This window comes from Anomaloglossus baeobatrachus, chromosome 3 (assembly GCF_048569485.1).
Source record: "Anomaloglossus baeobatrachus isolate aAnoBae1 chromosome 3, aAnoBae1.hap1, whole genome shotgun sequence".
In the NCBI taxonomy this organism is placed as follows: Eukaryota; Metazoa; Chordata; class Amphibia; order Anura; family Aromobatidae; genus Anomaloglossus; species Anomaloglossus baeobatrachus.
In genome coordinates, this window is record NC_134355.1 from 291,844,963 (window position 1) to 292,133,320 (window position 288,358).

Here is a 288,358-nt window from a genome sequence, read left to right on the forward strand (position 1 = left end):
GTTGGTATGTTGACCTTGCCCTCCTCCACCAGCAACAACGGCTCCAGTGGCCCTCTATTCAAATGTAGAAAGGGTCACTGGCTGTCCTCAAATCTCAGACTTCTTAGGGCTCTCAGGTGGGCCCTATAACATACATTGGGGAGGGATGGCAGTCATTTGTAGTTTTCTGCGTCCCCTATGTCATTAGTGTGAAAGTTGGAATACCTACTCCATAACACTTTACAGTACTATTGCCAATGTTGCCATTTGGATGTCGGCCTTGCCCTCCTCCTCCTCCAACACCAACACCACCAGCTCCAGTGGTCCTCTATTCAAATTATATTCAAATGATTCAGAAATGTATGTTTTATGGACAAACGAACGCCACGCTGGGACATCGAAGCTGATGTCATTGATGATGATTGCATCTGACCAAAAGCAGGTTGGGAGCAGGAGGCATCATTGCCTGCTTCCTAGACCGCAGTTTGTGAAGCATGCAGCACCATGGAAGTGGCAGTTGTCTCACTCTGAAACTCAGGCTTTATTCCACTAGATAACACCAAGGATTTAAAAAAATTCTGTTTCCCCAGAGGGGAATGGTTCAAAGACCATGTAGTACAGCATCAGAAGTTACTCCCAACAGCTCCCAACAGCTTATTTTAAAAAAAATGGTAGCATAAGCAACAGGGCATAACATGCCAAGGAGTTTAATACATTCAGTTTCCCCAGAGGATAATGGTTCTGACACTATGGAGCACTGCATCAGTAGGTATTTCCAATAGTTTTTTATTAAAAAATGGTAGCATAAGCAACAGGGCACAACATGCCAAGGAGTTTAATACATTTAGTTCCCCTAGGGTGTAGTGGTTCAGACACCATGTAGCTAAGCATCACAAGGTACTCCCAACAGCTCCCAACAGCTTATTTTAAAAAAATTGGTAGCATAATCAACAGGGCATAACATGCCAAGGAGTTTAATGCATTCAGTTTCCCAAAAGGATAATGGTTCAGACACTATGGAGCACTGCATCAGTAGGTACTCCCAACAGCTTTTTTATTAAAAAATGGTAGCATAAGCAACAGGGCATAACATGCCAAGGAGTTTAATACATTCAGTTCCCCTAGAGTGTAGTTGTTCATACATCATGTTGCTAAGCATCACAAGGTACTCCCAAGAGCTCCCAACAGCTTATTTTTAAAAAATTGGTAGCATAAGCAACAGGGCATAACATACCAAGGAGTTTAATACATTCATTTTCTCACACCGCCAAAAGGTCGCAGAAAGCCTCTGTTCCCACAAGCCAATATGGCAAAATCTCAAGGGCTATCAATCGTGCAATGTGTGCAGTTATGGTTTCTGCCCTTGGGTGCGTAATAGGGTATTTTCACTTCTTTTTGAAGGTCTGTGGTATGGACAACTAAATGGAATGCTGGGACACCGAAGTGGATGTGATCGTTGATGATTGAGTTTGGCCAACATCAGGTTGGGAGAAGGAGGCATCAGCTCCACCTTCTTGCACACCAGTTTGGGAAGCAGGCAGCCCAGGGGAAGTGGCAGAGTTTTGAGTCTGGAACTCAGGCTTTATTCCACTAGCTAACACCGAGGATTTAAAAAAATTCTGTTTCCCCAGGGGATAATGGTTCAGACACTATGGAGCACTGCATCAGTAGGTACTCCCAACAGCTTTTTTTTTTTTTTTAAAAATGGTAGCATAAGCAACAGGGCATAACATGGGAAGGAGCTGAAAAAAATTCTGATTTGGCAGGGGGCCATGTGTAACACACCATGGAGCACAGCATCAATAAAGAACACAAATAGAGACTGCCTTACCAATTGTTCTAGACAGTGTAGCCTCGACAGTGCTTGTGCCAATGCATAATGTACAAAGGCTTGATTGAGGCTGGGTGATTGAGCCAAACAATTACGTGGCAGCAGCAAAACAAGTTATATTAGTCATGCGGTGATGGAAGACAAAATAGTCTTGAATGAAAAACAATGGAACTTATTTGAACTTAAGAAATCCAAATTTTGGGGCTACACTTATTATTGGGTCTTGTTAACAGGCGGCCTGAGATACTGTGGAGCAATCCATCTATGGTTCATTTTGATCATGGTCAAACTGTCTGCACTTTCCGTGGATAGTCGTGTGCAACTATCTGTTATTATTGACCCCGTTGAACAGAAAACACGCTCAGACAACACACTCGCAGCAGGCAAGCTAGCACTTCTAAAGCGTATAACGTGAGGTCTGGTCAAGTGTTGAGCTTGGAAACCCAATAGTTAAAGGGAACAGTAGACTCGGAAAGCATGCTGATACGGTCACCTACATAGTCCCTCACCATCTTTCTTAACTGTTCCCTCCTTGTCATCGTTCCCCCAACCGGTATCTGATTCGCAGTTGACGGTTTGTGGAAAATGGACCAGTTTTGGCACATTAGTCCTCCGCCTGTGTTGCTCCTACTATGCGTAGCCCTCTCTTGTAATCCTGTTGCGTGAAATGACACACTACCTCTGAGGCCAGCATGATCTGAGGTTAATCGTTTCATCAACTGCTCCACTACAGCCCTCTTGAATGTTTCCATAGTACAATCCTTATTTGCCTCCACAAGTAGCGAAGCAAATTTATCTTTGTAGCGTGGGTCAAGGAAGGTACATAACCAGTATTTGTCTGCCAAAATGTGGACTAGCCGACAGTCATGAGAAAAGCAGCGTGACATGAATTGTGCCATGTGTCCCAGACTCCGAACTGGAAACCTTTGTGTGTCACTGCTAAGAATACATTCTGTCTCCCTAAACCTCCTCTCCTCCTCAGTCTCTCTCTCTCCTCCTCCTGCTGGACAGCCCTGAAGCTTGGGTTGTCAATCCCTTGGTTACAAACTTCAAAGCATTCCTGTTCTTCATCCTTCTCCTCATCTTCATGATGCTGAGCAAAAGGTGGCCTGAGCTTGTTGGCCGATGTTGTGTTGATTACTAGCAACCATTGTGAAGTCTGGATCCACAGACAACTTGGGTGCATGAACACTATGGTCAGTCAGACCATCCAGAGAGCGTTTCAATAAACAAATCAGTGGAATGGTAATACTGATAACAGCCTCCTCACTGCTCACAATGTTGGTACAGTAATCAAAATTCTCCAAGACCTGACAAATGTCTGCAATCCACACTCACTCGGCAGTACTTATGTCTGGCAGCTGTTTCTGACGGGCATGTTCCAGCTGGAATTGGGATATTGCCCTCTGCTGCTCATGGATACTAGCCAACATATGATAGGTTGAATTCCATCTCGTAGAGAGGTCACATATTAGTCTGTGACAAGGCAAGTGTAAGCGGTGCTGCAGCACTGCCAGGCCAGCAAAAGAGGGAGATGACATGCGGAAATGTGCGCTAATACGTCGTACCTTCGTAAGTAGGTCTGGTATCCCAGGGTATTTCTTCAGAAAGTGCTGAACTACTAAATTTACAACATGGGCCATACAAGGAACGTGTACAAGCTTTCCAAGCTTTAAAGCCGCCACCAGATTACGACCATTATCGCACACTACCTTCCCTGGATGGAGATCCAAAGGCTCAAGCCATTCATCTGTCTGCTCAGTTATTGCTTTTAAAAGCTCAGGTGCCATGTGAGATTTGTCACCAATACAGATGAGCTTCAGTAGAGCGTGTTGAAGCTTAGCCGAGGCAGTGCTGCAGAGATCCCAGCTGGGGAATGATGTCGACAATTGGACACCGGCGGATGTTGAGGAGGATGCACAGGAGCCAGATGAAGAGTAGGAGGAGGAGGGAGTTGTTGCTGTGTAGGAGGCTACTGAAACTGTTCTTGATGTGGCTCCGCTATTCTGGGTGTGGAAATTATATGAGATGTTGCCAGCTCAGACTCTGTACCAGCCGCTACCAGATTCACCCAGTGTGCTGTCAGTGAGATGTAGCGTTCCTGTCCACTTCCGCTCATCCACCTGTCTGTGGTTAAGTGGACCTTCCCTGTTATCGTGTTGGTGAGAGCCCGTTTGATGTTTACAGTCATGTGATTGTGGAGCGCAGGGATGGCACAATGAAAAAAATTGTGGCGGCAAGGCACAGAGTACCAATGTTCTAACTCCCCCAAAAGGTTGTGGAAAGCCTCTGTTCCCACATGCCGATACGGCAACATCTCAAGGGCTATCAATCGTGCAATGTGTGCAGTTATGGTTTCTGCCCTTGGGTACGTAACGGGGTATTTTTGCTTTTTTTCAAAGGTCTGTGATATGGACAACTGAACGGAATGCTGGGACACCAAAGCTGATGTCGTTGATGATTGAGTTTGGCCAACATCAGGTTAGGAGAAGGAGGCATCAGTGCCACCTTCTTGCACAACAGTTTGGGAAGCAGGCAGCCCAGGGGAAGTGGCAGAGTTTTGAGTGTGGAAATCGTGTTTTTCACCTAGAGCTGTCAACCACCTAGTGGTGTGCTTGGCTAACATATGGTTTCTCATGTTGGAGGTGCCCAAGCTGGAAGTATTTTTGCCTCTTTTTAAGCTTGGTCTGACATATTTGACAAATGGCAACCGTTTGGTCCGAAGGACTCTTGGAAAAAACTCCCACACAATCGCACCATGGACCCTTGGACTCTGAGATGGCTGATGTGGTGCACGGACCCTTGGACTCTGAGATGGCACAAGTGGTGCACGGACCCTTGGACTCTGAGATGCCACAGGTGGTGGTGTTATGTGCACAGTTGATTGACTTCTGGCAGTGGTCGAAACCCTAGGTATTACAGCCTTATTGCGGACTATGGGCACATGCTCCTCTGCATTGCTGCTCTCGCAATCCATGCCACCCGTCCATGTTGGATCAGTCACCTCATCATCGACCGTGTCGTCTTCAAATTTCTGAAGGTCAATATATTCGGGAATGGAGGTTTCAGGCTGACCTGAGGGCAACTGTGTCTCATCATCCTCCAACACTTCCACCTGATTGCCCAGCATGTCACGGCCAACAACATTGCTTTCTTCTAGCCTTGGGTGCTCAAACATCTGTGCATCACTGCACACCACGGCCTCACCTGCGTTGGTGGTGTTACGCGGTGAGAGGCAAGGTCAAAGGGTTCCGTAAACCGTTCCTCAGAGTAACCTGCTTTGGTGTCATATGTTTCCTTAGAATACTGATGTTGTGAGGAAGGATGACCAGGTATTTGCTACTCGACAAGTACCTGGAGGCATTTTCTGCTAGCCAACTCGTTACCTGTTTGCACTGTTCAGGGCGCAAGAGTGCTTTCCGACGTAGAGAAGAAAATTGGTATAGGAAGGCAGAGGTAGATAAAGCAGGAACCTTTTTCTTTGGCTCGATCACACTGCTTGGGTGACCACCACTGTCACTACCACCTCGTACTCGGCCATTACCCCCTCTTTTTCCCATTTTTATGGTTTGATTATTCAAGGTGAATACTGTAACGTAACCTTTTCTACAGGTAGTGGAACAACAATTATGCCGGGTTGTTAAACTTGCGTTAATAGTTTCTCACGATAGCTGTTTCTGTAAGTCTAAACACCAAAAGGTACCTTTATTGGACAAACTACCACTTGGAGGAGTCAACAAAGGTGTTGTGAATGTCTTTCAGCCCCAAAAGAAAACAGGGTTTGACAACACTTTTCTTTTAGTATTGGTTTTTGGCACTCAGACTGTGTTTTAGTAAAAGCAAACCACTATGTAGGTGCTGTAAGATATGCCTTGAGGCACAATTACTGACCCTGACACCATGTATTAATAAAAACTGGCGAACAATGAGACTGTGTGTTAGTTGCAGAAAGCAACTTTGTAGGTGCTTTAAGATATGAAGCCCCCCAAAATATGCTAGGTGGCTGGTAGGAAGGTACTGGTCTTGAGGCACAATTACTGACCCTGACACCAAGTATTAATACAAATTGGGTAACACTTAGGCGGGCTTTGCACGTTGCGACATCGCAAGCCGATGCTGCGATGTCGCACGCGATAGTCTCCGCCCCCGTCGCAGGTACGATATCGTGTGATAGCTGGCGTAGCGAACATTATCGCTACGCCAGCTTTACACGCACTCACCTGTCCTGCGACCGTCGCTCTGGCCGGCGACCCGCATCCTTCCTAAGGGGGCGGGTCATGCGGCGTCATAGCGACGTCACACGGCAGCCGGCCAATAGCGGCGGAGGGGCGGAGATGAGCAGGATGTAAACATCCTGCCCAGCTCCTTCCTTCCGCATATCCTACGGAAGCCGCGGTGACGCCGGTAGATGTTCCTCGCTCATGCGGCTTCACACACAGCGATGTATGCTGCCGCAGGAACGAGAAACAACATCGGACCGTTGCGTCAGCGTAATTATGGATTACACCGACGCTGCACCGATGATACTATTACGACGATTTTGCGCTCGTAATCGTATCATCTAGACTTTACACACTACGATGTCGCATGCAATGCCGGATGTGCGTCACTTTCAATTTGACCCCACAGACATCGCACCTGCGATGTCGTAGTGTGCAAAGCCGCCCTAAGGCGGGCTTTGCACACTACGACATCGCAGGTGCGATGTCGGTGGGGTCAAATCGAAAGTGACGCACATCCGGCGTCACTTGCGATGTCGTAGTGTGTAAATCCTAGATGATACGATGAACGAGCGCAAAAGCGTCGTTATCGTATCATCGCTGCAGCCTCCGACATTTCCATAATGCCGGTGCAGCGACAGGTGCGATGTTGTTCCTCGCTCCTGCGGCAGCACACATCGCTGTGTATGAAGCCGCAGGAGCGAGGAACTCCAACTTACCTGCCGCCGGCTGCAATGAGAAGGACGGAGGTGGGCGGGATGTTTACATCCTGCTCATCTCCGCCCCTCCGCTTCAATTGGCCGCCTGCCGTGTGACGTCACTGTGACGCCGCACGACCCGCCCCCTAAGGAAGGAGGTGGGTCGCCGGCCAGAGGGACGTCGCACGGCAGGTATGTGCATGTGAAACTGCCGTAGCGATAATAATCGCTACGGCAGCTTTCACTATATATCGAACGTGCGACGGGGGCGGGACTATCGCTGCAGCATCGGTAACACATTGTTACCGATGTCGCAGCGTGCAAAGCCCGCCTAAGACTGTGTGTTAGTTGCAGCAAGCCACTATCTAGGTTCTGTAAGATATGAAGCCCCCAAAATATGCTAGCTTGTTGCTTGAAAGGTACTGGCCTTGAGATACAATTACTGACCCTGACACCAAGTATTAATAAAAATTGGGTAACATTGAGACTGTGTGTTAGATGCAGCAAGCCACTATCTAGGTTCTGTAAGATATGAAGCCCCCAAAACTATACAAGGTTTTTGCTAGGAAGGAACTGGCCTTGAGGCACAATAACTGACCCTGGCACCAAGTATTAATAAAAATTGGCTAACACTGAGACTGTGTGTTAGTTGCAGAAAGCCACTATGTAGGTGCTGTAAGATATGAAGCACCCCAAAATATGCTAGCTTGTTGCTAGAAAGGGACTTGAGGCAAGTATTAATAAAAAATGTCTAACAGACTGTGAATTGAGATGGTGGCTGACAGGCACTACACTACACCTGAATCCTTGTTTTTACAGTTTTGGGACCTTTTTTTTGCAAGTTGTAATACCTATTGCTACTATAACAGACACAAGGGATGTAGCAGTGCTGAGATTGCTGTCCCTATACCACACACTGCAGTAACAGACCGTATGCAGCACTAATAAGAGGATTTGTTTTTTGCAGCAGCAGTTCTATGATGTACACAGCAGCTAGCACACAGTGGACACTGTCTTCATCCCTTAAAAGGACTATTTTGGATTCTGCAGCAGGAACACTATCTCATAGAACAAACTGCACTGTCCCTATACCTGTTTCTATGATTTGATTTACACAGTCCCTAACAGCTAATGCTAAATATCTTCAGCCCTTATAAGGATTTTTTTTGATTCTGCAGCAGGAACACTATCTCATAGAACGAACTGCACTGCCCCTATACGTGTTTCTATGATTTACACAGTCGCTAACAGGTAATGCTAAGTAGCTTCAGCCCTTCGAAGGACTAGTATTAGTTGGCTGGAAAAACGCTGTACCGCAGGCCTGTATCCTTGCAGGCCACCCAAAAACTTTTGGGTTTGTAAATGATTCCCTGACCACCCTTCAGATCCCACAGCCTCCGGAGAGGCAGACTGGAGGAAGGACCTGCGGCAGAGGAGGCCGAGGTCCCGTCGCCAATGCAACCGGTGACAACCATCCGGGTCAGGGGTCCCCTGGATGTGGGGCCTCTGAGAGACTGCCAGGTAAGGATATTTTTACCCGGCCTGTAAGGGCAATACCCGGGCCTTGACCCGTTCCTGGACTGGGGAAAAGGGGGACTGCCTTTTTCCTAGAGGCAGCATCAAGGCTAGGTTTGTTTGGGTGGGTGTTGTGAATGTTAGTTATGTTTTGGCTGCTGGGAGGCTCCCTCTGGTGGCCAGGAATGGTTTGGACTTGGACCAGGTGTGTTGTGCAGTGGGTGTTTCCTTTGCTAACTCTCTGCCTATTTAAGTCCTGGTCTGATTGCAGGCTGTTGCCGGATGTCAGTTGTTCTTTGTATCTCCAGCCTGCTTAATCCTGCTTTACACCACATCTACTCCAGATAAGTGCTTGCTCTTTATTTATTGTCTGGTTCTTTTGCTTATCTGGGTTTGTCATTTGTTGTGGTTGGTTTCAGTTTATTTCCTTCCAGAGATTTTCACCCTCAGTGGATTGTTGAGGAACTCCCTGCAGTTCTGTGTGGAGTATAGCTCCTTTGGGTCCATGTGTTTGTGGCTTGTTGAATTTGTTATAATTCTTGTTTTCTTTTCATTGGTATGACAAGGGCACCTAGTATAGGACGGAGTTCAGATCGAGCAATCTGAGGGCCTTTTTGTACTATCAGGAAGTTGGTATTTTGCAGGGTTTTTCTCTGGCCACCATCAGTCCCTTTCCTGTCCTTTCCAATTTTAGTCAGCGGGGGTCTCACCTTTTGCTAATCCTGTCATCTACCTGTGTATTGTGTTTTTCCTATATCACCGCAGTCTTTGAATGTGGGGGGCTTGCTATTCTTGTCTATTTTCTGAAGCAGAGAGTTATTCATCTTTCCTACCTTTAGGATAGTTAGTTCTCCGGCTGGGTTCGCGGTGCACAGGATGTTAGATCACCCCTCGGTTACTTCTAGTTGTGATGGTTAGTAAGAGGGATGGCGGCCAGATTAGTTGCCAATGCTCTTGTCACCTTTTGCCAATGATTTGTGGTGGTCTTCCATGGTTCCGGATCATAACAGGTGGGTGACTGAAGGATCTGGTCCCGTTCCCGTTAAATAAAAATGATTTTATTCTGCAACGTTTAAAAATGTGCCTCCCGCAAGGGATGATTTACAAAACATACTTGAATTGTAAAAAGTTTAGTATATTTGTATTTCTGTTTTTCCCGTTTTATCTTTTCAGCAAACAAAAATAAACCGGTGGTGGTCGGGCAGCCCGCGGTCGGTCTGCATTAAACCAAGGGGGAATGTGACGCCCTGGACTAGCCAGGTAGTCACAGGTAGACCCCCTGCACAAACACCAGCCCCTAATAAGGTGACAGTAGCCAACCTACAAACCCTTGTCACCTCTCTCAGTGTTCAATGTTCACACCAGGGGGCGGAGCCAGGCGGTTGGCCACGCCCACCGAGGAGTCCAGAAGGCCTGAGACAGGAAACTGTTCAGTTCAGTTCAGTTGAGTACAGTGAAGTGGAGTGGAGTTCAGGTTCAAGTGTGGCAGGCCTGTGGCGTCAGGTCTGCAGCGACACACTGACCGGTGCCGGGGTCATAGCCCTGGTACCATGGCAAGGAGGCAGACGGTGGTTGCCACCTGCAGGAGCCGGGAAGACGGCTAGTGGAACCGTAAGGGACCGGGACAGGGTAGTGGCCCGCCGGTACCGAACCGGGGAGCCAACTGGAAACCAGAGCAACAGGAGGGGTACTCAGACCCAGAATGAGGTCCAGAAGCCACTGGACCACGTCAAATTCACTGATTGAGGTCTGGACCTTAGGTCCTTTCCTGTCCCAAGACCCGAAAGACGGCAACAGCCCACCGAGGGGAATAGATAGCCACCGCACAGGCAGAGAAATCCCACGGGCCAGCGCCTGTGGACAAATGGGTTCCCGGACACACATCAAGCTGGGGAGTGGACTACCGTTGCTGAAGCATAGGCAGTCAAGTTCTACCACAGAGGTGCAGGAGAAAGGCGGGAACCACCAACCTGAGAAAGGGGCAAAGCGCAGCCGGCTGCGGGCACCGACCACCATCCTTTTTGGTTTACCAGAGACTCCGGTGTATCTGTCATAGTGAGTACAACAGTGCCCTCGGGCCGCGCACCGCACCACACCATCTTGCCCACACCTCACAACCACCGGGCCTCGGGACCATCACCCTCTGCCCACGGAGGGGTCAACACCAGGCTGCATAACACCGTGCCCGGGAGCCTAGTTAACGGCAGTGGTGGTGTCCACATTCACCACAACCCGTGGATGGCGTCACAAACTAACATCACCTTTAAACTCCACAGCCTTGGCGTGAACCTTCCCCACCGAAATCCCTACACGTAATGTCAACTCCCCTTCAGAGCGACGTGACCCCCGGGTCCGGGAGGAGCTCGAGCCACCCACCGATGAGCACGGAGTCGAGTGGCTCGGCAACCGGCCGAGCCCCGGGGCAGTACACATCGACTCTTCTGGCGTCATGAATAGGATTGAACCTATCCACTTACCTGCAACGTTTAAAAATGTGCCTCCCGCAAGGGATGATTTACAAAACATACTTGAATTGTAAAAGGTTTAGTATATTTGTATTTCTGTTTTTCCCATTTTATCTTTTTAGCAAACAAAAATAAACCGGTGGTGGTCGGGCAGCCCGCAGACGGTCTGCATTAAACCAAGGGGGAATGTGATGACCTGGACTAGCCAGGTAGTCACAGGTAGACCCCCTGCACAAACACTAGCCCCTAATAAGGTGACAGTAGCCAACCTACAAACCCTTGTCACCTCTCTCAGTGTTCAATGGTCACACCAGGGGGAGGAGCCAGGCGGTTGGCCACGCCCACCGAGGAGTCCAGAGGGCCTGAGACAGGAAACTGTTCAGTTCCGTTCAGTTCAGTACAGTGAAGTGGAGTGGAGTTCAGGTTCAAGTGCGGCAGACCTGTGGCATCAGGTCTACAGCGACACACTGACCGGTGCCGGGGTCGTAGCCCTGGTACCGTGGCAAGGAGGCAGACGGTGGTTGCACCTGCAGGAGCTGGGAAGACAGCTGGTGGAACCGTAAGGGACTGGGACAGGGTAGTGGCCCGCCGGTACCGAACCGGGGAGCCAACTGGAAACCAGAGCACCAGGAGGGGTACTCAGACCCAGAACGAGGTCCAGAAGCCACTGGACCACGTCAAATTCACTGATTGAGGTCTGGACCTTAGGTCCTTTCCCGTCCCAAGACCTGAAAGACGGCAACAGCCCACCAAGGGGGATAGAAAGCCACCGCACAGGCAGAGAGATACCACGGGCCAGCGCCTGCGGGCAAACGGGTTCCCCGACACACATAAAACCAGGGAGTGGACTACCGTTGCTGAAACATAGGCAGTAAAGTTCTACCACAGAGGTGCAGGAGAAAGGCGGGAACCACCAATCTGAGAAAAGGGCAAAGCGATGCCTGCTGCGGGCACCGACCACCATCCTTTTGGTTTACCAGAGACTCCGGTGTATCTGTCATAGTGAGTACAACAGTGCCCTTGGGCTGCGCACCGCACCACACCATCTTGCCCACACCTCACAACCACCGGGCCCCAGGACCATTATCCCCTGTCCACGGAGGGGTCAAAACCAGGCTGCATAACACCATCCCCGGGAGCCTAGTTAATGGCAGTGGTGGTGTCCACATTCACCACAACCCGTGGGTGGCATCACGAACTTACATCACCCTTAAACTCCACGGCCTCGGCCGTGAACCTTCCCCACCGAAATCTCTACACGTAACGCCAACTCCCCTTCAGAGCGACGTGACCCCCAGGTCCGGGAGGAGCTCGAGCCACCCACCGATGAGCACGGACCCGAGCGGCTCGGCAGCCGGCCGAGCCCCGGGGCGGTACATCTCTCTCTATCCGTCTCCCCACCGACATCTTATTACCTCACACATAAGCTTCTTATACTAACAATTTATTTTGTTCCTATAGCAACCAATTATAGCTCCTAGTGTATCATAGATCAACAATGATTGAACATGATAAGTGAGAAAAATATCGACATTAATTTGGGAAGATAAATCATTTGGGAATGAGATTGTTTTTGATGATATTGAGGAATTTACATCTAGATGGAATCTGCAGTTGATACGAAAGGATTGGAGCCATATGTTTTTATTTTCTTTTTAATTTATTTTTTTATATTTTATTATTTTTTCATATATTTTTTTGTATTTTGTATTTTATCCACATATTCATGGACTTCATTATATGTTTAGAAATAATTTTGAAATATTTGTTCACATTTTTTATATACATTTTTTTTACACATATATTATGCTGTGGTCCTTTTGGATTTTATTCACTTATCACACTTTATCATATGGTTTTGGTTTGGAAAAAAAAAAATTCTTACACATACATATAATATGATTTATCTTCACAAATTAATGTTGATATTTCTGTCACTTATCATGGTCGATCATTTTTAATCTATGATACACTTTTTTTAATTATCTTGGTCAATCACTGTTGTTTCTACATATGCCATAGTTCTCTCTTATTATTTTATATATATATATATATATATATATATATGTGTATATATATATATATATATAAACATATATATATATATATATATATATATATATCGATTAGATATTTCTCTTCGATATATTTATTTTTTATATAATGGATCTCTATTCACATTTTCTAGTATTTAAGAAAATTATTTAGTGTGGCTATGCTCCTTTTTTAATAATCTATTGTTGTATAGCAGTTACCTTTGTTATATATCATGTACTTACTATTGGTAATTTATTCAAAGATAGTACATTAGATATGAATGAATGTATTAGAGGTTGAATTCATTTATCTTTTTATTTAGATTTTGTCACCCCATAAAATCTTTGGTGTATTTTTACTGCGATTTTGTTGTGCTGTTCGCCCATGAACTTTGCTGCCGTAACTCTAATTGCATATCTCCGATTTTAAGACATCTGCCCAGCTTATCGTGGGATTGCAGTGATGTGCGCTCTATGTTGCTATTGGCCTTTCGGATCCCTTTCAGCCTCGTGTCTCCCGCCCCCCTTCTTGACGTCAGAGAGGGGGAGGGGACGCATGATGTGGGACGCCACCTCGGTGTTTCCGGAAGCCATGCACAGCAGTTCCCAGCGCCATTACAATCTCTGCACCTGTGTAAGTATATGGACCCCTATAAGAAGTCACATCTTGTACCCTTGGATTTACACCCCTGATGATGAAGCTGTAGCAATATTCATCAGGGGGAGTCTGTGCTAAGCGGGCCATAATTTACAGTGATGTAATCCAAGTTTTACATCTATACCTTAACCTTGTCTGCATCTAAATCATGAGTCATTTTTCATTAGCATGCTATTCATCCACACTGGACCAGAAAGAAATAGAACACTGATCGAGGTAGAAGATATGACTGACTTTATTGCGGAAGTTCACATACATTTAAAGAAACCAGTTGGCTAGAGCCAAGAATACGTAACATGTCTCCTATTAGGTAAACCGTAAAAGAGCTTATTCTGTGATATATGTATACTGTATATGTGTTTCCTCATTTATATTAAGCTATGTCAGCATGATTCACCTGTCACATGAAAGTCCCAGACTATCTTGTGACTCTTATGATGTCTGAATGCAGATATAGGTGTGGTACATATTTCAAACGGCATCTTAAAGTACTGTTTTTGTGGATATCTTCATATAACTTAATACTCAGAGTACTTCATAATCATTTCCATAACATCTGTACAGTGGCTGTATTTACACGGGTAACTATGCCTTTATTTAATAAGCAATGAATGGCTTGATTATATACTATATGTGTTCAGCTATAATGTGGGAAGAATATATGTGGGTGTAGCCCATCTCTTGGTTTAGTTTATTTCAACTCTGGATGGAGTATTTTTGCATGTGTTATCTTTTAGTGGGAGTTTAATGGATTTTGTGTTGAGTTTGCAATGTTTTCTATACTGATAATATTTAATTTTTTTGCATTTTCCACTTTATTAGTATTGAAGCAGTTGCTCATTAATTAGTGTATGACTTTTTAAATTTGCATTTTACTATTGTGAAGCTTATTTATATATATATAGCAGTTTGGATATAATATGCACACTCGACACTTTGATATTATTGTTACAATCTAACCCCATATTTTGTGTCTATAAAATTTTGCATGTGACACTTTATTTTGATACAGCTCAACAGCAATTTTTTATGGCCCCTATATCTCTATGTGTTGATTTACATCTAAATTAAAACAAAATACGATTGAATTTGTGTATATTTCAGAAAGAGACTTCCTTATATATTTTTTCCGCTTAATTTTTGTAATTATTGTATGTTGTGTTTCATACAAAGCCCTGTATCTACTGTATTTATCCTGACCTGCCGCATATGTTTTTATACTTTTAAATATTTTTGATTAATAATATTTATAAAAATATATTTTTAAGAGGATCTGTAGGTAGTTAGAGCTATTACCAGCACAGACCAGAAGGAAATGAGGGTATTTAAGGACTCAAACGGGAGTGTTGATGAAAACAGCTGAAAATGCTGTGACTTCCTATAGTCGGACACCACAGGACTGTCTGTCACCCATGCCATGACACACCCATGACAGTATGGGTGACAGAGATGACCTGTGGATGTGAAAAGTCATCATGGCATTTGAACAAGATGAAGAAAAGGAAGTGAATAACTCCGATCACAGACATTATCATCTATAAGATACTTGGATGTAAATGTTTATTTGTGATACTGACTAATTCTGATCAGTACTGTGGTTCCTGTACAGTCTGCAATCTGATGATGACTGATAGCAACAACTCCCAGTATCTCCTTAGCATTGATGAGGATATACTGGGAGTTGTAGGTAGAGATGAGCGAACCACTCGAGGTTCGGTTCATGCTTGCCGAATTCACCTGTGTTCGCCAAACGGTTTGACGAACCTTTCAATGAACATATCTGAAACCATTTAATTCAATGGGAGGCAATAAACAACACCTTTAGGGGGGCCTAAAAGCTGCCCAAACAGCTCAAATTATTTTACAGTAGAGCTACACTGTTGTGGCACAGTTATTAACATCCTAGACCATTAACATAAGAAGTATTGGATGAGAGACAGGAGTAGGCCTGCTGCTCTGAGAACCCTGCCACTACAGACAATATACAACTTGGAGACCCATCTTGGAGTCTCCCCATTTCCAAAAATTATAAGCAGACAGCAGGACAGTAGCATCAATTGCCCCACAGTGCCCATAGTGTCTTTGCGCTGCAGTCAAGCATGGGCCATACAAGACACAGGGGTCTGGCCCAGCATTTACAGCTATTAAAACAAGAAGTGGGTGGATGGATGAATGACAAGTGTAGACCTGTTGCTTTGAGAACCCTGCCCCTACAGACAAGATACAACTTATACACACCTGGTCAAAATTGTTGGTTCCTCTCATTTAATTAACCCCTTCAGCCCCCGGGCACTTTCCGTTTTTGCGTTTTTTTTTTTCTCCCCTTCTTCCGAGAGGCGTAACTTTTTTATTTTTCCATCAATCTTGCCATATGAGGGCTTGTTTTTTGCGGGACGAGTTGTACTTTTAAATGAAACCATAAGTTTTACCATATAGTGTACTGGAAAACGGCAAAAAAATTCCAAGTGCGGAAAAATTGCAAAAAAAGTGGGATTGTACAATAGTTTTTGGGATATTTTATTCACCGTGTTCACTATATGGTAAAACTGATGTGTGGGTATGATGCCTCAGGTCGGTGCGAGTTTATAGACACCAAACATGTATAGGTTTACTTGTATCTAAGGGGTTAAAAAAAATTCACAAACTTGTCCGAAAAACGTGGCGCACGTTTTGCGCCATTTTCCAAAACCCGTAGCGTTCTCATTTTTCAGGATCTGAGGCTCAGTGATGGCTTATTTTTTGCGTCTCGACCTGACGTTCTTAACGGTACCATTTTTGCGCAGATGCTACGTTTTGATCGCCTGTTATTGCATTTTGCGCAAAATTTGCGGCGACCAAAAAATGTAATTTTGGCGTTTGGAATTTTTTTGCCGCTACGCCGTTTACTGATCAGATTCATTAATTTTATATTTTGATAGATCGGGCATTTCTGAACGTGGCGATACCAAATATGTGTGTATTTTTTTATTTTTTTAACCCTTTAATTTTCAATGGGGTGAAAGGGGGGTGATTTGAACTTTTAGGTTTTTTTTTTTTTAATTTTTTAAAACTTTTTTTTTTACTTTTTTTTTTTATTTTACTAGTCCCCCTAGGGGGCTATTGCGATCAGCAATCCGATCGCTCTGCACTATCTGCAGATCTCAGCTACAGAGCTGAGAACTGCAGATTTGCTGCTTCACTTTCAATGCCGGCTGTATTCCGGCATTGAGAGGAAGTGACTCATGTTAGCCACAGGCGTCATCACATGACCCTGTGCTACCATGGCAACCGCCGGAAGTCACGTGATCATGTCACGTGACTTCCGGCGGGGGCGGGGTAAGTCACTGTCATTGTCATAGCGGCGCCCATATACATATCGCTGCCAAGACTTTGGCAGCGAAATGTAAGGGGTTAATGGCCGCGGGTGGAAGCGATTCCACCCGCGGCTAGCAGGCACACATATCAGCTGTTGATAACAGCTGATATGTGCGCGTCTCGCTGCCGCCGACCGGCGGCAGGGGGCGGGGCTTACCGGCACACGATCCATGACGTATCTAGTACGTCATGGGTCGTTAAGGGGTTAAAGAAAAACCCAGAATAGTCGCAGAAATAACTTGAATCTGACAAAAGTAATAATAAATTAAAAAATTATGAAAATGAATAAATGAAAGTCAGGCATTGCTTTTAAACCATGCTTCCACAGATTTTTTTTTAAAAAAAAAATAAAACTCACGAAACAGGTCTTGACAGAAATGATGGTATTCTTAACTTTACATTTAGTTGCACAACCTTTTGAGGCATTCACTGCAATCAAACAATTCCTATAACTGTCAATGAGACTTCTGCACTTTTCGATAGATATTTTGGCCCACTCCTCAAGAGCAAACTGCTCCAGATGTCTCATGTTTGAAGGTTGCATTTTCCAGATGGCATGTTTCAGCAATTTCCAAAGATGCTTAATAGGATTTAGGTCAGTGCTCATAGAAGGCCACTTCAGAATAGTCCAATGTTTTCCTATTAGCCATTCTTGGGTGTTTTTAGCTTTGTGTTTTGGGTAATTATCCTGTTGCAAGACCCATGACCTGTGACTGAGACCAAGCTTTCTGACACTGGGCAGCACATTTCTCTCTAGAATTTGTTGATAGTCTTGAGATTTCATTGTACCCTGCACAGATTCAAGACACCCTGTGTCAGATGCAGCAAAGCATCCTCAGAACATTACTGAGCCTCCTCCATGTTTCACATTAGGGAGAGTGTTCTTTTCTTGATATGCTTCATATAATTCGGCCTGTGAACATAGAGCTGATGTACCTTGTCAAAAAGTTCCATCTTTGTCTCATCTGTCCATAGGACATTCTCCCAGAAGCTTTGTGGCTTGTTAACATGTAGTTTGGCAAATTCCAGTCTGGCTTTTTTATGATTTTTTTTACTATAATTTTCTTTCTACTCTCCTGAGGCAACTCTTTCTTTTGCTTCCTCTGGTCCATGTTGAGTGTGCTACACACCATGTCACCAAACAGCACAGTGTGTATCTGTAGCCCTATATACAGGCCCATTGACTGATTACAAGATTGTAGACACCTGTGATGCTAATTAGTGGACATACCTTAATTTAACATGTCCCTTTTGTCACATTATTTTCAGGGGTACCATCATTTCTGTCCAGGACTATTTCATGAGTTTAATTTTTTAAACATTTTGTGGAAGCCTGGTTAAAAAGCAATGTCTGACACTCAGTTGGGCATTTTCATAGATTTTTAATTTATTTATTACCTTTGTCAGATTTAAGTTATTTCTGTTACCATTGTGGGTTTTTGTTTGATTAAATGAGGGGTACCAACAATTTTGACCACGTGTGCATAACCTAAAGGTTACTGGAGCTCAGAGCCACTTGGTCTCCTGGCAGCTGCGAGGCCTGGAAACCTTATGGGAGCCTTGAAGACAGCCATTAAGAGAGCCTTTAAGTTTCTTGGAGTTCACACCTGGGACAGTGCAAGAATTTGGTGTATAAATTTCAGCACCAAATCTGCTTCTCTTGGCCAAAAGAACGTGTTTTTCTGCCAGGAGATTACCTGCATTCCGACAGTCTTATACAGCAGCTTAGAAGTGAAAGTTAAACTGCTTCCAGAATACCAGTTGCGGCTGTGCACTGTACTCTTGCAGTGACTTTCACTTTCAATGTATGTACACATGTCCAGTATGCAGTGTGTCCTTTTTTGTGGGGCTGCGAATGTTCTCTGCAGAAGACTGCAGCTGCCTATAGCAATGATTAGGGTTTGGGGCGCTGCAGTCTTTCAACCTATTCCCCCTGCATAGAACACTTGCGTGGGCTTAGCATAAGTTGACATGCTGCGGCTGTGAGAGCTGCGCCACATGTTAGTTTATGCTGTGCCAAAAAGAAGCACTGTCTGCTTAGGATTTCTATAAATCCCATTCACTGTGCTTCTATTGTACAGCACAGCGTTTTGGATGCCGCAGAAACATACTGCTTCCAAAATGCTGCTATTAATGACATACCCTCAATGTGTGGGAGCAGTGTTGGCTATTGCCATGCCGTGCACTCCTACCTGCACTTTGAAAGTGACAATGACTACTGGAGTTTAACGTAGTCAGGTCCGGTATACAGGGCCGAGGGATGCAGTCCTGCGCCAGCCACAGCACGCTACAGACAGGAGGGAAAGAGTGTATAGTGGAGTGAGTGCGGAAGTGTTACCTGGTTGCAGCGGTATGTCCCATCCGTTAGCCGGCTATTCTGGATCTTGTTCATACCATGTGATGTTATATTCAGCGTTACTACAGATGAGTTCACACCTGTTGGATGTGCGAGTCTTTTTTATTTAATATATTTGTAGTTCACCTTCCTTTATAGCTGAATTCTTTCTGCCAGGCATGTAGGTTTTTAATCCAGATACAGGCATTTTAAGTTAGGGTCCCAGTATATAAGAGATCACTTTGTCATTTTTTACTGGGCTCACATGCCTTGGCCAATACATGGGCTAAGTATCTCTTTTTTTCAAGTATTTCTTTAACAGAGCTCACTTATTGACTATTAGCGTTCTAGAGTGCAGCTGAATGTATTTTTGTACTTGCCTTGAGTACAGCCATTTTCAAAGTCAACTCTCTTTGGCATGGCCATCCACTCCTGGGCTAAGGCATCTGCCCTCAACCTCTCCTCCACCACATCTAAGGTCTCGGCTGTTTTCAGGGAGAAACCGGAAACAGGGAGCAGGGGACCGCTACTTATCTGGCTCTGGTGGACTGCAGGGTGAGGTAAGGGTCTGGATGGTTTACTCACTCAGGAGAGTGGGAGGACTTCTACTGATTCCTCTTTCTCTTCTTCTGGCTGGCTCCAGCAGACCGGCACCAAGGGTGGCTTTTCACAGTGGTTCTCAGGGCTTAACCTCTGCCGGCCGTCTTGGTGGGGGAATCGGTCCCCACTGATACATCCTTCGCTTCAAGAAGCTCCACTCCCATCCGGTCTCAGTGCTCGATCCAGACTTCACTGCAGATGAGGCCCAGACCCTCACGTTACATATATGGGGGATTTATTGTCCGTGGCCGCTGCTCTAGGAGCGTAACAGTCACCTGCGGCCACAGGGATCATCAGCCGGATGATGTCCCCACCTCTACCTCACTTCCAGCATAACTCATCTTCTCATCTGCACTCAGGTGATCAGGGTAACAAGCTGCTTCTCCTCCTGTGTCCGACACCAAAATGCTGCTGTCCCATGATGTAACACTATCTTCCGGTGGGCGTGCCCCACACTTCATCCTAACTGTTGGAGAAACCAAGCACAGACTGCTATACACAGAGGGAGGGAGGAAAAGCATTGAAAATTCATGAAGTTTAATAAGCAGGCGGCCCGGAAGAGAGTCTGAATGCAATTATTTCTCTGGCCAATCACAGCCATACCAATGCTTGAAGCTGCAAAGGGAACAGTTAGCAAACAAAATTGAACATTGACGACTTTTGACAAAATTGTTCAGATATCTGAGCCCGAGCCAAGCTGGCCAAGACTCGTACCAAATTTGAAATTGCTGAACCTTCTCTGTTTACTCATCTCTAGCTGTAATACTAATTGTTCATGAACTAATTGTTCATGCAATACAAATATACAAATGGGTCTGACCTGACATTACAATTGATGTATCATGTACCAATGATGGTTCTGGATATGTATTCCTGTACTAATGATGGTTTTTATGCTGTGTTTCTGTATTGATGGGGTTACATAGATGTATTTCTGTGCTGATGGTGGTTCTGATGATGAATTTCTGTACTGCTAGTGGCTCTGTTGATGAATTTCCATACTGCTGGTGGTTCTAGTAATGAATTTATGTAACTGGTGGTTCTGATGACAATTTTTTGTACTGCTCTTGGTTATGATTATGAATTTCTGTACTGTTTTTTGTTCTGATGAGGAATTTCTGTACTGTGGGTGATTTTCATGATGAATTTCTGTACTGCGGGTGGTTCTGATGATGAACGTCTGTACTGCTAGTGGTTTTGATAATGAATTTCTGCACCGCTGGTGGTTAATTTGATGAACTGATGTGGGTTCTAGTGATGTCTTTCTGTACTTCTGGGGGTTCTGGTGATATATTTTGGTGCTGTTATTGTTTCTGATCCTGCAAACATGTAAAAACCGATAACATAAGATTACTTTATACATGGCTATGTTAATAAATTATTATGCCATCTGAAAAATTAAGGGTTATAATGCTTTTATTTATGTTAGGAGCATTAAAGAGGTTGTCCAAGTTTGTGATGAGTCTGCAGTCATTCTATATGACTGCAGACTTCTGAATTTTCACAGCACGCATATTGCACACTATCAGGATTCTCTGGTGCAATTTACACACATGCAGTCACATACTAAATAAACATGCACTGCGTCACTCAATGAAAATGAATTGAGCAAGAACGGACATGTCAAGTCAGAATGTGGCCAGAAGAATACAAATCGCACACTTGTGCTCACATGAACATCCACTCTCGCTACTGGCAAAGGAGAATCTGAAAAGTGTGCAATGCACTATGAGAAATCAGAATCTTTCAGTTACCTAGAGTGCCTGCGGACTTTCATCTCAAACCTGGACAATCCCTGTAATTATAAAATTAAGCAGTGTAATATGCACACTGTCAGGATTCATCTCAGCATGTTAGTTCCAGTAGTTAGCATATCACCACTCCACTCATATGCGATTTTCATACTTCTGGTCATGTGACAACTGGCTTATTTCATGCTTCTTTCAGTTTTTCTCTGAACATTGAGAGAATTTTGAAGAGCATCTCGTCAGCATGTGACTATAAGTGTGCAAATCGCATATGAATGATTGCTCACATGACAACTACTCAAATCACTTGGAGTGTGGGGCAAACTGAATTCTTGCTTCGGGTGCTGGAAAGTATAGATACACCTCTGATCATATGTATAGTGTTTTGAACAGTGCAGTAGTTTGTTAACCCATTAACTCAGATAAAACAAACAAGACACATGAAAGTACAGTTTTAAATGACAAAGGCAGATTGAATAAGGCACCAGTCTATCTTGAAACCAAACATGAAGCAAACACTCTAGAATGAGCAACCAAACATTCCTTGGGAGCTTGCCATAATAGGATATACAACAGAATTTAAGGTTCACCTGTGTCAATGAGTAGTTAAAAAGTGATCTAGCTCCAGGTAGCAACCGGAATAAGGCTAGGTTTATACACTGCTTTTTTTACGCTGCGTTTTTGTGCGTTTTTTTGCGGCAAAAACAGCACAAAAACGCAGCCACGGCAAAACGCATGCGTTTTTACCGCGATGTGGTGCATTTTTGCTGCGTTTTACTGCGTTTTGCTCACTGCGTTTTTATGCGTTTTTTTTATCAGTGAACAATGCCATTAAAGATTGTTGAAACCCCCCCCCCAAAAAAAAGGTCTGATGTCATTTCCTTCTTCAATATGTTCTTCATTCTCCACTAGTGTATGCAGGAGAGCAGACAGCTGCAGAACTACAAGACTCAGCATGCTCCATACAGGACTGTATGCTGGAGGGAGAGGCAGGGGGAGCAGAACTACAAGGCTCAGCATACTCCATCCAATAGTGTATGCAGGAGAGCAGACAGCAGCTGCAGAACTACAAGGCTCAGAATCCTACATCCAATAGTGTATGCAGGAGAGCAGACAGCAGCTGCAGAACTACAAGGCTCAGCATCCTACATCCAATAGTGTATGTAGGAGAGCAGACAGCTGCAGAACTACAAGGCTCAGCATCCTCCATCCAGGACTGTATGCAGGACTTTTTGCCCCCCAAAAAATGACGTGGGCTTCGCCATATTTTTATATGCTAGCCAGGTACAGCAGGCAGGTACGGGCTGCCCCCAACCCCCAGCTGCCTATTTGTACCCAGCTGAAAACCAAAAATATAGGGAAGGCCTTTTTTTAATTATTTCATGAATTTCATGAAATAATTTAAAAAAAAAAAAATTACGTGGGCTTCGCCCAATTTTTGAGTCTAGCCAGGTACAGCTAGGCAGCTGTGGATTAGAATCCGCAGTGCAGGGTGCCCATGCTTTCTGGGCACCCCCGCTGCAAATTGCAGTCCACAGCCACCCCAGAAAATGGCGCTTCCATAGAAGCGCCATCTTCTGGCGCTGTATCCAACTCTTCCAGCTGCCCTGGTGACAGGTGGCTCGCTGGGTAATAATGGGGTTAGGGATAGCTGTATATTATCAGCTGGCCTTAAGCCCGAAATTCATGCTGTCACGCCAATATTAGGCATAGTCACCATGAATTTCTAGTAAAGATAAAAAAAAACACAACACACAGAAAAATATTTTTATTAGAAATAAAACACAACACAATTAGTGACTCCATCTTTAATCTTTATTGAAATAAAGAACCCCCCTCCGCAGTAATCCTGGGTCAAGGGTCCTGCGCCGTCCAATCCAGATCCAATATCATCTGATCAGTTTGCTGGAAGGCAAAGCAATGAGATGATGTCAGGATCAAGGACGTGAATCACATTACACATCAGCTGATTGTATAAAAGCCATTTATACAATCAGCTGATGCATCAGTGCAAAAAAAAAAAATACTCACTTATGTGCTGATTACCGGCAGCTCCTGGAGCTGAGTCTGATCCCGTCCGATCGCTGCAGGAGCTGCCGGTAATCAGCTGATGAAGTCTCCTGACGGCAGGATCAGCTGATAGGTGAAACCGGCCGGGCGCCGGCGTCACCGCGAGACTTACGATCAGCTGATGCATCAGGTGATCGCATCAGGTGATCCACCGCCAGGTCCTGCAGCCATCAGACGTCCCCGGGGAGACTGCACACAGCCAGAGCGGCGGTACCGGGAGAGGACCTGGGAGCGGACATGGCACCGGGAGTCTGCAGACAGATGAGCATGACATTTTCTTTTCTACTGTTCACTGCAGCTGCTATCACCTTCCGCCCGGACATGGCGCCGCACGGAAGATTGAAGCAGCGGTGACGGTACCGGGAGGATTCACACTTCTGTGTTTACTGACAGAAGGAATCCTCTTCCTGTACATGTCACTTTACTACCCATCCCTTGCGTTTATAGCTGTGTTTTTAGTCATAGAAACGCACTAAAACGCAGCTATATTTGCAATTTGCGTTTTTCATTGCATTTTTGAACATCTCTTTGAACTCAATGGGTGGAAAACGCAGTGAAAAACGCAAAAATAATTGACATGCTGCGTTTTTGTGTGCAGCACAAAAATGCAGCTAGAAAAAACGCTGTGTGCAGACAGCAAAAATGAAAACTCATAGACTTTGCTGGGGAAGCAAAGTCATGCAGTTTTCTGAGCAAAAACGCACCCGAAAAATGCGCAAAAACGCCACGAAAAACGCATTGTGTGAACTTACCCTAACACTGATGCCAAAAAGCTTGAAATATGTGGGGCTAGCGTTGTGTACAGCAACTTATTTATTGCCCATTGAGATCCATCCAGCGTAATGCTTGTTTAGGTTGTTAAAAAAAGGTCTCTCCTATAGAAACCACTCTGAGCTCTGCTAGATACAGCATGGAGTTAGAGATCTGCACATTGGGAAGACGACGTTTAACAACCAGAAAGTGTGCTCTCCGTTTTGAGAGTTCGACAGAGTGGTCCGGGAAAAACATTTGGTGGCTATTGAGAGAAATATCACCTTTATTACGGGCAGCCCTGAGGATGACATCTCTATTCTTTGAAGCAGCATAATTAAAACTGGAAAGGGGAAAGCACCTATGGAAAGCACCTATTGGCGCTAGTCTGGTGTGAACCCTATGCGCCCTACATATAGAGGCAATAGAGATTCGGAGGATAATGAATACAGCCATTTTTCAGAGTGCTAAGTAGGGTTATTTCCCTCTGTTTTTTATGCCAACCACTCCTACATTGTTTTGCCTAAGTCTGTTCTCCAGGTAGTCTATTTCAGACAGTAGGGTTGAAATCTGATGATTTTACCTCTGAGAGTCCCGGGTTAGCTGAGGAAGCTTATCCTCCTTGTCGCTGATTCTGCCTTCTGTACCTGCAGTACGATCAGTTACTTTTTGCAGGCCTTGCCTCATATATGAAAGATCATCTTTTACACTGATGAGCAAAAGGGTAACAATGCTTTGAACATTTGACTTTCAGCCTCTCTATCTCACCATCCACTACAGCTTCGAACGCGAGACTACCTTCCTTTTATACACAATCATCTTTGTTATTTCATACACTTGACTTGCAACTGTTTAGCATCTGGTTAGTTATGCAGATGCTCCTAAAAATTAAAGTTTTAACTTTTTTGTTAGTATTTTGTAAATCTACTTTTCGCTTTCAACATTGCCTTAATTCTTCTGGACATGCTCTCGATCAGATTCAAGCATGTCTTGAATAAAATCTAATCCCAGGTCTCTTCTACACATTCCCAATGTTGGTCCATACTGGTGAACTCACATAAATACAGCTTTTCCTTCAACTCTACCCACAAGTGTTTGAATAGGTTGAGATCTGGGTAGTGTGGGGATCAATCCAGAACGTCTACTTCATTGTTATTGACCGTTTCTTCAACAATCTTTATGTATGCTTCGATTCATTGTTCTGCTGTAATATGTAGTCATTTTTTTTATACCCATAGTACTCAAGTGTACGAAGTAACTTGTTTTGTAGGATAGTCACATATATTGTAGCTCGGTATTGAGACCACCGATCATAGTCAATTATCCAATGTCTTTGGCTGTGAAACAACCCCATATCATCAGGCTTTTTCTGAACTTAACAGTCCCTTCAATTTCTCAATTTGTTTGCCCCTTTTTCCCTTGTTTCTGCCAGATACATTTGCAGCCATCAGAGTGTAGTCTATTGACTTTCGTCTCATCGCTCCAAATCACCTGTTTTCAATCTTCTACTGTCCACTTTTCTACAAACTCGAAACAACACTTCTTATGATATTGACGTTGTGGCATGTTCACCTTTTTTGGGTCAAAATTCCAGAGTTGTATAATATGGGCGCCTTACGGTGCTTGCAAGGTGGTCTATGATCTTTCTATTACAAACCATATGAGCCACCTCAACTGCCATGTATGACAGTCCAGAACTGATAGACCTTGTGATTATCTGACTTGTTGACTCCAATATTTTGCTTGGAAGTCCAACTCTTGGCTTTTAAATAGATAGATGGACTTCATCTCATATTCTTCCAACTGTCATGACACTCACAGGATGCAGTTTAATCTTATTTGAAGCTGTAATGATGGTGAGATAATGAGCTTGAAATTCCAAACTTGAAAACATTGGGACCCTTTTGCTCATCAGTGTATGTTTCTTGGTCTGTGTTTTTAGACTTCTAGACCAAGAGTTTCTTTTTTTTCCCCTAACAATAAATGCATAACTTTTATTAAAGGTGTTTCTCAGAAATTTTCCAGGCTATCCATAATCTAATCTAAAGGTCAACCCCGTTCAAGAAAGTGTTGTCTGGTACAACAGTGATGGATCCTAAAATTCAAGTAAGCATTGTGGCTTTTTTCATTCGCTCATTAGTGGTCCTAAAAGTAGGTCATCCAATGAACAAGCATTAATAGCCTTTGCCAAGGATAACATTTAGAAAGCAAAAATCCTGTGGTCCGTCTTTCATAAAACAATTTGCCTTTATTGATTCATGTTAAAAAATGTCCATGTACATATTCTGGACAACTGTCCTGCCTGACATGTTTTACTCCAAGTCCTTTGAGAAAGAACGCAGTCCGATATGCGTAAATGGGACGGTTGTCCGGAATATGTACATGAATTTTTTTTTAACATGAATAAATAAGGATAATAATTTTAAATCAAAGATGGACCACAGGATTCTTCCTTTCAAACTTTTGCCTCACATTTAGAAAGCAAAAATCCTGTGGTCCGTCTTTCATAAAACAATTTGCCTTTATTGATTCATGTTAAAAAATGTCCATGTACATATTCTGGACAACTGTCCTGCCTGACATGTTTTACTCCAAGTCCTTTGAGAAAGAACGCAGTCCGATATGCGTAAATGGGACGGTTGTCCGGAATATGTACATGAATTTTTTTTTAACATGAATAAATAAGGATAATAATTTTAAATCAAAGATGGACCACAGGATTCTTCCTTTCAAACTTTTGCCTCACATTGGTGATGCCAGCCACACAGTCCCTGGTCCGAGGATCCATAAGAGATCGGTGAGCTCACTAAACCTCCTTTTTCCAAGGATAAGCTACCAGTATAAATTTCTGAAAACCTCTTTCAAAGAAAAGTACTACAAATGGTTAAATTATTCTAGACCAACAAAAGGTATCTTTTTCAAATTGAGATTTGTTTTATTAGACAAGAATCCATAATGAAGAAAGCCAGAAGATTCAGTTATTAACTATAAAACAATAACGTGGTCAAGAAATACATTTATTGTAGTGGAATTTCTTTCAACAGATACACACAACGTTATTGAGGTTGTGCCCCTTCATTCTCTCCATGCTGATCGATAAGCAGATTATAAAATGATATTTAGCTTTTCCAGAAGATAACATAACTGGAGCCAATGTACAATGCTTCCATGACATGTTGCTTCGTTCTGTATTTCGTAATGCTTCTGTTCCATATAACCAAACCTCTCTGCTGCTGAAAAGGTCTGCAACTGGTAGATCAGTGTTTTCGAAGACCCTCCTTGCAGCCAAAGGATTAAAGGTCTTGGTCAGCAGAAATTTTTATTTAACATGCAGACAGATGCATGATAGATCATATAGCCATAAAATACAAGCAAAGGATAGAGCATGCTGCCCTGCACAAAAAGCAATTATGTCTGGGACACCATGTCCATCTGGAAACCATTCTGATGTTCAATACATTAAACAGCATTTCTAGCAAAGCGCGATAATATTCCCTTCAAGATTTTCTTCCAAGATTGCACAGAAATAACCACTACAGACTTTTATAACTGCTCCTCTAAAATGTATGACAATATCAGATTTAGTTTGTTTTCTTCACTATAGTAATGGTGGTAGGCAAGGCCAAGTGTTATTTTTGGAGACTTTTTTAGTGTCCATGTAGTAAAACAAATCTTGTATGTCCATGTAGTAAATCTAGATAACACAACTTGACATATTGACCATTGACTACTTGTATCTATGGTAGATAGGGTAACTAAATCTATCTTAATTGTAAACGGAATGTATTATGTAATCTTTTTACCTTTATTTTGGTGGCAGGAATTAATATTTGAAGTCGGTATCCTGCTGTCATGGGGGATGTTAATACCATGTTTTTCCAAAAATAAGACACTGTCTTATACTTTTTTTGCCCCGGAATAAAGCACTAGGGCTTAGTTTCGGGGTAGGTCTTAATCAGGGAGAAACATGGTTGGGGGTAAGTTTACCCCCCAAAAGAGCAGACCTCCCTCTTCCCAGAAGAATCATACTTACCAGACCCCGGACATCTGCATGGCTCCCAGCTCCTCCTGTGATCTACAGAAGATGCTCCCAGCAGGTAAGCACTATGCTGCATCCCCTGCTTCTGGCCGGCACTCACATACATCAGATCGCACACACACACACACACACATCAGATCACATGCCCAATCACACATCAGATCCCTCACACAATCACACATCAGATTGCACACACACACTCACCACATGTGGCATCACGGATTCCTTCCAGCCAGCAGGGAAAGATGGGACACAATGTGTTCAACCGCAGGTCCTATGTGTTCCACCACGCTGTGTCTTAGGATTCTCTGCTGGCCAGAAGAAATTGATATCGCTGGATGTAGTGAGTGTGTGTGTATCTGATGTTTGTGTGTGTGTGATCTAATGTGTTAATGTGTGTGCAATCTGATGTGTGTGTGTGCAATCTGATGTGTGTGGGTGTGTGATCTAATGTGGGTGCAAACTGATGTGTATAGGTGTATGATCTGATGTGTGATGTGTGTGGCTGTACAATCTTATGTGTGTGGATGTGCAATCTGATGTGGGTGCAGTCTGATGTGTGTGAGTTTGCAGTCTGACATGAGTGCAATCTGATGTGTGTGGGTGTGCGATCTGATGTGTGTGGGTGTGCAATCTGACATGGGTGGAATCTAATGTGTGTGAGTGTGTGATCTGATGTGTGTGGGTGTGCGATCTGATGTGTGTGGTGTGCGACCACTGCAGGTCCTCCCACTCGGTGTCTGGTGAATATGATTGCAGGGTGTCTGCTTTCTATAATGAAGTATACTGCAGTATTCTTTAACTTTTTAGCTGCATGGACACTTCATTATTGAACTGTTACTAGGGCTTATTTTCGGGGTCGGGCTTATATTTAAGCCTTGCTCCAAACAAAAATGCTGAAAATCCCTGCTAGGGCTAATTTTTGGGGGAGATCTTATTTTTGGAAAAACACGGTAGTTTTTTCTGCATCTAAAATTTGACACAAGTTTGGTCCATTGGATTGCTCCATTGATTTGGCAAACCATCTCGTACACGCTTACTGGGGATCTGGTTAGGTCGGCAGTTAGATATGTAAATGCTAATAAATAAAAAAATATATATCTAACCATTTTCCAAAAACAGAGCAGCTTTGCTTTGAGATTAGTTAGCCATATAAGTAATGTTCCTCCCCAGCACAATAATTTTGGTTAGTTTTTGTAATACAATGTCAACGACCCACACATATAAAACTCAGTTCATACTTTTTACCTAAGCAGAATTGAGTATTTTGAGACCTCTCAATTCTACAGGCAGCTAGTAATGAGGTAACCATCCTGTTACTGGCCATGACATGCCACTGATAATTGTAATTATTTTTTTATTACTTAACCACAGAAATGTGTTGGAGACAACAATGCTGTAAATGTCAGCATAGAATTACCCTATAATTCTGGGGCGGGTGGGGGGGGGGGGTAAAAGTGAAAAATACTTTACAAAATAGAGAAAATGTTGCTATTAACAATTATATAGAATAAAGTTTTAATTATCTTTTACAGATCCACACAAGCATACAATTCTGAAGCGTCCACAGAGAATTTGCAGCACTTCCACTGTCTGTCTTTACATTCCATCTTTGTATTTCCATAGAAAAGACACAAGAGGTATGGAATGTTGCATAGGCTTTGGCTGCATGAGAAGTATCCAATCCATCTAGATCTTCAACACCTAAGGGTTGAGATCAATATAGCAGCACGAGAAGTCTGTCATAATGGCACAAGGCCGTTCATGTCCTAGAAGAGCTTAAGAAAGACTTTGGTTGCACGTTCCATCCTCTAAGCTCGGATTTCTCTTCTCTTTCCTTCTCCGCGCTTAGCCTTGTCCAGCTTTTTTTGCCTTTGTTTTCTTGGCACATCTCCCTCTTTTTTCCTCTGTTTATTCTTTTTTATTTCATCTTTGCCTTTTACCCTAACAAAAAAAAACAATTACAAATAAGACTCCAGTCAATTCATTGATAAGGGAAAATATCAGTCAGTATATGTTGTGTTAAAAAATTACATTGACTTTACATAATCTGTGGACCAAGATGGAGCATTGGTTAATAGATAGTGTCAATTGCCTTATCAAAGATCAGTATTTTAAAGGGAACCAACAAGCAGCATTTTCATGTATGAAGTAAAGCCAGTGCTATACTGACACTAGGATGCTGAATGTAAGCATAGCTTTTCTTCAGAGATTGGAGGTTTTATTTCAGAAATACAGTATGTGCAAGTAAGGTTCCAGGAATGCACTGCTGTTTGATTGACAGGTGCAACAGGAAGGGAATATATGGGTCAGGTCTTGCTATTTATTCCCGCCCCTGTCTGTCTGCCTGCAGCAGAATTTACATCTATGACGACAATAAGGAGAGGAAGGCCAGGCAGGCAGACAGGGGCAGGAATAGATAGTAAGACCTACATATTCCCTTCCTGTTGCACCTGTCAATCAAATAGCAGTGCATTTCTGGAACTTTACTTGCACATATTTTTGAAATGAAACATCCAATCTCTGAACAAAAGCTATGCTTACATTCAGCATCCTAGTGCAAGTATAGAACTGGCTTTACTTTATATATGAAAATCCTGTGGCTGTTCTCTTTAATAAATATGCCACTCATATTATCAAATATACTGTCATAGACAATAGTACTAACCCATGAATCATGAAAAAGATGTGCAAATAAAAAAAAAATGCATTGTGTTGAGTGGCACCCTCATTTTCTGTTTGCACTTAGCTTAAATCAATAAGGTTAAATGGGTATTCCCATCTTCAAGATCCTATCCCAATAGGTGTAAAAATAAGTAAAAATAATAATAATATTAGCAAATACCTTCAATCAGAAATGTAGTATCATTCTCCTTATATAGCCTTTTCTCTTACCTCATGTGCAGGGCATTGCAGGACCTTATATATCCATGGTTCCGACCACGCATAAAGTCACAGTTACTTAGTTGCTAGTGGTCATATCTATGGATACCTAAGGTCCTGCAATGCCCTGAACATGAGATAAGTGACTCAGGAGAACTGTACTACATTTCTAATTGGAGATATTTGCTAATATTATTACACCTACTATATACTGGGATCTTGGAGATTGGAATACCCCTTTAAATATATAAAGTGAAACTAGAATTTCAAATTAAGTATAGCTCAACGAAATATTCCACCTGTATTGATTGAAACTTGGCTAAAAAGAGCATTTCTATTAAAATATTTACTTCTAATGATCTATTCTAAAGGAGTGTGACTAAAAACAGACCTGTGGACATACGCTAAATGTAAAAGGTCTTTAGATTATATTTCTCGAGCAAGCATAACACATTACAAAGCTTGATGATATGTTTTTATTTTCTATATGGAACTCGGCCAGATATTGAGTGTTTGACATTATCCCCCACAAACGTTAACCTAACATCTTGCAGCTGTTAAGAACGCTTACCCAAAGCTGAAAATATGAAAAATACATATATTTCTCGTCAACCACTAGTACAAAACGTAAGAAGCATGTGTGTGGGAGGCATAACTTAATGGTGTATGTCAAGTACAATATTCCATTCAGCTTATATAGAGATCATCTCCCTAGGACTTCTCCCTAGTGTATGCAATCAACATGCATGTATAAAATATATAGCTTTTTAGGTGACAATTGTCTCTCTAAGTGAGTATTCGCATTATATAATGCCATGGTATATGTCATGGTCATGCCATCAATTTATGATCTGAACACGGACTCATCCATATGTTAGGATAATCCGCTAAACCTAGAAAACGGCCAATAAATGGCAAATAGACAAGACTGCCCAACAAATACAATGAATACTAAAAGTACTGTCCAATATGGTGAACTTTCAATTCAATTGTTACCAGAATCATGACTGTAGTTGAGACCCAATTAGTGATCACAGGTTAAAGTGAGAAGAAGTCATGCAAGATGGACACTTTCGGAGCTCTCACTTAAAGAGGTCTACCCAACACTATCAGTGTACGAACCGTGATGCATGGTCTGGTTGCAATCTCCTAACCCGATCTTGATAGCCCCATATAATCCTATAAAGCTAGAGTTTGGGTCAGGAGGCTCGCAGCTATTCTGTGACTGGGACTCACAAGTCATGATACACTGACGTCTCAATACGGATATCTCAGGCTGGATTTTGATTTCCTTGGCATTTCTGCTCTTGTTTTAAGACTGTAGTTGCTATACAGACTGCGATATGGCCTTAAGTACTTGCCTACTGAAGTGCCACCTTGCAAGGACACAATATGTCCTATGAAAGAGAGACTTGGCACTCAGATTGCTGAACAAAAGCTGTGATTTTTTTATTTTGAAAACTAAGCCACAAGTGAACTCCAGCATGCACTTTGATGAAGGTCCGAGGTATTAGGACCGAAACGTCTGTGCTCTGTTCACTTTGTAAGGTTTTCAAAATAAAAAAATCACAGCTTTTGTTCAGCAATCTGAGTGCCAAGTATCTCTTTCACACCATACCAAGGGATTGGATCCTACTTGGGCACCACAAACAGAAGTGCCGTGGTCATTCTTCGTATCATAAGATATGTCCTAAGCATGGATAGGGTTTCATTGACTAAAAAAAAAACAATTTTATTACTGAAGTCTTACATTTGTCACATCTTTTGGTATTCTTACTTTCTGTGCTCCTTAAACACCTTACATACTGGCCATTTGAATGAATTTGGCAGCTCTATCCAAGTTTTCCATTTTATTTTGCAAAAAATAAATTATACATTTATATACTAATACCAACAATTTATAAATATACTTAACTATATTTTCATACAAGCTATCTTTGCTTGCAAACTTTGAAACCTCCACTTGAGGGCAGACTTGCCCTAGCTCCACAAGCAGATGACAATGGTAATCGTACCATTACATTTTAGCATTTAGAAGGTTTTGTCACTAATCTAAAGAGTGCAGGGGAATTTATGGTTAGTACTGGATGGATTTTCTGGCTCACCATTTAAGATAAAAGTCTTAATATTTAAGTTTAGGTATGCCCAAAGACACTTATCAGTATAGGTGGATCTGCCCCTTGGACCAGTCTTGTTAGTCTCATTGCCCCTGGCCATACATTGTGCACAGTACAATCTCTCTCTCTGATCCATGGTACCTATGGATTGGGCAGTGTGAATCAGTTATTTACTATGCCCTTTTAAAATGAGTGAAAAGTCTATCTTAGAGAGCATTCTTTATAGGGAATTAAATAGTTTTCATTCAACTTAATTATAATCAGATTTTTCTGTGCGAATCAAAAGTGCAGTAAGTATGTCTAAGCAGGCTATTAAATGACTGACGATTGGGGGTCAATTAATGTTACAACACAAGATGTGTGAATGCACCTTAGCGCTCTCCATATACAGTTGAAAGCTGTTTTTCAGAAAGTGCCTCTTCCAGAAAAATGATCAAGTTTCCCATTAACTTTCATAAGGCTCGATGATCAAGTCAAGGTCATCGAAACATCTGACCTGCTTGACTAGAGAACAGAGCACTCGGGCATTTTAGTGCTTGCTCATCACTATATAGCAAAAGTAAATCCTATTTTATCAGACGTTGTTGTATTTTATACATTATTTTTGCAATACCTGTAGCTGAGTGTCATGGTCATCTCCCTGTTTTTGGAGACTGGTGACAGCTTTAGGACTGGAGCCTCTCATCTCTATCTGGCTCTCTACATAAATGTGCTTTCATTTATCTTAGTACTGAAATGGTTAATGTCAGCTTTGCTGCTAGCAGCTTTTCCAACAGTTCCTAGCTGAGTGTGTCAGCTGCAGCTGCTTTGTAGCCACACCCTTTCAGCTTAAATAGAGGTGTTTTCCAGCAATCCTTGCTGAAGATACAAATCCTTTTGTATACTGGCCCCCTTGGTGGAAGGAGCTTAGAATAAGTGTTCCAGAAGCCGGACTTTATCCTTTTTTGTTGCTGGTTTCCCCCTATTTGTCTTACCTTTCCTTGTGCTATATTAGTGAAGCATTTGAGCTAGCGTCTCCCACCTGCCAATGCACTAGCCAGGGCAACTACAGGGTTTTTCTCAGGGACGTAGGTTCCTGCTCGGTGACAATTGCGGAGACTCTATAGAGCCAGGCTAGGAGTGTAAGGAGAGCTGCAGGTGAGGATATGAGGTGTCCCATTTACCCATCTCACTAGAGCTAGGGCCCACTGTTGTTATTGTGTCTCGCTGTCCACCTTGTTTGTGGTGTTGTTTCTTTGTGCATCAGATTTCTTTGGTCTGAATGCAGTCGCCATGCTTGTAGTGTCACACTGAGAAGTTAGTCATAGCATATACTGAATGAATATGCCAGATAGAGTAGACAATTTTGTATAAAAAAAAACCTTGATGGGAGAAGGGGGTTAATATTTTTGTCAAGATTATCTTTAGAAGTCGACAATTTAAGGGGTATTAGTTTTATAGTTTGCTCCAAGGTGTCTACATTTTTTTTATGATTTTGTGAATGTTGTTTTATTTTTTAGCTTGTTTTCATGGGTACAGACTCCAAACAAATCCTGTTTAACAACTTAACGACTTTTGATGGACTATGTCCGTCATAAGTTGGCTCCCTGATTTTGATGTGGACTTGCACGATTATGGCTGTGGTATTCAGTCATAACATAAAAACATCGGTTGTGGGTGCAAAAAACAAGCCCTCACTGCTGTGCCGATGTAGAGATAAAAAAAATTATGGCTCTTGGAATAAGGGGAGGAAATAAAGAAAACGCAAAAATGATAAATTGTCCGTTCCTTAAGGGGTTAAGATGAGTCTACAGTCACTATACCCATTGTCTTTCTAACCTAAAGGTGTAGGCTGGACTCTGGGGAGAGAATAAGCCTTTGACACTTGCAATTGTGATCACATTTCCTTGAAGGCGGGTGACTTTGTGGCCGTATTCTAAAACCACATCAGAATGAATAAGGAAAAGGAAAGGACCATGGTAAAATCTGGATATTGGGGCTGTCATATTGAAAATAAGCTAGTAATTTTTAACATTTACATTTCAAACACACTAACAACGTTTTGTGGCTATTTTTTCTGAAGGTCACCTGCCTAAACTGTTGAAAAAAGATTCCATGATCTGCTCAGTCATTTCTTGGAAAAAAAAACTATCTTCTTTGGAGCACTGAATACTTAGAAAACTGCTAATACAGATCTCTGTGCCTGCCAAGAAATGGTGCGTATTGCGTCTCTCGCTTAAAGGGGCAGCACACATAAAAATCAGTGATGTTTTACCCGAATACACAAAACCTTTCCATTTTATCTCAAAGATTATTACATATTGTTAAAGATTAGTATTAAATGTCTACATAACGGCTAAAAAAAACATGGTGTCTGCCTATAAATATATATTAAAAAAATGAACACAAAGCAATTAGAGATGCTACCCCACCTAAGAACAGTATAATGTAAGGAAACAGACTGATTCCAGTGATTTCATTTACTAAGCTACTTTATGTGATTTTGATAAAATCCCTGCTTAAATCTACCAGTTCTGTGAATGCCAGGTTCTTTTTAATCCTACCTACACCTCTGATTTCACAGCTTTCTGTGTACACTGTACATGGGCAGAAAGCTGGCAATCAGTAGTGTGGGTGGAGTTATACAGAGCTTAGCATTCAGAAAGTTGCCAATCAGTGAATGAATAATTGGGATAGGATTGGTGAGAGAGGTTGGGATAATGAATTTCGGCCAGTTAATTCTTAATTTAAGCCCCAATACACATTAGATATCATTGTCGAAAAACTATCCCTCTCATGTCTGCCTTACACTACCAAGCAGTCTTGTGTTCTCAAAGAGGAACTGCCAGTGGTGGCTTATTACTGGAAACAAATGGATTGGCTGTTAAAAGCCCAATGTTGGAAACCTTGATATCTATTGGGGGAAAGATGAAAGGCCCCAATCCAATTTAGACTGTTGCCCAATCTCACTGATATTGGTGGTGAGAGGACACGTCACCTAGCTTTCATGTAATTTTTACTTTTGGCTGGACAATAGTTTCCCAATTTAAGTACAAATATCTTGGTGCCACATTACATAAATCATTACATAAATCATACAATTTCTCAAGGCATCTGTAAAAGGGGGTGAAAAAGGGCAAAAATACAATAACATATATTATACTTCCCTCCTTCCGGCACAAAGGTTCTATTTCCGAGAGGATATTTTCTAAGCATCTTTTTATGGCAGTAAGCCATGGTTCTGAGCTAGGAGAGCTCCTCGTGGGAGGGACATACCAATACAGAGTATAGGACACTGCATTGATACAAAGGATGATGAAGAACTGGGGTTAATTCTTGATATCGAATGCAAAGGTCTTTTTTTTTCTAAAACGGATGTAGGAGTTACACTTCAATGCACCTATCTGTATTTCATTTTATCGTTAGTGAAGCCAAGCCTTTGAGGTATTTAACGTGTAAAAGAGAACATTCCCTTAAATCTAAAATGCCATAAATATTTTTTTGCCATTTGCACTATAAGGAAACAATTAACAACATTTTGATCCCTTTTAGAGGAGCATGTGTAAGGTGAGAGGTCTACTTTACTGAATGCCAATGACACAACTTATTATGTGGAAAGAAAATATAATACATGGGTAGGAGAAGAATAGAGTCTTGTTTCCTCACAAATCTGATATTGCTTAATCTGTAAGGGCAGAAAATCATCACTGACGAGGAGTTAAAATAAAGCACTATGCTTTTGTTTAGCAATGCCTGGCAAAGAATAGGATATAAACATCTGTCATCTGCCATTCATTAATATTAATTGTAAATGACCACTAAGCAGTGAATTCCAAGACTAACAGCTGTGATCTTTCCAAATCTGACCTCTTCTGAAACTGTGCAAGAAGTGTTATGGTCTTTTCTTCTAAGCTAAGCAGTACTTTAATAAGATCTGCATCACTTCATTGTTAGCTTGCCGATGCTTTTATATGTTACATTTTCACAAAGTGTTTTGTTTTATGGTACTGGCATATTTCAAACACATTATAATACAGTAGAATGCATGTATTTGTCGAATATTCATGGCTAGAAATAAAAATTCCTTGTTTTAGCCTAACACTATTTATAACGTGAAACCATAGATTCCCTTTTAGCACATCCCTTTCATTGGGTGTCAAATCTAGATCAATGCTTTCTTCTCTAAAAGATTGAAATAGCAAGAACGAAGGGGTACTTTGCACACTACGACATCGCAGGTGCGATTTCGGTGGGGTCAAATCGATATTCCATACCGGCTGGTAATGGATTTGATTATAGCTATGAAGAAATCAACACTGTGTAGACTTACTATTGTCCCTGAGTTTAAAAGTTACACTAAATCATGTCTCCAATATACCCCTGGGATACCTCTCATCTCCCTTATAAATATCTCCAATTATTAATTATATTGTGTTTCCCCCCTTTTTTACCAGCTGGGATATATCGCCCCTTACAGTTCAACTAATGGGGAGTTACCCTTGCCGATGGTAGGAATCCCCCTTTTATGTGGGATTTCAAATGAGAAACAATGCTGCCCTGATAAAATGATCAGCTGTCCAATTACATGTTTTGTTTTGGGAGTTGGTTTATCCTCCTTGTATACAGCATCTGGACAGCATGGCTCTGCCTCCTTTAATGTCACCGCCTACACGTTGTTGGGGGTGAGCTGGAATCCCCATTTATGTGGTACTGCTAATGAGAGGCAGCGCTGCCCTGATGGAACGATAAGCTGTCCAATCACATGCTTCGTTTTTGGAGGTGGTTTATTCCTCTTTTATACAACCTCCGGACGGCTTGGCACTGTCCCCCCTAATGTCACCATTTACATCTGTCGGGGGTGGCTTGTTACTACGGCACTATTGGCATGTCACCTCTGATGGCCCCGTTGCTGGAATGTATGCCCCATAGACTGTCAGGGGGGTTTTACTGTAGGTAAGGGGAGGATTTTTGCTATATATCTCCTTGGTTTGGGGTTGTCTCTTTGGATAGGAGATTGATTGGTGCCTATGCCAGGGAGCTGTAATGAGGAGGTGCATCACGGATGACGTAGAGAGGTGTTCCCTGCCGGTCGTGCATCTCCACTGGTTGGAGACGTAATGAGGAGGCACGCTGCGGGTGAGGGGAAGGTTCCTCCCTCCCATCGTGTGTCCTCGTTGACTGGGGGCGTTCCCCAGGTGGAACGCTTGTGGAACGCAAGCTCTGGGGGACGTAATGAAGAGGCACGTTCTGAGTGAGGGGAAGGTTTTCCCCGCTATCCACGTGTTCTCCTCGGTTGGATACGCCCCCTATGTGGGACGTTATTGCAGCACATTTTCTATATGACGTAAAGAGGCAGTATACTATGGGTGAGACGGAAGCTTCCCTCCCCTCCAATCACTACTGACCTCTGACAGCTATGGGCGGTCCCAGGGTGAAACGCACGCTGAGCAGCCCAGGAAGTCGCTCTACATGTGCTGTGAACTAACGGGACTATACTAGTATCTACATGACGCTAATGGAATTAAATATCAGGTGAGTTGCCCCTCCTGATTGGAGGAGCCATATTAACACTATGTTTAAAAGACCCCACTTTTCATGAGCCAGACTCTTTGACATCTGAGGCATGTGAGGGCTGGCAATAAGGACCTGGTATACTTCTAACATTATGTCCCCTGAGGAGTCGATGTGGACGAAATGCGTCGGGACACTAACAGGGTCAGCTTAGGGGTCCAACTCTGCAATTTAGATGTGGACCGTCCTTGTTAGGACGGGAGTTTGGGGCGGCAGGTAATTTTGTTATTTTTTGACCTCCTGGTGGATAGGGAGAGTGAATGCTGGACCAGCATACTGAACCCAGGATTCCGAAGGAGAGACTGCCTGCCCCTCTTCTTGGAAGGAATTGGTGAGACCACTCCTTTTTATATGCCTTAACATATGTTAAAAATCTATGGTATCTGACCATTGTCAGTACCTGGTACTTGTTGGTAACATTTTTGTTAGGTATATTTATTTTTTATGCTTAGTTTTTCTATCAAATTGGACCATTGTCCTTTGACCTGGCATATTCACTTTTTGTTTTGTTTATTGTGTTGTTTTTGCTAATTTGTTTTGATCTAGTGGCCACCACCTTGTATACCCAATACAGCCTAAATTAATATTGAGCTGCTTGGGTATTTATACCATATATACAGGGTGATGGCTTTGTGAGCTGATGATATATGAATCAGAGGAACTGGTGTTCTTCTTTTTAGGTTAATATCAATAAAGGATTAATTTTAATGCTGATATATACACTGATACTGGGATTGCTGCAATACTTAATCAATGCTTTCTTCTCTAAAAGATTGAAATAGCAAGAACGAAGGGGTACTTTGCACACTACGACATCGCAGGTGCGATTTCGCTGGGGTCAAATCGAAAGTGACGCACATCCGGCGTCGCTGTCGACATCGTAGTGTGTAAATCGTTTTTGATACGATTAACGAGCGCAAAAGGGTAGAAATCGTATCATCGATATAGCGTTGGTCATTTACATAATTTCGGAAGGACCGATATTACGATGTTGTTCCTCGTTCCTGCGGCAGCACACATCACTGTGTATGAAGCCGCAGGAGAGAGGAACATCTCCTTACCTGCGTCCCGGCTGCAATGAGGAAGGAAGGAGGTGGGCGGGATGTTTACGTCCCACTCATCTCCGCCTCTCTGCTTCTATTGGCCATCTGCCGTGTGACGTCGCTGTGATGCTGCACGACCCGCCCCCTTAGGAAGGAGGCGGTTCGCCGGCCAGAACGACGTTGCAGGGCAGGTAAGTGCATGTGAAGCTGCCGTAGCGATAATTTTCGCTACGGCAGCTATCACAAGATATCGCAGCTGCGACGGGGGCGGGGACTATCGCGCTCGGCATCACAGCAATTGGCTTGCAATGTCGTAGTGTGCAAAGTACCCCTAAGGGTGGCTTTGCACGGTGGGGTCAAATCGAAAGTGACGCACATCCGGCATCACTTTCAACATCGTAGTGTGTAAATCCTAGATGATACGATTAACGAGCGCAAAAGCGTCGTTATCGTATCATCGGTGTAAGCTCCGACTTTTTCAAAATTACGTTGCCGCGTCAGGTACGATGTTGTTCCTCGTTCCAGCAGGCAGCACACATCGCTGTGTGTGAAGCCGCAGGAGCGAGGAACATCACCTTACCTGCCGCCGGCGGCTATACGGAAAGAAGAAGGTGGGCGGGATGTTTACATCCTGCTCATTTCCGCCCCTCCGCTTTGATTGGCCGCCTGCCGTGTGACGTCGCTCTGACGTTGTACGACCAGCCCCCTTAGGAAGGAGGCGGGACGCCGGCCAGAGCGACGTCGCAGGACAGGTGAGTGCATGTGAAGCTGGCATAGCGATAATGTTCGCTACACCAGGAATCACAGGATATCACTGCTGCGACGGGGGCGGGGACTATTGCGTGCGACATCGCAGCATCAGCTAGCGATATCGCAATGTGCAAAGCCCGTCTAAGTCTTACAGGAGGATTTAGTTTATTTAAGGCTATGTGCCCACGTGTGTGCGCTCTCCACCGCAGCATAAAGTCACTGCATGTCCGCTTCAGAGCGCAGCTGAAAAGCTCCATTCTGACACTTTGCCAACTGCAGAATTTGTGCGCTCTGGATGCTGCCTTTACCTATAGACAGAATGGAGACAGCATGCAAAACGCATGAAAGAAGTGACATGTTGCTTTTTAGAACGCAGCGATTTGGCAGCATGCAAATTGCTGCGTTCTAAAACGCCACGTGGGCATGGATTATGCACAATCTTCATAGATTGCGCAGGGGACGCAGGACGCATGCAGTTACGCTGCAGTGCAGAACGCAGCGTAACTGCATGCAATACGCACACATGGGCACATAGCCTTAGATGCTGTCCAGAAGAGAAATACTTTCAGGGATGCCCCAGTGAAATGTCAACTCAAGAAGGTGACCTTGGGCAGACTTGGTCCTAGACACTCCATTTAGTAGCTCACCGAGTAACCACAGTCTTCACCCTTATACTTTAAATGGAGCCCCTGGGTAGCATCCAAGGAGAAGCTGCTGGCCAGAGGATAAGGCCTGAGGCAAGAGTTGTTAAATTAACAAGGTAAGTAATAAATGTAGGGATAATCCGGGGGTGGGGGTTAGTAGGAATCCAGAAACAAAACCATAATCAAGGAAATAGCCAAGGTCAGGCATAAGGAAGCAAATCAAAGCATAGTATTTTAGAGCAGTATCTATTGTAAAGGGGTTATCCAGTCTAAAGCCACGTAGAGTGACTGCAGAATTGTAAATTCTCACAACGCATGCACTGTGAGCTGTGCAGTTTCACTTGGGTTGGAGTCGGGAATGGCGGTCACATGGCTGCGAGTATGTGATATACATATTCCTCCTGGCCACATTACAACTAGATGGGTGCTGCCTTGCTCAATACACTTGCATTAAGCCAGGCCACAACCATCTACAGGGATTATGGCCAGGAGTATGCATTTCGCATATCCGCAGCCATATGATCGTCATTCCCAGCCTCCAACACAGCTGAATCCTCACAGCTCAGAGAGTGCGTAATATGAGGATTTCCGAGTCTGCAGTCACAATGAGTGACATATAGTGTCACTGCAGACTTGTAGATATAAAACAGACAACCGCTTTAAAAGCATATTTTTAGTCTACCTAATTGCCATCACTTTACAACTGAGGTGAACCTCAGCGTAAAGGGGATAGTTATTTGGTCATTCTTCAAATGAGATATGTAGCTCAGTAGTATCAGGAAGAGGAAATGAGTATTTTTCATAGGTAGCGTAGATTACAGGATGTGAAATTCATGTCTTGGAGGATCTGCAGTGGTCTATGTAGATAAAACACAGCTACATTCCAGAGATATCAAGTCTAAAACCTTCCTCTCCCTGAACAGAAAGTTGATGACTTAAGGGGTATATCAGAGGGCAGGCTGGGGGAACAGATATAATCTAAATAGCAGTGTTTGACTGCTGTAAATCCTGATGTCCAAGCTACTGTTCTTTGCTACTGCCTGATATATTGTGAAGTAAAAATGCCAGATGGTTAGAGAAAGCTGTGCTATTCTAGAAGCATGTTTGCAATGAAGCCACAAAGATCTAGTACTTAGCATTGTATCAGCAAACCAAATACAGATGGAAATTCCTTGATTTTTACAAAACTTCTAATAGGCAAAAAAAAAAAAGACGCTAATAAAAAAAAATAAGAGGATTCCGTGGTTAATAAATTGGGGACTTTCTGAATATACAAAAAAAAAAGACATCAAAAGTTTTGGCAAATACTATGGTCATTACATTGATGTGGGTTGGCAGTAACATATGTACTGTGGCATTTCAGCTTCTCGTCTGCAGTACTCTGTCCATGAGAATGAGGCACAAGACAGATTTGGAATTAATTAAAACTAGAATTTTCCAAAAGGACATAGAAATAGATATTGGCTGGAACATTGAGGGAAAGCCTTAACAGACGGTTTGTGAGCAATTACAGTCACTTGTCAACATACTGGTGTGTGAAATCAAAAGGGTTGTGTACTAGTGATGAGCGAGCACTACCATGCTTGGGTGCTCGGTACTCGTAAAGAGCAGTTGGATGCTCGGATAGGCACGATTCAAATACCTGATTATAATGGAAGTCAATGGGAGTTTCCCATTGACTTTTATACTTGGGTACTTGAGTCACACCCATCCAAGCATCCAACTGCTCCTTACAAGTGCCAACCAACTTAGTGTTCACTCATCACTATTGTTTACCAGTAGTGGGAGCAATTGTACATGGTTGCCATAGGACTCAGATTTCGAAGTCTACAAACATTGGTCTATGGAATGAAGAAGTCCCATGTTTAATAATGTAAATGATAAAATCAAAGATCATTGAAATGGAAATACCTATTGCTAATTAGTACTACTCACACTATATGTGGCTGAGGCTAACCTGAACAGATATAGTCCACACCATTGGTCCAATAGTGGTTGCCAGACTGGCTACTATAAAAAGATGAGACATTTTTATCTGAACTATGTGTATGGTGAATGAACCTGTTTATCCCTTTTACTCTTCTCTGTATAAAATTCCAAAACATACAGCAATGACTTAAAATGTCCATTTTATTTTTGTTTTTCATCCTTCTCCCCTGCGGAAAATATTCTTCACATGGTAAGACCATATTATGGTATATATAAAATCTCACATTCCAGCCTGATAGTTCCAGATATTTCTGTATGTTAGATACTTAAGTAAATATTAGAAGATAACTCTGCCATGTCAGTAAATCATACAGAAAGAATAACTTCTTCACCTTGAGTAAGCTGTTGACCATGTTACATAGTATGAAAGAATGAAATCTGTGTGCAGTGTTGCAATATATGGCTTTTAACTAAGTGAACCCCAAAAAATATTGTAGTGAATATATCCTGTATAATAAAATGTTTAACGGAATGTAAAAAAATAAAGAACTCCTCACATTTTAGTTTGGAGGAGTTTTTGAAATAGTTGTAAGCATAGATGTTAGAAAATAATTTATAAACGATTGAAAGTTTTCCAAAACTGCAAAATTTACAGATTATAAATTTTTTTTTAGATTATTCAGAAATCTATTGACCAATCATGTATCTGGATATGCTTTGAGATTGTATTCCACCATATTAGTAAGCTATTATCACCTACCAACAGTCACATGTTGCAATAAGTAAATAGATACATTCTAGAAATGGATAATGATCCTAAACACCTTACATAGTTACTTAGGTTGAAAAAAGACCTAGGTCCATCTAGTTCAACCTTCCTCCACCAGTTCTACATTTAGTCACTAAGTCATTTATAACCAACAATGTTTTGTGTACTGAGGAAATCATCCAGCCCTTTTTTAAAAGCTGTTATAGTATCTGCCATTACTACCTCTTGTGGTAGGGCATCCCACAGTCTGACCACTCTAACTGTAAAGAACCCTTTCCTATTTAGGTGTCGGAATCGCTTTTCTTCCACTCGCAGTGAGTGCCCCCTGGTCCTTAGTATTGTTTTCGGAAGAAATAAGTTATGTGCCAGTCCTTTATATTGACCACACATGTATTTATACATATAAATGAGATCTCCTCTGAGACGTCTTTTTTCTAAGCTAAACATATCTAACTTTTTCAATCTGCCATCATATGGGAGGCCTTCCATTCCTTGTAATAGTCTAGTTGCCCGCCTTTGAACTGACTCTAACTTCTGAATGTCCTTTTTAAAATGTGGAGCCCAAAACTGGATCCCGTACCTGTCAAAATCCACAATGGACTACCTCAAAAGGCAGAAGCTGAAGGTTTTACACTGGCCCTCACAGTCCGAGAATCTGAACATTATCTGTGGCTAGACCTTAAAAGAGCAGTGCAAGCAAGACTTAGGAATCTCAAAGAACTGGAAGACGTTTCCAAACAAGAATGGATGAAAATCCCGAAAACAAAAATTGAAGACTCTTAGAAGGCTACAAAAAGTGTTTACAGTGTGTGATATTTGCGAAAGGGGGTGCTACTAGGTACTAACCATGAAGGGTGTCCAAATGTTTGCAGCTGCCCATTTTCCTTTTTTGCTAATTTACAAAAAGTAAAACACGAAAATATATATTTTTTCGGCTAAAATACAAAGGAAATGTGTTATCTGTAACTTTATGAGATCATTTCATCTTCAACTTGCTTAACTGTTCAAAATAACAGTAATTTTGACCAGGGGTGCCTAAACTTCTGCATGAGACTGTACATATTCTATCCTTAACTATTCCCTCACATCTCCATCAGGCTGTCTCCCCAACTGTCACTACCTATCTAACAAAAATATGTAACCTCTCTCTTTCTCAGGTACTTTTCCTACATCATTTAAACATGCCATCATAACCTTTCTACTTTGCCCCTTAACGACCGCGGACAGTAATCTTACATCCTAGCGGTCATAGTGTTACTGCCCGCGGTCTGCTGCAAGCAGCTTGTAGCGATCGGCGTACATATCAGCTGATTTCACAGCTGAGATGTGTGCCTGCCAGGCACGAGTGGAATTGTTATCCGCCCATGCCTTTTAACTCCTTAAATGGCGCTATCAATATGTGACAGCGCCATTATGGCGACAACTGTAAACATTTACTCACGGCCGATACCAGAAGTCACGTGACATGATCACGTGACTTCCGATGGTTGCCATGGTAGCACAGAGTCATGTGATGATTCCTGTAGCTCACATGACTCACTTCCTGCCTCCCACAGCCAAGAGCTGGGTGAGACACGAAATGAGCATTCTGCTGTTCACAGGTGTATAGCTGTGATCAGCAGATATGGCAGAGTGATCAGACAGCTGATCCATATAGTTCCCAAAGGAACCTAGTAAAATAAAAAAAAAGTTAAAAAAGTTTTAAAAAATTAAAAAAGTAAAAAAGCCTAAAAGTTCAAATCACCCTCTTTTCGCCCTATGGAAAATTAAAGGGTTAAAAAAATAACTAATATACACACATTTGGTATCGCCGCATTCAGAAATCCCCAATCTATCAAAATATAAAATCAATTAATCTGATTGGTAAACAGCGTAGCGGGAAAAAAATTCCAAATGCCAAAATTATGTTTTTGGTCGCCACAAATCTTGCGCTAAATGCAATAACAGGTAATCAAAACATAGCATCTGCGCAAAAGTTGTACTGTTAAAAAAGTCAGCCTGAGACGCAAAAAATAAGCCATCATTGAGCCATAGATCCCGAAAATTGAAAACTCCTACTACGGGTCACGGAATATGGCGTAAAACGTATGCCACTTTTTTCGGACAAACTTTTTTAACCCCTTAGATAACAGTAAATCTATTAATGTTTGGTGTCTATGAACTCGCACCGACATCAGGTATCACACCCACACATCTGTTTTACCAGATAGTGAACACACTAAATAAAATATCTCAAAAACAATAGTGCTATCACACTTTTTTTGCAATTTTTCCACATTTGGAATTTGTTTGCCATTTTCTAGTACACTATATGGTAAAACTCATGGTTTCATTTAAAAATACAGCTCATTCCACAAAAAATGAGCCCTCAAATGATCATATTGACTGAAAAATAAAAAAGTTACGTCTTTTGGAAGAATGGCAAAAAAAACCCGGAAAGCGCAAAATCGGCCGGTCGTGATGGGGTTAAAAGACCTTCCCTCGACCAGAACTGTGCTGCTAACTACAGACCTGTGTCTAATCTTCCCTTTATTTCTAAGCTCCTGGAATGCTTTGTCCACTCTTGGCTTGTCCGCTATCTATCTGAAATCTCACTTCTTGATCCCTCTCAATCTGGTTTCTGCTCTTTTTCTATGTGCCCACGCTGCGGATTTACCGCGGATTTTGCCGCGGATTTGCAGCGGATTTACCGCAGATTTCCCGAAAATCTGCAGCAGCGGCACTTCCAAGCCATTTCAATGGCATTTTGGAAATGCTGTGTCCATGCTGCGGATTTTTCCGCTGCGGATTTGCCGCAGATTTTGATGCGGAAAAATCTGCAGCATATCAATTATTTGTTGCGGATTTTGGTGCAGATTTGGGTATAGAATGGGGAAAAAAAAAAAATCCGCATCAAAATCCGCGGTAAATCCGCGGCAAATCCGCGGGTGCGGATTTGCCGCGAAAGTCGCGGATTTTCATGCAGAAAAATCCGCAGGTACATTCTACCGTGGACCCAAATGGCCCTCACCAAAGTCTCCAATAATCTATTAACAGAAAAATTAAATGGCCACTATTACCTATTGTTTCTCTTAGATTTCTCAGCTGCTTTTGACACTGTGGATCACCAACCAACTCCTCCTCACCATGCTCCATTTTATTGTCCTCAAGGACACCGCTCTCGCCTGGTTTTACTTCTATCTCTCTGACCGCTCTTTCACTGTTTCCTTTGCCGGCTCTTACTCCACTCCTCTCCCCCTCACCTTAGGGGTTGGTCAAGGCTCAGTCTTGGGTTCTTTTCTTTTCTCTCTGTACACTACCCCTATTGGACAAACCATCAGCAGATTTGGTTTCCAGTATCATCTCTGTGCTGATGACACCCAATTAAGCTGTGTGCGCACAGTGCATTTTTTCCGGCGTTTTTGCACGTTTTTTGGGTGCGCTTTTGTTCAGAAAACTGCATGACTTTTCTTCATCAGCAAAGTCTATGAGTTTTCATTTTTGCTGTCTGCGTACAGAGTTTTTTTTCAGCTGCGTTTTTGTGGTGAGCACAAAAATGCAGCATGTCAATTATTTTTGCATTTTTCACCTCGTTTTCCATGCATTGAGTTCAATGAGATGTTCAAAAACGCAATGAAAAACGCAAATTGCAAATATAGCTGTGTTTTAGTGCGTTTCTATGACTAAAAACATAGCTATAAATGCAAGGGGTGGGTAGTACAGTGACGTGTACAGGAAGAGGATTCCTTCTGTTGGTAAAAACAGAAGCGTGAATCCTCCCGGTACTGCCACCGCTGCGAGGTGGAAGTGTGCCGCCCTGCTCGCAGCAGCCGAGCTGCTCAGATCTGGACCTTCTGTGGGTGGCTCGAGGGTCTCCGGACCCGGGGGTCTCGCGGTCACTTCGATCAAAAAGGGGAATTGTAGTGGTGTATGACGTATTGCACGGGCTGAGCTGTATTAAGTTTGTGACGCCACTCACGGTATGTGGTGAGGTTGGACACCACCACTGCAGTAACGGGGCACCCGGGGGAGATGGTATGCAGCAAGTTGTTAACCCCTCCGTGGGCAGGGATGGTGGCCCCGGGACCCGTTGGGGGTTTAGTGGTGGGAGATGGGTGACCGCAGGGTGCTGGTGTACTCACTATTGAAGGAAACACATGAGTCTCTGGTAAACCAAGGTGATGGTAGTTGGTGCTCGCAGCCGGCTGCATTCTGGTTCCCCCACCCGGCTGATGGTCTCTGTCTTTCTCCTGCACCTTTGTGAAATGGTGGACTGCCTGTGCTTGTAACTTCAGGAGTCCGCGTCCAGCTGGATGTGGCCTAAGGAGCCCTTGCCTGCAGACGCTGGCCTGTGGGATCTCTGAGCCCTGGCGGTGGCCTTCTATACCCCTCGGTGGGCTGTTGTCTTCTAATAGGGAGTTTGGGTGGGACAGGACCTCTAGTCCTGGCCTCAATCGGTAAATTAACCGGTTCCAGTTGCTTCTGGTCCCCACTTCAGGGTCCGAGTACCCCCCTGTGTGCTCCGGTTTCCGAGTCGAATCCCCAGGTTGGTACCGGCGGGCCACTACACTGTCCCGGTCCACCTCAGTTCCACTGAGTCGTCTTCCCTCTTGCAGACAGAGACTGCCGTCTCCCTCCTACCCAATGGCACCAGGGCTCCTACCCTGGTGCCGTTCAATTTGGGGTATTCGCCTCTGCTGGAGCTGCACATAGCTCCAGCCCACACTCCTCTCCAACCTGAACTCTAAACTGATCTGAACTGAACTGAACTGTTTACTTTCCCCCCGGGCTGTCTGGACTCCTTTGTAGGCGTCTTCCAACTGCCTGGTTCCGCCCCCTGGTGTGTCTATCCAGCCCTGAGGGGGGTGACTAGGATTTTAAAGGTTGGCTGATGTCACCTGTGAGGGAAAGGTGTAGTGCAGGGGCCTATTTGTGACTACCTGGCCCGGCCAGGGCGTCACAGAAGCAGTTGCGAAATCAAAAGTGAACAGTACAAAAAAAAATGTCATACTCACCTGTCTGTAGACTCCCGGTACACGTCCACTCCCAGCTCCTCTTCCCGGTACCGCCACCCCTGCTCCGGCTGTGTGCAGACTCCCGGGACACGTCCGATAGCTGCAGGACCTGACGCTGATCAGCTGATGCGGCACCTGACAGCATCAGCTGATCGTATAAGTCCAGTGGTGAGGCCGGCTTTTTACCGCCTGGCCGGCTTAAACTATCAGCTGATGCCGTTAGGTGACTTCATCAGCTAATTAACGCCGGGTCCTGCAGCGATCGGTCGGGAGTCTGCACAGAAGTGAGTAGTCTGCTCTCCTGCATACACTAGTGGTTGGAGTATGGTGAGCCTTGTTGTTCTGCTCCCCTGCTTCTCCCTCCAGTATACAGTCCTGGATGGAGCATGCTAAGCCTTGTAGTTCTGCAGCTTCTGTCTGCTCTCCTGCATACACTAGTGAATGGAGTAAGCTGAGCCTTGTAGTTCTGCTCCCCCTGCCTCTCCCTCCAGCATACAGTCCTGGATGGAGCATGCTGAGCCTTATAGTTCTGCAGCTGTCTGCTCTACTGCATACACTAGTGGAGAATGAAGAACATATTGAAAAAGGAAATGACATCAGACCTTTTTTTTTTTCAACAATCTTTAATGGCATTGTTCACTGATAAAAAACGCATAAAAACGCAGTGAGCAAAAACGCAGCAAACGCAGCAAAAAAACGCACCAAAACGCGGTAAAAACGCATGCGTTTTTTGCCGCGGGTGAATTTTGGTGCGTTTTTTGCCGCAAAAACGCACAGAAACGCAGTGTGCGCACATTACCTTATACACATCATCTCCGAACATCATCCCTGCTTTATTATGTAATACCAGGGATCGCCTGTCTGCTGTCTCTCAAAGCATGTCCTCCCTCTATCTGAAACTGAATCTCTCCAAAACTGACTTTCTTGTGTTTCCTCCCTCTAATAACCAACTTATACCCGACATCTCAATTACCTTTGATGATTTAATCATTACTCTCAAGTGGCACGCTCGCTGTTTTGGGGTTATATTTGACCTTTCCTTCATTTCCCATATACAATCACTCACTCGCACATGTCACCTGCATCTTAAAAATATCTCCAGAATCCGACCATTTCTCACCTTCAAAACTCAAAACTGCAAAAACCTTTACTGTCGCACTTATTCATTCTCGTCTGGACTATTGCAGCTCTTTACTTATCGGTCTCCCTCTTCCCAAACTTTCTCCTTCCCAATCCATCTTGAAGGCAGCAGCCAGTCATACTCCTGTCCAGCAGCTTCACTGATGCCTCCACCTTGTGCCAGTCACTACACTGGCTACCTATCAGCTACAGAATACAATACAAACTCATATCCCTCACCCACAAAGCTCTCCACAGCTCTGCACCACCTTATATCTCATTCTCATCCCTCTTCTCTGTCTATCATCCTACCAGCCCTCTCCATTCCACAAATAAACTTAGATTAACATCCTCCATAATACGAACCTCACACCTCCGTCTCCAAAACTTTTCTTGTGTCGTGCCAGTTTTCTGGAATGCACTACCCCAAAGAATGCGACTAATATCCAGCCCCCAAGTTTTTAAGCATGCATTAAAAACACATCTCTTCAGACAAGCTTATCATAATAACTTACTATCCTAACTCTCCCCTCTCCTGCCTTCTAAATGCTATTCATAACGTTCTCCATACTATTTCTGTCCTCATATCCTAGGATACTGTCTACTGTCTTTATATGAAATTAATAAATTATCATAACAATGGCCGGACCAAATACTACAAGCATGCTTTACCTTTTGTGTCCCCCTATTTCCCCATAGATTGTAAGCTGTCAAGCAGGGACCTCATTCCTACTGTAGCTACTGAACTATGTGCTATTTTGTTTTGTTTTTGTCTGTACAAGCCCCCACCTGATTGTAAAGCCCCTACTTGGTTGTAAGTTGCTGCGGAATATGTGGGCGCTATAAAAATAAACTTTATTATTAACATTATCCTTTTTTTTCATGAATAGTCCCATAAACTAAAATAAGTACAGTAATACCTTCACTTAAGAGTGCTCTAACTTACAGATTTTTCAAGATATCATGGGTAGCTCTGTATATTTTTTGCATCATTATGCTTATACTCACCCTCCCTCCGATAATCCCCAGCATTGAATCCTCATCTCATGTAGGCAGCTGATCAACATGTGAGAATTGTCAGCTAATCAGCCTGTGAGAGCAGTTAACTCATCAGCATGTGAGCACTGTGCTCTCAAATGCTGATCAGCTGACTGCATGAGATGAGGACATTGTGTTGCTTTGGATGGTGGTATCATTTTTTTTAAGTATGCTACGGGATGAGGGCCATGTACCAAGATGGGGGGCATATACCAGGATGGGGGATCATATATACCAGGATGGGGGCCATGAACCAGGATGGGGATCATATATACCAGGATGGAAATCATATATACAATATCAGGATATGGGCCATATACCAGGATGGGGGGGTCATAAGTAGGGGCTGGAATAGATTAATTGCCTTTCAATAAATTTTAATGGGGAAATTTAATTAGACATAAAAGCAAATTGAGTTAAGAGCCCGGTTACAGAACAAATTAATCTCGTAAGTCAAAGTGTTACTGTATGTGTTATATTTTACATTTTTTTTGTGTGTGCACTTAATGTCCTAAAAAAAAAAGAAAGCACACCTTTCCATTTCTGATCAGTGTCATCTATGTAACGCACCAGTTCAGATCAATAGGTCTGTGAAAGAAAATGCACAGCCATCCATTTTTTAACTAAGTGATGTCTGTTTTTCCTTGTTTAATAAGTAGAAGTTTGGAGATTTTTTGCATAGAAGAAAAATGTATGTCAGATTGATGGTACAAACGAGCCAAAGTTGATGAAAATCGGATCTGACATTGAGGGAAAACAGACATCTAATTAATGCCTTACTTGTAGTCACACATCTTTTTTGCTTTTTTTGGGACGTGTGCTATCATTTATTGTTGTGGATATATCACGGACCCATGAATGTCGTTTTTACTTGAGCATCTTTTTGCAGACTGATATTTTTGAACCCCCCTACAAAAAAGGCCCTACTTTCATCTGAATTGCCAATTGTTGCAAGTCAATCTTTCAGTGAAAAAAGATAGCACATGGAAGTCATCTGTGTACTTTCTCGTAGTTTGTTATGTAGATGGTAAGAGAAGAATCCACCCCCTCCTTGCGTGAAAAGCCAACGCAACAAGGATGTAAAAACTGGCACACAGACCAACAATGGATCCAGCACGCAAATAAAAACACAGACTGTTTTCCAAATATGAGAAGAATAAATTATATTTGAAATAGGCTTTATACTTCACTAAATGGTCATCTGGGAAAAGTTATTTGATATAGATCAAATGATCATGTCTGTAGGAGAGTTTGTGCAAAAATGTATATTTATATATCATTTAACATGGCTTAATCTTAGACCAATATATTTGGTGTATACAAAGACACCATATCTGATGCTAAAGCTAGATATCCGTAACAGAACACATCATGGTATTTAAGAACATTATGGAATGTACTAATTACCATTTATACAGCATTAAAATAGACTCATAATGGGTTCTTAAATATCCGATGCTGACCTCCTAGTATATGTAACGTATAAACATCAGGAAATGGTAATTAGTTTCGAGTTAATTTTGGAGTCTAAGAGGCCTGGGGAACGAACACACAGTAAGGTCATTAACCAGCGTAGTGTCTTTAACACATGAAACACACGACTCTCAGCTGTGCTGCTATAATTTTCCGTCTACTGCTTTACAGACCAATATGACCCTGATTAAGTGCTCCACATGGTCACATGTTTATTTTTTTCCCTTGATTAAGTTGTCTTCTGACTCTAAATCATGAATATATTGTGCCCAAAAGTGACCATTCTAATTTTGTTTGCCTATCCCGGTAAAGTGTCACTTGTCAGTATGGAACAGTTACCTTTAAAGCCTCCTACACTTGAGCGTTTGACACGGCTGCACTTTGTTTACGCTGTCATATTTGATAAAGTAACCGGAAATATACCAGAACTCATTTATTTCCACAATGAATAAACTGAGATTAGAGGGTAATTTTCCTGTTGATTTTGAAAACTAAACATTTTTATTTTTAAAATAAAATGACATTTGGACTTTCTTGTTTTAAATGTAGATGACATACTAAATCATTCTAATAAGCAGTTTGACGCACATGGAATTTTTGTCTTACGTTAGTTTGTGACATGATGTATTTTAGACAATTTGGAATAATAGCTAAAGTAAAACTAACATACAAATTAGATAAAGTTGTTTGAACCTGCTGATTTTAGCAGGATTGGCTAACCACATGTATGGAAGCCTCCTTCTTCCCCATCGGAAACAAAAACCCGCTTGGCCGAGACAAGATATGGGGGAGTCAAAAGAGTTAGCTGTTTGGTATAAGGTGTTTGTAGAAAGTATCCTCCCAAATTTTCATTCTCCAAGCAAGTATCACGTCTGTACCAGTTCCTGTCCCCTCCGTTTTAGCATCAGCCACCTTTGTTGCCGGTGACTCACACAGTACTGTTTTATTAATGAGACTTTTGATGCAGCTAAATCAGAGAGCTATGGTGTTAATTCTTGTTTGGTTTTGATTTCTCCCTCCTGAGAACCCTGTCTGCCATTTACACCCCTGAACCTTTGACTTCGACTGACAGTCAGTGAGTTCAGCTTAACTGGCAATAGCCCTAGTCCTTGCTCCTCTTATGTGGGCTAATTTTATCCCATTTTTCTGATGTCAGCTTGTATATTGACCATCTGATTGTTTTGGATTTTTGTTCCTAATCTCATTTCTTGGTATTGACCCAGTATTATGAAATTTCTTGCTGTCAAATTGCTTTACCGGTCAGCAGCTAACTCCATTGCCTCAACCCAGGAGGCCCTGTGTAAGTCTAGATACCTGTACGAGGGTTAAACTGAACCCCTGGGATCTGGTTGACAGAGTTGCTTGCACTAAGGATGTCCATTTGAGTTCTATTAACAGCTGACAGGCTTTCACAAACAGTTTAACTAGGATGACATTTTTTCTTATTTCATAAGTTGCATGAGAAATGCAATTAAAGTGGTTGACTAGTTTTAAATACCAATTTTTTAAAATATTATTAGGGAATTCTGAGTTGGAAGATGGTCAGCTGAACCTGCAGATATCAGCGGTAGCGGTCTGAGTCTGCCCCAATAGAGGTCAGGAAAATAAGAGTTGTGCAGCCTGAATTGAACCACTTTACTACCCAACCTGTTTTCATCTTCCTGACCAGGCCAATTTTTAGATTATGACCAGTGTTACTTCATGAGGTAATAACTATGGAATGATTCACTGTATCCCGGTGATTCTGATCAAGTTTTTTTGTGACACATTGTACTTTATGATAGTGGTAAATTTAGGACAATACTGTTTTCGTTTATTTTTGAAAATATTGGAAATTTCATAAAATGTAGAAAATTTAGCAAAGAGTTATGACACACAAAATAATTAAAAAAATAACATTTACCACATGCCTACTTTACACCAGCACAATTTTTTAAACATATTTTTTTATTAGGAATTTGGAAATTTGTCAGCAGTTTCTCATTTTTCCAACAAGATTTACAAAAACAATTTTTTGGGGGACCACATCACATTTGAAGTGACTTTCAGAGGCCTAGGTGACAAAAAATACCCACAAGTGACAACCGTTCTAAAAACTTCACCCCTCAAACTGCTGAAAATCCCACCTAAAAGGATTATTAACCCTTTAAGTGCTTCACAGGAACTAAAGCAATGTGGAAGGAAAATATAAAAATTTTCTTTTTCCTACAAAAATGTTGCTGTAGCTCCATTTTTTGCATTTTCACAAAGGTATCAGGAGAAAATATACCATACAATGTGTTGTGCAATTTTTTCTGAATACACCAACACCCTATGTGTGGTGGAAAACTATTGTTTAGGGGAACGGTAGAGCTCAGAAGGAAAGGAGCATCATTTGCCTTTTGGAACACAAAATTGTTTGGGATAGATAGCGGACACCATGTCGCATTTGCAGAGCCCCTGATGTACCTAAATAGTGGACACTTCCAAAAGTGACCATATTTTAAAATCTAGACACCTCAAGGAATTTAACTATAGGTGTAGTAAGCATGATGAACCCACAGGTGCTTCACATAATTTTATACTGTTGAGCTGTGAAAATATAAAAATCACATTTTCCCCACAAAAATGTTGCAAATTGTAGATTGTAAGCTCTCACGAGCAGGGTTGTCTTTTTTTTTCCCTCTAAATATTGTATTTTCTATAACTGTTGCTTGTTTGTATATGATTCTCCTAAATTGTAAAGCGCTGTGGAATATGTTGGCACTATAGAAATAAAGATTATTATTATTATTATTAATAATATTAGGTAACTGGAGAAAATACATCTTATTTGTTGTTCAACTTTTCTTAAATGCGCCAACACCCTATATATGGTGTAAAACAACTATTTGGGAACATGGCAAGGCTCGGAAGGGAAGGAGTGCCATTGGTCTATTGGAACGTGGAATTGGCTGTAATCAATAGCGGACGCAATGTCGCATTTGCAGAGCCCCTGATGTGCTTAAACAGTTGAAACCCCCCACAAGTGACCCCAATTTGGAAACTAGATCCCTTTAGAGATTTATCTAAAAGTGTGGTGACCACCTTGAACACACAGTTGCTTCACAGAATTTTAAAACATTGAGCCATGAACATAAAAAAAAAATATCACATTTTCCCACTAAAACGTTGCTTTAGTCCCAAATTGTTCATAATCAAAAGGGTAACAGAAGAAAATGGACCATACATTTTGTTGTGAAATTTCTCCTGAGTACACCATTAGCACATACGGGGTGGTAAACTACTGTTTGGGTGCATGGTAGGGCTCGGAAGGGAAGGAACGCTATTCAAGCATAGATTTGGCAGGAATAGACTATTGGGTTTGCAGAGTGACCAGGGTGCTAAAATAGCATTTTGGAAGGTACACCTATTAAAAAATTTGTCTAGAAGTATAATAAGCATTTGAAACCCACAGATTATTCACAGAATTGTGTAACAGCTGGCTTCAGAAAAATTAAGATTTTTCACTAAAATATTGTTTTAGCCCCAAGTTGTTAATTTAAAAAAAAGGGCTACTTGGAGTAAATACACTGCAATATTTGTTACTCAATTTCTCCCGAGTTTACCAATGTCCTATATGTGGTTAGGACCTACTGGAATGGTCATGTCACACTGGCAGAGTCCCTAAGGTGCCAGATCATCAGAACCCTCTATAATTGAAAATATTTTACAAATTGCACCCCTCAGTGAATAAATCTAGGGATGCAGTGAGGATTTTGACACCACGGGTGTATCAAAGAATTTTATACCATTATGTGGTGAAAAGCTAATAATTGCATTTTTATCACTAAAATATTGTTTTTTATTCTCACAAGGGGAAATGGCTAAAAAAGGCCCCATAATGTTTTATATATTTTCTGCTGAATGTGGCAATACCCCATATAAGGCTACATAGTACTGTGTGGCCACTTGGCAGAGCTTGAGAAGGAAGGAGAGCTATGACTTCTGAGGAACAGATTTTTCTATAATCGTTTGTGGACTCTATTTGCAGAGCGCTTAATGTCCCTAAACAGTGTAAGCTTCCCTCATGTGACCCCTTCTTAGAATTTCCACCCCTCTGGGAAATCATCTATGAGTGTAGTGAATATTAATATGCTATGGGCATTTTCCGGAAACAAACATGCAGTGGAATTGTGCAGACTGAAAATTGCAAATATGCCATTGTAGTGCCCAATACATAGTAGCGCCCAATACATTGTGCCCAGCTCGTGTTTCTGTAACCACAAAAAATATATGGGCTCTTCTACCTATGCTATTGTAAGGGGTGGGCAGACCCCTTACAAAGAGGTGTAGTGTTATAGTTAACATAGATGTTGTTTAATAAAAATGTTTTATTATATGCACTGTTTTTAGGGGTTCCCCTAGTGGCTGGGTGGGACGGCTGTCCCCATAGGAACAGGGTAGAGAGAAGGAGGAGCCGGCAGAGGAAAGGGGAGGGAGGAAAAGAGTTGCTTTAGAAAAAAGGTTAGAACCAGAAGTCAAGTCCGGGACGGGAGAGAAGAAGCAGAAGGGGCAGAGTGTGGGAGCTGGGTGAATAGGAAAGCCGGAGAGAAGAAGAGAAGGAGTAGCCTCAAGTGCGAAGCAATACTGGTGTGGGTCCAGCATGTGTTAGCCGGAGTGGGAGCCAGGTGAAGTGGATTAGCCGGGCACATCCCCACTGGAGGAGACGTCAGGAACAGGTTTTTCCCCTCAGCAAAAAGTGTGAAGTCACCTGAAGTGTTGTGCCTCTGTGAAGAAGAAGTGTTTAATAAAAAATGCCTGCTGGTTCAATTGATCCATGTCTGCAGAGTCTCTGTACAACTGACGACGGCATCTACACCACCACACTCTGCCCCACCAAGTCATCTCCTGTCCCCAAAGTGACGGTGGCACCAGGGGTAAGCCTAGCAGAAGGGGCCACGACTACAATCCCCGAGGCACCCCTGGCACCCCGTTACATGTGGCGTAGTCGGCAGGATCCGGATTATATGCAAGGGGTCCCGATTCAAGAAGATGGAAAACCAAGTGGTGCCTAGGGCACAGGATCCGGATTATTGGCGAAGGGTCCCGATCCCATGGTGGGAAGAAGAAGTGGTGCCTAAGGCGTTGGACCGGGCACAAGATGGTGGCAAGATGGCCACCGTCTTCATGGACACAGTAAGCGCGCGAAGAATTGGCGCCAAAAGAAGAGCCTGGGGCTGGCCGGTGAAGAAGAAGAAGTGCGGAGTGCGCCACTCAAAGAGGGGAGGTACTGGCCCCAGGATGCCGAGAAAAACATGTGAAGTGGGTGGTGTTGCGGCAAGAAAGAAGAGCCGCCTTGGCCGGGTCGACGTGATGTGCGAGACTGGGGGTGGAGCGTACTCAAGAGCGGGAAAAGAAGGCCCGCCTCCACCTTCCCCAGCATCTCCACTGTCCCCGACGCCATAACCAGAAGCAACTACTCAGAAAGTGACGTCGAGCAAGATGGAGAACTCAGAAAGACAGCAAGCTGCGGAGGCTGCGTTGGTCGCGACTAGCCTGGGCAGAGGTCACCCGAAGCCGACTGCGGCTGCGGCTGCGGAAGGACTCACCCCTAACTTACCGGCTGTGCCCGGAGGACCGGAGCGGCCCACGAAGGTTACCTGGGTTACCACTTGGGACGCTGCGACCGGAGAGACCACGACCGAGGTCCGAGCTACTTACACGGCACAGCTGCCGTCGGGAAACAGACTCCTGGGAACTCCCTATCGGTGCCCGGAGGTACCCCCGCCGGTCGCGGTGGGATCTTCAACCCACGCAACAGTTCCGGCCCCGGAAGAACCACACGCCCGGGGGCTAGAAAAGGACGAGTGGGGGTTCTTCTGGGATCCAGTGCAGCCGTCGTCCCAGACTCGGCGGATGTCCCCATCACCTGAACCCGACCCGGTGCAGGAGAGACTACTGGCCGAGACCATAGCCCGTGAAATGATGGCCGGTCCCCGGAGTGATGAATTCGAACAACAGTGTACCGTCGGAACTGTGGTAAAGTTCAACCAGAAAGAGGGCTATGGTTTCATCGAGGATGAAGAGACCGGTGATCATTACTTTTACAACCGGGTGAACCTGAACACTGAGGGCCTACCACAACGCCTTCATACTTTATACCCGGGAGAAAAGGTGAGGATCATGAGAGAGGTGGGATGCCGGGGCCTATTTGCGGTAGGAGTGACCCGGATGCCCACTACCCAGGAGGCTGCACAGTGGCAGCAGGAAATCGAGTGGGAAGAGTGCCAATACCGGTGGCGTGCACAGCAAAGACCGGTACTGGCTGAGATTTCCCACCCGAGAAGCACACTGGCAGTATCACCTGAAGTCATGACCGGACCGAGCGCTGACCCAGAGAATGGGACCCCGGCGGTGCTGGCTATTCAACAGAGCCTGGTTACTCACCCGGTGATCGTCATGGGCAGCCCCCAGCCGTCCCGTTCGGTGACCCCATCACCCCCGTCGGGGGTTGAAGAGACAAGACCGGAGACCGAGACACCGGAGCCAACCGTCAACTATGAACCCTTCCGGAGGCTGCGCCGCTTGCCAGGTCAGTCCCTGTCTGATTACGTGAGGGCTCAGCGGACTGAATGGCAACGTGCTTATCACCCCTAGTGAACTGTCATGACCGGAAGATAATTGACCTGTTTGTATTGATTACCGGTATTGTTGAAGAGCCGGAAAAGTTTTATCGTTTTCAACCTGTTCAAGCTACGGAACCCGGAAGGAGCCTGATGCTGGACTGAGCCAGGGGTTCCCTCCGTGTGGTTAAAGGAAACTTTGCTATTTTGTGGTCCTGCCGGCTAAGACCGGGAGTGCTGCAAAAGCCTCCGGGCAGAAGACCTGCAAAGACCGGGAGTGCTTACTGAAGGCCTCCGGGCACGTTACCTACTAAGACCGGGAGCTCCCAGGAGGGACTCCGGGCGCCGGACTTGTGCGCCCCTTGCGTGTGCCCTGATGTAGACATGTTTGTAGTTTTATAAAGAAAAATGATCTTGCTGCTAACCTGTTTTGTTATGTTTATGCCTTGCCGGGAGGCTTAGGCTTAAAGAGGGGAGGTATGTCAGGGGTGGGCAGACCCCTTACAAAGAGGTGTAGTGTTATAGTTAACATAGATGTTGTTTAATAAAAATGTTTTATTATATGCACTGTTTTTAGGGGTTCCCCTAGTGGCCGGGTGGGACGGCTGTCCCCATAGGAACAGGGTAGAGAGAAGGAGGAGCCGGCAGAGGAAAGGGGAGGGAGGAAAAGAGTTGTTTTAGAAAAAAGGTTAGAACCAGAAGTCGAGTCCGGGACGGGAGAGAAGAAGCAGAAGGGGCAGAGTGTGGGAGCTGGGTGAATAGGAAAGCCGGAGAGAAGAAGAGAAGGAGTAGCCTCAAGTGCGAAGCAATACTGGTGTGGGTCCAGCATGTGTTAGCTGGAGTGGGAGCCAGGTGAAGTGGATTAGCCGGGCACATCCCCACTGGAGGAGACGTCAGGAACAGGTTTTTCCCCTCAGCAAAAAGTGTGAAGTCACCTGAAGTGTTGTGCCTCTGTGAAGAAGAAGTGTTTAATAAAAATGCCTGCTGGTTCAATTGATCCATGTCTGCAGAGTCTCTGTACAACTGACGACGGCATCTGCACCACCACACTCTGCCCCACCAAGTCATCTCCTGTCCCCAAAGTGACGGCGGCACCAGGGGTAAGCCTAGCAGAAGGGGCCACGACTACAATCCCCGAGGCACCCCTGGCACCCCGTTACACTATTATAAAACATGTGGATGTTAACTGCTGTTTAGACACATTGTAGAGCTCAGAAGGGAGGGGAGCATTTGGATTTAGAAATGCAGAATTTGCGGGATTTCTTTTGGAGGGTGCAATGTCACTTTTCCAGAGCCTTAGTACTACCAGTAACTTAGACACCCCCGGTATTTCTGTTAGTAGGTGACAAATCCAAGTGGGGATTTATTTTTTATGGGTTGAGTTGAAGCTCTTATTGGTGGCATTTAGGGGTAGAGAACATTTTTGATCAGTTCACATTTAACTGGTGCTCTATGGTGAACACTTACATCCAAGTTTCCTTCTAAATATCTGAAAAACATTATTCAGATGAAGCCCCTGTCAGAGTTACTACAGAGTACTTTTGGTATCTGTATAGTGGTATCCAGCTGGTAACTGTTATCCTTTGTGCACGCTTAAAATAACACCTAAAAAGATGGACATCACTAGATCATAGGCCAGACTGAGTCCACAGTGACTCTCTGTGCGTCATTATAGGGAATCTTCCATCAGGGGTTCTGTCTGAATCATGTATTTCAGAGATTTACATGGAAACTCTGTTGTAAGCGCACAGCGTAGAACACAGGTTAATTGTGCTAGCTGAGCCTTATTGCCATCTTTTGGAGAAAGAATGAACAAATCAACAGCAGGTCAAAAATTGGTTTTATTTACTTTTTAAACCATTCACCGTGTGGTACAAGTGATTAGACAGCTTAAAGTTGGGGTCACACATAGCGACGAAGCAGCGATCACGACTGGCGACCTGACCTTATCAGGATCGCTGCTGCGTCGTTACATGGTCGCTGGTGAGCTGTCAAACAGGCAGATCTCACCAACGACCAGTGACCAGCCCCCAGCCAGCAGCTAGGCGTGGAAGCGATGCTGCGCTTGGTAACTAAGGGAAATATTGGGTAACCAAGGAAAGCACTTCTCTTGGTTACCCGATATTTACCTTAGTTACTAGCGTCCACCGCTCTCACGCTGCCGATGCCGGCTCCCTGTTCCCTGCACTCATAGCCGGAGTACACATCAGGTTAATTACCCAATGTGTACTCCAGCTACGTAGTTGTCGCGGTTGGGCGGAGAGGGGTTTTTGGGGAACGCCGCTCGCCTGGGGAATCTCTGGCGCTCGGGTCCGGTGCTTCTGCTCCTCGGTGGCTCGAGCTCGGGGCCGGACCTGGGGGCTCGAGCAGCGCCTCTTCGCCCTCGAGTGAAAAGGGGGAGGTTTGGTGGTGGGATGCCGGTTGTGACGCCACCCACGAGGTTGTGGTGATGGTGAGCACCACCGCTGCTGGTGACGGGGGTTCCCGGGAGCGATGGCGGGGAGCAGCTGAGGTGTTGGCCCCTTCGTGGGTAGGGGCTGGTGTCCCGGGGCCCGGTATTAGGGAGCGTGCTGCAGGGTGCCGTGCTGCGGTGCGGTGCCTGATGGCACTGTTGTACTCACAATTGAACCACACAGAGTCACTGGTAAACTAGAAACTGCCGGAGTCCGCAGCTTTCGGTACGGAGGGTGTATAAGTCCCACACACGGTGCAGCAGACTCCTGTTCTTTCCCTGCAGTCACGTGCCTCTTTCACCACTCTTTCTCTTTCTTTCCTCCTCGGCCGGAAACGGGGAGTCCACTCCCCTGCAGTGATCTGGGATCTCTTTTGATACCGGCGGGCCACTACCCAGCCCCGGTCACCTCAAGTCCCTTCCTCACTAACAGCCTGTCCTGGCCCTTTTGGAGCACGCTTCTGTAGCAGCCCGGGAGCTACAACTCCGGACTCCTCTCCTCTCCCTCTCCCCACACACTCTGCTCCAGCCCCTCCCCTGCTGTTCTGTTTTGCTCTTACCCTGGGGGAAGGGTGTCTGTCCTGCTGCACTGGTGTGGGATCAGGTTACCAAGGAGGAGAATGGCCTGCACTTTGCTGGATTTCTGCAGGCTCTGTGACACCCTGGTTTTGCCAGGGCGTCACATATGCAGGGAGCAGGGAGCCGGCACTGGCAGCATGAGAGCACACCGCTTAGCGCTTCCTTCATGCAATCCTAGCCAGAGTACACACACATCAGGTTAATTACCCGATATTAATCCGGCTACGTGAGCAGGGAGCCGGCACTGGCAGCGTGAGAGCGGCGGACGCTGGTAACAAAGGTAAATATCGGGTTACCAAGGAAAGGTCTTCCCTTGGTTACCTGATGTTTACCGTGGTTGCAGCTTACCGCAGGCTGCCAGAAGCCGGCTCTTGCTCCCTGCTCGCTTCAGTTCGTCGCTCTCTCGCTGTCATACACAGTGATGTGTGCTTCACAGCTGGAGAACAAGGAGCAAAAAATGAAGCAGGATATTCAGAAATGACCGGCGACCTCATAGCAGGGGCCAGGTCATTGCTGGATGTCACACATAGCGACAACGACGGGATGTCACTGCGACGTCACAGAAAATGGTGACGTAGCAGCGACGTCGTTGTCGTCGTCGCTGTGTGTGACACCACCTTTATTCTTCGGGTTGGTGTGATTACAGCGATACCAGATTTATATAGTTTTTCTTTTTTTACATTTAGCTTCTATCACACACTTAGACATGCTTTATTTTTCAAAAAACAGTTTTTGCATTGCCTTATTTTGAGGGATATAAGTTTTCTGTATTTCTGCCAAATGAGTCCTGTGAGGGTTTGCTTTTTGAGGGAAGATTTGGCATTTTTATTGCTATCTTTTTGGGCACATATCATTTTTTATCACTTTTTATTGCGATTTTTAGTAGCCAGAATGGAAAAAAACAGCAATTCAAGAATTGGATTGGGTTGTTTCAAATGAGACGATATGAAATATTTTTACTTTTTTGTTTATTTTTGTTTTTACATAAATATATATATATATATATATATATATACACATTTATTGGTATAATATTTTTTCATTTTTTTCTTTATCTTGTAATTTTTTAAAAATGAATTTACATGGTTTTTTACTTTTTTTTTTTTTTTACCTTTTCACTTAGTCCCTCTATGGGACATAAACTTTAATTATTCTGGTCACTGGTATAATGCATTGCCATGCACCAGTATGACAAAGTATTACACCTTTCAGTGATGCAATGACAGAAGCCTTTTAGACCATGCTCTTAGCAATTGTCTAAAAGGCTTGCAGTAGCTGACTGACCCAAAGGTCAACAATGACCTTGTGATGCTGATGTGGGGGCTCTGATTAGACTGGAAAAGGAGTGCACGCACTCTCCCAGCCTCCTAAATGTTATGATTGATATTGATTGTGGCATTTAGGTGCCACACCAGTCCACTTCTCACTGACATGGCTTCTATTCTGACTTGTTGGCTTGCGCCTGGGTTTGTGTGAGCCAAAGGTTGCCATTACAGTGTAAGTTGATAGAGCCTTGTTCTGTCACTCTACAAACTTACATATAAAATTTGTTTTCCAGCTAAGTCACAGTGTGCAGTATGATTCACAGAGTCGGAAGAGAAATCACACGACCCAGAAGATTACTGCTGAACATTGGAGAATATTATCTGTTAGAATATTGAATATTAATAATATCTGCTTATACAGTCATATGAAAAAGTTTGGGCACCCTTATTAATGTTAACCTTTTTTCTTTATAACAATTTGGGTTTTTGCAACAGCTATTTCAGTTTCATATATCTAATAACTGATGGACTGCGTAATATTTCTGGATTGAAATGAGGTTTATTGTACTAACAGAAAATGTGCAATCCGTATTTAAATAAAATTTGACCGGTGCAAAAGTATGGGCACCCTTATCAATTTCTTGATTTGAACACTCCTAACTACTTTTTACTGACTTACTAAAGCACTAAATTGGTATTGTAACCTCATTGAGCTTTTAACTTTATAGGCAGGTGTATCCAATCATGAGAAAAGGTATTTAAGGTGGCCACTTGCAAGTTGTTCTCCTATTTGAATCTCCTATGAAGAGTGTCATCATGGGCTCCTCAAAACAACTCTCAAATGATCTGAAAACAAAGATTATTCAACATAGTTGTTCAGGGGAAGGATACAAAAAGTTGTCTCAGAGACTTAAACTGTCAGTTTCCACTGTGAGGAACATAGTAAGGAAATGGAAGAACACAGGTACAGTTCTTGTTAATCCCAGAAGTAGCAGGCCAAGAAAAATATCAGAAAGGTAGAGAAGAAGAATGGTGAGAACAGTCAAGGACAATCCACCAACCACCTCCAAAGACCTGCAGCATCATCTTGCTGCAGATGGTGTCAATGTGCATCGGTCAACAATACAGCGCACTTTGCACAAGGAGAAGCTGTATGGGAGAGTGATGCGAAAGAAGCCGTTTCTGCAAGCACGCCACAAACAGAGTCGCCTGAGGTATGCAAAAGCACATTTGGACAAGCCAGTTACATTTTGGAAGAAGGTCCTGTGGACTGATGAAACAAAGATTGAGTTGTTTGGTCATACAAAAAGGCGTTATGCATGGAGGCAAAAAAACACAGCATTCCAAGAAAAGCACTTGCTACCCACAGTAAAATTTGGTGGAGGTTCCATCATGCTTTGGGGCTGTGTGGCCAATGCCAGCACCGGGAATCTTGTTAAAGTTGAGGGTCGCATGGATTCAACTCAGCATCAGCAGATTCTTGACAATAATGTGCAAGAATCAGTGATGAAGTTGAAGTTACGCAGGGGATGGATATTTCAGCAAGACAATGATCCAAAACACCGCTCCAAATCTACTCAGGCATTCATGCAGAGGAACAATTACAATGTTCTGGAATGGCCATCCCAGTCCCCAGACCTGAATATCATTGAACATCTGTGGGATGATTTGAAGCGTGCTGTCCATGCTCGGCGACCATCAAACTTAACTGAACTGGAATTGTTTTATAAACAGGAATGGTCAAATATACCTTCATCCAGGATCCAGGAACTCATTAAAAGCTACAGGAAGCGACTAGAGGCTGTTATTTTTGCAAAAGGAGGATCTACAAAATATTAATGTCACTTTTATGTTGAGGTGCCCATACTTTTGCACCGGTCAAATTTTGTTTAAATGCGGATTGCACATTTTCTGTTAGTACAATAAACCTCATTTCAATAAATAGAAATTTCAGAAATATTACTGAGTCCATCAGTTATTAGATTATTATGAAACTGAAATAGCTGTTTCAAAAACACAAATTGTTATAAAGAAAAAAGGTTAACATTAATAGGGGTGCTCAAACTTTTTCATATGACTGCATCTTAGCTCTTACAGAGTGCTACTGTATTCTTTTTTTTGTGTTTCATGTAGTCAAAGCAGTTGATACCTGTTCACATTTATTTGGAGATGCCAGTCAGTTTCTTGTTTTTAGTAGTATATTATTGGAGGTATTCACTACTTCATGGTCTGTCTGTGCTCTCCTTCCATCAGCCCCTGGGGGTGTTATTAATTAGTACTGGATCCTATCTGCCCATAATATTGTAGACTTTAAATCCAGGAGAGGAATGAAATAAGTTATGGTACCATCAAAGAAGGGTCACCTTGTTGCGGTTGATGAGCTCACATGAACTGGCCAATTTATGTGCTAAGTACTTTCAGTTTTTAAAGCATAGTCCATATAGCATTATTGCAGTATAAATTTCATATATTTTATGTTTGCATATATCTTAGCTTTTACAGAGTGCTGCTGTATTCTTTTGTGTTTCATGTAGTCATAGCAGCTCGCACCTGTTCACATTTATTTGGATATACTGGTCAGTTTTTTTTGTAGCATAGCAATACACCACACTACTGTATTCATTCATGTTTATCCCTTTGAAATTTTAATGGGAGTACTACTTTAACGTACAGTGTTTAAATCGATTTTCTCCTGATTTTCATCTCTCCTGGCTAGGTGTCCAAGAACACAGGGTGTAAATGTTTTTAATTGATCGTACATTTTAAGAATTGATTCAGCTCCAAATGGGTGGTAAGTATTTGTGCTTCTAAGGATGTTTTTCACATGATTAAGACCTTAAGGTCGAAATGGGTTGGTTGATTTTAATGTTTATGTTCCAAGCTTTTCCAAGTCTGAACTAAAGTGTTGGATAGCCTTTTTTTTAACTTCCTATGACTGGATATTCCATCCTTGCACTTGTGATGATGGTTGAAAACATACAAACTCTGCTCCCATTCCCATTTTGGGTGTAATAGAAGTAAAAACGTTCAGTCTGCATCAATTACAAAACTGAGCAATATATGGGATATAAGTATAAAACAAGCATCATTACTTAGTACCACTCAGGGGCTCTGGTTTAATTTAGGGAACACAAGTGCATAATATCTCTGCTCTAAGAAAAAATCGGCTTCAAAAGTGATTCCGAAAATGCCATTAGAGTAACGAATAGGGATGATCGAATACCTTAAATATTCGGCTACGCCCACATTCGACGAATAGGTCGCCACTATTTGCGAATATTCGATGCGCAATGTAAGTCTATGGGAAACCCGAATAGTTGCCGAATAGCAACTATTCGGGCTTCCCATAGACTTACATTGCACATCGAATATTCGCATAGCGGCGACCTATTCGTCGAATATTCGCAAAGCCAAATATTGCCGATTATTTGTGATATTCGATCATCCCTAGTAACAAACCATTTCAATAGACTGTTGTCTGCATTGAGGAGAAAAGATATTGACTAATGGGGATGCATTTATTATTATCAAGAACATCATTACACTGATAGCTAGCCGCTTGCCTATCTTTGTTACATCAGATTGTGTCTGCAATGAGCCTGAGTGGGTGGATGAGAAGGGAATTTAACACTTAATATTTTAAGCCTCTTGGTATTATGTTACATTATCTCCAGCTAAAGTAACATTTACTCTAATCTTGATGCATGGTTTTGGGAATTTTTCCTCAACATATTTTTGAACTGCAATCAAAGTATGATAAAACACAGCGAGTGTAAGCCAACTTCATACTTATCAAATCCTCCTGCCTAGAAATTTCACAAACATTGCATGTAACTGCGGCTCTCCCACCCAGGCCAGCCACACATGTGCTCTAATATAACAATCTATTTTCCTGACAGGGGAGTGTATTGGGGATTAACAACTTGGGTCTGTGATGGGTGATCCCATGTCATTTCTAATTCAGGCATATTGATCACCTTGACTCATGCTATCCAGGTAAAATGCATTAATAATTCTGCCAGTGTTGACCCACTCTACGACTTCTTGAATATAGGCTATGATATAAAAGGAGGCGAATTCTTAAATCTGGTTTAGTAAATTCTCTGGTCATTCATTTTTTTTTTGAGATTTGGGAAGTTTTTATTTTAAAATAGAAGCATAGCTAGCTTTGTTACATAATGGGCCACCTATTACAAAACAGATACAGTACGTCTGAAAGAGGGAAGAGTGAAGCGGCTGCTGATTGGACACTGGGATCACGTGACGTAATGCTGTTATGCGATCTCGAGAGAGACAATGCAGACACTGTGCAAATGCCGCCGGCACCGGAGGAGAACATAAATGTTATTTTCAAGAGGGTAACATATTGATTGAGAAGGGGCTGTTCTTATCCTTTAAGTTTTTGTATAAATGAGTAACTTTGCAATTTACTTGCTATTAACAAGCCTCTTCCTTCACAAGAATAGAGGGAGTTTTTGATCACATTGTTTCTTTTGCTCGTTGCCTAGTTTACTCACCACTGCTAATGTCTGTCAGCAGTAGACCGCTTCCTATGCAAGGAGTGCATTGATTCAAAGATATTTAGAATAGAGCTTATATGCAATACTTTGAAGTTGGCCATATTACTGGATTCAGCCAGCTTCATTCTTTCTGGATTTCACACAATTTGGGCAAGCAGCATGACAATGCCACTGTCATGATTTAGGTCGGTATCTGCTTTGGCAGTGTTCCAGCCCTGGCCTCATCATGTTAAGGGTTAACTTCCGTCTGCCTTGTTCCTGTTCCCAGGATGCTATATCTGGCCACTCCTCCCTTTGTGCCTTGCCAGTTATATTCTGCCTTTGATGTGTGTAGCCGGCTCTGTTGAGATCCTGATCTGTCCTACAGCATTTCTCTGATTCCCAACCTGTATCTGTTTACCTCCTCCCAGCCCATCCCTTTTATCTTATCTCCTTGTCTTGTGTACATTGACTTCCCAGTATGACTTAAGGTACCGTCACACATAACGAGATCGCTAGCGAAATTGCAGCTGAGTCACGGTTTCCGTGATGCAGTATCGATCCCGTTAGCGATCTTGTTATGTGTGACACCTACTAGCGATCAGGCCCCTGCTGTCAGATCTCTAGTCGTTGCAAAATGGTCCAGGCCATTTTCTTCAAAGGCGATGTCCTGCTGGGCAAGACACATTGCTGTGTTTGACACTGTGTGACAGGGTCACAGTGACTGCTGAGATCGTTATACAGGTCGCTACTGCAACCTGTATTGCTCCTGCATCGCTGGTAAGATCTGACTGTGTGATATCTCACCTGCGACCTCCCAGCGACTTACCTGCGATCCCTATCAGGTCGCATTGTTTTCGAGATCGCTGGTAAGTCGTTGTGTGTGACTGGAGCTTTACACTTTGGCCCGACCTGATTCTAAATGTCCCCTCTGAAACCTCCATTACTGACAGGCTCTTGACCCCGTGACTACGTGTTTGATTACTCCTCTGTACTTTGTTTGACCTGTAGTTTCCGTCCAGGCTTGTCTGACTATTCTATTGCCACCTTGTGGTGACTTCACTGTACTACTCCTGGGCAGGTTTATTCTGCTCTTTCTCCACTCTGCTGCCATCTTATGGAGTTTGTATTGCAGTTTCTCAGAACATCCAGTAGTACAGCGTGACAGCCACTGGTTCAAACTGTCAATCATTCAAGAGCGACTGTATTCTCTCCACCTGCTGAGTAAACAGTAAGATGGGAAGCAGGGGAGCAATGCAAAAAAATGAATTCATTATCTTTCCCCCTCCTCACTCAACCCCCCCATCAGACCTATCCATCAAAATTGATGGCTGTTCTCTCTCCCCAGTCCCTTGTGCTCACTGCCTGGGGGTGACCCTCGACTCTGCTCTCTCCTTCAAGCCACACATCCAAACCCTCTTCACCTCCTGCCGCCTCCAACTCAAAAATATTTCCCGGATTCGTATATTGCTTTCCCATGATGCGGCAAAAACACTAGTGCATTCCCTTATTATCTCCCACCTGGACTACTGCAACCCCCTGCTCTGTGGCCTCCCTTCAAACAGTCTCGCACCCCTCCAATCCATTCTAAATTATGCTGCCTGACTAATCCACCTGTCTACTCTTAGACTTCCCCTCTCTGCCAATCCTTTTACTGGCTTCCCATTGCCCAATGACTCCAGTTCAAAACTCTAACCATGACATACAAAGCCATCCACAACCTGTCTCCTCCATACATCTGTGACCCAGTCTCCCAGTACTTACCTGCACGTAACCTCTGATCCTCACAAGATCTCCTTCTCTACTCCCCTCTCATCTCCTCTTCCCACAATTGCATCCAAGATTTCTCCCGTGCATCCCCGTACTCTGGAACTTCCTGCCACAACACATCAGACTCTTGCCTACCTTGAAAAACTTCAAAAGAAACCTGAAGACCCACCTCTTCCAACAAGCCTTCATCCTGCAGTAATTCTAAGTCCTTCATACCACCGCATGACCACCTCCACCCTCACCTACAGCATCCTCACCCATCCCTTGTAGACTGTGAGCCCTCGCGGGCAGGGTCCTCTCTACTTCCGCACCTGTCTGTGCCTTGTATTGTTTGATTATTGTACTTGTCCCTATTATGTATACCCCTTTTCACATGTAAATTGCCATGGAATAAATGGAGCTATAATAATAAATAATAATAATAACGCACTACTAAAAATCATTCATGAGTCAAACCCTTTTAACTCTATGACACTGCATAAGTGTGCACTGTGTATACAGAGGTTTATGGTCACCTTTGTAGTACAGAATGCCTGAATACTTTTATTTTTGTTTCATATATTTTAAACTCTTTAGACATTATGATACATTCAAGAATCTTACCGTTCTGAGCATTTCTTTTTCTGCACTATGCATTTTCTTGCCTCTGATGTTTGCGGGCAAGGTGTACCATGTGCAGACGGGTGTTGGAGTATATCACGAGTCCTGGTTTCATTGCCCCGTTTGAAACCGCAGGTCTTTCCCCTTTTTGTGCATGTACCCCACGGACTCCATTCACTGACTGCACAATGAACTAAATAAAAAAAACATGGATCAAACATCAGACTAATAATACCAGTGACATACATAATGGTTATAGATACCTGTCATTTTTTTCTGTTGTTTACAGGAAAACGAGACAAGAATGATCTAAATGCTGATTATCTACATAATGAGTTAAGACCCCGTTACACGCTGCGATTTATCTGACGATCTCAGTAGCGATGTGACACTCCCAGATCGTAGTTACGATGTGCCGAGATCGCACATAGGTCGATTTGTAGCGGTCTCACGTACACATCTCACAAACGACGCAACCTCGTTAAGCGATATATTGTTTGACCAAGGCGGTCGTGTGGATGTTGTTCGTCGTTGGCAGGGTGTCAAACGTAGCAATATGTCTGCTGTGTTCCAAATGACGAACAATATTTTGAAACTGAACGATGTGTCAACGATCAACGATTTTCAACCTATTTGCGATCGTTCGGAGTCGCACGTAGGTGACACCCTCAACGACGTCGCTAACGATGATGGAAGTGCGTCACGGAAACCGTGACCCCAACGATATATCGTCAGATAAATTGTAGCATGTAACGGGGCCTTTAGGCTTTTGTGTATAACCTGATAACTATGATATTAATCATGGAGGACAATGCATGATTTTATTTTTGAGATTATTTACCATGGGACCTAATAAAATGAGACTCTGTTGACATTTGTGTTGGAGTATAACTACAAATTTTATAATATTTGTTAGAAAGAATGATTCCATATTCAGTGCTATTCCTGCCTAAACCTGAAAATTGCAACAGAACCATAAAACATTCAGGCTCCATAAAAATTCAGTAAGGTCCATTGTGTACCAGTGTATTCTAGTATTCTATGATGGATTCAACACTACAATTTAGATTGTTATAAACTGAAACTGTGACGCAGATGTGTCCAAAGCTTAAAGGGAACCTGTCACCAAATTTGTGGCCTAAAAGCTGCGGCCACCACCAGTGGGCTTTTATGTACAGCATTCTAACATGGTGTATATAAGAGCCCGCTGTGTAGAATGTAAAAAACACTTTATAATATTTACCTAAACGATCAGTGCGGAGCAGATGGGTCGGATGGGCATCTCCGTTCTCTGGTACCAGCGCCGTCTCTTTTGGCCATCTTTGTCTTCTGTCTTCTGAAGCTAGTGTGGATGATGAGTCCTACGTCATACACACAAGCAGACACTGGGGTCCTGCGCAGGCGCACTTTGATCTGCCCTGAGGGCAGATCAAAGTATTGTAATGTGCATGCATGGAATCTCAATGCCAGCTGCCAGCTATTGGGGATGATGTCAGATGTGTCATCCACACTAGCTTCAGAAGGAGGACAAAGATGGCCGAAAGAGAAGGCAGTGAACCCGGAGAACGGAGACACCCATCTGACCAGTCTGCACCACATGGACCATTTAGGTAAGTATTATAAAGTGTTTTTTACATTAGGCCCCAAATCTGGTGACAGGTTCCCTTTAAGAACATCATTACAATACCTTTAGTATTTATATGAGCAGGTAAAGTACACCCCTTAAACAAAAGGGTAATCTGAGAAAATATTTTGTTTCCTTGAAATCGCTCCAACATTGGCTCTCTACTGCTCCCTCGGTCTTTGACACATGCTGTGACATCATGTCTACAACATGTGACTGTTGTGGCCAATCATGATTATGCAAGCAGTTAAGCTAAACTTAAAATGTAAAAGTGGACGACCCTAAATGCATTGCTTGTGAAACAACACTTATGACATTTGTCTTAAACCCCTTTAACTTAGAAAGTGTGATTAACGGTCACCAGAATTGATTGCAGGAATTGAAATATTAGTAAACCTGTGCCCAGCTTATTCAGTGGGTAATTATAAAATACATGATATAGTACATTACAAAAGGGAGTACATCACATTTTTGTGATGGGACAACACTGAAGATATGACACTTTAAAGTAGTCAGTATTCAACTTGTATTTCAGTGTAAATTTGGTGTCCCTGCTAAATAATTCAACATACAGCCATTAATGTCTAAATGGCTGGCAACAAAAGTGAGTACACCCCTAAGTGAAAATAGCCAAATTGCGCCCAAAGTGTTAATATTTTGTGTGGCCACCATTATTTTTAAAAACTGCGTTGACTCTCTTGGGCCTGGAGGTCACTAGAGCTTCACAGGAGCCACTGGAAAATTCTTCCACTCCTCTATGACGATATCATGGAGATGGTGGATGACCTTGCACTCCTCCATCTTCCATTTGAGAAAGGCCCACAGATGCTCAATAGGGTTTAAATTTGAAGACATGCTTAGCCAATTCAGCACCTTTACCCTCAATTTCTTTAGCAATGCCATGGTAATCTTGGAGGTTTGTTTGGGCTCGTTATCATGGTGTAATACTGCCCTGTGGCCCAGATTCCGAAGGGAGTGGATCATGCTTTGGTTTATAATGTCACAGTACATATTGATATTCATGGTTCCCTCAATGAACTGTAGCTCCCCACAGCCGACAGCAACCATTAAGCCCCAAACGATGACACTCCCACCATCATGCTTGACTGTAAGCAAGACACAATTGTTTTTGCACTCTTCACCTGGTTGGTGCCACACATGCTTGATGCCATTTGAACCAAATAAGTATATCTTGGTCTCATCATACCAAAGGACTTGGTTCCAGTAATCTTTCTTGTGCATCATCTTTAGAAAAAGCTTCCTTCTAGGATGATATTCATTCACACCATTTTCATGCAGTGTGCGGTGTATGGTCTTAGCACTGACAGGCTGACCCCCCTACCCCAAAACTTCTGCAGCAATGTTGGCAGCATTCTTGCATCTATTTTGAAAAGTCAACCTCTGAATGTGACACTGACCACATGCACTCAACTTCTCTGGTTGACTATGTTGAGGCCTGTTCTGAGTGGAACCTGTCTTGTTAAACTGCTGTATAGTCTTGGCCACCAGTTGCAGTTTAGTTCCAGGGTGTTGGCAATCTTCTTATAGACAAGGTCATCTTTATGTAGAGCAACAATTCTTGTTTCAGATCCTCAGAGAATTATTTGCCAGGCGCTACCTTGTTGAACTTTCAGCGACCAGTATGAGAGTGTGTGAGCGATAACACCAAATGTAACACATCTGCTCCCCATTCACACCTGAGACCTTGTAATACTAATAAGACACATGGCACCAGCGTTGGACTGGCTACTGGAGGAATCTCCTGTAATACCAAGCCTGGATTCAGTTACCTGCATTGCACTCCGAAGCTCTCACCTGAACTTCGGAGTGCAGCCTAGACTGCACCGCGAGTGCCGAGTGATTAATTCCCCGGCAATTGCAGTTCAGTTCATGACAGCTGCAGACATCCCGGGCTGATCTCCAGTGCTCTCACCTGTCCGCAGCTGTTATGAACTGAACCGCAATCACCAGGCAATCAATCACTCGGCGCTCGCGGTGCAGTCCTGCAAACTCTGGGATCAGACCAGGCTGCAGCTGAGAGCTCTGGAGTGCAAAGCAGGTAACTGAATCCACAGGCCTGGCATTACAGGAGATTCCTCCGGTAGCCAGTCCGACGCTGCATGGTAACAGGGAGGGTTACTAATTAGGCACAATTTACCCATTTTCACTTAGGGGTGTACTCACTTTTGTTGACAGTGTGTTTAGTTATTTATAGGGCACACCAAATTTACACTGTTATACAAGCTGTACATTGACTACTTTACATTGTATCAAAGTGTCATATCTTCAGCGTTTTCCCATGAAAAGATATTATAAAATATTTACAAAATATGAGGGGTGCATTCACTTTTGTGATATACTGTATATTGTGTATGGTTCCTGTAGAGCAGGACAACTCTTCAGGGTGCCGAATGTGGTTCAAGCAATAGATCATACTAGACAATGCCATCGATTTGTGAACAGAGGCGATGTTGTTAGAGAGAGAATATGCTGCATAACTGAACCAGTCATAAAGTTATACTGAAAATGAGCCAAAACATTCCAAAGAAAATAAGCTTAGGCATAGAAACATCTCAAACCCTGGATTACATGACTAATTTACTTTACATGTGTGCTGAGTCAAAGGAACGTGCAGTGACCTATGTTCAAGCCGAGTATGCGTACATTAATCAAATCAAATGATTCAGCTCAGATTGTAAGCGCTACCTGCAAATGCTTTCCCGCTTCAGACAGAATCAAGTGCACGTGAGATATGTAGTGTCATTATCGTAACCAACAACAATAGCACACCTCATCGCCAAGAGAATGTATGAGCCTTCAGCGGGGAATAGTTCATCATATTCAGCAACGGCTCCATTGATATTATTTAGCGCTCATGCACATTGATAACCTCCAGTCACAGGGTTCTGCCATGTAAATGAGCCATAATGTCTTATAAAAGGACTGTCGTAAGAGCAGAAAAATGATTTACAGAATGACTTTCTGATAATTTCTGAATGGTTCTAATGGGGGAAGTTCTATAGTAAATTGGAAAGTTAACTTCCATTCACTCTTTAACTAATAACTAGAGTTGAGCACGGTTCGCGGTTCGAGGTTCTCCAGTTCGCGGTTCGAGTGATTTTGGGGGGTGTTCTAGATCGAACTAGAACTCGAGCTTTTTGCTAAAAGTTCGTTAGCTCGAGTTACGTTCGAGAACGGTTCTATCAGCAAAAACCAAGCTAATTACTAGCTGGCTTTTCACTCTGTGACTCACACTATTATGAAATTTCAGCGTATAGTGTGCGGGGACTGCGCGTTCAGATCACTGCTGCTGGGATAATGGCGATCGCCATTTTTTTTTTTTCTTTTCATCCTTCCCTAAGCGCGCGTGTGTAGTGGGGCAGGCCAGCATGTCAGCAAATCCCAGACACACACATAGCTAAGTGGACTTTTTGCCAGACAAGCAAGGGCATGTGTCATAGGCTGTCCATGTCACATGTCCTTGCATTATAAAGACGGGCATTTTCCCATTTGGACGCCATTATCTGCCTTCTGTGTCTGGGTGACAGTCACCGCTGTCGCAGCTCCTGCCGCCGATCCTGCTGTGTACGCTCTACACACAGCGCTCTACTGATTAGGGATAGAAGTTTAATTCAGCCCTTTTCAGGGCTCATTTCATCCGGCTCAGAGTCATAGGTGACAGTCAGGTCCGTGGAAACAGTTTTTAACAGCTACAGATAACAGTGTCTGTGTAGCTAAGCTCAGGGACTTCCTTGCTGCATTTCACCATTAGGAGGGATAGAAAGTGAGGCTCCCTTTCCTCTACACTGACCCACAACCCGGCCACTGTACCCTCCTGCCCTTTTTAGCAAAGCCATTTTAATTGCAGAGTGCTGCCAGTTAATGCCATCCAAAGAGAGGCTGCTGTCCTCCGTTATTGTGGCACTTGTGCCTTGCAAGTCCCACCACCTCTGCATTCTCCCCTCCTGCACATTTTTGCAAAGCCATTTTAATTGAAAAGAGTGCTGCCAGTTAGTGGCATCCAAAAAGTGTCTCTTGGACTCCATTAGTGTCCCATTGGTGCCAAGCAATTTCCAGCACCTCTGCATTGCACCCTCAAGCTCATTTTTACTAAGCTATTATAATAGCAAACACTGAGGAAACTTAGTGGCATCCTAAAAATGGCTGTCGGACTTCATTAGTGTCCCACTGGTGCCAAGCAATTTCCAGCACCTCTGCATTGCACCCTCAAACTCATTTTTACTAAGCCATTATAATAGTAAACACTGAGGAAACTTAGTGGCATCCAAAAAGTGGCTGTTGGACTTCATTAGTGTCCCACTGGTGCCAAGCAATTTCCAGCACCTCTGCATTGCACCCTCAAGCTCATTTTTACTAAGCCATTATAATAGCAAACACTGAGGAAACTTAGTGGCATCCAAAAAGTGGCTGTTGGACTTCCTTAGTGTCCCACTGGTGCCAAGCAATTTCCAGCACCTCTGCATTGCACCCTCAAGCTCATTTTTACTAAGCCATTATAATAGCAAACTGTGCTGCCAATTTAAGGGCCATAGTTGCATTGTCAGGGATAGTCTGTGTTGTTTCTTCATAAAAACAAAAAAACAAAAAAACAAAAAAACAAAAAAGTGAGCCGGAGTATGAGATGGTATACATGGTACTTGTGAGACCATGTTCACACTGGCCATGAGACAAAGAGAAACCAAGGAAAAAATTGTGAAAAAATACCCTGCTGTAACTAAATAAAAGCATAGTGCATATAAACATAGGGTACTTAGTAAACACTGTTTTTGATCAAAAAAAGCATAAAGCTATCCCACCAACGCCAAGGTGTACCCAGTAGGGATAGTACCTACACTCTCTAATATTAAAACCTTACCATGGGTCTAAAATAGGCCTCAATGTGGCTAAGGGCTGAGAGCGACCGGGTCCCAACAGGAGACACACAGTCAGGGGGATTCACAGAATGAAATGTCCAGCTCGCTGAGAAGGGGGCCAGTCCCTGTTTGTACTGAATACAAAAAAACTACATAAAAACAAAAAAGTGAGCCGGAGTATGAGATGGTATACATGGTACTTGTGAGACCATGTTCACACTGGCCATGAGACAAAGAGAAACCAAGGAAACAATTGTGAAAAAATACCCTGCTGTAACTAAATAAAAGCATAGTGCATATAAACATAGGGTACTTGTTTCTTCTGCTGTCAATAAAGCTAGACCACCTCAGCAATCTACACCACCTCTCAACTTTTACTACCACATTTTAAATGGATAATCTTGTCGCAATCAAAATGAGTGGCAAAATAACAGATGCTGGTGGAAAGGGGAACAGGCGTGTTGGAAAAGGAAAAAAAGTTTGTGTCCGTGGGGAAGGTGGCAAAGCTACATTAACATCTGCTGAAGATAGGCCATCTTCCAGCAAAAGTAAGATGTCTACTACTTTCCGTGGACAATCAGATGTGCTCCCTTTATTACGGACACGAACAACTGGAACAAAGGTAGATGATGCCCAAAAAAAGAACATGCTTGAATGGATCTCAAGTGGTCCAACAAGTGCCCTCTCCTCCACCTCAACTACCGCATCCAAAAAACACCAGTCCTCTGAGTTGTCATCCCAATCACACTTGCTTTCTCCCAGCTCTCAAGTCTCCATCCGACCTGCACAGTATGGTGAAGCAGAGATGGCTGAGTCTGCAGAGCTGTTCAGTCACACTATAGCCTGGGAATCAGAGGTCTGCTCCCAAGCTACAGTGAGTACAGACCAGGAAATGATCTGCAGTGATGCCCAGAACCTTTGTGACTCAGATTCAGGCTGTGATGACCAAGTTTCTGAGCATAATGTTGACCCTTATTCACAAACTGTAACACCTGTTGTTATAGACAATGAGGAACATACTGATGACGATGACAATGAGACGCAGATACCAGATTGGGATGACAACTTAAATATTCAGTCAGGGCAGGAAGAGGCAGGGTCTGAGGGCGAAGGGAGTGCAAACACAATGCTTGATGAGGAAGTTCTAGATCCCACCTACTGTCAACCCACAGTCAGGCACTCGAGGAGGTCAACAGAGGCGGTGGAGGAGGATGCAACTAACGACTAAGTTACCTTGCGCCTTCCTGGAGAGAGGAGGAGTACTGGTAGCACGTCTACAACTGCATCCTCGGCCACCACTCTGCCTCTGAGCACTAGTCGGGGTGGCTCAGCAGATCGCATGTCCTCTAAGCCTTGCCTAGCCTTGTCCTTTTTTGACCTTGCAAAGGATCGCCCAAATCATGTGATCTGTAAAATTTGTCGGGAATCTGTTAGTAGAGGAAAAAACCTCAGCAGTTTGACAACTTCTTCCATGAATCGTCACATGAATAAATATCATATGTCCCAGTGGGAAGCTCCCCGTGTTGCAATGCGGCCTAGCGGAGCGGACCATCCACCGCCTGCCTCTTCCAGTGCATCCGCGCGCTCTTCATCTTCTAGGACTGTGGGGACAGCTGTCACACCTGGTTTTCCACGCACAACTTCCACCACTGTAACCGCAACAGGCAGTTTGCTTGGTAGGTCGTCAGTTGGTTTGGAAAGGGAAACAAGTGCGTGTGTACAGCTCTCTCAGACATCGATAGCACCAATGTTGGATGAAGGCAACATCATGTCTACGCCTGCACTTTACTCACCACCGTCTACACACAGCAGCCAGATCTCTGTCCCTCAGATGTGGACAAATAAAAGGCCATTTCCTGCGACCCATGACAAAGCTAAGAGGTTGACTTTATCCATCTGTAAGCTCTTGGCTACCGAAATGCTGCCTTTCCGCCTGGTGGACACAAAGGATTTTAGAGACCTTATGTCTGTCGCTGTGCCCCAGTACCAGATGCCCAGTCGACACTACTTCTCTAAGAAAGGTGTGCCTGCGCTACACAAGCATGTTGCACACAACATCGCCGCTTCCTTGAGAAACTCTGTGTGTGAATGGGTGCATTTCACCACCGATACTTGGACTAGTAAGCATGGACAGGGACATTACATGTCGCTGACTGGGCACTGGGTAACTATGGTGATAGATGCTGAAGGGTCTGCTGCACAAGTCTTGTCGTCCCCACGACTTGTGTGTCAATCCTCTGTCTGTCCAAGTTCCTCCACTGCTTCTGCCTCCTCAACATCGTCTGGGTCCTCCACCTCCACCCCAAGCCTGCCTGGTCAGGCCACCAGCGTTGTAACTGCGCACAAGGAATCACGCACCCCTCATTACTATGCTGGCAGCAGAGCGCAACGGCATCAGGCGGTCTTTATCTTGAAATGTCTTGAAAATAAGAGTCACACAGCGGCTGAGTTGTGGGCAGCTCTGGAGACTGAGTTTGGTAAATGGTTGTCTCCACTCAACCTGCAGCCTGGTAAGGCCGTGTGCAACAATGCTGCAAACCTGGATGCGGCCCTTCGCCTGGGCAAGGTGACACACATGACTTGTATAGCTCACGTGTTGAACCTTGTTGTCCAGCAATTTTTAACACACTATCCCAGCCTAGATGGCCTTCTGAACAGGGCACAAAAACTGTCTGCTCTCTTCTGCCGTTCAACCGCTGCAGCTGAGCGACTTGCATCGCTCCAGAAGTCTTTCGGCCTGCCGGTTCATCGCCTGAAATGCGATGTGCCGACACGCTGGAATTCGACTCGCCACATATTACAGCGACTGTGGCAGCACCGCCGAGCCCTGGTGCAATATGTCATGACGTATAGCCTGGGCCAACGAGATGCAGAGGTGGGGCAGATCACCCTGATGGAGTGGTCTCAGATCAAGGACCTATGCACCCTTCTGCACAGTTTCGACATAGCGATGAATATGTTTAGCGCTGACAATGCCATTATCAGCATGACAATTCCAGTCATTTACATGCTGGAGCACACGCTAAATACTATTTGAAGTCAGGGGGTGGGGCAACAGGAAGGGGAGGAACTACAGGAGGATTCATATGCGCAAGGGACAACAACATCACCAAGGTCCAGACGTTCATCATCACCAAGGCGGCAGTCATGGGACCATGGGGGACAGGGATCAACAAGGGCGCATGGTAGCAGGCGAAATGTTGAGGAAGGTGCAGGAGAACATGAAGAAATGGAAGACGAACTGTCCATGGACATGGAAGACTCAGCGGATGAGGGAGACCTTGGTCAAATTTCAGTTGAAAGAGGTTGGGGGGAGATGTCAGAGGAAGAAAGAACGGTTAGCACCTCTATTCCACAAACACAGCGTGGACTTGGTCCGCATGGCTGCACAAGACACATGAGCGCCTTCTTGCTGCACTACCTACAACATGACCCTCGTATTGTCAAAATTAGAAGTGATGATGACTACTGGCTTGCCACACTATTAGATCCCCGGTACAAGTCCAAACTTTGTGACATAATTCCAGCCATAGAAATGGACACACGTATGCAGGAGTATCAGCAGAAGCTGTTACTCGATCTTAGCTCGGCTTTTCCACCAAACAACCGTGGTGCACGGAGTGAATCTCCCAGTTTTAACTTGACAAACATGGGACGGTCTCGTCATCTTCAACAGTCTACCCATACCAGCAGCACTGTATCTGGTGTTGGTAACAGCAATTTTATTGAATCTCTTCATAATTTTTTTAGACCATCCTTTGGAAGGCCACCAGAGACAACAAGTCTGACACATAGTCAATGGCTGGAGAGGATGATACAGGAGTATCTGCAAATGAACGTCGATGCCATGACTTTGCAAATGGAACCTTGCTCATTTTGGGCTTCAAATCTTGAAAATGGCCAGAGCTCTCCACTTACGCCTTGGATATCTTGTCATGTCCAGCTGCCAGCATTGTCTCTGAAAATGTCTTCAGTGCTGCTGGGTGTGTGCTGACAGATAAGCGCACGCGTCTATGCAGTGACAATGTGAACAGACTAACGTTCATCAAAATGAACAAGTCATGGATCCACAAGGAATTTACTACCCCTGTGTCATCCTGGGGAGAGTAAATGCTTGTGTATTTTGAATGTGCTTGATTCAAATCTACCTGTGAAGTGTACAACTGGGGCACAAGTGCTGCCACTGAAGGGGTGTCTGTGTGGCCCAATTTTTGGAACAAAGGGAGACTCCGCTTGGAGTAACCCTTGCTAGCAGTGTTTCTAAAAATGATCCAAGATGAACAAGTCATGGTTCAGCAAAGACTTTGCTACCCACCCCGGTGTCATCCTGGGGACAGTTAAGGATGGCGTATTTTTGAATGTGCTTGATGCAAATCTACCTGGGAAGTGTACAACTGGGGCACAAGTGCTGCCACTGAAGGGGTGTCTGTGTGGCCCAATTTTTGGAAAAAAAGGAGACTCCGCTTGGAGTAACCCTTGCTTGCAGTGTTTCTAAAAATCATCCAAGATGAACAGATCGGGGATCAGCAAAGACTTTGCTACCCACCCCGGTGTCATCCTGGGGACAGTTAAGGATGGTGTATTTTTGAATGTGCTTGATGAAAATCTACCTGTGAAGTGTACAACTGGGGCACAAGTGCTGCCACTGAAGGTGTGGGTGTCTGTGTGGCCCAATTTTTGGAAAAAAGGGAGACTCCGCTTGGAGTAACCCTTGCAGTGTTTTTAAAAAGGAGCCAAGATGAACAAGTCATGGTTCAGCAAAGACTTAGCTACCTACCCCGGTGTCATCCTGGGGACGGTTAAGGATGGAGTATTTTTGAATGTGCTTGATGCAAATCTACCTGTGAAGTGTACAACTGGGGCACAAGTGCTGCCACTGAAGGGGTGTCTGTGTGGCCCAATTTTTGGAGCAAAGGGAGACTCCGCTTGGAGTAACCCTTGCTTGCAGTGTTTCTAAAAATCATCCAAGATGAACAGATAATGGATCAGCAAAGACTTTGCTACCCACCCCGGTGTCATCCTGAGGACAGTTAAGGATGGCGTATTTTTGAATGTGCTTGATGCAAATCTACCTGTGAAGTGTAGAACTGGGGCACAAGTGCTGCCACTGAAGGGGTGTCTGTGTGGCCCAATTTTTGGAAAAAAGGGAGACTCTGCTTTGAGTCACCTTGCGGTGTTTTACATCATTTTAGAAGGGCATGCCATGCCTATATCTGTGTCTCCTCCTCTTTTTTCTTGTCCAGCTCTTCTGTTTTCGCATGAGTATTTGTCCTTGTCACTTTCCCACGTGTTTGTGTTGTGTTGTGAGTTGTTTGTCACCTTTTGGACACCTTTGAGGGTGTTTTCTAGATGTTTTTATGTGTTTGTGATTGCCTCCCATTGTTTCCTATGGGTTCAAGTGGTTCGCCGAACCGGTTCGCCGAACCGAACTCGAACAAGACCTCCGTTCGACGAACCAAGCTCGAGACGAACCTCGACCGGTTCACTCATCTCTACTAATAACTTATCATCTCTACCATCTTAATCAAGGCGCAGTCAGTCTGACATTTACTTTCCAACCTTTCCTTCAGAATCTGTGATTTGAAAACTCTTTCTCATTTATTTTTCCAGCTTGAAAACCAAAGATGTGTGGTAAACCAGAAATGCTGACAATACTTTATTAAAGGCAGATAGATGTAAATCAAACAGTAGATACTACTTACCAATAGTACTGCATTCCATGCTGTGGTTATTGTTCTCAAACCCATCTGGACATGTGTCAAGACATTTCCCATTGTGCAAGTAAAATCCACCTTTACATTTTGTGCAGAAGCTTTTGTGAAAGCATGTGTCACAGTCAGATTTACATCCTGAAAGCACAGAAAAGACCGATATGTCAGTCAATATGCAGAACTTCAACTAATAGACAATGGCCTAATTGCCCTATAAATGTTAATGACTTAAAGGGAATCCGCCAGCAGGATTTTGTCACCTCATCTGAAATCAGTATTATGTAGGAAAAGAGACCCTGATTCCAATGATGCATCACTTAGTTTACTTTGTACAGCAGTAGTGACACAATCAGAGTTTTTAAAGGTAGCAGAACTGAAAGAGCTAACCCTGCCCACACCACAGCTTTTTGTGTACATTGTGTATAAATAATGAACTGCTTATCAAAGGTGAGTGTTCAGACAAGGGTTCACCTAGTTCAAGTAGTGTTCATCTTCTACTGATAAAACCCATTATATGGAAACGGTACACAGCCTAATAAGTTAAACATCCAAGAAATAAAGCCTAGGTCACACGTTGCGACGCAGCAGCGATCACGACGACGATCTGACCTTATCAGGATCGCTGCTGCGTCGTTACATGGTCGCTGGTGAGCTGTCAAACAGGCAGATCTCACCAGCGACCAGTGACCAGCCCCCAGCCAGCAGCGACGCGTGGAAGCGATGCTGCGCTTGGTAACTAAGGTAAATATCGGGTAACCAAGCAAAGTGCTTCGCTTGGTTACCCGATATTTACCTTGGTTACCAGCGCACACCGCTTAGCGCTGGCTCACTGCACTCATAGCCAGAGTACACATCGGGTTAATAAGCAAACCGCTTTGCTTATAGTTACCCAATGTGTACCTTGGCTACATGTGCAGGGAGCCGGCTTCAAGAAGCTGCGGACGCTGGTAACGAAGGTAAATATCGGGTAACCAAGCTTTTGCTTGGTTACCTGATATTTACCTTGGTTACCAGCATCCACAGAAGCTGGCTCCCTGCTCACTGCACATTCAGTTTGTTGCTCTCTCGCTGTCACACACAGCGATGTGTGCTTCACAGCGGGAGAGCAACGACCAAATAATGGTCCAGGACATTCAGCAACAACCGGCGATCTCACAGCAGGGGCCAGGTCTTTGCTGGATGTCATACACAGCGACATCGCTAGCAAGGTCGCTGCTATGTCACAGAAAATGGTGACTTAGCAGCGATGTCGTTGTCGCTGTCGTTGTGTGTGACATGACCATTAGGGTACCGTCACACTTAAGCGACGCTCCAGCGATCCCACCAGCGATCTGACCATGCAGGGATCGCTGGAGTGTCACTACATGATCAGCCACCAGCCACCAGCGACCCGTGTAACGACGCTGTGTTTGGTAACTATAGTATACATCGGGTTACTAAGCAAAGCGCTTTGCTTATAGTTACCCGATGTGTACCTTGGCTACATGTGCAGGGAGCAGGGAGCCGGCTTCTAGAAGCTGCAGATGCTGGTAACCAAGGTAAATATCAGGTAACCAAGCAAAGCCTTTGCTTGGTTACCCAATGTGTACTTTGGTTACCAGCGTCCGCAGAAGCCGGCTCCATGCTCCATGCACATTCAGATCGTTGCTCTCTCGCTGTCAAACACAGCGATGTATGCTTCACAGCAGGAGAGCAAAGACCAAAAAATGAACCAGAGCAGTGTGTAACGATCAGCGATTTCACAGCAGGGGCCAGGTCGCTGCTTAGTGTCACACACAGCGAGATCGCTGATGAGGTCACTGGTACGTCACAAAATCTGTGACTCAGCAGCGATTTCGCTATGTGAGAAGTACCCCTTAGTGTATCAGCCCCTACCTCATGCTGTCCACAGATCACATAACAAAAAACCTTTTCACAGATTCCCTGTAAGATTTTGCTAAGCATGAGATATGCTATCCAAACTATTTGCTTTTAATGAGATTGGTTGGCCTGCTAACCTGTACAGGGTCTACCAAGTCTTCACCAAAAGATGATCCTGAGGGTGTCACGGGCGTGGAGGACGCCGTCGCTGCTGCGCTCTCGCTAACGCCCGGGTCCGGCGCTGCTGTGGCTGCTGCTGCTGCTCGGTGGCTCGAGCGGTGGGCCGGATTCGGGGACTCGAGCGGCGCTCCTCGCCCGTGAGTGAAAGGGGTGGTTGGTTTGGGGAATTTAGTCCGTGACGCCACCCACGGGTCGTGGTGAAGATAGGCACCACCGCTGCTGATGACGGGGATCCCGGGAGTGATGGTAAGGAGCAGCTGGGATGTTGTTTTCCCCCTCCGTGGGTAGGGGTCGGTGGTCCCGGGGCCCGATGATGTTGTGGGGAGGAGGCAGGGTCGGTGAGGTGCAGGGTTGCAGGGGCAGTGTGGCGCAATGCCGGATGGCACGGGTGTACTCACTCAGCAAGAAAGGTACAAAGTCCTCGGTAAACCAAACGGCTGGATGGACAGGTCCCGCAGCCGGCTGCAGTGCTTCTCCCCGGACAGGTTATGGCAGCTGTCTTTCCCTGCACCTTGATGTTCTCTTTCTGACTACTATGGATTCCCAACGGTAGTCCGCTCCCCGGTGTATGTGACTCGCCCACCCCAGGGCTATGGGACACCCGGTGCCGGGCCGGACTAGTCCGGTGGTAGTCAGAGGTGGCTGGGCCCGGCTCCGTGGCCCTGGTGGGTGTCAGTAGAATATGTGGCTGACGACTTTAAGTTTGTGTTCGTGACGCCACCTGTGGTATGCGGCTATTAAGCCGCCGCTGCTGTGTAAGGCCTCCGGGGTGATGAAGTGGCAGCAATGGTGATACTGCTCCCCACAGGTGGAGCGGTGCCCCGGGACACAGTTGGTGCTTGTGGAAGTCTATGGTGTTGTGTGACTAACACGGTGCAGGGCCGACAAGCAATGAAAGAAACAGGCACAAACGGTAGTCTCTTTACCTTCTCCTCTTTTACTCGGCAGAAGTTTAGTCCAGGGAGACCGTCACAGATGGTAAAGATGGTCCGGCCGGCCTGGAAGTGCCTGGGGTGATCTTTGGCCAGTTGAGTATGAGGCCTACTCCCTAATCTTTCTTTGCTGTTTTAGGACACTGCACTTTGGGTTCGCAATTGCCCTCTTGCTGCTGGGACTGGTGGTTCGTCCCTTTTTCTGTGTGGTAGACTGCGCAGGCCCTCTCTGGTGCTCCTCTGCTGGAGTCCACACCGGGCCCTTGGAATGCAGCTGTACCTTCAGATTACTTCTGGGCCAGGGGGCTTGCCGCTCTCCTGCCCTCCGGATTCAGCTGCCAGGGATGGATTTTATGCCCTGGCAACCACAGACTCCGATGTCCGAGTCTCTTCTGTGCCTCTCTGCACCTCTTGCTTCACTGGGCCAAGCTATTCCAGCTCTAGGCCCCAGTTCTACAAGGCAGCACTACTCTCCGTCTGTCCTCTGTCACTCCTGTCTACAGACTAACCACTACTTCCTCCCTCCAGCCAGATTTAAGGAATGCTCCCTGAAGTTCCAGGTTCAGAGCTCCCCCTGCTGGCCGGAGGGAGAACTGCGTTGGGTGTTACACTTACTGGCCAATAGATTTCCCAATTACCTCCAGGCTCAGCATTAACCCTTTGGGAGGGCAATGCTGTTGTGGCGACCAGGTCCTGGGGCGCCACACTCCCCCTTAGTTAAATTCAGTACTCCCGGACTGTAGAAACAAACATGACATGTTAGAACATTTCATCCCATTATGGGAGGCACATTACTTGAACGTTACAAACTTAAGCATTACTATAAGAGTCCAGTGTGGCTCCCTGCCGGGTGTCCATTACACTGCTCCATGGGGGACCCGCCGCGATCAAACCCCCAACGTAGGCTCTGGGCATGCGTCAGAGCATTGATGACCCCACTCTATGCACGCCGGACGGGTTTTTCTTCAGGGGTGTTGAGCACACTGGTGCTAACTATGAACAATTTAGGTGTTGACCACCCATAGTCCAGTGGCCCAATTGTCCATTTTCGCAATCAAAGAAAAAGAAAAACATTTTGTACACAACATTACAGACATTTCGCATAACTATTTACATTCTAATAAGTACTCTTTCTTTTTCCCTTATACAGTTGACTCTCTATACCTTGGAGGGGGTTGTCCCCGAGTGCTGCGTTGAGACCTGCGTAGCTCTGGTGTTTGCCCCTGACTACTTGGTGTGTCTTCTACCTCAGCACTACAGGTAGGCCTAACCCCGATAGGTAAGCGTGATGATTGCCTATGTGGTCTAAGAGTCGCCAAGGGTATGACAGGTTCACCACCGACAGGGGGTTGATCCTCCTGTTCCACTGCTGGCGTGTCATCTCGTGTTGGCGCGGACGGTTCTTTAGGTGGATCCGGAACCTCTTCTGTTTCTGGCTCGACCAACTGCGGAAACGTCAAAACTGGTACCACTATGGCATTGTTTATTCGGGTCCAAGTTTTGGGGAATTTTCCAAGGATTGTTTGGATCATCTCCCCCTCTTTTTCTTGACTTTGGGGACTTCCTTGTACTTCTTCCATTTCTTTTTGGATTCTGCACCGTTCAGGGCACGCTGATACTGTGCGGGGGGCACAGGGCGGTATCTCTCTTTAATGGGATGATGATCACCCGTGGGGATTTGATGTTTAACCCCTTTCACCTGCCCAAAATCTAGGGGGTGTTTTCTGAAGACCCGCTCGTACTCCTGTACCACCCGGTAAACCCCATGCTTTTGGTGTGAAGGGGTGGAGTCGGTGCCCACATGTAATTTTTGGCACCAGTCTTCCAGCTGCCCCTTGGAGCCATTGTCTTCCGCCTGGTCGGACGGGATCAAGGGTTCCACTGCTTTGATGGTATTGTTGCTGACAGTGTACAGTTTTGCTACAGTGGCGTACCGGGGCAATTTGTCCTCCTCCTCCCCACAATTCAGGACACAGACGGGCACTCTCCCCTTGCGGACGTCTGCTACCCCTCTGGCTACCAGGACTCCCGGCCTACTGTCTGAATACACCGGTTCTACCAAGGCATGGTAATCCTGACCCTTGAGGCCTATTGCTGCCCGACACCATATCAACATTTCACTTCTTGAGGGTATTGCAATGGGGAGGGGGTCACTTACCCTCACACTGCCAATTTCTCCTCCGGCCAGCTCTACCTGCTGCCTCCTCATCAGGGCTCTGATCTCCCTCTGTAGGGCACGCTGCTGCCCGGAGCTGGCGGTTTCAGACGCCTGTTGCAACAAAATTATCACTTCGGCAATACAATTTTCTATCACATTTGTACCAATGGTTAGCAGTGGTTCAGATTCTTTGCGATCTATATCTACAATTATCATCCCCTGACATGGCAATTCTACCCGCCCCACTTTAATGGTTACTTCTTTGTACCCAATTTGGGGTAAGGGCTGACCATTACTGGCCACAATTGTTAAATCATCATCTGGGCCATGGTCAATGTCTGAATCAGCCCAATATCTTTTGTACAGTTTGTAGGGGATGGTTGTTACCTGGGACCCCGTATCCAGAAGGGCATTCAAAGGGATCCCGTCCAGCACAGTAGGAAGGACCGGGCGTCCTCCCACATACTTGCTGCGGCTGGGGGTTGAGCCGGGCTTCCTCACACCTGGGGGTTGGCTCCTGGCCCCAGGCTCGGCCCATTTAAAGGACAGCGTCGTGCAATGTGGCCCGCCTGGCTGCAGCGGCGGCAGATCGGTTGTCCCGTTGAATCATACCGGTCTGTGTCTCTGCCTCGGGTCGGCGGAATCCTCCTCTGTCGCATCCAGGGGACGTCATCTGGGCTGGAGGCCAACTCGAGTCTTGCAGGCGATGGGGTCACTTGTAGAGACTGCACGGTCTTGGCCAGGGCAGCTACAGTCTTGGTCAGCTCCTGGACCTGCTGTCTGAGCTCTGCAGTGGGATCCTTATCCAGGGACTGCGCCTCAGCCCCTGCAGCGGCTCGTGTTGCAGGCACCACCCCGGGGTACGTGATAGCAAGAGGCCGGAGGGATACTGGGTCATTCGGTGTAGATTCTCTCAGTACCCGGATGGCCTGGTCCTTAAACTTTGCAAAGTCCAGAGCAGGGTTCTGCAGGACCATGATACGCAGCTGTGTCCTGTGGGCATCTGACAGGAGCCCCTCTATGAACTGCTCAGTTAGGAGTTTGTGTTCTTCACGTACACTCTCTGGGTCCACCTGTTTAACTGCTTTCAGGGCCTTCTGCAAGTTTAAGGCATAGTCCCTTATGCTGTCTGTGGCCCGTTGCTTGCACCCAAAGAATCTCATCTTTATCTCTGCTGCGGTGCGGGTGTCAAAAGTACTCTTTAGCTTGGCCAATATCTGGGTTACTGTCCCTTTATCTGTATCAGGCCAGGACTTCACTTCACGCTGGGCTGCGCCGGCTAGCTGTCCCATTAATATGCCCACCTTCTGGCTCTCAGTCAGAGGATACACCTGGAACAAGCTGTGCAGGCTTTCCCTGAAGTCGCTCAAGGTATGGGACTCCCCGGAGTACTGCGGTAGCCATTCTGCTCCCGGGATGTACGGCATTGTGATCGGCATTACCGGCGCTGCAGCGGGGGCTGGGGCGACGGCGACTGGGATTGCTTCGGCTGGTGCTGCGGCGTCTCGGGCTATGGCAGCCACCTGCTCTCCCTCTGAGTCGGACATCTTCCTCCCCCTTAGTGAACCTTACCAGGCTCCGTTCACTTTTCAAATTTCCTTCCGGGTCGCGCGGGGTTAACACTTAACAGCGCTCTGCTCTGATGGCGCGCTCCCTTCGCGCTCTTTGTCAGGCACGCCCCCCTTCTTCCTGCGCTCGGCGAGGCTAATGGCGGCGGCGGTTTGCAGACAGTACACAGTCTTTTAAGCACAATTCCTGCAGGCGCACAGTACCCGGTGTGACCGGGAATGAAATCCTGTTCGTGACGCCAAAAGTTGACTCGCCCACCCCAGGGCTATGGGACACCCGGTGCCGGGCCGGACTAGTCCGGTGGTAGTCAGTGGTGGCTGGGCCCGGCTCCGTGGCCCTGGTGGGTGTCAGTAGAATATGTGGCTGACGACTTTAAGATTGTGTTCGTGACGCCACCTGTGGTATGCGGCTATTAAGCCGCCGCTGCTGTGTAAGGCCTCCGGGGTGATGAAGTGGTACCATTGGTGATACTGCTCCCCACAGGTGGAGCGGTGCCCGGGACACAGTTGGTGCTTGTGGAAGTCTATGGTGTTGTGTGACTAACACGGTGCAGGGCCGACAAGCAATGAAAGAAACAGGCACAAACGGTAGTCTCTTTACCTTCTCCTCTTTTACTCGGCAGAAGTTTAGTCCAGGGAGACCGTCACAGATGGTAAAGATGGTCCGGCCGGCCTGGAAGTGCCTGGGGTGATCTTTGGCCAGTTGAGTATGAGGCCTACTCCCTAATCTTTCTTTGCTGTTTTAGGACACTGCACTTTGGGTTCGCAATTGCCCTCTTGCTGCTGGGACTGGTGGTTCGTCCCTTTTTCTGTGTGGTAGACTGCGCAGGCCCTCTCTGGTGCTCCTCTGCTGGAGTCCACACCGGGCCCTTGGAATGCAGCTGTACCTTCAGATTACTTCTGGGCCAGGGGGCTTGCAGCTCTCCTGCCCTCCGGATTCAGCTGCCAGGGATGGATTTTATGCCCTGGCAACCACAGACTCTGATGTCCGAGTCTCTTCTGTGCCTCCCTGCACCTCTTGCTTCACTGGGCCAAGCTATTCCAGCTCTAGGCCCCAGTTCTACAAGGCAGCACTACTCTCCGTCTGTCCTCTGTCACTCCTGTCTACAGACTAACCACTACTTCCTCCCTCCAGCCAGATTTAAGGAATGCTCCCTGAAGTTCCAGGTTCAGAGCTCCCCCTGCTGGCCGGAGGGAGAACTGCGTTGGGTGTTACACTTACTGGCCAATAGATCTCCCAATTACCTCCAGGCTCAGCATTAACCCTTTGGGAGGGCAATGCTGTTGTGGCGACCAGGTCCTGGGGCGCCACATATGGGTACCAGAGGAGCCCGTTTGCCCGCAGACGCTGGCCCTTGGGTCTCTAGCCTTAGGCGGTAGCTGTATACCCTCACGGTGTGGGCTGTTGCCTTCAATCGGGACTTTTGCTGTTGTGAAACCCCTGGGGTTCCAGTCACATTCGGATCTGACTATTGTCGGCGGCTCCAAGCCTAGTCGGGGTCCGATGGCCCTGCCTGTGTGTGCCGGGTTCACTTAGCTCCCCGGTCGGTATCGGCGGGCCGTCGCCCGTCCCCGGTCCTACGGTTCCGCGTTGCTCCACCACTCCTGCAGACGTCCACCACCGTCTGCCAACCTTGCTGTCAGTGCCTGGGCCACAAACTCAGACACCCAAGTGTTTACTCCTCTCTCTTCCACCTCCTGGACTAAACTGTCACTTTTCCCGCCTCCAGGCCTGTGAACTCCTCGGTGGGTGGGGCCAACCGCTTGGCTCTGCCCCACCTGGTGTGGACATCAGACAATGGAGGGAGGCAACAAGGGTTTTTGTTTGGCTGGTGTCCCTGTCCAATGGGGGTGGGGGGTGTTTGTATGTTATCTGTGACGACCTGGCTAGGCCAGGGCGCCAAAAGGGAGGTATTGATCCTTTTCTCCTTCAGGTACATAAGCCTCTGGCAGTAGCTTACTCCTCTTTTCCCACAGAGAACAACCAATTTAATCTTTTTACTATTGCATTTATCTGCTGGTGTCTAGGAGCTGCTATTTGGGGTCTTCTCCAAAGACATTCAGATAGGAAATTTAGATTGTGAACCCCAATGAGGACAGTGTTGCTGATTTTTGAACCTCTGAATGGTAAAGCAATGCGGAATATGTTGGAGCTATATAAAAATAGATTATTATATAATACATATACCGTACATATATGAATATAGTAATCACATGTTCTTTGAGTTTACAGGGGTTGTCTATGAATAGAACAAAAAGAACTAAAGGAAATGCTGTACAATGACACCTATCCTAAAATGTTTAGCCAGTTGCTTTATGAGTTTGTTCAGTAGGAAAGCTCTACTGCTGTGTTTGTAGATGCCTTGAACACTTGCTATCACTCAGAAAAACAGGTTGGACAGCAGTGTGAGCAGACATTTCTTAATTCAAGACCCTGATATCTCCAGTAATAGATCTGATAGACAAGATGGACAGCAGTGTGAGCAGCCTCTTCTTACCTCAGCACCCCTGACATCTCCAGAATGAGAACAGAAAGACAGTGTAGACAGTATTGTGAGCAGCCTCTTCTTACCTCAACACATCTGGTCTATCCAGTATTAGATCAGATAGACATTGTGGACAGCTGTGTTAGCAGACTCTTCTTACCTCAACATCCCTGCTGTTTCCAGTATTAGATCAGAATTTCCACTGAAGGTACATATCTACACATACTATCTAAGAGATTCTACTACACATGCTTCCAGTCACCTATCCTAAAACATTCTAAGGTGTCAGTGATTTTAATACGGTGTAGGCCATTTTAAATTCTATACTTATTAGCTCTGTAGGAAAAACTATTGTGATTTTTCTCATTAAAATTAATTTATAATGACATTCCCTTTAGCTATCTAGATTTTTCTATTGCTAGATAAGTCCCTTAATTTGTTAAATGCTATTTATATTCTGAGTAAGGAACTGGTACATTTCCCAAAAGAATTCTGCTCTTTGACAACACCGGCAAATGCAAATATACTACTTATATTTATAGTTATGCTACTTAAATTAAAAATTATACTGAAAGTTATGCAACCACCACCAACTGTGCACCAATATTTAGGAAGGGAGATTTTATAGGGACACATAAGTGTCTATAGAGAACCAAATGAGTAGAGATGAGTGGACCCGGTGGGTCCCTGTTATCTTTTTTAAAAATCTGTCTCCGGTCCAAAATCTGATCCCCCTATAAGTCTATGGGAACCAGTATCTGGAGATTAAAAATGTTGGTAGAAGGGATGGGGGATAGGAGCATGCGCGCTGTACTCACCGAGGATCAATCATGGTGGCACACTGCTTCCAGGTCGCGCATTCACTTCTGGTGCCGTGCATTAGGCTCATCGCATATGCACTGCTTTCCCTGCTTTCTCTGCCCACCGGCCATCCTGGCGTCTGTGATTGCTTGCAGTCAGACGCACCCTCAGCCTGTGTGACAGCATCTGACTGCAACCAATCACAGGTGCTGTCTGCGGATCAGTATCATGGTATAAAAATAAATAAATAAAACAATTGGCATAGGGTTACTCCCTATTATGATACCCAGCACAGATAAAACCCATGACTACAGACTGAAGCCTCCAGCCCTGGGCTTATATTGGCTGTATATCAAAATAAGAGAAACCACATGCAGCTTTTTTTAATTTAAATAAATAATTTAAAAAAACGACATGCGGTCACCGCCAATTTTGATACCCAGCCAATATAAAGCCCAACAGCTGGGGGCTGGTATTCTCAGACTGGGGAGGTTCATGCTCGTTGGACTACTGCCCAGCCTAAAAATAGCAACCTGCAGCCAACCAAGACTGTCCCATCTATTAGATGGGACAAGCCTGGCCCTTTACCTGGCAGTTCCTGATTGCCCTGATATTGTGGCAATCGGGGTAATGAGGGGGTTAATGGCAGCCCACAATAGCCACTAAGTCCTAGATCAGTAATGGGGAGGGCCATGAGATACCTCATCACTAATCTGTAAGTGTCAGTAAATAAACACAAACACCGAAAAATCCTTTATCTGCAATAAAATACAAAAAAACACCCTCTTTCACTACTGTATTAACCCTAAAACACCCCTGCAGGTCTGACGTAATCCACACGAGGTCCCCTGACGATTCAGCTCTACTACATGTTAGTCACAGTGTGCGGCCATAAAGCATGACTTGTGAAAAAGAAGAAAAATCAGCTCACCCGTATATGTGCTCTCTCAGCTTGGGTGGGATGCATGCAGTCCACCAGACAGGCAGGTCCGTGAGAACGTGCAGGAGAAGTAAAGAAAGGGACTCAGCACCAATTCCAGAGTAGAAAAATGTATCCAGCGAGATATGAAATAGAAACTTTATTCAATAATTAAAAAATCCAAAATATCAAAATATCAACGATTCCATAAAAACGTCATGGGTTGACGCGTTTCGGACAACAAAAGTATGAGTAAAGTCCTTAATCATAAGCATAAAAACAATGTGGAATCCAGCTTATAAGGCTTACCATGAGAAATGAGAAGTAGACAAAAGGTGGGTGTAGTCCCAGAAAAATGCAAATGCAAATGAAGGCATGAAGTCACATCGCACAGATGAAGGTCAATTTTCATATACATTTATTATGCATATTAGGACCTTCATTTGTGCGATGTGACAATGCAGGCGACTCGGTTTTTCATTTAGTGTCTGCTTTTACCTTACCCATAATTTTGTGCTTATTTGCAGAGTTTCTCATGTGTGTCTTTTGTGGAGATTTTCCATGCATGCGGACACCTCGTGCATGCATGCACTGCGCAACCAGCTCTGTCCTCACCTATTGTACCATCACCCATTCCCTGCAGACTGTGAGCCCTCGCGGGCAGGGTCCTCTCTCCTCCTATACCAGTCTGTTTTGTACTGTTAATGATTGTTGTACGTATACCCTCTTTCATTTGTAAAGCGCCATGGAATAAATGGCGCTATAATAATAAATAATATTAATAATATATGCGCATACCTATGGTATCTTTTGCATTTATTTTCATATATCTTTTATGTTTAAATATGTACCTATTTTTCATGAAGGGGTTAATTCAACACCTCTCCTCTTCCTCCTTGCCTTCATTTGCATTTTTCTGAGACTACACCCACCTTTTGTCTACTTCTCATTTCTCATGGTAAGCCTTATAAGCTGGATTCCACATTGTTTTTATGCTTATGATTAAGGACTTTACTCATACTTTTGTTGTCCGAAACGCGTCAAGCCATGACATTGTTATGGAATCGTTGATACTTTGGATTTTTTAATTATTGAATAAAGTTTCTATTTTATATCTTGCTGGATACATTTTTCTACTCTGGAATTGGTGCTGAGTCCCTCTCTTTCCTTCTCTTCCATAAAGCATGACTGCCTGCTGTGACTGGAGACAGAGACTGAGCTGCAATCAGCGGTGACATCACTCATGTGAATTGGGATAACAGCTGGACGTTCCCACCTGTTACCGCAACTCATCTGAGTGAGGTCACCACTGATTGTGGCTCAGTCTCTGTATTCAGTCACAGCGGGCAGTCACAGTGGGCAGTCATGCTCTATTGCTGCTCGCTGAGACTTACAAGTAGCAGAGTTGAATCGTCATGGGACCTCGTGTGAATTACGTCGGACCTGCAGGGATGTTTTAGGGTTAATAAAGTGGTGAAAGAGGGTGTTTTTTTGCATTTTATTCCAAATAAAGGATTTTTTTGGTGTTTGTGCTTATTTACGTTCACTTACAGGTTAGTGATGGGGGTGTCTTCTAGATGCCTGCCATTACTAATCTAGGACCTAGTGACTGTTGTGGGCTGCCATTAACTCCCTTATTACCCCAATTCCCATAGAACCAGGGAGATGTTGCAGTATGTCTAAATTCATAAGCAAGTTAAACTTATAATACCCAATTTAGCCACCTGTACGCTTTAGTAGATGTTATTCTAATTTCCACACTATATAGGATGCCTATTAAAGATGGGCAGTGAGCCCCATAGGGGTGAATAGGCCCCATGACGATCGGGAGGGTTCAGGGTAGGAAAGGGTTAAGTTATGTGGCTAGAGGGCTGTATATGGGGCTATAGGATGGGTGGGAGAAACGGCAAGAGGGATTGGGGGAGAGTGAGGAGGAGGTGGGGTGTTGTACTAGGTATAAAGGGGGCTGTGCACAGGTTACCTCCTCTTTGTCTTGCCAAGCTGTGTGTCCCACCTGTGCTGCTGCCTCGCTGATTTGTAAGATGGCGGACCTGGCGGCGCTGCTGTAGATGGTGCGTGGGGCCTCTGAGGCCCTTGGTGTGGACGTGCTGCGGGAGCAGCTGGTGGTGGTCTGTGGGGCTGGAGCGGTAATGCCTGCTGCTCCTGCACCCAGACCTGCACTGTGTGCTCTGCGGGCGCGTCCGCCGGAGCGCTACTCCCCCAGCGGGGGAGGAGTCAAAGATCCAGGAGCCCCCTCGGGGACCCTCCTGGGCAGCGGAGCCCTCCTCCACCCCTTCCAGGAGAGTTACCGGCCGCCGGGAGGAATCCTCGCCGGAGATCGCGCAGGACGGAGGTGGGCGGAGCTTCGGCGAGGCCTACTTCCGGTTCGCGGCCTGCACGGGACCGGACCAGAGCAGCGGCAGCCCCTGGTGAAGTGCCGGCTGGGGGTGGTGCCCGGCGCAATGGAGCAGAAGAGGAGACTCCCTGCAGGTGGCAGGGGAGAGATGTTGGACGGAGGGGTGGTGCAGATCTGAGCGGCAGCCAGAGAGGAACGGTGGCTGGGTCCTGCAGCCCGCAGGGCCATATGCTGCAGTCCATTGTAACGGTTCCCACCCAGCGGGGACCAGGCTGGGGGAAGTTCCCAGCACACGTCGGGAGTGGCACGGCCTTCCTGCAGTCGGCAGGGAGGGAGACCCCTGAGAATGACAGATGGTGTGACTGTGCAGCGGGCAGCAACAGGGGCAGCAAAGAAGGATGGCGGCAGGACGCCGCGTCGCGACAAGAGAAAGAGGCCCAGCAGGAGATGCCCGGAGGAGCAGGGTGCGGTGACCGTGGGGGTTGACGGCCGACAGGTGCGGGCTGCCCCCTTGCTGGTCTCCCATGAGGACTTCAGCAGCACCTCTGATTCTGGCGAGGAAGAAGGACCGGAGGAGGCGGCAGGACGGATGGAGCGGCAGTGGGATGTTCGTGCTACGGCTGCTCCGGATTCGGTTCAGAGGCAGCCCGGTGAGAGGACGACAAATGTGTTTAATGTTGTGGGTAGTGGGGGTTCCTCTGCGGGTGGCGACATGCAGGGTGCGAGTGCGGTCGGACAGTCGGGGTTACCTGGGTCGGAATTTTGGGGTCAGCTGTTGGGGGTGTTGCAGGGATTGTCAGCTGAGCGGTTAGGACGGAGTGGGCTCGGGTCTCCGGCGGGGGCTTAGGTGGGCCCCCTGGTGGGTCTTCCGCCGGTGGTGCCGCTGCGCGAGGTCGAAGCTCAAGAAGCGGCGACGGCGGTTGTTGTGGGACAAGCGTGGCGGCTGAGGCGGTGGTGAGTAAGGACGCGGAAAAGGAAAAAGAAAAAGGAAAAGGAGGATGAGGTTGTGCGGCTGGACGAAAGGGCACGGAGTGAAGTATATGTGTGCTTTGAAAGTCCATTAGGGGTCCATTTAAAAAAGGAAGTGAGGGAGAAGATTTGGAAAGGGGAGTATGTGGAAATTTTTTCACTGCTCCCCTTGGAAAAGTTTAACTTGGACAAAGTAAAGCCAAGTGACACCAAGAAGGAAAAGGAGGATGAGGAGAAAAGGAGGTATAGGTTGATTCTGAGAACTTTTACTAACTGGCTACAGGCTTTTGCGATCCTAGCCAGTGTGATTGGGGAAAAGGAGTCAGAGAACTGCTCCGCCCGCTTCGGTTATATGGACTCAATAGGGGAGGCGTACAGAGTATACGGAGGTTTAGGGTGGTTAAGATATGACGAGCAGTTCCGGCAACGGAAGGCTCTGCGGCCTGGCATCCGGTGGGACCACAAGAATATTTCCTTGTGGATGCGGTTAATGACGGCTGCGGCTCAGCCCTTTCGAGGGGGTGCCGGGAGCATGTTGGCATTTTAACGAGGGGCAATGTAAGTTTGGGGCGTCGTGTCGGTTCAAACACGAGTGTTCCGGTTGTGGAGGTTCCCACTCGTTGGCCAGGTGTTTCAAAAAAGGTAAAGGAAAGTCGGGGGAGGGGTCTGGAAAAAGGGAGGACGCCAGTGAGGGTAGAAGCGATGCTGCCCTATTTAAATAGGTATCCGGATGTTCGGGTGGCGGAGCTGTTGGCGAAAGGTTTCACGGAGGGTTTTCGGATTTCGTTTGAATCTGAGGCGCCGGTGTTTCTCCCGGGTAACTTGAGCTCTGCAAAAGAACATCCAGAGGTGGTGAGGGAAAAGCTGCAAAAGGAGGTGAAGTTGGGGAGGATGGCGGGCCCATTCCAGGACCCACCATTCTCTAGCTTGAGGATTACGCCCCTGGGGGTGGTACCCAAGAAAGAGCCGAACAAATTTCGGCTCATTCATAATTTATCCTATCCGGAAGGGTTGTCAGTAAATGATGGGATATCACCTGAGTTGTCGGCGGTCTATTATGTATCGTTTGACAAGGCATTGGAGTTAGTACGGGTAGCTGGGCAAGGGGCCCTGATGGCGAAGGCAGACGTGGAAGCAGCTTTTCGTATACTTCCTGTGCATCCAGAGAGTCTTCATCTCTTAGCGTGTATGTGGGATGGAGAATACTATGTGGATCGTTGCCTGCCCATGGGTTGTTCCATTTCGTGTGCGTATTTTGAGGCATTCAGTTCTTTCGTGGAATGGGTAGTCAGGGACGTGGCAGGAGTCTATTCAGTGATTCACTATTTGGATGATTTCTTTTGCGTTGGACCGGCGAGCTCCTCGGTTTGCTCCTTGTTGTTATTTACGTTAGAGCGGATAGCGCGGAGTCTAGGTATTCCATTGGCAAAGGAAAAGACGGAAGGGCAGGTGACGGCCCTGTGTTTTTTGGGCATCGAAATTGATACGGTGGCAATGGAATGCCGATTGCCGGAGGGCAAGCTGAGTGATCTGAAGGAGTCAGTGCGGTTTTTGTATCGGGCTACGAAGGTGAAGTTGCGGGATTTGCAGTTAGTGCTTGGAAAATTGAATTTCGCCTGTCGCATTATGCCGATGGGGATATTTAATAGATTGGCGAGTGCAACCGCGGGGGTGACAGCTCCGAATCATTTTGTCAGAGTGACAAAGGTGATGAAAGGGGATTTGCTGGTTTGGGATGCTTTTCTCGACCAGTATAACAGAAGGACATTATGGATGAGCAGGGCACTGTCGAATAGCCAGCTGGAATTGTTTACGGGAGCGGCGGGCTTTGGAGCAATTTTTCAAACGCACTGGTGCATTGGAAAATGGCAACGGCTTTGGGTGGAAAAAGGATTGGTAAGGAACCTGGTGCTGCTTGAGCTGTTTCCCATCATAGTAGCAGTGGAGTTGTGGGGCCCCGAATTTGCAGGCAAGAGGGTTTACATGCATCGTGATAACATGGCGGTGGTGCATTCTATCAATACACTGTCGGCTAAATCACCTCCGGTAGTGGGGTACTTGAGGCATCTAGTGTTGCTGTGCTTGGCTCTAAATATTTGTGTGGTGGTGCGGCATGTGCCCGGGGTTCAAAATGAGGTGGCTGATGCGCTATCTCGGTTTCAGTTTCACAGGTTCAGGAGACTGGGGCCGGGAGCGGAAGAGGATGGAGAACTATGCCCGGAATGGCTGTGGGACCTGGCGTCTATGTAGCATTTTAGCATTTAAGGGCATTAGGAGATCGGTGGCCAAGGCTACTTGGTGCCGATACCAGTCAGTGTGGAATGAATGGGAAGAGTTGGAAAAGGCGGATTTTATGGAGCCTGGTTACATTGGTCGAGTGTTGGGGATCTTGACGTTGATTAGTGGGGATTTTTCGGCTGGTCAGTCTGTTTCGGTGATAGGTTACAAGTTGGCGGCGTTGGCTTTCTTGTTTGAAATGCAAGGGGTTCGGGATGCGACAAAGGATTTCCTGGTGCGGCAGGCGATGAGGGGTTTTCGAAAGGGGGCGCGGTCGCGTGACACGAGGCGGCCCATATCGTTTCCATTGTTGGTTCGTTTGGTGGGGTGTTTGGAGGATGTATGTTCTTCCCCTTATGAACGGGCATTGTTTACAATAGCGTTTGTATTGGCATTTTTTGGGGCCTTTCGCATTGATGAATTGGTTAGACCCCGCTAGGCAAGCGGTGGGTGATCTGTTGATGGAGGACGTGATGCTCAGGGTGGATAGAGTGTAATGCCAGCTACGTTTTTCAAAAACGGATCAGAGGGGCCGGGGACGCCTGGTGGTGTTGTTTGAATTGCCAGGGCACCAGTTATGCTCGGTGGCACAGGTGACGGAGTTTTTGAAGGTGCGAGGTGGTTACCCCGGTGTTTTCCTTAGGCATGTGGATGGAACTGCTTTAACACGATTACAATTCATCACAGTGCTGAAGACGGCTTTAGCGCGGGCGGGGGAAGAGCCAAGGGATTACAGATCTCACTCCTTTCGGATTGGGGCAGCAACTGAAGCCGCTAGGTGGGGGTTGAGTGAGGATTGGATTCGGTGGATTGGGAGATGGGAATCTTCCAGGTTTCGTTTATATATTATCCTATATAAATGTACTCCGGCACACTAGTGAAAACATGAAAAAGAGCCCAGTATGGTGCTCAAAAAAATTATTTTATTTTTTGTGTGTTCATATACTGTCCAACGTTTCAACCCTATGGGGGTTTTCTTCAAGGACTAGTTTTTATATACAAAGAAAAAAAATAAAAAACAAAAAGTACAATGTCAGTTTCAATGCAATATACATGAATGGTTACAGGAAAGGAAATATATATTATGATCATAGAAATCCTGTTGACAGGATAATATCAACATGTATAATAAGCTTTCCATTGGAATATAAGTAAAAATCTCCCATATATATGGTGTCCAGTATGATACAAAACATGTTATACAATAGAGCAGAAGCCAAGTGTGAAAACCTCAAGGGGGCGTACCTTAAATGGCAAAATTGGAAGGACTACAAGGTCTAGATGAATAATATGTGAAGCTACCTGTATAGGTCCGTGTTCAATTATCCTAAAAGCAATTTTGCCATTTAAGGTACGCCCCCTTGAGGTTTTCACACTTGGCTAGTCATATAGCATATTTTCATGTATTGATGATTGTACCGTTCACTCCATAGACGGTCTTGGACCTCATCTCCACCACATTTCACAATTGATAAGGTGTGATACCGAACATTTGATATTAGATCAAATACCGCCACAGGTATGCCAAAAAAACCCCACTTTTCCTCTTTCTCCATATTTTGTTTCCCTAACATACTGACATATATCAATATTATTTTATATCTCATCATTATAGTGATATGTGGACGCTAGAATTACTGTACTTACCTGATCCGCTTTGGGTGCTAATTTGAAAGTCATTCTTGTTGTACATAGGTACGTTGTAATCTTCTGCTCTATTGTATAACATGTTTTGTATCATAGTGGACACCATATATATGGGAGATTTTTACTTATATTCCAATGGAAAGCTTATTATACATGTTGATATTATCCTGTTAACAGGATTTCTATGATCATAATATATGTTTCCTTTCCTGTAACCATTCATGTATATTACATTGAAACTGACATTGTACTTCTTGTTGTTTTTTATTTTTTTCTTTGTATATAAAAACTAGTCCTTGAAGAAAACCTCCACAGGGTTGAAATGTTGGACAGTATATGAACACACAAAAATAAAATAATTTTTTTGAGCACCATACTGGACTCTTTTTCATGTTTTCACTAGTGTGCCGGAGTACATTTATATAGGATCTGTCATTTTTCTCCAGAGCACCTAACTAACTTAAGTGGTTGAGCCAGGTCTATTCTACAGAGTATCGTTTATATATTAGACCACACCTGGTCAGGTGATGGTTAGAGAGTTGGGGTTAACTTGTTTGAGTTATGGTTCTGGAGGGCAGGTTTTTTTTCCTTGTTTCAGTTGCTGTTTTATTCATGGTCTTTATATTTTCATAGGTCCATGTCTCGTGTGGATTCTCGGGCACTCCTTTGTGTATTGGGGAGCTTTGCGGGCGGATGTTCGTCGTGAAGGTCGGCAACTCGGAGTGGCGATGTCGGATGCCCATGTGAAATGGCTCGGAATTTGTGGCATGACCTGGGGGAGAGTGCGCCCTGAGGTAGCGTATTATAGGCGTATTGATCGCGAACTGGATGTGTTAATTTTGCATGTGGGTGGGAATGACCTTGGAGTGAGGGCGGCGAGACAGAGTTAAAGAGAGATATTAAGCTGGATTTATTGCACTTGTGGAGGGCTTTCCCGGGTGTTGTGATCATTTGGTCGGATATCATTGCTAGGATGCAGTGGCGTTTCGCGAGGTCGGTTGATCGGATCAACAGGGCCCGGGCCAAATTGAACCGGGCGATTGGCAGGTTTGTGGCGTGAAATGGGGGATTGGTGGTGCGACATAGAGAGCTGGAGGAGTCTACCGAGCAGTATTTGAGGCGAGATGGGGTCCATCTCACGGACATAGGGTTGGATTTGTGGATGTTGGTTTTGAGGGATGGTTTGGAGCAAGCGATGGGGGTGTGGAGGGCCCGGGCCAAGTAAGGTGTCACTTGGCCGGTCTGTGGCGGGGTGATAGGTCCGTTCAGAGAGGTTGGGAGTACCGACAGTCGGTTTGTTGGTATGAAGTCACTCAGGGGGAGTGGCTTCGGATTGGATTGTAATTTGTGGGCGGAGGTCCTGCAGGTTCTGGGGAGGGGTAATTAATGATGGAACGTTATTACCAGACACCTCGGGTCGGTTGGTCACGGCCGAGGTGGTCCTCTGGGCCGGTTGGAGGTTACGGCCGGGGGATAGGAATGATGGTTGGCCTCTCGGACGGATCTATCTGGTGTGGTTTTTGGGAAAGAGTTATATATGTATAGGTTATATGTTAACAATGGGTGGCATGTTGAGCCACGAGTTTGGGTACATATATACTGTTAAATAAAGCTGTGGCCATTCGTGCAATAAAGTCGTAGTCTGCGTCATTATTTTAAGTATAGATCTGGAGGGGGAGTTTTACATTGCAGACCCGCCTATACCTGATAGATGCGTCAAGATTTTATATCACGAAGTGCTGTTCTACATTGATTTTCTGTTCCCTTCATGACCATACATAAATGTGAGCAAACTAGGACGTCATCACACATGTGTCCTATATGTTACACAGACAGAGAGTGGAAATGCAGGAGATCATCTTTTCTCTGAGATACTGAGATTCTTCTGCCAAGTGTAAATCAACCTATTACATGTGACAGGTTTATTTATCTTCAGCCTGTACACCAAAGATCTATTCTAGTAGCCCTCATGTGGACACAAGCTTTCCCTAACCTAATAGCAAGCTCTGCTCAGTCTTTCCTGCTCCGCATTAATTTCACAGATTGGGAGAGAACTATGCAGCCCCTTAGTTATCTCAACGATAGGAATAATAATAATAAAGTTTATTTTTATAGCGCCAACATTTTCCACAGCACTTTACAGTCAAGTGGGATTTTGTACAGACAAAAACAAAACAAAGTAGCACAGTTCAGCAGCTACAATAGAAATAAGGGCCCTGCTCGCAAGCTTACAATCTATGGGAACACAGCGTTTATGAATGCTCTACATTGTGAGTTAAGGAAGCCATCGGGAAAGTCTGAAACTGCTGACCTTACAAACTGCAGACTATAAGACACATATAAATTTTAGTAAGATGTTATCTTACTAAAAACTACATCTTATAGTCAGAAAAATATAGTAGTATATGGTTTCACAATATTAAGGGGTATGCTATTTTATAGCTAATGTGTTTTAATAACATATAGACTAGTTTTTAGGGATGTTCCGTTTTCTTAGTAAAGCATACCCTCTCATAGGGATTGCCTTCTGTCCTTCCCAGTCTGCACTCCCATCTATAAGTAGTGCCATGTAACCAGATATATTACTGAAGTTCCTACATGGCACCTGCGCTAGTTTTCTATGCTAAGTGTGTCACTTCATAGGAGATTGAATGATGTGAAAGGTACATCTGTTAGATAGTAGTCCATGCTGATAGGATTGATAGCTGGCTATGTGAGGTATTTCTTCACAGTAGCGGTCACAATTCCACCTTCCTGTCTTGGGCACAATAGGTGACTGTTTGCTGCTCTGTGGATGATAGTTATGCTTACCTGTCGGTATGCTGATTGAGAGCTCAGTTGTCCAATCTGGTGCAATGGCATGCTGAGATTTTGATATTTTCAGTGACTGCTCAGCCATCCATTCTGAGACTGGGAGTTTTGGGGTTTTCCAGGTGTACCCTGTTCGGTCTGATTTACCAGCTATTTAGCTATTTCCCAGCAGAGCAGTCAGACCCAGAACACTGCCAGCCTTAGTATTCTGTTATAGTGCTCAGTTGGCCTGTTGTATCTGTGTTCTGGGAATTGATCTTATGCTGTCTCACCATTGACTTTGACCATCCATTTGCCTTGTCCCTCTGCTATGATTCTCTACCCTTAAATACTCTGACTCCGGACCATGACCTGACTATGCTTCTTCCTATTTCCGTAATCTTGACATGCTCTCCTGCTACCTGGCCACCGGAACTTTAACTATCCTGCCTCACGACTTGCCGTGTAGTGACTAACGTTACAGTAGCATATTAATTTTTTGCTCTCTGGTATCTAAATTGCAAATAATTTTCAAACCCATTTCTTGCACTATAAAGGGGCTGACCTCTTTAATGAAATAGAAAGGGAAATTGATTATACTGCTGCTTTTACAGATTGTTAATGGGACCGTCGCAGCTACAGCCACAAAATTTTGCACACTCACACTTCTGGACCCCAAGAGCGTCATAGGCTATGTTTTGAGGGGAAATTTTTATCACGCGCTTTACAGTTATTCACCAAAAAACCTGCCTCCTTTAAAGTGAATGGAGCTGGGAGCCACCCCCTTAAATGTTGGCGTGTCATAGTGCAGCCAGGGAAAGAGGCAGACACAGACAGGGTAAGAAACAGACATAGACAGGGTAAGAGACAGACACAAAGAGACAAACACAGACAGAGACAGACTGACAGGGAAAGAGACAGACAGGGAAAGAGAGGGAAAGAGAGAGACAGGTTAAAAGACAGACACAGACAGGTAAAGAGACAGACACAGACAAAGAGACAGAGACAGACACAGGGAAACAGACAGACAGGGAAAGAGAGGGAAAGAGACAGACAGGGTAAGAGAAAGACAAAGACAGGTAAAGAGACAGACAAAGAGACAAACACAGGGAAAGAGACAGAGGGAAAGAGGGAAAGAGACAGACAAGGAAAGAGACAGACAGGGAAAGAGAGGGAAAGAGACAGACAGGGAAAGAGAGGGAAAGAGACAGACACGGAAAGTGACAGAGATAGGTAGACAGACAGGGAAAGAGATTGAGACAGACGGAGAAAGAGACAGACAGTCAGAGACAGAAAGGGAAAGAGACAGACAGACAAAGAGATAGAGAGAGAGAGACAGAGATATATACAGAAGGGGAAACAGACATTATAATTACATTTATATCTATTTGTTTTGTGGTTTTTGTGTGCAGAATACATTTTTGTTAATACAATCTATTTTGTTAACAGCAGTTATTAACCCGGGCGAAGCCGGGTAGTACAGCTAGTTTAATATATAAAGCTGAATGTGTGTATGTATGTGTGTATGTGTGTATGTATGTATGTCCGGGATTGGCATCTGCACCGTCGCAGCTACAGCCACAAAATTTTGCACACTCATACGTCTGGACCCCGAGAGCGTCATAGGCTATGTTGTGAGGTGAAATTTTAACCCCGCGCGTTCCAATTTACCAATAAATTTTGCCCCTATCTACATAATGGGGAAAAAGTGAAACGAAAAGTGTATCCGCACCATCGCATTTACAATCACGAAATTTTGCACAGACACATCATGTGACCAAGGGAATGTCGTAGACTATGTTTTGACAGGAAAATTTAACCCCGCGCTTTACAGTTACTCTCCAAAAAACATGGCTCCATTAAAGTAAATGGAACCTGGAACTACAGCTTATTAGTAGGAGCTGTGATTGGTTGCTATAGGAACAAAAGACATTCATAGTATAAGAAGCTTATATGTGAGGTAATAAGATGTTTGTGGGAAGACGGATAGAGAGAGACAGACAGAGAGACAGACAGAGAGACAGACAGACAGAGAGACAGACAGAGAGACAGACAGAGAGACAGACAGTGAGACAGACAGAGAGACAGACAGAGAGATAGAGACAGACAGGGAAAGAGACAGAGACAAACGGTGAAAGAGACAGACAGAGACAGATGGTGAAAGAGACTGACCTGGAAAGAGACTGTCCTGGAAAGAGACTGACCTGGAAAGAGACAGATGGGGAAATAGACAGATGGGGAAAGAAACAGATGGGGAAAGAAACAGACAGATATGCAGACAGGGACAGAGACAGGCAGACAGGGAAGGAGGAGACAGCCAGAGAGACAGACAAAGATAGATGGGGAAAGACACAGACCTTGATGGAGACAGACGGAGAAAGAGACAGAAATAGAGACAGACAAGTAAAGAGACAGACAGAGACAGGCAGACAGGGAAAGATACAAACAGGAAAAGACACAGACAAAGAGACGGGGAGACAGATGGGGAAAGAGACAGACCTGGGAAAGAGACAGACCTAGAAAGAGACAGATGGGGAAAGAAACAGAGAGATAGAGACAGACAAAATATATAGACAGACAGAGACAGGCAGACGGGGAAAGAGACAGACGGGGAAAGAGACAGACGGGGAAAGAGACAGATGGGGAAAGAGACAGACCTGGAAAGAGACAGACCTGGAAAGAGACAGACGGAGCACATTACTTGGCCAATTTAGTTAAATCTGTGTGGAATATCAGTGGTGTTGAAATATATGTTGTGAAATGCTTCTATTAGCTTAGTTTTTGCCTTTTAATAATTACATTTCTATCTACCGTATTTGTTTTATAGTTTTTGTGTGCAGAATACATTTTTATTAATACATTCTATTTTGTTAACAACAGTTATTAACCCAGGCGAAGCCGGGTAGTACAGCTAGTAGTTCATAAAGTAGTTAATAGCAGATTTAGGAGCAAAGCTAAGTACATAAACATTTTATTGGACTGAAAATTGGAATTGTTTATATTTTACTTACTTTTACACTCACTAATTCCTGGAGAACGTATTCCATAGTAGCCAGTTGGGCATGAGGTAAGACAAACCCCAACTTGCTTCATGCCAATTCTTGAAAGAGCAAAAAACAGTCTTGGTTTACATGTCATGCAGCCATTGTAATCCGAGCACGTGGCACATCCACCTTGGCAATTCTGGCTGATATTAGGATGCACTGAAAGACACAGATATAAAAAAAAAATACTTTTAGTAACTTTTCACTTTAGAAAATATAATTTTGCACAGTAAAAAAATAACCAAAACTTGATTATAAAATGTGACCATTATAACCTTACTTCAATCTCTGCAACACAAATCCATAAAAATAAATCACCCATAGCTATATACAGGCCTAATAGATAGTTTATTCTCAATTATTCATATGGTAGGTGTTCCATTGTATGCCATACTGTGGTACATAGAGAGCTTATGCCACCATTAAATAGAACTATACTGTATCATCATACGGGCCTGTCATCCTGACAAAACGGCCAACGTCTTGTTTTATAACATATCCTGGGCATAACAAGACAATAAAATAGATCATTAGTCATTTTTATCTCATTTTCACTGTAATAAACACGCAGCAAAGTTAAGTTTTGACATAAAGTCAAGTTTGTCGCTTGGCATTGGATACGCAGTTTCATAATATATTATCACTTATAAGATATACAGAAATCCAGTGAACTCATTATAAATTCCTCAGTCTCCTCAAGAAAAATTGGACAGTATTTATACCGAAAAAGCATCTTACATTTTGGATCATACAATGAGGTCTAAAATTATTTGGCCAGTGACCGCACTTTCATGCCTTGACCTCTGCATTTCACTATTTTTTATTTAAAATGAAGCGACTGAGATGTAATTAATGTGGAGACTTTTGGGTTTAATTAAAGGGGTTAAAAAAATAAAATGTTTAGGAATTGCAACCATTTTTCTACAATGCCTCCTTATTTCAGGGGCTCAAAAGTAATTGGCCAAATTTCATTTACCATAAATAAAGTGTTTGTTTTTAATTCTTCATAGAAAATACTTTGGAGACAATATCTGCCTGAAGTCTGGAATCCATGGTCACTAAACGCTGGATTCCCTCCTTTGCGATGCTTTGCCAGGCCTTTACTGCAGTTGACTTCAGTTGATCCTTGTTTGTGAGTCTTTCTGCCTTATGTTTTGTCTTAAGCATGTGAAATGCTAGATAAGATATGGTGATTGACTCGTCTGTTGCAGAATATTCCACTTCTTTGCCTTAAAATCCCTGGGTTACATTTACAGTATGTTTTGGGTGTCCATCTGTACTGTGAAGCACACTCCAATCAACCTTCATTTGGTTGAATCTGAGCAGAAAGTACAGCCCTATATATTTCAGAATACATCCAGCTGCTTCTGTCTTCAGTCACATCATAATAAATACTAGTGACCCAGTGCCATTGGGAGCCATGCATGCCCGGCCATCACACTGCCTCCACCATGTTTAGAGATGATTTGGTGTGCTTTGGATTATGAGCCATTCCAACTCTTCTGCATACTTTTTTCTTCCCATCATATTTTGATGCAGGAGGATCTTTGTTTCATCTTTCCATACAATGCTTTTTCAGAAGTGACCTGGCTTCTTTACATGTTTTTGATAAAGTCTAAACTGGCTTTTGTATTATTGGTTTGAATAAGTGTGGTTTCTGTTGGTGCTTTGGTGCTGCGGTGGACATTGGTGAGTAGCGAGTAGATCTCTCTATTAAATAGGATATAGCGCTAAGGGAGAACATGCTCTGGAGTTCAGCAGGTCAACAACTAATAGACATTGATTGCGGTGGTACACTGACAAATAAGTTGAAACATATTTCAATAGGTTTTACCTTTTTTAGATTACATAAAAGGTTGACAGGGAGGCATTTAAATATCATTTTTGGTGGTAAAACAACGTAGAAATCAACAGTGACCCCTGTTGGATAAATCTATGCATTACCACAAGCAAACTATGAACTACTACTAATACACTACAGTATGACTGTTTTTTGACAGCGATCAGTATCCACTTATTTTAATACATAATTGTTCTTGTATACTTTTAATGTTGCAATATTTTTATCTTCATATTCTATCTTTTTAAACACATTTTTGAACTAATTATCTTTTTTTATACAGCATTTAGTGTACTGATAATTTTGTAAATATATTTGATATATTTTGGATTATATAACACATGTATATGAGTTTTCAGTTCTTTTTTTACCACCAAAAGGGGTATTTAACTTTCGTCCGGCTGAATAGGTACAATTGTAACTATTCCCTTTTTAAATTGCAATAATTTTTTTTTTTCGAAAACCGTAGAGGGCTGAAATTTCGTGACATCTCAGCAGTTTTGGTCCAGAATATATTAGCCAAATTTCAATAAAATATCTTCACCCCCTTCCGAGATAAGGGGTTGAGAAATTTTGGCAAAATTATGCAGCCTGACAAAGGTTAAATAGCTCCCTGTGCACCTTTCATGTAACACCTGAAGAAGGCTCCTGTCCAGAACTGAAAAACAGTTTGTGAGTTACTGTGTGGAATCTAATAAAGGTATAAACTTTCTGCCATATATTGCATTTTATTGGGCACAACTATTGTTTTATAGTGATTGATGGTTTGCATCTTGTCAGGAACCCTCTATATTTGCTTTCTTGAAGTCTTCTCCATATGATAGACTTATGTGGCCTTCAATGTAATTAAACAAGGCACTCCTGAACTTGAAAGTGATGCAAGTTTATTTAATGTGCATGAAAAAACATTTTCGGTCCACAACGGACCTTCCTCAGTTGCACATAGGTGGAGTGGACTGGAGGCATAGGATGGCGTGAGGCACGGTATCCACCGCTGCATGGGGGCCGCCATGTCGGCTCTTGATATCCCTACAAGGAAGTGCCATTTCTTCTTTCTTATGTGGCCTTCAAGTCATATTTGAATTCTCAAACTCGCATGTAAGCTCCTCTTTTTTTTCTTTTGCAGAATGTATCAAACTGTTGATTTATCCACTCCTAGCATTTCTAATATCTTTGTTTCTAACTAATATATATTTAGCACCAGAATTCAATATATATACCGGAATGTGATTTACCAAGGAATGTAAGCCACTAACATGTTCACATTCAGCAGAGAAAGCTTGTGGTTACAAGCAAATTGCAATGGGGTATTTCCAAAAACTTTGTCCATTCCTCATTAGCGGGAAAAAGAAAACTGTGATAAAATTGTCACTGTGCATCATTCACATTCTCAACATATACCATGTAGAATTGATTGATGACACCAAAAAGATAACAGTTTGTAAAATGATTGCTTGAGAATTTAGTGTTATCGCATACTGAAATTCAGTGAAAAAAAGGTGACAGTTTATGTAATTTAAAGGGGATTTATCAAGGGAAGAATAGAAATGTGTCATTAGTTAATGGCTAATCATGATTTAGAACAATATATATATATATATATATATATATATATATATATATATATATATATATACAGAGAGAGAGAGAGAGAGAGTACTGTTTATTTATTTCTCAAACTCTTTCTTACTGATCAGGAAGTATGTTAGAAATGCTAAATTAAGACACAGCATTTTGAACATGTGTATATTAAATGTGGGTTGCGTACTGTTACATAATCCCACCAGCCGCCATATTGCAGCATATACAGTACCTAATCACTGTAGTAAGAATATTGTAATTATTATGGGCATGTATATTGTCAAAATTGGATAACCCTTGGCAGGAAATATTCATACTCCTGATAGTCATATTCCAGATGCCTGTATCTAAAGTGCTACTGTCCCCAGGGCCGGATTATAGGCGGGGCAGGCGGGGCTTCAGCCCCGGGGCCCCCACCATAAGAGCTTCCAAGGGGGCCCCCACCACCAGGGCCATACTTGCCACCCGTCAGCAATTTTTTTTTTTTTTTTCTTCACACCCTCTCCCCCTCCGTAAAGACAGTCTAATACATCAGCTGTGTTTTCGGGGGGGGGGGGGGGAGGTGTGCACACCTACATTTATTTGTATCTGCGTCTCTAAGACGCAAAAACAAACTGCGGGCGCAGGACGCTGATTGACCCCGGAAGTAGTTTGTACTTCCGGGGTCAGAGGTATGCCTGCTCCCTGCTCTGCTGCGGGGTCCAATGCCGCGGCCGTCACAGCAGGACGCCGCCCAGGCCGCGGATGAGAAGACCGGCACCGCGGCCGCGGATGAGAAGACCGGCGCCGCGGATGAGAAGACCGGCACCGCGGCCGCGGATGAGAAGACCGGCGCCGCGGATGAGAAGACCGGCGCCGCGGCCGCGGATGAGAAGACCGGCGCCGCGGATGAGAAGACCGGCGCCGCGGCCGCGGATGAGAAGACCGGCGCCGCGGCCAGGAGAGGAGACTCACCGGAGCAGGAGGATGGCCGCGGCACCGGAACAGCAGCAGGAGGACGGCGGCCTATACCGGAGTAGCAGGAGGATGGCATCAGAGCAGGTAAGGGCAGAGCTGAAGAAAGATGTGTGGTGTGTGAAGCAGAGCTGTGTGTGAAGCAGAGCTGTGTGTGTGTGAAGCAGAGCTGTGTGTGTGTGTGAAGCAGGGCTGTGTGTGTGTGTGTGAAGCAGGGCTGTGTGTGTGTGTGAAGCATAGCTGTGTGTGTGAAGCAGAGCTGTGTATGTGTGTGAAGCAGAGCTGTGTGTGTGTGTGTGTGAAGCAGAGCTGTGTATGTGTGTGAAGCAGAGCTGTGTGTGTGTGTGTGAAGCAGAGCTGTGTGTGTGTGTGTGAAGCAGAGCTGTGTGTGTGTGAAGCAGAGCTGTGTGTGTGTAGCAGAGCTGTGTGTGTGTGAAGCAGAGTTGAAGAAAGATGTGTAGTGTGAAGCAGATGTGTGTGTGTGTGAAGCAGAGCTGAAGAAAGATGTGTGGTGTGAAGCAGAGCTGTGTGTGAAGCAGAGCTGTGTGTGTGTGAAGCAGAGCTGTGTGTGTGTGTGAAGCAGAGCTGTGTGTGTGTGTAGCAGAGTGTGTGTGTGTGTGTGTAGCAGAGTGTGTGTGTGTATCAGAGTGTGTGTGTGTGTGTAGCAGAGTGTGTGTGTGTGTAGCAGAGTGTGTGTGTGTAGCAGAGTGTGTGTGTGAGAAGCAGAGCTGTGTGAGAAGCAGAGCTGTGTGTGAAGCAGAGCTGTGTGTGAAGCAGAGCTGTGTGTGTATGTGAAGCAGAGCTGTGTGTGTGTGTGTGTGTGTGAAGCAGAGCTGTGTGTGTGTGTGTGAAACAGAGGTGTGTGTGAAGCAGAGCTGAAGAAAGATGTGTGTGTGAAGCAGAGCTGTGTGTGTGAAGCAGAGCTGTGTGTGTGAAGCAGAGCTGTGTGTGTGAAGCAGAGCTGTGTGTGTGTGAAGCAGAGCTGTGTGTGTGTGTGAAGCAGAGCTGTGTGTGTGTGTGAAGCAGAGCTGTGTGTGTGTGTGAAGCAGAGCTGTGTGTGTGTGTGAAGCAGAGCTGTGTGTGTGTGAAGCAGAGCTGTGTGTGTGTGTGAAGCAGAGCTGTGTGTGTGTGTGAAGCAGAGCTGTGTGTGTGTGTGAAGCAGAGCTGTGTGTGTGTGAAGCAGAGCTGAAGAAAGATGTGTAGTGTGAAGCAGGTCTGTGTGTGTGTGTGAAGCAGAGCTGAAGAAAGATGTGTGGTGTGAAGCAGAGCTGTGTGTGAAGCAGAGCTGTGTGTGTGAAGCAGAGCTGTGTGTGTGTGTGTGTGTGTGTGTGAAGCAGAGCTCTGTGTGTGTGTGTGAAGCAGAGCTCTGTGTGTGTGTGTGAAGCAGAGCTCTGTGTGTGTGTGTGTGTGAAGCAGAGCTGTGTGTGTGTGTGTGTGTGAAGCAGAGCTGTGTGTGTGTGTGTGTGTGTGAAGCAGAGCTGTGTGTGTGTAGCAGAGCTGTGTGTGTGTGTAGCAGAGCTGTGTGTGTGTGTAGCAGAGCTGTGTGTGTGTGTAGCAGAGCTGTGTGTGTGTGAAGCAGAGCTGTGTGTGTGTGTGAAGCAGAGTGTGTGTGTGTAGCAGAGTGTGTGTGTAGCAGAGTGTGTGTGTGTAGCAGAGTGTGTGTGTGTAGCAGAGTGTGTGTGTGTGTAGCAGAGTGTGTGTGTGTGTGTAGCAGAGTGTGTGTGTGTGTAGCAGAGTGTGTGTGTGTGTGTAGCAGAGTGTGTGTGTGTGTAGCAGAGTGTGTGTGTGTAGCAGAGTGTGTGTGAGAAGCAGAGCTGTGTGAGAAGCAGAGCTGTGTGTGAAGCAGAGCTGTGTGTGTGTAGCAGAGCTGTGTGTGTGTGTGAAGCAGAGCTGTGTGTGTGTGTGTAGCAGAGTGTGTGTGTGTGTAGCAGAGTGTGTGTGTGTGTGTGTAGCAGAGTGTGTGTGTGTGTAGCAGAGTGTGTGTGTGTGTAGCAGAGTGTGTGTGTGAGAAGCAGAGCTGTGTGTGAAGCAGAGCTGTGTGTGTGTGTGTGAAGCAGAGCTGTGTGTGTGAAGCAGCTGTGTGTGTGTGTGTGTGTGTGTGTGAAGCAGAGCTGTGTGTGTGTGTAGCAGAGCTGTGTGTGCAGCAGAGCTGTGTGTGTGTGTGAAGCAGAGCTGTGTGTGTATATATGAATCAGAGCAGTCAGTGCAGCACCCCAGAGCGCTAAGCCACCCATCCCAGTAATGTGTACACCACCAGAGCTGTTTGCCACTCCAGCAACATCTATGCCCCCCAGTAACGTCTATGCCCCCTGCCCCTCCTGTAATGTATATATTGTAGGCCCTAGCCCCTCCTGTGATGTATATACAGCAGTGCTGTGTCAGTGTGCATGGTGTGCAGTCATGTTAGTGATGGCCATCATGCAACACAGCCACATGTCCTGGAGGACCTGGACGGAAACAAGCGGGGGAGGTGAGTGAGGCTGCTTGTGACTTCTCCATATTAACACCTTTAATGCGTCTGTGTCTGCATGTGTGTCAGTGTATATGACTGTGCATATATTTGTCTGTTTAAATGTATTTTTGTGAATTTGTCTTCAAATATGTATATGTACGTATGCCTGTATGTGTATGTGCGTGTCTGTGTGTGGATGGGGCCCACTAAGACTCAACCGGGGACCACAAAAACCTGGAGCCGGCCCTGGCTGCCTTAACATTGGGATGAATAAAAAAATATGTGAGCAACTCTACTTTCTGTGTATAAGTGACAGCTGTGAGTTATCCTGGACTGTATCTGTATTGTACTGTGTATAAGTGACGGCTGTGAGTGATCCTGGACTGTATCTGTATTGTACTGTGTATAAGTGGCGGCTGTGAGTGATTCTGGACTGTATCTGTATTGTACTGTGTGTGTATAAGTGACAGCTGTGAGTGATCTTGGACTGTATCTGTATTGTACTGTGTGTGTATAAGTGACAGCTGTGAGTGATCCTGGACTGTATCTGTATTGTACTGTGTATAAGTGACGGCTGTGAGTGATCCTGGACTGTATCTGTATTGTACTGTGTATAAGTGGCGGCTGTGAGTGATTCTGGACTGTATCTGTATTGTACTGTGTGTGTATAAGTGACAGCTGTGAGTGATCTTGGACTGTATCTGTATTGTACTGTGTGTGTATAAGTGACAGCTGTGAGTGATCCTGGACTGTATCTGTATTGTACTGTGTGTGTATGGGTGACAGCTGTGAGTGATCCTGGACTGTATTTGTACTGTAAATCTGAATGTGGCAGAACAGGAGAAGATAAATGTTCATTAAATTTATATCTAAATGCTACAGTTCGCGCTCTACTGTTATGGCTAAAAATGTTAACGTTTATGGGGCCCCCACCAGATTTTCTGCCCAGGGGCCCCCACCAACCTTAATCCGGCCCTGACTGTCCCTGTAATGCAGTGGTGGCGAAAATATGGCTGAACAATGAATACTGCAGGGCATACAATGAAGCATTACATCCTGGTTCTGGCCAATGCCAGCATTTGGATGTACTTAGTGGGCGGAGCTAGCATGTAAAGCGCTACCATCCTGCAGATGAAGTCTGCAGTAGCAGCCCCAATGTCTCCTGTGCTGCATGCTCCAGCCTAATGTCTCAAGTGAAGTATATACTTCAGCCTCAATATCTTTTGTGAAGTATATACTCAAGCCCCAATATCTTCTGTGAAGTATATACTCCAGCCCCAATATCTTTTGTGAAGTATATACTCCAGCCCCAATGTCTCCTGTGAAGTATATACTCCAGCCCTAGCGTCTTCTGTGAAATATATGCTCCAGCCCCAATGTCTCCTATGTGATGTATATGCACTAGTGTCACGTGAGCAGTGATGAATTTCATGCAGTGTAATATACATCTGTGTTCGGAACAACTTACTTCTTCAAATACTTTACAACATTTATAATCACAAGGAGGCAGCAGTGCTCCAGACCAACAAATCTGAAAAAGGTAGCAACATCCTCACTACCACCTAACATCACAGCAGCACAAAAGAGATTAGGGGTGAGTTAATGATGTGACCAAATATACCAGGACCATTAAGAAGTTGATAATTTATTACAGCCCCCTAATAATATTCTAAATATCCAAATGGCCATTAGCAGAAACAAAGATTCCCCACCTCTGGTCTAGCACAAGCTGCTTCAATGGTCTCTAGCAAACCATAACTCATTTACATCTCATTCTTTAGTCACCTGACCACTAAGGGTCCCGTTACACGTAGCGACGCACCAGCAATCAGACCAGCGATCCGACCTGGCAGTGATCGCTGGAACGATGCTACATGGTCGCTGGTGAGCTGTCAATCAGTCAAATCTCCACAGAGATCAGCCACCAGTGACCCTTCTAACGATGGCTCCCTACTTACTCAGAACGGGCGCTCCGAGCGTCGGACTGGCTACCGCCAGCGCCGAGTGATTGATTCCCCGGTGATTGCGGTTCAGTTCATAACAGCTGCGGACAGGCTGGGCTGCAATCCAAAGTTCAGGTGAGAGCACCGGAGATCAGCCCAGGATGTCTTCAGCTGTCATGAACTTAAACGCAATCGCCGGGGAATCAATCACTCGGCGCTCGCGGTGCAGTCTAGGCTGTACTCTGGAGCTCAGGTGAGAACTCTGGAGTGCAATGTAGGTAACTGAATCCGCCCCGTGCTTGATGGTCTCCCGCCGTCAAACACGCCGATGCGCAGCAGGGGCCTGCTCGCTGCTGCTTTTCACACACAGCGATATCGCTAGCGAAGTCGCTGATACATCACAAAACCTGTGATGTTTCAGCGATCTCACTGTGTGAGACGGGGGCTTAGGACCTCAGGCAACTAGAACAAGACATCATCATATGTGCTTCTGCTGATGCCCTTATCAGGCCTCAGTAGTTAAGTGGGAAGAGATTGAGCCTTTATTGCTCTCTATCTAGCCAGGAACCACCAGAGGGACTTTTGCTGGAGCCAAGGAGTCAATACATGGTGCCTAAAGGTACCGTCACACTAAGCAACATCGCTAGCAACATCGCTGCTGAGGCACAACTTGCTAGCGATGTTGCTGTGTGTGACATCCAGCAACAACCTGGCCCCTGCTGTAAGGTCGTTGGTTGTTGTTGAATGTCCTGGACCATTTTTTAGTTGTTGCTCTCCCGCTGTGAAGCACACATCGCTGTGTGACAGCGACAGAGCAACAACTAAATGTGCAGTGACCAGGGAGCCGGCTTCTGCGGACGCTGGTAACCAATGTAAATATCGGGTAACTAAGAAGCCCTTTCCTTCGTTACCTAATATTTACCTTCGTTACCAGTGTCCACCGCTCTCAGCTGTCAGTGCCGGCTCCCTGGTCTCTGCACACGTAGCCAGAGTACACATCGGGTAATTAACCCGATGTGTACTGTGGCTAGGAGTGCAGGGAACAGGGAGCTGGCACTGGCAGTGTGAGAGCGGCGGACGCTGGTAGCGAAGGTAAATATCGGGTAACCAAGGGAAGGGCTTCTTGGTTACCCGATGTTTACCGTGGCTACCAGCATCCACAGAAGCCAGCTCCCTGCTGCCTGCACATGTAGCAGAGTACACATCGGGTAATTATCCCGATGTGTACTGTGGCTAGGTGTGCAGGGAGCCAGCGCTAAGCAGTGTGCACTGGTAACCAAAGTAAATATCGGGTTGGTTACCCGATATTTACCTTAGTTACGAAACGCAGCATGCTTCCACGTGTAGCGACGCTCCAGCGATCCCTGCCAGGTCAGGTTGCTGGTGGGATCGCTGGAGGGTCTCTTAGTGTAACATCTCACCTATCAGGTTGTATCGTTGTTGGGATCGCTGGTAAGTTGTTTAGTGTGACTGGGCCTTTATGGATATCACCCATAACACAGTGACTTCCGAAAAGCACCCATAACATAATGCCTTCTGGAGAGCACCCATAACATAGAGCCTTCCAGAGAGCTCTCAGAAAACAGTGCCTTCCATAGAGCTCTCCTAGCATAGTGCCTTCTGAAGAGTATCTATGACACAGTGCCTTCCGGAGAGCTCTCATAACACTTTGCCATCCAGAGAGCTCTCACACCACAGTGCCTTCCGAAGAGTACCTATGACACAATGCCTTTTGGAAAGCACACATAACACAGTTATGAAATCAGTAAAATGAAAGCACTCCGCAAAAGCTAGTGTGACGCCCTGGCCTATCAAGTCGTCACAGGGTATTGTGCAATCTGCCCTTCTGCACAGTATCCAACTCTCCTGGGTTACGGGTCCTGGTGCTTTGGTGTTGCTAACAGCTTGGCCAGTCAAAATCCTGGGAACACTTTGCATCATACCCACCAGACACACCATTGGGGGCCTAAAGGGAATAGGGCCACCCATATGGGGGGTTAGTAGGGGAAAGTGACAAGGTGGAAGAGAAGTAGTGTGGTGACTCTCAAGAGGAGCGGTCACAGGTTAGGAGCTGGGCTCCTTGAGTACTATGTGGCAGATGTTGGTCTGGGGCTGGTGGGAGCTGGAACCCCGGTCGCAGAGGATCATGTCAAGGGGCACGGATTGCCGAGGAGGGCCTTGAGTCATCTCCGGGCAGGGGCCAGGACACGACGGGGTACGCGGACCCTAGGCCGGGAAGTAGCTTCAAGCATCCTAGTAATTTACCCAACGGGGGTGAAGCCTTCAAGATTTATCCATCACCCGCTCCAAAATCGGGGTACTAGCACACCGATGGGATATGACTTTCCCTGACACAGTCCACAGAAATCCCGAGCGTGAACCCTGAGAGCAATCTCACTCCGTTAGCCATACGGGTGAGCGGGACCCGACTAGTTCCACACTACAGGGTCCAAACAGTGAAGAAGGTGCCACGGAAAAGGCCACAGGCTAACAAGCAACACCAGGGGCACGGACCCAGCATGCTTCCTCCTTGCTGCAGCGGTGCTCAGAATTCTGGTTTAGAAGCTGTCAGTGTCAGTATTTTTGGACTGAGTGAGCACGCAGAAACCCTTCCTTTTCCCAACGGCACCCCTACTCCTGCACCACCAACACCGGGCCCCGGGGCACAAACACCCTACTCACGGAGGGGTTAAACATCTTGCTGCCAAACCATCGCCACCGGGCTCCCCCTCTCCCCAACAGTAGTGGTGGTATCCCACCTTACCATGCACCGTGAGTGGCGTCACGAACTTCTAACTCCCCTGTACATACTCCCCTTTTCAAACTCGAGTGTCTGCACGAACCCCCGGTTCCATAAACCCCTTGAGCCACCGCAGTTCCAGATCTGAGTGGCTCGGCCGCTGGCACGGGGGCAGTACAGTAGTGTACATATAAAACCACACAACTTGGTTGAACGTACAAAAATAATGACCTAAAACTAATTAAAAACAACATTGGGTAAACCCCAGGTAATCAATGACCACCCCACCACATACACTGGACACCAAAATTAGAGAACAACACAAAATTTCGTATGGTCATTGTATAGTTCTATGTAATTATGTTCTAACATGAGAACACTAGCAGTGTTTTAAGTTTATTTCTTAAATTGAATTTCTTCTTTCGCACCTAATAAAAATGTAAATAAGATAAACGAAAAATAACAAAATTAGAGAACACTTTCAGATACCTGCAAGTTATTGGTGTTAATCTGGGATGTGGTGCTAATTTCCTTAACTATCTGACAAATCCTATTTAACTGGCAACCTATCTTTCCAGTTTGCACTGACTTTTCAAAAATGGTGTGCCATTCCAATGTGACTGAAATCCTCTAGCAGCTGGTTGCCCAAATGAAGGTCAAAGGATTGACCCTATCAGCCATAGCAAGAGAAGCTGGTCGTTCCAAATCTGTGATTCGAGAATAATGCATCTTTACAACATCACAAACTTTTTCAAGTTCCCCAAAACAGCTGGTCGCCCTCGAAAGACAAAATGCAATAGACGACAGGATAATTCATAGAATCTCCAAGGGTAATTGTTTCAACACTGCAGCTTGAATTGCTTGCCAGTTCAGCACTGAACAGGGTAAGGCTCTGTGTCATCATAGTGTCATGGTGTTTAAGAGCATTTGCACTTAAATCCCACTCTGCAGTGACCAAACCTCTCATTAGCAGAAAGAATCAAAAGGCTAGACTCACCTTTGGTGAGGACCATGTGGACAGAGAAGTGGCCCACAATTCATTTTAGTGATGAAAGCAAGTTTAATGTTTTTGGGTCTTATGAGAAACATTATATTCGTTGACAAACTTGGTAAAGACTGAATCCAAAGTGTGTTAAGAAGTCAGTGAAAGGTGGTGGAGGAAGTGTCATGGTTTGGGGAATGTTTTCTGCAGCAGGAGTTGGACCTCTCACACAACTCCTTGCCAGAATGAATGCAAGTGTGTAGCAGAACCTTCTTCAACAACACGTGGTTCCTTACTTGCGTTCATCACTCAATCAGCAAGCAATTTTCATGCAGCACAATGCCCCCTGTCACACAGTAAAAGGGGTAAAGCAGTTCCTTGAAACAAAAAACAGGTTTGACTAAGCGCTCATCACAAGGCAGATGCCAGGTGCCACTCCCAGGGCAGAGACCGTGACTGCGGCAGCTAACCCACAGGGCAGGGACGGACACAGTTGCAGACAGGCAGAGTCTTTTGTGTAGACAGGGACCACCAGTATGGCTGAGGTAGGAAGCATGGTCAAGACGGACAGGCAGGGTCACTAGTAAAGAGCTGGGACCAGCGGAGTAGCTGAGGCAGATGGCATAGCAGGGGTGGACAGACACCATCACTAGTAAAGCTGGGAGCATTGGGGTAGCTGAGACAGATAGCATGGCTCGGGTGGATGGATATAATCACTAGTAAAGCTGGGACCACCTGGGTAGTTGATGCAGATGTCATGCCCGGGGTGAATGAACACAGGGGTACAGACAGGACCAGGAGACATGAAAGGACTCTGTGTACTGTAACGGGAAGCATAACTGACAAGGGGACCTGATACTAGCTGGCTAGGGAACAAACCACTAACTAATAGTTTTGCTCACACACCTCCCCTAGTAGGCGAGTGCCTTAACTACCCAGTGCCTCTCACCAATAGGTTGAGAGGCATTTCTTGAAAATGGCATGCTGGCCCTATAAAAGAAGAAGAGCAGTGGTGCACGCACACAAGCTTAGTCTCGGGAGGGATAAGAAGTGAACAGCCATGTGGAGGACCACGGGAAAGCCGGGCAGCAGGGTGTGGACCAGCCGCGATGGTGAGTGAGTGAGTGTGGGCGTCCTTGCAGGGAGGGGAGCAAGGGATACAGAGATGCCAGCGCTACATGGCCATTATTGCCACTCATATAGTGTTTTCCAATAAGCAACACTGACATTCTTAGGTGCGGATTACATGCGGTTTTGATGCATTTTCACTACTTAAACGCACTAAAGACGCATGTGCATTTTTTACCTACAAATTTTCTGCATCTAATGTAAATCTATGGGGAATATGTTGCAGATCTTAAACACGTTCCGCATTGTAAATAATAAGCATAGTGGCCATGAGATTTCTATAAATCCCATCCACTTTGCTGGAACTGTAAGATGTTCCGTTTAATACATACAGTACATAGCCTTACATTTATCTGTGGGACTGTCCTGAATCTTTTTTAAATATTAATAATTTTTGGAAACTTTGTATGGATGCAGCTTTTTTTCGTCCTTGAGGACATACCGTAATGTTTTTTCCATTTCTATAGTAGTTTCATTTTCTAGTGGACACAGTCATATATGAATCTTTTTGTGGGCAAGTTGTATTTTTTTTCAGATATGTGCTTCAAATATTTTTGGGGGATGGAAAAAAAATAGAAAATTGGTTTTAAAAAAGACTGTTGGGATTTTTTATTCTAATAGCCATAAGTGTTTTTTTTTTATTTTTGCTTTTTTCATTTTTTAGTGGGAGAAGCTCAGTGAGCTTGATCACTTATATAATACATTGGAATTTTTTCTGCATTGCAGAGTATTATATGTTTCAAAATAATGCTGGCAGTCGTTCTATTAGGACCACCTTGATGTTACCCTCTATAATTGGGTTGTGGGAGGAACAATAAGCTGATAGAGGGACCTTCGCTATGTCTAACCACTTAGGTGACACGGTTAATATTATTTGCAGCATCTAATTAGTTAAAGGGAATCTGTCAGGTCCTGTATACACTCAGAACCAAGAGCAGTTCTGGGTGCATATTTCTAACCTCTGCCTAGCAGTGCCACCTATAGTAGCATACATAAGATCTTTAGAAAACGTATTTCTTAAGATCCTTTATGATATACTAATGAGGCCAGAGACTAGTTGCAAGGGCGTTACTTCCCTTGGCTAGTTGGCCCTCTTAGCATGTCCCTGTGGGCGTACTAACATGCTGATGAATGTGCAGCGTCAGAGACACAGTCGCTTGCACCTCTCTGCTGTCACTGCATCCGACACTGGTTTTTGTCTCCGGACTTCTGGTCAAGCGCATTAGAAGCTAGGTGTACGTGTCTCAGTTCCAAACTGGTGTTATACGCATGACTGGTAGTGCTGTGATGTCTGATCATGTGCACTGACCCTAAGCCCGGCGTTCTGACGCGGTGCAATGGACACAGGTATGTGCCTGACTGCGAATTGACGTGAGACAATGGGCATTGAATGGCGAGTTGGCATGCCCCTGTGAGTGTGCTAACATGTTAAGAGGGTGGAATGAGGGCAGGAACTAACGGCCTTGCTACTAGTCCCTTCGCTCATTAGCTTCTAGTGTGCATGACCAGAAATCCGGAGACAAAAACCAGTGTCGGCCGCAGTGACAGCAGAGAGGTGCGAGCGTCTGTGTCTCTGACGCTGCACATTCATCAGCATGATAGCCCGCCCACAGTGGTGTGCTTACATGCTAAGAGGGCCAACTAGTCAAGGGAAGAAATGCCCTTGCGACTAGTCACTGGCCTCATTAGTATATCATAAAGGATCTTTAAAAACACTTGATGCATGGACAGTTAGGCTGGGATTAGCAGTATGCACCCAGAAAAAAAATACAGGTTCCCTTTAAATATCTTTATCAGTAGGCAGATGATGTCTACGATTTGCTGGTAGAGAGGTATTACCGTCTTGATCAAAATGACAGGTATCTATGGGGGAGTATTAATGGGTCTCTCTATAGTCAGTAACACAGTTTTTCCAAAATTCCCATTCTGTTATATTAGAGCCATGGACATGTTCCCCATAGCTGTTTACATGCATGTAGTTTGATACAGAGAACAAGAAAGACCATATATTGCGGTTAGACTTATGAAGAATTATTTATGGAATAGTCACTTTTTGGTACACTTTGAAATATTTACCTTTCTTTTTAACAAATGTGATTCAATGAGAATGTTGGGTTAATCTCTTCCTTTCAGTCTACCATCCTGTGTATATAAATGTACCTAGAAGGCACATATTTATTTTACAAAGGATTAGTATCTATCAATTACAGCAGTTTGAGTAGGGAGAGTTGTCATTTTTATATTGATATTTTACATCTTGCTCAGCCCTTGGAGCGTATGATATATTGTAATAATGAGGGGAAAGACAACATTGACAAATTGAGTAAAGTAGTGGAAAACGTCTGGAGTTCACCTCTGCACTATAGCGCATCATGTTAGGTGTAGATAAAAAGAAAGGTAATAGTAGGGCCTCAGAGAGAAATCACCACCCGCTGAAGAATGTCCTCATGGATACAGTTTAGTAATAATTTAACATGATGTACTGTGTTGCAATGACTAACACACAGATGGTTTCGTAAATGTTTGGTAGAGTGCAGTACATTGCTACCAGGACCGGCACTCGCAGCGCTCCTAATAGATAATCCCTTCCAGCTACAGCCTTTTTTTTTTCATTTCAATTTTTTCCATTTCCTTCCAAGAGCCATATTTTTTTTTATTATTTGTCATCGTAACTGTATATGGCTTGAAATCAAAACAAAATTTTGGAGTTTATCTGAAAGAAAACAGCAATTGCACCATTATTTGGGTTTTATTTTTAGGACATTAACGGCGCAATTAATATTGACTTTATTCTGCAGATCAGCACATTTATGGTAAAACCAGACTAAAGTACTTTTCTGTTTAAAAAGGGCAATAAAACTTTTTCTTTATTTTTTTTCTCATTGGTGGAAGTTGTTTGGGCAGAATGAGAGAATGGCATCTGTAGCCACGCCCCCTGCACTGACTGACAGCTGTCTCTAATGCTGAATGGCTGTCAGTCAATGCGGGGGGGGGTGGATAAAGCTGTTGCTTTCCATAAAGGTTGAGAATGCTATTAACCTGCAGATTAACCCCATATATGCAGATTAATAGCATTTTTTTTCACATGACAGGTTCCCTTTAATAGGTGCATTTATATGGCAAACCTTTAATTTTCAGTAGTCACTAGCTATGACAATAGAATGCAAAGGTTGATTAGATAACAAAGGGCTCCAACAGGTTAGATCAGGGGTGGGAAAGTAATTTTCATAAGGGACCACATGAGACATTATGACTGAGAGCCGATCCAATAGACTGAAATTCGGAATTAATGTTAATATTAAATAATAATTATATTGCTTAAAAGGGTTGTCCAGCTTTATTGTAAAAGTCTGCAGACTAACTGACCCCCCCATCAGACTGGCTATACCCAGGGACTTGTTCCCATGGCGACCATCCCCTTACGTGGTTAACCCTCTATGCCCAGTGTGGAGAGGAGAAAAAGGATTTAGATTGTGTTTTGGTGGAATCGGCACTGGTACTCCAGGTCCCAGGGGGATAGGTCCTGCATCCCCAAGAGGATGCAGTTCCCTGTAGTGCCCTGAGGGTCTCAGGGGCGCTACATGTACATACATAAGATTTGATTTTTTTTTCATAAATTAATAGTACTAGGAGTAAAAAAAAAACCTTTACAATATCTTAGAAATATGCCTCTTTCTTCACCTATGAGGCATTTGTTCTCCCATTAACCTCCTGATCTCAAAGTTTTCTCTATTATATTGCTAAACCCATCTTGAGAAATGAGACAAATTATCAGCTTAGTAAGGCATCAGGTTACAAGCTGACTAGAGATGAGCAAATTAATGTGAATCTTACAAAAATACTCCTTCACCAAAAGATTTTTTTTTGTCATTTGCTTTCACTTGGGTTTAGAAAAATGGTGGCCAATGGCTGCCATTTTTCTGAACCATCATGGGCCATCAAAAGGTTAAAAAAAAATCTCCAACACCTCCACTACTCCCCCCACCCATCTGTTTTTCACACCTTATGATCCACCGCCGCTAGAGATGGAATCTTCAGGTATTTCGCACTGTCTGACATCATGGTGCCAGGGAGTGTTCTGCGTATGCGAGTGGAGAGTCACTGCGCATAGGGGACAGTGAGCAATTGATGATGGCTACATATCTATATTATTATATTTTATTTATTTATTCTTAAAAAACAAGGTCACCAGATTTTTTATGCTCTGGGGTTTTCTGTTTGTCGGGTTAAACTACACAAAGAGCTCCTGCTCCCGTATCTTTGTGGTGTGTGTGATATACATAGTATTGACTAGTCTCCATCCCTCAGTTCAGGGACAGATGATAGCTCAAAAAGGAACCTTCAGAACTGGATACAAGAAATATAATGACCAGAAATAGTACTACTCCTACAAACACAACATCTTATTCTGAAGTCACCTGAGATGAGTACTCTTTAAAGCATCCGTTAGTTAAACAATCAGTGTGAGAATGGATCAGCTGTTGCCCATCTAGTTGCCCAATCCGAAATCGTTGAGTTCATCAATATGTACTATATCTAATATGTATGACCTGTTTATGTGCCATATTGGTTACTGTAATGCCTGCTTTACACGCTTCAATAAATCTTTCAATCCGTCGTCGGGGTCAAGTTGTAAGTGACGCACATCCGGCATCGTTCGTGACGAATTTGCGTGTGACACCTACGTGCAATCAAGACTGAACGAAAATACGGTGATCGCATACACGTCGTTTATTCCTCATACATTGGACGTTTTGTTGTATGAACCTAGTCAATTGAAACGTGTGACATCCCTCATACGATTTTGATGTCTGAGGCTATGTGCGCAGGTGTGCGCTCTGCACCGCAGCTTAAAAAAGGTCTGCTTCAGAGCGCAGCTGAAAAGCTGCGTTCTGAAGCGCCTCACAATGTCTGTCATTCACTAATCTCTGTCAGTCCGTCACTATCTCTGTCCCTCTCTCTCTGTCCATGTCAGTCTATCCCTCTTACCCCCTCTCTCATACTCACCGATCTCCGATCCCCGGCGCTGCATGGCATTCACACTGCTCCGGCGGCTTTTACTGTTTTGAAAAAGCCGGCCGCCCATTAAACAATCTCGTATTCCCTGCTTTCCCCGCCCACCGGCGCCTATGATTGGTTGCAGTGAGACACGCCCCCATGCTGAGTGACAGGTGTCACACTGCACCCAATCACAGCAGCCGGTGGGCGTGTCTATACTGTGCAGTGAAATAAATAATTAAATAATTAAAACAAACGGCGTGCGGTCCCCCCCAATTTTAAAACCAGCCAGAAAAAGCCATACGGCTGAAGGCTGGTATTCTCAGGATGGGGAGCTCCACGGTATGGGGAGTCCCCCAGCCTAACAATATCAGTAAGCAGCCGCCCAGAATTGCCGCATCTAATGTATGCGGCAATTCTGGGCGGCTGCTTACTGATATTGTTAGGCTGGGGGACTCCCCATACCGTGGAGCTCCCCATCCTGAGAATACCAGCCTTCAGCCGTATGGCTTTTTCTGGCTGGTTTTAAAATTGGGGGGGACCGCACGCCGTTTGTTTTAATTATTTAATTATTTATTTCACTGCACAGTATAGACACGCCCACCGGCTGCTGTGATTGGGTGCAGTGTGACACCTGTCACTCAGCATGGGGGCGTGTCTCACTGCAACCAATCATAGGCGCCGGTGGGCGGGGAAAGCAGGGAATACGAGATTGTTTAATGGGCGGCCGGCTTTTTCAAAACAGTAAAAGCCGCCGGAGCAGTGTGAATGCCGTGCAGAGCCGGGGATCGGTGAGTATGAGAGAGGGCTGCTCAATTCACTTACTCAGGAGTTTAGCGGTCACCGGTGAGTCCTTCACAGGTGACCGCTAATCAGGACGCGACACAGACAGAGCCGCAGCATGACAATGAAGTCGGGTGAAGTTCACCCGAGTTCATTCTGACAGTGCGGCTCTGTCTGTGTCTGCTGTCATCTGCCATTCAGCTCTGCTACATGGCTGTCTGTGGCTGCTGTCAGCGGCCATGTAGCAGAGCTGAATGGCAGATGACATAGTAAAAACGCATCCCTACACATTACACACGCTTGGCAAGTCAATAAATAAAAAAAAAAAAAAAAAAAGGGTGCCCAATGCATACGTCACAGAACACATGATCTAAAGGATCGCACACAAAATTGATCAATTTAACATAGACTACTAACGCTCGTGTGACAGCAAATGAACGACCTACGTGCAATCTCATTCAATCGCATATGCGACCTGGGCGTGTCACATCGCATACGAGATCGCACACCTAATTGTAAGGTGTAAAGCTGGCTTTAGGAATGACTGGTGACTGGTAAATTGTGTGTAGAATTCATACATTATTTTTTATCCATGATATCAGTTCAGGCTGGGTTAGATGAATGGCACAATACAGAATGTCCCTTTAAAATGTTTATCAATTCCAAACTGACCTGAAACATATGTAGCTAGAATTACTTTCCTATCAAATATATGAATTCTTACATTTAATGCCAGAATCTAAATAAACATACTATTTTAACAAGCTCAGTTCTGAAAAGTTGCTCAAGGATACAGAAGTTGTTTCAAACATCTGCCATTTCACCTTCACTACAGAGAACTCATGTCTGTTACCAATCATCCAGAAAACTGAATTACTGTGCTCCGAATCCTTCTACAATGCCTGTACTAAATGCAAAAGAGAATGTCAAACAAAACTACATATGACTTATACGATTGGATAGCAGACTTCCCGGTGACACCCATGTTGACTCACTTTCATGTTAAGGAAAATCTGAACAGTAGGCTTAAAGGGAATCTGTCAGAAGGATCAGCCTTTATAAGCTTTCTACATGGGCATGCAGGTCATGGAAAGTTGAATAAAATGATACCTTGATACCTGTGCTCCGATGTCTTTTTTTCAGAAAAGTCCACATTTTTCTTAGTATGTAAATAAGCTTTGAAGCTTTCTATTCTAAATGAAATGGGCCATCACCATTGTTAAATATGAAATGACTGACAGTCTTCTCTCCTGATTTAACTGTAGAGCCGTGTATAATTATAACTAAAGGTGGCTTTACACGCTACGAGATCGCTAAAGCGATCTTGTTGGGGTCACGGATTTTGTGACGCACATCTGTCCGCTTTAGCAATGTTGTTGCATGTGACACCTATTAGCGATTTTGAATCATTGCAAAAATGTTTAAAATCGCTAATCGGTGACATGCCCCCCTCTTCCCAAATATCGTTGCTGCTGCAGTAACGATGTTGTTCCTCGTTTCTGCGGCAGCACACATCGCTCCGTGTGACACCGCAGGAACGAGGAACCTCTCCTTATCTGCGTCCCACCAGCAATGAGGAAGGAAGGAGGTGGGCGAGATGTTCGTCCTGCTCATCTCCGCCCCTCCGCTTTGATTGGGCGGCCACTTAGTGACGTCGCTGTAATGCTAAACGAACCCCCCCCTTAGAAAGGAGGTGGTTCGCTGGTCACAGCAACGTCACAGAGCAGGTATTTGCATGTGACGCTGCCATAGCGATATTGTTTGCTACGGCAGCGATCCGTTAAAGCATAATGGGAGTGTATGGGAAACAGATCCGCCAGTAATGAATCTGTTCACCTATTAGTTAACAGATCCATTGCCCATGGACTTCCATTTATGTTAAAACATATCCGTTGCCCATAAATGCTAGATGGATTAGAATAGAATACAATAAAATAGGATTAGATAGATAGATAGATAGATAGATAGATAGATAGATATGTGATAGATAGATGATAGATAATTGGATAGATAGATGATAGGTAGATGATAGATTACACTGGATAACAAATGAAGAAAAAAATTGTTTTGGTGCTTTGGGTATTAGGCTTGATTTTAGGTATATTCAGTCCTCTGAATCTGAATATGTCATTGATTTTTTTTTCTAGCAGCTCTACTTTTTGTGATAATGTACAGTTGCCTACATATGAATTTGAGATTTTTTCCTTGACAATGGTATTAATTATAGAATCAAAGATAGTCTGTCTGTAAGCAGTGTCGGACTGGTAACCAGAGGAATCTCCAGTAATACCAGTCCTGGCCGTGGTTACCTGCACTGAACTCTGGAGCTCTCACCTGAGCTCCGGAGTGCAGCCTGGACTGAACTCGGGGTTTGCAGGACTAAACCACGAGCGCCGAATGATTCCCTCGTGATTGTGATTCAGTTCATGGCAGCTGTGCACCGGCCGAGCTGAACTCCGAAGCTGTCACCTGAGCCCCGGAGTTCAGCCCGGCCTGTCCGCATCTGTGACATGAACTGAACCGCAATCGCCGTGGAATCATTGGGTGCTTGCGGTTCAGTGACTTGACTTTTCTGGCTAGACACTGACTGTTTAACTACTCTATTGCCCCCTGGTGGTTTGCCTGTTAACTGCCTACTGAAGTTACTCTGCTGTACTTCAGCTGCCTTTCTGTTACAGTGTGACTTTGTTTCTCCTTCACTACTCTGCTGCCACCTAGTGGGGAATACGCTGTACTACGTCTTACTAGTCCTTTGTACAGCGTGACAGCTGCTGCCTGCAGACCGTAGCCATCAGCTTTACCATAGGTGGTAGTCCAAAACAGAAGTCACCCCGCGCTGTTTCTTTAAATTATTTATTTTAAATTAAATAAATAATAATAATAATAATAATAAAAAGAAATGTGGTGTCACCTAAATTGAATCACCAGCCAAGGTAAAGCTGACAACTGGGGTCTGGTACTCTCAGGCTAAGGAGGCCCATGGTTATTGGGCCCTTCTCAGCCTAAAAATAGCAGGCCACAGCCACCCCAAAGTGGCACATCCATTAGATGCACTAATCCTGGCACTTTGCCTCAGCTTATCACGTTGCCCTGGTGAGGTGGCAAATGGGCTAATATATGGGGCTGATGCCAGCTGGGAATTGCCAGCAAGCATCAAGCCCTGATATTAGTAATGGGTGGGCGTCTAGTAGACACCCTCATTATTGTCCAGTAGTTGAAAAAAAAGAGAAAAAAATATATATTTATTTGGACAAACACCTCCTGACCACAGCCCTCAGTAGTATGGAGCTAGCATTCAAGCTTACATAACCGAGAATAACTACCTCTGTGATACATATCTCCCTTCGATGACATGTCGGGCTGCCATCTTACAACTTAGTTATAATCATGCACAGCTCTGTAACAGGGCTGAACGCGCTATAACAGGAGAACTGCAAATGTGTTTGTAATTTTACAAAGCTCAGCTATGCTGTACTGTCCTCCTCCAACCAATACACTGGCTGCCTATGAAATGAAAATTGAAGTAATGTTATATGTAATCTGTCACATCTCTGCTGTTAGATTAGGAAAACAAACAGTAAGTCTCACACTGGTAAAGTTCACTTTCATTTAAAATAAGTTCTGCCTGTTGACTCTCCTAGAGATATATCCTGCCCATAGATTATAACAACTCTTACATTTTAAGAAAGTGGATGTCTTTTGATGAAGAGAGTGCATCAGATATTAAGGTAAAACATTTTTCAACTTTTTATGACCTGCTTACCCTTGAAGAGGGCTTAGAAGTAGAGATGGGTGGACCTATGGAAGTTTGGGTTCTGCTGGTCCAGCTGAACTTTCTTAAAGTCTGGTTTTGGACCTGGACTTGACCTAAACTTCATTTGAAGTCACTGATTGGAAGTTCAGATCTTCACCCATATGCAGCTAGACATAAACAGGACACTTCCAGGGGAGAGTGGGCAGGGTTTTTTTTTCCATTTTGTTTGGTGCACACTCAGTGTTGTTCTGGTGAGCCAAGGGCCCACCAGTTATATTGCCTCTGTGGGCCCACTGTAAATAATACATATCACTCATTCTTATATTTACCCATGCTTCTATACAACGATAATCTGAGTAGTTTGCTAAATGAATGATTAGATGCCGCCTGTAATGCTGCCACCAGGGGGAGCCAGAGCTCTGCAGCAGAAGACACTACACAGAGCAATGAGAACCAGGAAGTGAATACACAGCATTCTCATACACTACCTCACAGCACAGCTGAGAAGCAGAGCTGCAGGGCATGCGAGGAATGGTCAGGCAGGCCGGGTCAAACACCGTACGGGCAGAAGCAGGACCGGAGTCAAAGTCAGGTCAAGGTCAGTACCGGAGGAAGCAACCAAGTGGGGAAATAGGAGAGGGGACAGAGGACAGGAGGGATGACCAGGGGATGGAACACAGACAAGGGCACAGGGGCACAGGAACAGACAGATCAGGATATCACTCGCAGTACTAGCAATCCCAGGCAAAGCAGTGCTAAGCTTATAGCCAGCGCTGGTTCACTGGAAATGTCAGCTTATAAGGCATCCAGGGTCTGGAAGTGAGGCCCGAGACAAGGCTCCGCCCCCTAGCCATGTGGACGGGGAGGCGAACCATGACACCGCCTATGTGTGGACATAGTGAATCAAGTGTAATGTGCCAACTACTGATCTTTTAGGAAGGTGGGGGAACCTCCAGAGGATTCACCTTTTCACCTGTGGGCCAGTCCAAGCCTGTACACACTACATGTGATCATGCTGTTGTTACCCCCAGTGCAAGCCATTCAAAAACTGCAAGCGGCTCACACTTGGCCAAGCACCGTGCATACCTGAGCACAGCAATGTTCATAATTTTCATTCGTAAACCAACCGAACTCTGAACCCCAACTTTGTTTTTTTTTAAAGGTCTCATAACGAACTTCAGGTTCGCTCATCTCTACTTAGGAGGGTTGATTCTTCTGACAGATTTGCTTTAAATCTGAAACACAGTCATTGCTGAATTATATTTACTGATTTACATAATCACCAAAAGACCATACTATTTACACCTTGGCTTTCTGGTTTAGAACTGGCTTTTTTTTTCTATTATCTTCATACTAGGAATATTTAACCCCTTAATGGCCTAGAACATATACAGTATACGACTTAGGTCTCCCTCCCTTTGATGTGGGCTTGCGTGGTGAGCCCACCTGTTTCATTTCACATGTCTGCTGATCTGATCAGCATACATGTGCAACTAATAGGCATAGGTGGATCGGAGTGCCATTCAAGGCTGTTAACCCATTAGATCCCACTGTCAAACTCTGATAGCGCGATCTAACGTGCTCCGGCAGTGATCGCGCTGTTCCCGACTGCCACTTTCCCGTGACGTCATCATGGGGTGCCAATAGGTTGCCATGACAGCACGGGGTCAGCTGATGACCCCTGTTGCTGTCATGACTCACTTCCTATGAATGATGACAGCGTCGGCACTCACGGGAGATAAACATTTCTGCTGTTACAGTGATGCTTAAGCATCATTGCCATTAGTAGAAATGACCAGACAGTACAGTAATAAGTTCCCCTAAGGAGACTAGTAAAATCAAGAAAAAAAATTATAAAAAAGCTTTAAAAAATATGAAAAAATTAAGAAAAACCTAAAAGTTCAAATCACCCCCCTTGCTCCATTGAAAATACACATATTTGGTATCGCTGTGTTCAGAAATACCCAATCTATCAAAATATAAAATCAGTGAGAAAAAAAAATCAGAAAGCCAGAATTACGCCTTTACGTTTTTTTTGCTTCCACGACCTTGTATTAAAAGGCAACATTGTATTAAAAGGCAATAACAGGTGATCAAAACATCGTATCTATCCAAAAATGGTATAATTAAAAATGTTAGCTCAAGACGTAAAAGATAAGACATTATTGAGACCCAAGTCTCAAAAACTTAGAGCGCTGCATGTCTTGGAATATGACAACAAAAGCTCAATGCTTTTTTTTTTTTTCATAATAAACTTTTGAATTTTTTTCACCTCTTAGATAAAAGTAAAACTATACATGTTTGGTGTCTATGAACTTATACTGACCTGGGGAATCATATTCCATGGTCAGTTTTATTATATAGTGAACATGGTAAATAACACCCCAAAACAATTGTGGAATTGAACTTTTTTTTGCCATTTCACCGCATATGGAATTTTTTTCTCCATTTTCCAGTACACTATGGGGCAGGATGAATAGCTTCATTCAAAAGTACAACTCGACCCGCTAAAAACAAGCCCTTATATGGCTATCTTGATGGAAAAATAAAAAAGTTATGGCTCTTGGAAGAAGGGGAGGAAAAATCAAAAAACAAACCAGAAAATTGCCGGGCGTTGAAGGGGAAAGCATTGAAAGGTTTGCTTTAGATGCTCATTAAGAAGTGGTCCCAGTATAATTTTTTTTCATTTTTTAAAGTATATAAACATAGTACTGACCTTCCCCCATATCCAGCATCTTATCTACACTGCTGATCGAGTTTGTTTTGGCTGCATTGGTGATGCCATAACTAGAGCTCATATCTCCACATCACACAATCAATAAACTTGGCAGCTCATTCCCTTTACATCAGTACATCAGTGGAGCTACTGAGCTCAGTGATTGGCTGCAGCGGTGATATGCATTATAGCTGTGGCCAGGGGAATACATAGTACCCCATAGCAGAAGTTATAAATGCCCCCGCCAAGAAAAAAATTATATATATATATATATATATATATATATATATATATATATATATATACATATACATATATATATATATATATATATATATATATATATATATATATAAATAAAAAAATATTCGGCTGGGTCAGATAATGGGATGTATCACAATTTTTCAGCCCTTTCAAAGTAACTGTCCTCCTATTGAAGCCCCCAGTTTCTCCTTTCATAGAGCTCATAAAGTATAATTTTTAATATTGAATTGATTTCTGTAGCTTCATTTGGTTTGAAAAAATTTTAATCAGACCACGGTGTATATAATTTTGTACACATGTAGTATTTTCCATTTTTCATTTTCATTTTTTCCTCCCTTTCTTCCAAGAGCCATACCTTTATATTTTTTCTATCAACTTAGCCATGTGAGGACTTGTTTTTTGGGGGATGAGTTGTACTTTTGAATGACACTATTCATTCTGCTACATATTGTACTGAAAAACAGGAAAAGAAATTCCAAGTGTGGTGATATTGCACTGTATGGTAAAAGTGGCATTATGATTCCCCAGGTCAGTACAAGCTCGTAGATGCCAAATATGTATAGTTTTTTTTATTTATGTGGTGAAAAAGATACAGAAATTTGACAAGAAAAAGAGGAGCTGACTGTTCGGTCACTATGAGAAGGGGTAGTGCGGAAGCTGGTCTCACCCTTTCACACAGTCACCACAGCATACTGCTCATATAGCTCTTTGCCATACATATTCTTCTTATAGCTCCAGGGCGCCAAAGAAAGCCATGGAACCCATAGGGTGTAGGGGCGACATGACAGCCCGGAGGGTAGGGAGTTGATGGGGTTAAACAGTGTTGGTTTGTTTAACAATGAGGAAAAGAAGGTGATTGGTTAGGGGGTGGAGTGTGGTGGAGTGTGGTGGAAGGAAAGGAGGGAGCTTTATGGTGTATATAATAGGAGGTGGGAGTCCATTACCTCCTCTTGCATTTCCTGGATGACAGCTTGGACGGGCTGGGGAACCTCCATCATGACATCCAGCATGATGGATCCGGACTAGAGTTGAGCGCGGTTCGTGGTTCGTGGTTCTCCAGTTCGCGGCTCGAGTGATTTTGGGGCATGTTCTAGATCGAACTAGAACTCGAGCTTTTTGCAAAAGCTCGATAGTTCTAGAAACGTTCGAGAACGGTTCTAGCAGCCAAAAAACAGCTAAATCCTAGCTTGGTTTCTGCTGTAATAGTGTAAGTCACTCTGTGAATCAAACTATTATCACATTTCAGTGTATAGTGTGCGTGAACAGCGCCTTCAGATCACTGCTGTTTCTATAATGGCGATCGCCATTTTTTTTTTTTTTTTCTTGTCTTCCTTCCCTAAGCGCGCGCGTCTTGTGGGGCGGGCCAGCATGTCAGCCAATCACAGACACACACACACCTAAGTGGACTTTGAGCCAGAGAAGCAACGGCATGTGTGATAGGATCTGCATGTCACATGTCCCTGCATTATAAAACCGGACATTTTCTTCACGAACGCCATTATCTGCCTTCTGCGTCTTTGGTGTCAGACATCAGTGTCGCAGCTCCGTCCTCCTGAGTCCTATAGCCGATACAGCTGTATGCGCTGCATACACAGCGTTAGACAGCTTAGGGAGAGCACTTTATAGCAGTCCTTTTAAGGGCTCAAAGCGGCAGGGTCAGAGAGCCATAAGTGACAGGTCCTGCAAACAGCAACAGCGTCTGTGTAGCCCAGGTCAGGGATTTCCTCCCTGCATTTCACCATTAGGAGGGAATAGAAAGGCAGGCTTCCATTCCTCTACCCAGAGCACCACAATCCTGCCACTGTACCCTCTTGTCCTCTGCACACTCCAACTCATTCTAAGTAAGCCATTATACTAGCAAACATTCAGTGTACCTAGTGGCATCCTATACGTGGCTATTGGACTTTGCTATAGTCCCACTAGTGCAAAGACATTTGCAGAGCACGTCTGCCTGCATTGCACACTACAACTTTTTTAAACTAAGCAATTTTACTAGCAAACACTCAGTGTACCTAGTGGCATCCTATACGTGGCTATTGGACTTTGCTATAGTCCCACTAGTGCCAAGACATTTGCAGAGCGCATCTGCCTGCGTTGCACACTCCAACTAATTATAACTAAGCCATTATACTTGCACACACTAAGTGTTTTTTAGTGGCATCCTATACGTGGCTATTGGACTTTGCTATAGTCCTACTAGTGCCAAGACATTTGCAGAGCGCATCTGCCTGCGTTGCACACTCCAACTAATTATAACTAAGCCATTATACTAGCACACACTCAGTGAACCTAGTGGCATCCTACACGTGGCTATTGGACTTTGCTATAGTCCCACTAGTGCCAAGACATTTGCAGCACGTCTGCCTGCGTTGCACACTCCAACTAATTATAACTAAGCCATTATACTAGCACACACTCAGTGTACCTAGTGGCATCCTATACGTGGCTATTGGACTTTGCTATAGTCCCACTAGTGCCAAGACATTTGCAGCACGTCTGCCTGCGTTGCACACTCCAACTAATTATAACTAAGCCATTATACTAGCACACACTCAGTGTACCTAGTGGCATCCTATACGTGGCTATTGGACTTTGCTATAGTCCCACTAGTGCCAAGACATTTGCAGCACGTCTGCCTGCGTTGCACACTCCAACTAATTATAACTAAGCCATTATACTAGCACACACTCAGTGTACCTAGTGGCATCCTATACGTGGCTATTGGACTTTGCTATAGTCCCACTAGTGCCAAGACATTTGCAGCACGTCTGCCTGCGTTGCACACTCCAACTAATTATAACTAAGCCATTATACTAGCACACACTCAGTGTACCTAGTGGCATCCTATACGTGGCTATTGGACTTTGCTATAGTCCCACTAGTGCCAAGACATTTGCAGCACGTCTGCCTGCGTTGCACACTCCAACTAATTATAACTAAGCCATTATACTAGCACACACTCAGTGTACCTAGTGGCATCCTATACGTGGCTATTGGACTTTGCTATAGTCCCACTAGTGCCAAGACATTTGCAGCACGTCTGCCTGCGTTGCACACTCCAACTAATTATAACTAAGCCATTATACTAGCACACACTCAGTGTACCTAGTGGCATCCTATACGTGGCTATTGGACTTTGCTATAGTCCCACTAGTGCCAAGACATTTGCAGCACGTCTGCCTGCGTTGCACACTCCAACTAATTATAACTAAGCCATTATACTAGCACACACTCAGTGTACCTAGTGGCATCCTATACGTGGCTATTGGACTTTGCTATAGTCCCACTAGTGCCAAGACATTTGCAGCACGTCTGCCTGCGTTGCACACTCCAACTAATTATAACTAAGCCATTATACTAGCACACACTCAGTGTACCTAGTGGCATCCTATACGTGGCTATTGGACTTTGCTATAGTCCCACTAGTGCCAAGACATTTGCAGCACGTCTGCCTGCGTTGCACACTCCAACTAATTATAACTAAGCCATTATACTAGCACACACTCAGTGTACCTAGTGGCATCCTATACGTGGCTATTGGACTTTGCTATAGTCCCACTAGTGCCAAGACATTTGCAGCACGTCTGCCTGCGTTGCACACTCCAACTAATTATAACTAAGCCATTATACTAGCACACACTCAGTGTACCTAGTGGCATCCTATACGTGGCTATTGGACTTTGCTATAGTCCCACTAGTGCCAAGACATTTGCAGCACTTCTGCCTGCGTTGCACACTCCAACTAATTATAACTAAGCCATTATACTAGCACACACTCAGTGTACCTAGTGGCATCCTATACGTGGCTATTGGACTTTGCTATAGTCCCACTAGTGCCAAGACATTTGCAGCACGTCTGCCTGCGTTGCACACTCCAACTAATTATAACTAAGCCATTATACTAGCACACACTCAGTGTACCTAGTGGCATCCTATACGTGGCTATTGGACTTTGCTATAGTCCCACTAGTGCCAAGACATTTGCAGCACGTCTGCCTGCGTTGCACACTCCAACTAATTATAACTAAGCCATTATACTAGCACACACTCAGTGTACCTAGTGGCATCCTATACGTGGCTATTGGACTTTGCTATAGTCCCACTAGTGCCAAGACATTTGCAGCACGTCTGCCTGCGTTGCACACTCCAACTAATTATAACTAAGCCATTATACTAGCACACACTCAGTGTACCTAGTGGCATCCTATACGTGGCTATTGGACTTTGCTATAGTCCCACTAGTGCCAAGACATTTGCAGCACGTCTGCCTGCGTTGCACACGCCAACTAATTATAACTAAGCCATTATACTAGCACACACTCAGTGTACCTAGTGGCATCCTATACGTGGCTATTGGACTTTGCTATAGTCCCACTAATGCCAAGACATTTGCAGCACGTCTGCCTGCGTTGCACACTCCAACTAATTATAACTAAGCCATTATACTAGCACACACTCAGTGTACCTAGTGGCATCCTATACGTGGCTATTGGACTTTGCTATAGTCCCCCTAGTGCCAAGACATTTGCAGCACGTCTGCCTGCGTTGCACACTCCAACTAATTATAACTAAGCCATTATACTAGCACACACTCAGTGTACCTAGTGGCATCCTATACGTGGCTATTGGACTTTGCTATAGTCCCACTAGTGCCAAGACATTTGCAGCACGTCTGCCTGCGTTGCACACTCCAACTAATTATAACTAAGCCATTATACTAGCACACACTCAGTTTACCTAGTGGCATCCTATACGTGGCTATTGGACTTTGCTATAGTCCCACTAGTGCCAAGACATTTGCAGCACGTCTGCCTGCGTTGCACACTCCAACTAATTATAACTAAGCCATTATACTAGCACACACTCAGTGTACCTAGTGGCATCCTATACGTGGCTATTGGACTTTGCTATAGTCCCACTAGTGCCAAGACATTTGCAGCACGTCTGCCTGCGTTGCACACTCCAACTAATTATAACTAAGCCATTATACTAGCACACACTCAGTGTACCTAGTGGCATCCTATACGTGGCTATTGGACTTTGCTATAGTCCCACTAGTGCCAAGACATTTGCAGCACGTCTGCCTGCGTTGCACACTCCAACTAATTATAACTAAGCCATTATACTAGCACACACTCAGTGTACCTAGTGGCATCCTATACGTGGCTATTGGACTTTGCTATAGTCCCACTAGTGCCAAGACATTTGCAGCACGTCTGCCTGCGTTGCACACTCCAACTAATTATAACTAAGCCATTATACTAGCACACACTCAGTGTACCTAGTGGCATCCTATACGTGGCTATTGGACTTTGCTATAGTCCCACTAGTGCCAAGACATTTGCAGCACGTCTGCCTGCGTTGCACACTCCAACTAATTATAACTAAGCCATTATACTAGCACACACTCAGTGTACCTAGTGGCATCCTATACGTGGCTATTGGACTTTGCTATAGTCCCACTAGTGCCAAGACATTTGCAGCACGTCTGCCTGCGTTGCACACTCCAACTAATTATAACTAAGCCATTATACTAGCACACACTCAGTGTACCTAGTGGCATCCTATACGTGGCTATTGGACTTTGCTATAGTCCCACTAGTGCCAAGACATTTGCAGCACGTCTGCCTGCGTTGCACACTCCAACTAATTATAACTAAGCCATTATACTAGCACACACTCAGTGTACCTAGTGGCATCCTATACGTGGCTATTGGACTTTGCTATAGTCCCACTAGTGCCAAGACATTTGCAGCACGTCTGCCTGCGTTGCACACTCCAACTAATTATAACTAAGCCATTATACTAGCACACACTCAGTGTACCTAGTGGCATCCTATACGTGGCTATTGGACTTTGCTATAGTCCCACTAGTGCCAAGACATTTGCAGCACGTCTGCCTGCGTTGCACACTCCAACTAATTATAACTAAGCCATTATACTAGCACACACTCAGTGTACCTAGTGGCATCCTATACGTGGCTATTGGACTTTGCTATAGTCCCACTAGTGCCAAGACATTTGCAGCACGTCTGCCTGCGTTGCACACTCCAACTAATTATAACTAAGCCATTATACTAGCACACACTCAGTGTACCTAGTGGCATCCTATACGTGGCTATTGGACTTTGCTATAGTCCCACTAGTGCCAAGACATTTGCAGCACGTCTGCCTGCGTTGCACACTCCAACTAATTATAACTAAGCCATTATACTAGCACACACTCAGTGTACCTAGTGGCATCCTATACGTGGCTATTGGACTTTGCTATAGTCCCACTAGTGCCAAGACATTTGCAGCACGTCTGCCTGCGTTGCACACTCCAACTAATTATAACTAAGCCATTATACTAGCACACACTCAGTGTACCTAGTGGCATCCTATACGTGGCTATTGGACTTTGCTATAGTCCCACTAGTGCCAAGACATTTGCAGCACGTCTGCCTGCGTTGCACACTCCAACGAATTATAACTAAGTTACATTGTCAGGGATATTTATTCTTTATTATTCTGCTGTTAATAAAGCTAGACCACCACTGCAATCTTCACCACCTCTCAATTTTTACTACCACATTTTCAGTCCACAATCTTGTCGCAATCAACATGAGTGGCAAAATGACAGATGCTGGTGGAAAGGGGAAGAGGCGTGGTGGAAAAGGCAAAAAAGGTTTTGTCAGTGGGGAAGGTGCCAAAGCTCCATTATCATCTGCTGAAGATAGACCATCTACTAGCAAAAGTAAGATGTCTACTACTTATTGTGGACAATCCGATGTGCTCCCTTTTTTACGGACACGAACAAGAGGAACAAAGGTAGATGATGGGCAAAAAAGGAAAATGCTTGAATGGATCTCAAGTGGTCCAACAAGTGCCCTCTCAGCCACTTCAAGTACCGCATCCAAAAAACACCATTCCTCTGAGTTGTCATCCCAATCACACTTGATTTCTCCCAGCTCTGAAGTCTCCATCAGCCCTGCACAGTATGGTGGAACTGAGATGGCTGAGTCTGCAGAGCTGTTCAGTCACACTATAGCCTGGGAATCAGAGGTCTGCTCCCAAGCTACAGTGAGTACAGAACAGGAAATGGTCTGCAGTGATGCCCAGAACCTTTGTGACTCAGATTCAGGCCGTGAGGACCAAGTTTCTGAGCATAATGTTGACCCTTTGTCACAAACTGTAACACCTGTGGTTATAGACAATGAGGAACATACTGATGAAGATGAGACGCAGATACCCGATTGGGATGACAACTTAAATATTCGGTCAGGGCAAGAAGAGGCTCGGTCTGAGGGGGAGGGGAGTGCGAACACAACAATTGATGATGACGTTCTAGATCCCACCTACTGTCAACCCCCAGTCAGGCACTCGAGGAGGTCAACAGAGGCGGTGGAGGAGGATGCAACCGACGACGAAGTTACCTTGCGCCTTCCTGGACAGAGTCGGAGCACTGGTAGCACGTCTACAACTGCATCCTCAGCCACCACTCTGCCTATGAGCATTATTCGGGGTGGATCAACAGGTCGCATGGCCTCTAAGCCTTGCCTAGCCTGGGCCTTTTTTCACATCGAAAAAGATCGCCCAACTCATGTGATATGTAACATTTGTCATGATTCTGTTAGTAGAGGTCAAAACCTCAGCAGTTTGACAACTTCTTCCATGAATCGTCACATGAATAAATATCATAAGTCCCGGTGGGAAGCTCACCGTGCTGCAATGCCGGCTAGCGGAGCGAACCATCCACCGCCCGCCCCTTCCAGTGCATCCGCGCGCTCTTCATCTTCTAGGACTGTGGGGACAGCTGTCACACCTGTTTTTCCACGCAAAACTTCCACCACTGTAACCGCAACAGGCAGTTTGCTTGTAAGGTCGTCAGTTGGTTTGGAAGGGGAAACAAGTGAGTGTGTACAGCTCTCTCAGACATCGATAGCACCAACGTTGGATGAAGGCAACATCATGTCTCCGCCTGCACTTTCCTCACAAACCTGCATTTTTCCAGGGACACCCTACTCAACACCGTCTACACACAGCAGCCAGATCTCTGTCCCTCAGATGTGGTCAAATAAAAGGCCACTTCCTCCGACCCATGACAAAGCTAAGAGGTTGACTCTATCCCTCTGTAAGCTGTTGGCTACCGAAATGCTGCCTTTCCGCCTAGTGGACACACAGGATTTTAGAGACCTTATGTCTGTCGCTGTGCCCCAGTACCAGATGCCTAGTCGCCACTACTTCTCTAAGAAAGGTGTGCCCGCGCTACACCAGCATGTCGCACACAACATCACCGCTTCCTTGAGAAACTCTGTGTGTGAACGGGTGCATTTCACCACCGATACTTGGACCAGTAAGCATGGACAGGGACGTTACATGTCGCTGACTGGGCACTGGGTAACTATGGTGATAGATGGTGAAGGGTCTGCTGCACAAGTCTTGCCGTCCCCACGACTTGTGTGTCAATCCTCTGTCTGTCCAAGTTCCGCCACAGCTTCTGCATCCTCCACCTCATCTGGGTCCTCCACCTCCGCCCCAAGCCTGCCTGGTCAGGCCACCAGCGTTCTCACTGCGCAGAAGGAATCACGCACGCCTCATTACTATGCTGGCAGCCGAGCGCAACGGCATCAGGCGGTCTTTAGCTTGACATGTCTTGGTAATAAGAGTCACACAGCTGAGGAGTTGTGGTCAGCTCTGCGGTCCGAGTTTAATAAATGGTTGTCTCCACTCAACCTGCAGCCTGGTAAGGCCGTGTGCGACAATGCTGCAAACCTGGGTGCGGCCCTTCGCCTGGGCAAGGTGACACACGTACCTTGTATGGCTCACGTGTTGAACCTTGTCGTGCAGCAATTTTTAACACACTATCCCGGCCTAGATGGCCTTCTAAACAGGGCACGAAAACTGTCTGCTCACTTCCGGCGTTCAAGCGCCGCAGCTGAGCGACTTGCATCGCTACAGAAGTCTTTCGGCCTGCCGGTTCATCGCCTGAAATGCGATGTGGCGACAAGCTGGAATTCAACTCTCCACATGTTACAGCGACTGTGGCAGCACCGCAGAGCCCTGGTGCAATACGTCATGACGTATAGCCTGGGCCAACGAGATGCAGAGGTGGGGCAGATCACCCTGATGGAGTGGTCTCAGATCAAGGACCTATGCACCCTTCTGCACAGTTTCGACATGGCGACGAATATGTTTAGCTCTGACAATGCCATTATCAGCATGACGATTCCAGTCATTTACATGCTGGAGCACACGCTAAACACTATTCGGAGTCAGGGGGTGGGACAACATGAAGGGGAGGAACTACAGGAGGATTCATATGTGCAAGGGACAACAACATCACCAAGGTCCAGACGTTCATCATCACCAACGCAGCAGGCATGGGACCATGGGGAACAGGGATCGACAAGGGCGCATAGTAGCAGGCGAAATGTTGAGCAAGGTGCAGGAGAACATGAAGAAATGGAGGACGAACTGTCCATGGACATGGAAGACTCAGCGGATGAGGGAGACCTTGGTCAAATTTCAGTTGAAAGAGGTTGGGGGGAGATGTCAGAGGAAGAAAGAACGGGTAGCACCTCTATGCCACAAACACAGCGTGGACTTGGTCCGCATGGCTGCGCAAGACACATGAGTGCCTTTTTGTTGCACTACCTCCAACATGACAGTCGTATTGTCAAAATTAGAAGTGATGATGACTACTGGATTGCCACACTATTAGATCCCCGGTACAAGTCCAAATTTTGTGACATAATTCCAGCCATAGAAAGGGACGCACGTATGCAGGAGTATCAGCAGAAGCTGTTACTCGATCTTAGCTCGGCTTTTCCACCAAACAACCGTGCAGGTGCAGGGAGGGAATCTCCCAGTTGTAACTTGACAAACATGGGACGGTCTCGTCATCTTCACCAGTCTACCCGTACCAGTAGGACCGTATCTGGTGCCGGTAACAGCAATTTTATGGAATCTTTTCATAATTTTTTTAGACCCTCTTTTGCAAGGCCACCAGAGACAACAAGTCTGACACATACTCAACGGCTGGAGAGGATGATACAGGAGTATCTCCAAATGAACATCGATGCCATGACTGTGCAACTGGAGCCTTGCTCCTTTTGGGCTTCAAACATAGAAAAATGGCCAGAGCTCTCCAGTTACGCCTTGGAGATTTTGTCGTGTCCAGCTGCCAGCGTTGTCTCTGAACGTGTATTCAGTGCTGCTGGGTGTGTGCTGACAGATAAGCGCACGCGTCTGTCCAGTGACAATGTGGACAGACTGACGTTCATCAAAATGAACAAGTCATGGATCCAGAAGGAATTTACTACCCCTGTGTCATCCTGGGGAGAGTAAATGCTTGTGGATTTGGAATGTGCTTGATGCAAATCAAAACATCCTGTTTGCAACTAGGGCCCAAGTGCTGCCACTGATGGGGTGGGTGTCTGTGTGGCCCAATTTTTGGAAAAAAGGGAGACTCCGCTTGGAGTAACCCTTGCTTACATTGTTTTTAAAAGAAGCCAAGATGAACAAGTCATGGGTCAGCAAAGACTTTGCTACCTACCCCGGTGTCATCCTGGGGACGGTTAATTATGGGGTATTTTTGAATGTGATTGATGCAAATGTAGCTGTGAAGTGTACAACTAGGGCCCAAGTGCTGCCACTGATGGGGTGGGTGTCTGTGTGGCCCAATTTTTGGAAAAAAGGGAGACTCCGCTTGGAGTAACCCTTGCTTGATGTGTTTTTAAAAGAAGCCAAGATGAACAGAGCTGGGATCAGGAAATACTTTGCTACCTACCCCGGTGTCATCCTGGGGACGGATAAGAATGGCGTATTTTTGAATGTGCTTGATGCAAATCAAAACATCCTGTTTGCAACTAGGGCCCAAGTGCTGCCACTGATGGGGTGGGTGTCTGTGTGGCCCAATTTTTGGAAAAAAAGGGAGACTCCGCTTGGAGTAACCCTTGCTTGATGTGTTTTTAAAAGAAGCCAAGATGAACAGAGCTGGGATCAGGAAATACTTTGCTACCTACCCCGGTGTCATCCTGGGGACGGATAAGAATGGCGTATTTTTGAATGTGCTTGATGCAAATAAAAACATCCTGTTTGCAACTAGGGCCCAAGTGCTGCCACTGATGGGGTGGGTGTCTGTGTGGCCCAATTTTTGGAAACAAAAGGGAGACTCCGCTTGGAGTAACCCTTGCTTGATGTGTTTTTAAAAGAAGCCAAGATGAACAGAGCTGGGATCAGCAAAGACTTTGCTACCTACCCCGGTGTCATCCTGGGGACGGATAAGAATGGCGTATTTTTGAATGTGCTTGATGCAAATCAAAACATCCTGTTTGCAACTAGGGCCCAAGTGCTGCCACTGATGGGGTGGGTGTCTGTGTGGCCCAATTTTTGGAAAAAAAAGGGAGACTCCGCTTGGAGTAACCCTTGCTTGATGTGTTTTTAAAAGAAGCCAAGATGAACAGAGCTGGGATCAGGAAATACTTTGCTACCTACCCCGGTGTCATCCTGGGGACGGATAAGAATGGCGTATTTTTGAATGTGCTTGATGCAAATCAAAACATCCTGTTTGCAACTAGGGCCCAAGTGCTGCCACTGATGGGGGTGGGTGTCTGTGTGGCCCAATTTTTGGAAAAAAAAGGGAGACTCCGCTTGGAGTAACCCTTGCTTGATGTGTTTTTAAAAGAAGCCAAGATGAACAGAGCTGGGATCAGGAAAGACTTTGCTACCTACCCCGGTGTCATCCTGGGGACGGATAAGAATGGCGTATTTTTGAATGTGCTTGATGCAAATCAAAACATCCTGTTTGCAACTAGGGCCCAAGTGCTGCCACTGATGGGGTGGGTGTCTGTGTGGCCCAATTTTTGGAAAAAAAGGGAGACTCCGCTTGGAGTAACCCTTGCTTGATGTGTTTTTAAAAGAAGCCAAGATGAACAGAGCTGGGATCAGGAAAGACTTTGCTACCTACCCCGGTGTCATCCTGGGGACGGATAAGAATGGCGTATTTTTGAATGTGCTTGATGCAAATCAAAACATCCTGTTTCCAACTAGGGCCCAAGTGCTGCCACTGATGGGGTGGGTGTCTGTGTGGCCCAATTTTTGGAAAAAAAGGGAGACTCCGCTTGGAGTAACCCTTGCTTGATGTGTTTTTAAAAGAAGCCAAGATGAACAGAGCTGGGATCAGGAAAGACTTTGCTACCTACCCCGGTGTCATCCTGGGGACGGATAAGAATGGCGTATTTTTGAATGTGCTTGATGCAAATCAAAACATCCTGTTTGCAACTAGGGCCCAAGTGCTGCCACTGATGGGGTGGGTGTCTGTGTGGCCCAATTTTTGGAAAAAAGGGAGACTCCGCTTGGAGTAACCCTTGCTTGATGTGTTTTTAAAAGAAGCCAAGATGAACAGAGCTGGGATCAGCAAAGACTTTGCTACCTACCCCGGTGTCATCCTGGGGACGGATAAGAATGGCGTATTTTTGAATGTGCTTGATGCAAATCAAAACATCCTGTTTGCAACTAGGGCCCAAGTGCTGCCACTGATGGGGTGGGTGTCTGTGTGGCCCAATTTTTGGAAAAAAAGGGAGACTCCGCTTGGAGTAACCCTTGCTTGATGTGTTTTTAAAAGAAGCCAAGATGAACAGAGCTGGGATCAGCAAAGACTTTGCTACCTACCCCGGTGTCATCCTGGGGACGGATAAGAATGGCGTATTTTTGAATGTGCTTGATGCAAATCAAAACATCCTGTTTGCAACTAGGGCCCAAGTGCTGCCACTGATGGGGTGGGTGTCTGTGTGGCCCAATTTTTGGAAAAAAGGGAGACTCCGCTTGGAGTAACCCTTGCTTGATGTGTTTTTAAAAGAAGCCAAGATGAACAGAGCTGGGATCAGGAAATACTTTGCTACCTACCCCGGTGTCATCCTGGGGACGGATAAGAATGGCGTATTTTTGAATGTGCTTGATGCAAATCAAAACATCCTGTTTGCAACTAGGGCCCAAGTGCTGCCACTGATGGGGTGGGTGTCTGTGTGGCCCAATTTTTGGAAAAAAAGGGAGACTCCGCTTGGAGTAACCCTTGCTTGATGTGTTTTTAAAAGAAGCCAAGATGAACAGAGCTGGGATCAGGAAAGACTTTGCTACCTACCCCGGTGTCATCCTGGGGATGGATAAGAATGGCGTATTTTTGAATGTGCTTGATGCAAATCAAAACATCCTGCTTGCAACTAGGGCCCAAGTGCTGCCACTGATGGGGTGGGTGTCTGTGTGGCCCAATTTTTGGAAAAAAAAGGAGACTCCGCTTGGAGTAACCCTTGCTTGATGTGTTTTTAAAAGAAGCCAAGATGAACAGAGCTGGGATCAGGAAAGACTTTGCTACCTACCCCGGTGTCATCCTGGGGACGGATAAGAATGGCGTATTTTTGAATGTGCTTGATGCAAATCAAAACATCCTGTTTGCAACTAGGGCCCAAGTGCTGCCACTGATGGGGTGGGTGTCTGTGTGGCCCAATTTTTGGAAAAAAAGGGAGACTCCGCTTGGAGTAACCCTTGCTTGATGTGTTTTTAAAAGAAGCCAAGATGAACAGAGCTGGGATCAGGAAAGACTTTGCTACCTACCCCGGTGTCATCCTGGGGACGGATAAGAATGGCGTATTTTTGAATGTGCTTGATGCAAATCAAAACATCCTGTTTGCAACTAGGGCCCAAGTGCTGCCACTGATGGGGTGGGTGTCTGTGTGGCCCAATTTTTGGAAAAAAAGGGAGACTCCGCTTGGAGTAACCCTTGCTTGATGTGTTTTTAAAAGAAGCCAAGATGAACAGAGCTGGGATCAGGAAAGACTTTGCTACCTACCCCGGTGTCATCCTGGGGACGGATAAGAATGGCGTATTTTTGAATGTGCTTGATGCAAATCAAAACATCCTGTTTGCAACTAGGGCCCAAGTGCTGCCACTGATGGGGTGGGTGTCTGTGTGGCCCAATTTTTGGAAAAAAAGGGAGACTCCGCTTGGAGTAACCCTTGCTTGATGTGTTTTTAAAAGAAGCCAAGATGAACAGAGCTGGGATCAGCAAAGACTTTGCTACCTACCCCGGTGTCATCCTGGGGACGGATAAGAATGGCGTATTTTTGAATGTGCTTGATGCAAATCAAAACATCCTGTTTGCAACTAGGGCCCAAGTGCTGCCACTGATGGGGTGGGTGTCTGTGTGGCCCAATTTTTGGAAAAAAGGGAGACTCCGCTTGGAGTAACCCTTGCTTGATGTGTTTTTAAAAGAAGCCAAGATGAACAGAGCTGGGATCAGGAAATACTTTGCTACCTACCCCGGTGTCATCCTGGGGACGGATAAGAATGGCGTATTTTTGAATGTGCTTGATGCAAATCAAAACATCCTGTTTGCAACTAGGGCCCAAGTGCTGCCACTGATGGGGTGGGTGTCTGTGTGGCCCAATTTTTGGAAAAAAAGGGAGACTCCGCTTGGAGTAACCCTTGCTTGATGTGTTTTTAAAAGAAGCCAAGATGAACAGAGCTGGGATCAGGAAAGACTTTGCTACCTACCCCGGTGTCATCCTGGGGACGGATAAGAATGGCGTATTTTTGAATGTGCTTGATGCAAATCAAAACATCCTGTTTGCAACTAGGGCCCAAGTGCTGCCACTGATGGGGTGGGTGTCTGTGTGGCCCAATTTTTGGAAAAAAAGGGAGACTCCGCTTGGAGTAACCCTTGCTTGATGTGTTTTTAAAAGAAGCCAAGATGAACAGAGCTGGGATCAGGAAAGACTTTGCTACCTACCCCGGTGTCATCCTGGGGACGGATAAGAATGGCGTATTTTTGAATGTGCTTGATGCAAATCAAAACATCCTGTTTGCAACTAGGGCCCAAGTGCTGCCACTGATGGGGTGGGTGTCTGTGTGGCCCAATTTTTGGAAAAAAAGGGAGACTCCGCTTGGAGTAACCCTTGCTTGATGTGTTTTTAAAAGAAGCCAAGATGAACAGAGCTGGGATCAGGAAAGACTTTGCTACCTACCCCGGTGTCATCCTGGGGACGGATAAGAATGGCGTATTTTTGAATGTGCTTGATGCAAATCAAAACATCCTGTTTGCAACTAGGGCCCAAGTGCTGCCACTGATGGGGTGGGTGTCTGTGTGGCCCAATTTTTGGAAAAAAAGGGAGACTCCACTTGGAGTAACCCTTGCTTGATGTGTTTTGAAAAGAAGCCAAGATGAACAGAGCTGGGATCAGGAAAGACTTTGCTACCTACCCCGGTGTCATCCTGGGGACGGATAAGAATGGCGTATTTTTGAATGTGCTTGATGCAAATCAAAACATCCTGTTTGCAACTAGGGCCCAAGTGCTGCCACTGATGGGGTGGGTGTCTGTGTGGCCCAATTTTTGGAAAAAAGGGAGACTCCGCTTGGAGTAACCCTTGCTTACATTGTTTTTAAAAGAAGCCAAGATGAACAAGTCATGGGTCAGCAAAGACTTTGCTACCTACCCCGGTGTCATCCTGGGGATGGATAAGAATGGCGTATTTTTGAATGTGCTTGATGCAAATGTAGCTGTGAAGTGTACAACTGGGGCACAACTGCTGCCACTGAAGGGGTGGGTGTGTGTGTGGCCCAATTTTTGGAAAAAATGGAGACTCCGCTTGGAGTCACCTTGCGGTGTTTTACATGATTTTAGAAGGGCGTGCCATGCCTATATCTGTGTGTCCTCCTCTTTTTCCTTGTCCAGCTGTTTTGTTTTCGCATGAGTATATGTCCTTGTCACTTTCCAATGTGTTTGAGTTGTTTGTCACCTTTAGGACACCTTTGAGGGTGTTTTCTAGGTGTTTTTCTGTGTTTGTGATTGCCTGCCATTGTTTCCTATGCAGTTCGAGTTCGGTTCGTCGAACGTTCGACGAACCGAACTCGAACGGGAGGTCCGTTCGGCGAACCAACCTCGAGCCGAACCGCGACCGGTTCGCTCATCTCTAATCCGGACATCGCAGATCTGCAGCTTGGACGGGCTGAGGAACCTCCATCATGATGTCCTGAGGAATCCTCAGATCTGGTCAGCATGGCGGTGCAGGGCGCCCAGGTAGTGCAGTCCTACACCCAGGCTGCCTGGGTGTCTCCTCGGCACCTTCCCCTCCCCCCCCCTCTTTGCTGTAGTGCTGGCAGTTTCAGGACTCGCTGGGGTCTTTTGGGGAAGGTGGGGGTGAGGAGGACAACGTGAGAGCCCCCACTCCCGTGGGGACCCTCCGCAGCTGGGTGGGCAGCGGTAGCTTGCAGTGCCCGCTCTGGCTGTCGGGAGGAATCTCCTGCAGGGCCGCGACGGCCGAAAAGGGGGCGTGTCCAGCCCGGGGGCCTACTTCCGGTGTGAGGCCTCAGGCTAGATTTTTTGAGCGATGCGGCCGCTCCCGGCAGGGAGCGCGCCCCAGCGGCGGTGGATGGACAACACCCCCCCCCTCCCTCCGCGGGGGGGCGGAGGACGGCTGCCTACAGGGTCACCTCACCTGTGTGGCTTGGATTATTGGGACCGGAGGACTGGGCGCAGAAGGCGGCGGCGAGGAGGAGACAGGAGGCGCCTGCAGGGTCACCTCACCTGTGTGGCTGGATTATCGGGACCGGAGGACTGGGCGCAGTAGGCGGCGGCGAGGAGGAGACAGGAGGCGCCTGCAGGGTCACCTCACCTGTGTGGCTGGATCATCGGGACCGGAGGACTGGGCGCAGCAGGTGGCGACGAGGAGGAGACAGGAGGCCTGCTGTCTATCCTGGAGCAGGCATTGGGACAAGGGTGCAGCTCTCATCAGTAGCGGCTTCCCCCAGGAGGGGAGCGCCCAGCATTGTGGAGGCGACAATCGGCCCAAACAGGGCATGTGGACTCGGTGCTCCTGGCGTCAGGGGGCGAACCCGGCGGGCATTCGGTGCCTGCAGCTTGAGGGACTGTCCCGGGATCAGCGACGGACGACTGGCGAAAAGGACGGTGACGGCTGATCTGAGGGCGTCCTCTGGAGGCAGCCTGGCGCGGTAATCAATTTAAGTTTCAGCCTTTTTGTAGTAGTGGGGGGACAGTCGCTGTAGTGGAGTAGTGTCTGGAGATATGGGTAGCAGCTGGGGGGGTTTGGAGCATGTGGTTAGTTCATAGGTCGGTTGGTTGTTCTGGAGGCCAGGGGCAGAGTTACGGACGGGGTGGTCTCATGGCAGCGGGGCCGTGAGGGTGCAGGTGGCGTCAGGTCCGGTGGTTACAGTTGCAGGTTGGGGATGGCGAGGTTCGGCGTTTACCGCAGTTTAGGTCTTGTGAGACTTGGTTAAGGGGGCTGATGATTGCGGCACATGTGAGCGGGTGAGACGGCGCAGTTATTGAAGGTTTGCTGGGGTGTTTCATTATTAATCTTCTGATGCATGGTGGTTCTTATTGGATGAATTATGGTGGGTAAGGTAAAGGGGCGAGGGGTCCCGCGGTACGGTGTGTTCGAGGAGTTTTCAGGGGGTTTTTGTGAGTGATGTGTAGGTGCGGGGCCCCGGTATAGCGCGAGGGTTGCTGTGGATAAGTGAATAAAGGAGAGCGGAAATGTAGGAGAAGGTGAAGTGTTGGTTGCTGTAATGGGTTTGTAGGTTTGCAACCGCATCAATGGTAACATGGGGTTAATTTGTGGCTAGTCAGCATGTTATCCCATTGTGGAGGTTGGTGCTGGGTGGAATGCTGAGTCCAGCGTGACTGAATTGGTGTTAATGTAGGTGCTGGGCAGCTTTGGGCTGCTGTGGGTGAACTCGGTTAATCAGCAATGGTGGGCTGCGGACGGAATAATGGAGTTCTTCGGACAGCCGTGATTACGGGTGGGGACTATGCGAGTTATGCTTTGGACTAGAGGATTGGGTACTTGTGGTGCATAGAGTGTAAGTCGGATAGCTTAGGGCCATCTGGTATTATTGGGTGTTTTGCATGGGTGGACTCCTGGCATCTGTGGGCTGGTGGAGTCTATTTAATATTCATATACAATTTAAAAAAAAAAAAAAAAGGAATGCTTGGCCCGGTGGTAGGTATGGGCATCTGGGTAAGGGTTTGCTTAGGGAGTCGTGGTGCTCCGGTCTCACGGCACGAAGGTATTTGGTTTGAAGGTGCAGTTGTGCGTTACGGGAAAATGGTGGTACGCCCCACGGTGGTCGGCTTTGAGCGGATACTATGGTGTGGCCAAGGTTTTAATTTATCTTGGGGTGTAATATGAGAGCTCAAAGGGGGTTGCGTGTCACAAGGTTTTCCTTGAGATCGAAAGGCCCGGACATGGTGTTTGGTAAAGTTGTGTCTCCTGATGCCCATAGTTGCATATGGAGTCAATCGGGCCAGTGGTGTGGCTGCAATTTTCCGGTGGGCATTGTAGTACAGGGAGCTTGTCGTGGTCCAGTTTGCAGAGGCAAGCGGACTATGCATTATGGTTGGAGGTGTTGTTGGGGACCTTGGGATCGAAGGTAATGCTTCAATATCTTCGCCTCAGTAAGGGGTACAGGGCGATGATTGCGGTTGTTTTGTTTTTTGAGGCCGTATTAATTTTGGGGTAGAGCATAGTTCCGTTAGGCCGTGTGGGCCTCATTGAAATTATGTGGGCCTGATTTCGGATGAAGAAGGTCCATTAGTGTGGTAGTTGAGTATGTGGGAAGATTTTGGGATTTTCTGGGGAAGACAGCTCGAGCCTCTGTTGTTGTCAGAGGGTGTGATGGCGGAATAAATCGGTCAGGGGAGACCGGTAGTGATATTTGGCTCTGGGGAAGCTGCAAGGTCAGCTGTAGGGGAAATTTCAAGGCTATGGATTGCAGTCGTTTTACAGCGGGGTTTCACTTTAGCGGTTTCCTGGGAGAACTAGGTTTGGGGTGCGAAGTGACCCAGTAGCATAAGCAGTGTGAGTGTCATCCTGTTGTTGTATTTCAACCCCAGTGGTGGTTTAATTCAGCTGGAGACAGGAGGAGGACTGACTGTACAGGGTGACTGTACAGTGGTTCTTTGGTCGGTACTGGGGAGGACGATGGTACAGTCGGTACTGCATTTAATTGGTTATAATAAGGCCAGCGGGGCATGGTGTGGATTCCGGTATAGTTTGGGAGCTTGTGGCATGGTGGGCCTGAGTGGCCGTCAGAGGGACCCGGTGGCTCCTGCCACCAAGGATCAGGGGAGTGCGGTGCAGTAAGGTGGACTGGGTACGCTGGATGGTGCATATATGGGATGCTCAGAGTTTAAGTGATAGATGGAAAGGTTTTAATGGTTGGTTTGGCTTGCAAGTTGGGGGAGCAAGCGTTGGGTGTGTGGGGGTCCAGGCCACGCAAGGTGTCACGTGGCCTGTTCTGTGGCGGGGGTAGGTCTGGTCCAGAGGCGGTTTAACGGATAATGTTATTTGATTGGAGAGTCACTTGTAGGATATAGTGGCTCCGGTTACAAGGATCTTGCAGGCATGGGTCCTGCAAGGTGGGGGGTATTGATCCGTAGGTGATTCATACCTCATCTCCGGCCCGGTGTGTGTTGTGGCCAGGGATCATGTTTTGGTGGTGGAAGGTGGTTTCTGGACCGGGCCTACCCAGGGTTACGTATTGTATTACGTACTGTATTATTATTATTATGGTATTACCTATTGTTAAATGTTGGGGACGCCCGTTGGACGGCGCCCCCTTGTGTTAGTGTGTAAACAATAGGCAATAAAGGGCTGCTGTGGCCATTTTTTACCAAGTCGCAAGCAGTGTCCGTGTATTATTGATACCGGGTAATGGTAATTTGGAATAATATAGGAATCAACGACCGGAAAATCCCTCCTGGAAATGTCATGAGCTTTACAGTCTCCACCATTTAACATACAGTTTAACATTTGAACAAGTGCTGGCCCTATGCGTCTCTTCTGAATTTGTAATAGCCATCCAGACTCTTCAGGGGTGATGGCAGCTTGTTATATACAATATTTTGAATACACTATCATAGTATCATGATGGTTCTACAAGAACCAGTTTGCATAAAGATAAGTGTTTATCATCCACTTCATTACCTCTTAAGCTGGGTTCACACTAAGCGACAGCGACAACGACGTCGCTGTTACGTCACCATTTTCGGTGACGTAACAGCGACCTTGTAAGTCGCTGTTATGATCGCTGCTTAGCTGTCAAACACAGCAGAAGCAGCGATCATAACGTCGCTGTGCTACATGTGCAGAGAGCAGGGAGCCGCGCTTAGCGCTGGCTCCTTGCTCTCCTAGGTACAGTACACATCGGGTTAATTAACCCGATGTGTGCTGCAGCTACATGTCACAGTGCAGAGAGCAGGGAGCCGCGCGCACTGCTTAGCGCTGGCTCCTTGCTCTCCTTGCTACAGTATACATCGGGTTAATTAACCCGATGCGTACTGCAGCCACATGTGCACAGAGCAGGAGCCGGCACTGGCAGCAAGAGCGGAGGCTGGTAACGAAGGTAAATATCGGGTAACCAGGGAAAGGTCTTCCCTTGGTTACCCGATGTTTACGCTGGTTACAGCTTACCGCAGCTGCCAGTGCCGGCTCCTGCTCGCTTCATTTCGTCGCTCTCTCGCTGTCACACACAGCGATGTGTGTGTGTCACAGCGGGAGAGTGACGACCAAAAAATGAAGCTGGACATTCAGCAACGACCGGCGACCTCACAGCAGGGGCCAGGTCGTTGCTGGATGTCACACACAGCGACAGCGACGGGACGTCGCTGCAACATCACAGAAAATGGAGACGTAGTAGCGACGTCGTTGTCGTTGTCGCTGTGTGTGACACCAGCTTTAGTGCATATATACACACCACATCCAGATAATACTTGATAAAGGCTGCATTAAAGGCCAAAGGAGGTGTATACACAGGTGTAATGTATCATCATTTTTGTTATTAAAGTGGACATCACTGCTTTTTTTGCAAAAGACTTTCTTGTGTGCCGTAGTTTATTGTTACTATTAGATTCAATTTCTTGTTATTAGTTGAAGAGGGCTCATGTTTGCTGTTGGGCTGGGAAGATGAGTAATTGTCCAAATGGTCAAGACTAGATATGGGCGAATTGCTTTGCAGGATTCTGTTTGATTGACCAAGTCAGTAATCTATGCTGTTGGACGGGAGGCCTGGGACTCTCCTTACTTCTCGGCTTTCCTGGCTCTTCATTTATCTAGCTGGGCTGGTACAATGTCATCATCGCAGTGAAAAATTAGAAAATTAATGGCGCATCCTATCAGACAAATGTGAACAGGTGCAAATGACTCGCCCGCCCCAGGTGACTCGGTGTTGGACCGGACTAGTCTGGGGTAGTCAGCGGTGGCGGGGCCCGATTCCGTGACCCTGGCGGAGTCAATTACAATGGCGGTAATGGGGAGGTGATGATAATGTTTATATAAAATTCGTGACACCACCTGTGGTAAATTGCAGCTCTTTAGGGCCGCAGCTGCTGGAAGGGAACTCCGGGCCTGATGTTATAGAAGCTGAGATGTTACTTGCTCTCCACAGGTAGAGCGGGTACCCCGGGGCAACCTTTGGTACTTTGTAGGTTCTTTGGTGTTTGTGGACGAGGTGCAGAATGAATCAGACGACACAGGGCTTGCAGTTAAGGTCTTTTACTCACTGGTTTTGAGTCCAGGTGCTAGCAAACCGGTTGCCCACAGTATGCTGGGATCCACTGTCAGGTGCCTCTGCCAATCCCGGGTACTTCAGAGGTCAATACCGGTGCACCCCTCCTGTGTCTCTTTCCTGACTGACTTCCTAGCCTTGACCGTTATAGCTGTGCTGGTCTTGGCCTCCACCACAGGGCCTGAACAAAGGGAGCTAACCGCAGTTGTATCTTGCCCCCTTCACAGGGGATCTGTGGCAGGTTGTGGCCCTGGGCGCTTGCAACCACCCCCAGGCCTTCAGTGTTACTTTTGAGGAATTGTCTTTCTTCCCTCTGTCTGGGGACCGTCCCCGAATGCAACCAGATTCCTCCACCCGATCTTTCAGTGGAACAGGCCACGAGCCAATATGCCCTTCCGTGGCCCTGGGATCCTTTGTTTCTCGGTGTCACCTGGGCCTAACTAGACCCCCGGATCTCCACCAGGAACTTCCTTCTGTCACTTTCTCTTCAGACTTTTCTCTTTCACTCTCCTGAGGTAACTACCTCCCTCTCCTCCTCCCTCTGTCTCTCTCAGACTAGACTGAACTGGACCTTCCTGGTTCCCTTCCTGGCGCGATACGAACCTATTCACAGGAGCCGGGTCTTGATGATATGTATGAGATACCTGCGCAGCGTCGGCCATGGGCTGGTGCTACCATGGCCGACGGTCTGCACACGTGGGGCACTATTTGCTCTAAAACGGTCCGGACCGGAGCACACAGGTGATACTGGGCAATATGTAAGTGTAATGATATTATGCACACTATATAAGAGGATTGGTGTTTGAATCACTACCACTGTCTGTCCCTGAGGAAGCCTAGCGGCGATACGCGTGGGGCGTGTCCCTGGGGTCTCCATGCAATGAGGTGTTCATTTCTGGTTGGGTCCACCATCGGTTTGTAACCACTTGTACCGGGCGTTTACCATCTGGTTCCTCATTGGAACCTTTGCCCCTTCTTCATTTGAAGTGCTTATATGACGGGGTATACATTGGGATCCTCAGTGAATTTAACCTCATGCACAATACTAAGTGTGGGTATATCATGATTCACACCATCTGATGTGTTACTGGACTTGGTCCACTTTGTTTGCAACAAGTTTACCATGGTTGTGCATCAGTTACTCCTATAGTTAAAGTATATATTCTGACTTTCCATCTTAGGAAATATATATGTTAACCTGATTTATTGGTCGCTATGGTGAATCTGCTTTTTCCATCTGCCACACTAGTGTTGATGTGACTTGAATTATATTATATTGTATTATAATTGTGATGTATTGCAAGTTATATTTTCACACAAACTAATTCAGTCTATGGAGATACCCAGGTGTGGGTTACATGTTTTTTAAATGTTTTTAAATTTTTCTTGTGATTCAATAAAATCCCTTCTATTTAATATTGATCAGGTGTGCTTCCCATGATAAGCAGTTCTTTCTCTCTTCTTCTTGATTTATAGCTCAACTGCTTGTGGCAGCACCCTGTTATTTGACTAATGTCAACAGTGCTGTGCACCTTCTTTAAATATACTTCCTGGTTCCCTTGTCTATTCACACTTGCTGACTCCTCCCACACACCCACTGACTAGGCCCCACCCACACTATTGGGACCAGAAATGGGACTTATGGCCCCATGAATACATCTATGGGGGTTGCTACCACTATCCCTGACCCAGTGTATGCCTACCAATTGGTGTGTGCAAGTTTAGTCTGTGGACCGGTAGATGACCCCATTCTTACCCAGGATGGGATATCACACCTCTGGCTGAGGTGCAATAGCTCTGTGGCGACGGAAGCCTCAGGGGCGCCACACTAACTGAACAGGAAATATACTATAACAAATATACAGCTGCACAACATTGCAGTGTGACACACCCATCATGCCAGTCCAGCTACTCAAAGGAAGATACTAGAGGTAAGGAGATTTGCAGACCTCCCCATCCAGCAGTGACAGATTAATGACCTGGCTGATGTACGAGAATCCTGCATATCAATTCTCCCTTCTCTAGTCAAGTCCCCTCTGTTCAAGGTAACAAAACACAACACTAAAATGTATATCATCGTCTATGGCTTAGGCTAGTTTCACACATCTGGCTTTTCGCCAGTTTGCCAGATTCGGCGGACTCCAGTACAGTGTGATACAGTACAATGGCAGCGCGGCAACTTCCGGGTCACATGCTCCGGTCACATGACAGCATATGACCGGAGCTTGTTGCGCTGTCATACACTATACTTGAGTGCGTCGAATCCGGCAAACCGGCGAAAAGCCGGATGTGTGAAACTAGCCTAAGAGAGCTCCAATTTTTTTCCAAGCCTGAACACTGACCGTTGGTCTTTTATGCACATCATACATACATTACTGAAATTTTATACAATATCAATGTCTTATATAATATCTGAGATCATGCATTGGCATTTGTGGGGTGTACAGTCGTAACACATGACTACTGACTGAGTACTTCATTTTTATAATAAATTCCCTACATTGATCTCTAGTCGTTATGAGTGATTTAGTGGCAGGAGAAACTTTTAGAAAATCATAGGTCATTTTTAAGTTTACGCTATTTCATATCTTGACTTATGATCCTGTAGATCACCCAGCAGTAATTCTTGGTGCATCTTACACAATCATTAGACATTATCAGGAAAATACAATCATGCATGTGTCAGACAGCTGTGACCACTTTCACACATCTGTAAAATATTGGGCATGGGAAATGGAATGTCATGAGGTTGATGATGACAACCAATGAGATGGAAACGCTTTTGTTAAATACATATTTGACTACTGACTTTAATTTTTTCTGCATGTTTTGTCATAGACCTTGGGCTGCCGCCCATATCTGTTATGTTCAGCATTTATAGTGAATAGGAACAATAGGGAAGAATACCACCACCAAGAAAACCACCAGCATAAAATACATGTGTAATTACATGCCAAAATCCTCATAAGATTACTATGGGGTCAATGGTATTCTGGGAATATACACGAGTTTTACTCTGATTCTTGATGCTGTGTATCTTGCTGCACCAAAAACACAGTACAAGCAAAGTGGATGGGATTAATAAAGATCTCATGCCCACTGTGCTTCTTTATAATGCTGCGTAAACTGACCTGCTGGGCCTTTTTCAAGCCGCAGCATGTAATATTATCTTGCCGGTATGCTGAGTCTTCTGTGCAGAATTTTCCCATAGATTTGCATTAGATGCGGACATTTTCCAGGTAAAAAACGCACATGCTTTTTTGGTGTTTATGCATAAAAAAACGCATGTAATCCATATCTCATCATGTCAATACCAAGAAGTTTCAAAACAAAATAGCTTTATTTAAAGGGTGACACACCAAACAGAGGCAAAAAAACACACATAAAAACACAATTAAAAAACTGCAAATAAACTAAGGTGCGGAGATGGCACAAAAATTTTGCATCATGAAAAACTTAGTGGATACTAATCATGGGAACGTAGCCAAAAAAATTTACCTGGCTTTGATTCAAACATGTAGTAGAGCTCATAAAAATTACCCCGCCCACACCATACCTTTCTGTGTACATTGTTTATAAGCTGTGAACTGCTTATCAGAGAGGAAGTGTGCGGGCACTCTTTCATCTAGTCCAGGCAGTGTTAGGGGTACTTCACACACAGCGAGATCGCTACTGAGATCGCTGCTGAGTCACGGTTTTTGTGACGCAGCAGTGACCTCATTAGCGATCTCGCTGTGTGTGACACTGAGCAGCGATCTGGCCCCTGCTGTGAGATTGCTGCTCATTACACACAGCCCAATTTCGTTTTTTTATTGTTGCTCTCCCGCTGATAAGCACACATCACAGTGTGTGACAGCGAGAGAGCAACAATCCTGAATGTGCAGGGAGCAGGAGCCGGCGTCTGACAGCCTGCGGTAAGCTGTAACCAAGGTAAACATCGGATAACCAAGGTGGTTACCCGATATTTACCTTCGTTACCAGCCTCCGCAGCTCTCACGCTGCCATTGCCGGCTCCTGCTCCCTGCACACGCTAAGCGGTGTGCGCTGGTAACTAAGGTAAACATCGGGTAACCATACCCGATGTTTACCTTATTTACCAGTGCCCGCAGCTTCCAGACGCTGGCTCCGTGCAAGCGCAGCGTCGCTTGCATGTCGCTGCTGGCTGGGGGCTGGTCACTGGTCGCTGGTGAGATCTGCCTGTTTGACAGCTCACCAGCGACCATATAGCAATGCAGCAGCGATCCTGACCAGGTCAGATCGCTGGTGGGATCGCTGCTGCGTCGCTAAAGTGTGACGGTACCCTTAATCTCTTAGTCATAAAATACTTATATGGAAACAGCACACTAATATCTGACACTCAAGAAATAAGTGTATCAGTCCCTTCTTCATACTGTCCTCTGATTACATAGCAGAAACTGTGTCACAGATTCCCTTTAAGATTTTGATAAGCATTAGATAAGTCATCCAAACCATTTGCTTTCAATGAAATTGGCTGACCTGCTAATGTGTGCAACATCTCCCAACTCTTCCCCAAAACATGATGTTGGGAGAGATATTGATCCTGTTCTTCCGCAGGCAAATAAGCCTCAGGTAGTGGCTTACACCTCTCTTCTGACAGAGAACATCCAATTTAATCTTTTTACTATTACATTTATCTGCTGCTGTTTTTTCCATATACATATATGTGATTATAGTAATCACATGTTCTTTGCGTTTAGAGGGATTGGCTGGGAAAAAAATAACTAAAGCAAATTGAATTAAAAGTAAAAAAAATACTTAAAGGGAACCTGTCACCAGATTTGGGGCCTATAAACTGCAGCCACCACCAGTGGGCTCTTATATACAGCATTCTAACATGATGTATATAAGAGCCCAGGCCACTGTGTAGAATGTAAAAACACTTTATAATACTCACCTAATAGTCGGTGCGGAGCAGAGCGGTCGGATGGGTGTCTCAGTTCTCCGGGTTCGGCGCCTCCTCTTTCAGTCATCTTTGTCCTCCTTCTTCTGTAGCCTGGGTGCATGATGCTTCCTATGTCATGCATACAGGTCGGCAGTGAAGTCCAGCGCAGGCACACTACAATACTTTGATCTACGCAGGAGCCCTTTAAGTACATTGTCCATTGACATTGAGCTGCTTAGCAGAGGAGGGGGCGAAGTCAGTCTAGCAGGCGTGTGAGCTATAGACTGGAAAGTGATAATCTCCTAGAGATAAAACACTCATTGTATTAGAACAACACCATACAGCCTAATGAGGAGCATATCCCTGAAATGTACCGTATGTCTCAGTCCATACTTCATGCTGTTCTCAGACCTCTACCTTACTCCTATTCTTGTGTTCCATCTAGATTTTTAATGCTGCCTGAACTTTGTTTGCCTCTGTCAACCATAGACGTGATTACTGACTACCTCTTTGCCTGCCAAAACTTTCATCATTAAATTTGTTAGTTGATGAAAAGAGCTTTTGTATGGTGGGCAAATTGGACACAGCACATTTAACAAATAGAAGATAATGATAAAAGTTGAGCTATTGTACCACCCCAGCAGCGGATCGAACCGCTCGGATCTGAGGGTAATGTCCGTTCGTTTTTAGGGTCTCTGGACCCGGAGGCTAGGGGCCACACTCAAATGAAGAAGGGGGGGTATTTACAGGGGACATATTGTTCGTGATGCCACTCAGGGTGTGCGGCAATTGGGAGTACCGCCACTGCCGTTGGGAGTACCCGGGGTGATGGAGCAGGGCAGCTAAGGTGTTGTCGCACTCCATGGGTAGGGGAAGGCACCGGGACTCGATGGGATGCCATGGGATGCAGGGATCACTCAGGTGCTCACTTAGTCAATAAGCAGACGCTGACAACCGGGTAAACCAAATCTCGGGGTATCGCTGCCGCTTGAGGGGAGCACGTCCGGGTCCCGTCCCCTGTAGTGTCGCCTGGTGACCCGTGACCTGCCTCCTCCTTTAACTTCAACTTGGTGGCCTAGTAGTCTGAAACTTGCTGGGCCCCACTCCACTCTACAGTATGGCTAAGTGTGGGAGCCTGGTCTCAGGGCTCACGCTTGGGATTTTCTGGACCGTTTTGTTGGAAAGTCCTATCCCCCTTGTTGCGCTAGTGTCTCGATTCTGGAGCGGATGGGAACAGATCATGAAGGCTCCGGTCTCCTCCAGGTAAATTGTTGGGTTGCCTGAAGCTTCTCCCCAACCTAGGGTCCATGTACCCCGTCCTGCCTTCGGTCCCAGACCGGTGACAGTGCCAGGCTGCTGACCGTCCTCTTTGACAGGTCCAGGCACCTAACCGCAATCCCCTGCGACCAGGGGTCCGACTCCTCTAGGTCCAGACCACTGTCTGCAACCTAGACAGCTTCCCTTGGGAGCCACCACTCCCAAGCTCCTCTCACTCTCTGACTCTTCACTCTCGACTGACTACACTCCTCACCTCCCCTCCCGAACCCCCAGATGGGCGACTCTATTCAACTCAAGCCATCCACTGGTGTGCCTGGTGGGTGTGGTGCATTGTGTATCTAGGATATGATTTGCTGTTGGAGGCAACACTACAAGATAGGGACCCAGAACCATGGGGGTTTGGAATACCACATGGAAGGGCAGTTTGTGCAGTACCCTGTGATGACCTGATAGGCCAGGGGCATCACACTATCAAGGACAACCCTGAAGAGGAAGTGGTTCTTGGGATCAATTGCAGGAGATGGAGAAGTGTGTACTCTGCTAGAGGCAGCGGAGGTACGATTTCCAGGATGAGATGTGTCAAGTGTGGTGTTTCCGTTAATACACCGCTTTACAAATTATTATGTAAATTGAAATTAAGTAGTATAATATTTATTGTTCAATTAAACTCATGGATGGTAATGTGTCTAAGGGCTTTTTGGAACACTGAAATCAATCTCAGACACCTGCGCTAATTAGTTTACAAGGTGAGCGTAATTAAAGGAAAACTATTTAAAAAGGATATTCCACATTATTAGGCAGGCCTTAGATTTCCAGCATTATAGGACAAGGAAAAGGATCTCTCTGGTGCCGAAAAGCATGCAATGCCATGGACAAGGCATTCTACCCTAACCTACTGTATCCTCACCTATCCCTTGTAGACTGTGAGCCTTCACGGGCAGGGACCTCTAGCCTCCTGTACCTGTCTGTGTCTTGTATTGTTTATGAATATTGTACTTGTCCTTATTATGTATACCCCTTTCACATGTAAAGCGCCATGGAATTGACGGCGCTATAATAATAATAAATAATAATAATAATAATAATAAAAAAAACATTAGCTATTTCACAAAAAAGAGTGATCATCATGTTGTGAAGACATTTGTGACTGATACAGAGCATAGGCTTGTTCATTCAGATAAAGGCATAATGAGGAAGGTTTCTGCCAGACAAATTGCCAGTTAGGTGGATTCAACCTGGCTTAGTAATTGGACCCAAAGAGGGGTCATGAATATCTGCACATCAACTTGGGAGAATATTTCAAGTAGAGCTCTGTCCTGAACCCTGTTCTGTTCAACATCTTTATCAATGATTTAGATGAAGAAATTGAGGGTAAACTACTTAAATTTGCTTATGACACAAAGGTAGGAGGGATAGCTAACACTAGAGAATAGAGAGAGAAGTATCAAAATGATATAAACCAACTGGATCAGTGGGCAGCAATTAACAGAATGGTTTTTAACAGGGAGAAATGCAAATCCGTACATCTGGACAAGAAAAATGAAAAAAGTATATATAGTATATATAGAATGGGAGGATTAAGGCTAAGCAACAGCATGTTTGAAAAAGTCTTGCGTATACTCATAGATCCCAGACTGAACATGAGTCAACAGTGTGATGCAGCAGCAAAAAAAGAGAAACAATTCTGGGATGTATTAAAGAAGCATAGAGTCTAAATCAGGTGAAATAATTATTGTGACGACATGGACTCTCATGGGTTAAAGTTTCTTAACATTAAGCCAGACTATTTTTCTTATGTGTGCTAAGTCATGTTTGCTTAGCTATTGCTCTCCAGACGTTTCAGCCTTGATCCAGAAATTAGTCCGTTGGGATGCCCAGAATGATGCAGAGGACGATGAGGATCCCGCCGATATTGACCCAGAGGATTTAAACTATGCGCCACATCATGGATCTAGTGACAATCGGGAATCAACTTTGTCCAAAATGGCCCAAGCCACAGCGTTGTTGGATTCATTGGGGCCTAGATACTCAAGAGAAGAGAGGGCTTATGTTCTGGAATATGTTTATGGGATTCCAGCTGCAGTACTGCTAACACCAGCCGGTCGAGAAGGATGGTCCCGCTACCCAGCAGAAGCTGCGCCAAAACAAAGGACTACAAACAGGGCCTGTCACTCGCCCAATCTATGGCGCTGTTATACATGTGGGCGCAATGGACATATAGATAAAGATTGTCTCCAAAACCGAGGCCGCATGCTTGGAGCCCGTCTGACACTCCAACCAGTCAACATATGCCAAGATGAACCAACGAGACCTGAGGAATGCTACTCCCAAGAAACACCAATAGCTGAGGAAGTGGTTTATCCAGTCCACACCCTACGGCAGGCCGGACACCGTACACCAGCCAACCTCCATCCCCACATCCAGACGGTCAAGGTCGGTGATATACAGGCTCAGGGACTTCGAGACATTGGATCTTCCATCACTCTGGTAAGCCCAGTTATTGTTTCCCCAGAAGACCCTGTACCAGATTCCCAATTATCCATCTCCCTGGCTGAGGGCCAGCGCTCAGACATTCCTCTGGCATGTGTGCAGTTGGACCTAAGGACCGACCAGGGAGAGGTCGAGGTGGAGCTTGTGGACAACCTCCCCACACCTGGTATTTTGGGGACCAACCAGGAAGTGATCGATGTGGGGATTGTGAACAGCCTCCCCATACTTGACATTGTGGAGACTGACCAGAGCAAGGCTGATGTGGAGCTTATGGACACTGTCCCCACACCAGTTATTTCGAGAAAGGACCAGGGAGAAGTTGATGTGAGACTTGTGAACAGCCTCCCCACACCTGTCATTGTGGAGACTGACCAGAGCAAGGCTGATGTGGAGCTTATGGACACCGTCCCCACACCAGTTATTTCGGGAAAGGACCAGGGAGAGGTTGATGTGAGACTTGTGAACAGCCTCCCCACACCTGTCATTGTGGAGACTGACCAGAGCAAGGCTGATGTGGAGCTTATGGACACCGTCCCCACACCAGTTACTTTGGGGTCTGACCAGGAAGAGGTCCATATACAGTTTACGGACAGCCTCCCCACTCCTGTTGTTTCGAGGACTAGCCAGGAGGAAGTTGAAGTGGGGTTCATAGATGGCCCCACCAAGCCTGTTGTTTCGGATACCACTCAAAGGGAAGGGAAAGTGGGGCTTGTGAATTACCTGCTCACACCAGTCATTTTGGAGAATGACCTAGGACAAGGACTATCCAGTCAGTTTGAAGCAGCCATCACCCACCTCCAAGCCAAGCAGGACCCTGATGTGGATCTTTCTAACATCATTTCCAGAGATGGTTTGCATTCCCGGTCTCCATCATCCACTTCTGAGCCAAGAACCGTGAGTAAGCCTAACCACACTGTGGCTATTGACTGGGGGAGGATTGATAGTGGGAGATTTATGCAAGCCCAACTCATGGACCCCACCTTAGTGCTTGTCCGCAATATGGCTGCTCAACTTGGGGGAGGTAATCAGGGGGAGGTGTATAGATGCAAGCCTCTGTTGCTGACCACACCATTAAAAAGGACAATGCCGTCAAGAGGAGAAGGATGATCGGAAGCCTATCATGTCTGGCTAATATTAAGAAGGGGGAGCAATGTGACGACATGGACTCTCATGGGTTAAAGTTTCTTAACATTCAGCCAGACTATTGTTCTTATGTGTGCTAAGTCATGTTTGCTTAGCTATTGCTCTCCAGACTTTTCCAGTAATCATTGTATTGTAGTTGTGTATTGATAATGTAATTACCTTAGTAGCCATTGTCTAGTCGGTGACTTGCCGACTCAATGTAGATATACTGAGTCTTTCTATGCACATCATTTAAATGAACATTATCCATGCAGCTTGGAATTCATCCAATGGGAGAAGCAATCTTGTCCAACCAATCGATGAGGACGCAGTGTATCCTAAGGGAAAGTTATGGCTATAAAAAGGACTTCTTTAAGCCACCAGGGTGGATGAAGGTTGATGGATGCTGATGGATCCAGTCTAAGCTCTTTGGAGCTGACTAGAGGATCAGGATATCTTATGGCTTCAATCTAGGGACTCCGGTTCCGGTTGGAGACCATATCCACAGCCTAGGGATTTCGACTCCAGCTGCCAGGATTGTAACGTCATACCAGGACTACCTAAGGAGGACACTCAGGTTGGGACAGTTCAGTCACCTGTTACAGACTTTGCAGACCTTACACAGCTTCCTGAATCTGGCATTGTTGCTTTCTCGGTGGTTGCCCGCCAAAAGCGGGGTGCTGCTGGACTGGAGTAAGCGGCCCTGGAAGCTCTGAGGCATGGACATTCTAAATCCCTGGTGAGCCAGCGGAAGGGTGAGACTCTGTTGCCTGTTACATTTGTGTGTTTTGCTGGTTATGTGTTATGTGCCATTAATTGTTTGGGGATCCAATAAAGTCTAATTATTGTGGTTTCCTCACCATGTGTTGTCTGAGTAGTGTTACGCCCACGATTAAGGAGGCCGGCGTTCAGTTGGGTTGAGCCCTGAGCCACGCTGTCTTTCTAAAGGCGGTGGGTTTTAGTGAACGAGAGCACCCACTGAGCCCCGTGTCTCCACAATTGGTGGCAGCAGTGGGATACTACTCAGCCTGGTTTACCCAGGGTTGATGAAGGTTGATGGATGCTGATGGATCCAGTCTAAGCTCTCAGGAGCTGACTAGAGGATCAGGATATCTTATGGCTTCAATCTAGGGGCTCTGGTTCCGGTTGGAGACCATATCCACAGCCTAGGGATTTCGACTCCGGCTGCCAGGATTGTATCATCATACCAGGACTACCTAAGGAGGACACTCAGGTTGGGAAAGTTCAGTCACCTGTTACAGACTTTGCAGACCTCACACAGCTTCCTGAATCTGGCACTGTTCCTTTCTCGGTGGGTGCCCGCCAAAAGCGGGGTGCTGCTGGACTGGAGTAAGCGGCCCTGGAAGCTCTGAGGCATGGACATTCTAAATCCCTGGTGAGCCAGCGGAAGGGTGAGACTCTGTTGCCTGTTACATTTGTGTGTTTTGCTGGTTATGTGTTATGTGCCGTTAATTGTTTGGGGATCCAATAAAGTCTAATTTTTGTGGTTCCCTCACCCTGTGTTGTCTGAGTAGTGTTACGCCCACGGTTAAGGAGGCCGGCATTCAGTTGGGATAAGCCCTGAGCCACGCTGTCTTTCTAAAGGCGGCGGGTTTTAGTGGACGAGAGCACCCACTGAGCCCCATGTCTCCACAATTATCACTCTCCACTCTTCTTTGGTCAGACCTCATCTGGAATACTGTGTTTAGTTCTGGATACCTAATTTTAAAAAAAGACATCAACAAATAGTTCAGAGAAGAGTGACCAATCTGTGATAATGACCTTGGCAAAGAATAGGTAATTTATGACTGACCCATTTCTTCTATGGTAGAAACAGAAGAACCATGATATAGTGCTTGCATATTCAACAGCACTTTACATACATCATCATCATCACTGTCACAATCTAAATTCCCTATCAGTATGTCTTTGGAGTGTGGGAGGAAACCAGAGCACCCAGAGGAAATCCACACAAACAAGGGGAGAACATACAAACTCAATGCAGATATTGTCCTTGGTGAGACTTGAACCCAGGACCACAGTGCTGCAAGACTACAGTGCTAACCACTGAGCCACCATGTCACGCATCATCATCTTCATGCATGACAATGCACCATTTAATGATGCAAAGAATCATTGAGTCATTATCTGCTATGAACATAAAAGAAGAGAAACTCATGGTGTAGCCACCAGCCTCCTATGAACTCAACCCTATTAAGAACCTTTGGAATTTCCTTAAGTAAAAAAAAAATCTATGCGTGTGGGAGGCAGAAACTTTAGGAGACTATTCTGACATCCTGCAAAGAAATTCAAGCAGAAACTATCCAAAATCTCCCAAGTTCAGTGAATGGAAGAACTGTGAAGGTGATATCAAGAAAGGTGTCCTATATTAACATGTAAATTGGCTTGTAAAGACATTTTTGATTGGAAAAGCTTTAGATATCTGTAAATGTAACCTCTTAATGCTAAAAATTCAACAAACGATTATTTTAAATTCTCTGCAATATATATAATGTTCGGAAACGCTGTTGTGCATAATAATTTTGAAAATTATATTTTGAGGGTTTTTTAGTTGTTAAAAAAATGCAGTTATAATTGTGAGGTTTGTACAATAATGATCTATACTGTAACTGTTAATGATTTGAACAATTTACTTACTCATTTGAATCAACTATTTTGAAAAAAAAAACTAAGAAAATTAGCATTACCTAAGAAATTGGAACATGGTGTTGGAGTCAGAGATAAGTGGTGAGGAGTTTGCCTGAGTGTTGCTGATCATGAGGCCTATAAGGTGGGAGAAACCTCCCAACTAAAACTGGATGAGAGGCCTAAGGAGTAAAAGATAGAGTGACAAAGAGAAATATCTTAGAGAATAGTTTTTGGGGAAGCCACCAAATCATGATCTGATTGAGAATATCTAAACATTCCCCACACACAGTAGTGAACTGTCAGTCAAACAAAGGTTTAGCCTATTGATTAGCCTGCAGCAATTTTTCCTGATCTTTCCATAAATGGGAGTGCTTGCTCTGCCAAGTATTCCTGTGTTCTCCATGAGGTCCCTGCAGCGTGAGAGCGGCGGATGCTGGTAACGAAGGTAAATATCGGGTAACCAAGGTAAGGGCTTCTTGGTTACCCGATGTTTACCGTGGTTACCAGCGTCCGCAGAAGCCGGCTCCCTGCTCACTGCACATTCAGTTGTTGCTCTGTCGCTGTCACACACAGCGATCTGTGCTTCACAGCGGGAGAGCAACAACTAAAAATTGGTCCAGGACATTCAGCAACAACCCGCGACCTCACAGCAGGGGCCAGGTTGTTGCTGGATGTCACACACAGCGACATCACTAGCAACATTGCTGCTACGTCACAAAAGTCGTTCCTGAGCAGCGATGTTGCTAGCGATGTTGCTTAGTGTGATGGTACCTTAAGACAGGCTAGATCCTTATCTCCACCTGATATAATCTATGAATGAAGAGTAGAGTAGGGAGTCCCCCATACACATTATACTGTCAGCTAGACCTGGCGATATTGGTCGATGTTAGTTTGCTATGTATGGGGGTCATAACTCCACATTATTCTAGTGGCTAAGACATTTACGTAAATATGTCTGTACTTGACAAGAACTGTTCTACAGTTTCATCGTCTTTTAACTTTTTACATATTTATTTAGGAAAAGTTAGGCTCGTTCCCATTTTTGGCTAAATAAAATATGGAAATAAAATGATCAAGTATAGTATTCATTCATCTGAATGGAGACCGAAATGTCCTAAAAGGTTCTCAGTTTGCCTTATTGCCAGCTGAAATCCATTTTTTTTTCAGTTGGATTAAGAAAGTAGTCCACACAATATTTTTTTTGGTGAGGCTCACAAAAGGATAGCAATTATAGTGACTCAATAATTGAGTGAAATTGATCATAACAGTTACTAATTAGTGATGAGCGAGTACTAAAAAGCTCGGGTGCTCGAAGCTCGGGCCGAGCCTCCCAAGATACTCGTGTACTCGGCCCGAGCAACGAGCCCAATGTTATCCTATGGGAGACCCGAGTATTTTTGTGAAATGACCCCCCGGCAGCATGGAGAAACCCTAAAAATGTCACAAAAGTCTCAGAAGAGTGCTCAAATGACATGGCAACAGCATGGGGAAGACCCCTTGAAGCATTTATCACTGAAAAGTCACAGCTGTGAACAATTTTGTCCGCGTTTTACGCCATTTTTACGGACTCACCAGAAAACCTTCCAAAATGACCCCAAAATGATTTTTCATGGCGGAAATGTTAAGGGCACATACCCAATAGTGAGATAGAGCTGGTGTATGTTACTTTTTGAGATTAATACATGAAAGATTTTACGTGAAAACATTGTGTGGCACTCCGATGTCCCTGAGAAGAGACGTACATGAAGGCCTCTTGAGTCTAATGTGCCCATTTTGAGGAAGTGAGTCTTTGTAGTATTTTCCTTTGCCAGGGCAGTCCAAAATTGTGAGGTTCACCAATGCCCCTGCATACAGACGTGCATGAGGGCCTGTAAACCTGAAGTGCCCATTGGAAGGAAGTGGGTCTATTGTAGTATAGCCCTTAGGCAGGGCAGCCAAAAATTGGGAGGCTCCACGTTGTCCCTGGGTAGAGACGTGCATGAGGGCCTCAAAACATTAAGTGTCCATTGTCAGGAAGTGGGTGTATTATAGTATAGCCCTTAGGCAGGGCAGCCAAAAATTGGGAGGCTCCACGTTGTCCCTGGGGTGAGACGTGCATGAGGGCCTCAAAACATTAAGTGTCCATTGTCAGGAAGTGGGTGTATTATAGTATAGCCCTTAGGCAGGGCAGCCAAAAATTGGGAGGCTCCACGTTGTCCCTGGGTAGAGACGTGCATGAGGGCCTCAAAACATTAAGTGTCCATTGTCAGGAAGTGGGTGTATTATAGTATAGCCCTTAGGCAGGGCAGCCAAAAATTGGGAGGCTCCACGTTGTCCCTGGGTAGAGACGTGCATGAGGGCCTCAAAACATTAAGTGTCCATTGTCAGGAAGTGGGTGTATTATAGTATAGCCCTTAGGCAGGGCAGCCAAAAATTGGGAGGCTCCACGTTGTCCCTGGGTAGAGACGTGCATGAGGGCCTCAAAACATTAAGTGTCCATTGTCAGAAAGTGGGTGTATTATAGTATAGCCCTTAGGCAGGGCAGCCAAAAATTGGGAGGCTCCACGTTGTCCCTGGGTAGAGACGTGCATGAGGGCCTCAAAACATTAAGTGTCCATTGTCAGGAAGTGGGTGTATTATAGTATAGCCCTTAGGCAGGGCAGCCAAAAATTGGGAGGCTCCACGTTGTCCCTGGGTAGAGACGTGCATGAGGGCCTCAAAACATTAAGTGTCCATTGTCAGGAAGTGGGTGTATTATAGTATAGCCCTTAGGCAGGGCAGCCAAAAATTGGGAGGCTCCACGTTGTCCCTGGGTAGAGACGTGCATGAGGGCCTCAAAACATTAAGTGTCCATTGTCAGGAAGTGGGTGTATTATAGTAAAGCCCTTAGGCAGGGCAGCCAAAAATTTGGAGGGTCCACGTTGTCCCTGGGTAGAGACGTGCATGAGGGCCTCAAAACATTAAGTGTCCATTGTCAGGAAGTGGGTGTATTATAGTATAGCCCTTAGGCAGGGCAGCCAAAAATTGGGAGGCTCCACGTTGTCCCTGGGTAGAGACGTGCATGAGGGCCTCAAAACATTAAGTGTCCATTGTCAGGAAGTGGGTGTATTATAGTATAGCCCTTAGGCAGGGCAGCCAAAAATTGGGAGGCTCCACGTTGTCCCTGGGTAGAGACGTGCATGAGGGCCTCAAAACATTAAGTGTCCATTGTCAGGAAGTGGGTGTATTATAGTATAGCCCTTAGGCAGGGCAGCCAAAAATTTGGAGGGTCCACGTTGTCCCTGGGTAGAGACGTGCATGAGGGCCTCAAAACATTAAGTGTCCATTGTCAGGAAGTGGGTGTATTATAGTATAGCCCTTAGGCAGGGCAGCCAAAAATTGGGAGGCTCCACGTTGTCCCTGGGTAGAGACGTGCATGAGGGCCTCAAAACATTAAGTGTCCATTGTCAGGAAGTGGGTGTATTATAGTATAGCCCTTAGGCAGGGCAGCCAAAAATTGGGAGGCTCCACGTTGTCCCTGGGTAGAGACGTGCATGAGGGCCTCAAAACATTGTTCCCATTGCAAAGGAGCGGGTCTCCTGTCGTTGTAATGTCCATTCTGCAAAGAATGGGCGAAAAAATTTACCACTGGGGGTATACCTGAAACAAAGGCCTAAGTATTGCAATTTGTAACGGTCATCATGGTGGCGCATGAGGAGAAGGAGGAGCAGTCCAGTGATTATCCAAAGTCCAGAAGTGTGTACCCATGGGTGAGTGGAGGTACATGGCAAACTTTAAATTCCGCTCTCATTTGCTGGTGGTGTGGTGAAGTCTGGCCCAATCCAACCCTTGTTCATCTTGATCAGAGTCAGCCTGTCCGCATTTTCAGTTGACAGGCGGGTGCGTTTATCTGTAATGATTCCACCTGCGGCACTAAAAACACGCTCTGACAAAATGCTAGCGGCAGGGCAGGCCAGGACTTCCAAGGCGTAGAGAGCCAATTCATGCCACGTGTCCAGCTTGGATACCCAATAATTGTAAGGCACAGAGGAATGTCGGAGTACAGTTGTTCGATCTGCAAGGTACTCCTTCAGCATCTGGGCAAACTTAGGATTTCTTGTGGCACTACCCCGCACCTCAGGGGCTGTGGTACGTGAGGGGCTGAGAAAACTGTCCCACATCTTAAAGACTGTTCCCCTACCTCTGGCGGATTGGACTTGTGCCTCTCTCGGCTGTACGCCTCGGTTGTCCACTGATTCCTGACCTATGCCGCTAGCGTTTTGTGAGGGGAATGCTTTGCCTACTTCCGTGACTATGGCCTTCCGGAACTGCTGCATTTTGGTTGACCTCTCCTCCACGGGAATAAGAGACAAAAAGTTCTCCTTGTAGCGTGGGTCTAACAGTGTTACCAACCAGTAATGATTGTCGGCCAAGATGTTCTTAACTCGAGGGTCACGAGACAGGCAGCTTACCATAAAGTCAGCCATGTGCGCCAGACTCTTAACAGCCAGGACTTCAGTAGCCTGACCAACAAGATGACTGAACATGCTGTCCTCCTCCTCCTCCTCCTCCTCATCTACCCTGTCCTCTGGCCAGCCACGCTGAACCGAGGATATGACTGGTGTGCATGTCATATCCTCAATTTGGCCGGAGAGTTGCTCCATGTCTTCATCCTCCTCCTCGTCATAGTCCTCCACTGCACGTTGTGATGAGACGAGGCTGGGCTGTGTGTTATCATCACCCACACCCACTACTGTTTCTTGCTGCAACTCATCGCGCTCCGCCTGCAATGCATCATGTTTGTTTTTCAGCAGAGACCGTTTTAGAAGGCAGAGTAGCGGTATGGTGACGCTAATAATGGCGTCATCACCACTCACCATCTTGGTGGAGTCCTCAAAGTTTTGGAGGATGGTACATAGGTCTGACATCCATCTCCACTCCTCAGGTGTTATGTGTGGAGTTTGACCCATTTCCCGACGGCTTAGGTGATGCAGGTACTCAACAACTGCCCTCTTCTGCTCACATATCCTGACCAACATGTGCAGAGTTGAATTCCAAAGCGTGGGGACATCACGCACCAGTCTGTGAGCCGGAAGATGCAAACTGCGCTGAAAGCCGGCAAGGCCGGCTGAAGCAGTAGGTGACTTTCGAAAATGTGCAGACAGGCGGCGAACTTTTACCAGCAGATCAGACAGCTCTGGGTATGACTTTAGAAACCGCTGAACCACGAGGTGGAGCACATGGGCCACGCATGGAACATGTGTCAGCTGGCCTCGCCTCAAAGCCGCCACCAGGTTCCGGCCATTGTCACACACGACCTTTCCTGGCTTTAGGTTCAGAGGTGTGAGCCAGTGATCTGCCTGTTGTTTCAGAGCTGTCCACAGCTCTTCTGCATTGTGGGGTTTGTCACCTATGCAGATTAGCTTCAGCACAGCCTGTTGCCGCTTCGCCGAGGCAGTGCTGCAGTGCTTCCAGCTTGGGACTGGTGTGGAGGGTACAGTGGATGAGGATGCGCAGGAGGAGGAGGCTGAAGAGCATGACATTCCGGAGCTGTAGAGTGTGGGTGAAACACTGACTGAGGTAGGGCCTGCAAACCTTGGTGTGGGAAGGACGTGTTCCGTCCCTCGCTCAGACTGGGTCCCAGCTTCCACAATATTAACCCAGTGTGCCGTCAACGAGATGTAGCGGCCTTGCCCACAAGCACTTGTCCACGTGTCTGTGGTTAGGTGGACCTTGGGTGAAACAGCGTTGTTCAGGGGACGTGTGATGTTTTGTGACACGTGGTTATGCAACGCGGGGACGGCACACCGGGAGAAATAGTGGCAGCTGGGGACCGAGTAACGTGGGACAGCTGCCGCCATCAGGTCACGGAATGCTTCTGTCTCCACCAGCCTAAAAGGCAACATTTCCAGCGCAAGCAGTCGCGAAATGTTAGCATTTAGAACTGTGGCATGTGGGGTGTTGGCAGTGTATTTGCGCCTGCGTTCAAAGGTTTGCTGAATGGATAACTGAACGCTGCGCTGGGACAAGGACGTGCTTGATAATGGTGTTCTTTCTGCGTAGGCAACTGCAGGTGCAGGAGTGGAGGAGGCTTGTTCGCAGGCAGCATGGACAGGGGATTGGCTCGCATGCACAACCAGCGAAGACGTAGCAGTGACATCAGCAAGCACTGCTCCTCGACTCTGTTGTACTTCCCACAAAGTCGGGTGCTTGGCTGACATGTGCCTGATCATGCTGTTGGTGGTCAGGCTGCTAGTTTTGGTACCCCTGCTGATGCTGGCACGGCAGGTGTTGCAAATGGCCTTTTTTGAATCATCTGGATCCAACTTAAAAAACTGCCAGACTCGGGAAGACCTAACATTTGTACAGGCACCTTGTGTCGTCGTGTTGTTCCGGGGAACGGTTGCCTGACTTCTGCCTGGGGCCACCACCCTGCTTCTTACTGCCTGTTGTGATGCTACACCTCCCTCCCCCTGTGCACTGCTGTCCTCGCTCTGCATATCCTCCTGCCAGGTTGGGTCAGTTACTGGATCATCCACCACGTCGTCTTCCTCTTCCGCACCCTGCTCCTCCTCCTGACTTCCTGACAATTGTGTCTCATCATCGTCCACCACTTGTTGAGACACGTTGCCAACTTTCGTGAGAACGTGGCTGCTCAAATATTTGGCCATCTGTACAGACGATCTCCTCATGACCCACTTCAATATGAGCTGGCGAGAGGCCAGAATGTGTGAATGGAAACGTGAACAGCTCTTCCGAGTGTCCAAGTGTGGGATCATTAATGTCCGAGGAGGACGTGTACTCAGCCTGGTGGTAGGAAGGAGGATCAGGTTCAGAAATGTGCGGTGCAGTATCACGGCTACTGACACTTGACCGTGTGGAAGACAGAGTGTTTGTGGTGGTGCCAATCTGACTGGAAGCATTATCTGCTATCCAACTAACAACCTGTTGACACTGGTCTTGGTTCAAGAGCGGTGTACTGCTGCGGTCCCCAAGAATTTGGGACAGGACGTGCGAGCGACTAGATGTGGCCCTTTGTTGTGGCGAAATTAGAGCTTGCCCACGACCTCGGCCTCTGCCTGCACCACCATCACGTCCACTTCCTTGTTCCTTGCCAATGCCCTTGCGCATTTTGCAATGCTGTGCTGACGTGTATATTCACTACTTGTGCGTTATATCAAAGTTTGTGGAAATTGCACACAAGTGCACCTGTACGCTGCCACCGACAGGCATACACGTGCGGTTTTAAAAACCAAGCACGGACGCAATAAGAACCTAACAGGTTTTTTTGGGGAGCGACAATTACAGACAAGTCAGACACTATCTGGACTGTGTACACCAGCCCCAGATATGATGAAGGCTGGTATACGGTCACCACTAGGAATGGCTATATATACCCTGCCTGCCTGCCTGTATACTGGTACAATAGTCCTGACAAGGACTCTTCTGGTCACTAGCCTGTATTCAGACCTGGCTATACCCTGCCTGTATATAGCAACAATAGTCCTGAGAAGGACTCTGCTACTGTAATCCGACCTGGCTATACCCTGCCTGCCTGTATACAACTAGAATAGTCCTGAGAAGGACTTTTGGTCACACTGTTTGCAGCCCTGCAACTGAAAAAGCTATAAAGGGCCGCAAAGCTTTCCCTGAATCAGCGACACTCTCCCTGCACTCACTGTCTGGATAGCTGTGAGCAGAGCACAGCGCGCCGGCCGGTATAAAGGCTCGGTCACGCTGTGCAGGCCGGCCAATCACTGCAATTCCACAACTAACAGGGCTGTGGCATTGCAGTGGTCTGCCAGCCAATCCCTGCATGAGGGCTGGCTCTCAAAAGAGCGCCAACATGCAGGGATGAAGACCACGAGTACAGCACGAGTATCGCGAGATTACTCGGTCCCCGCCGAGCAGCCCGAGTACAGTGATACTCGTGCGAGTACCGAGTAGTTACAAGCATGCTCGCTCATCACTATTACTAATTTTTCCCAGAACATTAGAGGTGATAAGAGAAATCTCTAGTAAAAAAAACCAATTTGATCTACGGTACATTGATGCAACATGGTAACCAAAAGTCTCCATTGATTTGTAATGGACCAAGTGTTTTTTTGTCTTTAAATACTGAATCTTTTACAAACCAATGACAACTGGATATTTAAACAGAGCCTTTATGCACAGCATGTGATTTTTCGATCTTCCTCTACACAACCATATTATTCCTTGAACTATTTTATTGTGTAGAATTATTGTCATTATTTAGCCAACATTACTCAAAGCCAGGTATTATGAGCAAAACTTGAAATTTGAATTGCTTCTTCAGGAAATTTATTCCGAAAATTGAATTTATACGTAATCACAGATACTCCAATTGTATGAAAACACTTGTATTGTGGATCGCGCATCTGTATTTTCAGTCTGAGTGCTATCCGTGAAAAAAAGTACATTGGGACACTGAAGGTGACTGATTTTTATTAACTAACAGAATCTGTGTGTGAAAAAAAAAAAATCACAGCATACTCGAATTTACTCTGAAAATCGTGTGAGATTCACCCATTCAAGTCTATGGATGTGATAAAAATAAACAGATGCCACACTATGTCATCCAATTTTTATGGATACATTGGAATTCTGTAACATAGGAAACTGTAAATCGTCCTGGAAATTATTAAAAGCTACTGCTGTAAAATAGCAAAAATAAAAAAAACAAAAACCCATTACATACATGGATGACAAGTAAGAAAAAAAATTGTCCAACTTTTTTGGATAAATATTGGACGGATCAATACGCTCATGTGAAACCTGCCTAAACCTTTGAGATTTGCTAAGACTTCATTCAATATCTTTCAATTTCTTTAAATCTACACTTTTCTTCAGCACTGGAGCAGCACTTCAGATTTAATTCCCCTACCCCCGTCATATACTTGTAAGAGGATAGATTGTGGTGTTCCTACACCTGAAGACACCAATCGCTTTAAAGTCTTGTAATGTGAATAATTTCTTGCGTCTTTTGTAAACATTGTGTCATGTGAATTGTGATAAGTGATAGTTATATAAGATATGAATGTATAATGTAAAATATTCTAGTGTATGATGTTGGATGTAACAGTGAAAGGCATGGTAATGTGTAAGATGTAGCAGTATTGATAATGTAATGTGAAATGTTCATGTATAGTATAAGGTATAACAGTAGTCTGCAGGATGTGATAATCCACAGTTTTATCATGTGTGCGTATAGAATGTAGGTGAAAGGCAAGATATAACCAAGCAATATGGGCAAGGGCAGAGTTAATGTTGGGACTTGCCCTCCATGGGTCCTGGGAGGGATCAAGTAAAAGAAACAGGTGACAGCTCCTGCTAGACAATGTGACAGTTGGGAGTGACAGCTGAAAGTGAACCTTGTGTGAAGAACATCAGACGAATAGTCTGCTGGCTGTTGAGGCCATTTGAATTGGGTGACTTGTGGCAGGAGGAGAGAGAGACCAAACGGGAGATAGCGTGAACCCTGTTAGTGAGTTGAGAATGGACAATAACATTGAGAGGGATAAAGACCAACCCTTAGACAAAACAGCCCCAGGTAATTGTAGCCGGAGTACAGTCAGAGTCGGGCCTTTTCAACCGTAACAGAATTGGGTAAACTTTACTGGCATGTGAGCATAGTCCTCGACCTGAGCGAGTCCTTACTCTAGAGAAAACTAAAGACACATAGAGACTGTGTGTGAAGTCGTTGTAAGGAAGGGGAACGTCACTACTATACTGACGTGTTGGACTGAATTGAGATGGGCCTTGTGGGACCAAGAAAAATGAAAGCAACTCTGTGGAAGTTTGACATGTGTCTTATTTTGTATGCTGAAACTGAAATCTACTATAAGTGTTATGCCCACTATCTCCTGTGTAAGATTGTGTTGAAGAAGTGTTGATCCTGTCTAGTAAAGAACCATTACTTAAAAAGAACTGCCAGTCTATTGAGTTGCATTTGGGTCCAGGCCAGCCGAGAACAACAGCAACATGCGACCCTACTGAAGTCCACACAACCAGACAGGACGTTGCCTTTCATGTACAGTGACGGGGCATCAGGAGTAAAACCTTCACTGTGACTAATGCCCTGATCAACTTTACATACTCACCTTCCAGCGTTTTCACCTTTTACTAATGCCTCTTCTGTCTCACAGCGCCATTAACTTCTGACTGACCAGATGTTAGAAGTTATGTCACAAGGTCTCAATGCATCTCTATGAGAGCCAGAATGAAGCCAGAGTGAGGCTCTTATAGAGATGAATTGATTTGTGGTACCTCTATTACTGATAATGAATGAATGGAAAATGAATGGTACCTGTATTACTGATATTTTGTCACAAACACATAAGCTCTGTAAAGTATATTCAGTGTTTTTCTTTTACTTTTCCTCTAATTATACTGTATATCATGTATCTGGATTTAAATTTTTAAGCCTGTGCTCTGTGGTCGGCTTCTCTGTCCGGTGGCCCACAGCAGATACACCTTTTCTTTGGGTTCTTAGTTTCTGTCATCCTTGCTTTAGTTGTAGTAGGGTAACAGGTGTATTCATTTACTCGTTTGACTACCCAATCATGTTTCAGGTGTAGCTTTTTTAATTACTTTCCTTCTGCTGATATTTCCTGCTGATGATATTCTCATTTTGATGTCCAGCCATATTGCTGCTAGTTTCTTCCAGTCAATGGATGACCAGCTAGGATACTTCTATCTGATGATTATGTTCTCCTCTCTGCAACCATTTTATGTTTGTTGTTAGTAAGTAAGTGGAATATTCATTAGCAATATACACCTTGTATTTTATTGTTTGTCTTACTCACTCTGGGATCACTTTCTACTTCAGCACACCTTCCCTTCTGTAGATAATTGACACTCTGCTTTGCCCTCTTGTTCCTTAGGAGGAACATGAAGTGCTCAATGGCCGATCAGGCAGAATAGGTCTGAGTTGTCATTATTTAGTCTGTGGTCAGGGCTATTCCAACTCCTGCAGGAAGTACTAGGGACTGCAGAGTTGGGATCTTTAGTCTGCACAGGTACCAGTAGGGTTAGTTATAGTTTTTTAGTGTGTTACCTTTATCTCTTCTTAGTTGCTGTATGAATATAACCTTACCATTACAAAGCTATGAGCTGTCACACAAAGTAGATTAACCCAAACATTATTGCTGCATTGCATTCCTTGCCTGGGCTTTTATACAGCCTAGGCTATACTGTGTTTGCAGTGCTATTCTATGCCATCTTATGTGCTAGCTGCAATACATTATTGAGAAGCCTGCCCTATCTTGCACAAGGTCATGTGAGACTTTTCAGGCTGATGCAATCTTTAACATTGTGTAAAATAGCAGCCAGCATTTTTATCAAATGTACTCCTTTATAAAGGCTACCATTTTGTGAAGACTTCAGCAGGTGATAGCCTATACCAGGGCTACAAAGCTGTAACATGATTTGTTGGCATTATTGATACTTCCAAACTGTTAGGATTATAACTCTTTAATTATATGACTAGAGGTCATCCTGATCCAAAGGTTAACGTAGATGTAAAAGATGTCCAAGCTATATGAAAAAAATATTTTCAAATGAACATGTATGGGAAAAATGCAAACATAAGCATAGATATCTATTTACTTTTGACAGGGCCTTAGATATAAGTAGACCAAAGCTTTAAGAAGTATGCCTTTTTGGAAACCATATAAACATACAATATTGCGCGAGTGCCAGATGTGTGCTGGCAAACATCTGGATGTGACTGACAAATGTTAGAAAAGTTTCTTAGGTTCTTCATATGGAAAATATTATTTCACTTCTCAGGTCAGACTTGTGCTCCTTTGAAAAAAGCCCAACTCTCAGTAATTTAAAATGGGTATCCTCAGTTTTTGATCTGAATGATCTAGTCCTATTATTGAGTATCTTTCCAGCATAGCACACACACAATCACTGTCAGGAAAAGGAAAAAAGGTACATCAAGTTCAAGCTATTTTAGTTCCTCAAAGCTTTCTAGAAGGTTTAACGAGAAGATCCAATCCCAGTAACAATTTCTGCTTATAAGAAAACAAGCTCCTTCTGAACTGACCACATAATAAATTAGAATAATATTAGCGCAGGGCTGTTTGTTAGTCAGATATTGTTGTGTAAATTTTGTATTGCATGGTGGTTCATTGGGCAACTGGTGGTTCATTCAATGTGGTTTCTGCTTTGTCTAATAGAGAGGTGTTTGGAGTCAATAATCATTTGTCTCTTACAGGTACCAATACAAATACGCACATGAACCTATGTAAGGGAATGATAGTTGAATGAGGAAAATAATTTACCACTTGGAAATCATGTCAACCGTAGTGTCCCAAGGGCATACACTTAAGATAGCGGTTGGCCAAGCACTCATCTAGCTGACGGCTATCTCTTGACCATCCGATACACTTTCATGATGACCAAACATGTTTTCAATGAAGAAAACTGAGTAAACCAGTGCTAAATACCATTCAGGGAACCCTAAAGTGTTGAATTTTAACATGCTTGATTCTTTTCCAATAAGTGATGCCACAGGAGAATCAGAAGGTCCCTGTTGGATGGTCAGTTGGTCCCACTGAAATCAATACGTTCAGTTGAATTTATGACTGGGAAACGTCATTGTCTGATTGCAATTTAAAGGGAATCTGTCAGTAGGAGCAACCCTCCTAAACTGTGTATATTTGCATGTAGGTCATAGGAAGCTGAATAAAATGATACCTTGATATCTGAAATTGATGTCTTATTCTATAGATAATCCAGGTTCTTCTTATATGTAAATGTGCTATTACAGGTTATGGGCTGGACACTGATCTGCATGAGAATCTACCTCAATGGCTTATATTAAATAGAAGGGGCAATTAACCGTGGGATATGTAATAGCTGTTCTCCTGATCTCACTGCAAAGTAGAGTGTGAATATAAGTGACACATTCGCACGTGTCCGCTTCCATCTCAGAGGGAGCCACTTTTGCAATATTTTTGCAATACAGCAGAGCTGAGAGAGCTGCAACTGCTAATGTGTTTGTTATGACACAAAGTTCAGTTCTGTTTTAGTTAAATATCTAACACTGTTAACACCTCCTTTATTAAAAATAAACCAAGGATGCAAAATTTCATGCACATCACTGCCCTGCCCATAGACTGGAACAGTTCATTTTCATATAAGAAAAAGGTGCATTTCTTTGGAATAAGACATGGGATCGCAAATATCAAGGTATAATTTTATTCAGCTTCCTATGACCTACATGCCCATATAAACGGCTAAGGAGAGTTTAACCTAATGACAGATTCCCTTTAAAATGACTCCCAATCAATGGTTACAAGCCAAAAAATTAAGAGTTCTCCAAGAATGTAATGTTAGTTCTCATCACATAATACAAACCTATAAAAATATATGTATGTATATATATATATATATATATATATATATATATATATATATATATATAGTTGTTTCCTTTTTTAGATCAGTTTTGGGATGACAAATAATGAAATTAAATCATCCAATTGAGCATTGATTCAGTTAACTGGGGATGGAAAAGTCCTTAAATGGTTCCCAACTGCCTCCTTGCCAGCTGCAATCTCTTTTTTTCCCTTTGGATCTGTTATAGATGATAACTGAACATTTGAACAGAGCATTTTTTGAGTATGATTGTTTTAGATATCTTCCCCAACTTGAGCATATACTTGCTTGAACTATAGTATTGTGATGAAAAATTGGCATTATTTACCCAGCTTTACTCAATAAACTACTAGAGATGATCAAATGAGATTTCAATGATGCACAGGTACTACAATTGCCATGGAAATATGTTTATAACACCTCAACTTTCTTAGATGTGAATCTAACATCTTTCAATCTCTTTAATGTAGAAGGTACTGGAGAAAGAATGGATGTATTGCCGCTCTACCACCAATGCGAAGAAGTGTTGATTAATATTAGTAATTTATTTTACAGGTCGACGCGTTTCTGGGATCAAGTCCCTTCCTCAGGACCATGGAAATCAACAACAGTGTTGATTTCCATGGTCCTGAGTTAGGGGACTTGATCCCAGAAACACGTCAACCTGTAAAATAAATTACTAATATTAATCAACACTTCTTCACATTGGTGGTAGCGTGGCAATACATCCATTCTTTCTCCAGTACCTTCCAGATTGTTCATGTGGAGCTGCAGCAACTGCCATTAAATTATACCTTATATAGGAGTTGTGCCTGCCACAACCCTGCCAGGTGAATGGTTTCAATTTTACCTAACTCACCATTTATTTGGTAAAGCTCTATTTTGCGCTCTCCTTTGTTTTCAATCTCATTAATGAAAACACAGCCATATATGTTGCCATCCTAGTCATGTCAGAGTTATAGTCTAAAGAAACACAGCTCCCGAGACCTGTGTTTCAACTGACAGAGGAACTGTATCAAATTAATAGTTCTCACAATTATGAGATTCTCAAGTGCATAACTCACCCTATTTTTAATAAGTGACTTGGGAGAACCCCTTTAAAGAATGAGAACTTGATACATGTGTAATTTTTGGAAATTACACCTCAGCTGGTTCTCTTTTTCTCAGTTCAATATGAGAGAATGTATGTACAGTCCAATGCATGAGAGGATCCCACAGATGAAAAATTTGTGAACACTTGATGCCCACGTTCTCGCACAGAGTGGAGTGAATCTGATGCGTTCCAGAGCTTCTGTTTACAGCCTTCTTTTCTTCCGCAACATTCCAACAGCTTTTGGTCAATTGTGCATGAGTAGTGAGTGTACTTTTTCTTTTTACTGATGCACGTTAATCATAATAGTGGCCCTTAGCGCCTTTTCTGAGATTTCAGTCAAAGCCTCTTATTAAAAAAACAAAACTAATTCAAAGGGTAATGTCCACATTCTTTCTGTGTGATTTACCAACACGTTTTTCATGCAGACCGTGAAGCATCACAAGTTAGAATAACAGTCTGCGGCATCTGCAATTATTGTTCCTAATGATAACACTGTGTGGCTCACATTACTGCACACTACACTGTCTTTCTTCAGTACAGATTTTACACTAAGCTTTTTTTTCTTACTCTATGGAGCATTAAACTATTTTCTCCGAGCAGAACCATTGCACTGACTAAACCGAACAAGCCTTATCACTTAGGAGATGCTACTTACCCTTTGTTTAATTTAAGCGAAAAGGATTAAGTACAAATATTTATAACACATCATTTGGACAAATGATCTTTGCAAACCGTTCCAAGGAAAGTGCTATGTAAGCTCCCACCCAGGACAGCAGAGATCACTCTAATAGACTCCTTCTGCTAAAGATTGTGTCTAGTGATGAGTGAGCACTAAAATGCTCTAGTGCTGAGTACTGCAATTAAGCAGGTCGGACGTTTGGACGGGCTTGATTCGAGTAACGAGTATAGTGAAAGTCAATAGGAAACTCTAGCATTTTCCTGCACACTCCGCTAGGAAGGCTGGGGAGACCCTAAAATCACTGAAATTGATGGAAACAGCAATCAAATAAAATGGGAACAGCATGGCGAAGATTCCTTGATGCATCTCTGAGACTTTGACTTTGGTTTTACTAAAGAAAAGACAGTATGTAGCCCTGAAAAGGACTTTTGTTTTTATGGTTCACCAGCAGTATACAATTAGTGCAATAGCAATTCAACACTGCCTATATGCTGCTCTTAAGTCAGCCCTGCCTCCTACACCAACTCTCCCTGAACTGATTCCAGAGAACAGTGAGCCAAGCATTGCGTCACAAGGTTTTAGATGAGACTCGATAACGCGATGTGGCCAGCCAATCATTGTAATGCTAGTAGCCAACATGCCTACTGCATTACTGTGTATGGCAGGGAATCCCCAAATGTTGATTGGCTGCCTATAAGCCACAAAACATGCTCAGTGGGGATTCAAGCATGGCGCTCAAGCACTGGCAATGCTCAATCGAGTAACGAGCAGTGACAAGCACACTCACTCATCACTACTGGACCTTTGATTGCCAATTACAGAAAATACTTTATGGCCTTCCCCACATATATACAGTCAAATTAAAGGGGTTATACAGTGAAAATAAGTTATCACTTATCCACAGGATAGATGATATCTTGCTGATCCCTGTAACAAAATGGAGTGACAGTTTGAGCGCTAGACGCTGCTCTATTGATTCTCTATGGAGCTGCCTGAAGCAGTCTTAGACCTCACTCATATATCAGTATTTTTGATCAGTATTTGTGTCCAATACAAAAAAACAGATATCAATCTTTTGAGTATAGTCTTTTTCTGTAAGTTCTGTTCCTGACTTTGGCATGCAAACACTGATGCAAAACTACTGACATGTGAATGGTGCCTTATAGATAGCATGCATACTGGCACTTCTTTTTTAATGTATAAAGATCCCCCATTCTGCTGATCAGTGCAGGTCCAAGAGGTCAAACCCACACCAACCACCTATTCTGTGCTTAAGTGACAACTTATTTTTACCGGACAACACCTTTAAAGCTGCTCAGACATGTGACTAATGCTGATGAAAATGGAATAATTATTATTATTATTTAATATAATAAGATTTGTTGGAACCATTTGTTTCGATGACTGATTAGACCATCATGGTTTGATAAGAAGATGACCATGTTTGAATATTTTGTATGATCGACAAATGATCTTTTTGCATAAACTCTCTCTCTCTTAGAAGCCCTTTTTGGGGGGATTTTTCTTTAATTTTAACAATTGATCAAACTATTCAATGATTGTTCAATTTATCTAACTAATTTATCAGTTCTGTAGGGCCACCATTATCTATTCTGTAGAGTTTTCCAAACTCCAGTCCTCAGGGACCCACAACAGGTCATGTTTCCACAATTTCCCTAGTATTGCACAGGTGATGGAATCATTATCAAGAAACTAGCTGTAGTACCCGGGTGTTGCCCGGGATAGTAATTGTCTCTCTGTCTCTCTCCCAGTCTCTGTCTGTGTGTCGCTGTCTGTTTGTCTCTCTGTCTGTCTCTTTCCTCGTCTGTCTGTGTTTATGTCTCTGTCTGATTATTTCTATCTGTGTTTGTATTTGTATCAGTCTGTCTCCATCTCTGTCTCTATGTCTGTCTCTATGTGTGTGTCTGTCTGTCTCTTTCCCCGTCTGTCTCTTTTCAGTCTGTCTTGGTCTGTCTCTTTCCAGGTTTGTCTCTTTCCCCGTCTGTCTCTTTCCAGGTCTGTCTCTTTCCAGGTCTGTCTCTTTCCCCGTCTGTCTCTTTCCAGGTCTGTCTCTTTCCCTGTCTGTCTCTGTCCCCGTCTGTCTCTGTCACCGTCTGTCTCTGTCTCCGGCTGTCTCTGTCCTCGGCTGTCTCTGTCCCCGGCTGTCTCTGTCCCCGGCTGTCTCTTTCCCCGGCTGTCTCTTTCCCTGGCTGTCTCTCTCCCCGGCTATCTCTTTCCAGGGCTGTCTCTTTCCAGGGCTGTCTCTTTCCCCATCTGTCTCTTTGCCCATCTGTCTCTTTCACGGTCTGTCTCTTTCCCCGTCTGTCTCTTTACCCATCTGTCTCTTTCCAGGACTCTCTCTTTCCAGGACTCTCTCTTTCCAGGGCTGTCTCTTTCCAGGGCTGTCTCTTTCCCCGGCTGTCTTTTTCCTCCGGCTGTCTCTTTCCCTGGCTGTCTCTTTCCCTGGCTGTCTTTTTCCCTGGCTGTCTCTTTCCCCGGCTGTCTATTTCCCCGTCTGTCTCTTTCCCCATCTGTCTCTTTCCAGGGCTGTCTCTTTCCCCATCTGTCTCTTTCCCCATCTGTGACTTTCCTCATCTGTCTCTTTCTAGGCCTGTCTCTTTCCAGGGCTGTCTCTATGCCCGTCTGTCTCTTTCCAGGTCTGTCTCTTTCCAGGTCTGTCTCTTTCACCATCTGTCTCTTTCCCCTTCTGTCCCTTTCCCCGTCTGTCTCTTTCCCCGTCTGTCTCTTTCCCCGTCTGTTTCTTTCCAGGGCTGTCTCTTTCCAGGACTGTCTCTTTCTAGGGCTGTCTCTTTGCCTGTCTGTCTCTTTCCAGGGCTGTCTCTTTTTAGGGCTGTCTCTTTCCAGGGCTGCCTGACTGTCTCTTTTCCCATCTGTCTGTCTTTTTCTGTCTCTCTATCCATCTCTCCATCGACATCATATAACCTCACACATAAGCTTAAACTAACAGTTTATTTCATTCCTATAGCAACCACTGACACTTGCTATTAATAACTATAGCTCCCACCTCCATTCAGTTTAATAACGGCAGGATTTTAGAGACTGACTGTAATGCACGGGGTTAAATGTTTATGTCAAAACATAGTCTACGACGCTCCCTGGGTCACATGAGGCGTCTGTGCAAAATTTCGTGATTGTAAATGCGACGGTGCGGATTCTTTTAGCGGAGATACATACATACATACATACATACATACATACATACACTCAGCTTTATATATTAGATTGTAACTTTCACTTGTGCAATATTAGGCCTCTGTCACACGCCCGTGACAATCACGCACGTGTTTCACCGGCGTGTCAGAGGTGCGTTTTCCCTTCCGTGAGCCGTGTTTATGGCACTACGCGTGTTCCCCGTGATAACACACGGAGAACGAGAATTTTCAACTCACCTGTCCCTGGCGTCGCTGTCCGTGGTGCTGAACTTCGGTCTCCAGCCCTGCCGGCTCCCCGCTGCTGCTGCTTCCGGCCGCAGTGAGGTGAATATTGAGCATAATGAGCGGTGGTCGGCAGCAAGTGACAGCAGCTGCACAGACAGGAGGGCAGGAGAAGGTGAGTAAAGATTTGTTATTTTTTTTCTCTGACACGTGAGTTTTCTCCGGCGCATGTCACACGGTACCGCATCCCCACTACATCCGTGTGGTGCGGGTGCGGGTCGTATGACACCCGTGATGCCGTTGAAAAACGGACATGTCAGCATGAGAAACAAACAGACACACGTATGTACGGAACGGATACACATTCCATTCCAAAATACTTACGTGTGTCCAAACCATTAGGAAAACATAGGTCCACGTATGCACGTGCCTCCGGTATGTGAGAAAACTGTCAAACACGTACCGGAGGCACGAACGTGTGACAGAGGCCTTAAGGAAATGCTGAAAACATAACCTGTTGTGTGGCCCTGAGGACTAGCGTTTGGGAAACACTGCTGTAGTTTCACCTTTAAGATTCTTGAAGCTCTACTGACTAACAACTGATTGTGGAATTTTAGACATAAGATTTTCCTCCAACACCTATTTCCCACGTAGACTCAAACACTATTGAGGTTAACAAGTGTACTAGAAAGGACGATGCTGTTATTCTTACTGGTAGTTTTTTCACACAGTTTGTGGAAAAAAATACTCTTCCAAATGTCTATACTCCTCAAAAATGTTGAGTTTCTTCTCTGAAAACTCTGCAAATAAAGACTCTTCCTACACATACCCTTGGTCTTTTCAGCAAAGTTTTCATGCCTATACATTTTCTATATGGATCTGATAATTCTAAAGTGAATCTTGCTGCATACACAACAGATGAATTGAAAACTGCTCTTCCAGGCTTGTCAGTGGCAGGAAATCATCACGTAATGTTTTATGTTGATAGTGCTGTAAGTAGCTGATTGAGAACAGGGATTGTCAGTGCTCCTGTCCTGTGAAGCTCAATTCGTGTTCTTCTGACTTAAGTTGTATAGTGCAGAGCAAATTTTTGAAGCCATACAGAAAATCTTGTGTTATGTGCTTGCATTTACTATAGAGGTGAATACTGGACACTGGGGTAGACACTTTATAAAATGATGATGATAGATAAGCTCATAAATACGTTAGTTCTGTGTGTGCAAGGTACTACATAACGAAACTGAGAAGAATTACAGATCCTCACATTGGAAAATGAAGTCAGTTACATATTTCATGGACAAACCTGTATTAAAAAAATAATTTTACTTCTATATCGCCAACATATTCTGCATCACTTTACAATTCAGAGGGGCTATGAAAAATCAATATAGCTCATTAAAGAATATCACAATTCTATAATTTAATTGGAAAGATTGACATCCCTGCTCACAAACCTTGCCATTAAGGAAATAGTGGAGACTAGTGATGGGCGAGCACTCCAGTGCCCGGTGCTCGCTACTCGTAACGATGAGTGAACACTACGATGCTCGAGCACTCTCTACTCGAGTTAAGTGGGCCAGCTGCTTGGTAGAGCTCAACTCAAGTGATGAGCATTATGTAAGTTAATGATTGGCCTATTTGGCTGTCCACCCATATAGAGCCAGCCATAAACAACGCAATTCTGAGGGAGAGAGTGTGTTTTTTTTGTTTTTTGTTTGTTTACACACTACATCCAAAAGTGCTCTTTTTGCCCCCCCCTCCCGTGAAAGCCATTCTGAGACTGAAAATGTCTGTCACTGGGGTGGCAGCACCAATTAATCACTGATGCAAGCCAGTGCTTTGCATTTGAGGTTTTACGGTACTCAACTTCTGGCAGCTTCATCTTCTATCACCGCCGCTCTGGTCGGTCTCACCATTTTGTGCATGAGACTTCAGAAATTCATTTAGCTAATACTAAAAATGCTGCATATTTACGTACCAAATACTGTAAAATATGCAGCGAAAATTATGCAGTTATGCCATGGGTTAACATACCCTAGTTGGACCCACACTGAGAAGATTTCAAGTTGACCTAACCATACAGTTCATCTATCTATGGCTTGTCCCATCATAAAATTTTATATTCTAACAAGTTAGGAACCTGATAGAGCTGACATGACCTGACTCGGCGCAGTTCAATGAGAAAAATGTATAGATGTATTCATAAATACACATCTATAACAAAAAGGAAGATTCATTCTTATATACAAGTGCATCTCAAAAAATTAGAATATCATCAAAAAGTTCATTTATTTCAGTAATTCAATACAAAGCGGGAAACTCAAATATTATATAGAGTCATTACAAACAGGGTGATCTATTTCAAGTTTTTATTTCAATTAATGTTGATGATTATGGCTCACAGCCAATGAAAATCCAAAAGTCATTATCTCAGAAAATTAGAATAGTTACCACAAAACACCTGCAAAGGTTTTCAAAGCATTTAAAATGGTCCCTTAGTCTGGTTCAGTAGGCTACACAATCATGGGGTTTTTATGCTTTAATGGTGGGATTCTCTTTTCCCAAATATACATGGTTTTTAAACCATAAAAGAGGTAGTAATATAGAGTAGGACAATGAGGTTGCCGTGACGTGGCTACTGTGTAGGTATGAGAATGGCCATTCTGATATGCTAAACACCTCAAAAATATTTAGAATTTTTTTTGCTTTTTTGTTTTTTTTTTAGTTTCAAGCTTTGGCATGTTAGTCTTTCTTTTTTGTCTGTATATAATGTGTGTGGATTATGTCCAGTTCACTGACCATGCTTCCAGGCCCTCCTCCCTCATTAGCCACAGGTGTTTTTATCCTTTAATGGTGGGTCTCTTTTCCCAAATATTTGTGTTTTTTTAAACCATGTAGGTCCCAGTACAATGAGGTTGCCGTGACGTGGCTACTGGGCAGGTATGTGAATGGCCATTCTGATATGCTAAATACCTCAAAAAATATTTTGAATTTTTTTGCTTTTTTGTTTTTTAAGTTTCAAGCTTTGGCATGTTAGTCTTTCTTTTTTGTTTGTATACAGTCATGGGGAAGACTGCTGACTTAACATACAGTACAGACAAAACGTTTGGACACAACTTCTCATTCAAAGAGTTTTCTTTATTTTCATGACTCTAAAAATTGTAAATTCACATTGAAGGCATCAAAACTATGAATTAAAACATGTGGAATTAAATACTTAAAAAAGTGTGAAACAACTGAAAATGTGTCTTATATTCTAGGTTCTTCAAAGTAGCCACCTTTTGCTTTGATTACTGCTTTGCACACTCTTGGCATTCTCTTGATGAGCTTCAAGAGGTAGTTACCGGAAATGGTTTTACAACAGTCTTGAAGGAGTTCCCAGAGATGCTTAGCACTTGTTGACCCTTTTGCCTTCACTCTGCGGTCCAGCTCACCCCAAACCATCTCGATTGGGTTCAGGTCTGGTGACTGTGGAGACCAGGTCAGCTAGCGTAGCATCCCATCACTCTCCTTCTTAGTCAAATAGCCCTTACACAGCCTGGAGGTGTGTTTGGGGTCACTGTCCTGTTGAAAAATAAATGATGGTCCAACTAAACGCAAACCGGATGGAATAGCATGATGCTGCAAGATGCTGTGGTAGCCATGCTGGTTCAGTATACCTTCAATTTTGAATAAATCCCCAACAGTGTCACCAGCAAGGCACCCCCACACCATCACACCTCCTCCTCCATGCTTCACGGTGGGAACCAGGCATGTAGAGTCTTTCTGTTCACTTTTTCTACAAAGACACGGTGGTTGGATCCAAAGATCTCAAATTTTGACTCATCAGACCAAAGCACAGATTTCCACTGGTCTAATGTCTAGTGTCCAAACTTTTGGTCTGTACTGTATGTCCAGAAGGCAGTCATTGACACACTCCACAAGGAGGGTAAGCCACAAAAAGTCATTGCTAAAGAAGTTGGTTATTCCCAGAGGGCTGTAGCCAAGCATATTAATGGAAAGTTGACTGGAAGGAAAAGGTGTGGTAGAAAAAGGTGCACAAGGAACCGTGATAACTGCAGCCTTGATAGGATTGTTAAGAAAAGGCCATTCAAAAACTTGGGGGAGATTCACAAAGAGTGAACTGCTGCTGGAGTCAGTGATTCAAGAGCCAGCACACACAGATGTATCAAAGACATGGCCTACAACTGTCACATTCCTTTTGTCAAGCCACTCATGACCAATAGACAACACCAGAAGTATCTAACCTGGGTCAAGGAGAAAAATAACTGGACTGTTGCTCAGTGGTCCAAGGTGTTTTTTTCATATGAAAGTACATTTTGCATTTCATTTGGAAATCAAGGTCCCAAGGTGTGGAACAAGAGTGGAGAGGCAACAATCCAAGCTGCTTGAGGTCTAGTGTGAAGTTTCCACAATCAGTGATGGTTTGGGGAGTCATGTCATCTGCTGGTGTATGTCCACTGTGTTTTATCAAGAGCAGTGTCAGCACAGCCGTCTACCAGGAAATTTTAGAGCACTTCATGCTTCCCTCTGCTGACAAGCTTTTTGGAGATGGAAATTTCATTTTCCAGCAGGACTTGGCACCTGTCCACACTGCCAAAAGTACCAATATCTGGTTTAATGACCATAGTATCACTGTGCTTGATTGGCCAGTGAACTCGCCTGACCTAAAACCCACAGAGAATTTATGGGGTACTGTCAAGAGGAAGATGACAGACACCAGACACAACACTGCAGAGGAGCTGAAGGCTGCTATCAAAGCAACCTGGGCTTCCATAACACCTCAGCAATGCCACAGGCTGATCGCCTCCATGCCACGCCGTATTGATGTGTGGCGCCCTGGGCAAGCCAGGGGTCACAGGTCACAACATCACACACACCCCACATTCCCTGCAGGTACACCAAGCTAACCCAAAATCCTTGTTGCCTTCCTCCAGGGGCTGATGTCCACACAAGGGGGTGGGCCAGGCGGTTGGCTCCGCCCACCGAGGAGTTCACAGCCTTGGAGGCGGGAAAGCCAGGCAGATCAGTGAGGGAAGTGAAAGTAGAAGGAAGTGAAGTGGTAGAGGAGCTTAGGAGAGAAGCTGAAGTAAAGTGAAAAGAAACAGTTTTGTAAAGCCTGAAGTTGGTCCGGGTGTGTGCCCCGGACAGTGACAGCAAGGTCAGCAGATGGCGGTGATAGTCTGCAGGGGGACTGCTCGGAGTTTGCTGGAAGGACCGCGGACGGGTGGTGACCCGGCGGTACCGGAGCAGTATACGAAGAACAGTCAGCACCAGGGCAGGGGCCTTTCGGATCCCGGCAAGGCTAGGAGTCGCCATAATTTGCCAAATCCGTCAGTGAAGGAAACGTCTGTCTCCTAACAACCAAGTCCCAATTGAAGGCAACAGCCCGACCGTGAAGGGGAGACACCGCCACCACCAGGGCACCAGTTTCCCAGGGCCAGCGCCTGCGGGCAAGAGTAGAGCTCCTTCGGCCCAGCTTGAAGCCAAGGAGTGGGTAACCGGTGGGAACCCATCGCTACCAAAAGGACTTTACATAGGTGCAGGGAAGAGACCGTCACCGCTAACTGCAGGGAACATCAGCACCGTGAACCGTCCGAGGGACCCGTCCAACCAGCCGTTTGTTTACCGAGAACTGTGTCGTGTTTACTGGCTGAGTGAGTACCTCCGTGCTGTGCGGCACAGCGCTGCCCCTGCGCCCCTGCACCTCCACAGGCCCCATACCCGCCTGTCCACCATCCCAATCCCATCACCGGGCCCCGGGAGCACCACAACCCCTACCCACGGAGGGCACATCAACAACTGGCTGCTCCATACCATCACTCCCGGGCTCCCCATACAGAGCAGTGGTGGTGTTAACAAATCACCACAACCGTGGGTGGCGTCATGGACGATAAACTATCCCAAAACTCCAATTCCCCTTTTCACTCACGGGCGAGGAGCGCCGCTCGAGTCCCCGGGATCCGGCCCATCGCTCGAGCCACCGAGCAGCGGCAGCAGCAGGCCGCAGCAGCCGCAGCGGCAGCCGGACCCGAGCAGTGGGAGAGCGCGGCGTCCCCTCCACCGCCCGCGACAGATGCAGAGATTCATGCAAAAGGAGCCCCGACCAAGTATTGAGTGCATTTACTGTACAGACTTTTTAGTAGGCGCCAACATTTTTCTGAGTTTAAAATAATTTTTTCAGTTGGTTTTATATAATATTCTAATTTTCTGAGACAATGACTTTTGGGTTTTCATTGGCTGTAATCATCAACATTAGCAGAAATAAACACTTGAAATAGATCACTCTGTTTGTAATGACTCTGTATAATATATGTTTCCATTTTTGTATTGAATTATTGAAATAAATTAACTTTTTGATGACATTCTAATATATTGAGATGCACTTGTATATTGGCCTGCATCATAACATTTTTGTGTTCTGTTATAGATTAAAAGTTCAATTGTGTAATAATTAAACAAAACATATTTCAGGAGCCAGATATTGAATATGACTTGAAATTGCTTTCTACTTTAAATATTTGTGTGAATTTATTTTTGACACATTGCCAGTATCGATTAAACCTTTTGTAGTCATGAAATTTTGCATGAAACAGTAGATCTGATCCTTATGTATTTACCTGTATGGTGGTCAAACTAAAGGTAGCCAATATTTGCAACTAGAGATGAGTTTACAGTCCAGGTCAGTGTTCTCTAGCCATGGGCAAGAGGTTTGCAAAATTCCTTAAGCTGGGTTTACACACTGAGACTTTCTAGCGATCCAACCTGCGATCTCAACCTAGCCGGGATCGCTACAAAGTCTCTGGTGAGCTGTCAAACAGGCAAACCTGGCCAACGACGCAACAGCGATCCGGACCTGCAGAGCGACCTAGCTGGTTGTTGGGGACGTGTCAAAGCTGCTATTTGAAAGGGAAGTCGCTGTAAAGTCCCCTTTACACACTGAAACTTTCTAGCGATGCATGCTGCACAGCGGGAAACAAAGGACCTAGGAATAGTCCTGAACGATTTGTAGCGATCACAACTTCACAGCAGGGGCCAGGTCGCTGATAGGTTTCACACACTGCAATGTCGCTGGGGAGGTCGCTGTAACGTCACAAAACCGGTGACGTTACAGCGATGTCATTTGCGATGTTGCAGTGTGTAAAGCCACCTTTACACTTTGAGTTCTCAGGCTTGGATTATGATTGGCCTGCAAGGATAAACCTTACCTGTGTATCTCAGACTACACAGATGACTTTAATGCGGCTTCGTAAATCAAATATCAGGGAATCTGGATGCTCAAGAAATGTGTGCAGCTCTTGTGCACAGCCAATGATCACTGACCTGGACCATTGACCAGGCTTGCGCAAAGAGATCCGCTCACCTTTACTTGCCACATTTGCACACAATGTATGTATTTTTTAGAAAATAATTCTCTGCTCTTTATTCTAGGTTTAGTTGCCTTCTGTAGTTTTTTAACCCTCTGCACACTAGCATCAGGATAATGATTTCCTGGATGGTAATTTGGTGGAGGAATTTTGGTAGATGGTGGTATAGATGTGTAGATGGGGCATATTTATGACAAAGTGACTTCATGTGCAGTGAGTTTAATGACATGCTAGAGAGAGTAGGCCTAAGTCCATAAACCAAGGAGCAAGCTCATGGACTATGGGGCTCTTGTGAGTAATCTAGAGTACACAATAAGCTGTGAGCAGTTGATGGATGGAGTAGCTATTGTGAGAAATCTGGTGCAATTTAGTAGAGGAACCTGTAGATCCATAGAATTAAGGCCCAGTCACAGAAGACTTACCAGCGATCCCGACAATGATATGACCTGATAAGGATCTCTGGTAAGTCGCTGGGAGGTCGCTGGTGAGATGACCCACACTCAGACCTTACCAACGATGCAGTATTGATGAGCGACCTGTATAATGATCTTGGCGGCGGTGGGACCCTGTTAGGAGATCTTTGGTAGGCGTCAAACACATCCTGCCCAGCAGGACATCGCCTTCGAAGTAAATGGTCCAGACCATTCGGCAACGACTAGCAATCTAACAACAGGGGCCTCATCGCTGGTAGGTGTCACACATAACGAGATCGCTGGTGAGATCCTTGCTAGGTCACATAAACTGTGACTCAACAACAATCTCGTTAGCAATCTCATTATGTGTGACGGGGCCTTTAGTGTGAGTGCACATCAAAGACATGAGGTGTCACTGGGAGAAGCCAGAGAACTAGTGAGTTCAAGTGGAGACTGTAATGTGTAAAAGTCTGGAAGTTGCTTGCTATAGACTCTGTTGAGTCTGTTAACTTATTATCCAGCATCAGTGAGAATGCTCAGTACGGATTAGAGGCAGAGTGGAAAGTCTGTGGTGACCCTCTTGTGAGGCACACATATTGTCTGTCCTGATGAAGGGAAACTAATCTCTAAAATGCGTTGACTTACTAAAATAACTGTCCAGGATTATTGATAACTGAAACTTATTTCGGCAGCGTGGCTTAACTTCTTCAATTTCCATGAATCTGATGCTAAATAACCTAAAAGTTATGCAGCGGTTTTTCTGTAAAATCCCACATATTGTGTACCAAAATGTCATTAATGGTTTACTCCTCTTTTGCTTCTGCATGAGTTAAAAAGTGAAGTCATCTATATAGCAAAAAAATGCATCTTTGCCATTCCAACTGCTTGTTAGTCAATTACGATCCAACATAAAACAGCTTATAATTTAGGGATTGAAGATATGTTACACAAGAAAATTTGGCATAAATGTACTTTTTGAAATAAGAGCCATTGTTCATATTACAGTAGTGAAAAGGACAGCTAAGTAGGACACGTCGCATTCTGCGTACCCATTTATGGACAATACTGCTAAGCGTGTGCTTTAATCCCTCATTTACAAAATTAGTCACTTTTTGTTCCAAAATAAGACACACAGGCAGATAAATGACTATGCGTAACATGAATTTTACATATTAAGTTCTCAGACATGTTATGGACTTTAATAATATTTGTAGCTCTTGTAGATGAACTGCAAATCTGTTCCGAGTTTCGATTTCATCCTTGAAAATCCAGTTGCATTAAAAGATCTGCACGCATGGATTATCTGCATTAACGTTTCAAAATGTAAATCTAAAGAGAGAAGTTTTTGAGCACTTGCTTATGTAAAGAAATTAGAACTACAATAAAACTGGCATTTATTGTACTATGCCTCCTAAGTTAAGCGTTTGGTCTACAGCCTAGCTACAGATTGGTTTGTAACAAACGCATAAGTGTAATATATTTTCAGGATGTCCAACTACTGAGGCGTATGATGGCATACTAAGTAGCGCCAGCTGGGTCTTGAAGATGCCACATCATTATAATTCATAAAGGATAATCTAGTAACCAAAATTCTGTCTGTAGACGTGGAATGATATAACTGGAAAGCACTTTCTAGCCGCACAATGTCTGAAAGACACCAATTTTGGTGCTTCAGAATGTACTAGAAAGGCTTGACTGCAATCGAATCAATATATATATTCACACTTCAATGTAATTATAAAATTTATTATGGATATACGCTTCAATAAATGTTACGTGTAACGTATATTAAAAGAGAACAGTAGGAAACAAAATGCCAAAATGTGGTGCAGGCCAACATTTAAGCTTTCTCTTGCCACTCTTAACCCAGCCACTTAACATCTGGTCAACTGTATTTTTTTTTTTAAATATCAATAAAATCCTACTGTATATCAAGAAAACTACTTTTACTGCCTCAAATTCAGTATTCTACCAGGGGAGGAATAGAATATAAACTTTCCATTTCAGATGTTCAAAGAAGAGCACATATTTTTGATCTTTACTAATTTTTCAAGTATTCATTCACCTAAATATTCCAATTTTTATGAGCTGCCAAATAAAATCAAACATTTTATTTTGCAATATTATAAATTGAGCAATTAAAGGCAATCTATTGATCTGCAGCAAAAGCACATTTCAGCAACCAAAATGTGACATTCACATGTCTGTGCGGGTCTGTGTGAGCCTGGACAGAATGTTCTCTTGACCCAAGCTTGACAGCCACATAGACATATGAGGCTGTCAAGTTCAAAGCAGTAGCCCATCGGACAGTGCATGCATCATGGTCCAGCCAAGGGCCCATGTGTGAATGTGGCAATAAGGGCATAGGACCCAACATGACAAACAATGAGCAGCCTTTTAAACAGTTTCCCAAATAAAAGCAAATATATTTTTAAATGGTACCAGCCCAGTGCTTGAGTCCTGGGTTCAAATCCCACCAAGGATTACGTCTATCATGTGTATGAGGCCTTAGGAAGAATGATCAGCTATGTTGAAATTTCAACATCCAATCCTTTTGCTCTCCAAGGAGATAAGACACCATATGAGATATCTGTAAGAGGATTTATCTCATTTCTCAATTGAAAACACATGCATGCTCAGCCCAATCTGTTTGTTCCTTCCAGTAATTTGTAATTTATACATGGGCTTATACATCTCCGAATGATGGTTTCCAACCAACACAATACAGAATTGTATGGTGGCATAATTCAGTCATCTTGAGTGGATACCATGTTTAAGGAATTCCATCATAGAATGGTTGTCCACTTGGTCAAGACTCAATAATAATAATGGAGAGGTTTTCTTATTTTTATTTAACCCATTGTATTATTTGTGCTTATTTCATAAGCTAAAATAATGGTTGATTTATTAGTAGAGACAATATAGTCTCACACGTTAATTCTCATAAGGATTGATTGCTCTCAGTGAGAGAAACAAAATTAAAATTTTGTAGTTGTGATACCTTTTAATGGCTAACTAATATAAAAATAAAATATGTTATAAAGCAAGCAAGCATCTTAACTTCTCATAATGCGGACGTCACACGAGGCGATCTATCGTGCGATAGGTCATCGGGGTCACAGCTTTTGTGACGCACATCCGGCTTTGTTGGCAACGTCCTCCCGTGTGACACCTATGAGCGATCGCAAATCGGTGACAAATCGTGTATCGTGTACTCATCGTTTATTTTTAAAAAATCGTTTATTTTACTTTGCGCCGGTTGTTCATCGTACCCAGGGTAGCACACATCGCTCCATGTGACACCCCGGGAACGATGAACTGCAGCTCACCAGCGGCTGCTGGCAATGCTGAAGGAAGAAGGTGGGAGGGATGATTACGTCCCCCTCATCTCCGCCCCTCTGGTTCTATTGGACAGCCGTTGTGTGACGTCGCTGTGACGCCGAACGTCCCACCCCCTTCAGGAAGTGGATGTTGGCCCCAAAGCGACGTCGCTCAGCACGTAAGTACGTGTAACGGGGGTTAAACGACTTTGTGCGACACGGGCAGCGATTTGCCCGTGACGCACAAACGACGGGGGCGGGTACGATCGCACGATAGATCGCATCGTGTGACGCCCGCATAAGGATGATCCAAAATAGTGAACTTTATTTTTCCATCCATCAATTAAAGTCACATACTTTCATATTGCATTATTCTTTTCATTGTATGACACTTGGAGTGTTTAATTTTCAAAAATATCTAGAACTGCAACTACATACAGACCTGTTCTATGCCCAAAGCAATGTTTCTGTTTTAGAGTATCTTAGTAGTGTACTTACACTGGCTTTAAATTTGTCGATCTTTGGATTTTGAATTTAGAATGTACTTTTCATGGGGTAGGAGATCGATGTTTCCTTTGTATTATTACTTCAATACATTTTTAAATTTGCCCCTCCCAAAAATCAAAAATCCTAAATGACAACATATCAACCTAAAGGTATTGGACTTGTGAAATCTATACTCTGGTGGTTTCAACATCCTCTTGGTAAGTTCCTGTTGTGTATATATACAAATATATATATATATATATATATATATATATATATATATATATATATATATATATGCAGTACAGACCAAAAGTTTGGTTTGGACACACCTTCTCATTCAAAGAGTTTTCTTTGTTTTCATGACTCTGATAATTGTAGATTCACATTGATGGCATCAAAACTATGAATTAACACATGTGGAATGAAATACTTAACAAAAAGTGTGAAACAACTGAAACTATGTCTTATATTCTAGGTTCTTCAAAATAGCCACCTTTTGCTTTGATTACTGCTTTGCACACTCTTGGCATTCTCTTGATGAGCTTCAAGAGGTAGTCACCGGAAATGGTTTTGACTTCACAGGTGTGCCCTGTCAGATTTAATAAGTGGAATTTCTTGCCTTATAAATGGGGTTGGGACCATCAGTTGTGTTGTGCAGAAGTCTAGTGGATACACTTTGAAAGTGTCCCCAAGTGCAGTGGCAAAAACCATCAAATGCAAAAAGAAACTGGCTCACATGAGGAACGCCCCAGGAAAGGAAGACCAAGAGTCACCTCTGCTGTGGAGGATAAGTTTATCTCAGTCACCAGTCTCAGAAATCGCAGGTTAACAGCAGCTCAGATTAGAGACCAGGTCAATGCCACATAGAGTTCTAGCAGCAGACACATCTCTAGAACAACTGTTAAGAGGAGACTTTCTGCAGCAGGCCTTCATGGTGAAAAGCTGCTAGGAAACCACTGCTAAGAACAGGCAACAAGCAGAAGAGACTTGTTTGGACTAAAGAACACAAGGAGTGGACATTAGACCAATGGAAGTAAGTAGTCTCCTAAGTAAGGCGTTTGTCTCCAAAAATTAGGCAATATAGAGTCTATGCAGTCTTTGACGTCACTAGTTCCAGTTGCGGGTGTACAGGTTGGCTTACTGAAAAACATGATGTCATTGAAACTATTTGCAGTAATGGTTCACATGAGAGAAGTACACCATTGGCCAGAGCGCTCCCTCATGCTTTACAATGAGTGCCAGACTTGTCTCACCAAGACTTTTGGATTACTGCACACTTGGACACGGAATTCTACATGAGCGAGAGCAAGATCTGTCACCACTGCAAAACGGGGACATTTCAATTTTTATATGTGAACGCAAGCAGCTGCTTTTTTCAGGGTCACATTACCACCTTTCTAAATGAGTAGCTGCTGGCTCTTTGTATACATTTGTATAGCTATTCTAGTGTCTATCCATCTGACACTTTGATACAATGTAAGGCCTCCTTCACACGTCCGTTTCTCCGGTATGTGTTTGGTCCGTTTCCTCACGTACCGGAGACACGGGCACACGTAGACCCATTAAAATCAATGGGTCTGCGCTCACATGCGTGTTCTGCCATGGACCGTGTGTCCATGTGGAGCATACATGTGCCCGTGTGCTCCACACGTAGACATGTCCATTTTTCTCAGTCCAGCATCACGGATGTCACACGGAACGCAAACAGACCACATGGATGTGTTCCGTGTGACACACACTGGAGAAAACACACGTGTCTGAGAAAAAAATAACAAAACTTTACTCACCTTCTCCAGCCCTCCTGTCTCTGCCATTGCTGTCACTTGCTTCCGACCGCCGCTCATTATGCTCATTGCATGTTCACTTCACTGCGGGCCGGAAGCAGCAGCAGCAGCGGGGAGTCAGCAGGACCGGAGACCGAAGACCAGCATCACGGACAGCAATGCCAGGGACAGGTGAGCAGAAAGTTCCCGTTCTCTGTGTTTTATCACGGATAACACACGGAGGACACACGTGTGCCATAAACATGGCTCATGGAGGGCAATACGCACCTTTGACACGTCCGTGAAAAACGTGCGTGATTTTCACGAACGTGTGAAAGAGGCCTAAAGTAGTACTTGTATAACAGTGTAAATTTGGTGTGCCCTCTAAATCAGTCAGGGCTTTAAAAAAGGGGGAAAGACATTGCATATAACGCACAACCCATGATGCAATATGGAAACAACCTTTATTAGCAGTGCACTGATGCAATTTAAAAACAATTAAAACATGATGTAGACTAGATCTTGTACCCACAAGTTTATAATAATCATAATAATATGCAGATTATAACAATAAAACCCCACCACAAGAGGAGAATAAATTGCAGCCTAATGAGACACTTGCAGAGGCAAGTAGTCCAGGAACATCACATGCAATGAATACATAAACAATAATGAATACCTGGAGGACAATAACCAAGTGCCAAGCAGGTTAATGGCTCTATATAAGACTGAAAAGGGCCGTAGCACCCCAGAGCACACAGTGTGGATCACTATATGGTCCCAAGGGCATCATAGCCCTACTAAACGAGAACACACCATCCACTAGGTCCCTAGCAATCCAGAATTGTAGCCAATTCCCAAGTAAGGGAGGAGGGCTCACCTGATACAAGCAAGGGAAATCGGTAGTGAAAGAGCCTATGCAAGCCCCAAGGGGGGCAGCAAAAATTGTGGAGGGACGGAAGATGATACACTGCAAGGTCCAATGGCAAGCGTATCCACAATGTGGCAGGGGAACACACCAGGGGTACAAGGATCGCGCCACGCGTATCGCCGCCGCTGCGGCTTCAGCAAGGGGAGAAGGATGCACCACAATAGCCAAATAATCAGAACAAAGGGGTGCTGATAATGCCACAATAGCCAAATAATCAGAACAAAGGGGTGCTGATAATGCCACAATAGCCAAATAATCAGAACAAAGGGGTGCTGATAATGCCAATAGCCAAATAATCAGAACAAAGAGGTGCTGATAATGCAATCAATCAGTCAGCACACAGCCATTAATGTCTGAGCCGCTGTCAACAAAAGTGAATACATCCCTAAGTAAAAATGGGCAAATTGGGTCCAATTAGCCATTATCCCTCCCCGGTCATTAGTGTTACAAAGTTTCAGGTGTGAATGGGTGGGCAGGTGGGTTAAATTTGGTATTATCGCTCACACACTCTATTATACTGGTCAATGGAATTTGAACATGGCCCCTCATGGCAAAGGATTTTCTGACCATCTGAAAAAAAGAATTGTTGCTCTACATAAATATGGCATAGGCTATAAGCAGATTGCTACCACCCTGAAACTAAGCTGCAACATGGTGGCTAAGACTATACAGCAGTTTAACAAGAGAGGTTCCACTCAAAACTGGTATTGCCATGGTCAATCAAAGGAGTTGAGTGCACGTGGTCTTCATCATATCAGAGGTTGTCTTTTCAAAATAGATGTAGGAGTGCTGCCAGCAGTGCTGCAGATGTTAAAGGTGTGTGGGGGGGTCAGCCTGTCAGTGTCTTAACCATATGCTTCACACTGCATCAAATTGTTTTGCATGCCTGTCATTCCAGAAGGAAGTCTCTTCTAAAGATGATACACAAGAAAGCCCAGAAACAATTTTTCTTCAAATAGTGTAAAGCGTGTGTGGCGCCATCCAGATGAGGAGTACAAAGAAAAGTGTGTTTTTCCTGCAGTCAAGCATGGTGGTGGGAGTGTCTTGGTTTGTGGCTGGATGAGTGTTGTCAGTTATGGGTAGAGGCTACAGTTCATTGAAGGAACTATGAATGCCAACATGTACTGTGACACAATGATCCCCTCCCTTAAGAAAATGGGCCACAAGGCAGTATTTCAACATAATGACTCCAAACACACCTCCAAGACAACCACTGGCTTGCTAAAGTAACTGAGGGTAAAGGTGCTGGACTGGCCAAGCATGTCTCTAGACCTAAACCCTATTGAGCATCTGTGGTGCATTCTGAAATAGAAGGTGGATGAATGCAAGGTCTTTAACATTCACCAGCTCTGTGATATCCTCATGGAGGAGTGGAAGAGGATACCTGTGAAGCTCTAGAGAACTCCATGCCAAAGAGAGTAAAAGCAGAGCTTGAAAATAATGGTGGCCACACAAAATATTGAGACTTTGAACACAATTTGGCCATTTTCCCTTAGGGGTGTACTTCCTTTTGGTGACAGCAGTTTAAACATTATTGGGTGTGTGTTGAGTTATTTAGAGGACACACCAAATGTACAGTTATACAAGCTGTACACTGACTACTTTATATTGTATCAAAGTGTCATGTCTTCTGTATTGTCCCATAAAAAGATATGATACAATATTTACAAAAATGTGAGGGGTGTACTCAATTTTGTGGTATACTGTAGCCATTAGTTCTCTGCTGAAATGTATACTTTACACCATTTTGTATAGTAGCATCAGGCTAAGGAGTGAAGAACCTTAGTTTTCATGTTGATGTAGTGCATTTTCCCAGTTACACTTGCTTTTTCTGAAGGCAGAAATTCATACACTAAATGTATGTTTATGTTCAAAGCATAAAATCTACCCTTCACCTTACCGAAAAGTTTAGTATATCACTTTCTAATCCCTCTATTCAATAATCCTAAATAATATTGGCTCTTTTTACTTCATCCTGCGTCCTAACCTCAGTGCACAAGATGTGGACACATTGTCTATTTCTTCTATGAAATATCTGACAAGAAATCATCAGCATGCATGCATCCCCTTCACTCACATACTTCATCTTTCCGCTTTGGAACCATTCACAGAAGTAGTCACCAGGTCCCTTGCTTCCTTTCACCCTACTACCTGCACCAACAAAAATACTCCTTCACCGACTCCTTCAGTCCCTCTCCCTCTTTACCACCCACCAAACTAAAATATTTATTTTCTCATTTTCTTTCTGTAGCTTTACCCCCTGTTTTTTGCAATTAGCCCCATTGCAAACAAAAAACAACTAAAAAATGTTGACCAAAATTGGTCTTCTAACGACAAACCTGTCTCTAGTCTCACCTGCTGGAACGCTTGGTCCATTCTTGTCTAATCCGCTATCTTTCAGGTAATTTTATTCCTGACCCTTTCACAATCTAGTTTCTTCATATTCTACAGAAATTGCCCTTACTAAAGTCTCTACTATCAGCTAAATACAATAGGCATTACTCCCAGCTGATTCCCTGCTGCATATGAAGCTGTGGACCACCAGCTCCTCCCAACTATGCTCCGCTCTGTCTAACGGATACTGCTCTGTTGGATCTCCTCCTACTTCTGACGGCTACTTCAGTGTATCTTTTGCCGACCCTTCTTTCTTTGTTTTTAACCTTATCATTGGGGTTCTTCAGGGTTCAGTCTAAAGGGTACTTTACACGCTGCGATATTGGTACCGATATCGCTAGCGAGCGTACCCACTCCCATCGGCTGTGCGACACGGGCAAATCGCTACCCGTGTCGCACAACATCGCTAACACCTGTCACACGGACTTACCTTCCCTGCGACGTCACTCTGGCCGGCGATCTGCCTCCTCTCTAAGGGGACGGTTCGTGCGGCGACACAGCAACGTCACACGGCAGCCGTCCAATAGTAGAGGAGGGGTGGAGATGAGCAGCCGGAACATGCCGCCAACCTCCTTCCTTCCTCATTGCCGGTGGACGCAGGTAAGGAGATGTTCGTCATTCCTGCGGTGTCACACATAGCGATGTGTGCTGCCGCAGGAACAACGAACAACATCATACCTGCAGCAGCAACGATATTAAGCAAATGAACGACGTGTCAATGAGCAACGATTTTTCACGTTTTTGCGCTCGTTGATCGTCGCTCATTGGTGTCACACGCTGCGATGTCGTTAACGGCGCCGGATGTGCGTCACTAACGACGTGACCCCAACGATATATCGTTAGCGATGTCGCAGCTTGTATAGCACCCTTTAGTTTCACTCATCTTTTTGGAAATTGAACCTTTCCAAAACCTCTTGTATTTCCACCTTTACAAACTTACCAAAACTTGATGTTTCAATTTCTGTGGGTGGCTCCACCATGAGGCCCAAGCACCTGTCATAGGGTTACATGTAACTTAGAGCTTTCTTTCCCTATATCAGAAGACTCACTTGCTCATGTTACCTGCTTGTCAAACACAGCTCCATAATCCGACCTCTTCTCACCTTTAAAACTGGAAAAATTCTTACTATCGTTCTTATTTATTTTCATCTGGACAACTGCAACTAATTGGTCTCTCTGTTACTAAACTCTTCATTCACCTAACTATCGTTAATGGATCTGCCAAGCTCATTTTCTGTCTAGCCACTATACCAGTACCTCCACCTTATGCTACTCATTGCACTAGTTGCCCAACAGCTACAGAATAGAGCTTAAATTCATCACTCGACCACAAAGCTTTCCGCTGCCTATATCTCCTCCCTCATCTGTCTGAGCATTTCCGGTTGCCTGCTGTTTCCTACTGCACTGAGAACAGCTGATCGGCAGGGGTGCAGACTGTCGCACCCCGACCGATCAGGCATTGATGACCTATCCTAAGGATAGGCCATAAATGTTAAAGTAGTGAACAACCTCTTTACCTTGAGTGAAAAGCTACACATGTAGCAGATTTAGTTCTTGCCGATATAGAAGCAGCTAAGACAGTTCAAGATGCGGAGCTAAGCCAATGGCTGCAGCACTGTCTTTGTGACATTATTGCTGCAGTCAAAAACATACTGGGTCAGCAGAGGATGCAGTTTATTTCACAATCAATTGAGCCTATGGAGAAGTGTTTTCTGAATCGGGATTACCACTTTAGGCCTAAAACACACTTCCGCAAAAAAAACGTACGTGTCTTATGATCCGTTTTTCGGGTCCGTGTTCCGTTTTTTAGCGGCGTTTCTCCGGTACGTATGGCATCCGTGTGATGGCGTATGCGAGCCGTGTGTGCATGTTGAATGTCCGTATTGACATAAAATACGTACGTGTCCTGTCCTTTTCTAAAGGCCCGCATTCTTACCCAATTAACGATTTTAATCATTCATCATGAGATCCTGGTGTTGTTTGCTTTCAATTGACCTGATAGATTGGTAACAAGTGTTGCAGATTTTGTGATGAAAAACGGACACGGACGATACGTGCTGAACATGGACATACTCCGTGTGCGGTCCGTGCAGGCACGGAGCCATAGACTAAAGCGGGTCCGTGCCTGCGTGTTGCCGGCCAAAAACGGATATGTCGTCCGGGTAGAAAAGTGCACACACGTACTTACCACACGGACACACGTTCCGTGTGATTTTACGTGTGTGTGCCATCTACCATTGAATAACATGGGTCTCCGTATCTACGTGTCTCCGGTACGTGCAAATACGTGCTGCACACGTACAAAAAAAACGGATGTGTGTTGCGGGTCTTAAGGGGTGTGATTGTTTCCTCTGCAATCCCTAGAACTAACCTTCTATTTGGTTAAAATATATTAATAGTATAACTCATTGTTTAAATATAATCTGGTATTTATTGTAAGTGAATACAATGCTTCTGATTTTAACCCCTCCACCCCCACCCCGATTTTCTGTTTTTCGTTATCCCCCCCCCTTCTTCAAAGAGCCATCACTTTTTTATTTTTTCATCAATATAGCCATATGAGAGCTTATTTTTTGAGGGACGAGTTGAATCATACCATTCACTTCTGGCCCATATTGTACTGGAAAATGGGGAAAAAATTCCAAGTGCTGTGAAATTGCAAAAAAAAGCGCAATTCCACAATTCTTTTTCTTTTTTATTTACCATGGTCGCTATATGAAAAAACTGACCTGACAATAGGATTTCCCAGGTCAGTATGAGTACGCAAATACCAAATATGTATAGTTTCTTTTATTTAAATGGTCAAACAAAATGTATATGATGTTATGATCGCCTTTTATTGCATTTTATTGCAAAGTTGCAATCACCCTCCAAAATTAATTCTGGCTTTTTTTATTTGTTTTCTCATTACACCATTTACCGATCAAATTAATTTATTTTATATTTTGATAAATCGGGCATTTCTAAACGTTGATACCAAATATGTGTATTTTCTGTTTTGTTTTATTCCTAATGGGGCAAAAGGAGTGATTCTGCTCTGTATAGGAGAAATCCTGATCTCCTATGAATGCAGGCTCACAGGAGGATCGTAGCGACTGAAATGGTGGTCATCGGCTGATCCTCATCTGTCATGACAACTCATCGTGGCCCCGCGATCATGTGATGGGTACGCCAATGGGCTGGATCATTGACGCTCTACTTGTCAGCATTTGTTAAAGGCATTAATATTGGATCCACCCGCGGCTATTAAAAGCACTTGGGGGATGATTAAATTAGGTAAAGATGCGGGCTCAGTATGTGAAAGACAGGGACACGGCAGATGAGGTAATAATACTCAATCCATCGTGAAGAGGCTAAGGTCAGCATACACATTAGATGTCGGCTGGTCTTCCATACACAGGAGCACTTGTTCCCTATTAGAGACATGTCTGGCCATAGCTTATCTCCAGGAGCAATATTATTGCCTTTTGGAAATCAGACAGGTCAGATTGATATTTCCCCCAACGATAAATTGTCTCTGCTTCCAGACAGGTTAATCCGTCAACTGAAGCCATTGATATCGGCGCGTTCGGCCGACATTCGTCTGTCTGTGGGGGGTGTAAAGAACTTTCAGTACTTGTCTGGGAGTCCTGTATAAAATATCTAAATGACCTATCTAAAAGGACTGAGAGATTGGGTTTGTAATCCAGAGTCCTTTGGGGAGCAGATTTTCCTTTTTGCATTTGGATAAGAAAAATATGTCGCTGTCCAGTTGTGCGCGTTTTGTGGGCGTCTTTTTATCTCTACTGGCTAACACGGTACAAAGATATATTTTACTTATATCTAAAAGGACAATGCAGGTAATTGCTATGAGATAATCATGGAGGCTACAACTACAATACAGACTCTTATCTTTTCTTTGTTGTTTTGCTTATGTAAGCTAACAATGAGTGATGATAAATTCAAGGTTTACACTAATTTATGCAAACAAGGGTCAAATGGTCATCCTATCCTGTCTGATCCACAATTATCAGTGTTCATACCATAAAATCAGCTGGAAATGGTGACCAGGACACTGGTATTAACATTTGGTCTCCAGCTCATTAACCCTTTCATTTATTATAAGTTTAGAAATAGTCATCCACATCATGTGAGACATTGGATGAACACCATGGTTAGATTATATTAGAAAATATTGGTGTTTCTGCTGCCACAGCTGTAAGTAAGTCTAAATAAGCAGTAGTTGTTTAACACTAGAAGTCCCAGAGAGGGGTCATTTAACATTTCTACCTTTGGAACCCATAAAGCTCGAAATTTCTGGGACTTCTAGTGTTAAAGGAAATATTCTTAATAGGGATGATCGAATACCTCAAATATTCGGCTTCGCGAATATTTTCCAAATAGGTCGCCGCTATTCGACTATTCGTGAATATTCGATGCGCAATGTAAGTCTATGAGAAACCCGAATAACAACTATTCAGAACTATTCGGGCTTCCCATAGACTTACATTGCACATCGAATATTCGCATAGCGGCGACCTATTCGGAAAATATTCGCGAAGCCGAATATTTGAGGTATTCGATCATCTCTAATTCTTAACATTATATGTGCGAAATTAAACTTAACTGCGTACCCATGCCAATAAATCTTAACTGCGTACCCATGCCAATGCTGTATTTTACAGGGTGTAAAAAAGCTGAACATATACCCTGAAATGTCAGATGGGTTTAAAAAGTAACAGTCATTTATTAATTTTCCATCAATACAGTCAATAAAGACATTGCCAATTACTGAGAGAGGAAATGATGGTTAGTGCTCATAAAGTTCTATGGAGAATTTTACCTGCCATTGCCGGAGAACGTGCAGCAGAATATCTGTATCTGCCTCTAGCTCCTTCCTCCAAAAAAATTTAAAAGCACCAACAGTAATCTGCCATCACAGTATTGAGAAATCTGTCTTCACTGAATACAGGGTTTACAGATTTTAGCTATGAATATAAAGATTAGTCTAAGAGGAGGAAAAAAAGCAGATTTCTCTAAAAAGATACATTACAGAGTTGCCTATTTTCATGTTTACTATTAATGTATGAAATAAAAAACAAATTGATTGATACTCTTTAACAGTAATGAATACTTCGAGGACAGTTTATAAAACCCCATGAAATTATTAGTAGCGTCAGGAAAGGCTGCACTAGTGTTAAAACGATTCTGATCTCATTCATCTGCCACTAGAGGGCAGTAAAAGACACATAATTGAATGTATTGCATAATTTTTCCATTCTATTTGGTCACGCAGTTTAAGGACAGTAGCAGAAAAACGTTTCAACAAGTTCTGTTCCCTTTTTTAACATGCATACCCTCCATATGTGCTGTAAAACAGACCGAGTATGTCGGAAATGCAAAAAAGGTAGAGCTTTACTAAATAATAGCATGAATAAAATATAAAGATGTAAAAGATATTGTTTAAATATGCAAAGATGAAGCAGTTCTAGAAGACCTCATAAGTTGTCGTGCACTTCATAATGAGTGGCAGTTCTCCATAGACTTAGATGGATGCAAATATATAGATAGATATGTGATAGATGGGCAGAGGAATAAATAGATGGTTAGATACATAGAGAGATGGAAACATAGATAGATACATAGAGAGATAGATGGTGAGATAGAGGGATAGATAGATAGATAGATAGATAGATAGATGGATAGACATACATAGATAGAGGGATAGATTGATAGATAGATTGATAGATAGAGCAATAGATAGAGGGATAGAGGGATAGATAGATGGATAGATAGATGGATAGATAGATAGATAGATAGATAGATAGATGGATAGATAAATAGATATGTGATAGATAGATGGATAGATACATAGATAGAGGGATAGATAGATGGATAGATAGATGGATAGATAGATAGATAGATAGAGGATAGATAGATAGATAGAAGGATAGGTAGATAGATAGATGGATAGATTGATAGATGGATAGATAGATTGATAGATAGAGCGATAGATAGATATGTGATAGATAGACAGATAAATTGATAGAGAGATGCACAGAGGGATAGATAATTGGATGGATACATAGAGAGATGGATAGATAGAAATGTGATAGATTGGTAGATAGATATGTGATAGATAGATAGATAGATAGATATGTGATAGATACTGTATATAGATAGATAGAATGTAAAAAATAGCTGTCAGCACTCCAGAAAAATTAAGAAAAGATGGACTTTAATAGCCTATGTGACATGGTGATGTTTCCATTGTTTCCAAACCTGATAAAGGCTTGATAAAGGTTGGAAACAACAGAAACATCACCATGCCACATAAGCTATTAAAATCCATGTTTTCTTGATTTTTCTGGAGTGCTGCCTGCGGCTCATTTACCTTTGCATATATGGTATTTGGGGGCCTTGCATCCATCTCTCATTTTTCAATGTGCTGATCCATTTTTTTAACCAGATTTTTTTAACATAGATAGATGAATAGATATGCAATAGATGGATTAATGGATAGATAGATTTATGATTTATGGATATCTATCCATGTATCTACCTATCTATCTATCTATCTATCTATCTATCACATATCTATCTATCCATCCATTATCTATCTATCTATTCCTCTATCTATCCGTCTATCTATCTATCTATCTATCTATCTATCACATATCTATCTATCTATCCATCTATCTATCCCTCTATCTATCCATTATCTATCTATCCCTCTATCTATCTATCTATCTATCCATTATCTATCCCTCTATCTATCCATTATCTATCTATCTATCCCTCTATCTATCTGTCTATCTATCACATATCTATCTATCGCATATCTATCTATCTATCCCTCTATCTATCCATTATCTATCTATCTATCTAACTATCCATCTATCTATCTATCACATATCTATCTATCGCAAATCTATCTATCCATCTATCTATCTATCACATATCTATCGCAAATCTATCCCTCTATCTATCTATCCCTCTATCTATCTATCTATCTATCTATCTATCTATCTATCTCATATCTGTCCATCTCTCTAGTTATGTGATAGTAGAAAGATAGATATGATAGATATGATACCATCCAGGGTGGTCATAGGTTGGAGATGCCTTTGGAGTCTTCCCCATGATATGGCATACTCTTCTATGCATACACCAGGTGGGTGGCATTCAGATTTTGCATTGACATCCCAATATGCATTATCATGGCTATGTTCTAGCATTATATGCAGCCGCTTTTCCGCAAGGCTTACTGACAGGCAGACTACGGCTATCAGCTTTCACTAAGCAAGGTGAATTGAGAAATGATTTGTAAAAGTGGTAAAACGTTGCAATTTGTACTAGTGCTACATTGTCCTATCGCTATACTATTGAAGCTCACGCTAGAAATTCCAGCGTTTTGAAAAAATATGATGCTGAATATAAATATAAAATGTTTTCATTTCTTAGGTATTCTCATGACTCATAATATATAACTAATTGATACAGATTTCAAATATTTGTTAAATGATTCAGTATATCTATATAAATATGACGATGGTGAAATAAACAACCCCAAGTTAGTTGTGTCTATGCGACTATTGGGGAATGTGCACACATTTAGTATTTGGTGCAGGGATTTCTACATCACTTCTGCATCTCTTGGCAGAAAAAAAGAAGCGGTAGAAACGCATGTTTTGTATGAGGTTTTGGTGCAGATTTTTCCCACTTATAACAATAAGTGAAATCTTCAGCAAATTGATATCCAGCAGAGTTAAAACTATAAGGAGAAAATACTCAATGTGTGCATACCACTTCTGGATTCTCAATCACTTTGTTGGCATAAGGATTCCCTTCAGGTTTTGTGACAAATTTGCTCTCGAAAATGCAAAGGGTGCACACAGCCTTATGTGTATTTTTTTGCAGTAGATGTTGCATATGTATAATACATATACATTGGACCCATCTCTTCAAACAAGCCTACAACCTACAATAACCCTCAGTCCAGTACACCACTGCGCAACCAGCTCTGTCCTCACCTACTGTATTGTATCCTCACCCATTCCCTGTAGACTCATAAACAGGGAGAGGAATACGTGTGTAAGCCGCGCTGAAACCACAGGATCCAGAAGATTTTAAATAAATCCTTTTATTTTCATAAGTCTACGCGTTTCAGAGATATAACCATCTCCTTCTTCAGGACAAGGGAAATCATTCCCTTGTCCTGAAGAAGGAGATGGTTATATCTCTGAAATGCGTAGACTTATGAAAATAAAGGGATTTATTTAAAATCTTCTGGATCCTGTGGTTTCGGCGCGGCTTACACCCGTATTCCTCTCCCTGTTTATGATACTATTTACTTTTGGAGCCGCTCCTGACCACCACCGTTACTTGTGCAGAAAGGAGTTGTGACTGGCACAACCCCACCAGGTGAATGCGTTTTCAGCACTAGACAAAACCCCTATACCGGGTAAGATCGTATTTTGCACTTTTTATTCCACAGTTACATCACATTCCCTGTAGACTGTGAGCCCTCATGGGCAGGGTCCTCTCTCCTCCTATACCAGTCTATTTTGTATTGTTAATGATTGTTGTACTTGTTTTTATGTATACCATCACTTGTAAAGTGCCATCGAATAAATGGTGCTATAATAATAAATAATAATATTTGGACCGCAACTACCCCATCTTGGTGTGGAGACTATGTTAGTGACTTATCTGCGGGATAAAGGCAATTCTATATCATCTGTAACACATTGCAGCTACAAACGCTTCATAAGGAAAAGTCTGGAGATCTGATAACATTGCTGGTGCCTGCTGGAGGGCAGACACTTTCCAGCCTTCATGTACCATCTGTAAGCACTTTCACAGTAACGCACTCCGCTCTCTTGCTGAGGTAGTTTGGAAAGAGGAGAGCACATGGACCTTCCATTGCAGCCATATAGGCACAGGAGAGCCACTATTATATGCTGTCATTTCAGGGGAGATCACATATGTCTGAAATATCCCTCTTGGGATTTCCTAAGTACATACAAGTCCTTTTATTGCTATCACCATCAGATTACCGGTATGTATGTCCCTATTGATACAGGAATGCCAACTCTGGTCAGTTCATCTGCATTTTATTACCCAGCCAAGCTTATCTACCAGGTACTTGTAGATTATAAATTTATGAGCCGGGTTAGTCTTTGGCAGACCTATAAACAATAGAAAATGTAACACAGCTGGATGTGCCATTATACATTCCGGAGCTGCATTTTTTATAGGGATTACCTGCGCCCCAATTCAGATGACACATGGTGATATCAAAATGCCAAAACTCAACGCTGGCATACCTGACAAACTTGGTTTATGTAGAATTAAGGTCACTATTAAACTAAACTACCAAACAGGGAAAGCAGATGTAAATCTCATTTACAGAAGGGAAAAAAAAAGTTGTGGGATAAATGTTAACAATATGTATGGGATCCTAGTTCCAGGCTGGGATCTTCTGTAATAGGATTTTCTAGACAGAGTAATTACGAATGATGTGCTGAGCAAATAAACGTAACTCGTAGAGTCCGGTTTATTGTATGTATCCTGCTCGGGGCTGTGTATACAGACAAACTCATTACAAGACACTGATAGTGTTGGATCTGCATTAGGTATTAGCATATTCAGTCGTAGCCTGGGGAAAAATCCGTATCTATCTAACCCATGGAAGTTAGAGTTAATGGAGTTTGCAGTTTTAACGTTAAAAGCGTACAAGCCAATAACTTATGTGTGCAGAGTTTATGGAAGGGAGAACAGAGCTGCCTCATTTCTCTGATGCTGCCCGCCACCGGTGTGGTCTGGGCTTAATCTCAGTTTAAATTGCATAGATCCATCGGTCACAAGGTGAAACTGTATATGTTTCCCATATTAACCAGCTCAGTCAAAACAAAACAAAGAAAAGCTCCATCTGTATCTGATAAGATGGGTACAAAACTTGACATGGAATGGATTTCTTTCATGGTCCGGTACTTGGCTGGGCTATAGAATTCCTAAACAGATAGTCTCAAAGCTTGCAAATATCATTTTTCTGGTTAGCCAATAAAGGTATCACTCCTAGAATACTTTTGTCATTTTTGGGCATAAAAGTATTTACATAAATGGTCAAATTTTAAACTGGGTAAAGTCAAGATATAAAATGTAGCCTCTCAAATATTAGCATAAAACATTAGAAATGTAGGGAACTTTTCTCTTATCCTCTTATAGCACTTGTTTAAATACATAAATGACCAGGATCAAGAAATTTCAGGTCGTGGCCTTAAATTTATATGTACGTTGTCCTATAAAGCAGCACTGAACCCAAAAATGTACATTTAGAAGAATAAGGCTGTTGTGCAGTATAACGAAACTTCATAACATAAAGCTTCTTAAGCATGCATCAACTAAAAAGTGGTAGGAGATAGAATAAGCTTTCAGGGACAATAGAGTGATGGGTTAGTTGTCTCTGAAGGCACACATGCAGGTACTTTTAAATAGGGCAGGTGCATCCCTTCCCTAGGATTTAGTGGAACTAATAATCGAGGAAGGACCTAGTGCTCAAGAACAGGTGAATATCTGCACGCACCAGCAGGGACACTTACTTCTTCGATGTCGCCTCCCTCTAGGGATGTGTTGACTTTCAATGTATTCCAAGAAGTTCACAATGATCAAACACAAAGAAAGCAGTCGCAATTGCATAGTAACCTTGTAATGATTTCCCCCCCTAGCTTTTTCAGTGTGGAGTGGAGTGTCCTTCAGGTCTCTTCTTCTTCTTCTTCTTCTTCCCGGTGATTCAAAAACAATCCACAAGGACTTCCAGAAGATAAGTGGACAGGACAATTAGTGAAACAGGATGATAAGAGGACTATTTGTGCATTGTAAGATAGGCAGAGTACCTTACAAGGGTTGTGGCCAAGTCAGCAGATAGAGTCCATGGGTGGGATGCAGGTAGCATGATGCCTACAACCAAAATCTATGCTGGTAGCAGAAGTCCAATAATGCAGTCTTCTTGAATAGATAACACCAGCACACAGGTGGGATCATCTGTCACTTTCCAAAAAACACTCACCTCCTATGTGAAGTGTTTCCTACATCCATCTAATATCCAGGGTCACTGATTGTCAAATATAAAGAATACCTCACCAGTAGCCCTACCAGGTAAAGTCATGCAGGAGATCCTTTGCTGATGAAATGTATCACATCCAAGCTTCTCTTATGCTCCAGTGATCCAACCAGAAGTAATGAAACATCAGAAGTCAGTCTAACTATATATGTATATATACTGAGCGCTTGCAACACATAGACCCTGTAGAATTACTGAGGCCTGAGTGCCTGGTATAGGTTACTGTAAATTAACTGCCTCCCCCTAAGCTGACTGCCTACTCTCACTGGGCTGCACTCTATAAGACTGGCTGATTCTGTCAGATTCCCCTTACTACACCAATGTCAGTGACTTAACCTCCCCCTATCCCTCTCCACAGACCCCCTCCTCTCTTTAAAAGAAAGCCGAAGATTAAGTGTGCAAGTCAATTACAATAGGACGTGGGCAGTGCTTGGGGAAAGAGAAGTGTAAAGGGAAGCCAGTCCTAGTCTGTGTTCTGGGACGAATTATCCCATAGAGCGAGAGGGGTGAAATTAATAACTGCAGCATCGAAGTTACATAGGCATACAGCACCTACAGTACAGAGAATAACACCAGATCACTGTACGCATGTTGTTTAAGAGCTGAATGACTGAGAGTGGCGTAAGTGCAGGGTGAGAACGCAGCGGGTTAGCTTGCAGTCCTATGTAAAGTCACATACTGAGCTCTGCTATATCTGCACGTGAATACAAATACAGACACACACTGGATGCTTTCACTGGATAGGAAAGGAAATACAACACATCTGGCTTGTTACTTCATCATTCTAGGTGTAGATCACCACTGGACCCTGTGTGCGCTGTGCCTGTATCAGTCACTGTCCTCAGCTGTCTTGTGCTCTCTGAACACATTTCCCATATTATGTGGCTATGATGATACTTTTCTTAACCGGTTCTATTTCTGGGTGATTGCAAAAACAATCTGTATGTATATTTCAAGAGCCTAATGTGGTGAAACGTCCATTACCAAAGAAAATAAAGTGTCACAAATGAGGTTGAACTAAAGCTGGACGTGTTTTATTGTGTTATTGATATAGATATCAAGATAGACAAGTAATAGTTAAAGTAAAAAGTACTATAAAGATTGATAACTATCAAATAGTTATACAGTTAATAAGAAATAATAAAACATTAATAAAATAACTTGTATCTCACTACAACTAACAATATAAATAACAAATGCATATCAGGAATCAATAGTAGTAACATTATTATATACTACAATGAATAAAAGTAAGAATAGTCCTAGTAGATTATTGTGTAACTCTTAAGTATAGTGGTAGTGAAAAATATTGTTAACTAGTAAAATAAAACTTGAGCTGACCATAGCCATAAAATAAAAGTTGACTGATATAAAACTATGTGTGAATGATCATTGGAATGGCGGCGGACAATGATAGTATCTGCTTAAAAATGATCTGTGTTTTTGGGTATTTGGTGGGGCTGGATAAAGTTGGCATTTATGTTATGATCGGATATTCATCTGGTACATTGTTAACATTTTTTTCGTAAACTATGCTCTTGATCTTCCAGTTTAGTATCTATGACTGATCCGATTCGATATTGGTCTTCCAGCTTTGGTTTTAACATGTTGAACTCAATATCGGGTATCCAAGCCAACCAGTGGAAAATTTTAATGAAATATTTATGGGACCAAGGGAGATAGATCAAAGATTTGCTTATTGTAAATTGCCACATAAGATCCTGCCACACAGCAAATATGCATAGATTTCTCAATTTTCTCCTTTTCAATTAACTTTTTGGTAATGTGTTCATTGGCCTTTCTTTGTCTATTGGAAATGTAGGAAGATAATCTCGGGGCAGACACTTGGAAATGTAAATTATAGTTATTTTGTGCTCTGTATCTCAAGATTCCAGTCGCAGTAATGACTCTCCATTTAAGAAAACAACTGTCATGTCCAACCATAATGGAGTAGGTAGAATTGTTCTCTCACAAAATAAACATAGGGACATAGATGGGGAGGTAAGAAATTACAGGGATTAACCTCACCTTCCATATGCTAATCCATACAGTCTTCTTCCACAAAGACACTGCCTTAGGTGATAAAGTCATCCTGTGAAATACTAAGAAGTTTATATATTGCTATTCAGACAAGGTATGTGGGATAGTTGGTGGGAACTTTTCTCCTCTCAAATACTAACATTTGGCTATAAGAATTATTAAAGTGTTAAAAAAAAGTAATTTTCAACCCTAAATTTAATAAAATATTACTTAAATCTAATAAAATATTGCTTAAATTTAATACAAAATGAGCATCAAACCACAAGAAAAAAATATGATGCAATAAATAAGTTATTTCCTTGTGATTTAGAAGAATTAAAAAAATCTGTCAAATACTGCCTTCAGGTAATCTAATATTTTGTAAAAAAAAATACAAGAATTGCCGACACTTCCTAATCTCATAGTCTGAACTGGTGCAAACTGAACATATTATACATTATCAAAAATAGCAGTTGCACTCAAGTAGAGGGAAGGAGAAAAAACAAAAAGATCTATATGGTGAACATTGGAATGTGAATATGCATTACTGCAAAGAAAACAGGAAAAAAATTTCAGTGAAAAAATGAGTTATTTTGCAAATAAAATTGGCCAAATTTACTTGACCCACGCCAAGGTATAACTCTCAATTGGGTCCTAATCTAAATGTCTGCCTCTTTTCATGTCATTCCTGACCCCTTTATAAGGGATAGAGAAGAACCTGCAAAATAAAAATTAAAGCACCTGAGATCATTGGGAGGGGTGCGCAAACAAAGGACATGACTCCATAATGCAAAATACAAGAATTATCGGCACTTCCTAATCTCATAGTCTGAACTGGTGCAAACTAAATATAGTATACATTATCAAAAATAGCAGTTCCAATCAAGTAGAGGGAAGGACAAAAAACGAAGAGATGTAAATGGCGAACTTTAGAATGTGAATATGCATTACTGCAAATAAAACATGAAAACATTTTGGGGGAAAAAATTAGTTATTTGGAAATAAAATTGGCCACATTTACTTAAGACCAGTTACCACACCAAGGTATAACTCTAAACTAGGTCTAAATTTCTGTCTCTTTTTGTGTCATTCCTTTTTGATAAGCTAATATTTTGTGTCAGTCTATCTAAAATTTAATGAGTAAAATAGTTCTTTAGTCGCCATGGATCTAAAATAAAAAGTAAACCCAGAGCTACTAAGCAACCAACATCAAATATAAAAGGAGTCTTTTTATCCAAATGTGTATAACTGTTTGTCACTGTATGGACTATTTCGGTAGTCAATGCAATGCTTAACAATGATTTGGCCTGTGTGCCAGTGCAAATGGTGCACCACCTATAGTTATGCCACTGGCAACATAGCAGGTATACAGGTGGATGGGACAAATTTTAGGGCCAGTGCTAAAAAATATTGAGAGAAACCCTTTTATGCGTTTTTCTTGGCAAGTATTACAATTTTATACAAATTTTTAATTGGATCATTGTGTTTGCGTTTCCATAAGCATAATGATATTTACCCATACTCCAGAAGGAGAATATTGCCCTAATAAAATACCTTAAATATATTATGATACCGTTATATAAATCCTATATAGCTTGGATAGTAGACCTCTTAGGCTGGGGCCACACGGGGACTACTGCGATCCCCTTGCATGACACTCGGCTCGCGCTGGCAGTACAGCAGAGCTGAATGTCATGCGTGTGTCCTTGCAACTGAGGTCCGTTCGTGCGAGCAAACCTCAGCTGCGGGGGGAGGACCGGCACTCAGGAGAGGAGGGAGAGATTTCTCTCCCTCTCTCCTGCATAGCCGGCTATTGCCATTCTCTCACTGCACTAGCGGTACACCGGTGCACCGCGAGTGCAGTGCGATTTTTCACTCGCCCCATTCACTTGAATGGGTGCGAGAGAAAGAGTCTCAGCTTACAATTGCAGCATGCTGCGATTGTTTTCTCAGTCCGATTAGGGCTGAGAAAATAATCGCTCATGTGTGCTGACTAGAGATGAGCGAACCGGTCCCGGTTCGGCTCGAGGTCGGCTCGCCGAACGGGGGTCCCGTTCGAGTTCGGTTCGTCGAACGCTCGACGAACCGAACTCGAACGTATAGGCTAGAATGGGAGGCAATCACAAACACATAAAAATGCATGATAAATGTACACAAACAGTTAATAAACATTGCCATAACACTTACCGGTCCTCGCGATCCCTTCTGCACTCTGTCTCCTGCCGCTATTACATCCGATGATCGCTAAATCCTCCCGGTGACCTGCACTGCCAGCAGCGATGCAGGACCTATCGTGACGTCAAAATAGCGTGTGACCAGTCGCGTGGCTATTATCTCATTGGCTACAGACTGGTCACATGACTATGACACGTCATGTAGGACCTGCGAGTGCATCTCTCCGGTACACGGTGCACATATGTGTATCGCCGTGTACCGGCGACATGCTCTAGCACACGGTCGACTCCCCGTTCCGTTAGGGACCGGCTGACACAGCCGGTCATTAACGGAGATCACCGTTGCCATAGCAACGCAGTTAGCGGTGATGTCACCGCTAACCGCGGCTCCGAGAGCACCGTTGCTATGGTAACCGTTGCTATGGTAACGCGTCTGTCAGCGTTACCGCTGTTACCGCTGACAGCCAGCACTGATCACTCACGGAGTGAAGGCTGCACGCTGCTTCCCGATTGTAGTGAGGATTGTAGTGAGGATGGAGGTTCCCCAGCCCCAAGTGATGAGCTGGTGAATCTCATCCTCACTACAATCGTCACTACTACTACACTAGAAAGAAAGAAGACAGAAGAGCAGGATCGTGGAGGGCTGACAGGGGGTAATAAAGATGGAGTCTCTAATGTGTCTGTGTATTTATTTCTATTAAAGTATTTTTTCTCTGTGTGGTGTTTTTTTAACCCTTTATTGGAGATTCTTAATGGCCGGGTCAAACGTGCCTGACATTAAGAATCTCTGGCTTAATACTGGCTAGTAAAACAAAGCCAGTATTAACTCATGATTACCCAACAAGCCACCCGGCTCCAGGGCTGTTGGAAGAGTTGGATACAGCGCCAGATGATGGCGCTTCTATGAGAGCGCCATTTTCTGGGACGGCTGCGGACTGAAATCCGCAGTAGAGGCGCCCAGAAACCTCGGGCTAACCTGTGCTGCGGATTCCAATCCCCAGCTGCCTAGTTGTACCCGGCTGGACACAAAAATGGGGCGAAGCCCACGTCATTTGTTTTTTAATTATTTCATGAAATAAGTGAAATAATTTAAAAAAACGGGCTTCCCTATATTTTTGGTTCCCAGCCGGGTACAAATAGGCAACTGGGGGTTGGAGGCAGCCCGTGGCTGCCTGCTGTACCTGGCTAGCATACAAAAATATGGCGAAGCTCACGTCCTTTTTTTTGTAGTTTTTTGGCAAAAAAAATAAAAAATGCTACCCTGGATTTTCCATTGCCAGTGAAGGTAACACCAAGCAGTGGGGGTTAGCAGCCAGTAGCTGCTTGGATTACCCTTAGCTAGCAATACAAAAAATGCAGCGGGAGCCCATATATATTTTTTTTAATTATTTATTTAAATAACTAAAAATAAAATGGGCTTCCCTGTATTTTGATTGCTGGACATCACAGTGCTGTAAAAATAAATCTTTAAAAAAATGACGTAGCGCTCCGCGGTATTTTTGATTCTCAGCGCAGATAAAGCAGACAGCTTTGGGTTGCCACCCCCATCTGCCTGCCGTTACCTTGGTTGGCAATCAAAATACAGGGAAGCCCATTAATTTTTTCTATTTAAAAAATAGTTAAAAAAAAAATGACGTTGGGTCCCCCCATTTTTGATAGCCAGCTAGGGTAAAGCAGACGGCTGTAGCCTGAAAACCACAGCTGGCAGCTTTACCGTGGTTGGGGATCCAATGTGGAGGTCCCCTCAGGCTCTTTTTTATAATTATTTTATAAATATTAATAATTACACAATAAAAGTAGGGTCCCCCCCAAATTGGATCACCAGCCAAGGTAAAGCGGACAGCTGTGGTCTGGTATTCTCAGGGTGGAAAGGTCCATAGTTATTGGGCCTTCACAGCCTAAAAATAGCAGGCCGCAGGCACCCCAGACGTGGCGCATCCACTAGATGCGCCAATCCTGGCGCTTCACCCCAGCTCATCCCGTGCCCTGGTGCAGTGGCAAACGGGGTAATAAATCGGGTTGATACTAGCTGTAAAGTCACCTGAGATCAAGCCCAGCAGTTTGTGATGTCATGGCGTCTATTAGATACCCAACATCATAAACTGTCAGTACTAACAAAAACAAAAAATCGACAAAAGAAATTTATTTGAAAAAACAGTCCCCAAAACATTTCCTCTTTCACCAATTTATTGTAAGAAAAAAAATAAAGGGGTCCCACGACGACTCTGGACCGTCTAGAATATGGGGGGGAGACACTCAGGGAACGTATCCCCCATTTTCTAGGAGTGCGGACCCTTCATGTGAGGAGTGTGGGTGCAATGAATCTGCACTCACTCTCCCCGGGTCCACAGCAGCAGAGTCCATGTCGTAATGGTTGCTACCAAAGCTGCAATGCCCTGCTCATGAGGTAAGGGCATGCCTAATCAGGAGAACTACTGTAGAGGAAGCTCTGCTCACTGGTATATAGGTGCTCAGAGGTAATAATAGATAAAATTAGTGAGTAACCTCGGCACTCTAAATCTCCCAGACTAAGTCAGTAAGTCACAACGGATAATGCAAAATCACTCTTTATTGGTCCATATTAAGAAAAAATTTTTTTTCATAAGCATATATGTTTTTGTCCAAAACAAGTTACAAATGACGTTTCGGCCTGAGCCTTCGTCAGATTGGACTTATCTGCATGTAATCCTGAAAAATGACAATAATCAGTATCACATAAGAGTGAGAGAACAATAGCATAAACTCGAACAATGTAGAGGTACAATTGGGATGCAGCAAAAAAATTGCAACACAGCAAGAAATGAAACACATGATACAAATGTCATAATACAGTACAAGGACAATATAGTAATGACAAATATGGGGTCAGAGTAGACTTAGACAGCTCTGGTACGAAAGAGATGTCAATCATAAAGTAACATGTGCAGTAGGTGTAGAGCTACAGTATGCATGGCAGAGCTAATGGGTAGACCGACCATAGAAAAAGAACAGAGAAAAAGTGGAGAAAAAGTGGAGAAAAAGTGGAGAAAAAGTGGAGAATAAGTGGAGAAAAAGTGGAGAAAAAGTGGAGAAAAAAATGGAGAAAAAGTGGAGAATAAGTGGAGAATAAGTGGAGAAAAAGTGGAGAAAAAGTGGAGAAAAAGTGGAGAAAAAGTGGAGAAAAAGTGGAGAAAAAGTGGAGAAAAAAGTGGAGAAAAAAGTGGAGAAAAAGTGGAGAAAAAGTGGAGAAAAAGTGGAGAATAAGTGGAGAATAAGTGGAGAATAAGTGGAGAAAAAAGTGGAGAAAAAATGGAGAAAAAGTGGAGAAAAAGTGGAGAAAAAGTGGAGAAAAAGAGGAGAAAAAGTGGAGAAAAAAATGGAGAAAAAGTGGAGAAAAAGTGGAGAAAAAGTGGAGAAAAAATGGAGAAAAAGTGGAGCACCCTTTGGTACCTTTCATGTGGCACTAAGGGGTGCTTAGCTTTGTATTTAGCCAAAAAAATGAAAAACAAAATGACGTAGGGTTCCCCCTAGTTTTGTAGCCAGCTAGGGTAAAGCAGACGGCTGCAGCCTGCAGACCACAGCTGGCAACCTCACCTTGGCTGGTAATCCAAAACTGATGGCACCCCACGCTGTTATTTTAAATTAAATAAATAATTAAAAAAAAAAACACGTAGGGGTCCCCCAAAATTGGATCACCAGCCAAGGTAAAGCAGACAGCTGGGGCCTGATATTCTAAGACTAGGGAGGTCCATGGTTATTGGACTCTCTCCAGCCTAAAAATAGCAGGCCGCAGCCGCCCCAGAAGTGGCGCATCCATTAGATGCGCCAATCCTGGTGCTTCGCCCCAGCACATCCCGCACCCTGGTGCGGTGGCAAACGGGGTAATATATGGGGTTAATACCAGATGTGTAATGTCACCTGGCATCAAGCCCTGGGGTTGGTGAGGTCAGGCGTCTATCAGATACCCGACATCACCAACCCAGTCAGTAATAAAAAAAAATAGACGACAACCACATTTTTATTTGAAAAAACACTCCCCAAAACATTCCCTCTTTAACCAATTTATTAGAATGAAAAACAAATCCAGATCTGCTGTAATCCAAGGGGTTGCCATGACGATCCACACTGTCCCAGTCAATGAAGAGCAGGATGTTCCCCATTGACTGGGAGAGCAGTGCAGTGACCTGAGCTAACATCAATGGGTCAGCCCAGGTCACTGCAGGGGATGACAAGTGCTGCTGTCAGCGAGGTACATTACCTCCGCTGATCTCCAGCACACTGACAGCCCCTGTCACTGAGGTCAATGACCCGCGCCTTCACATCAAGTATCGCGAGAGGTCCGTGACGTCACCGCTAGTCAGTCTCGGGTCGGAAGCGAGAGGTGATGTGATAAGCAGCGGCCATGGAGGACAGTGACAGCGCTGAGGTCGGGATGGCGGGTCTTCATCACCGCAGGTAAGCCGAGCGGGACCATGTGTGTGTGTGTGTGTGTGTGTGTGTGTGTGTGTGTGTGTGTGTGTGTGTGTGTGTGTATGTATGTGTACATGCCGCGGGCAGGAGGGGGCGGAGCGAGCTGAGCGGGAAAGTGTGGGCTTCCTGCACGTAACTAAGATAAACATCGGGTTACTAACCAAAGCGTTTTGCTTGGATACCCGATGTTTATCTTGGTTACCAGCTTGTGGCAGGCTGCCAGCGATGGCTCCTGCACACTGTAGCTGTAAAAAGCCCTGCTTTTTGCTGCTAGAACCGTTCTCGAACGTATCTAGAACTATCGAGCTTTTGCAAAAAGCAAAAAGCTCGAGTTCTAGTTCGATCTCGAACAGCCCCCAAAATCACTCGAGCTTAGAACTGAAGAACCTCGAACCACGAACCGCGCTCAACTCTAGTGCTGACACAGGCTAGAATTGGTCCGAGGGGAATGCGATGTTTTATCGCACTCCACTCGCACTGTTTTTCTCGCCGTGTGGCTTAGGCCTTATAGTTGGTATTGCTATAACTTTATAACTTTTTAATTAAAACACAAACAGTGGCTCCCAATGCAGCATTGATATACAGTTAGGTCCAGAAATATTTGGACAGTGACACAAGTTTTGTTATTTTAGCTGTTTACAAAAACATGTTCAGAAATACAATATATATAATATGGGCTGAAAGTGCACACTCCCAGCTGCAATATGAGAGTTTTCACATCCAAATCGGAGAAAGGGTTTAGGAATCATAGCTCTGTAATGCATAGCCTCCTCTTTTTCAAGGGACCAAAAGTAATTGGACAAGGGACTCTAAGGCCTGCAATTAACTCTGAAGGCGTCTCCCTCGTTAACCTGTAATCAATGAAGTAGTTAAAAGGTCTGGGGTTGATTACAGGTGTGTGGTTTTGCATTTGGAAGCTGTTGCTGTGATCAGACAACATGCGGTCTAAGGAACTCTCCATTGAGGTGAAGCAGAACATCCTGAGGCTGAAAAAAAAGAAAAAATCCATCAGAGAGATAGCAGACATGCTTGGAGTAGCAAAATCAACAGTCGGGTACATTCTGAGAAAAAAGAAATTGACTGGTGAGCTTGGGAACTCAAAAAGGCCTGGGCGTCCACGGATGATAACAGTGGTGGATGATCGCCGCATACTTTCTTTGGTGAAGAAGAACCTGTTCACAACATCAACTGAAGTCCAGAACACTCTCAGTGAAGTAGGTGTATCTGTCTCTAAGTCAACAGTAAAGAGAAGACTCCATGAAAGTAAATACAAAGGGTTCACATCTAGATGCAAACCATTCATCAATTCCAAAAATAGACAGGCCAGAGTTAAATTTGCTGAAAAACACCTCATGAAGCCAGCTCAGTTCTGGAAAAGTATTCTATGGACAGATGAGACCAAGATCAACCTGTACCAGAATGATGGGAAGAAAACAGTTTGGAGAAGAAAGGGAACGGCACATGATCCAAGGCACACCACATCCTCTGTAAAACATGGTGGAGGCAACGTGATGGCATGGGCATGCATGGCTTTCAATGGCATTGGGTCACTTGTATTTATTGATGACATAACAGCAGACAAGAGTAGCCGGATGAATTCTGAAGTGTACCGGGATATACTTTCAGCCCAGATTCAGCCAAATGCCGCAAAGTTGATCGGACAGCGCTTCATAGTACAGATGGACAATGACCCCAAGCATACAGCCAAAGCTACCCAGGAGTTCATGAGTGCAAAAAAGTGGAACATTCTGCAATGGCCAAGTCAATCACCAGATCTTAACCCAATTGAGCATGCATTTCACTTGCTCAAATCCAGACTTAAGACGGAAAGACCCACAAACAAGCAAGACCTGAAGGCTGCGGCTGTAAAGGCCTGGCAAAGCATTAAGAAGGAGGAAACCCAGCGTTTGGTGATGTCCATGGGTTCCAGACTTAAGGCAGTGATTGCCTCCAAAGGATTCGCACCAAAATATTGAAAATAAAAAATTTTTTTTGGGTTTGGTTTATTTGTCCAATTACTTTTGACCTCCTAAAATGTGGAGTGTTTGTAAAGAAATGTGTACAATTCCTACAATTTCTATCAGATATTTTTGTTCAAACCTTCAAATTAAACGTTACAATCTGCACTTGAATTCTGTTGTAGAGGTTTCATTTCAAATCCAATGTGGTGGCATGCAGAGCCCAACTCGCGAAAATTGTGTCACTGTCCAAATATTTCTGGACCTAACTGTATTTGCCTTCAGACTATAGTCTGTTTGATTCTGAATATTTAGATGTTTGTTTCTAGCATTATGGCTTGTATGTGTGTTTAGTTTTGTCAGTGATAACTTCCTTTTAACCCATATTATGTGCAAACACTGTTTGCTTTTGAAGATCTCTTGGGCTACTGCTTTGCTCCCTCAGGCTATATAGTGAAACTCTGCATGGGACCTTTACCCACAAGGGTGAATAGATTCTAGTACTTAGGTTTTGGTCATTCTGTTGTTATGCAAATTCAGTTAATTAAAATAAAGTACTCTGTAATTATAAACTTTTTAAGCTTAACAATTACTTGTAAATAGGACTAATTAATATGACTTTGACATCAGTTTCCCCTTACACAAGTATTTTTAGGATAAATGGCAGACAAAGTAAAATGAATCCAGTGTGACTAAGACAGGTAACACTTCTATACACAATAGGGGATGTCTTAAGGCCCCGTCACACTAAGCAACATCGCTAGCAACATCGCTGCTAACGAACAACTTTTGTGACGTTGCTAGCGATGTTGCTGTGTGTGACATCCAGCAACAACCTGGCAACTGCTGTGAGGTCGTTGGTTGTTGCTGAATGTCCTGGGCCATTTTTTAGTTGTTGCTGTCCCGCTGTGAAGCACACATCGCTGTGTGTGACAGCGAGACAGCAACAACTAAATGTGCAGGCAGCAGGAGCCGGCTTCTGCGGAGGCTGGTAACCAATGTAAACATCGGGTAACCAAGAAGCCCTGTCCTTGGTTACCCGATATTTACCTTTGTTACCAGCCTCCGCCGCTCTCACTGTCAGTGCCGGCTCCTGCTCTGTGCACATGTAGCTGCAGCACACATCGGGTTAATTAACCCGATGTGTGCTGTAGCTAGGAGAGCAGGGAGCCAGCGCTAAGCATTGTGCGCTGCTCCCTGCTCTGTGCACATTTAGCTGCAGCACACATCGGGTAATTAACCCGATGTGTGCTGTAACTAGGAGAGCAAGGAGCCAGCGCTAAGCGTTGTGCGCTGCTCCCTGCTCTCTGCTTGTGTAGCTGCGTGCGCTGATAACCAAGGTAAATATCGGGTTGGTTACCCGATATTTACCTTAGTTACCAAGCGCAGCATCTTCCACGCGGCGCTGGGGGCTGGTCACTGGTTGCTGGTGAGCTCACCAGCAACTCGTGTAGCGACGTTCCAGCGATCCCTGCCAGGTCAGGTTGCTGGTGGGATCGCTGGAGCGTCGCAGTGTGACATCTCACCAGCAACCTCCTAGCAACTTACCAGCGATCCCTATCGTTGTTGGGATCGCTGGTAAGTTGCTTAGTTTGACTGGACCTTTAGCTTCCTCTCCCTTAATGACCTTGAAAATGGTGAACAACATAGTACACAGTGAGTCTGTCTGCACCATTTTAGTCAATGGCCCCGTCGATGGCGGTCAAATCATATTTTGTGGGGGGTTCGGATGTAAGCACCAATGGAATCATTGATCATGGAGAAGAATGCAGTGTGAAAGAGGCCTTAAGGCCCCTTTACACACTGCAACATCGCTAGCGATATCGCTGTAAGCATCACCGGTTTTGTGACGTAATAGCGACCTCCCCAGCGACATTGCAGTGTGTGACACGCATAAGCGACCTGACCCCCCGCTCTGAGGTCGCTGATCACTACAATTTGTTCAGGACCATTCTTTGGTCCTTTGTTTCTCGCTGCGCAGCATGTTTCAGTGTATTTGACACCGTTACAATGACATCGTTAGCAACGTTAGCTGGTGGGATCGCTAGAAAGTCTCAGTGTGTAAAGGGGCCTTTAGACTCTCCAGCAAGTGTTCCCCAACTCCAGTCCTCAAGACCCTCCAGCAGTGCATGGTTTCAAGATTTCCATAGTCCTGCCCAGGTAAAAATTCCTTCAACTGTGTAACACTAAATAAATCCTGTAAACAAGAACTGTTGTTGGCTCTTGAGGACTTGAGTTGGGGGAACATTGGTCTAAGGAGTAGAGATGTGCGGTGTTCGAAGCAAACCGTTCGCCAATTTCAAATTTGAGTTGTTTTGGGCGGTGTTCGAGTCATTCGCGATTTGCTTAACGTTCGACCGTTCGAGTTACCGTTCGATAACGGTTCGATCACCAAAAGCGTAGCTAGTTACTAACTGGCTTTTCACTGTAATACTGTCAGTCACTGTTACTAATAATATTATCAAAATTCAGTGTGTAATGTGCGGGGGGGACGGGTTTTTTCCTAACCGCGAGTACAGTGGGGCGGGTCAGGCTGTCAGCCAATCACAGACACACACACAGCAAAGTGGATTTTTGCCAGACAAGCAAGGGCATGTTTCATTGGCTGTGCATGTCACATGTCCTTGCCCTATAAGACCCGGCCATTTTCCCCATTGCTGTGGGTGTGTGACAGTCACCGCTCCCGCTGCTGCTGCTGCTGTGGGCGCTATAAAGTGCATTCGAGACATTGGTTTAGGGAGTAGGGACTAGTTTTCATTTCAGTCCTTTTCAGGGCAGTTCATAGCCATTTTTGCTAGGCAGGTCTGTGCCAGCGTTGTGCAAGGGTTTTTCACAGTGTCTGTCTAAATCAGCTCAGGTAATTCCTTGGGGCATAGTATCATTGTTTGGGATAGTCAGTGGCGTTCCTCTGCTGACAAGAAAGCTACACCACCTCTGCATTGTACACCACCTCTATATTTCTGCTACGCAATTGTAACTGCAAAAAGTGCAGGCAATTCTTTGGGGCATAGTATCATTGTCTGTGATAGTTAGTGACGTACCTCAGCTGTCAAAAAAGCTACACGACCTCTGCATTCTACACCACCTCTACATTTCTGCTACGCAATTGTAACTGCAAAAAGTGCAGACAATTCTTTGGGGCATAGTATCATTGTCTGGGATAGTCAGTGACGTACTTCTGCTGTCAATAAAGTTACACCACCTCTGCATTCTACACCACCTCTCCATTTCTGCTATGCAATTTTAACTGCAAAAAGTGCAGGCAATTCTTTAGGGCATAGTATCATTGTCTGGGATAGTCAGTGACGTACATCTGCTGACAAGAAAGCTATACCACCTCTGCATTGTAGACCACCTCTACATTTCTGCTACACAATTTTAACTGCAAAAAGTGCAGGCAATTCGTGGGGCATAGTATCATTGCCTAGGATAGTCAGTGACATACCTCAGCTGTCAAGAAAGCTACACAACCTCTGCATTCTACATCACCTCTACATTTCTGGTACGCAATTGTAACTGCAAAAAGTGCAGGCAATTCTTTCGGGCATAGTATCATTGTCTGTGATAGTCAGTGACGTACCTCAGCTGTCAAGAAAGCTACACCACCTCTGCATTCTACACTACCTCTCCATTTCTGCTACGCATTTTTAACTGCAAAAAGTGCAGGAAATTCTTTGGGGCATAGTATCATTGTCTGGGATAGTCAGTGATGTACCTCAGCTGTAAAGAAAGCTACACCACCTCTGCATTCTACAACACCTCTCCATTTCTGCTACGCAATTGTAACTGCAAAAAGTGCAGGCAATTCTTTCGGGCATAGTATCAATGTCTGTGATAGTCAGTGACGTACCTCAGCTGTCAAGAAAGCTATACCACCCCTGCATTCTATACTACCTCTCCATTTCTGCTACGCAATTTTAACTGCAGAAGTGCAGGAAATTCTTTGGGTCATATTATTGTCTGGGATAGTCAGTGACGTTCCTCTGCTGACAAGAAAGCTACACCACCTCTGCATTCTACACCACCTCTACATTTCTGCTATGCAATTTTAACTGCAACAAACAGTGTCCAATTTGTTCACAAACAAAATGAGTGGCAAATGGCCAGATGCTGGTGGAAAGGGGAACAGGCGTGTTGAAAAGGGAAAAATAAATTGTGTCCGTGGGGTAGGTGGTAAAGCAACAGTAACATCTGCTGATGAAAGACCATCTTCCAGCCAAAGTAAGATGTCTACTACTTTCCGTGGACAATCTGATATGATCTCTTTGTTACGGAAACAAGCTTAGCTACCAAAGGTAGATGAGGCACAAAAACAGCAGATGCTTGAATGGATCTCAAGTGCTCCATCAAGTGGCCTCTCCTCCACCTCAACTTCAACATCCCAAAGACTCCAAGCCCTCTGAGTTGTCACCCCAATCGCACTTGCTTTCTACCAGCTCTCAAGTCTCCACCCGCGCTGCAGAGTGTTACACCTCGTGGCTCCCCTGTTGCAAGGAATGATGTGGTCTCCCATTTCTTGCCTGTCACGAGCCATCCTGCTCAGCAGCGCCGAAGGTCTGGGAGACAACGCAATGTGCAGAGCTTAACTGCTTAGGGAAGCAGCAAGACTTCCGTTATCCTTGCACATTGTGAAACCGAGGATCCCACTTCTATGCCCCAGAGGCAGGAAGATGAGCATGTGCACTACGTGGCATGTTCTGATTCGCCCACTGACGTCACACGGCTTGATGACGAGGCTGGTGATGTGGTGAACCCTGACTGGCTGGGCTGAGACGTCGTGGATCTTGATTGGGCCAAGGCTGTCATCTCCGCCTCGCGCCTGCCCTTGGGTGGAGCTGCGCCTCCATAAAAGCTCCTCCTGCCAATATGGCGGCGTGCGACCGTCCTCTATTGTTGGATGACTGGCAGCGTGCTGCTACGCCGCTGTACAAGCATTTTTGTCTACTTGTGGGCTTTGCCCTTGCTGCTCCGGCAGTATCTTGTTTGCAGGCCGTGTTCCTGCCCTTGCTGCCCCGGCAGTAACTTGTTTGCAGGCCGTGTTCCTGCCCTAGGTGAGCTCCTCGGTACCTCTTCGGACTCACCTGGTTCTTGAAGGACACGTGCGTGGGCACCGCTGTGCTACCCTCGTGCCACATTTCGTGACTTTCCTCTGGGCACACGTGCGTGGGCACCGCTTTGCTTCCTCATGCAACAAGTACACCGAGCTGTGAGCCCCGTGCCATACAACCCTCACGGGTTAGGGCGGGCCGGTGTACGCAGATCCTCTGTGACCTAGCAGATGATCGTCAGCAGCAATCCGCTCACTCTTCAATAACCATAGCAGCGGTACCTTACACCGCACAGTGGACCTTGACCGGCGGAAGCTGTCTCTATACCATCTTGGCACGCTTCCCAGGGTCCCACTAGTAATAGCAGAGTATGGGGTAACAGATGGTTGAGACTGCAGAGCTGTTCAGTCACACTGTAGCCTGAGAATCAGAGGTCTGCTCCAAAGCTGCAGTGAGTCAAGATCTTCACTGATGCCCAGAAGCTTTGTGAGTCGAATCCAGGCCCAGATGAAGAAGGTTCTGAGCATAATGTAGACTCTCATTCCCAAACTGTAACTCCTCTTGGTGGAGACAATGAGGAACATGCTGATGACGATGAGACTCAGATACCTGATTGGAATGACAACTTAAGTATTCGGTCAGGGCAGACCTTCCGCCTCTTTACCCACCGCAGGCCGTGTGATTAACAGGTTGTCAGTTGTTTTGGAAGTGGAAACAGCTGCTGGTGTTGAGATCTCTCAGACATCGAGAGCACCACCTTTGGATGAAGGCAACATTATGTCTCCGCCTGCACTTTCCTCACAGATCAGAAGTTTTCCAGGGCCACCCTACTCAACGCCATCTCAGCGCAGTAGCTAGCCCTCGGTCCCTCAGATGTGGACAAGTAAAAGACCATTTCCCATTTCCTCCTAGCCATGACAAAGCTAAGAGGTTGACTTTCACCATCTGCAAGCTGTTGGCTACAGAAATGCTGCCTTTCCGCCTGCTGGACACACAGGATTTTAGAGACCTTATGTCCGACGCAGTGCCCCAGTACCAGATGCCCAGTCACCACTACTTCTCCAAGAAAGGTGTGCCTGCACTACACCAGCATGTCGCACACAACATCACCGCTTCCTTGAGAAACTCTGTGGGTGACAGGGTGCATTTCACTACAGATACTTGGACCAGTAAGCATGGACAGGAGCATTACATGTCACTGACTGGGCACTGGGTAACTATGGTGAGAGATGGAGAAGGGTCTGCTGTACAAGTCTTGCCGTCCCCATGAGTTGTGCGTCAATCCTCTGGATGCAGAAGTCCCTCAACTGCTTCTGCCTCTTCCACCTCGTCCTTGTCCTCCACCTCTGCCCAAAGCCTGTCTGATCAGGCCACCCACGTTGTAACTGCGCACAAGGAATCCCGCGCACCTCCTTACTATGCTGGTGGCAGCAGAGCTCAACAGCATCAGGCGGTCTTTAAGTTGAAATGTCTGGGAAATGTGAGTCATACAGCTCACCAGTTGTTGTCAGCTCTGGAGACCGAGTTTCATCACTGGTTGTCTCCACTTAACCTGCAGCCAGGGAAGGCCGTGTGCGACAATGCTGCAAACCTGGGTGCGGCCCTTCGCCGGGGCAATGTGACACATGTGCCTTGTATGGCTCACGTGTTGAACCTTTTTGTCCAGCAAGTTTTAACCCACTATCCCAGCCTAGATGGGCTTCTGCACAGGGCACGGTCACTATGTGCTTACTTCTGCCATTCACACGCCGCAGCTGAACGCCTTGCATCGCTCCAGAAGTCCTGAAATGCGATGTGTTGACACGCTGGAAATCGACTCTCCACATGTGGCAGCACCGCTGAGCCCTGGTGCAGTACGTTATGACGTATAGCCTGGGCCAACAAAATCCAGAGGTGGGGAAGATCACGCTGCTGGAGTGGTCTCAGATCAAGGACCTATGCACCCTTCTGCACAGTTTCGACATGGCGACGCAAATGTTTAGCGCTGACAATGCCATTATCAGCATGACAATGCCAGTCATTTACATGCTGGAGCACACTCTAAACAGTATTCAGAGTCAGGTGGTGGGACAAGAGGAAGCGGAGTAAGTACAGGAGGATTCATGTGCGGAAGGGATACCAAGATCTACAAGGTCCAGATGGTCAGCAGCACCAAGGTGGCAGGCATGGGACGGTGGGGGAGAGGGATTAACAAGGGCGCATGGTAGCAGCCAAACTGTTGAGGAAAGTGCAGGAGCCCAGGAATAAATGGAGGACGAACTGGAGATGGGCATGGAAGACTCTGAAGATGAAGGAGATCTTGATCTTATTTCTGTTGTGCGAGGTTGGGGGGAGAGGGTAGAGGAAGGAAGCATGATTCTCACCTCTCCGCCACCAACACAGCAAAGACTTGTTCCTCCTGGATGCGCAAGACACATGAGCGCCTTCTTGCTGCACTACCTACAACATGACCTTCGGATTGTCAGAATTAGAAGTAATGCTGATCACTGGGTTGTCACACTCTTAGATCCCCGGTTCAAGTCAAAATTTGGCGAAATAATTCCTGCCATAGAAAGGGATGCACGTATGCAGACGTATCAGCAGAAGCTGTTACGCAATCTTAGCTCGGTTTTTCCACTAAACACCCGTGGTGCATAAAGTGAATCTCACAGTTCTAATTTGACAACCATGGGACTGTCTAGTTATCATCACTCAAACCATACCAGCAACCCTGTATCTGGTGGTAACAGCAATTTTATGGAATCGTTTCATGAATTTTTTTAGACCATCCTTTGCAAGGCCACAAGAAACAAGAAGTCTGACACATAGGCAAAGACTGGAGAGGATGATATAGGAGTATCTCCAAGTGAATATCGATGCCATGACTCTGCAACTGGAGCCTTGCTCATTTTGGGCATCCAATCTGGAAAAATGGCCTGAGCTTGCCACTTACGCCTTGGAGATCTTATCGATTCAATTGTATTTGTGCATTGATCGTTGGGTATCGAATATTTATTACATATGCTATTCCATCATTTTTAAGGAACAGGGTAATTAGAACAATGCACCTGTATTGTGATACACTCTCTTTGGTAATGATTCATATCACTCTGATTGTTATATATTCATGTATTTTTCATATAACTTTTATTATATGAATATTAAGATGTAACTCTCAAGTAGTGTCTGTTGATATAAGAGTACTGTTATATAATGTGCATATCTCTTGTTTTCTTTATATTGTATTTGAACCCATATACCTGTAATGTGCTGTGATACATCTGGAGCCAGTGGATCATGGGTTAATTCTGAGGATTTCAGCAAGAATCTACACCTGTTTGTTTGGAGAACTTTCCCATGTATGGGTATAAAGAGGACTCAGTTCACATAGTAAAGCCACTTGACAAAGGCTACACTCCTGTAGCCGAAACGCGTCGCTGTTGTGTCATTATCCATGGAGGACTATGTCTTAACTGTTCATATGTTTATATGACCGTTTTTATTGGAAACCAAGCAGAATAAAGCACCTGGAAATTTACTGACGTATCTCTCCTTCTTGCGCTGGGCAAATCAACATGTTAAGTTTGCAACTGTGGGACAATTAATGCCACTTAAGTGGTGTCTGTGGCCCAATTTTTGGAAAAAATGGAAACTCTGGTTGTAGTCCCCTTGCTATGTTTTACATGATTTTAGAAGGGCATGACATGCCTATATCTGTGTATTCTCCTCCTTTTACACGTCCAGCTCTTTTGTTTCAGCATGAGTATATGTACTTGTCTCTTTTCCATGTGTTTGCGGTGTCTTCTGAGTTGTTTGTCACCTTTTCGACACCTTAAAATGTGTTTTCTATGTGTTTGTATGTATTTGTGTTTGCCTGCCATTGGTTTTCAATGGGGTTTGAAGGTGTTCGTCGAACGTTCGACGAACACACCCGCCGTTCGACGAACCGAACTCGAACACTAGGGCGGTGGATCATTTCTACTAAGGAGTGAAAAGACCTTTCACCAAATTTTTCATGCTGAACTGGACACACAAATGTAATATTGGCTGTAAAGCAGAATATTTTTGTTTTTTATTATTTTGCCTTTCCATTGTGGAGATATAACAAATCAAAGAATTTGGCACTTAATACAAATGCTTTTTTTTTCCGCTCTGCGGCCACTATTCCATAATGTGTCCATTTCTAAATGAAATATGTTGTGAAAGATCCTTCTTAAAATGGAACAGGGAAACTTGTATGCAATTCAATATTTGGTTCCTGTCTGACAATTTTACTACTTTGTTATGATGCTTCATTGAGCTTTATTGTTACTGGCAATAGAGCAGAAAACCTGTAAGGTCATATAAGTATGGTATTGGATTTATTGTATATGCATCTAATTGAAAATCCGTTCAACCAACCCTGAATTCAGAACACAAAGATTTAGTGAATTTTTGGATTTTTTTTTAATTCTAACAAACTTTGATGTATTCCCTGCTTTCCCCGCCCACTGGCGCCTATGATTGGTTGCAGTGAGACACGCCCCCACGCTGAGTGACAAGTGTCTGACTGCACCCAATCACAGCAGCCAGTGGGCGTGTCACTATGGAGTATAGAAATAAATAAATAAATAATTAAAAAAAACTGCGTGCGGTTCCCCCCAAATTTAATACCAGCCAGATAAAGCCATACGGCTGAAGGCTGGTATTCTCAGGATGGGGAGCTCCACGTTATGGGGAGCCCCCCAGCCTAACAATATCAGTCAGCAGCCGCCCAGAATGGCCGCATACATTAGATGCGACTGTTCTGGGACTCTACCCGACTCTTCCCGATTTGCCCTGGTGCGTTGGCAAATCGGGGTAATAAGGAGTCATTGGCAGCCCATAGCTGCCAATAAGTCCTAGATTAATCATGTCAGGCGTCTCCTGGAGAAACCTTCCATGATTAATCTGTAAATTACAGTAAATAAACACACACAACTGAAAAATCCTTTATTAGAAATAAAAAACACAAACACATTCCCTGGTTCACCACTTTAATCAGCCCCAAAAAGCCCTCCATGTCTGGCGGAATCCAGGATGGTCCAGCGTCGCTTCCAGCTCTGCTGCATGAAGGTGACCGGAGCAGCAGAAGAAACCGCCGCTCCTGTCACCTCCACGCAGCAAATGAAGACAGCCGCGTGATCGGCTGAGCTGTCACTGAGGTTACCTGGATCTAGCGGTGGATGCAGCGGTGGCCGCGAGTAACCTCAGTGACAGCTCAGCTGATCGCGATACTAACCTCAGTTGCTACGTGGAGCTGACCGGAGCGACGGTGAGTAGCCGTATGGCTTTATCTGGCTGGTATTAAATTTGGGGGGAACCGCACGCCGGTTTTTTTAATTATTTATTTATTTATTTCTATACTCCATAGTGACACGCCCACCGGCTGCTGTGATTGGGTGCAGTGAGACACCTGTCACTCAGCGTGGGGGCGTGTCTCACTCCAACCAATCATAGGCGCCGGTGGGCGGGGAAAGCAGGGAATACAAGATTGTTTAATGAGCGGCCGGCTTTTTCAAATTAGAAAAATCCGCCGGAGCAGTGTGAACGCCGTGCAGCGCCGGTGATCGGGGATCGGTGAGTATGAGAGGGGGGGGACACTTCAGTCACTCGGGGGATTAGCGGTCACCGGTGAATCCTTCACAGGTGACCGCTAACCAGTACACGGCACAGACAGAGCCGCGGCATGACAATGAAGTCGGGTGAAGCTCACCCGAGTTCATTCTCATCGCGCTACTCTGTCTGCTGTCTGCCGACAGTTTTCACGGTGGTTTTCACGGATGTGTGTTTTAGGCCTGACAACGTCCCCAATGACTAGCTAGGTCGTTCTGCAGGTCCGGATCGCTGTTGCGTCGTTGGCCAGGTCTGCCTGTTTGACAGCTCACCAGAGACTTTGTAGCGATCCCGGCCAGGTTGGGATCGCTGGTGGGATCGCTAGAAAGTCTCAGTGTGTAAAGGGGCCTTTACAGACCTTGCTGCTGCTATGTAAATAATCTATTTTATTCTATAAGCAGACCGCTCTTATCTGCATTTAGTTTAGGGCAAGCTACTGAAGAAAGGATAGTATATTAAAGGCCGGGATTAGAGACAGAGATTGTAGCCTTACAGACCTTGCTGCTGCTCCGTTAACCGAAAAGTCCTATTCAGGGCTAATTCACATCTATTCTATTTTCTAATAATACCTCTCTTATTCTGCTTTTAGTGTAGGGCAACCTCCTGGAGAAGGGATACTGTATTAGAGGCATGTAGGCGGGAATGTAGCCTTACAAACCTTGCTGCTGCAACCTAAAACCAAAAGTCATTTTCAATCCGACACTTATTTTTCCTTATTAATACTGCTATTAGCTATCCTTTGTGTCGGTAGCACGTGTGCAATCACAGGATCCGACAATAAGGTTCACCTAGTGTGCCATTAGGGAAATGTCATGTCTCTGAACACAATCACTTGTCCACGTGTCCTCGCCCGTGAGTGAAAAGGGGTTGGGATTGATTGGATGGTGGGGGATTTGGTTATTGTCCGTGACGCCACCCACGGTTGTGGTGATATTGGTGACACCACCGCTGCTCTGGACGGGGATTCCGGGAGCGATGACAGGGAGCAGCTTTGTTGTTAGTTCTCCCCTCCGTGGGTAGGGGGTTGGTTGTCCCGGGGCCCGGTGATGGGGGCAGGGATGGATGACAGGCAGGTTACGGGGCCTGCTGAGGTGCAGGGTCACGGGGGGCAGCGCTGTGCTGCACGGCACGGTGGTACTCACTCAGCCAATGATGAGGACACAGTTGACGGTAAAACACACGGCTGGATGGACGGGTCCCACAGACGGCTGCGATGTTGTTTCTCCCGGCAGGTTGGTGATGACTGCCTTTCACTGCACCTATGTACGGTAGATGGTTCCAATGGGTTCCCACCGGTAACCCGCTCCCCAGCCTGGATATGAGCCGGAGGAGCCCCTTTTGCCCGCAGGCTCTGGCCCTGAGAAACGGTTGCCTTGGCGGTGGCGGTGTCTCCCTCTCTTGGTTGGACTGTTGCCTTCTGTCGGGACTTGGCTGTTGGGAAACCCAGGAGGTTCCCTTCACTAACGAATTCGGCAAATTCACGGCGACTCCTAGCCTTGCCGGGGTCTGTAAGCCCCTGCCAGATGGTGCTGGCTTCTCTTTGCGTACCGGTCCGGTACCGCCGGGCCACCGCCCGTCCACGGTCCTTACGGTAGACTCCAATCGGCCACTCCTGCAGACGGTCACCACCGTCTGCCAACCTTGCTGTATCGCCCGGGCCACACACCCGGATGCTGTCAGTTAGTTGCTCCACTACCCCTTTCCTTCCTCTCACTTTCACCTTCAAGACTAAACTGTTTACTTTTCCCGCCTCCAGGACTGTGAACTCCTCGGTAGGCGGGACCAACCGCCTGGCCCACCCCCTGGTGTGGACATCAGCCCCTGGAGGAAGGCAACAAGGGTTTTGTGTCTGACTTCGGTGTACCTGACCAGGAGTGTGGGGTGTGTGGGTGTTGTGCTCTGTGGCCCCTGGCTTGTCCAGGGCACCACACACTGACCTACCAGTGACGTCTCTAACTGACTTTACTCATCTTCGCTTTTTCTCTTCATCTGGTGCTGACCTCCATCACTTCTTTCTGCCATGACGCGACTCTACAGAAAATAACAGTCACCTATAGCCAATCACTCCCAGAGCACATTCCTCACTATTTCCCTAATTTCTACACTGTCAGACTATTGTTTTCCCATTGGAGACAGTATCCTCAAAATTAACTTATATTTCATCAGTAATAATGTCCCCTAAATTGCTCCTACAGTAATTATGCCCCACGTGCCACCATAAACTAATAATGTATGTCCCTCATTCTGGCCCCATATAGTAATAATGTCCCCCATCCTGGCCCCCTTTATTTAATAATGTCTGGGGAAACAAGTGGAATGAGAAGGGGTTCTTAATTGCTTCCTGCACAAAATATCCCCCCACACACTGCTCCTCTCCAAAATAGCCCCATAAAGTGCCCCTTTCCAAAATGTCCCCCAAAAATGTGCCCTTTCTATAATATCTCCCCCAACTTCATCCCTGTATAAATCCCCGCCCATTCCTGATTATACTATGCTGCCTTCCTCAATCTTTGATGCCTCATAATGTCCCCCACTGCCCCATAATGTCCCAATTTCTTTCATAACATCCCCCACTAACCTATAATGCCCCAATTTGCTTCATAATGTCCCCCATTATCCTATAATGTCCCCCACTGCCTTATAATGTCCTTCCACTGCCCTATAATGTCCCCCACTGCCTTATAATGTCCTTTCACTGCCCTATAATGTCCCCCGCTACCTTATAATGTCCCCCACTGCCTTATAATGTCCCCACTGCCCTATAATGTTCCCCACTGCCTTATAATGTCCCCCACTGCCCTATAATGTCCCCCACTGCCCTATAATGTCCCCTACTGCCCTATAATGTCCCTCACTGCCGTATAGTGCCCCCCACTGCCCTATAATGTCTTCCACTGCCCTATAATGTCCCCCACTGCCCTATAATGTCCCCCACTGCCCTATAGTGTCCCCCACTGCCCTATAATGTCTTCCACTGCCCTATAATGTCCCCCACTGCCCTATATTGTCCCCCACTGCCCTATAATGTCTTCCACTGCCCTATAATGTCCCCCACTGCCCTATAATGTCCCCCACTGCACTATAATGTCCCCCACTGCCCTATAATGTCCCCCACTGCACTATAATGTCCCCCACTGACCCATAATATGCTCCATAAAGTCCCCCACCACTTCTTAATGCCACTTGTAAAATAGCACTGCCCCTCCCCCACCCGCAGCCCCTCATGTAAAAGTATATCTTCGGATCCTCTGGAGCGCTTACCTGTGCTTGCGCATCCTCCTCTTCATCCCTGCAGCTGCAGCCCCGGTGATGATGACGTCAGTGCAGAACTGAGGCGCGCTCCTCTGCCTCAGTCCTGTGGCGTCCTCCTCCTTTGCAGCCCCGGCCCCAGGTATGTCGTGGTGCGGGGCTGAGCAGCGCTGCTCTGCCTCCTGTCACCGGCCGCACTGGACAAATGTATGCACGCCTGAAAGACAGCATACATTTAAATACCGGCGTGATCTCCAGGACCTGCACACCTCATCTGTGCAGGCCTGGGGACTCCCGCAGTGCACCGCTAAGACCTTTGGTGAGGCACATGACACATGTGATGTCACTAAAGGTCCTGCAACTTCCGAAACTTCAGTGATCGTACAGAACTTGTACAATCAATGAAGTTTAAGATTGAAAGGCTGGGGGCCGGGGCCCACTCAGGGACGTACATAGAGATGACGGGGGCCGGGGCCCACTCAGGCCTGTGATGCCCTGTGGCCTGGGAGCTGCCTGAGGGCACCATACTGGGGGGGCAGCTGTACTACAAGCCCCCAGCAGCAGGACAGATGGGATGGTAGAGGTGGCTGGAGCACTGTCTGTGGACCCCTGGCCTAGGGCTGGCCCCAAGCAGGTGACTGGTGAGGTAAAGAGTTCCCCCGCACACACCCCTTCCCCCCTTGGGGCCTCTGCTTGCCCCCCCTGGGCCCCCGCCTTCTATACTCACATGCTGCTGCTCCTGCAGCCTGACCTGGGGGCGACGCCGGGTCCGTCCTCTGCAGCGCGATGCTGCCAGCACTGGCACAGGAAGGAAGCAGTCATCGCTCTGAGACTACCTCCTCCTGCAGTGTGGCTGCGCAGAGCAGTCAGAGTGGAACTGATAGTGACAGGAGGCAGAGCAGGGAGATCGCTCTCCCTGCTTGCCGCTGCAGAGAGAATGGGATTGTCCCTAATCATATCGGCAATGTGCTGATATGATTAGAGACATTACCGGCCGGGGGGGCCTCTCTAACATATCCATAAGGGCCCAGGGGGGTAGGGGGGCAGGGCCTAGGGGGCGTGGCCATCAATAGCAGGGGCCCACCGGGGGTTCTCCCGACCTCCTGGGGGCCAATCCAACCCTGCGTCCCACAACGATCCCGGTTCTGCTGCATCCAGAAGCTGCAGTGATGGAAAACATGACACAAAGAGGGCAGGGGGTGACCAGACTGTGAAAAGTAGTGATGTCTGTCAGGCCACCAGAATTCACAGATGGGTTCCTATGGTGCCAAATTTGACCACCAGTGAACCTGCTGCCGAAATGCCAGATTGTGGAACACAGTGCCATAGCAGTTTGGCAATCTGGTAGTCAGTTCACACTTGGTGTTCCCCGCTGCCCTCAGTGAAAGTGGAACAAACTGCCAAATTGCTGTGCAGCCGTGTACCGCAATCTGACAGTCCGGCAACCCGGCAGTGGGTTCCAGTTTCACTGAGAGCACGTGATACTTACACTGAGGGCAGAAAGGAGCCCCAAGTATGACCTCTGTTGACCTGACTGCTGGATTGATGGATTGCGGGACACGGCACCAGAGCACTCTGGAAATCTGCAGTCAGGTCACTGGAGTTCACATTCTGGGCTTCACACTGGCCTCAGTGACAGTTAAACCTGCTGCTCTTAGTGAAAGTGGAACCCACTGCTGGCTGGCTGTGCGGCCATGTACCACAATCCGACAGTCCAGTAATCCAGGAGTGGGTTCAACTGTGTTCACAAAGAGCAGTGGGGAGCCTCGATTATAAACTCCGGTGATTTGATTATCTGATTGCTGGACTTTTGGATTGGGGATCAACAGGATTTGATAACAGCTGTGATTTTTTGACAAATCGCAGCTGTCATTAACCCCTTATATTACCCCATATTACTCTAATTGCCACCACTCAGGGCAATCGGAATAAGCCAGGTAAAGTGCCAGAATTGGCTCATATAATGGATGCACAAAGTGTAGGGCAGCTATGGGTTGTTATTATTAGGCTGGGGAGGGCCCAATAACATTGGGCCTTCCCAGCCTGTGTATACCAGTCCCTATTTGTGTGCTTTACCTTGGATGTATATCAAAATACGAGGGACCTCATGCTTTTTTTTTTAAAATGATTTAAAAAAATAATTTAAAAAAATAGCGTGTAGTCACCCTAAATTTTGATAGCCAGCCAAGATAATGCAGACAGCTGGTATTCTCAGGCTGAGGATGCCCATGTTTATTGGGTCCTCCCCAGCCTAAAAATAGCAGCCCACAGCCACACCGAAATTTTCACATCTGTTCAATGCGACAATTGTGGCGCTTTACTCAGGCCATCCTGACTGTCATGGTGCAGTGGCAATCTGGGTAATAAAAGGGGTTAATGACAGCTATTTGTCAAAAAAATCACAGCTGTCATCATGTTCCTGCAACAAATCTGCATTCCCTAGCAGAAATACTCGTCAAAAACGTTTTTCTGCCAGGAGATGCAGAAATGTCTGCAACGAAATACTCAATGTGCACACATTGCCTAATCCGGTAATCCGGCACTGAGTTCAATGACTTCACCTGAGGTGCAGCCACTGAGTTCAGTAGGTTCACCAGAGGACAGTTCACCTGCAGTCATAGCTGGGGTATCATGGGAACAGCCAGCTGTGACATCAGGTGAACTGAGTGACTGAGTAATTGTAGTTTTTTTTAAAAAATGTAAATAAATGATTTCTGTGTGTTTATTTATATATTTTAATTTACAGGGTTAGTAATGGGGGGTCTCATAGACCCCCCCACAATTACTAACCTTGGGCTTGATGACAGCTGTTATTTTTTTGACAAATCACACGTGTCATTAACCCATTATATTACCCCAATTACCACCGCATCAGGGCAACCGGGATGAGTCGGAGGAAGTGCACCTGAATTGTCGCATGTAATAGATTCCGAGGTGGCTGCGAGATGCTAGTTTCAGGTTGGGGGACCCAAAAACCATTAACCTCCCTAGCCTGAGAATACTAGCCCCCGGCTGTTCCCTTTATCTTGGCTGGTTATTATAATTGGGGGAGGGAAAGCATGTAGTTTTAAAAAATTATTTATTTAAATAATTATAAAAAAAAAAAGCCGCATGGGGTCCCTTGTATTTTGATACACAGCCAAGACAATGCGCACAACTGGGGGTTGCAGCTGTCTGCTTTATCTGCGCTTGGCATCAATATATAGGGGAACTTGCAATATTTATTCAAACATTTCTTTATTTTTGCACTCCACTTCCTGCCCCAGACAGCTACTGTGAGGGCAACCAAGCAAAGCCGCTGCCACCCCGGCAGTCTGAATTAAACCAATCACAGGCACTGTCACAAAGGGTGGGCAGGAGAAGCAGTGAGTATGCAGGAGATCTAATGAGCTGACCCAAAAGTAGTGTGACAGCCGTGGGAGCTCAGTTTGTGTAATATTCCTGATTTAATCCCAGCATTATTCCAAGAAAGTCAGAAATGCATGCAGGCAACTTACACATGCTGTTCCTGATCAGTTTTAGCATTTCTTTCATCCTTTGGAGTATTTCTACATACCTCCTAGACCTACTTCCAAGGTCCCATTGTCTTGCATTGGGTTCGTTTTTCGGTATGAATACACAAATGTTAGAAATTATTCTGCTTGAATAATCTAAACCCAAATATTTCACTATTCACCTATCTCTAATTATACCTATGATCATGTCTTGATTAGTATAACCTTATATATGGGAGTAATTATGCACATACACCTTTTTCTTATGGCTGATTGCCTATGAATTGTATTTATTACTAGAGTTGATTGAACCTTTCAAGGTTCGGTTCAGTTCATCCCATGATGAACATATCTAAACACCATTTAATTCAATGGGAGGCAAAACTTATGTCTTAGCAAAAGCTGGGGGGCTGTTGTTCGTAAGGGCAATGGGGCTGCAAAAGAAAGAAAATAAAATAAAAGCAGGACAGTTATACAGTCCCTGAGTCCCTGACAGAAGTTCTGTCGCTTATCCATGTTATGTAAATACAAGCTTATAACCTGACTTTAATTTCATCCATTGGTTTCATAAATTACTCTTTAGAAAGCTGAAACCCTCCTAAATTTGGTTTAAGTTATCAAAATAAAGTTGCTGCAAAGCTGAAATATTGATCATTTAATGAACACAGAAAGGTTAGATTTTGGATGGACAAAAGTTTTGTCGCCTTGTCATATAATGCACCCAATCCTAGTTTACATCCTCACCTGTGTTCACTAAATGATCGGTTAATTAGTGGGTGTGTATATAAAGAAACCCAGCACCCCAGACCTTCACTTGAACTGCAACTTGACCTCTGACAACATCCCAAAAATCCACCCTGTAGCCAAAGCCTTGATTATCAAGAGGTTGAGGACCAAATCCACTGCAGAGGTGGCTGGCACCTTTAATGTGACTCAGCATCAAGTACAAAGAATTAAAAAAAGATTTGAAGAGACTGGAGATGTTTTTGACAAGCCCAGGTCCAGCAGACCCCACAAGACAACCGCTCAGGTGGAACGTTTGTTGGTTAGAAAATCCAAAGCCAGCCCATCTTCCACTGCAGCAGAGCTCCAAAAGGCCTGGTCACCTCAAGTCCCTGTGTCAACTAGAACAGTTTGTATATATAATGAAAATGTTATACTTGATAAAATTTTGTAAAAATCTGCGCCACCTCAGGTTATTCTTATGATGATTAGTAAGGAAGGTATTAATAGGTGTACTAGACCGAAGGAAAAATTAAAAATTAAAAATGTTTCTTTTTTTGCCTCTGATGGACAGTCATAAAAACAAATTTGATATATTTGAATTTGATTGGTACCAATATCAGCGCATTTAACAATAAACAGCTGTAATTAACCCTGGAGCCCCGGCCGGCTGCTCCAAACTTTGCTTCACAATATAAATATATGTGCATATATAAACGTATGTTAACTTTCCCTACACATTTGCAGGTATGCCTGAAAAGCTAAAAATCAATTTGTATATAAAAAAACTCTATCAAAATGATTTTGAATAGAATATTTGAAAAAGCTTTTCAATAAACTTTTGTTTTTAACAGTCCAAAGTCCAATCAAATTTCATGAGTATCAAGGTGAAACCATTGAAGAATTAAAATGTTATTTATACACTTTGTTGTAAAGTCATTGGTGGTTGATATTTTGTCCGGGTGAGCTTATGAATAGAATGTAATTAGCCCCACTAAGCGATTACTGTCCAAAAACTGAACAGCTGAATTAGAGATCCCTCATGGTATCAGACCTCCCCACACTCCTGATAATCTAGCGCAGATAATACGGAGTGAGTTAGGGATGCGACAATACAATGGACACCTGTAGTAGGTCCCGGTGCATTAGCTCGCACTATTCAAAAGTTTTTTAAAATATTCTATTCAAATTTTTTTTCATAGAGTTCTTTATATACAAATAGATTTTTAACTTTGCAGGCATACCTGCAAATGTGTGAAGTTATCATACGTTTATATATGCACATATATTTATATTGTGAAGCAAAGTTTGGAGCAGCTGGCCGGGGCTCCAAGGTTACAGTCATATGAAAAAATTTGGGCACCCCTATTAATGTTAACCTTTTTTCTTTATAACAATTTGGGTTTTTGCAACAGCTATTTCAGTTTCATATATCTAATAACTGATGGACTCAGTAATATTTCTGAATTGAAATGAGGTTTATTGTACTAACAGAAAATGTGCAATCTGCATTTAAACTAAATTTGACCGGTGCAAATGTATGGGCACCCTTATCAATTTTTTGTTTTCAACACTCTTAACTACTTTTTACTGACTTACTGAAGCACTAAATTGGTTTTGTAACCTAATTGAGCTTTGAACTTCATAGGCAAGTGTATCCAATCATGAGAAAAGGTATTTAATCATGAGAAACGTTTTTAAGGTGGCCACTTGCAAATTGTTCTCCAATTTGAATCTCCTATGAAGAGTGGCATCATGGGCTCCTCAAAACAACTCTCAAATGATCTGAAAGATTATTCAACATAGTTGTTCAGGGGAAGGATACAAAAAGTTGTCTCAGAGATTTAAACTGTCAGTTTCCACTGTGAGGAACAGAGTAAGGAAATGGAAGAACACAGGTACAGTTTTTGTTAAGCCCAGAAGTGGCAGGCCAAGAAAAATATCAGAAAGGCAGAGAAGAAAAATAGTGAGAACAGTCAAGGACAATCCACAGACCACCTCCAAAGACCTAGCAGCATCATCTTACTGCAAATGGTGTAAATGTGCATCGGTCAACAATACAGTGCACGTTGCACAAGGAGAAGCTGTATGGGAGAGTGATGAAAAGAAGCCGTTTCTGAAAGCACGCCACAGAGTCGCCTGAGGTATGCAAAAGCACTTTTGGACAAGCCAGTTACATTTTGGAAGAAAGTCCTGTGGACTGATGAAACACAGATTGAGTTGTTTGGTCATACAAAAAGGCCTTATGCATGGAGGCAAAAAAACACGGCATTCCAAGAAAAGCACTTGCTACCCACAGTAAAATTTGGTGGAGGTTCCATCATGCTTTGGGGCTGTGTGGCCAATGCCGGCACCAGGAATCTTGTTAAAGTTGAGGGTCGCATGTGTCGCGGGCGGGGAGGAGGGTGTCAGCACACCGCGCTCACCCCTTCTGCTCGGGTCCGGCAGCTGCTCCTGGTGGCTCGAGCTGTGGGCCGGATCCCGGGGTTTCTCGAGCGACACTCCTCGCCCGTGAGTGAAAGGGGGTGTTTGTTGGGTGTGGGGATTGTTATAGTTCGTGACGCCACCCACGGTTGTGGTGATTGCACCACCGCTGCTCAGTATGGGGGTCCCGGGGATGGTGATGCGGAGCAGCCAGGTGTTGTGTTGCCCCTCCGTGGGTAGGGGCTGGTGATCCCGGGGCCCGGTGATGAGATGTAGAGTGTAGGGCCTGGAGGGCGCAGGGACGCGGGGGCAGCGCTGTGCCTTGCGGCACTATGGTACTCACTCAGCCTGACACACGGACACAGTTTGTACGGTAAACCAACGGCTGGTAGGACGGTCCCACAGACGGCTGCACCTGCACTCCCGGTAGGTGACGGTGATGTCCCTCTTCCTTGCACCTGTGTTGACTGATGGTAGCGGTGGATTCCCTCCGGTTACCCGCTCCCCGACTGCAATCTGGGCCGGAGGAGCTCTACACTTTGCCCGCAGGCGCTGGCCCTGAGAAACTGGTGCCGTGGCGGTGGTGGTGTCTCTCCAATACGGGTTGGGCTGTTGCCTTCAATCGGGACTTGGTTGTTGGGGGATCTGCGTCCCCGTCACTGACGGATTTGGCAAATCTGGCGACTCCTAGCCTTGCCGGGGTCCGAGAGGCCCCTGCCCTGGTGCTGACTGTCCTTCGGAACACTGCTCCAGACCACCGGGCACACAGCCAATGGGGTCCTTCCAGGAACTTCCAAACGGTCCCCCTCCAGACAGTCACCGCCGTTGCTGACCTTGCTGTTCTGGCCCTCACAAAGCTGGACCCTTCAGGCTGTCTTTCTCCTCTGTCACTTCTCCTCCTTTCCTCCTTTTCCACTTCTCTACTTTCACTTTCACTTTCCTTAACTCCTCCACTTAGCTCCTCACACTTGCTCTGCCTGGGCTTCACTCCTCACTCAAGCTCGTCCCTGAGCTATCTGCCTGGTTACTTCCTGCCTCCAGTGTTGTGAGCTCCTCGGTGGGCGGAGCCAACCGCCTGGCCCACCCCCTGGTGTGCATAATCAACCTCTGGAGGAAGGCAACAAGGATTTGTGGTTAGCTGTGATGTGCCTACCTGGAGTGTGGGGTGTGGTGGTGTTGTGACCTGTGTCCCCTGGCTTGCCCAGGGCGACACATTCCCCCTTAGCAAAATGCAGACCGTCCGCGGGCTGCCGTCCTACACCGGTTTTATTTTTCTGTAAAAAGGGGATAACAGGGTTAAGCAAAACATAAATACATTTTTAATCAAAAACTCTTCCCAAGACGGGAGGCACATTTACTTAAACGTTGCAACGGTATACGGTCACGGTTTCCGCTCTCTCCCACCCAAGCAACCTGGCCCTGATGCTGCCCCTAAAACCCAGGCAGCACCCCTTGACCCACAGTCCAGCACAAGTTACCCGAGCGGGATCTGTCCTTCCCCTCCAGAGGGTGGCCACCGGTTCCTTTGGTGGCTGGGCCCTGGCCTGCTCTGCTCAGGGCCCTCCCTCCAACCTGCCTCTCCGGAGGCGGCATTGCGGAAACGGTAACGGTACCCAACATATTTACAAGCCACTTAACGTTTGTGGTGCCCTGCAAGTTCACGGGCTTGTCCATGGATAGTTCCCATGCATATAAACTTTAAACGGTCCCCACGGGGACAACGGTGCCGGCTCCTGCCGGTTCAATCTCAAAGCAAATCTGGTGAAGTACTCGGTATCATTTCACTTATCATTTCAAACTTTTCCAAAACTTTTTCAAACAAACAGCAACAAACTTCAGTGATGGTCCCAACGGGGACGGTGCAACGGGCATCCGCTGCCCTACTCAGATTCTTCGGCTGCGGCGGACCCATCCTCCTCCGACATGGGCTCGGTGTCAGGCCCGGAGTCACCATCAACAGCTTCCGCACCAGTCGGGTAGCTTCCAACCGCCGTAGCTTCCAGGCTTGCTACTCCCTGGGCTGCAATCACGGGGGGATGTACGCCCAGCGGGCCAGGTGCTGTGCAGCATGCGAGCACGTAGGACGGAGGCAACCTAGGAGCCGGGGTCAGACCGGGTCCCTCAGCCGCAGCGGCCGGTCCCTCCGGGACACAGGGGCGTGGGTCACTCTCCGGTTCCTCCATTCCATACACTCGCGCTACGGCAACTAGCGCCTCCACCTCCGCGGCCCATTGCTCCATCAGCCCGCCAATCTGCCTCTGATAATGGCGGCAAATCTCCACCGTTCGGGCACTCAGCCATGCCGCTGTCCCGGGCACCAGCTCGGCCGCCTCCGTATAGCTCGGCGGGGCGGACATTTTCCGTTAAGGTCGATGGATCGGGGGGTCTTAGTGTGTTTGTGGCGACGCCACACTTACATGCGTCCAGCCGCCATCGCGTCCCCCTTAGCTCTTTCCGGCCCCTCCTCTCTCGGGGCGGAGTTTTGGCCTTCGCGCCTCTACTGCTCGAGAAGACGCTCGAGCGGGAACTTTTCGCGCCAAAGATGGCGGCTTCTGAAATTTTTCTGCCGGATGCCTCCGGCGGTAACAAGGCGCACCTCTACCTGATGGCAGAGCGGTAAGATCCTGTTCGTGACGCCAAGTTGTCGCGGGCGGGGAGGAGGGTGTCAGCACACCGCGCTCACCCCTTCTGCTCGGGTCCGGCAGCTGCTCCTGGTGGCTCGAGCTGTGGGCCGGATCCCGGGGTTTCTCGAGCGACACTCCTCGCCCGTGAGTGAAAGGGGGTGTTTGTTGGGTGTGGGGATTGTTATAGTTCGTGACACCACCCACGGTTGTGGTGATTGCACCACCGCTGCTCAGTATGGGGGTCCCGGGGATGGTGATGCGGAGCAGCCAGGTGTTGTGTTGCCCCTCCGTGGGTAGGGGCTGGTGATCCCGGGGCCCGGTGATGAGATGTAGAGTGTAGGGCCTGGAGGGCGCAGGGACGCGGGGGCAGCGCTGTGCCTTGCGGCACTATGGTACTCACTCAGCCTGACACACGGACACAGTTTGTACGGTAAACCAACGGCTGGTAGGACGGTCCCACAGACGGCTGCACCTGCACTCCCGGTAGGTGACGGTGATGTCCCTCTTCCTTGCACCTGTGTTGACTGATGGTAGCGGTGGATTCCCTCCGGTTACCCGCTCCCCGACTGCAATCTGGGCCGGAGGAGCTCTACACTTTGCCCGCAGGCGCTGGCCCTGAGAAACTGGTGCCGTGGCGGTGGCGGTGTCTCTCCAATACGGGTTGGGCTGTTGCCTTCAATCGGGACTTGGTTGTTGGGGGATCTGCGTCCCCGTCACTGACGGATTTGGCAAATCTGGCGACTCCTAGCCTTGCCGGGGTCCGAGAGGCCCCTGCCCTGGTGCTGACTGTCCTTCGGAACACTGCTCCAGACCACTGGGCACACAGCCAATGGGGTCCTTCCAGGAACTTCCAAACGGTCCCACTCCAGACAGTCACCGCCGTTGCTGACCTTGCTGTTCTGGCCTTCACAAAGCTGGACCCTTCAGGCTGTCTTTCTCCTCTGTCACTTCTCCTCCTTTCCTCCTTTTCCACTTCTCTACTTTCACTTTCACTTTCCTTAACTCCTCCACTTAGCTCCTCACACTTGCCCTGCCTGGGCTTCACTCCTCACTCAAGCTCGTCCCTGAGCTATCTGCCTGGTTACTTCCTGCCTCCAGTGTTGTGAGCTCCTCGGTGGGCGGAGCCAACCGCCTGGCCCACCCCCTGGTGTGCATCATCAACCTCTGGAGGAAGGCAACAAGGATTTGTGGTTAGCTGTGATGTGCCTACCTGGAGTGTGGGGTGTGGTGGTGTTGTGACCTGTGTCCCCTGGCTTGCCCAGGGCGACACACATGGATTCAACTTAGTATCAGCAGATTCTTGACAATAATGTCATACTATAAAGAAAAAGACATGGATCGCACATCCCAAAAATACAATGATCTAAAAGCCGCTAGGCAAAAAATTTAATAGAACATGAGGTTCTTTTGTTACCATTCTGATCAGATAGTATTAAGCCCACTGCCACGTCACGGCAAACCTCTTGAGTGGGTCCCTAACCTGACCTTTTTGTGTGGCACCGTGCACCGACCACCGCCGCAGCGACAAAGCGCCAGCAGGGCGGGCGACCTGGTGCCTCACAGCACCCATGCTGCAAGGCAAAGCCCCCAGGGCTCCAGGCCGCGCCGCCCTACCGACACCACACCACCACAACAGCAGCCACCACACAGCACCAACACACAGTGAGAGGAGCTGTGCACTCACCTCCCACTGGCTCCCATATGTGAACTGGGAGCAAAAAGAAGGCTGACCCCTCTTGCAGTCTCCTGCTGATTAAAAACACCTGTGCCAAATGGGGGAGAGTGCAGATCCAAGCAAAAAAAGAGGGGGATAGACTGATATAAATACCATACTATTGACAATAATGTGCACGAATCAGTGACGAAGTTGAAGTTACGCAGGGGATGGATATTTCAGCAAGACAATAATCCAAAACACCACTCCAAATCTACTCAGGCATTCATGCAGAGGAACAATTACAATGTTCTGGAATGGCCATCCCAGTCCCCAGACCTGAATATCATTGAACATCTGTGGGATGATTTGAAGCGGGCTGTCCATGCTCGGTGACCATCAAACTTAACTGAACTGGAATTGTTTTGTAAACAGAAATAGTCAAATATACCTTCAGCCAGGATCCAGGAACTCATTAAAAGCTACAGGAAGCGACTAGAGGATCTACAAAATATTAATGTCACTTTTATGTTGAGGTGCTCATACTTTTGCACTGGTCAAATTTAGTTTAAATGCAGATTGCACATTTTCTGTTAGTACAATAAACCTCATTTCAATCCAGAAATATTACTCAGTCCATCAGTTATTAGATATATGAAACTGAAATAGCTGTTGCAAAACCCCAAATTGTTATAAAGAAAAAAGGTTAACATTAATAGGGGTGCCCAAACTTTTTCATATGACTGTATTTTATTGTTTTTAAAAAAAATGTCGACAGCTGTTTATTGTTAAATGCGCTAATATTGGTACCGATCTAATTGAAATATACAAATTTGATTTTTATGACTGTCCAGCAGAGGCAATAAAAATTAAAAACTAAAAATTTTAAATCTTTCCTTTGGTCTAGTACATCTATTAATACCTTCCTTACTAATCATCATAATAAACTTAGGTTGCACAGAGTTTTACAAAATGTTAGCAAGTATAAAGTTTTCATTATATATGCAATTTTTTCCCTTGGCAAATTAAGGGTGTTTGCCACAAATCTAGCTGCCAATCAGTGTTATTGAGGGTTTTTTAACGCTGGTCACTTTTTCATTTAATTTTAAAACAGTTTGTAGGATTCTGTCTCGAAATGGCCTCCATGGTCAAATCAGTGCCCAGAAGCCAGCACTAAACAAAAGGCAATTAAAAAACCGAGTGGCATTTGCCAAGTCCCACAGCCTGCTAACAGATGGACGCTGGAAAAGTGGCAGAAGGTGGATTTCTCTGATGAATCTTCAGTTGAATTACACCACAGCCACCGCAAATACTGCAGACTACTGGAGCCCGTATGGATCCAGAAAACGGTTAAGTTTGGTGGTGGAACGATCATGGTCTGGGGTTACATTCAGTATCGGGGTGTGCAAAACATTTGCAAGGTGGAAGGCAAGATCAATAGCCTAAAATATCAAGAAGTATTAGCTACCTCTTATATTCCCAATCATTAAAGGGGTCAAATTCTGCAGCAGGATGGTGCTCCATCTCATACATCCATCTCTACAACAAAGTTTCTCCTGGCAAAGAAGATCAAGGTGCTCAAGGACTGGCCAGCCCAGTCACCAGACATAAACATCATTGAGCATATTTGGGGTAGGATGAAAGAGGAAGCTTGGAAGACAAAACCAAAGAATCTAGATGAACTCTGGGAGGCATGTAAGACTGCAATCTTTGCTATTCCTGATGAAATCATCAAAAAATGGTATGAATCATTGTTCAACCGCATGGATGCAGTCCTCCAAGCTCATGTAAGTCACACAAAATATTAAGTATGGCTCTAATAGCACCACAACTTCATTCACCAATGTTATGCAACATATCTTTGTATTAGAAGTTAATTATTTGTTTGAATTTCATATTACTTTCTGTAGGCAACAAAACTTTTGTCTTGCCAAAATCTGATCTTACTGTGTTCATTAAATGATCAACATTTCAGCTTTGCAGAACCTTTATTTTCATAACCTAAGATAAATTTGGGAGGGTTTCAGCTTTCAAAAGAGTAATTTATGAAACCAGTGGATTAATTTAAAGTCAGGTTATAAGCTTTTTTTTACATAAGATGGATAAGCGACAGAACTTCTGTCAAGGACTGTACTTACCAACCTTCCCTGCGGCTGTAACACTGCTTCCTGGTCTGCTTTTTAACCCTCATACATATTCACTGCTTCCCCGGTCACCACCGGCAGTCCCGGCATCTTTAGTTGCAGTCAGACTGCGTCCTTACCCTTTGTGACAGCATCTGGGATTGGTTAGAATCACACATGCTGTGTACCTCCCTATAGTAGTGTAAAAATAAATACATTTTCGTAGAGTCCCCATATATTGTGATACCCAGTGGATATAAAGCATATGGCTATAGGCTACAGCCCCCAGCCTTGTGCTTATTTTGGCTCTGTATAAAAATACAAGAGACCCCTTGTGGCTTTTTAAAACAATATTTAAATAATTAAAAAAAGGTGTGCAATCCCCCCAATTTTGATACCCAGCCAAGATAAAGCTGCCAGCTGGGGGCTGGTGTTCTCAGGCTCTGAAGGTTCATTATTATTGGGCCCCCACAGGCTAAAAAGAGCAGCCTGCAACCTCCCAGAATTGTCGCATCCTTTAGATGTGACGATTCCAGGCTTTACCCAGCTCATCCCGATTGCTCTGGTGTGGTGGCAGTCGGGGTAATATAAGGGATTAATGACAGCTCACAGCTGCCTCCAAGCCCTAGATTATTTTAGTCTGTGAGACTAATCCTGTAAGTGAAAAGAAGTAAATACAAACAAAGAAAAAATCCTTTATTTGAAATAACATACAAAAAACCCCGCCCTTTCACCCATTTATTAACCCCCCAAACACCCAGGTCTGATCTAATCCACATGATGTCCCACATGGATGCTGGCTCTCCTACATCCTCAAGTTGCAGCGCGTGGACACAGAACATGACAGCCCACTGCGGCTTCAGGCAGAGACTGACTGTAACGCCTGCCTGGATCCACAGACTCAGATGGGCTGTAAAGGGGAGGCTAGAGGGAAGCCACTCACCAAGTAGGACCCCCAGAACCCTGACACCCTTTAACCCCTATACAGGGATTTGGAATTACACAGGGAACTGGAGATCACTACCTGTGGAAGGCTGCAGTCCGATGAGAGTAGTAGTCAGGCAGGGTCAAACCAGGAATTGCGGAACAGGGACAGAATCGGCAGGCAGTGACGTAGTCAGCAAACGTAGCAGAGGTCAGATCCGGGTCGGGCAGCAAGGTACAAAAACAGTAGGCAGAAGGGTAGTCAAAAACACGCAGAAGTCAACACACAGGAATCACCAACAGAATAGGACGGAACAGGAGCCAGGAAAATCAGAACTATATCTGGCAGTAATCATGTGACAGGAGGGGAAATAAGAAGGGTGTGGTGTCTTCCCATTGGCTGTAGCTGAACGCTGGCAACTTCAGCTGGAAGACACATGCCACCCACAGTCAGCCAGCGGTACTGCAGATCCCAAGCTAACCCAGCCCAGTGGATGATCGGAGCCTGCGCCCACTGGTGCCGCTGGCATCGACTTCTCTCCCATCACCAGCACCATCCACGGCAGGAACACGGCGTCGCCTGGCGATCGGAGCAGAAGTCGCTGGAGCAGATTCCGGCGGTGACGTAACACTGACTGTGTCACAGCTGTGAGCGGTGTCATCACTGAGTTTATGTGCGGTCACAGCTGAAGGTTTCGACGGTACCCCACCTGTGACCGCATGTAAACTCAAGTCAGGTGAACTGATTGAACTCAGTGACCTCACCTTAGATGAAATGAGTTCAATGAGACCTGCATCTCCTGGCAGAAAACTGCGGGGGTTTTTTACAAGAGATTTGGTGCTGAAATTTAAACAACTAATTTCTGCACTAAATTTGCATTTTCCATCAAAAAGTTGCATCAATACCACATCAAAACCGCATCGCGTTTAGATCGGGTTTAATTGCTAAAAGATGCAAATTTGGTGCACGGATTTGGTGTATAAATTTCAGCACCAAGTCTGCATCTGTTGGCAAAAGAACACAATTTTGACTGCTTTAGTGTGATTTTCTGCCAGGATATGCAAATTTGGTGCAGAAATCTGGTGCAGACATTTCAGTACCAAATTTGCTTCTCTTGGCAGAAAACTGCACCAAAATTGCGTCAAAACCGTTTTTGTGCACTTATTGGCCAAGAGATGCAGATTTGGTGCTGAAATTTATACACCAAATTCCTGCACCAAATCTACAGTTTTGATGTGATATTGATGTGACTTTTTTACCAGGAGATGCAGATTTGGTGCAGGAATGTCTGCAACCAAATACTCAATGTGCATACATTTCCTAATCCAGTAATCTGGCATTGAATTTAAAGACTTCACCTGAGGTGAGGTCACTGAGTTCAATGAGTTAACCAGAGGTTCATTCACCTGAGGTCACAGCTGAGGTACCGGGGAAACCACCAGCTGTGACATCAAGTGAACTCAGAGACATCACCACTTACAGCTGCGGCTCAGTCAGTTTCTCCATGGTGGCCACAGTGAGCAGGGTTGTCATGAGCCCTCGTGTGGATTACATCAGACATGCAGGGGTGTTTTGGAGGTTAATAAATTGGTGAAAGATGATGTTTTTTTTTAAAAAAAAAAAAAGGACTTCTCAGTGTGTTTTATTTAGTTTGACTTGCAGGATTAATAAAGGGGATGTCTCACAGACCCCGCCATTACTAATTCATGGCTTGATGACAGCTGACAAATCACAGTTGTCATTAACCCGTTATATTACCCCAATTGCCACCGCACCAGGGCAATTGGGATGAGCCAAGTGAAGTGCCCGAATTATCACATCTAATGGATGTGACAATTCTAGGCAGCTGCAGTCTTCTATTTTTTGGTTGGGGGCCCAATAACCATGGGCCTCCACAGTCTGAAAATACCAGCTCACAGCTGGCTGCCTTATCTTGGCTGAGTATCAAAATTGGGGGTGGACCGCATCCCAGTGTTTTTTAGTTATTTATTTAAATAATTAAAAAATAGCCACATGAAGTCGCTTGCATTGTGATACACAGCCAAGATAATGCCCTCAGATGGGGGCTGAAGCCTATAGCTGTCGGCTTTATCTGGTATCAATATGCCTGTGCCATTTTTTAAATGTATTTATTTTTACACTTCACTCATGCAGACAGCTACTGTGGGGACAACCAATGAGAGATGCTAATACACCAGCAGTTTGACTGCAGCCAATCGAAGATGCTGTCACAGGCGGTGGGCGGGGGAAACACTGAATATGCATGAAGGATAATAACGGACCCTGAAATGGTGTTACAGCCGGGAGGAGACTGGTAAGTATGTCCTGCTTTAAGCATCTTACTAACTTATTTTTACAGTAATTTCCCTGGCCAATCACAGCCATGCCAATTCATGACATGGGTGTGAAGGGGCCAGAAGTGGATGATTTCTGCAATAGTATAAACGGACACTTACTAAAGAAAGCAAAACTTTGTAAATTTTTGAGAAAAGTGCTCACACATCCGAACACAAACCCGAATGGGTAAGGTTTGTGCTGAATTTGAGATTGATGAACCTTTTTCGACCAAGTTTGCTCATCTCTATTTATTACTTATATCTATACGAATAATTATGTACAAAGGATTATATTGATATTTTTACAAATATTCATATATCTGTGATCATACACAAGCATAGGGGTACTTTGGCACATGTCCTTTGTATAGATGAAATATAGTCCATGATGCCTATTTACATATATAATCATGTATAAGTAGTGATTTTTGGACATGGGTTTTTGACTTATAATTGTAGCTTGTTATTTGTGTATAAGGCAGCACTCCACTCATTGGTGAATAATTAGACCTTAATTGGCCCATGTGATGTGATATTGTAATATATATGAAGATTATGAAATGATTATGTATACTATATATTGATAACATGTTTATTGCATATGAATTATATAATGAGAGCACTTTGTGATACATACTTTCTGCTTATGCTTGTATACTGCTTGATAAAGGTTTTTGTAACCAAAACGTTGCTATGACATGACATGTGCCAATAAAGGTCTAATTTTTCAACAATGTATGGAGTGCTGCCTTGTTTTATGTTTTTTCAATGTATTTGCACTTGAAAGTTTGCTTTGTAGGCCTTGCACCCTGAACTTGGCTAAGTATTTAGTGCTGCTATATATTTTCTTTTGTGTTTCATTATACCACTGAAGAAAGAAAAGATATTGAAAGGTATATAGGGAGATGCAGCCTTTTTAAGTACTCCATCTGCTTTGGACATGAAACTCAAGTATGAAAATGATACAAAACGTTTGCTAACTTCACAATTGCATCTTACTACGTTGGGTCAATATTATAAGGCACGCAAAGTACCACGTGGATTAAGGTCTAATATTTGCCCCAACTTTTTTATAGCGGATTTCTCTTTTTGTAACAAATTCAGCATGGAGTCGAATAAGTGTGCTTTGGACATTATATTATTGAATATGGAACTTTTTCAGAAATTAAGAGATTACACACAGAGATTAAGGAAGGTGAAATTAAACTGCTGCCATTAATTAAAGTAGAAGAGTGGGATAACTTTAAGGCGTTAATTAATGGCAAAATGCATGAAATACAGGGGGATTTAGAGGAAATGAAGCAGCCTAAATGCAGTTGAACTGGACATATATATCATTGGCAAAAGGAGCGAGTGAATAACACCTGGAGGAAAAGAGGTGGCTTTAGGCTGTGTGCACACGTTGCGTTTTTTACCGCGGAAACGCTGCGTTTAGAACCGCAGCGTTTCAGTGGCAAATTGCATGCGTTCAGCTTTCCCAGCAAAGTGTATGGGAAAGCTGAAAAATCAGTGCACATGCTGCGTTTCTAAACGCAGTGTTTTGGATGCCAAAAATCGGTGCGGAAAGAAAAGCAGCATGTCACTTCTTTTGTGCGTTGTGGCTGCGTTCTCTCCCCCATTGAATCAATGATGTGGGGTCAGAACGCAGCTACACCGCATGGAGCTGCTTTTTTGTTGCGGTCCGCGGCCTTTGTCGGCACGCCAGAACGCAGGCATTTACCTGGAAGTGAGGTCAAGAGGCTTCCTGTTGACCTCACTTCCTGGCAAAGTCCAGGAAAGCCCCCGGTGTCACCAAAGTGCCCGCCCCGACCCCCGACCCCCCCCCCTCCCGAAAATCCAACATGGCCGCGCGCACAGTAGCGCACCGGCCGCCCTGCTCCTATGATTTCTGTCGCATGTGCAATAACACATGCGACAGAAAAATGCCCCCCAGGCCCTGCCCGGTCACCCCCTTTTCCCCCGGTATTCCCACTTACGTGTCCGGTCGCAGCGCTGATCCCCCGCGGCCTCCTCCTCCTCCTTCACCACAGACGCTGGCCGGTCACATGTGCAGAGCAGCTGACAGCCAGCACTGTGTTCAGAGAGCTGTGCTGGCTGCTCGCACTCTGCAGCTGTGACCCGGGGAGAGTGGGTGCAGATTTTTGGCACCCACTCTCCTCAAATGGAGGGTCTGCCCTCCTAGAAAATGGGGGATACGTTCCCTGAACGTGCCCCCATATTCTAGAAGGTCCAGAGGCGACGTGGGACGTCCATATGGATTTCTGCGGACCCATTTTTTTCAAATTTTTTGATTAAATTGGAGAACAAGGGAATGATTTGGGGAGTGTTTTTTCTAATAAAAAATTTTTTGTCTTTTTTGTGCTTTTGTTTACTGTCAATTAGTTATGTCGGGTATCTGATAGACGCCGTGACATCACTAATTGCTGGGCTTGATGCCAGGTGACATTACACATCTGGTACAACCCCATTTATTACCCCGTTTGCCAACGCACCAGGGCGCGGGATGATTTGGGGCGAAGCGCCAGGATTGGCGCATCTAATGGATGCGCCACTTCTGGAGCGGCTGCGGCCTGCTATTTTTAGGCTGGGAAGAGTCCAATAACCATGGCTCTTCCCACCCTGAGAATACCAGACCCCAGCTGTCAGCTTCACCTTGGCTGGTGATCTAATTTGGGGGACCCCACGTTATTTTTTTTTTTATTCTTTATTTATAAATAAAAAAAAAAGCCTGGGGAGCCCTCCAAATTGATCACCAGCCAAGATGAAGCTGCCAGCTGTGGTTTGCAGGCTACAGCTGTCTGCTTTACCCTGACTGGCTATCAAAAATAGGGGGGACCCCACGCCATTTTTTTCATTTTTTTTTTTTTTTTTTTTATTGGATAAATACTAAGCTAGGCACCCTTTAGTGCCACATGAAAGGTACTAAAGGTGCCAGCTTAGAATATGCAGGCGGGCGTGGGACGTTCTATATATTTGACATCCCTTCATCCATTGACGCTTTTTAGGCTGTGTGTCCACAATAAGGGTTTGCAGCGTTATGGGCGCTGAGTGTTTTCCCTGCGTCCATAACGCTGCGTTGTGCAGTAGAAGCACAGTGGAAGGATTTTTGGAGATCCCATGCCCACTGTGCTTCTTTTCTCCACAGCATAAACTGACCGGTAGCGTGGCTTCCCGAGCCTCAGCATGTCAATTTATGCTGCGGAGATGAGAGTGTTCTCTGCAGGTAGCATAGAGCTCCACAGCAGCCTGAACCCAAATCGTGGGCATGGGCAGCTGCAGGAAGGCTGACACTGTGTACTAGACGCCGTGTCGCTGGATCATGGCCACATAGCCTTAGGCCTCTTTCACACGTCAGTGATTCTGGTACATTTGTGCTTTTTTTTTTTAAACGTACCAGGATCACTGACATACGCAGACCCATTGTAATGAATGGGTCTGCTCACACGTCAGTGATTTTTCACTGCACGTGTCTCCGTGCGGCGTACCCGCGTGTGCGTGATTGCTGCACGGAGACATGTCCATTTTTTTCTGGCATCACTGATGTTCCACGGACCACGCAGTGTTGTGATCTGTGAAACACGTGCCAGAAAAAAACGTGCTTTTAAAATAAAAATCATTTTAACTCACCCGGCGTCCAGCGATGTCCTCTGCAGCCCGTGCAGCTTGCTGCTTCTGAGCCGGCTCATTATTGTCGCGCATATTCATGATGCACGACACAGCCGACCCGGAAGCAGCTGCTGCGGGGGTCAGCGCCGGCCGGATGCTGCACCGCGGGAGTGATCAGCATCATGGAGAGCGGGAGCGGGTGCAGGTGAGTTAATCTCTAAGTGCAATCACGGGCCACGGAGAACGGAGCCCGGATTGCACTTAGACAACCCATGTGTGCCGTGATTCACGACACACGGAGGGACATGTGCGTGTTTTACACGCCAGTGAAAAACGTCAGTGTTTTTCACTGACGTGTGAAACGGGCCTAAAAGTGAGAATATTGTTGCTACAGCAACATTTTGGGTGAAGTAGCTGTGGATTCAAAATGCTTAATATTCTCCTGAATAAAATCCTCGATGGGTGCAGATTCCAAAATGGGGTCACTTGTGGGGGTTTTCTGACGTGTAGGTACCTAAGGGGCTTGGTGCGCGAAGTTTATTTCAACTTTTCCAAAATTCAAATGGTGCTCCTTCCATTCCAAGCCCTCCCATTTATCCAAACAGAATGTGGAGAAGGAAATGACATCACAGGTTTTTTTTTCCAAAGGTCTGTGTTTAATCAACTTTATTAACACTGACAAGTCTTAAAAAACGCACCTAAAAAAACGCATGAAAAACGCATGAAAAACGCATGAAAAACGCATGCGTTTTCGATGCGTTGTTTCTCAAAAAGCATTGTTTACAATTCTCCCCTCTGCCAGAGGGTGCGTTTTTTTCCGCGCGGAAAAAAAAGCAACGTGTGCACATACCCTAAGGCTATGTGCGCACGTTGCGTAAATTCATGCAGTTACGCTGCGCTTTGCAGCGCAGCGTAACTGCATGCGTCCTGCGTCCCCTGCACAGTCTATGGAGATTGTGCAGGGGCCGTGCGCACGTGGCGTCTCAGAGCGCAGCGGTTCGGCTACTGCCGAAGCGCTGCGCAAAAAGAAGTGACATGTCACTTCTTTCCTGCGCTTTGCCGGCAGCTCCTGCTCTGTCTATGGCAGGAGCTGCAGGCAGAGCGCATGGAATCGGCGCTCACTACGGACATTTCTGCAGCGATCTAAAGCGCACATGTGCTCTTCAGATCGCTGCAGAAATTTCTGCAGGCTAGTACGCAACGTGCGCACATAGCCTTAGAAAGAAAAAGAGAAACATTTATTTTAGGATTAAAATTTATCATGAGTATATGTTTACTGCTCTGCTTCCCTGAGATCAGGATTTACCCACATGGGACTATGACAGCGGAAAAGAAGAGGATGCAGGTGCCACCACTGCCAACAAAAGAGAAAAATGAGAGAGAACAGATTTTTACCACAACGCCAATGCCAAGAAGGAAAGAACAGACCTAGTTGGTATACCCTCTTTCACTTGTAAAGCGCCATTGAATAAATGGTGCTATAATAATAAATAATGATAATAATAATAACATCTCCAAAAAGTTCTATCACAAGTATCAGTTCTTAATAAAAGACTTTAATTTAGTCCATCTAAACATGTTGAATGTTTTCAGCTAGAAATACATTTACACAAGTTTTTTACATTTATTATTAAACTAGAAAATTGGTTTCACAATAAGAAATTGAAACCAAAGGGAATTGTGAATGAAATGTCTATATGGAAAATATCTTTTTCTCTGTCAAAGAAGAGTGATTTTATTTCTCCAGGTAATGTGCTGGTAATTGAGGCATTTGTAATAGCTGTTAAATAGAATATTGCCGTATTAAAATGTAATGCGGGAAATTGTCATAAAAAAATCTAACATCGTCAGGCAGGAGTACACCACGAGGAAAGGAGCTTGCCAATGAGGACAACATTATAGTAAAACCCACTGGTAAAGAGGGTGCTGTCATTGTCATGGATAAGGAGGCTTATGTAATAGAAATCATGAAACAACTAAGTTATGAGAATATATATATATTTTTATCTGAAATTTTATATTCAGAAAAATATTAAAACTGTTTTCAAAGCAGCAAAATATTATGATATAATTAAGAGGGGGGTATTAGCGGTAAGGAAATAACTTGTATATACTAATCATTCTGATACGTTGAAAGAATTGGCTATAAATTATTGGATATTATTTTTAAACAGGATTTTTTTCTTTTCAGTGATTTTTTTTAATTTGCAGGTGCTTGGGACTGCCATGGGGTGCACATGGTGCTTGCATATGCAAATATTGTTATGGTGCAATTGGAGGAGGACCTTGTCTATACACTTCAATACACTTTGAGAATGTATTGAAGTGGTGGAGATACATAGATGATGTCTTCCTCCTATGGACTGGTAAACATAATGCCTTGGAGGAATTTTATGATTTCTTGAATACTTCATTGCATACAAAACTTACAGATAGATTCTATTTCTTAGGTGATTCCTATTTCTAATAGTCAGAGCCTTCAGGTGAAGAGGATTGTTAGCGATAAAAAAGAATCAGAAAAGGCTATGAATGGATTGCTGCTTGAAAAAATTAAACATAGATGTTACCCCAGGCAGTTGTTGGATAGACAAAAAATGAAGATGAATGGGAAGGAATCAAATATAAACCCTTCTTTGAGTACAATGGTCTCCTCACAAGTGGTGAGAGTAAAATGAAACAGCACAGATTACATATAGTCACCACTTTTGGAGACGAGAGTGGGGAGATAGCCCAAATTGTTAAGAAACACTAGGGTATGCTACATAATTGTTTACCTATGATGGAGGAATTTAAGCACTCTCCACTTTTTTCTATAGAAAGGGTAAAAATATCAAGGAGTCTTTGATTCACTCAGATGTAGGAACCTTTAAAAAGTCCACACAAGCTTATTTAACTGGTTTGTCAAGAAAGGGTTGCGTCCCATGTTTGTCATGTATTAATTGTCCCCTTATGATGAAGGAGACATCATTTACACATCAAGTTACAAATATAACATTTAGCATGAGACTTTTTTAAAGTAATTCGGATCACATTGGAATGTCCTTGTAAACTGTGGTATATCGGAGAGACCACTCTTGATTTTAAGACTAGGATAAATCAAGATAGATATACAATTAGAAAGAAGAGACAACATTTGCCAGTCCCAAAGCATTTTGTGGAGTTAAAACTTACGGAAAAAAAATTATGGTTTCGTGTAATCGATTTTGTTCCCTAACAAAGAAGGGGAGGGGATCGGGTATGAATTCTTAAACATAAGGAATTAGAATGGATACATAGACTAAATATGTTAAAACCAAATGTATTGAATATGATTTTAAGATTACCGTAATTCTATAATATAGGCTTCCCTTCCGGACTTCTGACTGGTGGATATCTTATCAAATTGAGGGGTCTGTGTTATTAATAATTTTATGGTATGAATTTATTTTATCAGAAATTGATCATATTCTAATTTTCTTTTCTTTTTACAGATTATTTTTGCACTACTAGACAAGATACAGAAGAATTTGACTCATCCATGAAGCTATGTGTGTTAATAATATATTGATTTAATTATATAATATTTATTTTCGTAGTATGCAGATATGCAGCACACGTGACAATGCTATTAATATTATGTGTAAATCTATTGGGAAAGGTTTACAATGCTGATTGGATAATTATCTTTCCTGTCCAGAATCAGAGTAATAACTATGAATTTAATGAAATCCCTTGTTTTTCCATGTTAGTATGGGGAAGAAGACTGGATCTGAAAGGATTCAGACTAGGTCTTCATACACATTTGATGGTTAGTGCTGTCCTTTATAGCCTAGCTTAGCCGTCATAGGAATGTTGGGTTCTTTCTATATTGATTAGCTCTGACCCGATCATGTCTATTACACTCTAAATAAATAATTGAGCAATAGAACCAGCTTATCCTTTTGCTGTATTATATATTTATTTGTTATCTAATTTAAACATCCATACATCTTCCAAGAAGTGTGAGGAAGGGCGAGAAACATTCAATCATAAGGTGTCTGCAGTCTCAGAGTATCCGGTGCGCATGTCCAGAATTTAGACATCGGCCTGTACTCTAGTAAGATGGCACAGATGCCTTCAGAGCACTACTATTTGGAGGAAAAAGCGAAAAGCTTTAAAGCCTAAGAGCATCATCCCAGCTGTGAAACATGGGGGTGGCACCATCATGTTGTGAAGTTGTTTTGCTGCAGCAGTACACTTTAGAAAATAGATGGCATCAGGGGAAAAAGGATTATGTGGCAATACTGAAGCAACATCTCAAGACATCAGCCAGGAACGCTTGGGCAGAAATGGGTCTTCCAAATGGACAATGACCTGAAGTATACTGCCAAACTGGTTACAAAGTGGCTTAAGGATAACAAAGTCAATGTATTGGAATGGCCATCATAAAGCCCTGATCTCAATCCTATTGAAAATTTATGAGCAAAGCTGAAAAGGCAGGTGTGAGCAAGGTGACCTCTAAACATGGCTCAGTTACACCAGTTCTGTCAGGAGGAATGGGGCCAAAGTCCTACCAACTATTGTGAGAAGCTTGTGGAGGGATATCCAAAACTTTTGACTCAAGTGATACAGCTTAAGTGCAATGATACCAAATACTAATGAAATGTATGTCAATTTTTGACTATGCAGAAAGTAATAATGCTTTAAAACATTCTCTCTCTCTCTGTCTCTCTCTCTCTCATTATTCTGGCATGCGGTAAATATAAATCATTTTGGTTCCTAATTGACCTAAAATAGGTAAAATTACTCTGATTTCATGTCAGATAGCAAGAAAAACATGCAGATGTGTCTTTATAGATAGTGTATGGAAACTTTCTGGTTTCAACTATATATATCTAAACCAATTTTTTTAGGCACTACATCACATTTGAAGAGAAATTGACAAGCTCATATGACAGGAAATATCCCAAAGTGATATAATTTTAAAAACTTCACCCCTTAAAAAAATGTAATAAGTTTATTAATCTTTAGACGCTTCACAGGAATTAAAGTACTGTGGAATGAAAAATTGAAATTTCAATTTTTTTCCCACAAAAATGTTGATTAGCCCAAATTTTGCATTTTCACTGTGTTCATGGAATCATGAAATCTAAAGATTACCAAAAGGATTTTGGGTCGCAAGGTAGTGCCCAGTGTCAGAAAACTGAGTTTGTTTCCTGAGTCATGGGTCTTCCAGCAGTAATATAACCCCAAACATAATTCAAGGGGCATTCAGAAATGAATGAAAACAAATCGCCTGAGAATTCTGAAGTGGCAACAATGAGTCCGAATTTACCAGCCATTGAACACCTGTGGAGAGAACTTAAAATTGCTATTGGGAGATGACCCCCTTCAAATACGAGAGACTTGGAGTAGTTCGCAAAAGAAGAGTGGTCCAAAATTCTAGTTGAGAGGTGTAAGAAGGGTGTTGATGGCTAAATAAAGCTATTAATTGCACTTATTTATTCCAAAGAGTGTGCAACGAAATTTTAGTTGAGGGTATCAACAATTTTGTCTGGCCTATTTTTGAGGTTTTGTGTAAATTTATGTCCAATTCACCTTTTATTTAGAGTTGCTCCAATACACACAAATGAAATGAACATGGATAACAAAACATGTCTAACTGCAATCTGGGAGAACTACATCATTTTCTGGAACAATTTCAAGGGTGCCAAAACTTTTGGCCATGACTGTACCTGCAGGTAAACAGTTCTATCCAATGTGATAGGTTCCCTTTAAGGCTTGGGCAACTGTGCTTTCCAACATATTTGGGGTTGCAGAATCCCCATTTACTTGCACCTATTTGGTATACATTTTGTCAGTATAAGTAATGAATAAATAAATTTCTTTAAGAAATCTCTAGATCATAAAAAAGCAATGACTGAATCAAGGGATATATGAAATTACTACAATTTTCAACAGATTTTACTAAGTTGCAATTTCCCAACATTCAAGAGCACTGGATATAACAGCTAATGTGGAGAGACATGCCTGTGAAGACTGTCATTAGGGAGGGAATGAGGTAAATTACACTTGGGCACCCAGGCAGTGAAAATGAATTGCTGCTGGCTGATCATTACTTAAATAGTTGATTTTCTCTAGTACAACCTTTACAAGCACTTGGTGAGTTAGTTCCAGACAAACCTGTCATTCTGATTTATTGGGTCCTGTTACGGTTTTCAGAGCAGTCTACCTCCTTGTGAGAATCCTGTGAGCTATGTAGTTTTAAAAAACAAACTAAAATGTTGTTCAAAATGTTTTTGTTAAATTATCCGATTCTACATTACACTACATTCAGCATTGGTATTATTTATCTCATTAAAATATTTCGTATAAGGCTCCATGATATAATAGTAATGGACTCAATGTGATGTGCAGACAGAGTTTAAGGTTTTCAAATACTATCTTCTTTTTAATCCCTTAACGACTGCCGAAGTGCTTTAAAACAGTGGCCGTTAAGGAGCATTAATCCTAAACGCTATTTTAAAACAACGGTGAGGAATAAGTAAATCGGCCTTGAGCAGTTTTGTAATCAATCGAGGCCAATTAGCCTCTCCTATACTGCTTTCAATCATGATGGTAGTATCTAAGTGGCTAAAAGGGGCTTAAAAACGTAATCACAGGTGCCGATGGTTGCAATGATACTCCAAGTTCTTCTGATGACCCCAGGGTATGGTGGCCTGTTAGAGCCTGCTATAAACATGCTCTAACAGGCTGTGTTTTTTTACTTTGATTGTTTTTGTCATAAACTGCTGTGCTTGCAGTAAACAAGTTCTGTAGTGTATGGGACCAGTAATCCCCCAAAAATATTTATGTCCCACTATGGGAATATGTGTAACAAGTTACATAAAATGAGTAAAAAAAAACACAAAAAAGCACAACCAAATCACTTTTACATCCTGTTTTACCATTAAAAATGCAATATTTGCATAAAAAGAAAGTAAAAAGATAATTGGGATTGCTATATCCAAAAATGACACAAACTGTAAAATTGTTAGGTTATTTATACTGTACAGGGAACACCATAAAAAAATTATTAAAACCATGCCAAAAATGTCACGTTTTCATCATACTGCCACTCAAAAAGTTGAATAAAAAGCAATCAAAAAGCCACTTGTATAAAAAAAAATGGTATAAAGAGAAATGCCAAACAATCCCACAAAATACAAGCTCTGATGTGGCTGATTTGTTAAAGTAAAAAATGTACAGCTCATAGCATGGCAATACAAAAACAAATACATATTTGTCAAATATTGTTTTTAGTGTGTAAAAGTGGTAAAGCATAAAAAAAAATAAATCTGGTATTGCTGTAATTGTACTGACCTGAATAACAAATCACAGTCTTATCACTTACTGCAAGGTCAACAGCACAAAGAAAAGTGTATATACAAAACAATATGTAAATTACTGGTTCTTGTTTGTTCTGCATCTGACAAATCTGAATAAAACCGATCAAAAATAATATTAACCTCAAAATGGTGGCAAAAAAAATCTCCAATTCTTCACACATGTAGTACATTAAGCCCTCATACAGCTATGTTCGCCAAATATAAAAAGCAGCAAAAAAATATTTTTTATATGAAAAAAGCATTTTTATTATGTGATAGTAGCAAAACATAATGAACTATATGTTACGTGGTTGGCGGATTAGGAAGGAGTGATATAGAATCCCAAGCGCAACTCGGGGTCCACCGTGCACTGTAAATGGGCGTATTGTAGTTTGTGTTTTTTTGTTGACTACACACATGCAATGTGTAGTAGTACACCTAGACAATGTGAATAGTAGCCTATGTTCACTTCACATAGACAATGCATACAGCAGCCTATGTTCACTTCACATAGACTACGCAGCCATAAGATAGAATAACTAAAACATAACTAATAGGATAATATGACAGGCCACAAGCCGCGCTGCCATAAAAGAAGACAGAAAAGATGCAAATTCGAACGACAGTTTTTGATAGATTGTGTTTAGCATGCTGACCCGTGCACACACCTAAACTATAAAAAAAAGACGCTATACAAGTACCTGTCTAAGTGGTATATAACTCGCTTTAACCAGCATACACACAAAAACACCTGGGCGCAGAACTAGCGTCCAGACACCCATACACAATGTGGTTATGTGATGATTGTGCGCTGACTGGTGTGGGCATCGTCCTTATATAACCTAAGGACCACCCCAAACAGTCTCACTTCCAGTCAGCGTGGGTGTAATCCACAGGTCAATTCAGGGACAGCTGACGTCATGAGGACAGCTGGGATCCAATGGCCAATCCTGGGATGCCGTGTCATCAGGACATCTGACCTTCAATGGCCAATCAGAAGATGCTACATCACGTGCATGCTCAGTAGCCCATTCTCTAGACTTAAGGCTGCTTTACACGCAGCGACATCGTTAGCGATGTCGCTCGTGAAAGCACCTGCCCCCGTCATTTGTGCATCACGGGCAAATCGCTGCCCATGGCGCACAATATCGCTAGGCCCCGTCACACGGACTTACCTTCCTAGCGACGTCGCTGTGGCCGGCGAACAGTCTCTCTCCTAAGTGGGCTGTTCGAGCGGCATCACAGCGACGTCACACGGCAGGCGTCCAATAGAAGCGGAGGGGCGGAGAGCAGGCGCATGAAAGACACACCCACCTCATTGCTGGAGGACACAGGTACGGTGTTGTTCGTCATTCCTGGGGTGTCACATGTAGCGATATGTGCTGCCTCAGGAACGACCAACAACCCACGTCCTGAACCAGCAACGACATTTGGGAAATGGACGACTTGTGAACAATCAACGATATGGTGAGTATTTTACATCATTAGCGGTCGCTCGTATGTATCACATGCAACAACGTTGCTAACAAGGCCGGATGTGGATCACAAATTCCGTGACCCCAACGACATCTCGTTAGCAATGTCGTTGCATGTAAAGCCCCCTTAAGTCTTCGACAAAGACTAAGGGGTACTTTTCACACTGCGATATCACAGGTGCGATGTCGGTGTGGTCAAATCGAAAGTAAAGCCTTTTACATGCGATTAATGAGCGCAAAAGCATCATTATCATATGATTGGTGTAGGGTCTGACATTTCCATAATACCGCTGCTGCAACGGTACGATGTTGTTCCTCGTTCCAGCAGGCAGCACACATCGCTGTGTGTGAAGCCGCTGGAGCGAGGAACATCTCCTATCTGCGTCCCGGCCGGCTATGAGGAAGGAAGGAGGGGGGCGGGATGTTTATGTCCCGCTCATCTCCGCCACTCCACTTCTATTGGCAGCCTGCCGTGTGACGTCGCTATGACGCCGCACAATCGGCCCCCTTAGTAAGGAGGCGGTTCACCGGCCAGAGCGACGACACAGGGCAGTTGAGTGCATGTGAAGCTGGCGTAGCGATAATGTTCGCTACGGCAGCAATCACAAGATATCGCACCTGCGATGGGGCGGGGATTATCGCTGCAGCGTCGGTAACACATTGTTACTGATGTTGCAGCATGCAAAGTACCCCTTAGATTTCAGATTCAGTCCGAGCATGCTCAGTGGCCCATTTTCTGAACTTAGTCTCGGGCTGAGCACAAACAACCCGAGCATGCTTAGTAGCCCGATTTCTGGATTTAAGGGGGCTTTACACGGTAGCGATATCGCTAGCAATTTGTAGCGATAGCGAGCGTGTAAGTACCCGCCCCCGTCGCGCATGCGATTGTTTGTGATCGCTGCCGTAGCGAACATTATCGCTACGGCAGCGTCACACATACTTACCTGGTCGACAGCGTCGCTGTGACTGCCGAACAATCCCTCCTTCAAGGCGGAGGGACGTTCGGCATCACAGCGACGTCACCGCAACGTCACTAAGCGGCCGGCCAATCAAAGCGGAGGGGTGGAGATGAGCAGGACGTAACATCCCGCCCACCTCCTTCCTTCCGCATTGTGGCCGGCGGCAGGTAAGGAGACGTTCCTCGCTCCTGCGGTGTCACACATAGCGATGTGTGCTGCCGCATGAGCGATGAACCACCTGGATAAACAACCCTTACCGATTTTTGAGTTTGGGATGACCTCTCCATGGTGAACGATTTTCACCATTTTTGAGGTCGCTTAAGGTCGTTGGTCAGTGTCACACGCTGCGATATCATTAATGACGCTGGATGTGCGTCACTAACAACTTGACCCCAACGACAAACCATTAACGATATCGTAGCGTGTAAAGCCCCCTTAAGTCTCAGGCTGAGCACAAACCCAAGCAAGCTCAGTAGCCCTATTTCTGAACTTAGTCTTGAGCTGTGTACAAACAACCCAAACATGCTTAGTAGCCTGATTTCTGGACTTAGTGTTGGGCTGAGCACAAACAACCCGAACATGCTCAGTAGCCCAATTTCTGGACTAAGGTTGTGTGCGCACTTTGCGTTTCCACCTGCGTTTCAGCTGCTGTTTAGGTCCGTTTTGAACTGCAGCGTTTTTATGCCAAAAGGCATGCGTTTTGCTTTTCCATAATAGTCTATGGAAAATGTAGATTTCCTGTCCGCACTTTGCGTTTTAAAACGCTGCGTTTAATTTGCATAATTTGTGGCAAAAACTATGCGTTCAAAGAAGCAACATGTCAATTGTTTTTGCCATTTGGGCTGCGTTTTGCTAACATTGAAGTCAATGAGATGTAGCAAAAAGCAAGAAATATCAAAATTCTAGCGTTTAACCTGCTTTTTAGCTGCAGAAACAAGGCGTTTTGGACTTCAAAAACGCATGCTTTTCAGACATTAAAATAATGGAATAATATGTCCCTTTACACACACACATAGTCCGACAATTAAATTAATGAAAATTTGGATTTTATTTCTATTTTAGCAATAAATATTATAAAACAGCTATAATTTCATGAAATATAACTATTTTCTTTATTAATTCAAAAATTATGTCTTGCTTTTTTTCTCTTTTTTCAGTCTGTTTAATCTTTATTTAGCAGTGTCTTGATGTTCAAAACGCATCTGTCAAAACGCAAGGGAAAAAGCATGTAAAAAGTGCTAAATACGCATCTAAAACACGGTAAATACACATGCGTTTTTAGCGCTAATTTCAGGAAAAAGGCAACTTTGGCTAAATCAATTCATTACAAAATGTGCGTTTAGAAATGCAACTAGGACAACGCAAAGTGCGGACATAGCCTTAGTCTCGGGTTGAGTAACTTCAGCCCGCGCATGCGCCGTGATCCGTTTTCTGGACTTAGGCTCAGGCAGAGCAGCCAGCGGAAGGTCACGAGATGGAACAAGACATTGAGACTGGCGCCTCGGTGGAACAGTATCCTCAGGTGGAATCTCAGGCGAAGAAAGCTGATTTTGGAGCATAACACTATATAAATGTGATATCGTAGTAATTTGAATAATAAAGCCGTCTTATCTCTAATTAAGAATGATAAACTGAAAAAAAATAATAACTTTTTTTAATAGACAGAAGACTCTAGCGCTTGTTCCACTTGAAATTTATTTGTCATTTAACATAGCAATCATGAAAAAGTCATAGCAAAAACACATACAAAAAAATCATAAAATACGCAGTCACGTTTTGGTAAGATTACCTTAGTTATTGCATAAAAACCCTTAAAGCCATTAGAATTTATTCTATTTCCTGTATGATGTACAAAATTACTTGGACCGATCAGAAATTTACATACAGCTGATGATGATTAATCTTGTGATCACTCTACAAAGTTACGGAGGGTGGAATCATTCATACTGGTAAATAGGATGGTGGCAAATATTAATTTTAACCAAAGATCTGGTCTTAAGTTGATAGAGCCACCAGGATTCACAATTGAATAATATTCTTTCCATATATCCTCCCGTAGGTGGTTGCCTAACTCTTTTAATGCCCATTACTTGAATTGGTGAAACATCTCCTCCATATGCTGAAATATAATGTTTGGAGATGGCTGAGCTTTTATGCATTATATTATTCACTGCCTCTGACATATGTCTCATAACCCAAACTTTAAGGGGACTACTGGTACATCCTATATACTGAAGGTTGCAAACTTTACAGTTTACTAAATAAATTACATTATTGCTGTTACAATTGATAAGTGAATTGATAATATACTCCTTTTTTGTCACTGTAGATATAAAGGATTTACCATTTTTTTATGTTTGCAGACCCTATGTCCCTGTGGCGCCCCTGAGGCTTCCATCACCACAGAGGTACTGCACCTCAGCCAGAGGTGTGGTATCCCATCCTGGGTAAGAAAGGGGTCATCTGTTGGTTAACAGACAAAACCTGCACACACCAATTGTTAGGTCACACACCGGGTCAGGGTTTAAGGCAGGTACTCCATTAATGCTGAGAAGCAGCGACCAGTATACCTGGTTATGGAGCCTTATGTTCCATTCACTGTCCTTGAGGGGGGAGCCTGGCAGAGGGAGTGTGGGGGAGTCAGTGGGGTAGTTAGGAGAACCAATCAGAACCAGTCAGTTCTAGTGAGGGAGAGTTTTCAGTCAGAGTGAGTGAAGTGACAGTTGACAAGAACCGGTGAGAACCGGAGGGTGTAAGGTGATGGTAGGAGGTGACAGTCTGTAGTTCAAGGTGAAGACCATGGAGTTCTGCTAGACCCAGGTGACACTGAGAGAAGGGGTTCCAGAGTGCCACGGATGTGTGAGAGGCCTCCATGGGCTTGTTCCACCAAGAACACTGGGGTGGAGGAATCTGGTTGCAATAACGGGGATGGTTCCCAGGCAAAAGGAAAAGAGACATTTCTTTTAGCAATACGACGTCCCGGTTGATTGCTGTAGGCACCCGAGGCCACAACCTGCCACCCATTCTCTGCAAGGGAGGCTTCAAAAGGACCATGGTCAGCCATCCTTTAGTCAGGGCTCGGTTGCGGAAGCGCAGGAGAGTCCAGTGAAGGTCATCGCTAGAGAAACGGCCAGGAAAGGCACATTGAGGGGTGCACCGGTACTGACCCTTGACCTGTTCAGGATCGGCGGAGGCCCACAACAGTGAATCCTAGCACACCATGGGGAAACGGGTCAGCTGCAGTTTTGGAACAAACTGTGAGTAAACATCTTGACTGCAAAGCCTCGTGTCGTCTCCTTCTTCCTGCACCCCATCCATTTCAATCATAGACTTTCCTAACGGTCATCCCGGGGTCTTGCTCCATCTATGGGGAGCAAAATCACCTTAGCTGTGACATCACCAACTGCCCTGGGGAACCCGCTGCACAGCGGCGGCCCACATAGCCGCAAAACCACATGTGGCGTCACAAACGTTATCTTATCCAAAAATACAACTCCCATCAGCATCCTCCCTTTATTACTGAGACACCGCCAGGGTCATGGAGCTGGATCCCCGCCACCGCTGACATCCCCGGACTAGTACGGCCCGGTTCTGAGTGCCCCCGGCCCTGTGGCGGGCTTGTCATCCACACTTGTAAAACTCCCTGGTAGATAACCAGGTTTTATCCCAACCTTTTCCTTCTTCTAAAAATAAACTTGAATGCAATATATTTCCTAATGTGGGCAGTTTCCTAGCTGCTTATCATACTGTTCTAAAAGTATTTTCTATACTTTCCTATTTTGATCCAAAATTGGAACACGGTTCTTAATGATATTTTTTACTGCATTGAACTTAACTTGCTTAAAGTGGTGACAAATGTGATGGATGTATTGTTATTATCTCTTGTTCTGTTATTACTACAGTTATTCATTATCATTACCATAGAATCACTATCTTTTTTTATCTATGATGAATTCCGCCCAATCCATGGCAAGACGATCCATGTAATATAGAATTTGCTGCAGTAATTTTCTATAAGGAGACACAATAATAATGCCATCACGGAAAACAAGAGTAAAAGTCACATCTAAAAACTTAATACTTATTTCTTGTACATTGAAAGTGAATTTTAAGTTCATATCATTACAGCTTAGAATCGTACACCAAATCACTTGGTTCATCCCATAAGAGCAGGATATCATCAATATATCTGCATTTAAGCATTTCAAGTAATGGGCATTAAAAGGGTTAAGCAACCACCTGGGGGAGGGGTTTGAAAACAAAATTAGTGAATCATGAATCTTGGTGGATCTATCAATTTAAGACCAAATCTTCAGCTGGAATTAAGATCTTATTTTCCATTATGAATGATTCCACCCTCCTTAACTTTGTGATAGTGATCACAAGGTTACTCATCAGCTGTTCGTGAATTTCTGAATGGTCCAGGCAATGTTGTACAATGTATATCATAGAGGTAATAAATTTAATTCTGATGGTTTTAGAGATTTTATATGCAATTGCTAAGGAATTCTTACTGAAACACGTCTGTGTATTTTAAGATTTTTTTGTGTGTTTTGGCTGCAACTTTTTCATGGTTTGTATGTCAGACAAGGAATAAAAGCATTTCAAGTGGAACAAGTGCTGGATTCTTCTTTCTCCCTCTGTTTTTCTGCCACACAGCAGCATGTGGGTTGAGATGTCTACTATTTTCTTTTTTTGTAACTATTCTTGCACTGCTGTCTATTTATTCATTCTACCACCCAAAAATTGGAATAAGGCTCAGTTCACATTTATCCTGTGCTCTCCGCTGAACGATTAGACAGTGGTTTTATTGTAAATCTCAAAAAACTCTATTCAAACTAAAAACCCAAGTCACCCACTCAATATAATAAGGCAGATGGAGCTACTTTGGACTCCATCTGGTCTCTGTTCTGGCAGTGTCCCATCATTTTTTTAGCTTCTGTCAGTAATATTAGTTTCATAGACTGTTATTGCTAGACACATATAAGGATAGTAAGAGAAGTGGATAAGTGAAAATTAGCTACATGCTTATCAATCTTAGATACATATAGTCCAACAGTATATTTGATCCACAATGCATTAGTCCCTTAGTTGGGACGCTGCATTGTGTGACTGAGCTACTCAGAATGCAAATCAGAAACAGGAGGAAATGAGTAAAAATGCTTCAAACAATATGTATTTTCCATGCGTATTTATTAATATATTTTCTATATCAGAAAGATGATGAAAAAATACATATACAAGTATATACAAAATGTAGGCAAAGTAAGGCCAAGAGGAGAGATCTTAAAAGGTACATACATAACCTGCAAGAACTCATGCAGAGAGTCCTAATAATCTGCTAGGGAGTGATGTCTAAATATCATATCACATAGTTCCAAATATGCACATAAATATACACAGTGTGTCTGCTGCTAACATGGATGCCCAAAAATTGCACAATGGATAATTATACCCAAGGTCTACTTACGCCTGCTGTATGGAGCCAAAGGCTTATCTTAATCCAGAGAGACACCAACGTACCATAGTTTGTTTGGTTAGTATCAAAACACCAAACAAACACAGATGTGTGCATGGATGCCCAAAAATTACACAGTGAATAATTGTGCCTGAGGTCTACTTAAACCTGCTATATGGAGCCAAAGACTTATCTTAATGACTGTTAATTTTTGTATAAAATTTACATCAGCAGGATTCCAGAGAGACACCAAGGCACAATAGTTTGTTTGGTTAGTATAAAAACACCAAACAACCACAGATGTGTGCATCTAAACAAGATCCACGACCACAGGGCTTACATTAGTCATTATGCATCCCTAGCAGGCACATATCACTTAGGAAATTTAAGTATCTTGTGGCGGTTGTAAAGGGGCCCTGTCCCTGCAAAGCCAAGTACTGCCAGGCACTATAAATTGTACTCAACATCAACCTTACAAAAGATATTATGTCAAAGCAGTAAAGGCATATGCACCGCAGGAGCCCCGTACACACTACACTCAACAGGAGAGTCTTGCTGGCAGATGAGAAAGTCAATAGGCCACAGATATGTATATCTGGGCAGTGTCTGCGAGCAAAAAGTCCATGTGAATCAATGTGTGTACCTAACAAGCACTAATCACATGAAGAGGAGCCATATGAGTCCTAGTATCTATGATGGCTGCAAGGAGGTCCTGTCCCCATACTGCACAATACCGCTGAACACCTATATATTGCACTTTGCATCGATCACATAAAAGTTATATCACAGCAGTAAGGGCATATGCGCTACAGGAACCCCGTACATACCATCCTCTGCAGGAAAATTACTAGCAGGTTAGTTAGATGAGAAGGGGTTAATCCCCAAGAAAACCTCCAACGTACGTTTCACAAAACCACTTGTGTATTGTTGCTTCGTCAGGGAGTGACTGATCATAAGAACCGGCATGTTTAAATAGCCGCCCGTCCCATGGAATCAGCTGTATCCTGTCAGGACATTCAAGCGGCGCATGCGCACATGGCGCTCCCAAGATCCGGAAACCCCACCAGGCCGTCATGGCTTCAGCGCGTGCGCGGGAGCAGAGACGCATCTCCATAGCACCCGCGCACGAGCGCACGCCACCCAGAGACGGCTGGGGGGAGGCGGACCCGAGGCACAATGCGTACACGCGCACATCCATGACAGGGAACGTCACATATGTCAGACCTGGACATACTGCAATTGCATATAATGTAAGTGCAAACATTCAATACATATTGGGAACCCATTGTCCCGATGTTATAGAAAGATGGATAAACATTATTTCACACAGCACAATATGTCTGTACATCTATGACAGATAACATGAAAAACATAATATATGTCAAACGTAAACATGCTGTGACCACATATGGTCTAAATGTACTATACAATACATATAAGAATATTGCCAAGACACTATAGCAGAAAAGTTGAGTATGATTTCATTCCAACATAACATATTTGCAGTCCGATGTCCATGCCATTCTTTGATAGAGGAAGATCCTCAAAGTCTCACATGTCACGTTTCCACTCAAAAGTTTAAAAACGATACAGGATCAAAGGCTGTTATTTTCCAGGGGACATATAAAGAAAAAAGGGAGAAGAATAAATAACTCACATAAATTTAAAAATCTATAAAAACACCCAACTCCCATAGATCAGAGAGGGGAACAAACCCACAAAAGTGGGGCGATGTCACAAAAAAGAAGCAAAACTTAAAGCCTCGTTGAGACCCGACGGGGCGACTGTACCCAATGTCACCATCCATCTTGTCTCACGTTGGGCTAACCTTCTCTTGATATTGCCACCTCTAATACCACCATGGACTACTTCAATCCCACGTATAAGTAGGGATTTCGGATCACATCCATGGTGGGCCTTAAAATGGCGTGGAATAGTTTTTAAGGAAGCAATATCAATCACGGTCTTAGCCGCAACAATGTCTCGTACATGTTCTCGGACGTGAACACGCAGTTCGCGTGACGTTAGGCCAATATAAATCAATGGACACCCACAAACCGCATAATAAATAACGTTTGAGGTGCCGCATGAAATATAATCCCTAATGTGATATTCACCGAACTGCGCAAGACATTGCTGCATGACAGGCAATGGCCACAAGGAAAGCTTTCCTTGTTGCCATTGCCTGTCATGCAGCAATGTCTTGCGCAGTTCGGTATTCTCATCAGCCGATGGGACGCGTGAATATCACATTAGGGATTATATTTCATGCGGCACCTCAAACGTTATTTATTATGCGGTTTGTGGGTGTCCATTGATTTATATTGGCCTAACGTCACGCGAACTGCGTGTTCGCGTCCGAGAACATGTACGAGACATTGTTGCGGCTAAGACCGTGATTGATATTGCTTCCTTAAAAACTATTCCACGCCATTTTAAGGCCCACCATGGATGTGATCCGAAATCCCTACTTATATGTGGGATTGAAGTAGTCCATGGTGGTATTAGAGGTGGCAATATCAAGAGAAGGTTAGCCCAACGTGAGACAAGATGGATGGTGACATTGGGTACAGTCGCCCCGTCGGGTCTCAACGAGGCTTTAAGTTTTGCTTCTTTTTTGTGACATCGCCCCACTTTTGTGGGTTTGTTCCCCTCTCTGATCTATGGGAGTTGGGTGTTTTTATAGATTTTTAAATTTATGTGAGTTATTTATTCTTCTCCCTTTTTTCTTTATATGTCCCCTGGAAAATAACAGCCTTTGATCCTGTATCGTTTTTAAACTTTTGAGTGGAAACGTGACATGTGAGACTTTGAGGATCTTCCTCTATCAAAGAATGGCATGGACATCGGACTGCAAATATGTTATGTTGGAATGAAATCATACTCAACTTTTCTGCTATAGTGTCTTGGCAATATTCTTATATGTATTGTATATTACATTTAGACCATATGTGGTCACAGCATGTTTACGTTTGACATATATTATGTTTTTCATGTTATCTGTCATAGATGTACAGACATATTGTGCTGTGTGAAATAATGTTTATCCATCTTTCTATAACATCGGGACAATGGGTTCCCAATATGTATTGAATGTTTGCACTTACATTATATGCAATTGCAGTATGTCCAGGTCTGACATATGTGACGTTCCCTGTCATGGATGTGCGCGTGTACGCATTGTGCCTCGGGTCCGCCTCCCCCCGGCCGTCTCTGGGTGGCGTGCGCTCATGCGCGGGTGCTATGGAGATGCGTCTCTGCTCCCGCGCACGCGCTGAAGCCATGACGGCCTGGTGGGGTTTCCGGATCTCGGGAGCGCCATGTGCGCATGCGCCGCTTGAATGTCCTGACAGGATACAGCTGATTCCATGGGACGGGCGGCTATTTAAACATGCCGGTTCTTATGATCAGTCACTCCCTGATGAAGCAACAATACACAAGTGGTTTTGTGAAACGTACGTTGGAGGTTTTCTTGGGGATTAACCCCTTCTCATCTAACTAACCTGCTAGTAATTTTCCTGCAGAGGATGGTATGTACGGGGTTCCTGTAGCGCATATGCCCTTACTGCTGTGATAAAACTTTTATGTGATCGATGCAAAGTGCAATATATAAGTGTTCAGCGGTATTGTGCAGTATGGGGACAGGACCTCCTTGCAGCCATCATAGATACTAGGACTCATATGGCTCCTCTTCATGTGATTAGTGCTTGTTAGGTACACACATTGATTCACATGGGGTTTTTGCTCGCAGACACTGCCCAGATATACATATCTGTGGCCTATTGACTTTCTCATCTGCCAGCAAGACTCTCCTGTTGAGTGTAGTGTGTACGGGGCTCCTGCGGTGCATATGCCTTTACTGCTTTGACATAATATCTTTTGTAAGGTTGATGTTGAGTACAATTTATAGTGCCTGGCAGTACTTGGCTTTGCAGGGACAGGGCCCCTTTACAACCGCCACAAGATACTTAAATTTCCTAAGTGATATGTGCCTGCTAGGGATGCATAATGACTAATGTAAGCCCTGTGGTCGTGGATCTTGTTTAGATGCACACATCTGTGGTTGTTTGGTGTTTTTATACTAACCAAACAAACTATTGTGCCTTGGTGTCTCTCTGGAATCCTGCTGATGTAAATTTTATACAAAAATTAACAGTCATTAAGATAAGTCTTTGGCTCCATATAGCAGGTTTAAGTAGACCTCAGGCACAATTATTCACTGTGTAATTTTTGGGCATCCATGCACACATCTGTGTTTGTTTGGTGTTTTGATACTAACCAAACAAACTATGGTACCTTGGTGTCTCTCTGGATTAAGATAAGCCTTTGGCTCCATACAGCAGGCGTAAGTAGACCTTGGGTATAATTATCCATTGTGCAATTTTTGGGCATCCATGTTAGCAGCAGACACACTGTGTATATTTATGTGCATATTTGGAACTATGTGATATGATATTTAGACATCACTCCCTAGCAGATTATTAGGACTCTCTGCATGAGTTCTTGCAGGTTATGTATGTACCTTTTAAGATCTCTCCTCTTGGCCTTACTTTGCCTACATTTTGTATATACTTGCATATGTATTTTTTCATCATCTTTCTGATATAGAAAATATATTAATAATGGAAAATACATATTGTTTGAAGCATGTTTACCAATCTGGATGCCCTATTGCTCCAGGCAACACATAGAGTTAGTCTGAAGTAGCACATAAAACATAGGCAAGTCCTGCACCACTAATCCACCTAAGTTACCTTGTGAGTTCACCCACGTGCGTGGAACGCAGCTCCAGTGTTCAGGTTTGCCCGGTCTCAGCGTGCAGGTCAGGAAAGGACAGAGCATCCCAATAACTCCATGTAAGAAAGAAGACCTGACCGCAATCAGCTGCTGTGCCGGGAATACTTTATTAGTATTACGGGACCCGTAGGAGCCTGATTGGCAGGCAAAATGGCCGTCGTCCTCAGGTGAGGGACTCCGCATCCAGGTCTCCTCTCGCCTCTTTTACTCTGCACTTATGAATTTCTAATAAAGTATTCCCGGCACAGCAGCAGATTGTGGTCAGGTCTTCTTTCTTACATAGACTTATAGAGTTAAAGCCCAGTCACACACAATGACTTACGAGTGATCTCGAAAACGATGCGACCTGATAGGGATCGCAGGTAAGTCGCTGGGAGGTCGCAGGTGAGATGTCACACAGTCAGATCTTACCAGCGATGCAGGAACAATACAGGTCGCAGTAGCGACCTGTATAACGATCTCAGCAGTCACTGTGACCCTGTCACACAGTGTCAAACACAGCGATGTGTCCTGCCCAGTAGGACATCGCCTTTGAAGAAAATGGCCTGGACCATTCTGCAACAACTAGAGATCTCACAGCAGGGGCCTGATCGCTGGTAGGTGTCACACATAACGAGATCGCTAACGGGATTGTTACTGCGTCACAGAAACCGTGACTCAGCTGCGATCTCGCTAGCAATCTCGTTATGTGTGACGGTACCTTTAGTCTGAGAATCTTACTGCACTAAAATAAAAGGTACATCAAACATGAGACCAGTATAATAAAGTGACCGAAAAATCCATATATTGTGTGTGGTTTGACAGCCGGAGACCAGATAAAAGCAGTAGGTGGAATAACAATCACCGTCTCCCCATACGCAGAGTTTACCATTCAGGGAAAATGTGTGTAAGGTAAGCAAGTGATGACTGCTCTGATAGATAAAACAGATAATGTAACTTAAAGAAAAGACATTGTCTCTGAGCATTCATAATAATGATCTGTGTGAGATCAAAACAGTAAAACTGTGTACAGCCATACAGTGCTGGCCAAAAGTATTGGCACCCCTGCAATTCTGTCAGATAATACTCAGTTTTTTCTTGAAAATGATTGTAATCACAAATTCTTTGTTATTATTATCTTCATTTATTTTGCTTGCAATGAAAAAACACAAAAGAGAATGAAACAAAAATCAAATCATTGATCATTTCACACAAAACTCCAAAAATGGGCCAGACAAAAGTATTGGCACCCTTAGCTTAATACTTGGTTGCACAACCTTTAGCCAAAATAACTGGGAACAACCGCTTCCGGTAACCATCAATGAGTTTCTTACAATGCTCTGCTGGAATTTTAGACCATTCTTCTCTGGCAAACTGCTCCAGGTCCCTGAGATTTGAAGGGTGCCTTCTCCAAACTGCCATTTTGAGATCTCTCCACAGGTGTTCTATGGGATTCAGGTCTGGACTCATTGCTGGCCACTTTAGTAGTCTCCAGTGCTTTCTATCAAACCATTTTCTAGTGCTTTTTTAAGTGTGTTTTTGGTCATTGTCCTGCTGGAAGACCCATGACCTCTGAGGAAGACCCAGCTTTCTCACACTGGGCCCTACATTATGCTGGAAAATTTGTTGGTAGCCTTCAGACTTCATAATGCCATGCACACGGTCAAGCAGTCCAGTGCCAGAGGCAGCAAAGCAACCCCAAAACATCAGGGAACCTCTGCCATGTTTGACTGTAGGGACCGTGTTCTTTTCTTTCAATGCCTCTTTTTTTTCCTGTAAACTCTATGTTGATGGCTATTCCCAAAAAGCTCTACTTTTGTCTCATCTGACCAGAGAACATTCTTCCAAAACGTATTAGGCTTTCTCAGGTAAGTTTTGGCAAACTCCAGCCTGGCTTTTTTATGTCTCGGGGTAAGAAGTGTGGTCTTCCTGGGTATCCTACCATAGAGTCCCTTTTCATTCAGACGCCGACGGATAGTATGGGTTGACACTGTTGTACTCTCGGACTGCAGGGCAGCTTGAACTTGTTTGGATGTTAGTCGAGGTTCTTTATTCACCATCCATACAATCTTGCGTTGAAATCTCTCGTCAATTTGTCTTTTCTTTCCACATATAGGGAGGTTAGCCTCAGTGCCTTGGGCTTTAAACTTCTTGATGACACTGCGCACCGTATACACAGGAACCTTCAGGTCTTTGGAGATGGACTTGTAACTTTGAGATTGCTCATGCTTCCTCACAATTTAGATTCTCAAGTTCTCAGACAGTTCTTTGGTCTTATTTCTTTTCTCCATGCTCAATGTGGTACACACAAGGACACAGGACAGAGGTTGAGTCAACTTTAATCCATGTCAACTGGCTGCAAGTGTGATTTAGTTATTGCCAACACCTGTTAGGTACCACAGGTAAGTTACAAATGCTGTTAATTACACAAATTAGAGAAGCATCACATGATTTTTCAAACAGTGCCAATACTTTTGTCCACCCCCTTTTTTATGTTTGGTGTGGAATTATATCCAATTTGGCTTTATGACAATTTTTTTTTTTTTTTTCATTGAAGAAAAATTAAATGAAGATAATAATACCAAAGAATTTGTGATTGCAGTCATTTTCAAGAAGAAACAGTATTATCTGATAGAATTGCAGGGGTGCCAATACTTTTGGCCAGCACTGTATCTTCTGCATAAAAAAACAGACAAATCGGCAATGTACCCTGAAAGACAAAATGAAAAAGAATTTTCAAATATTTGTTCACACATTCTATTCCAAGGTCACCAGATGTCTGCTTCAAAGATTCACAGACTAAAGAAGTGGAAAGCATCTGCACTGATGGCCAAAATCTTTGTCATTTGGATATGGGGCTGGAAAAGTAGGGTCCAATCAGAATCCAGAATGTCATCAACAAATGTTAAGCCCTGGGGGTGAAGGTGATCATGATGAGACTCAGATACCTGAGGGGCATGCATACTGTATCAGGCCAAGAAGAGGAGGAGGGTGACTCAGGGCGAGGAGTGTGAACAAAAGAGAGGATGATGATGAAGTTGTAGAACAAACCCCTCAACCGACAATATCCCTCATTCACCATTTTTTATTTATTTATTTATTTATTTTAATTTTTACCGTTATCCATAGTGATGTCATACGATGTTCCCCAAAAGCCAACCTGAAATACATAAAAAGAGAAATTTATTAAAGAAATAAAGAGTAGACAAAACCCCCCTCATTTACCAATTTATTTCCCTGCAAATCTTTCTCAATCCACCATAATATATTCTCCAGCACCTCCCTTACAGTCCACCAGTTTGTCAAATACACCCTACTCCATCTTCTAACAGCATTACAGCCAGCCCTCCATCCCGCAGTTGTGGTCATGTAAAAGATTATTTCTTCCTACACATGCCAAAGCTAAGAGCTTGAACTTCTCCACACCCAATCTGTTGGCCAAAGATATCCTGCCTTTCTACCTAGTGGATACAGATGATTTCTGAAAGCTGATGACTGTTGCAGTGCCCCAGTACTAGTTGTCCAGTTGCCATTACTTCTCTAATAAATCTGTGCCTGCACTACACCAACATGTCGCGTACTTCACCTGTTCCTTTAAAAATGCTGTGTATGGCAGAGCGCATTTCACCACTGACACCTGGATGAACCAGTATGGCCAAGGGCATTACATCTCACTGGATGTGATGCTGCAGAAGGCACAGTTGCTCTGTGCTCAATTCCGCTGTTCAAATGCCATTGCTCATCAAACAGCTACAGAGGTCCTACAGGTTAACCGATTGATATTTGATGTGCCGGATTCCACTATGCACATGTTGCCACAACTGTGCCAGCAGCAATGAGCCCTGGTGCAGTATGTCATGATGCATAACCTAACCCTACGCAGTCTGGTGGTACGGCAAATCATGGTTGCGGAGTAGGCACAGATGGAAGACCTCTGCACCCTTCTGCACAGTTTCAAAATGCCTACTAAGATGGCAAACGCTGATGATGCACTATTCTGGTCCTCTACATGCTGGAGCATACTTTGAATAGTCTGCAGGAAGAGGTGATAGTCCCAGTGAAAGATGAGGAAGTAGAGGAGGATGCAAAAAGGATACTAATATCTGTAAAGGTCCGAAATGTAATCGCAAAGGTGGGTGGCATGCAAAGGTGGAGCACAGCGATCGAGGGGGGCTGATGGTACCAGACAAACTGTTAGTGAATGTGCAGGAGCTGAGGAACAAATGGAGGAAGATAAGGCGCAGGAGGTTATGGGCTCACAACAGTCATGAAATCAAGAAGATATTGATCTTCTCTCTATTGTCCATGGTTGGTGGGAGGGGACAGAGGAAGCAAGCTTGAGTGTTACCCTGTCACCAACACACCATGGAGTTGGGCCTCACAGAAGCATCTGACATATGATGAGTGCCTTCTTGCTGCACTATTTGCAACATGATGCTCATATTGTTATGATGAGAAATTGTTCTGGGTTGCCACGTTTTACATCCATGGTACAAGAGTAAATTTTACCAGATGCTTCCCCCCTGGAAAGGAAAGGGACACGTGCATGCTGGAGTATCGAAGCAAGCTTGTACACAATCTTAAGAGTGGTTTTCCCCAAGGCAGCATAGAGGCACACAGTGTGCATTGCAGTTCTATACTTCCAACCGTGAGAACATCAAGTCGACATTATAGAAACATTAGAAGCAGCAGTTTATGTAGCAGAACCAATTTCTCTGAGTTGTGGCACACAATATTTAGACTATCTCATGCACCAGCAGAACAGAGTACAAGTCTGACAGCAAGTGAACAACTGGAGAGGATGGTGCTAAAGTATCTAGACCCTTTAGCATTTTGGTTTTCAAAAATGGAAGAGTGGCCTGATCTCGTCAGTCACACCTTGGAGGTTTTATCATGGCCAGAAGCAGTCTCCCAATGGATAAGCACAAGGGTGGGATTCAGCCGGTTCTGTCCGGTTCTGGAGAACCAGTTGTTAAAATAGCAGCCGGTTCCCAGAACCGGCAAGAAACAGCTCTGGCGATCCGGTTCCCTGTATTCATTTGTGTTAGTGTCTCTTTAAGAAACTAGCACAAATGAATCTCCATACCTCCGCGCCGCACTTCCTGGTTCAGTGAAGCCTGTCGGCTCCCTGACCCGGCGTGCAGCGACGCGCTGACGCTGCAGAGAGGTCACTGCAGTGTGAGGAGGTCGCGCCTCCTCCTGCCGTCTGTCAGCGTCAGTGTGTGCAGAGAGCCGCGGAGGAGGACGGAAGACAGAGCAGCAGCCCCCGGTGTTTGGAACAGGTAAGCGCTTATAGAGCCGAAGATACAGGGAGAGGGGCTGCATAAGAGGGCAGCTATATGGGGAGAGAGGCTACATAAGAGGGCAGCTATATGGGGAGAGAGGCTGCATAAAGATGGCAGCTATATGGGGAGAGAGGCTGCATAAAGATGGCAGCTATATGGGGAGAGAGGCTGCATAAAGATGGCAGCTATATGAGGAGAGAGGCTGCATAAAGATGGCAGCTATATGGGGAGAGAGGCTACATAAGAGGGCAGCTATATGGGGAGAGAAGCTGCATAAGAGGGCAGCTATATGGGGAGATGAGCAGCATAAAGATGGCAGCTATATGGGGAGAGGGCTGCATAAGAGGCCAGCTATATGGGGAAAGGAGGCAACATAAGATGGGAGCTATATGGGGAGAGGGGCTGCATAGATGGGAGCTATATGGGGAGAGGAGGCCACAAAAGATGGCAGCTATATGGGGAGAGGGGCTGCATAGATGGGAGCTGTATGGGGAGAGGAGGCTGCATAGATTTGAGCTATATGGGAAAAGGAGCACATGGGATAAGATCTGCTGGGAAAAGAAGCCATGATGGGATGGGATCTGTAGGGGGAAGGTCGCCCGTTCCAATTTTAGCAGGGCTCCTTTAGTAATAATTTTTAAAAATTGTAGAAAAACCATTTAATACAATATGACTGAAAGTGACGGGAACAACTGATGCTGGACAGGAGAGGGAAGGTATAGAAGGGGAAGGAGATTTTACTTTAAATTACTTGTATTCTTTGGTTGAGGAAAGTGCGGAAAAATGGGTGTGGCTAACAAAATGGGTCTGGTTACAGAATGGGTGTGGTTTTCAACTGGGCGGAGTTTACAGAGAACCTGTTGTTAAAAATTTGAATCCCACCCCCGGACAAGCACATCCGATTGTCCCCTGAAAGTGCAGCTACCTAACTTTCATCAAGATGCACAAGTCATGGATCTCCAATTACTTTTCCACCCCAGTCGCAAACTGTGCAGACTAGGCAATGGTGCAGTTTTCAGTGTGAGGCATTGATTTCATATTATTTCAGTCTGTGACACCTTTCTTGTGGCTACTGTAGCTGCTGTTGCGACTGCTGTTGTTTGTTACTAAAAAGTACCTTGGTGGTGCAACAATCAAATTTCCGCCACTGTTTCTTTTATAATGTGGCTTTTTTAATGCTAATTTTATACTGAAAATGAGTTGCAAGAATTTTTAGCCCCACATGGCTAAAAACAAAAGAAAAGAAAAAAAGTGACCACCGTTTAGAAAGGGAATTCTATCAGAATAGTTTGAAAAAAGGTCATTCATGTGACATTACATCTGCACATCTGACAGGTACCAGGAATAATCAGCAGGTAATGAGCCGCAGGGTTGAGCGATGACGTCACTCAGGTTATTTGCGGTCACAGCTGGAGGTAACCAAGGTCCTCCACCTGTGACCACAAATAACCTGCGTGATATAAATGCTCATCACTGTGGCTAAGACAGTCTCTGCCTGAAGATCACAGCGGATTGTCATGGTCTATGCTCATGCGCTGTAAAATCAGATGTAACAGAGCTTAAATCATCATGGGGCCTCGGGTTGATTACATCAAACCTGGGTGTTTTGGTGGTTAATAAAGGGGTGAAAAAGGGTTATTTTGTAATTTATTTCAAATAAAGTATTTTTGATAGAGGGGTCTCATAGACGCCTCCCATTACTAATTGAGGGTTTAGCGGCAGCTGTGAGCTATTAACTCCTTATTACCCAATTTGCCACCACACCAGGGCAATCGGGATGAGCCTTGTAATGTTCTGGGATTATCGCATTTAATGGATGGGACAATCCTGGGTGGCTGCAGGCTGCTATTTTTAGGCTGGGGAGGTCAGAAAGCATGGGTCTCCCTAGCCTGAGAATAGCAGCCCCTAGCTGTTGGCTTTATCATGGCTGGGTATCAAAATTGAGGAATACCGCACATTTTTTAAATTATTTATTTAAATAATAAGAAAAGCCACATGCGGTCCCTATTATGTTGATACACAGTCAGGATGAGCACATGGCTGCAGGCTGTAGCCTGTATCTGTATGCTTTATTTATGCTGGGTATCATAAAATGGGGGTACCCTACAACAAATTTTTTATTTATTTTTACACCAGTAGAGATGCACACACAGCATCTCTAAGTGAAAGAAGTCAGACACATTGTCACACAGGGTGGGGGCGTTTCTGACTGCAACCATTAAGAGACGCGGTGACTTTCAGTGGGCGGGGAAGCAATGCATATGCATAAGGGATAATAAGTGTCCCCGGAAGCAGAGATACAGCCACGTGGGAGACTTGGTAAATATAACGCACTTGCTCCAATCCCCCATTCCCTTCTAACACCATTTTAAAGTGATGGATTCTGGTCCCCATAGACGTATACGGGGACTGGCATCTGGAAAGATATCCAAAATCAATTACGGATCCAAACCAAGTTTTGTTTTTTACACCCAGTTGGACAAACACTACTTCTAAAAACTAGAGACTATGCAATTTTTCTTCTTTGTGATTTTTGGGACTAGCACAAAAGGATGGAAGAGCTCCCTCGAGTCCTGAGTCCTATGAAACTTGGAAGCTATCTTAGGGATATATGCTGGATTAGGTCTCAAAATATCTCTAGATTCCAAGAGATGAGTGAAAGGAAAATCTACTGACACGGCCTGAATGTCGCTAACCATATGGGCTGATATTAAGGCCACTAGTAGGATTGCTTTTAGAGAGAAGCTTAACTGGTTTAGCGCCTATAGGTTCAAAAGGAGATTCTGCAAGGGGTGCCAAAACCACATTTCCATAATGTAAACTTGGCCTAGGCATAGGTCTTTACCTAGGGTAAGCATTAATAAAATGGTAAACTCAAAGGTTATGCGCCAGATTACAGGGTCCCTATAGCCGACACCTGAATCTTGAGGTTGCTAGTAGAGAGACCTGTTCTAAACCCTTTTGAAGGAATTTTAAAATAGCATTGACTGGTACTCCATCTCCCAGCTTACCTCCTGAACAGGCCAAGAATTTTCTCCATGTTGTACTGTAGATGTTCGTGGTGACTGCTTTCCTACTATGGAGCAAAAAAGAAATTAGGTCAGGAGAAAAGCCTGTATCTCTTAGCAGTGACCTCTCCAGATCAACACTGTTAAATTTAAGCTGGCTACTTGCAGATGCTGAACCGGCCTTGTGAGAAAAGTTTGGAGTAGGGTCTCTTCATACTGACGCACAAACAGCGCCTCTAATTGGTTGCACACTCACCACTATAAAAATATAAACATGAAAAATGGTAAAGCATTACTGCTATAGGAATACTATGAACAATGAAAAATACATTTAGCTATCTGGAAAAAATGAAATACATGAAAAATGGCATTGCAAAACTGCTATGAATATTTGAAAGTAGTAGAGATGTTTAGCAAATGTATTGATCAATGCAAATGAGCCCGAAAATCAACGACAAGGTAATCTCTAATTTTTCGGGAACCTAACCTTAACCCTTCTCTATGTGCTTTTAAAAATCTGCAAGTATGGGCAGACAGGCTCCTGGCTATATAGGATCATGAATAGAGTCTGGTAATAGGGCGGGGTTCTGGGTTCTCAGTCAGAAGAACTACATACTATTCAGAAAAAAGACTGACTGGAACACCTATATGTATGAATTGTGTACTAGCTTAAAAATACATGACTAAAATAAATATAATAAGCTGCACACTAAGCACTATAAAAATATAAAAATGAAACATGGTAAAGCATTACTGCTATAGGGATACTATGAGCAATGTATTTTTCATTTCCTGGTATAAAACTGGGCCCTTAATATTGCTGGGATGCATGAGGTCAGAGAACCCAGCAGCAACACAGCTCTCCTGTGGGACACAGAGGGAAGTTTAATTGCTTCTGAGACTTGACTGCATACTTTTTCTCTTTTTTTTGACCTCTGGAAGGTAGCACTCCTGAATTCGGAAGTCCAGCATTAAGCCTAAAAAAGTTGTACTCTCATGGACTCTAACCTCTACTTTTTTTGTATTTAAGAGCCAACCTAATTTCTTTAATGTGATGCAGACCTCTTGTAGTTGAATGTTGCAGTGATGAACTGAATTGGCTATGATCAGGAAGTTGTCCAGATAAGGGACTATCAGCGTCTCCCTTTCTTGAAGTTGAGTCGTCACTGCCACTATTATTTTTGCAAAACTCTGAGGGGCTACTTCCAGTCTGAACAGAAGGGTTCTGTATTGAAAGTGACTGATCTCATCCTCTATGGTTAAGGCTACCATGAGAACTTCTGGTAATCCACATGTGTTGGCACATGATAATATGCATCCCATCACATTTAGGAATCTGTTCAGGCTTCTTAAATTTATTATTGTCCTGAACAATTCGTCTGGGTTATATTTATCAAAAAGAGAGGGGAATAAAATCCCTTCCCCACATTTGGCACAGTGACCTTCAAGAGAACGGACTTTTTTACTAGATCTAGAACTAATGATTCTAAAGCCAGCTGTTCCTTCAGAGAAGGCTGTGGATATGTAAGTATAAACCTCTGCGCAGGAAATGCTTGAAACTCTAGCCTTAGGCCAGATCTCACCAAGGACAACATCTGCAAGGACTTTGTATGTTCGTCCATGTTTACGTGGGTTTCCTCTGGGTTCTCTGGTTTCCTCCCACACTCCAAAGACATACCGATAGGGAATTTAGATTGTGAGCCCCAATAGGGACAGTAATTATCACACTTGTAAAGCACATTGGAATTAATAGCGCTATATAAGGGAGTAAAATAAATAAATCTACCTGCTTGCAGAAAATTTTTACCAGGCAGGGAAAAAGAGGGAGAGTCCTCCCCCTACTTGGGGACAGAAGTTACAGGGACGATTTCTTTCCATCCCACAAAGGACCCCCCACGCATAAAGCATCTGTGTTTTTTTTTCTTACGGTCAGTCACTCTATCCTGAACTTTGGCAGGTCTTTTCTGGTTATACCTTCTTCTTCTAAAGGATCTTCTGTAAGATGGAAATGACAAATTTGGAAAACCTATCCAGCCTCTTCTAAAATATAATTCAAAACAGGGCTGCATAGGATTTCTCCCTCACAGGAGATAGAGCACAGTTTTGATTGGGCTTGCATTTCTCCTTGCCAGCACTTTAACCAGAGAGCTCTCCAAGCTACATTAGCCAGTGCCACTGATCTAGCCACTAGTCTTACCAAATCTGTAAATGCATCAGATTAAAATGCTGTTGCTCCATTCATCAATGGAATTGTCCCCAAAATACTGTCCTACTCGGTAACCACTTTAATTTTCAGTTGATCTTACAGTTGATCCAACCAAACCATAAGTGATCTGGTAGTACATGTTGCGGAGAAGACTGATATCAGAGGACCCGCCACCAATTCCCAAGTAACCTTAAAGATGCTGTTTGATTTTCTATCCAAGGGATCCTTAAGTATCCCCATATCCTTAAAGGGTAAAGTGAATCTTTTGGATACTTTTGAGACAGCTACATCCAATTTTGGGTCTTTATTCCAAGATGCTGTTAAAGCAAATGGGTATTTTCTTTTAAAGGATGACAGAAAGGAACTCCTCTTTTCAGGTTTCTTCCTTTCAAGGTCTGGATTCTTTTATTGACCAGGAAGGCCCTTCATTTTTTCTGTTC

At 44.5% G+C, this 288,358-nt stretch overlaps 1 protein-coding gene across 1 annotated transcript; it reads right to left on the reverse strand.

Annotated features, from left to right (window-relative positions):
- Positions 1 to 27,228: 27,228 nt before the first annotated feature.
- RSPO3 (R-spondin 3) lies at positions 27,229 to 213,267 on the reverse strand. Its single transcript, XM_075338280.1, has 5 exons — positions 212,487 to 213,267; positions 106,520 to 106,711; positions 82,557 to 82,703; positions 70,360 to 70,549; positions 27,229 to 30,242 (listed from the first exon to the last, which is right to left on the reverse strand). The coding sequence occupies exons 1-5, from the start codon at positions 212,581 to 212,583 to the stop codon at positions 30,110 to 30,112; spliced, it is 759 nt and encodes a 252-aa protein (XP_075194395.1). The 5' UTR covers positions 212,584 to 213,267; the 3' UTR covers positions 27,229 to 30,109.
- Between the last annotated feature and the right edge of the window lie 75,091 nt (positions 213,268 to 288,358).

What these genes read in the sequence shown, in the direction of transcription:
- RSPO3 (XM_075338280.1), bottom strand. Translation starts at nt 212,583, where the DNA reads ATGCAATTGCGACTGCTTTCTTTGTGTTTGATCATTGTGAACTTCTTG. An exon ending in CATGGAATGCAGTACTATTG is followed by an intron (nt 70,550 to 82,556) that starts GTAAGTAGTATC and finishes TTTTTTATTTAG; the next exon opens with TTCATTGTGCAGTCAGTGAA. An exon ending in AAAAAGAAATGCTCAGAACG is followed by an intron (nt 30,243 to 70,359) that starts GTAAGATTCTTG and finishes TTTTTTTGTTAG; the next exon opens with GGTAAAAGGCAAAGATGAAA.